Source organism: Megascapheus bottae, chromosome 28 (genome assembly GCF_031878675.1).
Source record: "Megascapheus bottae isolate mThoBot1 chromosome 28, mThoBot2.hap1, whole genome shotgun sequence".
Taxonomy (NCBI): Eukaryota; Metazoa; Chordata; class Mammalia; order Rodentia; family Geomyidae; genus Megascapheus; species Megascapheus bottae.
The window spans coordinates 8,996,150-9,276,724 of NC_143536.1; the positions used below are offsets into that span (position 1 = coordinate 8,996,150).

Genomic DNA, 280,575 nt, shown 5'->3' on the forward strand with positions numbered 1-280,575 from the left:
TAGCCTCCCTGCATCACCAGAGGTAGCAGCACAGATGGCTTCTAGTCTAGCTCTTTCCTGCGCTGTGCGGGTGCTGAGGTCCCAGGTCCTGGCTGTGAGGGGGGGCAGCTTCCATTCCTTCCTGGGTAATGCAGTCTTGAGCCTCAAGCCACTGCTGTCTGTGCCAATTGCATGTTTATGACAGCCCTCAGGGCCTGCCAGGGCAGGGCCAAGCTTTGGGGCCAGGCTGGTGTGCTGGGTGTGTGAACTCAGCCCCCCCCTCTCCCCCAAGCCCAGCCACTGCCTCTTCTGGACTGGCTGTGTGTGCTGCTGAGCTCAGGGACCTGGGTCCCCACTCCCCATGGCAGCCGATGAGGCAGGGTTGAGGGCAGGGGGTGCGGGTGGTGGGTGGGGCGAGGGTCTTGAGCTTTTCCTGGTTTGGGTGTTGGGCTTTGAGGAGCAAAGGCAGGGAGGGAACCCGAGGGAAGATTCCCCGCTGTGGAGCTGGAACCTGGCCTGGCTGGGCAATGCTGGGCTGGTCACTTCCTGTCTCTGAGCCTTGGCTTCTTGCTAATGGCCTTAGGCTAGCGCTCTGCAGTTGGGACTTGGCAAACGCTGCACGTCCCAGGGCAGGTGGTGCGCATGCACATGGGTCCGGCCTAGCAGCCTCGGGCTGGCTGGGAAGATGGCCTGACCCTGGCACCTGACAAGACAGGTGCACGGGAGGGAAGTGATGTGCTGGGTGTGGCAGGGGAGTCCCAGCTGCCAGCCTGTGCCCTGCAGGCCAGGCTATGTGTGTGTGGGGAGGGGGGTGGAGGGTGGCTCCCTGTGTCCCAGAGGGCGGGAGAGGGGAAGGGAAGGAGGGAGGGCAGATGGGAAGGAGCAAGAATGAAAACAAGAGCTGCAAAAGCAAGCAGACAGCTGAGACACCATCTGTGTTTTCCTTTTTTTTTCTTTCTCTTTTTAAAACAATATAGTGCAGACTGCACTTCTCACAGTAGAATATAATGGTCAATTTTAGTATAAAAAACATTCTCAGATTTGTAAATGCACTTAGTGCTGGAACAGGCCTTGGAGAGATACAGTACCGCTTCTGGAGCGCCAGGGGGTGGGGCCAGGGCATCTGCAGGGGGACCCCCACTTCTCCCCATGCCAATAGGGGCCAGGCTTCGTGGGGTGACTGGTTGGACTGGGTCTCATCCCCTCACTGACTCCTCTGAGACCTCCCCTCCCCACATATATACTGGAGACCTCTGGGTCTGTTTGCAAGCCCACTGCCAGCCCCTGGTGGCGTTGTGCGAGTAGGAAAATGGTGCCCCTTCCTCAAGATGCGGAAAATTGTAATAAATATACAAGTCTAGGATATACGCGGCGTCTCCTCAGACAGCATGCCCTTGTGCACTGCACTGCCTGCACAACTGTGCCAGCAGCCCTGGAGGAGGGAGAGAGAGGAGGAGGGAAGGGAAGGTGCTGGTCCGGGGATGACTCTGTTAGGAAAGGGAGAGTCTGAGAAGGTACCAGGGCCCTGGAAGTCTGGGGTGTCACTGGGGACAGTGGTCTTCACCTGGATTGGTTGGGGGTAGATGACCCCAAGAGACAAGGGGTGTGAAGGGGAATTCCAGTGCGACTCTCACCCTGACATCCACCCTAGACCCAGGAAGAGGCGCTCCTGTGGCTGCGTGGCATCCCCCGGCCCCCGACATGGGCTGTGTCTAGGCCCTCCAGGTCCAGGCAGCCGTCGGGGCGGGGAGGCCCCTCTGTATCCCACCACCGTGACAGCCAGCCCAGTTTCCCCGGGGTATCCACGGGCACAGGCTGGGGCTGGGTGCCCCGGGAGCTGCCCCCCCATTCTGTGGCCTGGCACCCTGCCTGTGCATCCGTGCGGGCTCTGGGCAGCCTTATCTGTAGACAGGCAGGCGGATGTGGGCGTGCTGGTGGTCGAGCAGCCGCGGCACGGCCACGGTCTCGTAGCCCTTGCCCAGCATCTGCTCCTTGATGCAGGGTGGCCGGATGTCGTTGATGAGATACTCCAGGGACTGCAGGCTGCTGCTCAGCACCGACGTGTTGCACACACTCTTGCTGGGCAGGCCTGCGAGCGTGGCCACCCCAGAGCCCAGCTCAGTTACCGCCACGGCTGCGGCGGGGTTGTAGCAGTCGCTGGTGGGCGTCACCAGCACGCTGTTCCAGGGGGCTGCGAAGTACTGGCCCACGGTGAAGCTGGGTGGCAGCACCACGCCGCAGTTGAGAGGTGATCCTCCGGCCCGCTCGTAGCCCCGCCCTCCGCAGGCCTCAGGGGACTTGCTGGCCACCGTGCTCCCACCATAGGCACGCAGTGGCTGGGGAGGGGGCGGAGGGGGCTTTTGGGGCCACAGCAGGTAATCCAGGCCGCTGTCTGTGTACCCTGCAGGCTTGGCCCCAGCCAGCGTCAGGGCTGGCGTGGCCCCCTGGCCTAGCTCGGCTCCTTTCCGGCAGTCGGGCAGCCCAGCTGTGGCCGTATAAGCCATGCTGGGGAAGCTGGGCATGGGGCCGTGCTTGGCGGGGCTGGGGTGGGGCACAGCCACGCCCTGGCAGGTGGTGGGTGCAGCACCTGGGGCCTGGCACTGCTGGTTGAGCTGGTAGAGGATGCTGTGGATGGAGGGCAGGTTGGAAGGCGGCAGCGGCAGGCCTCGGCCGGGCAGGGGGATGATGGAGGTGGCAGTGGCGGCTGCAGGCAGGTTGGGTGGTGGGGCAGGGGCTTCAGGTGGCTTTGAATAGGCCAGGGACCCCAGAGTGCTGGGCGCTGGATAGGGAGCGATGCCCACCTGCACGGTGGCCGGCGACAGCTTGGTCCTCTTGCCCTCGGCGTTCTTGAGGACGCTTTTGGTGGGCCCGGAGGGCGCTGCCGTGCCGGAGGAGGAGACAGCGGCTTTGACGATGGCCAGCAGGCCCTGGTAGCCAGCCGCGTGCTGCGGGTAGGGGCTGTAGCGCTGGGCGCTCGTGTCATAGCCGTTGACCGTGCGGCTCAGGTGCTTGTGCTGCGGCACCCGGATGTTGGTGGGGAAGATCTTGATGGACAGCGGGCTGTTGGCCACCTTCTCCGCATAGGCATCCAGCTCGGCTGGACTTGGGTAGCGAGAGGAGTGCATGGAGCTGGCCACCGACTCGCCTGCAGGGACAGAGGCACAGGTTACCCCTGCCCTGGTGGCCGTACACCCCCGCTGCCCAGCGCTTTCTTCCTCCCATCGACAGAGGGTGGCAGAGCCTCCATTTCCCAGCCCGTGGAGTGCTGGGGGAGACGTCACTCCGCAACCTCATTTCCTCAGGGGAAGGGGGGTGGCCATGCTAGAGTGGCTGTGGGGCCAGGCCGCGGACTCTTTGAGTAGATGCTTCCCCCTCCACTGGGGGCAGGGACCTCCCCACAGAGGAAGGGGAGAGGGCTCAGGCCTCTGCCAGCCTCCTCTTCCTCCCCTGCTGTGGGCTCACAGCCTGTTTGGATGGGATCCATGCTGTGACAAGGAGGTGTGGGCGGCGTAGGATCTGGGGAACCCACCCTACCCTCTAGGGAATCTTGCTGCTGGGGGGGAGGGGAGGAGAGGGGCAAGGCTGATTTGCAACAATGAGCGTGGCCAGACAGGAGAGGGTGCTGTAAGTAACACGGGCTGTGAGCAGGTGCCAGAGCAGCTTGTGGAGAGGGCCCAGGGGGTGTGGGAGAGCCTTGGGTGGACTTGGGCAGTGTGGAATGTGTGCGCGTCACCACGGGAATGGACGCGTGCATGCGGCAGTGGGATTCCCGATGCTCTGAACACCCCCTAACATCAGCAAGGCCTAGCTGGACGAGAAGCCCTGTGCCCGGCCATGAGCACACTGCATAACCGATGGGCCAGTGTCCTCCATCCTTCTGACCTAACCGGGACTGGGCAGGCGAGCCCGGGGCGGGCCCGGCCCTGACCCCTGCCTGGGGCAACCCCCTCCTAAGTGGCCTAGAATAAACTTGGTGTGGAGAATGGAAATGTCACTTTGGCCAACGGGGGAATCTTTCTCCGAGATTGGATTTAAACTACATTATACAAGCAATTTCATGGGCACTTAGCGCCGCTTGGAGAGTCCCGCAAAAAAGGGGCCTGCTCTTCATTTGCCAGCCATAAATCAGCAGTTGCTATAATGAGCACAAAAATGTCACTTTTATGCAATTTTACAGATGAACAAAACTGGTGAAATTAGCTGTGGTAACCTACTAGACTCAGCAAAAGCGCCTGCCGGGAGGGGGAAAAAAAATCTCTGTGTATTTTCGTCCTCTTAAACTCTCTTCCCAAGCAAGTTCTGCCATTGTGGTGTGAAAATGCATTTGTCCCTGCCATTATACTTCATTCCCAGTTTATCTTGAGTAGCCAATGAGCCACCAACTGTGAAAATGATTAAATCTACAAAATCTATCTAATGGATAGAATAAATTAGGTGTTTAAAACCTTAAAGAGAAGGAAAGAAACTGATGCCTATCTGCTCTAGGTCTCTACCCATCTACCGAAAAAATAGGGTGTCACCTCAATCTGGTCAGCAGAGTTCCTTGGGGGAAGTCAGCTTTTGTGGCAGTGACATTTGGTGACCGCCCAGCAGGTGCCAGGCTCTGTGTGTATGGATAACTAAGGCGTGGGCCAGCCTCCTCTTTAGGGGTGAGAAATCGGGTGATGGCATTCAGCATCTGGTCTCTGAGACCTGCTCGCCCAGCAATCTTTTTGTTTTTAGGGGACACAAACACACTTCACAGACAAGCTGTCTAGAACTCACAATTCTTATCTTGGCCTCCTGAGTTCAACACCTATGCTACAAATCCAGCACGGCCCCAGCCCTTTGGATCATATACTTTTGCCTGGGGTAGTCCTTGGACTGCAGTCCTCCTTACGTTCTTATGGTGAGTGCAGGTATCACAGCCATAGGCATCCATGCTTAGAACGACTCTTGGCTCCTAGGACCTACACCACAAGGACCAAATATCTTGGTTCTAAGAGGCTGGGGGTCCTCCTGGCTCACTCTGGGGGGTCCCTTGCTCTGGGGAAGAGGCCTGGTGGAGATTGTCACAGGCCTAGCCCTGGCTACAGCCTTCTGAGAGACTGAGTGGAGCCACTGGGTTTGGAGTCACCTGCTACCAGGCTGGATAATGCCCATGGATTCCCATTCACAGAGGAGAGGGAGCTCGGCACAGAAGCACAGATGGTAGAGCAGTGGTCAGATACCCTCTATCTGCCTTCCAGGCCACTGTCACCCCAACCCAGGCAGGGCTGGCAGGGCCCGGGGACACGAGCCTGTGCAGCCCGGGGCTCAGGGTTTCCAGTGTGTGTGCCAAATGTGAGGAACATGGGGGCCATCAGCCCCTCTGGCTCTGGCTGATCACAGAGCCCGGAGCCCCTGGACTTCTGCCTGGTCCCTGAAGATCACTGCATGGCCCACAGCCTGTCTGCTCCAGTGGACTGGAGGGTGTGTCTGGAGGTAGGCAACTTCTTCCTTGAGGATGAGGACAAAGGGCAGGGGAGGTGGTGCAGGGTCCGGCCTGGATGCTGCCCCTTCCCATCCGTCCCAACTTCTCATCCCACAAGGGTTTCAGTGGATCAGCAGAAGCCACACTGCTGCTGGCTCGTCCTTGCCCACCTAACCGGGGCTCCTTGCATGTGTACTGCTGGGTACACACTCTGCCCGTCCTGATGCTGGGGGCAGAGCGTCCCCCAGCCCCTTCAGAGTGCCGCAACCACACCAGGTCTTAGAGACGCAAAGCACCAGAATGTCTGCCTTCTTTAGGGGAAGGCGGGCCATGCAGATCCCACGCTGGAAGCATGGGTGATGGCTTGGAAACGTGTCCACAGAGAGCAGTCTTGTGTCCACTGTGCGGAAATGACACCAGTGGCTCTCAGGGCCCATAGGTGTCTCTGTGACTCCATCGGAGGGAGCATGTATGTCCACCCCAGGGCTACCACAGAGCAGAGGCATCGTTCCCACCACCTGTCGGGCACTGAGCAGGGAAATGGCTGCTTGACGCTGGAGTCTGGATCGGGAAGAGCAGGGTCTGTGAGTAGTGGGATGAAAGGTGCCTAGTTTGGACCCAGCCGTCAATGGGAGGCCATCTGGCCTAGAGGGAGAAGGGGAGAGGGAACCCTGCGGGCGCCCAAGAAAAATGAGAGCAGAGGGGAGCAGGTGCTGAGGGTGAGAGAAGGTGGATCAGAGGTGGGGCAGCCCAGAGGCGCCGGGGCAGCGGACGCGGAGGCTAGGTGAGAGGAGGTTCCTAGGCGCCCTGTCTCTCTCCATCCTTATGCCATAGAACCAAGTCTGGAGAAAGCTTTGTCTAGATGGCAGCAGGAGCCCCCCTGTGAAGGGGACAGTGGGCTGGGATGGAAGAGGGTGTTCACACACTCCTGCAGAGTCCCCTGCAGGGAGTCTGGGGTAGGCCCCTTCCATCCCCCTCCCTGGCTCCCAGGGCCTGCTCTATGTGGTGTGGGCTCCCTTAGCTCTGTAGCACCTGGGGGGGAGGGGAGGTCTGAGTCCGCACATCCACCTGAGAGCGGCTGCTCACCAGCAGCACACCTGGCGGCCCTTGCCCACCACACACTCACCGGTTTAGGAGTTGTCTACCAGCACAGGTCATCTGCACACTGGCCTGACAGTGAGTCGGCCTGACCCGCTGACAGGAAGCTGGCCCTACGGGCTGGGCTGGGCTGCTGCAGGTGGAGACTGTGTGCTCTGCGTGCTCACGTGCTAGGTGAACCCATCTTACACCCACCCAGACACGAGCTCTCAACCTAGGCCTCAGCTGACATGTCCCCCGGACAGGCAGCTTCCTGGTGCCCCTGGCACACCCCCTGCGGTGTGACTTGTCTCCTAGCCTTTGGGGGGGGGCGCTGCCCTTCCTCACCATCCTGACACCTAGACAGAAGTGTAGAACCCACAATGGGTGCTCCGGGAATGGCGTGGGAGTGAGAGTTCCAAGCCTTGTGGAAACTGCTGGGTCTAGAAGAGGCTAGACATCCAGGGGACAAGGTGTCAGAAAGCCAGGGCCAGCCAAGGGCGGGTGGCTCACACCTGTCATCCTAGCTACTCAGGAGGTTGAGATCTGAGGATTGCACTTCAAAGCCAGCCCAGGCATGGAAGTCCATGAGACTCATATCGCCACTGAACCACCAGAAAACCAGAAGTGGCACTGTGGCTCAAGTGGTAGAGTGCTAGCCAGGAGCTGAAGAGCTCAGGGACAGCGCCCAGGCCCAGAGTTCAAGGCCCAGGACCGACAGAAAAAGCTAGGGCCTAACCATGTACCTACAAGGGTTGCACAGGCAGGGCTAAGATGGGCCAAGGAGAAGGAGGACTCGGGTGTGTGGCACCCGGGGCTCCCACTCCAGGAGCTGGCCTGCCTCCCCACACGGCCCTGGCCCAATCCATCTCTATCCACTGCAGCCCCCATTAAAGGCTTGTCAGGAAATTTAAAGGCTGGCGAGAAGTGCCGGGCAAATCGTCGCTGCCATTAAGTTAATGTTATGGGCCTTTTACAGGTGCGTTAAATAGACGTAGTTATTAACGAGTATATTAAACCAATTAAAACCAGCCCTTTGAGTGGGGTTTAATGCTGCCTCAGGGACACCCAGGAGCGGCCCTGGGCCCACAGCTGCCTTCTAGAAGCAGTGTGGGGGGTGAGGGGGGGGTCTCTTCTGTAGAGACCAGATGTGAGAAGCTGAGACTCACCCAGAGTCAGGTTGCAGGCTGACCTTGACTGTGGGTGCCTTCAGCAGGACTCTTCCTGAGCTTTGTGGCGCAGCAAGCATTGCAGTCCTTGCTCACCAAGGAGGGGTGGGGGCCTCTATGGGGACCCCAGCATCTGAGGGGGGGGTGCAGTCAGGTGACTGGGTAGTACACAGAGGCAGCGGGGACACCCTCATCCTGCAAGGCCAGGCTGTGGCTGGCTAGTGGTTAGATGAGCAGGCTGAGTGAGGGCTGCCATCTGCCCCACGTCCTGGTGCTGGGCGTGGCAAGCAGCAGATTTGGAACTGGAGCCTGGTGTCTGCTGGCCTCTTCCAGATGGCTTTGCAGCACCAGGACCCCATAGTCACCCTTGGAGAGGTGGTGCCCACAACCCCAGGTTTCTGGGTATAGAAAGGGGCACCATGGGTGTGGAGAATGAGGGCATGCTAGGCTCACAGGAGTCATTTGGGGAGATATGTTTTCTTCTGTCTCCTTCCTCAAATCCTAGAAGTCATTATGTCGGGGTAGCAAGAAGTATGGGGGCTCTCTCAGAACAGAAGGGTCCCTTGCAGGACCCAATACCAGCCCCCAGGGAAGAACAGCCCACATCTGCATTCCCCTTCACTGTGACACTCCGCCCTTGGAGGTGGCAGCCTTCTGAATGCTCAATTAACGTGACACTAATTAGCTGGTGGCACAGGCAGAATCCCTAATGAGGTCGCTGGGAGGGGGGAGGGAGGGCTGTGGGCAGGGCCTCCGACAGGAGGGACATAGGAGCAGCAGCAACTTGCTAGCCACCCGAGGGACCCAGACCTACCCTAACCCCTGACCTCGGGAGCGGAGAGGAGGGCTAGGGCTGGTATGAAGCCAGGGCCCCGTTACCAGCTGGGGCACATGGCTCTGTGGCCTGGTTCCAGGGGAAGAAGGCTAAGATAAAATGAGAGAATGCAAGCCAGATGGCTCAGGAAAAGTCTGGCCTCCTTGCTTCTGGCTCTTTCTGAGTTAGAAAAGGCAGGCAAGGCTGTGGTTTCTCTGGGGACAGGGATCATGCCAGGGGTTTCTTAAGACTCTTTTCCCCGGGCTGGATTCAAAACTTGATCTTCTGATCTCGGTCTTCTAAGTAACTAGGATTACAGGTATGAGCCACCATTAACTCCCCAACTGGCCCATTTACTTCAGCTTTAAACTGTATATCATACTTAGATGAAATGGACAAATTCCTAGGCATAAACTATCCAAATCTGAATAAAATAGACTCATAACAAAAGACAAGTTATTAATTGAAATATTACCCACAATGCAAAGCTCCAGCCAGGATTCTGTCAAGCATTGAAATAACACTAGGGCTTCCTAAACACCATAAAGAGGGAATAGCTGTAAAGTGATGCTGTAAGGTTAGTATCATTACCCTGTAACAAAACTAAAGATATTTCTCCCCTATACAAACACTGCAAAACAAGGGGGAAAAAAAATCAAGAAAATACCAGCAAACCAAATCCAGTGACAAAAAGGTCTAGAGTATGACCACAAGGGACTTGTGTTCTAAGGAACACAAGGTTGACTTGCCATATTAAAAAAAATTGATATATATATCAATCAGCCAGGCATGGTGATTCACTTCTGTAATCCTAGCAACTCAGGAGGCTGAGAGCTGAGGATCGTGGTTCAAAACCAGCCAGGGCACTAAACTCAGTGAGACTCTATTCCAATTAATCACTAGCAAAGGGGAAATGGGGGTCTGGCTCAAGTGGTAAGAGTGCTAGCTTTGAACTACCAAGTTCAGGGACAGCACCCAAGCCCAGAGTCCAAGCCTTAAGACAAACCCTGCCTCCCCCAAAATCTATTACCATCACAGACTTTATCAGTAGAACAATGGACAGTGTCCCCCTACCAAAAAAGCCTTTGTCCTCTGGATCCTTTCAGGATAAAATATTCAACACAACACGAACAATCTACGGCTGATTTTTATGTACTAGTCAAAGACTGAATGGCTTCTATAATGAGAAATAAGACAAAGATGTCAAATTTTCAACCAACTGAGGAAAGCTTCAAATGCCAGGGCAAGTAGGAAAAGAAAGACATTCATATTAGTAAGAAGGACATGGATGACAAAAAAATGCAAGAATAAACCAGCTGTACAAGGTCACAGGATATAAAATCACATCATTTACATTAAACATCAAGAAACAAATTAAGGCAACAATTCCCAGAAGTCTGGCATGGTGGTAGCAGCCTGTAACCCCAACACTTGGGCGCCTCCTTCCTCAGCCTCCTAAGTTCCAGGGCAGCCTGGGCTACAAGGGTGGAACTCCTGCAAAATAACCAGGCACCCCAAGAAAGCTAGGTGCCAGTGGTTCATGCCTGTAATCCTAGCTAATCAAGAGGCTGAGATATGAAGATTATAGCTCAAAGCCAGCCTAGTGTGTGAGACCCTTCACCAACCACCAAAAAGCCAGAAAAATGTGGCTCAAAGCATCAACTATGAGCAAAAAAGTTCAGGGACCATGCCCAGATCCCAACCATCCACTCAAAAGATGCTAGTGAGCCCTAGCTATTAGGCAGGTGCAAAGGTAAACCACAATGAGATGCCACTTCATACCACTGCAACAGCTGTCGTCAGAAGGGGTGAAGAAACTAGAATTCAATTTCAGTAGGAAAATAAATAGTATGCCACTCTGAGCTACAGCTTGGTACTTGCTCAAAGTTCAGCAGTGACTCTGTGACCCAGCGATTTGACTCATAGAAAGGCATAATACCCACAAGTCACAAAAACCTCTTTCTCCCCCACCTCTCCCAGCCAAGTCTTTTCACATCCTCATAGATGGCCAGGACTGCTCTCTTTCAGCCAACACTTTTTCCTTATAGAACTGGGAACACAGACTCCAAAAGGTGACTTATTCAAGATCATGTTTGTCCACAGCCTTGGGGGAAACCAGCATGGCCTGAAGCTGAGGACCAGCCTGGGGCACTGTGGGACAAAAGGTCTCCATCACCCAAGAATCACATAATCATGGAAAGGGTGGGAGTCCCTTGGCTTGGTGTCCAGGCACTGACCGGCAGCAGTGCCGGATTCAATTTGCTTATCTCCCTTCCTGCCTCCCTCTTTCCTGTGTTCTTCAATTACAAGCGGAGTCAGTGTCTTTTCCAATAAGTGCAGAGATGTGAAAGGATCTGTGTGGCAGGAGGAGGAGGAGGAGAAGGAAGAGGAGGAGGAGATGGTGGTGGTGGTCTGTAGTGGCCGCATGCACTCTACAGTTCCAGCTGTGGAGCAGGAAGGAAGGTCCAGACCCAGTCATCAAACCCAGCTCCACCTCCAGCCAGCTGGCAGTGGAGGGCAAGGCAGGCATCCATGACAGCTGCACAGGAGCCACCAAAGTGAAACAACACAGGCCCCATGAAACAGTGAGTCCCTCTTGGAACAATCTGCACAGATACACATGGACCGAGATGCTCAGAGTCAGGATCTAGGTGCTCAGGCCTGTAGCCTTAGCTACCCAGAAAGCGGAGATCTGAATATTAGGATTCAAAGCCAGAGTGGGCAGACGGTCTGAAACTCTCATCCCCAATTAACCAGCAGAATGCCAGAAGTAGAGGCTCAAGTGGTATAGAATACCAGCCTTGAGCAAGAAAAAAAAAAAAACCTCTGGGACAGCACCCAGGCCCTAAGTTCAAGCCAGTGTGTGCTGGCACACATGGATATGCTTGCATGTGCACACACCCACACCCCCCCCACACACACACGTGAGCACATGATACTTGTGAGTGGCAAGAAACTAGAAACCTCAACATCCCTGACACAGAGGTAATGTTGGTCTTTGTGCAGCGGAACACAAAGTAGCTGCGACACAGGATTGAGCAAATGAGGTATCCAGGCTGCTGGCAGCAGCGGAGGCCAGGTGAGGCTGAGAGAAGCAACCAAGCAAAGTGCTATCTCAGATCTGAGAATTGAAGTTCAAAATCAGCCTGGGCAGGAAAAGTCCATGAGACTCTTATCTCCAATTAACTATTAAAAATTCAGAAGTGGAACTGTAATTTAAGTGGTAGAGCACTATCCTTGAGCAAAAAGACGCTTAAGGACAGTACCTACGCCCTGAGTTCAAACTCCAAGACCTGAGTGCGCGTGCGCTGGAAGTGGTACAGTGGTTCAAGTGGTAGAATGCTAGCCTTGAGAAAGCTCAAGGACAGTGCTCAGGCCCTGAGCTCAAGTCCTGAGCTCAAGCCCAGGACTGGAGAAGGAAGGAAGGAAGGGAGGAAGGGAGGGAGGGAGGGAGGGAGGGAGGGAGGGAGGGAGGGAGGGAGGGAGGGAGGGAGGGAAAATAAATTCAATTCAGGAAATCCCGCCTTATGTCTCAGTGGGGTTCAGTCGGGAAAGCAAAGATGGTTCAATACAAAGGAATCTATTGTCACTCATATTAAAGGATTGCAAGAAAGAAAACATACTTTCATAAACACTGAAAAGTAATTTGGTCAAGGTCAACATCCTCCTTAATAAAACAGGAACAGATGGAGACTTATGTAACCCAATAAAACACCTGCCCCAAAGCCAGCATTTCCTTAATGGAAAAATCTAGAAGCTATTATCACCACTATTATTTTCATTGTTCCAAGGACAGTAGCCCACTCTATTTAAAAAAAGAAAAGAAAAAAATTAAGGTATAAAACAAAGTAGGATGGAAAATTACCCTTTGCTGTGATAACTGGAAAACCCAAGAGACTAAATCAAAAAACCATTTATAGACAATAAAAAAACTCAGTGAGGTGGCAGAAGTTAATAGCCTTCCTAGGGACAACTTCCATTTACAAAAGAAAACACTTATCAAAACTAGCTCATCTACCTGGAGGGGAACTGAACCCAAAACATGCAAGACAAAAGGAAATGAATGGTAAGATGTCCCAAGGGACACACAAGGCAGTCTAAAGCCAGGCTCTGATGCTCATGCCTGCAATCTAGCTGGTGGCTGGTATCTAAGGATCACAGTTCGAAGCCAACCTGGGCAGGAAGTCCATGAGACTTTTATCCTCTAATCATCAAAAAGCCAGAAGTAGAGCTGTGGCTCAAGCGGTAGAGGGCTAGCCTTTAGCACAAAAGCTAAGAACAATACTCAAGCCCTAAGCTCAAACCCCAGGACCAGCACAAAAAGAAAAAAAGAAACTGAGATGTCTTCCTACATTCTAGATTCATCTATAAGTGTAATGCAAGTATCATTAAAAAAAAAAGCACAAATGGAATTTTTGGTTTTATCTAGGTAAGCTGATTCCATAGTGAAGATAAAAAAGCAGCAAAGAAAATTTTGGGATGGGGAAGGAAAAAGCTCCATCCAGTATAGAAACATGGTACAATGCAAATGACCCTTAAACAATACGCTGACAGCAGTTCAGAAGTGAGGAATCTACGAAGAGGGTCTGTGTCAGTGGATACAGACTGCTGCTTGTTAAAATTGACTGTAGTGCTGGGTGTCAGTGGCTCATGCTACTCAGGATGCTGAGATCTAGACAATCATGGTTTGAGACCAGCCTGGGTACAAAGTCCAAGAGACTCTATCCCCAACACACTAGCAAAGATCTGGGCTGTTGGGCCCATGCCTGTAATCCTAGAAACTCAGGAGCTGAGATCTGAGGATGGTGGTTCAAAGCCAGCTCAGGCAGGAATGTCCGTGAGATTCTTATCTCCAGTTCACCCCCAGAAAAACAGAAGTGGCAATGTGGCTCATGGTAGAGCGCTAGCTTTGAGCTAAAGAACTCAGGAACTGTACCCAGGCCCAGAGTTCAAGTCCCACAATCAACAGAAAAAAGATTGGCTAGGGGCATGGCTTCAGTGGAAAAGTGCCTGCCAAGAAAAAAAGCCAAGCAAAATCATGAGGCCTGGGCGAAAGGTAAGAAAATAGAAAACCTGGGTGTAGTGACAGTTGTACTATTTGTGAATCTACTATAAATGGCTGAATTACTAATACTTGTAATGAGTTACTGTATATAAATTATAACTCAAAGTCATTACATTTTCTAAACATTATAACACTACAATAATGGAAACAGGGTAAGATGTGCAGCCCATGCCTGTAATCACACACTCAGGAAGCAGAGGCAGGAGAACGTGAAGTTCCAGGTCAACCTCACACTGTATGCCAGAAAAATTACAAAACTCACATCATAGTTTTGAGGTACATGAAAAACTGGAAAAACCTTGAGAAATATATAGATCATATGTGTGTGTGTTTTTTTTTTTTTTTTTTGCCAGTCCTGGGCTTGAGCTCAGGGCCTGAGCACTGTCCTTGGGCTTTCTCAAGGCTAGAGCTCTACCACTTGAGCCTCAGCACCACTTCCAGCTTTTTTCTATGTATGTGGTACCAGGAATCGAACCCGGGTATTCGTGCATGCTAGGCAAGCACTTTAACCACTAGGCCAAACTCCAGGCCCTCATATGTATTTTTAAAAACTATAAAGAGGGGGGCCGGGAGTTTGGCCTAGTGGTAGAGTGCTTGCCTAGCATGCACAAAGACCTGGATTCAATTCCTTGGCACCACATACATAGAAAAAAATTAGAAGTGATGTTGTGGCTCAAGGGTAAAGCTCTAACCTTGAGAAAAGCCCAAGGACAGTACCCAGGCCCTGAGTTCAAGCCCCACAACTGGCAAAAAAACAAAAAACAAAAAAACTATAAAGAGGGCTGGGAGTTTGGCCTAGTGGTAGAATGCTTGCCTAGCATGCACAAAGACCCACATACATAGAAAAAAAGCCAGAAATGGCTCAAGTGGTAGAGCTCTAGCCTTGAGAAAGCCCAAGGACAGTGCCCACATCCTGAGTTCAAGGCCCAAGACTGGCCCAAAAAATAGAAATAAAAAATAAAGAGAACTGAAAAAAACTCTAGGAAATTTTTTTTTCCTTAAGCAAAAGAGCAAGGGAAGGGGTGACACCGTCCAAAAAAAAATGTTCTCTTTACCTGACTTATGTAACTATAACTCCTCTGTACACCACCTTTATAATAACAATAAAAAACTTTAAAAAATCGTAAACAGTTAAACAAAATCTCAGCCTTAGGAAATACTTTTTAAGTATGGTGCAAAAAAATCCAAAGGCCATAAAAGAAATACTGAAAAATCTCACCAAATAAAATTCCTCCAATGGCAGAACCAAAGGACAAGCAAACAAAGTGGGGAAAACCTATGCAATTCATGACAGAGATCTAAATTCCATTAATACAAACAGTGCCTCCACATCAGTAAAAGACAAATACTACCCAATTGGAAAAACAAAGTACCATGGAAGTAGATTATTCAAAGAAAAATCAAGTGGTGGGCCGGGAGTTTGGCCTAGTGGTATAGTGCTTGCCTAGCATGCACGAAGACCCGGGTTCGATTCCTCGGTACCACATACATAGCAAAAAGCCAGAAGTGGTGCTGAGGCTCAAGTGGTAGAGCTCTAGCCTTGAGAAAGTCCAAGGACAGTGCTCAGGCCCTGAGCTCAAGCCCAGGACTGGCAAACAAAACAAAACAAAGAAAACCACAAGTGGTTCACTCATGAACAGATGCTCAAACTAGGAGGCCACCGTGATCCCATAACCCCAGCTCGGGTGAGCCAAGTGCAGGGTGTGATGGCATTTCTGTGGGGAGCCGGCCCCTGCCCCCTGTGGCCACTGTCTTTCTAAAGACATTGGGCTTACATCAGTGAAGATTACAAAGGCACTTACCTATGGACCAGAATTTCTACCTCTACAGCCTGCAGATTCTTCATATACTGACACAGACAGGGTTCACTGCTGTAGGGCTTGTAAGAGGAACAGGTTGGGTACATTCTAAATAAAGGACTGTTCAAATAAATTACGGCTCATCCTTGCGGGCAAGCTATGTGGCAGGAACACGAGGACGCCTTTAGAAGCCAGCACGGGGGACATGTTGCAAAGTGAGAACGTGAGGTGCAGGACTGTGGAAAGTATGTGTGACACACGACCACTGGGGCGTCCATTAAACGCCTCCTGGGGGGACACACAGGAGGGGACACACAGGATACCAGCCCCTGGGTTGCTTTTGTCTGCATACCCCTTCCTTCCGCGCCAGTATCGGACAAGAATATTACCTTGTCTAAAGATAAATAAATACTCAAAAGCAGCCACAATGTCAGCATAATGGTCAGCAATGAATGACCTGGGCTGTAAGCCAGAAGCCCTAGGGAGGGAGGGGCAGAGACTGGTACACAGGAGACGGATGTCCCCTTTCAAGAGCCAATGGTCACTCCCACCAACAGCTCCAGCAGCAGCCCAGATCTATGCCACCACAGCCTCCAATGTCTCCCCAAAGATACCAGAATAGAGTTTTATTGCAAATCTCCCCATTTCTAACTATTTCCATGTACTTTAAATGTTCCTTTTGAGGGACAGGGCAAGGGGTGAAACTGTCCAAAAAGAAATGTACGCTTTACCTGGCTTATGTAACCCCTCTGTACATCACTTTTATAATAATAAAAACAGTCAATGCAACTTTGTGAAAGCCCAAGGTAGCTACAAACTGTCTGCGGTCACCAGATGCTAGTGCAGAGGAAGGATGACAGAGCTGGGAGGCCACCAAGTCCAACCCTAACCAGACAGAATAAAAGCCACGCCTGAGGGAAGAGCATGCTTGCCATCCCCTAGTCCTCAGGCCCTGGGCTGAGGCAGGAAATGAAGGTAGGCCAGGCAACCAGAACCTGGGTGAAAAGTACTGCAGAGGACACGGCCACATCATGGTGGAGACTCAAGTGGGGAGTTCCAGGGGAGACCTCCCTTGTGGACTGTGGACTGAGAGCAGGCCGAGGGAGAGGAGGGCCGAAAGGGCCCACTCACATTTGCGTAGCTCCAGGCTCTTGCTTGGGCAGGCCAGGTGCTGACGGGGGGGATTCTGGGTCCTCTGCAGGCAGGCCAGCATGGCTGAACTGGGGGTCTCCGGTGCAGTGGGCTCAGTGGCGGGATGGCTGTGAGGAAGAAAATGAGATGTGTTACTCATGGCCGCACACCCTCCCCAGTACTGTGCCTTTCCAAGCAGCCTGTCAGATGAGATGGGGCCCAGGCATAGCTTACCTAAGGTGTGACAGGCAGCAAGAGGAGATAGCTCACTGAGTGTGTGGGTCACCTCCTTCAGGGGCTGCTTTGGCACCCTTAGATCAACTTAGACTTCACCCTCCCACACCCCAAGGTAGACTGCCCTGGCTGGAGAGGACCCCAGCCCTCCTATAATTCTGTGAGTAGATCTGTGGCAGCTCATGGAGAGGGGGGAGGCCACATCTGGTGAGCCTCTGGCTCACCTAGCCTCTGGCTAGGCTGGTGATGTCAGAACCTACTTGCTGCCATGTACACTTGGGAAGTGGAGGCATGTTCCTGGGGCCCAGAGCCCCTGAGCAGGGGCAGGTCAGACTTGCCTCGGGGGGCCACCTGGAAGAGGGAGGGGGCTTCCCAGCTAGGTCCCTTCCTCTCCCCAGGCCACAGAGAAGGAGGGTCCAGGTGTGAGCTCAGCTCTAGAGACCCTGCAGTCTGCCCCCCTGGGCACTGTAGCCCAGCCCTAGTATCAGGCTAGTCACCTCCATTCTCCTGTGTTGGTCTGAAAGAACTGGGGGGGGGGGTGTTTAAGGGTAAGAAAGGGAAGTTATTCAATACTAAACAGGTGTCTGGAGCTCTGAATCCTGCCGCTTTCTTCTAATAATGAAGTATTCATGAGGAAAAGCCTTTTTTCACTACTTTCTTAAGATACTAATTTCACAACAAGCTCCTTGTTACGGTGCAATTATTCCAATCTTGTATTTCCCAGAGATGGCGGCAGCCTCCCGTCTGTCCTGGTCTCTCAGTAAATGAAAGACAATCACGTAACCACCTTTCATTATGCTCTATTTTACTTTCAGCAAAGGTACCCTGAAAGAAATGATTTCCTCTGAAAGGGACTTTTATTCAGTTTCAAAACCAATTTTCTCCTATTACTGTCTCAAAAAAGAGAGAGAGCGAGAGTGAGAGAGGGAAGCGGAATGGATGTGGGGAAGGGTGGGTGATTCTCTTCCCCTCCCCCCAGTCGCCAGCCTTAACACAGCAAGGTGATAAATGCTGCAGTATCCACTTCCCAGCTCTGATTTCTGGCAATTTAAAAATATGCCATTACAATCAGGCAGAAATTATACAGTTTAAGAAGGGAGTGAAGTGGGGCTTACTACAAGATGCAAGTCCTTGACTTCAGAATGCAGTGCAGTGCCTTGGGGACCTGTGAAGTGAGCAGGGGGTGGGGAAAGGCTCAGACTGATGGCACCACATCCCTGGACATGGCCTGAAGGCCATGTGACAGCACGTGGGCTCCCTCCACTCAGACCCTGCCAGCACATACTCAGGACGTGTGGTATACACCTGTGGCACACTTGTGCTTGCTACCCCCTCGCAGGCATACATGGGTCCTCAGGGACCCATAACCAGTGCATGCTGGGAGGCCAGAGGTGACCAGCTCCCCTGGCCCTGTCTCCCTCCCCATCTGTTCCAGAGCAGAGTCCTCCTCTTGTCACCCTGATGTGGGGGTCGGGGTGGGATGAGAGGGGAGAGCTGCAGAGAGCCAGTCTATGCCTTTCCCTCCATAGCTGAATACCTAGGCCAGAGGAGAGTAGTCTTATGCCTGGGACCCTAGTAGACAGTGGTCAGGAGGGATAAGGGAGATGAGAGACCTGGTACATAGGGTGTCTTAGGCTGAGACCTGGAGCCAGTCCACTTCCAGTGTGAAGTAGTATGCCTCGCACGAGGCGGGGCATACTACCCCTCTTTGGCATGTGAAAGTCACTCCATTATCCCTTTCTCCCCCACTCCACCCCCAGGTCATCTTCTGGCCAGAAGTCCAGCCCATCTCCAGGGCCCTAATTCCTGGTGGCCACCCATCTTCCCATGCGTGAATTGAAAAGGACAGGCTGCCTGTGCCAGAGCCCTGTCGAGTCCCAAAGCTGCTTCCCTAGGGCTCTGGTCTCTAATTCAGGTGCCCACGTCATCTGGGAGCCAAGGGGGCCGCCTGACTGAGCTCAGGACAGCAGAGTTTTCAGAAAAGATGATGTCCAAGGCAAGGCCTCTGCTCAGCTTCTCCAGGACAGCTTGCCTAGACAGTCTATCCCATTCCTCACCTCTAGAAGGCTGGAGGTCAATCCCACCCTGCCTCTGAGACTGTCGGCACTGGGAGAGGAGCAGGTTTTCCCTCTCTGTACCTTTGGGTTTCCTCAGCTCACTGCCCATCCTTCTAGGACTCCATGTCCTGCCACTGGAGACAGCTGGGGGGAGGAGCCGCCAGGCATCAATAGACCTCTCTCAGTTCCCAGATTATGTCACCATCTACAAACAGAACACATCAGGCTCTCTCCTTGACCTTTTTTTCTGGCCTCAGAACAACCTACTGAGCCTGGAGGTCTCACCCCGCTCATATTCCTCCTTTGGCTCTTCTTTCTGCCAGCTGCCTCAAGCCTCCAATGCTTTGCACATGCAGTGAAATCCCATGCGACCCAGCGGGATCTCTCTTCAGAGTTGGACTCAGTGTCCCCATCACAAACCCTGCTTATACCACTGTGATTGCCAATTTCCATGTCTGCCTCTCCCCTCTGGAGTACATATTTCTTAGAGGTGAGGACCATAACTTATTTCTTTCTCTCTGATGCTTGCAAAGAGCAGTCATTTAATAAATAGGCAATGGATGAATAACTGCATCAATGAATTAGTTGTTGTCAGATGAAGTGAATAAGGCCTGGTGAAGGCAAGCATTCTGCACCTTCTACACGGCCAGCCAGAAACAGGACTGCAGGGAACACCGAAAACACTCATCATCCACCCAGTACTCTCATGATGGCTCCCCTCTGTCGGAACCATATGGCCTGCAAAAGACCAGTTCCATAGGATCCCCAGATGGACTCCCATTTCTCTGACCCCGCCAGGGACCAATGCAAGAGCCACTGTTCAATTTGGAAACCCTATCTGCAAATCAGACTGTTTATAAGCTCAAGGTCTTCTGTGACTTTAATAATAAAGTGTGGGGGGAGGGATTGGTGGAAAAAAAATGATTAGAATGCTTTGGCACAGTCCCTGACATGAGGGTTGATAAGATGCCTTATCTTCCAGAAACCCAAGGAAAAGGTCCCTTTTACCAGATAACGCCCCCAGCTGTCGATGTGCCCTTTCATAGCTGAGCATTAGATAAAAGGAATGAGACAGGGGAGGGGACAGAAGGAAGGAACTTTCTAAGTCCAAGGAGGAATTGAGTCTGCTGTTTGCCTTGGCAGACACTGAGCAACAGAAGGTTGTCTAAGGGCTGGCTTTATTCTTATTAGAAGAACAGGAAAAGGGCCTTTGGCCCTGTCTACCTTTTGTCATCTCTCCCCACTTGCCTGGCTGCAGAGGGCATGGGAGGGGGGCAGGGAACAGACAGGTGGGAGTGGGGAGTTTGGAAGCAGCGTGTGTAGCTTAGTACTAAGCTGTTCTTAGAGCAGCACACGTTTGTGGACTGCCTGTCCCCTCGCTGTCCAGCAACATGTGCATCCTTCCATCACACCCCTCAGCAACCTTAGCAGCCACTACTGGATTCTGTCTTAAACTCCATTTCATAGACGGGAGGAGGGCGATTTGTACAAGGTCAGAGATTTCAGATGGCACGGCCCTGGGTGTCAATACTGGTCTGAGCCTGAATTGTAACCTAATGGCAATTTGGAGGGTGGGGGAAATTCAGCTGTGTGTGTGTGTGTGTATGTGTGTGCAGTATTTCTCTCCAGTGCACTTTGATTCCACTCTAGGAGGGGCAGAGAGGAGATGAGAAGACAGAAGAGAGGGCAGAGGCTCCCAGGAGGCCCCTCATTCATCCTATAACCATTCAACAGAGCACAGTGCATAAGACATGTGTCAGATCAACAATGCTGAGATGAGTAAAGCCCAGGCCTTGCCCCTTGCATACTCATTCACTTCTTCACTCACTCACTCGCTCACTCATTCGCCCATCCATCCATCCATCCATCCAGCTAGCAAACTTCCTCTATCCTGTCCCATGGATGGGAGCATAGAAACAGGAAACAATGTACTGGCACTAGGCACCCAGGCAACATCCAACCAGAACATTCAGCCCATGCTATAAAGAGCCTATTCTGGCTTCTCCCCCCCCCCCATGCAGTGTTGTCCTGCAGGACAGGGGAGAACCATGTTCCTGCCTCTATGGTCAGCAGTCTGTCAGGGCCAGGCCCAGCTGGCCCTGCAGCAAGCCACATTTGGATTTCCTAGCAGGACAAGGCTTCAGTCCCACGAAGACCACAGGCTATGCCACTTCCGGCCCTCATCCTCCTGCCATCCCAGGAGTGGTGACTCTAGCTTCTGTGTCGCTACTTAAGACCAATGACTGGCTGGGGTGATTCTGCCAGGTCCTTCCCAGACTCCAACAGGACGAGGAGTAGAGCAAGCCCGAGACTCAGGGTTTCACTGGCCTGGCAGAGACAAGGTTTTCCTTGGCTAAGTGACCCAGAAGAGGTCATAGCACCTCTCTGAGCCTTCATTTTTCTAGTTACACTTGATGGGGAAGTGAGCTGGTTGACTGGCTGAAGCATCTGGCCTGGACAAGCAAGACGTTATCAATTGGTTTTCAGACAGACAGGATCTTTGGTGTCTGCTGTGTGCAAGGCTGAGGGCTGGGTACACACACAGGACTGAAGACACAGTCTAGAAGTCCTATCTGAAGAATCTGGAAAGCTCCAGCAGCTCACTCCAAGTGGAGCAGATGGGACTCAGCTCCCCATTGCCCCCAACACCAACCTTCTCCCCTCGTGTCCTCAGTGGTCACCCAAGTCTCCTTTTCCTCATGCTGTCCTAGCCACACAGCTGTCACCCTATGCAGGGAAGAGCCTTAAGTGGTAGAAGGCCCATGGTCAGGGAGGAGAATGGGGGGGCCGGACTATGGGTGGTGGGGTCAGGCTTTGGCTGGATGGCTTGACCTGATCACCTCTTTGGGCTGTCTCCAGTATCACCACAGGCCAAGGCAACATTAAGTCTCAGAAAGCTCAGTCTTCTCCACTGAGGTGCCAAAGCAAGCTAGCTTTTGGCCAGTAGGAAAGGGTGCAAGGACCTCACTCAGAAAGGTCACTGGGAATCTGAGTACATAGTCCCTCTATCCCCTGCCAGGAGGGTTCAGAAGCATCCATGTCTGTCCTTCCCCTCTATATGTCCATCCCTGTCCATAACTGCCCTGGTCCTAGCATCTCTATTTTCCCCCAGTCTCTCTTCCAACCCTTTCCCTCTCCCCTCACCTCCCCTCACTGTGTCTGTGAGGCAGCTGAGCAGAAGCCCACCCTCCTCCCTCCTGCAGCTCCCTCTCCCAACCCTGTTCCAGAGCCGGAGGCCTTCCAGGGGACCCTGTTAATAATTAAATGTTAATCTAAAAAGCAATTTGAGCTGCAGCTAGGCAGATCTGGTTAGAGATTACATTAGCATGGAGGAGGCCAGGGTAATTTTCTTTAACCCCTTTCCTGATCTCTCAAGACAGGAATCTTCAAGTCAGGCAGGAGCTGCTGATTAAACCAGCACAGGGCTTTGCTGTGGATAAGGGGCCTGTGAAAAGTGATTATTTCCCTCTGCTGGTTGGGCCAGCACCAGAAGAGGATTTTTACGCTCTTTTAGTGTGGGGGTGGGGGCACCACCCTTTTCAACAAGAGGCCCCATTTCCTGTCAGGAGTGCTGCTGCATCCATCTACCCCACAGGCCAACATCTAAAATGTTCATCTGTTCATCTGGTCACCCAGCACAGCTGATTTCCTCTGTGCCCAGGACAGACACCAGTCATCTGCCTGGCCTGATCTGTCTTCTGTTCAGTGCTCACCTGCTAATTCTAGCACCTCATCTAGGTCTGGTTCTGAGCTGGGCATTAGTGTCAGACATGCTAGTCACCTTGGGTCAAAGGGAAGGCCAAAACAATGAAGCAACTATCACTAATACTGTGTTCCGCTGTGTCCCCAGGTGGGTAGTCCCCTTAGCACAAGGCTCTCACCTGCTCACTTTTGTGGGCCTGGCTCCTACAATCCTTCTGCTTGCCAGCCCTTCCTAAGATTTCTTAAAATTCAACCCAATCTTCAGTTGAAGCCTGGGCTCCAGAGAACAGTCAGTAGTGTAAATAGATGTCTAATGTGGATCCATGATCCTTCTTCCACAGCCTCACGGTACCATCACCAGTGCCCCACACAGAGCTGGCACGCAGGGAAGTATCTCCTGAAGGAAGGAGATGGAGAGATGTACAACTTAGGAAGTGTGTATTGGGACACAGGGCTGGGGTCTAGGGGTGGGCAGCTGTTCCAAGGTCCTTCAGCACCACGGCCAGCTCCAGAGCAAGGGCCCAAGAAAGGGGTGGGGCCAAGTCTGGGATTACTGTTGTCAGTTGCTAAGCGAAGTGGCCATGATGATGCCTTTCTTCTTCACACTCTAACCTCTAGGGACATGATAACGTTACCGTGTACCAGATCCTACACTGGATGCTCTGGGAAGCCTCAGTTTCTGCACCTGGAAAAGATGCTAACTGCTTACCATGGGTTTGTATAAATACAGTGGGGTCTGGCTCTCTGAAGAAGAGGTGGGAACTGGGTAGGGAGCCTGAGATTCATTCCCAAAGGCTCTCTGCCCCTGGTGGGGGGCTTGATTCTGGGACAGGGCATCAGGTGTGTGGCTGAGCACCTGGTCCACAAACAGTACATCTCCAGATTGAGGCTGAGGACCCCTGGCTGGCTTCCCAGGATGCTCTGTTCTCCTGTAGCCCAGTTCTGCCAAGTTCTCCATGTCCTACTTCCTCTCCAGTCTCTGTATGCTTGCCCGTGGCCACAGCATAGGGCTCCTCCCTCTTCTCCCTGGCCTTCTTCACTGCAGGGGTGGGGGTAGCTCCTCTACCCACTGAGAGTGGCTATCAATAGTCCTATCAACTGTTATCACCTTGGTAGCCACCAAAGCCATCTGGTGTTACCAGATAACCCTATCACAAGGAATTCCTAAAGAGGAAACACTATGTGAATTCAAGACTGTGTGGGGTGAGGGGGCCCAAGTCTCTGTAGCCCCAGTTCAGGGTTAAGACAGGCAAGAGGAAGGGAGGGAATCTAATAATGACAGTGACAAGAGTGCTTTTGGTTTTCAGTACTCTGTAAGGACTCAGCCCTTTCAGGTATCACCTCATTTAACTGACTCCACAACCTGGATAGTGAGGACTGTGGTTTACCTAAGAGAGAGCAGAAAGAGCCGCCCAGGTCCATTGGCAGTTTGGTTGGGGGAGCCGGCAGAAAAGCCCCAGCATGGATGAGCTGGGCTTCAGCCAGACAGGGCCTGAGAATTCAAACACAGCAGGGAGAAATGGACCAAGTATGTTTGGAGAGAGAGGAGAGCAGATACAGGGTAAAGGATGGTCTTGACTAGGAGCCTAAAGCCAAGATCAACAGGGCTTCTACAATGAATAAGCATCACTTCCCATCTTGTTATCTTTAAGAATGTTTCAAGGGCCAAGAGTGTGGCCTAGTGGTAGAGTGCTTGCCTGGCATGCATGAAGCCCTGGGTTCAATTCCTGGATACACAGAATTCCACATACACAGAAAAAGCCAGAAGTAGTGCTGTGGCTCAAGTGGTAGAGTGCTATCCTTGAGAAAGCTCAAGGACAGTGCCCAGGCCCTGAGATGAAGTCCTAGGACTAGAAAAAAAAAAGTTTCAAAAGGGGTTTTTAATGTGGGACCACCAGGAAACAGAAGGCAGACAGGTACTCAGGGATAAATCTACCAACTGGTTTAAGGGGAGACCGAAACTTTGAAACACAGGAGTAACAGGAGTGAGCCTGCTAGTGAACCAGATTGAGCAAGTCCTGGCAGACCCTCCACAGACAGCATGCTGCTCTGTGGGAGGTATTACCTCCTGAACCCCACACCATCTTCCATCCAGTGAGACCACACTGAACTTTTTCATCTGTACTGACTCTCCTTCCCCACTCAAAACTACCTCCTGGATTCCAGTCATTTCTAACAATGCCCAACTACACCCCTCCTAAAAGGACACACAAAAAGAAATATGCAACAATATGAGCTCCACAAGTAAGTGTAAATTTTCTGGTAGCCACAAAGTTAAATTTAGAAATATAGCTTACTTAATAGTCCAACAGATCCCAAATAATATATAATAAATCAAGATGTAATCAATATTTGAAAATTAGCAACGAGAGATTTTATGTCCTTTTGTTTTTCACACTACCTCTTAGGGGTGATCACACAGGCCTTCTCTCAGCTCAGACTCCTCACTGTGAGCATGCTATAGCCACCTGTGGACAGTGCATGACCACACTCTCTCCAACCCTCCCCTCCCTCACTGACTACCTCCCACCTCCTTTTTTTTTTTTTTGGCCAGTCCTGGGCTAGAGCTCTACCACTTGAGCCTCAGCACCACTTTCAGCTTTTTCTATGTATGTGGTATTGAGAATTGAACCTGGGTCTTCGTGCATGCTGGGCAAGCATTCTACCACTACGGAACATCAAAACATTGCCTCTTCAGAGAGGACCTCCCTGACCACCTGCCAAATGGGACCCTTCAGCCCAGCCATTCTCCTTCACTGTCACCAAGGCTCTGAAATCATCCTCCTGCAGCACAGAGGGAGGTTGTTCACTCACCCACCAGAGCACAGACTGTCATTTGTTTGCAGGTACAGAGGAGTACACAGCAGGTGCTCAGAGTGGGTGTGTGACATGGGATGGGGGATGGGGGAGAAGAAACAGGCCAGAAGGCTTGTCTACCTATCTCTTCCAATTAGTCTCTGTGATGGGAAGTGGGGAAAGTGGGGAAAGGTGCTTATGTGTGAGCACATGTGGGTGTGCATGCATTTGTGTGGGGGATGTGTACACACACACTCACAGCTTTCCCTGCCCCCTCTCCTCACTTCTTAAAAGCAGGAACAGAGGATGGGCTTCCTTTCAAAAATCAGCCCAGTGCAGAAAAACGGCTGTGACAGCACAAAGCTGAGATCGAATCAGCGACAGGCCGATTGCTTAGTGACGGTTACAAACGATCTGATGTGGAAAAGACAGGATCAAATGTGTGCAGAACAACGTCTGTTCTGCACCCCACATGCCTGACATTAAAGCTGCCAGGGGCAGTGGCTCCTGGGAGCACAGGCTGAACATGCAGGCTGGCCAGCAACTGACCAACACAGGAGCCCAGGACAGACTTCCTGTAGCCAGACCCTGGGTATGGCTGTGTTCACACGCCTGCTCCTAGGCCTGCATGCCCAGCCCAGTCATTGTGCAAAGTAAAATCAGTGCTGTTTAGGTCCTCAGCATAGAACCAAGCACTCAGCTCTGGGCTGGGAGGATGGGGGCTGCTTCTCTTCTCTTCCTCAAGACTTATTTCCAAACACTAAAGATGAGTACTACTTTTACAATGCACAAGAAAAAGGAACCTTCTTTGCTCTACCTCCTCCTCATTCAGTCCCTGGCCTCTTTTCTCAGAACCTGAGAAGTAGGGGAAGAGGGGACCAACCCCTCCATATCACAACTGCCCTCTCCTGTTCTCCCAGGACATGGGGGACTCCCTAGCCTGGACTTGCAAGTATCTTATACTAGCCCCCAACCAGCCAAGCCCGCAGTTGATGCTTAAATCTTGGTTGAGCACATGGAGGGATAAACTGGGACCTTCATTTCTACCCGGCCAAGGCCTGCAGAGTCCTCCTTTCCAGTCATTTTGATCTAGCCCTTTGGGCCTCTCCCCCCTTTACCACAGTTCACTGACTCAACAGGAAAATTCCTCCACACACCTGGCAGAACAGGTGAGTGCTAAGAGTGCCCATTGTGCAGCTAGGGACAGGCAGGGGATAAGGGCTGCCTCTTATCAGTGAGGCACAGGATGGGGGCGGGGAGGGGGAGACAATTCATGACATGGAGGCCTGCAGGCTGTTGCCTACAACAGCAAGTGGGGACCCCCAGCATAAGGAGCCTTCCACACCTCCCTCCGTGTGGCTTTACTCAGGGGAACAGAGGCTTGGGGAGGAAAAGGATTGTCCCAGGCCAGCTGGGTAAGGACTAGACGCTGCTGGACTCTAAAACCCCCGGCACAGCCCTGCATACTCACTACCCTACTAGGTGCTGGCCCTTCCCATGGTGGTTACCACCTCCAGCCACTGCCCTGGTCCCAAGTGGCTAGAATGATTGTAGGCCAACAGGATGATGCCAATGGGATGAACCTGAGGCCAATGAAGTCACCCCCCTGACACCAGCACCACCCTGGTACCCAACTGGCCTCATTCCCCAGAACCACAATGTACTGCCCCAGCCACCCGTGGGACCTGACAGGCAGCTTCTAAGGAAGGAAAAACAGCTCTACAGCCAAAGTGCAAATGCAGAACTGAGCTCCAGCTGTTCTGCCCCTTCCCAGCAGGGCTGTCTTAAGTCACCAAGTCCTGTGCAGCCTCTCCAAGTGCAAGTAGAAACTACACTGCCATAGCACCAAGGTGGGTAACATATGTACAGAACATAGAACCTGCCAGTCACCCACACATGGTGCTGACTGACTTAGGCCAGGGAGGACAGTGAAGGGCTCAGAGAGAGGAAGATCACACGGCATCAAAGGAGAAGGGCCAGGGATCCCTGAGCTGTAGGACCTAAACCCCAATTCACTCCAGCAGTTTATCCTTTTAACTTTAGGGTCCAGGCCCCAAACATAAGCAGTTTGGGCATGGTTCCAAAGGGCACATTTGCCATATCTTGTTGGAGCTGCTGGGGACCCATGGAAGAATCAAGTATCCTGGGAAATGAGCTACCTGCCCAGTAACCTCAACTTTGGGCCAGCTAGGACCTTGGGAGCCCACAGGAGAAAATGTGTTCAGGATAGGCAGCTTCCTAGAAGGGGAGCACCTGACCAGTGGTCTGAGCAGGGGCAAGGGCAGACTTACACCTAAGGTGTCCATCAGGGGCCCATAAGCCTCAAGAGTCAGGCCTTGCAGAGCCAACTGAAGGTAGGGGGCTGCCCCATAAGCAGCAGTAAGCGGTGGTACTTCCCAACCTCTCATTCATCCATTGCATCATGGTCACCTTTGTAGGGTTAGGATAATGGTTACCCCAATGTGTTAGGAGGGGAAACTGAGGCATAAAGAGAAAGAAGCCTTAGTCCCTCACCTACAGAGGACAGCATGCCATGCAAAGGGCACTGTGCTTTTACAACATCATCTTGGAAGCTGGCTTGTCTGGGTTCATGTTTTAACCAGCTAAGCAACCTTGGTCCACTAATCTGTGCTTCAGTCTCCTCATCTGCAGAAAGGGCTTCATCATATATCTACACTTCACAGAGCAGTGAGAGGGAATTTTGACACAAAATATGTTTATGCATTTACTAAAAGAAGAAAGGGCCAGGAGCCTATGGCTCAGCCTATAATCCTGGCTACTCAGAAATCTGAAAACGGAGGATCATGGTTTGAAGCCAGTTTAGGCAGGAAAGTCAATTGAGACTTTCATTCCCAATTGGACACCAAAAAGCTGCAAATGGAGCTGTGGCTCATGTATTAGAGCATCAGAACAAAAGCTCGGGGACAGGGCCTAGGCCCGGGAGTTCAAGCCCTAAGACCAGCACAAAAATAACAAGGGGTGGGGGCAGCTCAGTAGTATAGCATTTGCCTAGCATGCATTTGGCTCTAAGTACCATCCCTAGCACTGCAAAAGAGGAGGAAAAAAAAAAAAAAAACAGGAAAAAGAAAAACTGGAGGCTGGTGATCGGGGAACCATTTGGTCATTAGGCTTGGCTCCATATCTAGGTCCAGTTGGGTGCTAGGCCTGGGGAGGGGTGGCAGCAGTATCTCCCAGTCTTGTTGGGGCATGCGCCAACATGTACATTTGTGTGCACGCGTCTGTGTGTGTTGCTGCAGCAGCTTCTATGCAAACATGTTAATTTGTTTTCATTTTGTGTGTTTTTTTTTTTTCCCCTAGCAGGATAATTGGGTGAGTTTGAAGTCTTGGCGAGGTTGCTGATTATAGCTATTTGGGTGGTGCCCTCACAGGGCTCCAGCCCTGCCTCCTGCTTCTGGAGATGTAGGCCAGACTGAGCGTGTTGGCAGGGGTCAGGACCATGAGAGGGGGTTCTGAGGGCTCTTGTTGGCTGTGGTCTGGGCAGGCAAGCCATCCTGTCACCATAACATTGCCCCAACCCAGATAATACCATATCACTGAAGTGTGCAGATTCTGCCCACAACGTATTTTCTTTGTGTTGCTGGCTGTTTTAAATTTTAAAAAGAAAAATAAGCCAAACTAAAATTTCATCTAAAAAATACTCATTGTGGGTTGGGAGCATGGCCTAGTGGTAGAGTGCTTGCCTAGTGTGCATGAAGCCCTGGGTTCGATTCCTCAGTATCACATACACAGAAGAAAAAAAAAAAAAACCAGAAGAAGGGGTGGAGTGCTTAGCCTTGAGAAATTTCATGGACAGAACGCAGACCCTAAGTTCAAGCCCCAGAACTGGCAAAAAATTTTAAAAATAAAATTCTCATTGCTTGGTCTCTCAAGAAAAAAAGCACAGCAACCCTGTGGCTCTGGAACTGTGAATTGCCGGGATGGAGACAGCTGCTATGTTCACAGTGATTCCTGGTGGGCTCCCAGTCCTGGAGGAAGGTCAGACTCAGGCTCTGCCCTCCAACAGCTCATGACCTCAGGAAGGCTCAGAGAACTTTCGCATCCTGAGTTTTCATTTAATAGCTCAGAGGTGGGTGGGAGCTCCTGGCCCTGGGGGTGTCCTGCACTTGACTCCATCCCTGACAGGTCTGTGTCCATTTCTCTGGCAAGGTGAAGGTCCAGGTCTCTTAGGCCGTGCCTCTGTCTTTGGTTCTGACTTCACTGAAGGCTACACTGCATGAGGACTTCAGTGTTGTCATCTGTAACACTCATCACTGGAGGCCCTATCCCTATCACTGGCACACAGTAGGCCTACAGTGATCCCAAGGCTCTTCCAGCAGCCACAGCCCTCCCCCCTCAAAGGCAAGAGGAAAATACATAATAGCAGGAGGCGAAGGCAGGGAGATGACAGGCGCCCTGGCAAGTCCCCTGGGGGGTGGCAGACAAACTTCGGTAGAGGGCCCAGGCCTCCCCTTCACACAGGGTGGCAGCTGGCAGCACCCCTCCCCCATCCAGCACCACACAAAGGGACCTCTATCCCTGCTCTGAGCATTTGCGCCTGGCCAGCTGGGCTGCATCACCTTCTCACTCCGAGGGCTGCCCAGCCAGGCCAGGCCAACACAAAGGCTGATGTGTCCTTGCCCAGTCTTCTGGCCTTAGAGGACACAGTCCACAGAGGGTTAGAGAGCTCAGCAGTAGAGGGTGTGTGGTAAGGCCTCCTGTCCAAGTGCTGATGGGGAGGTCAGGAAGGGGCTTCAAGGTGATGGCCCCAGGTGGGTATAGCTCCAGCTTTAGCATCTCCCAGCTGTATAACCTTCCATTGGTTTCCTCATCTATACAATGGGGGTGAAAATGGCAACCATCCAGCTCTCTAGGCTGTCAGAGGGCTCAGGGAAGCTATTGCCAGGGTTTGGTATGCCATTAGGAGGCAGGTAGAAGGGCGGTGTGCAACAGCCCGGTGGCAGCAAGGGAGCTGATCAGCCATGTTCCCAGCATCTTGTGCCCAGAACTATCCAGGAAGCCTGGGAGGGCTCAGCCTCCTTCGAGACTACTTTACCTCCATCCATCAAGGCCCAAGTCTGTGGGTGCAAACCGCCTTGTGCCATCTCCAGGGAGTGGTGGCATAGCAGCTACTGCTTACTAGACATCCGTATGCAGAGACAACTTCTAAGTCCTGACACAGTGGACCATTGGTTATGGGCTCCAGATCCAGTGACCTGGATTCAAGCCCCAGTCTTCAGAACCTGGCCTTTCATTCCCTGGCACTTACTTACCCTCAAAGGGTCTTGACTTCCTGATCACAGCCCTTCCCTCAGATCCCAAAAGAAAACTGAAGCCTCCTGGTAGATGGCATAGGGCCTGGCATGAAGAAGAGAGCAATAACGGAGGACAGTGATTTAGAACCCTTTGATTCATTCTACTTGATGAGTTTGCAATTTTTAGCAGTTTCTAAAATGTTCTCAGCTGGACTAGGAGGGCCACAGAGTGGGGGCAGGAGTCCCGGGCCCCCAGCTGGACCCATCATCTCCCTGGCTGACCCCCAGGAACCCTCATCCTGCCACACAAAGTTGTCCTTTCTCCCTCCCTCCCACCCACTCGGGGCAGCCAAGTGAACAGCGGAATACCAAGTAATTAAGCCAGCGTGCACCATCCGGGCGCCCGGGAACACTGTGGAGTTTCCCTTTTATGTTTATAGCAATTGTATGAAAATGTGCAACATGGAGCGGCACCAGCTGACAAATGAGACGAAACAGACAGGATTCCGGGCCGGCTTTTTTCCAGGCCTGATTGGCATTAATTGTGAGCGTTTACAAAGCACAACTCGGCGCCTGACATTTGCTTCAAGCGAACGTTTCCTTCTAATAGTTTTAATGATTACAATGGGAGCTGGTGATCACCACTGGGAGGGGAACTGGCTGCCTGGTGCTGGGCCTATGCTCCCCGGGTTCCAGGGGATGGAGCCCTGGACCCAGCTTCCCTGCCGCCTGTGGTGGAAGGGCTGTGCCAAGTGCCTGGTCCTCGGGCACCAGATCCTAAAGCTGGTAGGGAAACCTACAGGTGCAGAACTAGGAGACAGGGGGAGGGAGGGAGTCCAGGACCTTGACCTGGTGGTTTGAGGCAGGAGGGCCCCAGTTATCTCATCTGTACTCCAAGGGTCAGCTTCTGTTCTGGGTGTCTGTTTGCCAGTCTTGGGGCTTGAACTCAGGGCCTGGGCATTGTCCCTGAGCTTCTTTTGCTTAAGGCTAGCACCCTGCCATTTAAGCCATAGTGCCACTTCCAGCTTTTAATGTTTATGTGGTGTTGAGGAATCAAACCCAAGGCTTCATGTATGTTAGACAAGCACCCTACCACTAAGCTATACTCCCAGCCCTCGTTTTTTTTTTTTTTGCCAGTCCTGGGCTTGAGCTCAGGGCCTGAACACTGTCCTTGGACTTTCTCAAGGTTAGAGCTCTACCACTTGAGCCTTAGCACCACTTCCAGCTTTTTCTATGTATGTGGTACCAAGGAATCGAACCTGGGCCTTCGTGCATGCTAATGCTAGGCAAGCACTTTAACCACTAGGCCAAACTCCCGGCCCCCCGGCCCTCGTTTTTACATTTGCTGTGTGACCTTGGCTAAGTCCCTTTCTGGCTCTGGTCCAGACCATACTAACCTGTAATCATGAGGGGAGGGACTTGGACAGCTGGAGTCACTCAGACCAAGGTTTCACTCCTCACTCTGGCCTGTCTTCAGCTGCAAGCCTTTGGGGAGACTCCCTTAATCTCATGGGACCTCAGTCTGCCTGGCCTGTAAAAGGGGGCTGGGAACCCTCAGGCTGTGCAGTGGTTTCTAGACTAGAATGAGAAATGCAGTAACAACCTGAATTCCAGCTCCCTCTCCAGAGTCTGGTGAATCTACAGTTCCTCCCTCAGGACCTCAATCACACAATTCTAGACATCTGTTGACTGCTGAAGACACCAAAGAACAAAGCAAAGTCCCTTCCTTCAGAAGCTCACAGCCCTGCAGTGAAGAGAAGTGACAGAAATGTACTTTTTTCAGGTGCAGTGGCCCACACTGAGTGGCTACTCAGGAGGCTGAGATCTGAGGCTCAAGGTTCAAAGCCAGCCCGGGCACAAAAGGACCTGAGACTCTTATCTCCAATTAACCACTAGAAAACAGGAAGTGGGGCTGTGGCTCAAGGGGTAGATGGTTGCCTTGAGCTGAAGAGCTCAGGGACAGTACCTAGGCTGAGTTCAAGCTCCATGACCCACACACACAAAAAAGTACTTCCTGTATTCCATTAACCTTATCCCCAATCTACAGAGTTGGAAGTCATACAGCTGAGTCACCTCAGTGCTGAGCCAGTCAGGGCACCAGGACAGAAGTGTTGCCAGGAATAGAGTGGGCAAAACTGGGACAGCTCACCATGCTGGGCTTCCATTTCCAGGACTAGAACTGGGAGAGAAAGCACCTTGTCTGAAGCCCCAACACTATCAGGCACGCATTCCAGCACATGATGTTCCATTTTTTCTTGAGGCTACACTAGCGCACCTGCTAGGTAGCTGGGAAAGGTGGCACTCAGAGTCCTAGGAGAAGCCTGTGAGTTAAGGACCAGCCCACAGTCTGCTGAGCCTCCAGCAACCCGCTCTGAAGACAGGTCCTGCTTCTGGGTGGACCCATCCTGCAGAAAGCCTCCAAGATGTGTTCCAACTCAAAACCTTGACTCTTTCTTTGGAGTTGGTTTGGAACTGAAATGGGGAGAAGCAAAAGGGGGAAAAAAATGGAAGGTTTTTTTCCCTTTTTTTTTGCATATGGTGGCACAGATGGGCCCATGATCCATAAAAACTGTTTGCAATTAAACTCCCACTTTGCATGGCTGGATCTGTCGGTTGTCTGAACCACAGTGTGGGGTTCCACACTGACAAGGGGAGCCTTGGGACAGGATGGTGAGATGCGGAGAGAGCTCTCCTAACTTCCTCTCTGGACATCCCCTTGGCCTTCACCAGGAGTTAGAGTACACAGCCAGGCAGCTGGAGTGGGGCTTGGCAGGCCTCCTTGCCCTAGCCAGCACAGTGCCAGGTGCCTGGGCAGCGAGGTAACAAAGGTACTCTGCAGCATATCAGCACTCAGAGCAGGTGGATGGTGTGGGCTGTGATGGGGTCCATCAGGCCTAGTGCAACAGCAGGTGCAGGACCCCGGAGTCAGAACCTCTGGCTCAGCTGGCAGAAGAAATGCAAAATATTGCCAGGAAGGACTGCTAAGGGCCAGAACTGGCTCCTTCTTCATCCCTAGAGGAATTAGCTCAGCCTCCTGTGTCCCTTTGAAAGCAGGTAGAGAATGCAAAGTAGGCACTAAGCATCCCCCAAGGAACTGGGCTTCCCCTGCCAACTCCACAGGCTCTGGATTTGACAAGTCTTGTCCAGGAGCTTCCAGAGTGAGGACAAGAGGCTGCACCCTTCCCACTACCCCTGTGCCCAAAATGCCAGCTTGCTGGCCCAGCTGTTTCTCTGGGCTGCTTCTTGTTTGGGTTAATGAATGTACCAGTTGGCTTTGGGAAATCCTGAGATTGCTAATAATTGTTCCCTGATGAAAAGAAATAAGGCCCTGATACCCCTGAACCCCACCCCCCTCTAAGCAGGGAGAGAAGTCATAAAAATAGCTTGTTATCTCACCTATTGAGGCTCCGACTGGATGTTACTGCTAATTGGGTATAACATCCTTGTCTTGTTCTCTCAGAAGCTAAATCAAGAAAGCGCCACTGCTGCGAACTAATTATATCTCCGGCCTGCAGCCTGCAGCTTGTCTCTCCCTTTATTGAGTTAAAAAATGGTCACGAACCTTCATCTTTCATCCCCCCAAGCGCTGGGCCCACACTGCCCGCCAGGCATGGCTGGTGAAGCACAGACAACCCAGCAGGAAGGATTGGAGGGAGTCTTAAGGACAGGCAGCAGGGACAGGAGGATGGGAGGACCCCTGCCCAAGGTACCTTCCTGGTCCCCTCCCCTGCTGCTCCCTGTCAGGCCTGATGTTCAACCTGCCCTGGAGAGAGGGACTCTGATCTCTCTCCTCCTTGCAGCTAGATCCTGGGAAGGTCAGAAGCATTTCAGCCCAGTGAGCATGTGTTTATTCATTCAACAAACACTTTTTCAATGATTACCTACTGTGTGCCAGGCACTGTCCTAGGCCAAACTTTGCAGTAGACCAGGGGCAGATAGCTGTGGGCATTCTTACCCTGGATTCATAGAAATGCTGGATATAGACACATAGGTGGGACCTCATCATTCCTCAGCTTAGAGAGCTATGAGGGTTCCCTACTATAGGGAAGCAAAGTCCAAATGCCAAGGCTGGGCACGGTTCCTGCTGCAGCCATGCCCCATCATACACTTATCTCTCACCAGGAATACTTACTTGCCTGTCAGTCCCAAAAGACACCCTTTCCCACTCAGTCTGTCAGAAGCTCATCAATTCGTAAAACCCCAAAACACTTGGTGGCTTGGGAAGCTTGCTATCCCTAGGCTACATTTTTCTTTTTTTCGCCAGTCCTGGGGACTGAACTCAGGGCCTGGGCACTGTCCTTGGGCTTTCTCAAGGCTAGAGCCCTTTCACTTGAGCCACATCACCACTTACAGCTTTTTCTATATATGTGGTATCTAGGAATCGAACCCAGGTCTTTGTGCATGCTAGGCAAGCACTCTACCACTAGGCCAAACTCCCAGCCCCTGCATTTTTTTCTTCAGTCCTGGGGCTTGAACTCAGGGCCTGAGCACAGTCCTTGTGCTATTTTAAGCCTAGAGCTCTACCACTTGAGCCACAGCATCACTTCTGGCTTTTTCTGTGTATATGGTACAGAGGAAACGAACCTGGGTCTTTGTGCATGCTAGGCAAGCACTGTACCACTAGGCCAAACTCCTGGTCCCCTAGGCAACAGATTTTTGAGACCTCAGTTCAAATGCCAGTTCAGCCACTTGGCAAGTACATACAGCTATGCTAACCACATTGAGCCTCTCTTCCTTTATCTCTAAAATGGGCTAAGACTTTCCCTAGAAGTGCGGTGAAGCATACAAGTATCCTGCAGACTGACAAGAATGCCCCTGAAGGATCTAGCTCCTGATAAATACTGACTGTAAAGTTCCAGGCTGCAGGTGTTCGGGATTTATACAGATGGCTATGACTCTGGGAGCTGGAAGAAGGCAACTAGATCACATCTAAACTTGTTCTTCATGGCTGAAGAACAACCCAGATGCTCAGAAAAGGTCCCTCTGGGTCCTTAGCTTAGTCAGAACCACATGGAAATGGCAGAGAAACCTCTAAGCTCAATCAAGGCCAGGCAACCAACCAGTTTCAACTCATAGGCCCCTATGATTGATTGATTATGTCTGCCCAGAGCCCTGGCAAGAACCCAAGGTCAGGAGAGGAACTCAGCAGGGGAAGAGGGCAGCAATTGATTGGCAATGTCTGCCAAGGGCACAGTAGTAGAAAGCAAGTCAGACCTGCCACCAATTTGCCATCCTTGACATTTTAGGAAGGGCACAGCTCTGTCTGAGCTGAAGTGGGGTGGGAGGTGACTTATTCAAGGTCATGTAGTACATAAAGGAGACAGCTTGCTTAGAACAGGGTCCTCTAGTTTCTGCCCAAGGATTTTCCCAAAGTAACCTTGCCCAGCCCACAAGTCCCACAGAAGGAGAGGCCAAAGCTCTTACAGATAATGAAAGGCGTTCTGTCCACCTGCAATGTTCTGTTCACCTGAGTGTCAATTTCCTCATTTATAAAACAAGAAAAAAAAACCTTTCATAAAGTAGCTGTTTATATGATTTAGATTAAATGAGGAACAAAGGCCAAAGCAGGAGGCCCAGTCTAGCATACAGTAGATGTCAACAGTGTCCTGGGATTCTTACAACTGGCAAAATGTATAAAAGGAAGTGCAAAAAGCCAGCAATTACTGTACCACCCCCTCCAGGGAACCCTCCCTGGTTACCTCAGCTCCAAGTCAGTTTGTACCTCTGATTTGAGAGATCTAAGGCCTCAGGAGCAGGGCCTTCCTCTTGTGCTGTGGGAAGCAATGATATCCTGCTCCTGACGTGGTGGCTGCATACTACAATGGACCTGCTCTGTGTCAGAGGCCTCTCCCTGGGAACCTGCCACCTGTCAAGGTAACTGGGGCCTGTTCATCTTTGTGTTCCTAGCACCTGGCAGGGAGCCTGGTGGTAAATGAATATATGAATAAAAAGCAAAAACAGCCATTTCAGTCTTCTTACACTAGCTACTGCCTGGCTCAATGGACTTGGGCCCATCTGACAGATTAGGAGACTGAGATTGGGAGTCTGGGAGAGGCTACCACCTCTGTTTCCTCCAGTGGATTCAGGTGGTAAATCTTTTTTTTTTTTTTTTTTTGCCAGTCCTGGGCTTGAGCTCAGGGCCTGAGCACTGTCCTTGGACTTTCCTCAAGGCTAGTGTTCTACCCTGAGCCACCATACCACTTCTGGCTTTTTCTATGTATGTGGTACGGAGGAATCGAACCTGGGTCTTCGTGTATGCTAGGCAGGCACTCTACCACTAGGCCAAACTCCTGGCCCCTCAGGTGGTAAATCTTAAAGACAGCTAGTGGCTCCTTTTCTCCAAGGGAATCCCCTCTTCCCAGTGACTGCTCATTAACCCTTTGTCCCTGGGAGCTTGTTTACAGCCAGAAACTCTCCCCCATCCCTACCCTGCCAATCTAGGCTTTATCCCAGTGCCCTTGGTACAATTGCAGGTGCTTCTAGAATCCCAGCCTGGACTGAGGCTTGCTGTGGGGCCAGGGTGACCTGGCCAGGGTGTGAGCCTGCCTCTCTAATGTCTGAGCAGCTGAGCAAATTCCTCCTTCCTCACTCTCCCCACAACAGAGAGGAGCACTGCTCTCACGCATAATCTTCCCATCTATGAGCCTACAAGAAAAACTCCCTCTTAAGTGAAGGAGGCAATTAATGCCCAGAGGAGTAAAGTGACTTATCTGAGGACACACAGCCAGTAACAGTCTAGGCGTCCAGGTTCTAACCCAGGCAAGTCAAGATCCTAAGCTCCCTGCCAACCTTAGCAGGTCCCAATCACCCCTTCCCCTCAGACAGCACTGCCTCTAGTCTTGCCTGAACTCAAGGCTCCCCAATACCTTCCTATTGTATCTCCCCTCCACCTCTGCCCAGTCATAAACTCCCTCTCTGTCTTTACTGGTTCTAACCCCCTTAGCCAGCAACTACTCATTGGGGCTAGGCAGATACACTTAGTCCTAGCTCCAGCAACTCCCCCTGAGGGTCTCCCCTACTCCCACATGTGCAGAGGGCTCCTCATGAGGCTTCGGACCCTCCATTCCTTAAGAGTGTTTCCACTTCTCAGGGGCTAAGCCATTGCTGGATGCACTGGTCTAGGCTGGTGCAGGTACTTCAGTGAAGGAGGGGGAGGGAGGAAGAGCTGGAATCCAGGCCTTCCACCCTCTCTCCTCTCTACTACTCTACCACTCTCACAGCAGCATCTGGTCACCTGCAGACTCCTCTCCTACTACTCCCCCTTAGCTGGGTGACCCTTGACAGGTACCTTCTATGTATCCTCATTTCCTGCTTGGTAAAACGAGGGTGCTCACTGTACCTCCATTTCTTAGGGTTAAGACATAAACCCCAGAACGTATTAGACTCACTATTATTTGTCTGTTCTCCACCTATATGACCAGTGCAAGAGTTAGGGAGCCCACAGACCAGAAGCTGAGCATCTGGTTGTGTGGCTCTGGGAGGGTGGCTCTCTGCCTAGGACTCCATTTCCCCATCTCTGAAATGGTACTAACTCCGCCCACCACAATGAAAGCTCCCCTGCTGCTGGCTGGTCTTTTGTTTGAGGCACTCAGTAGCTACTTCTCAGCTAGAGAATTCAGGGTCCAGGTGGAAGGAGCCCATTCTCCCCCACTCCACAGTGATTTCACCCCCCTTTGCCTTTACCCCCTCCCTCCCAGCCCAGGCAGACTAAAATAGTCATTAGGCAGATTTCAAAAGATGTCAGTAGCTTATAATTATAGTCGACATCCTTCTGAGATAAAAGTGATTACCTTGGATGCAAATCACTTAGCAACCAATCAGGGCAACGGGCGGTGCCGGCGGAGGTGACCGGCCAGCAGTGCAGCCCTCAGCCCTCCTCCCTCTCTCCCTCCCCTGGTTGAGCCGCACCGGCGCAAGGGAGAGTGCACAATGGCTCTTGACACTCAAATGGGTTAACACAATAAAGGCGGCTCTGGCCGCTGCCGGGGGAGAGCAGCAATTCCCGGCCCACGGGAGGTAATAAAGCGGCCCTTTTGTGCGCTCTCTCCCCGTTCTCACCCCCGCCCAGCCCGGACGAATCGCTGGCTGATTGAATTACGGTTCATGAATATGAGTGGCTCGCCTGCTTCCTCTGGCTGGGAAGAGATGGGAAAGCAAAGGGACAGAAGCAAGGTTGGGGAGGGGACCCTGGCCAAACCCCAGGCCCTGGAATTCAGATGATAGCCACAGCTGCTGGGAGGGGGTGGGGGGTCAGGAGTGCCTTTGAGCACTCACACCTCAAAAGGTAGGCATGGGCCTGTATCCTAGAACTGAGTCTGTAGCCACCCTGTCCAGAAGATGAGGCTAAGAGTTACCTTGCAACTGCATTTATCCCGTGTCTAAGTCCTCATACAGTAGACCCCTGGAAGTGGGGGCTATTAGCAAAGGAGGAAATGGCGGGAGGAAGCTGAGGAATCTCGTTTTCTCATGATGGGGAACCACAGCAACCTGAGGCTGCCTGGCCTGAGCACAGCAAGCTTATAAGGAATTAAGACAAGGGAGAAGGATTAGTGTGGTGGGGAAAGGAGCCAGCCTTTCCAGGACCTTCCTCTTTGACCAGAAGGGATGTCCAGGGCACACTCACTGCTTACATGTCCCCTGTCACCCTGAGGCTCTGGCACAGTCACCTCAGGACCACTTGGCCCCATTGCAGTAGGGCAGATACAAGGCCCCACAGACATCTCTGACCCACTTGGTGCCACTCCCACTGCCTGGCTGGCTCCTCTTACCCTTCTGCCTTGTGTGACCCTAACTTGTCCTTTACAAGGCTCACAGGATACCCTCCCCCAGACCCTTCCTGACCTGATACTGGGTCAGGAGCCCGTATCACTCAACATTCTGGCCTCTGAATTAGCTAGGCACCCATCCAGAGTCCCTGGACGACTGAGGGCAATCTAATCTCCCCTCCAAGCAAGTACAGGGGGCGTGGAGGGGGGGACAGGCAGATGACAAGCCCTGGCAGCAGGGACACTTGTACTTGATACTTCCTGTAAATGGAGAGAGCTGAGATTCAAATCTCAGCTTTGGCTTCCTTCATAGCCAACAGCCCCAATTCTTGCAGGAGACACTCGTCCAACAAGCAGGAAGGGCTTCCCCTCTAACCCTGGAAGTAGGAGGAGGAGAGGTGCCAGAGATTCTGTAGCCAGGGCCATTAAAGCCAAACTTCTGCAGCTGCCTAGCCGAGCATCTTGCTAATTATAACTTCCTCTCAATGCGGACCTTAGTTTTCTCATCTGGAAAATGGCCACAGCTTTTGAGCCACTCAAAGAATACAGTTACTGCAGGCTCACAAGGAGATGCCGGGTAAGCTGGCACTCTCCTGCTTGTGTCTGGCACCAACTGCCAAGCCCAGGGAGCTGAGGGAAGGGAACAGCAGGAGTTGCCCAATTCTGACAGCCTTTCCCTCCGCCTTGGCTGAGAAAGTGTAAATACTGTGTTTGTGGATCTCTGGCGCACACTCCAAGAGTTTGTTTCTAAACTGGGAAGCGTGGAGAGGCAGTGCAAACAGCCCTGGCCCACACCTCCCAATTCTCTCCCAATCTGCTGCTGCTCTGCTGTCCTCGGAAGCTTGTGTGTTTAACAACATCATTTCAGCTAGAAACACCATCTCCCTGCCAAGCCCCCAAAGCAGCTTCTCTGCTATTTATTGACCCGTTAATCTAGCTAGAGAATCTGGTAGAAGAAGAAAAATTCATACTGCACAAACACTAGGACCTGGCTTCTCAGAACAGCCCCACACACCCTTCCCTGTGCTCAACCCAGCCCACACTGCAGAAGCCATGCCATAGTGCTTGAACCTTTTCCTAGAAACGTGATCCAGCAGTCTCACCCACCTCTGATGCTGGCAGTCAATGCTGGAAGGAACTTAAAAGCAATATCTAGCCAGAAACAGGGTGCTGCGTAGGGCATCTCTGGAGTTCATGTGCTTATAGGACCAGTGCTGGCCTCTGGTGAAGAATGGCTTATGTCTCTGCCCACCAAAGCGGGGCCTCAGCAGAGACCTTTATTCAGACCTTGCGCTGACTTGCCCTCCATCCACTTAATAATCATCAATCACACTGTGCCAGTCAAAACCATCTGTAACTCTCTAAGGAAAATAGCATAGGCAGGAGCAGAGGCTGGGTTGAGGCCCCTCATATCCAGGTTCAACAGTAAGGGCTCCCCTAGACTTAGAGCACAACAGCAGCAGCAGCAGTTCCTCCTCTCACCTTCCCTAGCGGAGGGCAGAGAATGCACATGTTCCTGATCCAGAAGCAGCGTGCTTGAAGGCTGAGAGCTCACATCACTGGGGGACCTAGAAACTCTGGCCTGCTGGCTGGGTGTATGGTAAGGCTCAGGCAGGTCTCTTTAGCACCCCATGTGAAAGCAGAAAGTTTTTCTGCCTGGGAGTTCAAGTCCCTTACACAAACACTCTGCCATGCTCTACAGCAAAGTTCTGAATACCTGTCCTTGGGGGAGGGAGCCCCAGCAGGGACAGCTGGGGCTGCCTCCCTCCCCCACCTTACCAGGCCGCTGGGGATTTAGGTCAGAAAACTGCAGGAAGTGTGTGCTAGCCATCACCCTTCCACAAAAAAAGCATCCAGCTCTATCCTCTCAGGCCTTGGGTCAAGACCAGCTGCTGTTGGCACAGTAACCCATCAATGACATCAGAGGCTAGGCAGTGACATCACATGACAGGACCATCGGAACACAGAGTACCACATGAATCCTCTAAGTTATTTATTTGTGATAATCCGAGCTGGAATGGGAAGAGTCCTGCTACACATAATTGGGACCCGGAGGGCGTAATCTCAAACCTTGCCACCTGTGTGTCCCAGACTCCAGATCATCTCTCAATCAGGGCCCTTTCTAAGCTCCCAGAAGCTGCTTTGGGGAGCTTCAATGAGCTGTCCCATCCTGGGTGTCTCTCCCCTCTTTCCAATACGCAGGAGTTGCCGGTGAATTTTTCAGAGAACAGAGCCACTACCTTTGTCTGTTAGCTTTACCGGTGGGGTGACCTTTAACTCTCTGGCATCGGCCCTGCCCAAAGCAAAGCCCTATGGAAGGACCACCGGGGATCCTCTCCGTGGACACTCCAGCCCGCTGGCTAGTATGAATAAGTTGTGAATAGGCGGGGAAGGAGTGGACACGGAAGACTGCTGCCTCGGGGAGTCTTTCTGTCCACTCCAGGCCGCCCACACGCCAGAGGGTACCCCCAACCGCAGCTCGGAACCACGCACCGCGCAACTCACCGGTTCAGCCAGGCCGTGGAAGGGCACCAGGTCTCAGCGGCCAAGACGCTGCCCTGGGCGGGTCGCAGCCATGCAGGGGTGGCACAGGCTGCCTGAGGAAGCCCCCTCCCGGGGCCGGTGCTTCTCTCCGGGTGGGAGGGGATGCAGTCCGTGCGAGCGATCCCGGTGCGGGGATGCACCGTCCGAAGTCGCGGGTTAGCGGGGGAGGGTGGGATTCCTCGGTTCAGCGGGGGTCACGCGTGCCCGGGATCCGGGCAAGGCTGGCGTTCAGGGGGTGCATCCTTGCCAAAGCCCACGCTCGACGCGGCCGGCGGGAGGCGCTGCGCCTCCCCTCCGGGACCCGCTTACAGCGGCAGCTCGGCCGGCGCCGCTCCCAGGGCGGCCTCCCCGTCGGCGCGGGGAGCCCGGCGGCAGCGGCTGGTCTCGCCAGCCCCAGCTGCGGCAGGTCTTTGTTGCAGTTTCTCGCCCGCCCGCCCCGCCGGCTCGCGGCTCCCGGGCTGGCCCGGGGGGTGGGGTGCAGGGTCGTCTCCGCCCGAGGCTGCGCGCACCTGCCGCGGCCCCAGCTCCCGGTCGGGCACGCACCGGCCCCCGCAGGTTGCGAAGAGCAGCGGCGAGAATGCGCCGGCCCCTCCTCCTCCTGCTCCACCTCCTCCTCTCGCCGCTGCCGCTCCGCGCCGCGGGCGTGGGGGAGGGGAGGCCGGCGAGCGCCGCGGCGGCGGCGGCGGCGGAGGCACCGGCCGGGACGCCGCCTCGGGGGCCTCACGCCCGGGGAGGGCCTGGCCGGGCGGCGCCGGGCGGCCGCGGGGACGCTCGCGGGTCGGCGCGCCGGTCGTGTGCGCTCGAGGACTGCAGCAGGGCGGCGCGCGCCGGGCTCTCACGCGCTCACGGCCCCGGGCGGCAGGCGGGGGACTCTCGGGGCCGCAGCCTCGTGTCGCCTGGCGCGCGCCAGCGGCCTCGGCCTCGTCTCCGGGTCCGGGTACCTCACCCCTCCGCCGGCGGGCCCGGTTTTCCGGCTCTCCCGGCCGGCGCTGCACAGCGTCTCCGTCGAGCCGCCTGCTCGACACTCTTGCCCGCTGCTCCGCTCCGGCCCGACTGACAGGCGCGAGCGCCCGCAGCCGCCGCTGCGTCTCCTTCCCCGCCCGCCCCTCTCGACTCCAGCCAATCAGCGGTGGGCGAGAGGCGGTTACCAGGGTGACGCGGCGCCGCGTCCATTAGGGGGCGGGGCCAGGGGCCGCCACGCGCGCTTTTCGCGGCAAAATTCAAAGGCCGGCAGGGCGGCTCTCCAACCTCCTCCCCTAGGCCGGGACGAGGCGGGGTCCGCCTCTCAAGGACTGCAACTCCCGGCATGCTGCGCGTCTAGGACGAGGGGCTGAGACCCGGACTATGGGCGCGGGGTATGCTGGTACTTGTAGTCCCTTTGTCAGGGCCCCAGGGATGGAAAAACGATTGTGTAGTGAGTCTATGCTTGGGGTAAGATACTGTGCTAAGTGTACTATCTGCGTTATTTCACTTACTCTTGGGAACAATCCCACGAGAAACCTTGAAAGGAATAAAAAGGAGAGAGTTGAAGATGTGTAGGGTTCAGAGTTCAATCCCAGTCCTAAAAAGGAAGCAATCAACTACAACAGGGGTCAGCACCTCGGCTCACACCTGTAATCCTAACAACTCGGGAGGCAGAGATCGTGAGGACTGCAGTTCAAGGTCGAAAGCAAAACAGTGCTATCCGGTCTCAAGCTAGCTACAGGATTACACCTCAGTGATCCCAGCTCACTGGGAGGGGGAAGGCAAGAAAAATAGAGTTAGGAATGGGGCTTAGTGGTGGAGTGCTTGCATAGCATGCATGAAGCATGGATTCCATCCCTTAGGACCACATAAACAGAAAAAGTCCAAGGTGGTGCTGTGGCTCAAGTGGGAGAGTGCTAGCCTTGAGCAAAAGAAGTTCAAGGACAGTGCTATGCCCAGAATTCAAGCCCCAGAAATGGGACACACACACACACACACACACACACACTAATTAAAGAAGGTCTGGGAGTGAGGCTCAATTGGAAGTGTGATTCCATAATGTGTAGGGCTCAAACTCCAGCATTACACAACAAAATGAAAACACTAGTTAGCACAGTTAAATAGTGATGTACATTCTTTACCTAAGGTATTATCACCCACAGGGGAAACTCAAGCTGGGAATGAGGAATACCATAGGTACTGGTGATTCATACCTACAGAAGGCTGAAATCTGAGGAAGGCATTTGGAATCCAACCCAGGCAGAGAAATCACCATGAGATTCTTATCTCCAATGAACCACCAAAAAACCAAAAGTGGCAACGTGGCTCAGAGAGGTACAGCACTAGTTTTGAGCAAAATCGCCCAGGTAAAGTGCCCAGGCCCTGAGTTCAAGCCTCACAACTGACAGACAAAAAAGAAAAGAAATGTGAAGTATCATGAATATTTTGTACTAGGGCATATTTCTGGCAGTAATGGATTTTTTTTTCATATGGTACTACTAGTGTTTGAACTTGGGACCTCACATTTGCTGGACTGTTACTCTACCATCTAGGCCAAGCCTCCAGCCTTGCTATGATAGAGTTCAAGTCCAACACTAGGTCCTGGATGGGGCAGTTTCCTTACTTGCTACCTGTTCATCACAAAGCAAGTCGGGGAGCCAGCTTCCCAGAAGAAACATCAGCATCCTTACAGAAAAACAAGGCAGTAGCTAGACCCCAGCTCAGGCTGTACATCTCTCTGATGTCTCAAGCCTCACAGGTCCTGATGGGATCCCAGCCTTTATCTTCAGGGGTTTGTGCCTCAGATTCCTGTCTGTGATCTAAGAAGACAGGGTTAAGATTAGGTTCTTCTTGATCGGGGTGTTGTGAAGATGAAATGGATGATTGCATGGAATGAACACAGTAGGTGCTCAATAAACATCAATGATCATCCTCCATCCTGGAGTGTGAGGCTGATGAGAGGAGGTGCTGATTATAATCTGGCCTTAGCCTAGTTTCTGGAGCCAATCCACCCCTAACTCAGAATCTGGGAGATGCACCCACTTGGGACCTCCAGCAGGGCTGGCCCAAGTAGGCCACCTGGCACGGAATCTAGGGCAGGAACTGGCCCTGTTTCAAGTCTTCCGGCTGCACCACACACAGTTTCTTGCAGCTCACGGGGCCTGCGTGTCCTGTCCCATTTCTCCATGGCTTCCCCTCCCCTCTCCTCCCTCTGCTTGTGGGTGGGGGAGGCTTCACTTGGAAATGTGATCCAGCTGCCAGCTGCTTCCTCTTGGCCAGCTACAGAGCTGCCTCTGACGTCAGGATGGGTTGCCAGGGCAACTCACTTAGGTAGACCCAGGCATGGACAGGTGGAAGAGAGCAGATTCAGGGCTGGGACAGAGCTGAAGATGTGACAACTAAAGCCCGGCAGGAAAGAGACAATAGAGGAAGAGAGATGTGAGTAGCAGGATCCCATCCAGCTGAAAAAGTTTGGGCATTCTTTCCATATGTAAGGTCTTTCTGTGCTGGGTGAGTGTACAGTGCTATTTGTTCCTCAGAGTCCGTCCTACCTCCCGCTTTTCTCATGCAGAACTGAACTGGGTATTACTGTCCCCTTTCCCCATGGGGAAGGTCACACAAGGACAGGCCTGAATCCCAAACCCCAGGGCTTCTCACCTTAGCTCCCTGTGTTCTGTGCCAGCCACTAATTGACCTTGAGTGGCCACACATTTGTTTCTTCTCTTTTCTGGAGCCTCAGTTCCCTCGTGAGCCAAAAGCTGGGCACTGGTGGCTCACACCTGTAATCCATATTCAGAAGGAGGAGATTTGAGGATCGTGGTTCAGAGCCAGCCCGGACAGGAAAGCCTATGACTCCTGTCTCCAGTTAACCACCAAGAAACTAGAAGTGGCATTGTGGCTTAAGGTAGTAGACTAGTTTTGAGCAAATGAAGCTTAAAGACAGCAACCAGGACATGAGTTCAAGCCCTGTGACTGATTAGAAAGAAAAGGTCCAAAAGTCCTCACTTGATTTCAAAGTATAGCCCGGAGGGTGAGGAGGGCAGTTAGAATATCTGGACAAAAATCCTCCCTTTCTGAAAATTGGGGAGTCTGTGGGACTCCAGTGAGCAGCTGGTGGAGAGATGTCTTTTGTCTTTCCAGTGTTTCTCCCTGCCTCCTAAGATGCTCAGCCTTGAACTGCTACGTATCCCTCAACTATACACCCACCTTACCCCCATGTACACATCTCAGTAAGACAGAGCCTTTTGCTTATTTTCTGGTACTAGAGCTGGGGCTTAAACTCTGGTCCTGGGTGTGATCTCTTAGCTGTTTTGCTCAAGACTGGTAACTGCCATTTGAGCCACACCTCCACTTCCAGTGTTTTGCTGGTTAACTGGAAATAAGAGGAGGCTCACAGACTTTTCTACCTGGGCTGGTTTTGAACCACGATCCTCCAATTTTTTTTTTTGCCAGTCTTAGAGCTTGAACTCAAGGTGTGAGTGCTGTCCTTGGGCTTTCTCAAAGCTAGAGCTCTGCCACTTGAGCCACAGCACCATTTCCAGTCTTTTCTATGTATGTGGTACCGAGAAATCGAACCTGGGTCTTCGTGCATGCTAGGCAAGCACTCTACCACTAGGCCAACCTCCGGGTTCCACGATCTTCCAATCTCGATTCCCTGAGTAACTAGGATGACAATTGTGAGACAGTCACTGGGTCAGCTTGTGCCTTTGCTCTTGGGCATACCAGTGCCTCTGCTCCATGGGATTCGAGTGAATCAAGACGTCTTTGCCATAGTTCCTGGGACCACAGCCCCCTAACCACTGTGTCCCAGGCCCCAGAGGACAGGAACACACTACTTGAATGTCCTCTGGCCAGCTGACTCTTTATCCTCCTGCCTAGTTCAGCTAGAAAAAGCTCCCTCCTCTGGGGTTAGCCTTCCTGGCTATCTCCTTCACATACCATGTTGTTATATCAGAACCATGTCACTCAGCCTCTTGGGGCCTCAGTTTACCCGCTATGTGAAGCAGGCAACAGATGCAACACTCAGAGGTCCTAGAATCTGGCACTCACGGAGTCCTGACCAATACTCTTTCCCACCCACCCGCAGTTCCTCCCCCTTGGACACAGCCCTGTGCCTGATGCTGGATCTGCAGTGACCCAGACATAGATCATCTCCTGGAATTGTAGGCACCCCCAAGGTGACCCCTACAGGAGAAGAGACAGCCCAGAGCTGTGCCCTGTCCCAGGGGAGGGTGGGTAACAGGGAAAGGGTAGATGGTGGCAGGATGTGGCTGAGGGGAAAAGTGACAGTACTCCTGGCACCAGGCCTGGCTTTCCAGGTTGGGGACCTGGGAACATGGCAAGAGCACAAGTAAGTCAGAGGTGGAGGAGAACAGGGGAAGGGCAGAGCAGGGTGTGTCTCCTAGCAGGGGTGTGGGCTGCCGCTCCCCTCCCCACCTCACCCCACCCCTTTTCTAGTTGCCTCACCTGCCCTGCTTGCTGTAATCTAGGCCAGAGCCTGGAGGGAGCCGGGCCCCTATTGGTGCACACGATGTAGGTTTTTCAGAGATAATTTAATCAGAGCTATTAATAAGCAGAAAAGAAAGAGCTCTTTATTCTTCTCCCAGAGAAAAGGGGAGAGAAGGAGCTCCGTAACCTTGTCATTCACCTGCCCCTCCCCCACTACTTGAAGTTGGGGGGGGTGCAGGCCTAGAGGGATGGAGCACAGGTGCACATGCTATGGTGTGGGCTGAGGAAGACCAGGGGGCCTCAGGGACCACAGCCCACCCTCACCCCATCTCGTAACGCCTGCCTCCTCTGCACTACCGGATGCACCTATACTCGTTCCCCTGGAACAGATTTCCTTTTGCTCTTTCCACAGCTGGCTCATTCTACTTCAGATCACAGCTGAAATATCACCTCCTCAGTGAAGGCCTCCCTGACTACCCCACCTGCAGCTGATTCCCCCTCCCCCCCCGCCCTGAGAACCACCCCACTGTGCATCTCTGAACCCTTGTGGGTTGACAACTTATTTTCTGTCACCCTGTCTACACTGAGCCCTGGGAAAGATTCTCTTCCTTCCTTCCTTCCTTCCTTCCTTCCTTCCTTCCTTCCTTCCTTCCTTCCTTCTTTCCTTCTTTCTTTTTGTAGGTCATGGGGCTTGAACTCAAGGCCTGGGCACTAGCCCTGAGCTTTTGTGCTCAAGGCTAGTGCTCTACCACTTTGAGCCAGTTTTCATTGGAAACAAGAGTCTCACTAACTTTCCTGCCCAGACTGGCTTTTAACTGCAATCTTCAGATCTAAGGCTGCCGAGTGCCTAGGATTACAGAGGTGAACCACTGACACCCAGCTAGTCGTTTATTTCTTTATTGCTGTGTCCCTAACACATGGCCCACTTACAATGTACAGTGGAGTTCAAGGTCCTTATTTGTTGATAAACTTGGAGAATATTGGCATGATCTAGGAAGAAGGCAGTTAAAAGAAGTGTGGGGGGGGGGAGTGTGTGTAGGAGTGAGGTTACTCTAAACTAGGAGACACCTCTGTCAATCCAAGAACCATTCAATTTCCCCCTTGCTTTACCATGTGAGTAAGGATACCTAGAGATGGGCAAGTAAGTTTGGGTCAAGGTAGAACTTGAATCCAGGATACTTCCCCGTTTTTTAGAGTTCCATATGAACCCATCTCACACACAGCTAGCTCTGTGCTAAACACGATTCTGGTCCCCAGCCCACTTTAGAATCAAGAATGCTTCGTGAGAGGTTGTGAATAGTGGAGCACAAGAAGCGTTTCTGGAGTGGCTAATCCTGTGTCTGTGATCTTCGAGTTTGAAAGAAGCCTGGACTACGTATGTGGAAACTTGGTTCTTTCAGCCAGCACCACTGTCATGAATCATGGGAATTCTGGACAAAAAAAGCCAGCTTCCCCCTGGGTCTCAGTTTTCTCCTCTGAAAAATGGGGCTTCTTACTTCAGCCCTGCACATCTCAAGCTTGAGAATGACAAGATGGGCACATGGCTTCCCCAAACCTAATAGGATCTGCTGACTAGAGTCGGAGTTTATTAATGTGAAGGGTTACAGATGACAGTACTATAGCCATCCGGAACCCCTGGGGACCTGGCATGGCCCTGGCTTTCACTGGGAAGCTTGGCACAGCCCACAAAAAGAAATCACTGGTCTTGTTAAGCATGTGGATCGAGAGGCTGGTATCCCTGGCCTGGCTCAAGGTCACACAGAAGCCTCAAAGTGGATGAGTTAGGGGTTTGAACCCTGGTAGATTTCTACTTCAGAGGGAGTGCTTCCAACTTTTCTGGAGGGGGAAGGTGGTCCCCCCTTCAGCCCAACCTCAAGGTCAGCTCTGGACAGCTGTGTTGGGGTTTCCCAGGCTGAGTGACAGGGAGATTTCCAGGGGATTAAAGCCAGTGCCCTCCCTCTTCTCCCCCAACTCCACCCTTCTGACCTGGAAAGGCCCATAAGGCCTCCCAGGCTCTCCTAAGCCTTCCTGGCAATTCTCTTTTTGTACCCCCCCAAAAAAAAGTTATTGACTTATCAAGGTTAAAATACATTCCACCCAGACCAATAAAACAGGGATCTGGCCACATCCTGGCTGTCACGTGCTGCCTGGTTTTCATGGCAACAGGCCCCTCTTCTGCACATTAAACGGTTCAGTTGTGCAAAGTTCAGGCGTTACATAAACAGGGAGTTAACAACGGTGCTAGAAATCAATGTCTGGTCAGGCATGGCCAGGAGAGATAGCATTGATTGAGCTCTCTGTCATCGTCATGCAAGGTCCCTGCTTCCAGCCTGGTTCCCTGGGCTTGATTCTAAAGCCTTGGGTCTGAGCCAAGTTTTCCAAGCTTTAACTCCAGGAAAGGCCTGGCTGAGCCTCAACTTTCTGTTCTGTAAAATGGTATGAATAAGGGTTGAAGGCATGGATCAAGGGGTAGAGCATTTGCCTAACAAGTTCAAGGCCCTGAATTTCAACTCTGAGATACATACACAGACACAAACAGGCACACACACTGTGTGATAGAATGGTTTATATTTCTCTTACTATAGGTTCTGGCAGATACCCCACTGGAGTAGAAAGAAATGAGAAACTTTTGGGGTATAAATCTTGAATGTACCACTAGCTATTTGATTCTATAGAAGTAGTTCCCCACATTGAGCCCTGGCCTTTCTTCCTTCTTAAAAAAAAAAAAGAAAGTGAAAATTCCACAAGCTTACCATACAACTGGGCTACATACATGGAAATGCCAATAAAGATTTACCACAATAACCGGCGATGGAAACAATCCAGATGCCCTACTACGGATAAATGGATACAGAAAATGTGATATGTATGTGTGTATATATATATATATATATATATACACACAATGGAATTCTACATAGCCAACAGACAAGATAAAATAATGGCATTTGCAAGGAAATGGATGAATCTAGAGCAAATCATGTTGAGTGAGACAAGTCAAGACCAAAGGAACAAAAGGCCCATGGTATCCTTAATATATGGCTATTAGATCCAAACAGTATAAGAGCGAGGACTCAATATTTGCATACCCAATGCTATGGACATGGTACTGGAAATATAAATACAACTACATAGACATAAAAACTTATGACTCTATAGACATAATGTTATATAGATTAATATGTATATATGACATACAAACCCTCTGCCTAATTTTAATTATGTTCTAAAATCTAAGTGCCAGTGATTGTATATAGTGATTCCCTACTTGAATATTTGTCTGTTAAATACGTCATTTGAAATATGATGTAAAAATCAATGTTACTGGATTCTTTAATAAGTTTTAAAAAAAGATTTACCAAAGTTAGGTGTGGTAGCACATGCCTGTAATTGTACCATGGGAGAAGCTAAGGAAGAAAGATCAAGAACTTGAGGCCAGCGTGGATTCTTTTTTTTTTTTTTTTTTTTAACCAGTCCTGTCTTTAACTTAGGGCCTGAGCATTGTCCTTGGACTTTTCTCAAGGCTAGAGCTCTACCACTTGAGCCTCAGCACCACTTCCAGCTTTTTTCTATATATGTGCTATCAAGGACTCAAACCCAGGTCTTCATGCATTTGAGGTAAGCATTCTACCAAACACCCAGCTCCCGCCAGCCTGGATTCTATAGAGAAACTACTTCTCAGGGCCGGGAGTTTGGCCTAGTGGTAGAGTGCTTGCCTAGCATGCACGAAGCCCTGGGCTTGACTCTTGGGTATCACATATACAGAAAAAGCTAGAAGTGATGCTGTGGCTCAAGTGGTAGAATGTTAGCCTTGAGAAAGATCAAGGACAATGCCCAGATCCTCAGTTCAAGCCTCAGGACTGGCAAAAAGAAAAAAAAGAAAAAAGAAAGTTTCAGTCATTGATAGCCAGGCATTGATGGCTTACACTTGTAGTCCTAGCTAGGTCAGGCGGCTGAGATAGGAGGATTGTGGTTCAATGGCAGGAAAGAAAGAAAGAAAGAAAGAAAGAAAGAAAGAAAGAAAGAAAGAAAGAAAGAAAGAAGAGATTCTTGGCTTCAATTAACTACCCCAAAGCTGGAAATGGCACTGTGGCTCAAAGTGGTAGAACACTAGCCAAGTACAAAGTTCAGGGATAGCACCCAGGCTCTGCATTCAAGCCCAAGGACACATATACATACACATACATACATACACACACACACACACACACACACACACACACACACACACACACACACACACACGGCTTTAGTTGAATTTGTTTCCCCAGCTTTTCACTGTTAGATCCACCTAACTTCCCAAGATGGAAAACTATCTCATGAGCTTGGGTCAGGAAGGGCAAAGCTCTGGGGTTTTTTCACTGTGTATAGGTAGGGTGTAGAGCAGCCTAGCTTGTTGAACCAAGCTAGACTCCATCTCATGAGAGATGATGAGGCCTCTAAAGAGCCTGAGGTAGCTCAGAGGACCAAGGGTGAGTGGGGGTGGGTGGACAGTGGGGTAAGTCCAAATGTTGGAGGGTGGCAACAATGGGTATGGACAGAGACAGCCAGCTCCTAGCTGAAATCTAAGCCCCCTGGCCATGGAAATGGCTTCTGGGAGCATAGCAAGGTATCCGCTTCCAAGTATGGCTATGTGAATCCCTTTTGCCTGGTATCAAATGCCATGGTGCTGCCTCACCATCAGCTTTATCTACTCTGAGGCAGAGGATCAACCTTTCTAAGTGTCCACCTGTCCACCCATGACCTCACCCTTACGGTGAGCCCCAAAAGACAGTGGTCTGTTTATCCTTGGTGGCTGGTGTAGCCTGTAGGAATGCATCAATCAGCCTTTCCCAGGAGAGCTCCGGCACCCCAGCACATCCCTCTCCCAGTTGTGGGATTTGCAGACCCAGGGAAGGTACCTCCTTCCATAAAGCCAGTCTAGTAAAATGTTAATGGTAAACCCCAGAGGGGAGCTGGGTTTGAAAGTGTTTGTTATAAACAGCTTTCAACTTCGCTGTAAGTCAGAATATTTCCAAGATGATTTTTTTTTTGCCAGTCCTGGGCTTGAGCTCAGGGACTAAGCGCTGTCCTTGGGATTTCTCAAAGCTAGAGCTCTACCAGTTGAGCCTCAGCACCACTTCCGGCCTTTCCCTATGTATGTGGTACCGAGGAATGGAACCCGGGTCTTCATGCATGCTAGGTAGGCACTCTACCACTAGGCCAAACTCCCGGCCCAATGATGAATTTTTTTTTAATGAGCAATTCTTAGCCAGGCACTGTGGCTCATACCTGTAATACTGGCTACTCAGGAGGCTGAAATCTGAGGGTCGTGGTTCAAAGCCAGGAGACTCATATCCAATCAACTACTCAGAAAATGCTGGAAATAGTGCTGCGTCTCAAGTGGTAGGACTCCAGAACAGCACCCAGGCCTAGAGTTCAAGGCCCAGAATAGAACCCTCTCTCAAAATTTTTTTAAAAAAGCAACCAAAGTCTGTCTGGGGTTGGGAACTGGTGGCTTATGCCTGTCATCCTAACTACTCTGAGAATTAATTAGGGTTGAGTACCAACCTGGGCAGGAAAGCCTGTGAGACTCTTAGCTCCAATTAACCACCTTTAAAACCAGAAGTAGAGCTGTGGCTCAAGTGGTAGCATATAGACATGAGCAAATAAAACAAAGCTCAGGTCTGGGAATGTGGCTTAGTGGTAGAGTGCTTGCCTAGCATGCCTAACACCCTGGGTTCAATTCCTCAGTACCACATACACAGAAAAAGCCAGCAGTGGCACTGTGGCTCAAGTGGTAGAGTGCTAGCCTTGAGCAAAAGCAGCTCAGGGACAGTGCCTAGGCCCTAAGTTCAAGCCCCAGGACTGACCAGAAAAAAAAAAAAAACGTATTTTGGGGAATGTGAGGAGTAAAGACAATGTCTTGGGGGGGGGGGTCACTAGCTGGGGCAAGAACTCCAGGCTAATATTCTGAGGTTACATGTTGGATTCCAATAGTATTTGGCCAAGGGGAGTCAAATACAGTTGAAAAATGACAAAAAACAACAACAACAACAACAACATGGGAAAGGATCCCAATGGATGAAGAATCTCCTTTTTCCGTAGCGGTGGAAGTTAAGATGGATGAGGGAAACAGGGCTGGGACAGTAAAGTCTGCAGTAATAGATTTGGATCTCAAACCAGAGGTCCCCCTACCACCTCCAGGGTCATCTGGTGTCAAGAGCAGAGCCAGAGAGATCACTGAATCAGAGCAGGGTGGTTAGTGAAGGACAAGGGATAGGGAGTCAGCTGAGGAGTCCCAGAAAGGATGACGGGAAGGTTGGCATCCTCTGGCACTTGCTGTGTGTGCCAGGCTTTGGGCTGGGGATGTTGAGGATTCCAGAGTGAAGACACTGTTCGTGCCTTTATGACCCACAGGGAGAGGGTCAATCTGTGTCTCCTCCCCGCCTCAGTTTTTCTATCCTGAAAATGATCCTGTTTGATCCATTTGGCACAGAGCTGAGCATGAGAAACAGTGATTCTCTCTTTTCCTAGATTGCCAATAGCAAGAGAAGAGAAGAATTGGACAAAAATATGGGCTTGAATCCTGGGGCCATCACTTGCTACCTGTGTGACCTTGGGCCAATTCCTTCCCCTTCCTGGACCTTGTTTTTTTTTTTTCTCCTTTCTAACACAAGGAAAACATTACTAGTCACTGCTTTGTCTGGTTCTGATGTTCCATGAAAACATTTGTGGCATTTGGCCCACAGCTCAATGAACACTAATCTTTGATTTGTAGCTATGATGGACCGAGCCTATAATACCAGTAATATTGACAACTGACATCAAAACTCAATCCAATGCCTTTTCTGGTCATGACTTGTTATTGTGCTGATACTGTGGCTTGAACTCAAGACGCCAAGCTCTCCTTGGCTTTTTGCTCTCTTGGCTGGTGTTCTCACACTTGAACCCACACTTCTGTGTTCAGCCTTTTGCTGGTTCATTGGAAATAAGAATCTCACAGACTTTCCTTTTTCCTGTCCAGGCTGGCTTCAAACAGGGGTCCTCAGATCTCAATCTCTGAGTAGCTAGGATTACAAATGTGAATCACCAGTGCCCAGCATTGGATTGGTTTTGCTGTCCTGCCTGGATTCAGTGAGAATGGTGTTACAAACCACTCTTCATGCCAGCTGTGGGCAAGGGAGAGGAAATACTGGAAGGCATGCCATCAATTAGTTATTTCTGATGCCCTCTGCTTGTACAGATGGGGAAACTAAGGCTCGGAAAGGGACTGAGACTTACCCACGGCTGTACAAACCATCAGAAAGAGGACTCCCAAGAGTCTGCTTTCTTGATTCCTCACTGAGCCCTGGCCTATGTCATTTAATCCTGTGGAGAAAAGTCATTATTTCTCCATTACATTTCCCAGCCTGTTTTTCTGGAAGGGAGTTAATTGATTTAAACTTTTCCAGGATGATTCTGCCTCCTCCTTCCCTCCCCTGGGCCCTCATTCTATTATAGCCCTGCTTGATGGAAATGACAAGGTGGCTTCTGTGACTGTAAGCACAGAGGTCTCTTACAGGGCTCTGGGCCGAGGGAGGAGGGTACTGGGGGAGGGGGAGGGGGGAAGGTAAGGGATAGAGGAGGAGGGCCTTGTCAAGAGCCCTCCCCCTGACAATCATGATCAGAATGGACATGCATGCTGTTGCTACCATCTATAGCAGGGCTACATGCTGCTAGGCAGGCTTTTCATACCCATCTATTTTACAGAAGGGGAAACCAAGGCACAGCTCAGCATCCTAAACTGGGGCTCAAACCCAAAATCTCCAGGTGCTAAATTCACTGTTGTTTCCCATTGCTGATTACAGACCCATAAGCTAGGCAGGGAGGTGATTCTTGACACCCTGCTAGACAGGTGAAAAAAGGGAAGTGCAGAGAGGGGGGTGATTTATCTCTAAGCCACACAGCAAATGTAGCCAGAGCCTTGTTCCTTGCCACTAGGAAGAAAGAGGAAGCCAAAGAGACTTGCTCAGAGTCATTTGGGCTGTGTGAGGCAGCCTTCCTGGCAGACTGATCTTCTGAGCTGAAATATTTTATTTATGCACCCCATTTAATCAGGATATGCTGTAATTAGCAGCAGATTTGTGCCTCCTGTAGACACGCTGTTATTTATTTCCGGGGTTCCAGGCGGACACTTTTGCTGGGATGGGGGGCATGGAGTGTTTACTGGGCCTGGATTTCAATCAGATGGGGGCAACAGCAGAACTGTCCCCAGGGACCTGGCAGCCGGTGTTGGGGGGGGTGGCTCGGGATAAATGAGCCAGCAGATGCTTCAGTCCTGCTTAGCTGGGCTGGGGGCTTGGCATGTTGGGGTAGGGAAAGGGATATCCTTACAAATCCCCAGCTCTTGAGGCTCTGCCCCTCCCCCCGCCCAGTGCCAGACAATAATAGCCTGGCATCCCCAACTCAGGAAGAAGGGAGATGGCACTGGGAAGGCCAACCTCCAGTCCTGCTTCTGGGACCCTAAAGACCCTGTGCCAAAACATTGCCTTCAGATAAGTTAATAGCTCAGCATGTCCCAGGCTTGACTGGGAATGGGGTTGGGGTGTGTGTGTTTGGGGGAACACTTATGTTTGTAGCCCTTGCAGCCAGGAAGTGCCTTTGGGGTCTAACTTTAGTTAAAGCATGCACGTCTGTCCCCCAAGTGTCTTCACAGAGGACCCCCATCAAGAATCAGGAGCCAGCATCCACATGGGGCAACCTTACACATCCTGCTGCCAGGCTCCTGCCCCTAATGAGGGCACTGGGAGGCCAGGCTGCAACAGGTTTCAGAGGCGGAACTTGTCCACTATAGCCAAGTGTGAGGCTCCCCCATGGGGAGACAAACCCAAGGGTGCAGAGTGCAAACCCTGGGGGCTCTGGAAAGACTCCAGAGAACAGCTCCCATTTACTATACTAGGCTGTGTATGTGTATGTGTATGTGTGTGTGTATGTGTATGTGTGTGTGTGCGTGCGTGTGCGTGTGTGAACATGCACTTGAACCCAGGGTCTGGATGCTGTAAGCCACAGCTCCACTCCCAACTACTGCTGCTTTTATCACTTATTCTTCCTCCTCCTCTTCCTCCTCCTCTTCCTCCTCCTCCTCCTCCTCCTTCTTCTTCTTCTTCTTCCTCCTCTTCCTCTTCCTCTTCTTCTTCTTCTCAATGCCACTTCTAGTTTTCTGGTGGTTAATTGGAGATAAGAGTCTCACAGACTTTAGTGCCTGGGCTGGCTTTGAACCACGATCTTCAGATTGTCAGGGAGTCACAGGATCCTTCTGAGTCTACCCATGTGCCTTCTCACACTGCACAAGGGGGCCAGGTGTGGAGGCAGTGCCTGTAGTCCCAGCTACTCAGAAGTCAGAGATGAAAGGATGGAGACTCAAAGTCAGCCTGGGCAAAACGTTAGTAAGACCTTCATTTCAACAAACAAAGCTAAGCATAGAAGGGAGTTCCTATGATCCCAGCTATGCAGGAGCCTATAGATAGGAAAATCAAGGCCTAGGGCAAAAAAAAGGTGAGATCCTATCTGAAAAATAATTGCAGCAAAAAAGAAAAAAAATGTTAAGTGGCAGAATACCTGCTTAACAAGCATGAAGTCCTGAGTTCAAGTTCTAGTGCTACAGATTGAATGAATGGATGAGTGAGTGAATGAATGAATGGTCACATCTGCCAGGAAGTTCTCTCACGGACTTGACATGTCACTATCATTTGATTCTCTGGGGACACAAAAGTGCCTGCTTATCTGGCTTGCCTCAGGGCTGTGGCACCCAGCACAGAGTGCCCATTCAGTAAGTCTTCAGGTATTGGGGCTCATAATCTGTGGGTTTCGTGGCTGACCCATTCTGCAGCAGAATGCTCTGCAGAGAATGGGGAGCTGGTGGCTTAAGGACAGCAGGTGAATTTGAATGTCCTATGCTTCACTGCACAAAGCCAGGGTCTCAGTGCTAGCTGCTAATATGCTTGTAGGGTGAATGGCCTAGGGCAGCTAGATGCTGCCAGGGAGAAGTGGGCTCTGGGATGCTCTCTGGGATGCCAATAGCAGCTGAAGCACAGCCAGACCTGGGGTGGATCCTAGCCCAAATCCTTCACCCTGGTGTTGCATGGCTAAATCCAGTTCAAGCAGTGACCCCAAATCCACTCCCAGTTTGGGTCCTGCAGAAGGGGTTGGGGTGTGTGTTTGTGTGTGTGTGTGTGTGTGTGTGTGTGTGTGTGTGTGTGTGTGTGTGTGCATGTATGTGAAGAAAAGAAGCCCCCTGCCCGCTCAGAGGCCACCACCATTGATTACTGATTTTCATATAGTCATATGCTACACTCTGAGCCTTTGCCCCAAGCCATGCCCCTTAAGGATGTAACCATATCTCTGTGTTTTTGTGTTGGTACTGAGGCTTGAATGCAGGGCCTGGCACTACTTTTTAGCCTTTTTTCCATTCAAGGCTGATGTTCTCCTGAGTAGCTAGGATTACAGACATGAAACACGAGGCCCTGACTGTGTACTTCTGATCTGAAGATGAGAAAACTTAGGTCTAGAGGAGTTAGGAGATTTGCGGGAAATCCCCATTCAAACAAGTGGCTTCCTTGTGATTCTAACCCCATAACCTCAAAGCGCATTCTTGGCTCATGCCTGTCATCCTAGCTACTTAAGATGTTGAGATCTGAGGATTGCAGTTCGAAGCCAGCCTGGACAAGAAGGTCCGTGAAACATTTCCAATTAACCACCCCCCAAAAAGCTGGAAGCAGAACTCAAATGGTAGAAATAAAAGCTCAGGGAGAGCAGCCAGGCCCGGAATCCAAACTCCAGTACACACACACACACACACACACACACTCAGAAAAAAAAGATTCGTCCTCAGCCAGGGGTCTTGCACAGCAACTGTTGATTGACTAATTGAACAAGTGAAGAAATGACTTTATGAATGAAAGGTGAAGGGCTAGCTGTAGGACGCATATGGAGCGGGGAAAGGAAGTGGGAAAGGAGCCTCAGGGCCCAGCCATAGCCCAGCAGATCCTAGTCCCCTGCCCCTCCACAGGGCCTTCTACCTCATTATAGGGGGGCGGGGGGGGGGTGTTAAAGGTTGGATATCCGGTAGAACCAAGCAGGGGTGGGTTCCTCTCTCCTGCCCTCAAAAGCTCACACTCCTTGTGACTTATTGTTTTACTTTACAAGCCCCTTGGCTTTTATGAGGGTTATTTATAAAGCTCTAGGCTTTGATCTGCAGAATAAAAAAAGCAAACTCCTGTGTCAGAAAATGTCACAGGGATTAAGAGAGCCTTTGAAGTCCCTCCCTGGCAGGCAGCGGCCTCCCACTTCTCTAGGAGAAGCCTGGGAGCCCTGGGTTGGGGACTGGGGGCCCTCCTGTGGGGTGGAGGTGGCCCCTGTCCAGGTGAGTGACAGGTGGGGTCTGCCTCCTCCCAGGCCTGGGCACCAGCTGGAGACCTTGGGCTCCAGATGTTGATAACATCTGCCTCTCATGACTAGGCAGCAGCCAGAGGCCGCAAGCTGGGATCTTCACACCCAGGAGACTGGGCCACCAGGGTTCAACAGAGGATGGATTTTTTTTTTCCCTGCTTTGTAGGTGACACGGGGACAGGAGGTGTCAACAAGGGAGACAGAGTGGCTAGCTCTCAGCAAGCCAGGTGGCCAGGCTTCCCCAGAATCATCTATCTGCTTCTTTCTTCTCAACCCTAAGGTTTGACCTTTCCCTCCGCTGATGGGGAGGGACTTCTCATTTGCATATCCCTGTACCCAGCCAACCAGGGTTTCAGGGGAGGAGGGAAGGGAGAAGGACGACTCAGGTGAGCTCCCTGGAGGCTGGGGAGAGAAGGGCTCAAGAAGGCACTGGAAGCAGCAATCTCAACAATACACAGAGACCTTTTGATATTTAAATCAGATCCACTGAGCTGAATAAACCCTAAGGGTCAATAAATGCTTTTTTTTTTTTTTTTTTTTGAGACAGGGTCTTGCTATGTAACCCTGGAACTTGAGATGTTTATGCCTCAGCCTCCTGGGCGCTGGCTGGGATTACAGGTGTGTACCCCCGTGTCTGGCAGAACTCACTTTTTTTGTGTGTGCGAGTCCTGGGATTGAACTCAGGGCCTGACCACTGTCCTTGGCCTTTCTCAAGGCTAGAGCTCTACCACTTGAGCCACAGCACCTTTTTTTTTTTCCTATGTATGTGGTACCAAGGAATTGAACCCCGGTCTTCATGCATGCAAGGCAAGCACTCTACCACTAGGCTGTGAGACTTTTATCCAGCCCCCCATGAGCCTTTTATCTCCAATTAACAACTTAGAAACTGGAAGAGGCACTGTGGCTCAAGAGGTAGAGTACTAACCAGAGGCTCAGGAATAGCCTAGGTCCTGATTTCCAGCCCTAGAATCAGCAAAAAAATTAAAATAGCAGATATAAAAAAGAAAATGTTAACATTTATGATGGGTATAGCCTATGCTTGTGAACAGCACACACACACACACACACACACACAAGCAAAAACAAAAACAAAAACTCTACAAAACCAAGGAAATATTCATCCTGGACTTTAAAACTTACACAGTTCAGCCAAGAAGTTCTTTATTTGATGGATGAGTCAGTAAGTCCTGACATACATCTGCCTTGTATCCCTCTGAGTTCACATTAATGCTTCAATATCAGCCAACCAGCTTCCCCTCCATCCATTCATCAATTATGAGGATGAATGGGTGCTATGGAATTTATAATAAAAGACTCTTGTATAGTTTACCCTCATTTTTTAAATTGAGCCCTACCCATTCTCCCTATTGATGAAGTCTGATAAATATCCATGCAAACGTGCACCTAGAATGCACACGGTATTGCTCTTGTGTTACTTGGGGTGGGGGCACAGAAGCCAGGACCTCAGGCACACTTTGTGTGCTGCCATTTGGGTCACGTAAGTCAAACTATCTGGATGGGAGCAGAAGGAGCCAGCCAATGGGGATACTGCAGGAATCTGATTGCTAGGCTCAAAAAGGGACCCCTAAGTCTCTCTGTGTATGACTTTCTCTAAGTCCCACAGCTGGGAAGTAGCAGAGCTGAGTTCTGTCCCGGTCTTCCGCACCCCTTTGCTCCCTGCCCCAGACCCCTACAGCATGGGTTTTGTTGGGGGATGGCTGCAGCGCAGCCCTGTGCTTATGCAAGCAGAGTCATTTGTCAGGTCTCTGAGTGTCAATTAACGGGGCAAGAGCTTGATTAGTCATTGTGGCATGGCAGATTTGGGGGAATTAATCAGGCTGGAGGTAAGGGGGAGGGGAGGGTGAGAAGGGGGGCTGGAAACACCATGACCAGTTCTTCCAAGCCACCACAGGTCAGCCTGGGATGCTCCTGTGAGATGTTGAGGACAGAGGGCATCTTCGGAGCGGTGCTGGTTTGTTCATCACTGTGGCTCAGGAACCATCCAGAAACCTGAGGTCTCCACAGATGAGGCCTCACCTCCCATGACCAGATAGCACAGGCGGGGTGAGGAAGAAGAGATGGGGCACCCTGAGAAGCCGAGTACAGTCCATGGCACCCTGGCCTCTGCCCTTTGACGTCTTCATTTCCCAGGGTGGAAGAGTCAGGTCTGACCGATTTCTTCCCCATAGCCCAGGAACAGCCCAGGCAAGGAGGGGGGACAGCTGGTGATCTGAGGGGGGCCGAGGGGACACAGGAAAGGAGGTCAGAGGAGGGAGCCCTAGGAGCAGTGCCTGGGCTTTGAGATGGCCTCATGGAATCTTCGGGGGTATTTGATAGAACCCTAAAACTCTCCTTAGCAAGGAACAGTGACCTATAGAGTTGTGAGAATGATTTCAGGGGTTCACTAGTGAAAGTTACGAGGGGACCCCAAAGAACTCTCATTGTAGAAGCATCAGGTTCTGTTCTGGAATGGGAAAAGAGGAGAGGGCAATCAAAACATGGATTCTTCCACAGGTTCAGGGGAGGAAAAGGAGAAAAGAAAGAAGCAGGGAGGGAAGGAAGGAAGGGAGGGAGGGAGGGAAAGAAGAAAGAAAAGAGAGGGAGGAAGGATGCAAAGGAAGGGAGGAAAGGAGGGAGGGAAGGGGAGGAGATGGATCAAGTTAACTGACTTTTGCACTCCTCAACCATCCAAGGCTCTTTGTTGGTGCTGGGGCTAGAACTCAGGGCCTGGGCACTGGCTTTGAGCTTTCTCAAGTCTAGCACTCTACTACTTGAGCGATAGCACCACGTTCAGCTTTTTCTGTGTATGTGCTACCAAGGAATTGAACCCAGGGCTTCGTGCATGCTAGGCAAGCACTCTACCACTAGGCTACACTCCTGGCCCTAATCGAATAATTTCTAAGGGAATATATTGACCTTGTAAGACTCTCAAAGGCAAGCAGATGATAATCAGAGAGCAAAGGCTTCTGTCTTTACACCTTGATCACCCTAGCCCAATGGCAGAGGTTTTCTTCCAGCTCACTCTTGGTGCCAGAGATAGGGTACCTCTCTCCTCCCAACTCCCTCCATGCTTGAAGCTTGTATTCTATTTCTAATTTTAATGCTATAATTTTAACTAGGCAGGGATTTTTTTTAATGTCAACTACTTCAAATCATCTTTTGGAAGCCATCCAGGCAGCTATATAAAACACTCTCTTTAAATGTTCACACACACACACACACACACACACACACACTTCTTACACGTGCATACACGTGTATGTGAGGGCACGCATGTGCACTCACTCCTGCACATCTGGGCTCTGCTTCTAGAGGTCCTGGCTTGTCCCTGCCCTGCCCTCATCCCAGCTGGCAGCACTCACTCAGGAGTCTGATCCAGGATGAGAAGATGATAACGGTTCTGTCACATTGCCTCTCTCTTCTCCAGGTCCCCAAAAGGTCCCTGTCATGTTCCCAGGGACCTGCCTGAGCTCCACAAAGGGAATTAGAAATGAATCTGGGATGCTGACCCAGAGCCATGCTGGGAAATCTGGGAGGTAAAGGCAACTAGATCTCAGCGGGGACTTCCAGCTCTCATGGTTTGCACACATTTTTGACTTCTCTAATCTTCATGAGCCTTCCTTAAACAACCCAGAGAAAGAATGCCTGCCTCACAGGATGGAAGGCAGGAGAGTGCACAGGGAGCCTTAGACAGTCAGGAGATAATCAGTAATCTCTACGGTCATCTGTCGGCAGTGAATTTTGACCTCCAGCCGTCACTGTGGGTCATCACTGAGAGATGAGAGAGAACCTTAGTTCCGGCAGAGAACTAGCTGGCATGCTGGTGGCTCATGTCTATTGTCCTAGCTACTCAGGAGGCTGAGATTTGAGGAGTGTGGTTCAAAACCAGCCTGGGCAGAAAAGTCCACGAGATTCTTATCTCCAATTAACCACAAAAGACCAGAAGTGGATTATCGACCAAGCACAAATCCTTCTGTCCTCCCCGCCCCACCTACCAACTTGAGTTTACCAATCCATCTCCAAACCACAAAGTCCTGTCATTCATCTACCCATGTAGTCACCTGTCCATTTATGTAACTACCCAACTGTCTATCTTTGTATCCCTCTGTCCATCCATCAGCTTGTCCTTCCACTCACTCCTCTCTCCATCTAACCATCCTCCACCCACCTGCCTGACTTCTTACCCATGCACTTCCTTCATACTTCAAGAAACATGAAGGGCACTGAGGCTCATGCCTGTGATCCTAGCAGCTCAGGGGGTGAGACTGGAGGACCGATTCAGAAACAGCCTGAGGAGGAAAAAAGAATCAGTGAGATTCATCTCCAATTTACCAGGAAAAATAAGTTGAATGATCTCGTCATGTAGTCTCTGTCCATCCCTTTAGATCTGGATTTTGGAAAAGAAACATGGGGAATATTAGATCCTCTAACTTTGCTTACATTGTTCACACATTCAAGGCTCTGACAAGTCCTGCAGGCAAATGTCTTTTTTAAAAAAATGGTTTTTAGCACCATGACCTCAAGTGGCTTGCCTCCAGAAAGTATTTTAAGAGGATTATCTGCTAAAACCCCACAGAACAAGACTGCCTTGGGACAGACTTGAGAGGGCTGCTTCTAGGATGGGAAAGAAGGAACTGGATCACTGAAGTAGTACTAGACTGGAACTACCAGTTTCCTTTCTCAGACCTGACCCTGCTTAGCTTACAAGATCAGACGAGATCAGGCATGTTCAGGCTGGTATGACTGCAGACCCATAAATGTTTTTAGTTTTTAGGGTTTTTTTTTTTTTTGCCAGTCATGGGCTTGAACTCAAGACCTTAGCACCGCCTTTGGACAGTTTTTGCTCAAGGCCAGTGCCCTAACACTTGAGCCACAGCACCACTTCTGGCTTTTTCTGTGTATATGGTACCCAGGAATCGAACCCAGGCTTTTGTGCATGCTAGGCAAGCATTCTACCACTAGGCCAAACTCCTGGCCCTCCAATTTCCTTTCTAATGTAAGTGTGTGAGGGCAGAAGGGCTCAAAGGAGACAAGCTCTGGTGGTCTTTCTGGCTGACTTCTATAGGAGCTCTGTCCTCCAGATTTTCTAGTGGACCCCCAAAGGCTTAGGGCTGAGGAGCCTGCAGTGACTCCTGCTTTTATTTTTTGGGGGGACTGAGGGGAGGGGGAGGGGGCCAGTCCTGGGTGCCATCCCTGAGCAATTTTTCCTCAAGGCTAACACTCTACTACTTTGAGCCACAGCACCAGTGTCTGGTTTTCTGGTAATTTCTTGGAGATGAAGAGTCTCACACACTTTTCTGCCTGGGCTAGTTTATCGTGGGCATGAACCAGGTTTGTAAATCACATGGACTTACTTCAATCCGTTTCTACTCAGCTCTTTCCTGAGACTCCAGAAAGCTGGGGGAGATGGACTTGGGGGAAGGAGGTTGGCCCCAGGCCATTGCAAGTGGCTCCCCCTCTCAGACACCCCCCCCAATAGAGACTCTACAATCCAGACCTGGAAGAGGATCCCTTGGGAGAACCTCCAGCCCTGGAGAGGGGACGAGTAGGGGGGCAGGAGGGGACAAACTGCATGATGAAGACAGAGCCGTTTGCTAATATCATGTGGCTGCTGTGACAGTCTGTTAATGCCATTTACAACGTACTGTAATTATGCCTCACACACACTGGCGGCTGGGCCAGCGGGAACTGTAGGAGGGGTTGAGGAGAGATTCCTTCAGCCAGGGGTAGGTTGAGGCTGGGTGCCCTCAGGAGACTGGGGAGGACTGGAGAGCTGAAAGCCATTGTGAAGGAGAAAAAAGAAAGAAAAAGAAAACCCTCTACCACCCTCCTCGCTGTTATAGATCTGCGCAGTATACGACCTGTCCAACCCTCCTTGGCTGTCAGAGTATCTGGGGATGCATTGACCCCCCCAAACTGCTATGGAACGTTGGCCTCACTTCCGCCAATAAAATAGGGATGTGGAAGAAGAGGAGCGAGGAATGTCCCCGAGTGGTAATTCCCATCCAGTCAAATCGATTCTACGTTTCCAGGAGGCTTCCAAGGCTCCTATGAAGTTCCAAGGGCTGTAGACCAAGGATCTTGGTCGGAAGGATGTCACACGTGGGGCCATGGCTTGGTGGTAGAGTGCTTGCCTAGCATGCACAAAATCCGGGTTCGATTCTTCAATGCCACATACATAGAAAAAGCCAGAAGTGGTCCTGTGGCTCAAGTGATAGAGCTCTAGCCTTGAGAAAGCTCAAGGACGGTGCCCAGGCCCTGAGTTCAAACTCCAGGACTGGGGTGGGGTGGGGGGAAGATTGTCATGCTTCTAGCCTGGCTCTGCCTCGTTCTGCAGCTGGCTTCTGATGCTGCTGTCTGCCCGATGTAGCTGACAGCTCACCTTCAGTTACACCACTAGCCATAAACATGCTTAGGTTTGTCTCTCCATGCTTTTTTTTTTTTTTAAATAATCCCTCACCTCTAACCTTAGTGGGACAGTGAGTTCCTACCACTCGGCCCTCACTCTGGTGTTCTAAAATACTTACAATTCAATGATCCTCAATGTTCTTGATGTTTGGCAGAACTCAGAAAGCTGAGGTCGGGAGGATCACACGTTCCAGGACAGCCTTGGGCTACATGGCAAAAACCCTCATCTCCAAACCAAAGCAAAAACAAATCTTCCGTGACTTCCTTGCTGGAAAACCACTGGACTTCCTGAAGTGTCAGCCTCAATTTTCCCTTCTGGGAAATGGGCTGTTTCCCAGGGTTAAGGGACTCTGGTTCCTCCCGAGCCTAGCACTGAGAAAGCCCTCAGGCCATGCTAATTTTTTCTCTCTCTACTGCCCCCCCCACCTTGCCCTCTGCACTTCTTCCCTCCTTCCTGGGAGGGGGGGTGGTGGACTGGAAATCTAGTCTTGGGGAGAAAAGAGCTGGGGGAGGCCGATTCTAAATCATTAGTCCCCCAATGTCGGGCTACAGGATGGATTTTGATCAAGAGCAGGGTGACATTTGGCAAAAGTTGCTGATGAGGGATTGAATGATTAATCGTCATGACAACCAGCCTGGAGTAATGACAGGGATGCGAGAGTGCCTGAGTTAAACACAAAGCAGGCCTGTGAGTCCGGGCGGTAAATTACTAGGCATGTCACTGCCTTGCTTTTGGAGAAAGCCGGCCGTGCGTTCCTAATGAGAGGTTAACTGTGTCCCCAAAGTAATTACAGCCGATTGAAGAGGTGGCTGGTAATTAGAGGATTAGCGGTGATGAGGCTCACCTGTGCGGTTACCATGGTGATGGAGGGTCGGTGGGGAGAGTGGGTGAGCCAGGTCTGGACCTTTCCCCAAGGCAGGTGTCAGGGCCCCCACTCTGATTCCATCAGAGGATCAGATGGACAGACCTGGGGGATCAGGTGGGCAAGCTGTGTGGCTGGACCTCAGTCTTCCTGTCTGTAAAACAAAGGGGTTGAACCCATTCAAGAAAACGAAATATCAAAAGCTGCAACTCTGGAATGTAGCCCCCTGGAGTCCTCAGCAGTTATAACTGGTTATTCTCTCCACGGCTGGGTTGCCTCTGGGTTAAGTGATGAGTCTCCATATTTCCTTTTTTAAATGGGGGAGGGTTAGCTAGTCAGGAGGCAGAGATCTGGGGATCTCAGTTCCAAGACAGCCCGAGAGAAAAGTCTGGGAGACTTTTATTCCTAATTAACCACTCAAAAGCTGGAAGCCGAGCTATGGCTCAAGTGACAGAGCACTAGCCTTGAACATAAAAGCTCAGGGACTGGCACCAAAAAGAGCAGGGCAGAGGGAGGAGGAATAGAAGAAGCTGAAGTAGTAGAAGATCAACAACTTAGTGCAGAAATCAGAGTGCAGTGCCCAGCCTACTGAGAACCTTGAGCTTTCCCTTCTAATAGCACTGAATGTGTATTGGGAGAACCAATAAAATACTGGGTTTGGAAACAATTCCCTTACTGGGTACTTTGTAGCTAGTATTTAATTTGATCCCATATAAAATCACATCTCTGCTCCCCCTGCCCGACTTGTTTTTGGCAGTATTGGGGGTTTGAACTCAGAGCCTGCTCATCTTGCTCACTTGTCTGGCTGGCTGCATATTATTTGAACTATGTCTCTCGCCTAGCATTTTTTTTTTTTGGCTGGTTGGCTTTGAACCTCAATCCTCTGTGCTTCAGAATCCTGAGTAGCTAGGACGACAGGTGTGAGCCACCTGAACATACCTGGCTATATTTTGTCCATTTTAGAAAGGAGAAAAACCAAGGCTCCGAGAAATCCACATGTGGATCACAGAAGAAAAGCAAAACTTGAATTCAGATCACACCAAATTCCTGGTACTTTCTATCATATCCTGAGCCTCCTTTGGTCCCAAGAAGCTAGGTCTGCCACCTTTAAGGAAGTGGACTTGTCCCCATGGAGATGGAACCTCAGGGCGACATTCTCTGGATTGGCTTAGGCTTTTATGACATCACAGGGAGTGGACAAAAAAGCTAGGCAGCTGCCCTGGCCTGCTGGTACTGTCTTTGGGTTTTCAAGATCTAGATGAGATGTTCACAGGGCTTTTTTTGGTGGAGGGGGAGAGAGGTGAGGACTGAAGGCCCCACATTCTTGTTCAGCTGCTGGCAGTGCCTGGCATTTGGGTGCAGCTCGGAGAGCAGTGGCTTAATTATTCTATCCATAAATGATAAGGCCTGTTCATTTCCAGGCCTTCATGATAAATTTATGGGCTTCTTTAATGTGTTCCCTGCCTGACCTTTCCTGGCATGGCAGAGAAAACAGGGGGGTTCTTTCTGGAGGACACACGAGCAGGTGGGTGATTCAAGCTGGGCACCTGCAGGGCTGTGTGCTACTGTACACTCCTGGCAGGACCACAGAAGACTTTGCTCTGTGTGGCCTGCTGGTGTACAGACCCATCTGCCTCTGTGTCACTGCATTCAGGCGGTGTTGGGGGCCAAAAAGCAAAAGACAAGACATGGTGAGGGAAATAAATCTGGGTTCAAGTCCCAATTCTGCCACTGCTGGGAAGAATGAAGTTGAGCCTGAGTTTTGCCTCCATTCTGCTTCCCAGTCTTCATGGAAATAAAATGAAGAAATTCCGCCCAGGTGGGGGCCAATTTCTGGAACCTTCATAAATTCTAATCTGCAGATGGAGGATTGACTTTGGGGTGGGGGAGTAAAATCAAAGAGCCACAGGAAGCCAGGCACTGGTGGCTCATGCCTGTAATCCTAGCTAGTCAGGAGACTGAGATATGAGGACCACAGTTCAAAGCCAGCCTGAGCAGGAAAGGCCATGAAATGCTTATTTCCAATAAGCCATTCAGTAAAAGCTGCAAGTGGCACTGTGGCACAAGTGGTCAACAGCTATCCTTGAGCAAAAGAAGCTTTAGGAACAGTGCCCAGACCTTGAGTTCTAGCTCCAGAATCAGGAAGAAGAAGGAGGAGGAGGAGGAGGAGGAGGAAGAAAAGGAGGAGGAGGAGGAAGAGGAGGAGGAAGAGGAGGAGGAGGAGGAGGAAGAGCCACAGGACCAGGCAGAAATTGCTCAGAACACCTCTGCCAGCTTTTAATATAGGGCTCACATAGCTGCCATGTATTAAGAGCTTATTGTACACCAGGCACCCTTGTCATAGCTTGCTTTCCACTCTCTCATTCAGTTCTGCCACAACAAAATGTGAGCTGGTTCTCCACAGAGACTAAGCAAGGTCGCATAGCATCACACCCTCCAAGTCAAGCCTCTTCTATGTGGCTGCATCTGGCATTTCCACGTGTTCACACATCCATTCCCGTTCTGATTGAAGAAGGTGAGTGTCCCATGTATGTACAAGTATGTGTCCTTTGTAACATGTTCTTGTGCCTATCTCCTGACTCATTGGGCCCTGTATCCTGGTACCTTTAAGTCAACAGCTGGTTGGAGAAGGGAGCCTTTCAGCTTGGAGAATCTCTGGCTTCCTGCCTCTTAAGGAATTTGCTTAATTTGCATACTCATTTGCATAACGGCACACACCCCCCCATAGCCATCAGGCCCAGCCTGGGCTGTGAATGAGCTTGTGTGATGCCTCCTCCTCTGCATCTCCTTCCCCTCTCTGTCTTCCTTCCACCTTGACCCCACCAGTAGCCATCTACCAGAGGTGTAGTCCATCTGATCCAGTCATAGGACCACCTGGCAGGCACATGCTACCAGCCATGTAGATGAACAGTCTGGGGACTCCAGATTCAGTGCTCTTTCTAAAGTTCTATCCTGTCTCAAAGAGGACAAAGGAAGTTTAGGCACTCAGGAAGGGATTCAGGGAGGAGCCCCCGGGGTGGGAGTGGGGGGGGCTTGTCTTTGATGGCACTGAGTGGTAAGGGCAGGCAACTCTGTCTGCTTCTGTGAGTGTATTGTGGATGTGGAAGAGTAAGTATCCACTTTTTGTTTTTTTGTAATTTTTGTTTCTTTTGGTTCAGGCACTGAGACTTGAACTCTTGGCCTTGCACTCTCTCTTGGCTTTTCACCTCAGAGTTGGTGTTCTACCACCTGAGGCATGCCTGCCTTTCTGCCCTTTGTTGCTGGTTAATTGAAGAGTGGCATAGACTTCCTGGCCAGGTTGGCTTCAAACGTTGACTCTCAGATCTCAGCCTCCTGAGTATCTAGGATTGCAGGCACCTGTTGCCTGTGTGTATTTGGGTACACAAATGCATCTTATGCATGAATGTGCTGGTGTGAAGGTGTTATGAATACACAAGGATGTGAGTGTCTTTCTACACGTGAATGTAATTGCAGGTACAATAGCTTCCGGGCACACATCAGTGGGCATGTGCCCAGGTTTCATCCTGGTTAGCTTCACTGCCAGTTGGTCCAAGAGAGCCCTGGAAAAGCCAGGATCACACACAGGAGGGCAGGGGATGGGATTCCGGGTAGCCAGGGCCCAAGAGAAGACCAGATCTCCTCAGCTGCATAGACCTCCAGAAGACATTAATAATAGATCAGCAAATTCCAAATGTAAATAGGGCAATCGGGCCCGAAAACACAGACATTCATCACCCAGATACAAATTACGCCGCAGGCCCTGTTGTAATTACTGCAGTTCAGCTCAATGCAGCGAGTGCCCCACTCGTGCCCCCCCCCTTGTTACTTTGTGTTAGTGCCCTTCCCTGAGAAACTTCACTCTCTGATCTCACAGGCCCTTGCTCCCTTGCTCGCCTTGGGCAAAGGTCTCAGCTTTCTGAAACCACCAGGAAGGCCACAAAAGTCACCCTTGTGGCTTGAGCGCTAAACTCCAAAGTGATAGAGAAGACCTCAGATAAGAAAGTCAGAAGCCTGGCTCTGGCTCTCGCGTTGAAGTGATTTGCTGTGTGATCCTGGAAGAGTCAGCGACCTTTTCGGAGTTTCTGTGTCATCGTCTAGCCCAAGGGAATTATGATATACATTATGATACTGAGCGTCTTTGGGCTTTGTAGTCAGAAAGGCCTGGGTTTGGTTCTCAAGCATATTAACTCCTGACCATGTTCTGTCTCTGTTCTAAGCCTCAACTTCTTCATCTGTAAGAGTGGGTACAGTAATACCTGTCTCCTGGATTATTATGGGGAAAAAATGAACTATCTGTCCTTTCCTTTTGGTGAATTTAACTCATTCACATTTATTGCAATCATGGGGTAATATAGCCAATAGCTATACCCATATCTTTATCCACCATTCAGTCAGGCAGCCTCACTGTTTATTACACTATTATGCGACTATGTGGCTCATAATACTATGTTTACATACTACTTATCAAGCTTTCTTACGTTCTTTTTTGTAGGTGCTAGTCCTAGAGCTTGAACTCAGGACCTGGGCACTGTTCCTGAGATTTTTTTGGCTCAAGGCTAATGCTCTACCACTTGAGCCCCAGCCCCATTTCTGGTTTGGGGGGCTGGTGAATCAGAGTCTCACAACCTTTTCAGCCCAGGGTGGTTTTGAAGAATGGTCCTCAGATCTCAGCCTCCTGAGTAGCTAGGATTAGAAGTTCCCACGGGAAGTTGTATTAGCCATGTGTTATCCTAAAACTTAACACACGTTGCTGAGGAATAGAGAGCGGCTTTCAGCTGAAAGCCTGACTCAGGATGGGGGGTCTGATGTCTGAAGTGACCCTCACTTTCCGCCATGTAGCCCTCTATGGGGCTGCTTGAGTCTCCCTATGACATGGCAGCTAACCTCCCTAGAGCAAATGAGGCAAGTGGTGAGTCAGGGGCAGCGCTGCTTTTAGGGATCTTGGAAGTCACAAACGATTACTTCTGCACTTACAGCCCAGCCACCATACCCTGCTTGTGTTGAATGAAATCATCGCACGCGTGAATCACCTCACCCAGGCACAGTGGGAAGTTAATTCATGTTGGTTGACCCCAGTGTCCGGTACAGTGCTTGACACAAGAGATGAGGCATCAACAATGAGAGGAAAGGGACTGGAGGAATGGCTCAAGTGGTAGAGTGCTTGTTTAGCACGGGTGAGGCTCTGAGTTCAAACCCCAGTACCATCACCAAAACAAAACATGGCAGAAAAATCCAAGCAATAATGAGATGCCAAGGTGAGGCACAGCCATAGTAAAACCTGATCTTTTCCAGAGCTGTTTCCTGGAAGACAGTAGCCTCTTGCAAGACCACACAATGTACTTCCTTCTTCCCTCTTCTTCCCCCTTCCCTTCCCTAACTCTCCCCTCCCCTTCCCTCCCCTCCCCTCCCCTTCCCTCCCCTCCCCTTCCCTTTCCTTCTCTTCCCTCCCCTTCCCTTCTCTTCTCTCCCTTCTCCTGCTCTCCCCTTCCCTCTCCCTCCTTCCCTTCCCATGGCCCTGCCCTTGGCCCTGCCTCTGTTCTGAGTTCTGTGCAAGCTGCATGTGTAGGAGCATGAGAGCCTTTCTCTCCCTCCTCTGAGGCAGAGAGGAGAAGGTAGACCAGAGGAATTTCCAGGCCTGTCTCGTCCTAACTTTACATTGATCAGTAATTAAACACAGCCTCCAATTACTATAACGTCTGGCGAGGCCCCAAGCTGGTGTAAAGCCTTGCAGTAAACATCTGCTTTATAAATTGCCTCTGCGTGCTCGCGGCACCACCAGGGCTCTCAGGGGGGCGGGGCCGGGGAAGCAGAGCTTGTGGGAAGGAGGAGAGGTGAGAGTAGAGAAGTTGGGGCTGAAGGATGGGTGATTCTTACCACACTGGGGTGGAGGCCAGGACTCCCTAGGCCTGCGGAGGCTCAGCTCTGGGACTGAGGTCAGCCTCTTTGGGGTTCTGCTTGCTTTTTCCACAACCCAGAACCTACTACTCACCTGCCTCCCATGCAGAGAACACAAAAATGGATTTGCTAATCAGGCTTCAGTGGCTCCGGCCTGAAATTTCAGCTACTTGGGAGGCTGAGATCTGAGGATCATGGTTCAAAGCCAGTCTGGATAGGAAAGTCCACGAGACTATCTATCTGCAATAAATTACCAAAAAAAAAAAAAAAAGCCAGAAGTAGCACTGCGGCTCAAGTGGTAGAGTGCTAGCCTTGAGCAGAAGCCCAGGGCCACCCGCAGAGTGGCCAAGGTGGTTCTGGGCATGCTGTGGGCACAGAGGTGGTCAGAGAGGTGACCAGGGCAGGATACTAACAAGACTTCCTGCCAGGTGCCAGGAATCTTTTAAGTGATTCCACTCGCCCCAGTGAGGTGGATGGGAGGAAACAGAGAGGCCAGGCCACCAGCCCTGGGTAACACAGCTGCTGCCTGTGCAAATGCACGCTGGACCCTGGAGCCCTTCACTAAACACTTAGGCCTGTGGCGTGGGCTTTTTCTGGACAGCAGGCAACCAAAGCAAATGCAGAAATACATTAACTATAGAGCTCATATGAACCAGTGGGCTCTGGTTATCCTAACCTCCCCTGGCAAGTGACAATGGCTCCCAACATGAAATGGAAAAGCAATGACCACAACAAAAACCCCTGCAGAGAAAAGTGGGCTTCGGGCTCAGTGTGATCCAGGGGCATTCTCTAGGTCTTTCAGGTTCACCTTGCATACTCCTGGATTCATCTCAAAGGCCTGGAGATCCAGAGGATTCCTTAGGTATGGGGGTCCAGATCCCTCCGATGTGGAGAAGGAAATGGAGATGGGGGAGGGACAATTGCCCCATCGGGAGGTCAAAGGTTGTCCTTGAACAAACAGCCAGAATCAGGAACAGCCCCACAGTCTGCCCACCTTCCCTGGGGACCAAGTCCACTTGGAATGCACAGAAAATGTGCCAGCTCCTATTTGACACATCCTGGGCTTCTACCAAGATTTCATTTCTAAGTGAATTACATTTTCTACAATCTGTCTGTGGGCCACTGGTCTATGACATTTTAAGTAGCTTGCGTGGAGTCTGTCACGAGCTCTGGTGCTGCTGTGTCACCTGGAATGGCATGGTGGGTGGGGGGTGGAAGAAGGGGGGGCTCACCATCTCCCCAGAGGAAGTGATGACAGTTTTGTTCACCATCTCCTAGCTAATGAAGATAGGCAGAAAACAAGAATCCATTCTGCCTGGCAACTCTGTCTGTCTGTCTGTCTGCTGGTAAAGACATTTGTGAATCCACGTTCATTGCTGCACTATTCACCATAGCCAAGTTATGGAAACAGCCCAGCTGTCTTACGACACACCAGTGGATCCAGGAAATGCAGTCGCTATACACAGTGGAATATTGCTCATCTATCAGAAAGCATAATAATGTGTCATTTTCAGGGAAATGGATGGACCTAGAACAAAATCATGTAAAATGAGGTAAGCCAAGGTCAGAGAGACAAACAGCGCATGTTTTCTGTCCTATGTGGAAGCTAGATCTAAACTAACTGGCCACAATTACCCATGCAGGACTCCAGGCATCCCACACAGACAAACTGAGGGAGGAAGAGTCAGGGAAGGACTCTTCAAAGGCATAACTCCTCTGAACATCGGGATTACAACTGCTCAGAATGAATTCCAGGAATGGGGGGGATGGGCAAAGGTGGGTGGGGCCATAAATGGAGGGAGGATGTGTGAAGAAATTCAGTCATTACAGTACAGCCAATGTAAAAACAAATGAATTATGTAACAAGAGTAGGGAGAGGCAGGAGAAAAAAAGAGTGAAAGGAAGGGATGAAATTCCCCAGGAAGCATTGTACTTAAAATCTGAATTCTGGAATTATACCCTCTTTGTATAACTATTTAACTTTTTTTAAATGGCGGCACAATCCAGACAGTAGAGAAATAGCTGAACAAGCAAGACAAGCAAGCTCAAGGCCCTGAGTTCAAACTCAAGTACTAAAAGAACAAATAACACATGGCAGCCAGGCACCAGGGTAAGTGAGCAAGAGGTGCAGACCTAGTGGTTAAGAATGGATTCAAGGGGGGCCGGGAGTTTGGCCTAGTGGTTAAAGTGCTTGCCTTGCATGCATGAAGACCCGGGTTCAATTCCTCGGTACCACATACATAGAAAAAAGCCAGAGGTGGTGCTGAGGCTCAAGTGGTAGAGCTCTAGCCTTGAGAAAATCCAAGGACAGTGCTCAGGCCCTGAGCTCAAGCCCTGGACTGGCAAAAAAAAAAAAAAAAAAAAAATGGATTCAAGGGACGGGGAATGTGGCCTAGTGGTAGAGCGCTTGTCCAGCATGCACAAAGACCCGCTGGATTCCTGGGTACCACAAACATAGAAAAAGCCGGAAGTGGTGTTGTGGCTCAAGAGCTCTAGCCTTGAGAAAGCTCAAGTTCAAGCCCCAGCACTGAGTTCAAGCATGCCTGTGCCACACACACACACACACACACACACACACACACACACCACCCCACTCCAGGGGTCCTGTAATTTTCTTTTGACATCCATTGATACCTACATTCTTCTTTATTGGTGCCCATTCTTTTTCCTATCCACTTGGTTGAATATATTATACTTTGCATTGAATCATCCTGCACTTAATCGGTTCGGAGAATTGTCCCCAGGAGCCCCTATGGTAAAGGGAAGCAGAGGAATCCTTATGCAGTAGCAACTAGTGAGAGGTTTTTAGGCCACAGTGGGGGGTGCTGTTATAGGAAGTAAGCCCTGGGATCTCAGTCCCCCTTCTGCTCTCTCTCCTTTCTTCACTCCCTGGCCACCATCAGGTAAGCAGCTTTGCTGTACCCTGCCTTCTCACCATGACGCTCTGCCTCCCCACAGCCTCAGATGGAGCCAATCGAGCATGAGCAGAGACTGCTGGCCCCATGAGTCCACTCCACTTCCACCATTGCAAGTTGACTTGATCCGCCATTTCTTTTTTTTTTTTTTTTTTGCCAGTCCTGGGCTTGAGCTCAGGGCCTGAGCACTGTCCTTGGACTTTCTCAAGGCTAGAGCTCTACCACTCGAGCCTCAGCACCACTTCCAGCTTTTTTTCTATGTAGGTGGTACTGAGGAATCGAGCCCGGGTCTTCGTGCATGCTAGGCAAGCACTGTACCACTAGGCCAAACTCCTGGCCCTTGATCCGCCATTTCTAACCATGATGGAAGGTGGATGAACACACATACACACACACACACACACACACACACACACACACACACACACACACACCTGTTGATGGGCATTCCCATTGTTTCTAATCTTCCATACTGGTTTTGGAGGTACTGAGGCTTGCATGCAGGGCCTCACATTTGGCTTGGTAACACACTATGCTTCAGCCATGCCTCTGGCTCTCTTTGCTTTAGGATCCCCCTCTCTCCCACAAAATAGGATATTGCGTTTTGCCTGGATTGGCTTGGATGGCAATAGTCATACGTACATTTCCCTCATAGCTTGAATAACAAGCACGTGCTGCCCAGCCTCTGGTTGAAAGGAGATCTTAGGAACTTTTCTGTCTGGACTGGTCTTGAACCACCAGACCCTTCTAATCTCAACCTCCCATACAGGTAAGATTATAGACAAGCCATCCTGCCCAGTCTTCTTGGTACTTTTTAAAAGATTGCCATGACATCTTTGTCTTTTTCCCTTTATTCGGTAGTACTGAGATTTGAACTCAGGGTCTCGAGCTTAAAAAGGTCTCTTCACCCACCAGGATCCACAGAGCCCATCTCCAGGCTACAGCCAGGGGCCATGCTGGCTGCTCTGCATGCATGGACCCCTTTCTCCATAGACTTTCCCACTGGCCGGTTTGGGGGAGTCCCCCAGGCCAGCCCTGATCACATGGGGGGTAGCCAAGGCCCCTGGTCTCTCCTCCCAGGCCTGGCTCAGAGCCTTGAGCCTCTCTCTCCATGATGAGGTGATTTTACATTTTCTGCTCTTCCCCTCATCCCTTTCTTCCTTTTTCAACAGGATGAACTCACTTAAAGTGAAATATCTCTTGCCGCCTCGTTAACAAGGATTCATAAAAGTGAACTGCTCACCTTGTCTGTCAGTCTCAGTTATGAAAAATCAATAGCACACGAGAGGAGCGTGCTGCTCAGGGCCGACATCCATTTAATGGCACGGGCAGGGTGGTTTGCACGCTCCCCGGGCGTCTGCTGAGTCCACAACCCAGGAGGCCCTGGGTTTGGGCCCTAGCATAGGTCAGGTCAATGCAGAAGATCTGGTACTTAAGAAGCAGAAAGACTACCCTGCCCAACACCCTCAACTGCCCTCTTTCATCTCTTCTAGCAAACCTTTCTGGAATGATATGGTCACTTATTCATTCAACCAACACCTACAGAGGCTGCTACTATGGGAGAGGTATATGGAGGTGGCGCCTGCATAGCCACTGGTTCCTGTAACAAAGAATCTTCTCCTCTGAGGTGAGGGAGGCCATCAGAGATGCTTGATTGTGCAGGGAGGGAGTTATAGGGGCCTCAACTCAACCCACTGGAGCCACAGCTCCACTTTTAGCTTTTGGAGTAGTTAAATGGAGATGAATCTCACAGACTTCCTTGCCCTGGATGGTTTTGAACCATGATCCACACATCTCAGCCTCCTGAGCAGCTAGGATTTATAGGTGTGAGCCACCAGTGTCTGGCTTCGGGAAAACAAAACAAAACAAAAAACTGTAAAGTTGGTGTGGACAAATACCCATTTCTGATGGACTGCCAAGAAAGCCCCTAAGTCAGGAGTCATTTGGGGCAACCTACACCCTAACCCTTAGCCCTATCCAGGTTAAATAATGTCAGAGGGACCCCCTCACCCCCTTATAGCCTACACACACACACACACACACACACACACACACACACACACACACACACACACACACACTGTCAGACCTTCCCTGATTAGAGTCAAAAGGGTAAGAGCCAGATTAAATATGTGTTGATTATGCCAGCTTGTGCTCTTGTTTATTTCTCATAAATAAGACATGAGCCCTCCTGATCCCCCCCAACCCCATCCCACCCACCCCAATCCAATCTGATCATGCGCAATGCACTTCCAGGGTGGAAGTGATGTTTATTCTATGCAAATCAGCAAGTGGATGGAACACGGGACGTGCTGTCACTGGATGTGCCATGGTGCCACGCCCACGTGGACGCATGCTTTCAGATCGACATCAGGGAATCTCGGGCTCCAGCATCGGTCATGGGTCTGGACAGGGCAGCCTGGGCCTGGACCCCAACTGTTCCCCTGTCTGGACAGCTGCCCAGCGCCCCATAAATGCCATGTCTTTGTCAGGAATTACCCAGTGCTCAGTCCCTCACTGCTCAGAAGCCAGCAATGGTTTCTCCAGTGTGCCACCGACTCCCCCACTCCTCCCCCCCAAGCCAAGAACCCTTGTCTGAACCCCCCATGCCCCCCATACCCCAAAACTGATGGCTGCTTTCTTCATTCACATCCAGCCTCCAAGATCCTTGCTCAGTTCCTTAGCTGTGCCCAGCTTGTTTGTGCCCGAGGGCCTTTGCCCTTGCTGTGCCCTCTGCCTGGAACTTCTGCCCCTGGGTCCTTTTTCATGACTCCACTTAAATGTCACCTCCCCGGGGACCCTGTTCCATCTAAATTAGGTTCTCTGCCAGCTCTTCGCCCTTTGTCGAAACCTTGTCATTTTTTTTCCTCCTTGACACAGATCCCAATTTGTCATAATGTTGCTTATTTGGGCTTGCTGGCTTGTGGCTGGCTCCCCAGGGGACCTGGGGAATGGAGGGGCTGGGGGTGGGGGTGGGGGTGCGGAGTCTCTTTCCTGAGGGGCCACGGGAGCCTCCACAGGGGCTGCTGGCGTGGAGGGGGCGAGACTGGGCCCAGACATCTGGCTTCTCGGCTCCCTGAAAGGGCCAGGGTCCCCTGGGGAATGCTTTCCTGTCCCTCCCTAATGGCCTGACATACAAGGTCCCAGTGACAAAGCTCCTCTGATAAAAGATGCAAAACTAACATCTGGCGGTTAATTAATAAAGAGCATTGGTGTCTGGCTGGCTGGGGCCCGCTGTGCTGACGCTGGCATTTTCTACCCCTGTCCCAAGAGATGCTGACACCGGGTGCAAAAAAAGAAGAAAGAAAAAGGAAATGGGGGACTAGATCTACCTGGAGCAGGGCCTGCGGACCTGGGTCCCTCTGGGAAGGCCACCCTCACCTGGCCTGGCTGGGAGAGGGGGGACCCAAGGCTCTGTTCTCCATCGCTGGGCACAAGGTGGTAGAAGGGAAAACTCATTTAATGAACACCTATTATGTGCCATGCTTGGAACTCTACCTGCTCTTCCCCAAAGCCTCCTGTCCCTCAAAGTGAATATTCCTGTTCCCAACTCTATACAGGGACACTGAGGCTGGGCTGCCTGTCCAAATACCTTTCCTCTCACTGGGAGGCAAGGTCTTGACTGAATCTCGTCTCAAATGCATCTCCAGGGCCCAGTCCTATCTGCTTGCTGGGCTGGGCGGGGCCGGAGAAATCTCACCTTAGAAACATTTTATTCATCATCTACTGCATGCCAGGCCCCAGGATGATCCCCCCGGGAATAGCACCTGGAGACAGGAAGGAATGGAATCTCCATCAAGGCCCAGCGAGGGAAAGGGGCTTGAAAGAGGCCGAACAGCAATGTGGGTGCATCTCGGAGGCTCACCTCAGCCGAGGTCCAGCAAGTTCCCAGCTGTCTTTCCATGGCTCTGCCTATAACTGTAGCTGCCCTGAAATCTTGTCAGTGAACATTTCAATTTCAACTCAGGGTGCAAGCAGAGGACCCGAGGCTAGCTCCCCGTATCCCTAGGCGAGGTGATTGTCAGCTCAATCAGTTAGGCCTGGGAGGCAGATTCTCACTTCTGTGTGTGTCGGGGGGGGGGGGCACACACTGGCTGCTAGCTGAGTTTAGGGGCATCTTGAGCGTAGCCAAGGGATACAGGTTGCTAGGGCTTCAAGCCTCCATCTCCCAGTAGCCTGGTATTGGTAGCTCATGCCTGTAATCCTGGCTACTCTAGGAGACTGAGATCTCAGGATCCCTATTAGAAGCCAGCACAGATAGGAAAGCGTGGGAGACCCTTATCTCCAATTAACCACCAAAAAGCTAGAAGTAAGGAGTGGCTCAAGTGGTAGAGTGCTCATCTGGAGAACACAAAAACAAGCCTCAGATGCTGGGCACAGGGTCCTTGCACTGACCCTGGGTGCCTGCAAGCTCGTGTTTACTGCCATCCTTATTTTCATAGCAAGAGCTCCTCAGTGCGCATGACAGGTGCATTTGGGAATCTCTGGGCTCAGCTGAGCCCTGCCTGAGCTCTGGCTCCAGGCCTCCCCACCTGCCTGTGTCTGAGGGGCCAGGCCCTGGGAGGGGGCGCCAGGCAGCCCACAGCTCCTCACGTAATTAAATTGTTACCGACCAATGGCCTGGGTGACTCTTGTCCACAGACATAACACTTTGGTGCTTATGGCAGGCCTCCCTGGAGACCTCCAGATACCCAGTGTGTGTGTGTGTGTGTGTGTGTGTGTGTGTGTGTGTGTGTGTGTGTGTGCGCGCGCACGTGCACGCACATCGCTTAAAGGGGAGGGTCTTAGTTTGATTATCAGAATTACAGAGTGCTAAGGTATTTGGGGAGTCCCTGGCTCTGCCTCCCTCTCTGCGTATCATCTTTACCAAATGTCTTCCACTCTCTCTGAGACTTCATCTCTTAGGTCTTGTGGCAGGGAGGGGAGAGGCACAGGGGTGGGGGGCTCCTTTGAGAACTCTCTCCCACTCCCCTCCTCCACCTGACCTGACCATGCTTCGTCCTGTACCTCAGTAGATGAGACATCTCAACTGCAGTGTAAATCCAGGTGGTCCCCAATCTATGAAAACCTATGAATTTTCATCAGGGTAAACTGAGGCTCCGAGAGGAAAGGTAACATGTGCAATGAGCCAGGAAGCATTGGATGCTGGCTTTGAACCCAGGTCTACTTTATTTTTGGTGGGGGAGGGGTGGGTCATGGGGCTTGAACTCAGGGCCTGAACACCGTCCCTAAGCTCTTTTGATCAAGGCTGGCACAATGCCACTTTGCGCCCCAGTGCTACTTCCCGTTTTCTGGTAGGTGATTGGAGCTAAGAATCTCCTGGACTTTCCTGCCCTGACTGGCTTTGAACCACCATCCTCAGATCTCAGCCTCCTGAGTCGCTAGGATGGCAGGTGTGATTTCCTTGCCCATCTGTCCTCCTACCTCAGAACTTGGGGCGCTCCCCTTCTTGGCCTCACCCCTATCCGTCCTGCTCAGGGGCAATCAGTTTCTTCAGATAAGATTTGAGATTCTAATGAACAGAGTGATTTGGGATTTAAATAATTATCCACTCCGCTCGCGGTGAAGCGCTGCTGAGTCGAGAGAAATTTCCGCCTCTTATTTATGAATATGGTTTTCCCCTCCATCCGGTGGCGGTGGCTCAGCCCGAGCCCCCCACACCCACCCGGGGCGTCCTCTCCTAAATGTCTCTTCAGCTCTCACTCCCAGCCAGCCCCACGCCAGCCCCTAAGAGCCCATTAACATCTCTCCTCTTTCGCTATCAGCATGGCTCACGCCCTTTTTTTCTAATCTTTACATTTCAGTATCATCACAAATCCCAGTGTTATTCAAATTGCATCAATTATTCAATTTCTCCTCCCTGCGCGGAGGGCAGTGGCTTCTCCGTGGCTTCTCTGTGGCTGACGAGGGAAAAGCTAAGGGCTTTCAAGGACAGTTTGGGGGAGACAGGAGACTAAGAAAGCCTGAAGGGATGGCTTGGGAGAAAAGATGCTTTTGGTGTCCCCAAAAGTTCATTCACTCAACAGTTCTTGAGCTCCTGCTGGAGTAACAGCGAGCCAGTATTTATTGAGTGCTTGCTGTATACCAGGCACGGAGAGGACTAGCCCCAGGAATCTTCAAGACAATCCACTGAGGAATTACCATTCCTTTTCCCATTCCACAGAGCCAGGGAACTGATGCTCAGAAAGGGGAGACCTCCTAGTTCAGGACTAAGGCTAGATTTTGCTCCTCAGAGCTTGAGCTCTGTTGTGCCTTCAGCTACAGAGCTAGGATTGAAGATGGTCCCTCCCTTGGGGCTTCTTTTACTTGAGAAGTTCACATCCCTTGCTAAGACAAGCCCATTTCTTTTGGTCTCCAGTGTTAGAGAATTTTAGAATGGTTACATTTTCTCTTTTTGCTTTGGCTACCAGGAAACTCTGAGCCCATAAGGAGTATACATTAACCCACCACCCCACCGTGGGAATCCCCTTATCTAGATATTTCTTGCTTGACAGCATGGCATATATTTGCTTTATATCATTTTTCATTCATCCAGGGCAGCTCTTACATTCCTGCTTTGCAGATGATGAACTAGGCCCAGAGAGGCTAAGCTAAAGACATACAGGAAGGGCCCCAGGGACTCTGACCTCAGCTCACTCCTGTTCAGCATGCTGGCGCGCATGCGCAGGGAGGCCTGTGCCAGCTCTGAGTCACAGCCGCATCCCCGAGCAGGTGCAGCCCGGGGGGAATGGTGTCACCTGGTTCCTAGGGTTTCCTGATGCCGCTCACGCGAGTGGGGAGCAGCGGTGGCGGGGTTGACAAGGCAGTGACACGTTCTGCACCAACCCCCTGAGCACTCTCTGGTCCTGCTTCCTGGTTGGGGGGTGTTGGGGGAGGTTGGGGGGGCTCAACTCCTTCCTCAGCCCTGGTTCCCAGCTGGGCTGGCACAGTTGGCTGCAAGTGGGCCGGTGTTGGTCCTGGGGCTTGAACTCAAGACCTAGGCACTGTTCCTGAGCTTGTTTTTGTTGGTCTGCTTGCTTTGTTTTTTGGTTGGTTGTGGAGCTTGAACTCAGGGCTTGAGCACTGTCCTTGGGTTTTCTCAAGGCTAAGAGCCACAGCACCACTTCTGGCTTTTTCTATGTGTGTGCTACCGAAGAATCAAACCCAGGTCTTCACGCTTGGCTAGGCAGGCACTCTACCACTAGGTCAAACTCCCAGTCCCCCTTGTAGCTTTTTAACGGTTAATTGGAGCTAAGAGTTTCACAGGAACTACTTTTCTGCTTGAGCTGGCTTTGAACTGTGATCATCAGAACCCAGCCTCCTGAGTAGCTAGGATTACAGTTATTAGCCACTGGTGCCAGGCCTAATGCTGATATTTTTACTGTAGGCTACTTGATTACTTGATTAATTGACCTATTTCTGCAGAGAGTATCTTATGAACCATGCTCTTTGTGTGTGTGTGTGAGAGAGAGAGAGAGAGAGAGAGAGAGAGAGAGAGAGAGAGAGAGAGAGAGAGAGGAGAGAGAGAGAGAGAGGGAGATAACTTGAACTTAGGGCCTTGAGCTCTTGCTTAGCTTTTTCTCTCCACACTGGTGCTCTTCTACTTGAACCACGCCTCCACTTCTGACACAGCACTGGTTACTTCTAGATAAGCGTCACTGGCTTTGTCAGCTGGGGCTGGCTTCCAGTGGAGCTCGCTCTTCAGACCTCTACCTCTTGAGTAGCAGATTACAGACCTGGCTCCCTGGTGCCCGGCAGGGGCGGGGGAGGGGGAGGGGGGCTGTGTTCTTGATGAATAACTGACCACTAAGTGCACTTTTCCCATCCAAAGGGGGCTCCTCATCTCCCCCTGCCCTCCCTGCCCTCCCCTCCCCACTCAAGACCCCAGCCCTCCCCTTCCCCACCCCCCTCCTCCTGGCAGTTTACTGCCAATGACATCCAGATAAATGGCTGCTGTCAGCTGGGTGGATTCTCCTGGGAAGGCCCGTGGAGTGATGCATGGCCCAGGCTCCTGGAGGCCTGGGGGCGGTGAGGGGTGCTCCTTGCCCCTGAGGGCCACGGCTGGGAATCAGGAACCTCTCTTCCCAAGCCTAGGGGTGCGGCCCCCATCAGACACCATTCCCAGAGCCTTTGGTTACTTCTCATCACTCACAGCCCTCCCCCAGTGGCCACCAACCCAGCCACTGAGGTTTCCCCACACCTGGCTGGTAGAAGCACATCCAGACCCGTGCCAGGCCACACACTCACAAAGGCCCCTGGGAAGGGCTGTCTTGACATCTGGGGAGGGGGATCCATGCAAAAATGCCCTGCCTTGCCCTGGGGACTTGGCACCAAGCTTGTCATCTTCAAAGCAAGGCCTCGTGGGCCACAGAGTCCTCAATCACCTTTAGTGGCTGCTCAGGTAACACGCTAATAGATGGCTGGTGGCGGGGCGGGGGGGGGGGAGGGGGAGAGGAGGGGGAGGAGCTCAGGCGATTTCTATCCATGCCCCAACTCACCCATCAGACTTCACAGCCTCTTTACAGTTGTTTGTCTGTGGGTGTCCATGTGCCCCACTTCACAGACTGACCAGCCAAAGCCCAGTGCTTCTCCTCCTGTTTCCATTTCCTCCAAGTCCTATTCTTCAGCTTCCCTTTTGCAAATGGGGTCGAGGAGGCTCAGAGACATCAAGTCACTTCCCCAAGGACGCTCAGCCAGGTTCTCCACCAGCGGCCTCCTGGGTGCTGCTTTCTCAGGTTGCGAACTCTGCTATCTCATGTCCTCCCTGCTCACGTGGGATCCTTTCGATGCTCTCGGGAGCGGGTGACAACTCCCTACCCCACGTGGCTCTGGGCATCGGGAACCTGTTATCTGTTTTGCACACGGCCTGCTCCCGTCAGGGTAATGGAGTGGGCCTGCCCGCGTGGAGGTGGTCTCTGGCAGGGATGATGTATGAGGCGCTATTGTTTGATATGAATGCATCAGGCCACATTCCTGATAAAGACTTTACCAGCAGAACTGCCGCTCCTTGGCAGAAGCCCCTGGGGAGGGAGGGCACTCCAAGCCAGGCCACTGTCCCCTGTGCCCCCCCTCCTCTCCCACCTTGCAGGGGATTCATACTCTCACCTTCAGAGGGAGTCAGAACAGACTAGAGGACCCTAAACTCAAATCCACTGAGACCTCCTCTCCCGGGTGGGACCCAACATGTCTTTGAATCTAACGTGGATGATCCAGAAATCACTGCACAGGGACCAAAGAGGGTGGGGGATGAACCCACCCCTGGGCCCGGTGGCTCACGCCTGCAATCCCAGCTACGCAGCAGGCTGAGCGCTGAGCGTCTCGGTTCAAAGCCGCCTGGGCATCAGTGAGACTCTTATCTCTAGTAAACCACCAGGAAACTGGAAGTGGGACTGTGGCTTAAAGGGGTGGAGTGCTAGCCTCTGCCATGCTTGGCCCTCTCTTCCCACCTGCAAGCCTCCAGAAGCCACTGTGCGGGCGGCGTCCTTGCCTCAGGGTCCTGGGTGCCACGAGCTCAGGCTTACATTCGTCTCAGAAACTTCTAGAGCCACAGGGATGCCACCAATGAGAGTTCAGGCATCTCCTGTCATCCCCCGCCTCCCTAGCCCAGGCTCACTTGGGGCAGGAAACAAACCTAGTGTAGGACCCCAACTTTGGCCACTGAGGCAAATTGATGGCCCAGTGACACAGCTCCAGCTGCCTCAAACTCCTCCATGTTCCTCAGTGCCAGGAAAGGGGCGCACGGGATGGGGGCAGCACAGGCCAAGGCCCAGGAGGCCTCTCCCTTTGCCTAGTCCAGCTCTGAGGACCACCCCTCAGGAATTCCTGGGTACTCCCTGGTTCTTTCATCCCACTCCCCCAAATCCCACCCCATGCCTGGAAGCTCCATGAGAGAGCAGAAGGCCCATGCCTGGGCCAGCTCCAAGGACAAGTAGGTGCTCATTAAATGCTTCTTGAAATGGAATGACAGCCAGGGTGACAGTGGCTACAGCCACAGTAGGATTGTGTCCCCCTCCCCCTACACCCAAAGCTAAATGGAGCCCAACCTCCCAGAGTGTGTGACTTTATTTTATTTATTTAGTGCCAGTCCTGGGGCTTGAACTCAGGGCCTGCTGTTCCTGAGCTGCTTTTTTTTTGCTCAAGGCTAGTGCTCTATCTCTTGGGCAACAATATCACTCACTTGTGGCTTTTTCTGAGTAGTTGGTTGGAGATCAGCGTCTCATGGACTTTCCTGCTTGGGCTTCGAACAGCGATCCTCAGAGCTCAGCCTCTTGGCAGCTAGGGTGACAGGCGTGAGCCTCCAGCACCTGGCAGTGTGGCCTCATTTGGAAGTATAGGGGTCTGCTAGGATTCCCACGGAGGTGTTTCCTCTCCCCGCCTCCATCAGTGGCTCTGCCACCGAAAGGGGGATACTCTGACACCTTCATTTTAGTCCTTGGGGCTGAGCTGCTGAAATTATTGGAGTGGACGAGAACGGACGTCAGAGCCTGTGACGCCTGTGGCAGGTAGGAAAGTGACACAAATGGAAACTTGCTCCCACGTCAGCCTCTGGGCGACACCTGTGGGCCTCCTTCCTCACACACGTGCCATTCTGTACGCCAAGGGCAGGGCGGCACCTCAGGAGAGGGAGGCTTGCCCGCCTCACTTCTGGGCTCTGAACTCAACCTGGGAATGGTCTCTGCTGAACGCAGGAGAAGTAACAATGCCTGTCTGTCTGTCAGTCTCTCTGTCTCTGTCTCTGTCTCTCTGTTCCTTTGGCTCACCGCACAGCAATTCCCCGTATGCCACCTGCCTCGCTTTCCACATCGTCTGGCGAGGCGCCCTGCACTCAGCCACACACCGGCTGCCTCTTCTCTCCTTTTCCTAGCTACTCACACCCTCCGCTCATGTTTCCCAATCCATCTCTCCCCACCAGTCTCTCATCCTGCCTTTCCTGCATTGCCTCAAACTCCTTCCATCCACACATTCAAGTTTCCCGTGTCTTTCCTTCCTTCCTCTCTCCCTTCCTCTGGGGATTCATCCTGGGGTTTGAACTCAGGGCCTGAGCACTGTCCTTGGGCTTTCTTAAGGCTAGCATTCTATCACTTCAACCACAGCACCATTTCCAGCTTTTTCTGTGTCTGTGGTACCAAGGAATCGAACTCAGGGCTTTGTGCATGCTACGTAAGCCCTCTACCACCAGGCCATGTTCCCAGCCCCCACCTCAAATAAACGACTTAGAAAACGCCCGATGTTGTGCTGTGGCTTAAGTGGTAGAGTGCTAGCTTTGAGCACAGGGAGGTACAGGGCAGCACTCAGATCCTGAGTTCAAGCCTGAGGACCAGCAGAAAGAGGTAAGAGGGTGGAGAGGGAGGGAGGAATGGAGGGAGGGAGGGGAAGGAGGAGGGAGGGAGAGAGAGAGGGAGAGAGAGGGAGAATGCCTGAGCATGCAGTGTGGCTGACATTCCCTGTCTCCAATCAGAGGAATCAAGCAATATTTCTAAGGTCACACAGCAAGGCAGTCATGGGGTCACCGTCCAGGCTTACAGATCCCTGTCTTGGGTTCTTGCCATTCTAGAGCCGAGACTGAGGCTGGGCAGAGGCCCTGGCATTGGGGGTGGATGGGGCTCTCAACCTGAGGATGGTGTCAGGGGAAGGAAGAACCCCCCCGTCACAGTGTAACTGTACAGTGTCACCCCTGCCTGCAGCGGCCTGTAGCACTGGCTGTCATGGTACTCCTGAGGCATGTTCCGAACACTGTGAGAAATCCCCTCTCACACATGTGCCCATGAACACACACACACACACACACACACACACACACACACACACACACACACACACACACACACACGTGTAGACTCCCTTACTCCACAGCTCCAGAACCGAAGGCCTGGTTTGGCCTGGTTCCTGGCCTTGTTTCTTGGTAGCTATCTTTCCTCACTACTGGGGTTCAGTGTCCCAGCTGGCTCTGAAGACTTCCATGTGTATGGGGAAATGGGGGAGATGTGCCCAGGGAACTTGGCACAAGCTGGCACTTTGTGCATACTCAGCACAGCTACTTTTGCCCCATCTAGTGTGACCAGAGCAGTTATGATGTCAAAGGCCCCAGTTGGGGTCCATGCAGTCTCCCCAGCAGGCTTTAGACATGGGCACTTCCATGCCTGGAAGATCGCTGGGGATTCTGGGAGTGTTGGGGGGCTATCCCTGTTAAGGCTGCATAGCAAGAAGCCTGCATGTTGGAGCAGGCTACCTGGCCATCATCCAGCTGTGACATAAAGAAACCTGCTTCTCAGGGTGACAGCCACTCCTGGCAAGGGAGGCGCCTCTGTCCAGCCTCCAGTCAGGCTTAGGGTCACCCCAGCCTTCCCATGAGGACTTCCCAGTAGGACTTGGGGGTCCAAGCCAGCTGACTGGAATGGGGGTATGAGTTTCGAATCTTTCCAAGAGCCCTGAAGCTGATACTGGATGGAGCAGGGGGCCCAGCCCAGCCCAGCCCCGTGCTAAGGCAGAATCAGGGCCATCGGGAAAACATTTGAAGACCCGTCAGATCTGGTTTCAAATCCTGGCTCCATCTGGTACAACCCAATGGTATGCCCATGGGAAAACTACTGAATATTGTCAAGTGCTTGTCTTTTCATTTATTTATTTATTTATTTATTTATTTCTGAGCCTGGGCACTGTCGCTGAGCTTCTTTTGCTCAAGGTTAGTGCTCTACTACTTGAGCCACAGGACCCGTACCAGCTCTTTCGGTGTATGTGATACTGAGGAAAGAAACCCAGGGCTTCATGCATGCTAGGCAAGTACTCTACCACTAGCCCATACTCCCAGTCCAAGTGCTTTTCTTTTGGAAACAAAGATGAATCCTTTCTGCTGGAGACAGTATTGAGGTCGAATGCAGTCATCACTTTGGACTCTCTGCACGGCTTATTCAGGCTCCCTTGGCCAACTAAAGAAGTTGCTTGCATCTAAGGAATGATATGGAAAGACAATCTGAAAAGTAGAGTGGAAAGATGTCCCAGATCTCAGGCCAGCCCCCCACCCTCCTCTCTGCCTTCCAGAGGCAGCTGCCGTCTCTGCCTGCCCCCACCCCCGCCCTGCGCCACAGGGGGCGCAGACAGGTTTCCATGGGGGGCATTATCTGTGCCCAGCTGACTGTAAACGTTTAAGTGGAATTGACTGTGTACTCAGCCACTTTCAAACACAACTAATCTTCATCGGGGCGACGGGAAGTGAAATATGTTATTGTCGGTGGCAGTAAATTACCCGTGCCAGACCTGGCGCGTGAGGCATTACTGGCTAGGGCTGGTGCACTCTTTCACCCGGCCGCCACCCACCCACCATCCATTACCAAAACATATCACCCCACCAGAGCCAGGCTTTCACCCACCCCACCCCAACCAGGGGCAAGAGGACTAAAAGGTCAGAGGTCAGGGTCTGGGCTTCTTGCCCACGACACCTCCCAGAGGCTGAGACAGGAAACAGGAGAAAGCCTTTGCCACCAGATTCTAGAGTGTCAGTGATTGTGCCCCATGAGGCCAAAGGGGTTTGGTCTCAGGCCCAGCTCTGCCCCTTCAAAGCCTGTTTTTCCCTGTAGGACATGGGGTTCAATCATTGGATGGTATCTTTGCCACATCTGGTTTTATAGCATCCAGCTGGCTTTTTTTTTTTTTTTGTCAGTCATAGGGCTTGAACTCGGGGCCTGTGTGCTATCCCTGAGCTTTTTTGCTCAAGGATAGCACTCTACCACTTAGAGCCACAGCTCTACTTCTGGTTTTCTGGTGGTTCACTGGAGATGAGTCTTGCAGACTTTCCTGCCCCTTGCTGGCTTTGAACTGTGATCCTCAGATTTCAGCTTCCTGAGTAGCTAGGATTCGAGGCGTACCCTGACCAGCTGGCTTCTGTATTTTTCAAGTGATTGGAACATGTTGCATGTGATAGATAGGTTTCCTCATAGCTGCTTACAAACATGTACTCTGCAGCCCACAGTAATTAATTCCCCCTAACCTGTGCTGGGTGAAAACCCAGAGATCGGTTTTGCCTGTTGAAGGTCACGTTTACACATTCTGTAACGTAATGCATTGATCATCAGAAAAATACTGGTTTCCTGTCTTCAGCAACTCTCCGAAATGCCTGTCCCATCCGTGGTATAATATAGGAAATCCACATAGCTAATATTCTTAGCAACAACTTCAGGAAAGTGCTTCTGGTGGCACAAACGTACAACTTTTCCAAAGTTCTTATTTTGCCTTAAAAGTCAAAAGTGACAGCTTACTGCCAATACACACGAGCAGGCATCCCATGGCTGTGTTCATTTTTATGGAAAAAATATCCATCAAATATCTCAAGCTGCAAGTTCTAGTTTGCTAGTTAGCCTTTTTCTTTCTTTCTATCTTTTTTCTTTTCTTTTTCTGTTTATGTGGTACCGAGGAATCAAACCCAGGCCTTCGGCCTTCATGTATGCTAGGCAAGCACTCTCCTCCAAAGCCATCTTCCCAGCCCTAGTTAGCTGTTCCTTGGGCATAGAAATTGTGTAGGTAACAAAGCATGGTGGCCGCTGCAGATGGTGATTCAGGTAAACGAAGGAAGTTTTTCTCTAACTATGAGAGCACTTCCCATTTTTCTCCCATAGACTATTTAAATCTTTAAAGATTAATATTGTTTTACTTCTCACCAAGGGCCTGTTGGAGCAAAGATGGCTTTTTTTTTTTTTTTTTTGCTGGATTTGGGGCTGGGCTGGGTTCTGTCCTTGAGCTGCTCTGTACCCAAGGCTAGTGCTCTACCACCTGAGGCGCAGTGCCACTTCCGGCTTTATCTGAGTAGTTTACTGGGGATAAGAGTCTCATGGGCTTTCCTGTCTGGGCTGGATTTGAAACCACAATCCTCAGCTTCTTGAATACTTACGATTACAGGAATAAGCCACTAGCACCTGGCAGCAAAGGTGGATTTTTAAGAGAGGGAGGGAGGGAGGGAGAGAGAGAGAGAGAGAGAGAGAGAGAGAGAGAGAGTTGGGGAGGACAAGGGGGTCCTTTGTATAATTTGAGGCCTTCATTCACGCTACAAGGCCGGCCAGCAATCTTATTTATTTACACTGTGGCTCACCACATAGCCCAGGCTAGCCTTAAACTTGCTGCTTTCCCGCTTCTGCCTTGCTAGAGCTGGGATTACAGATGTGCATTATGACACTTGGCTTTCCTCATCCACTACCTTTGCACCAGCCGTACCAATGCCCACACGGAGAAGAAGAAAATTATGAAAATGGTTTTACCTCACAGACGCTCTGAAGGGGTCTTGGGGTCTTGTGTGGACCCCACTTTTGAGATCAACTGATAGAAGGAGCTCCACCTGGAGCTGCGAGGCATTGTGGGAAAGGGCAGAGGATCTCTGGTGGGGAAAAGAACCTAAGAAATGGCTCCGCATCATCACCATGGCTGTCCTTTGAGACGCTGCCCAGATACCAGGCTTCCTGCTGGACAGAAGAGAAGGGGGGGCTTTTGAAACCATGACTCTGTGGAAGGCATCTGACTAATGACACTACCCCTTAGCTAGCAGGCCAGAGGATTCTGGGAGTCTCTGCTCCAAATCCCTAAACATGGCAATAACTTCAGGTACAAAATACCCCAACAGGTGACTGGGAAGACTGAAAAGAAAAGGTCACAAAGTTCTCCAAGATGGAATCCTGATTGATGAAGTTTACACGTGGGCTGCTTCCTGCTGTGTGGCCTTGAGTCAGTCACTTCCCCTCTCTGGGCTGCGGTTGTCTGTGTCAAAGGAAAGGCGGACCAATCTCCCCTAAAGACTCTTGGCAGCTTCGAAATTCAAGGCTAATAGTGGGTGACATGGACACATTCTCATTTCGGGGCCTGCTGACACGTGGACAGAGCACGATGGTGACATTCAAATGTTCTCTGACATCATCTGAAAAGGCTGACATCACACAGGAGACGTGGCCAACCTGTGAGAGATCCATCAAGCTGGCAGCAAGCGTGCTACTGTGACATTGAACGCTCGCTCGTTGGTGAGCAGATCTGCACTTTGGAAAGCGTGTGGCCCCTAAAAGGCCCCTTCTCTGGGAACCTGAACATCATGGGCAGCACCAGGGTATGCCCTGGGGTGTGGGGGGGAGGGGGTGATGCCCCCCTCATACTGTTTTCTTTGCTATGAAGAATAATTGTCCACACCAATGCGACTTTTTCTTTTCTTTTTTCTTTTTCTTTTTCTTTTCTTTTTTTTTTTTTTTTTTTTGCTGGGTCTCTCCTGGGGCTTGATGTCACAGTCTGGGTTCTGTCCCCTGAGTCACTTTGTGTTCAAAGCTAGCACTCTACCATTTGAGCCACAGTGCCACTTCCAGCTTTTTCTGAGTACTTTACTGGAGAGAAGAGTCTCATGGACTTTTCCTGCCTGGGCTGGCTTCAAATCACAATCCTCAGGTCTCAGCCTCGTGAGTAGCTAGGATGACAAGCGGGTGGCACCGGCGTCACCTGGCTACCAAGGCAACTTCACATAGCCTGAGCTGTCATTGGGGTATCCCTGAATTCCCAAGATTTCCTTGCTCCCTTCTTTCCCTCAGGGTTTTGCAGGCTTGGGCCATGCTGCCAAGCGTGACTGTGGGGAACATGGGAAGGTAAATCAAAGCTTAGGGGAGAACGGCTTGGGACTGGAGTTCAGCCCTCTGGCCCTGCTCCTTCAGCTGCGGCCAGGCAGGGCAGGGGAGGCAGGCTGCGGGCTCCTCTGCTCCACGCTTCAGGATGCAGGATGCTGACCTGGCTCGGAGCCCTAGATTGGCTTTGCCTGTCTTTGCTTTTTTTTTTTTTAAAGAAAAGAAAAGAAATTCCTGCAACTTGAACAATCATTGTGTTGGATTTGGGAGATGTTATTCCTCGTGACAGACAAGGGCAATTATCTGCCATCCGCCAGCAGTTTTAGCCTAATCTCATTACTGCTGTGCAATTCTCCCGGAGCTGCTAGTCTATCAACGTCGTGCAGAACGGATTAGCGGGCACTTTCTTCATCTTCAAATGAATTTCAGCTGTCGTGTCCTTGATGAATAGAGCAGGGACAGGCAGCTGACCCAGCCGAGGAGTGGCCAGAGGACAGCAGGCAGGCACCCTCTGGTCCTGGTGGGAGGTGAGGTGGTGGGAGGGAAAGGGCAGGGCAGGGGGAGAGGGGGCAAGCACCCCAGCACTGTATCTTCCCAGACTCCTCCTGGCCCTGCTTGTGCCCAGGGCTGCTCGTACATTGAATTTTGCACACCAGTACTCCATATTAAGATAAGATAATCTTGGGCTGAGAAGATAGGCATGAGCTTTCTTTTTCTTTCTTTTTCCAGATATTGGAGCTTGAACTCAGCTCCTGAGCACTGTCCTTGGGCTTTTTCCTCAAGGCTAGCCCTCTACCACTTAAGCCACAGCATTACTTCCAGCTTTTCCATGTATGTAGCCCCGAGGGCTTGAACTCAGGTCTTTGTACGTGTTATGTAAGCACTCTACCATCAGGCAACACTCTGGGCCCTCCTTGAGCTTTTTTTTTATTCTGTGCTCAAGGTTAGAACTCCACCACTTGAGCCATAGCTCCAGCTTTCAGCTTTCTGGGGTTAATGGGAGCTGAAAGTCTCATGGGTTTTTCTTGTCCAGATTGCTTGTAACCTGTGCTCCTCACATCTCAGCCTCCTGAGTACGAGCTAGGATTACAAGTATGAATGAATGAATGAATTCTTTTATGATGGGTGTTATCCATTAAAGTCAAGACCACCCTCAATGCCTCTCCTGAGAATATAGCAAATTCTAGAAACTAGCGTGAAGCCTACTTTCTTGTGTCTTTCCCTGGAGTCTGGAGCTGTATAGACTTTTGTGTGTGTGTGGTTGTTCGGGCCAGGGTCTGGAGCAGGCGCAGTGCATGCCACAGCCCTAACTCGTCCCACATGAGTGGACTAGTGGAGGACAGGAAGTGGATCCTTCATACGTTGGGGGGGGGTACTGGGGTCTCATTCACCCTGCAGAGCTGCAGCTGCCCACCCCCAGAGAGGAGTGGGCAGACTGAGGAGCTGGCCTCATCCTCGGACACTGCTCTGGGGCACTGGTTCAAGAGTCTTCTCTCAGACAGCCTGGGGCCCCACCAATGGCGCTCCAGTTATAACTCTCCCATACTGTTGCACCATTCCCTGGTGAGATACCCGTTGAGATTCCTGCCCAGAGGAGCTGGGCAGGGTCATTCGCGCTTTCCCCTTTCTTAGCCTAGCTCTGCACCCCAGGAAACTGAGTTCTAAGTGGCGTCTGGAGGGTCTTTGCCCCCTGAATTCCAGGCAGACTGTCCAGCAGAGGTATGGTGGGGGGATAATTTGAGGCATCTTTGCCTTGCTCTGCCAACTTCAGGGGCTCATCACAGCTCCCCCTGGCCTGTAGCACCCTTTCCCCAGGGGCTCTAAACCCCACAGAACTTTGATAGCCCCACCACTGCCTCATCAGATCCGAGGGGTGGGGGGGGTGGTCTGTGCTGTCTTCAGACCCTAAGGGTCCCACCACTCTGGTTCATTTGCAACCAAGTGTACAGAACTCCCTTTTGCTAAACTCAACTGAGCCAGCCAAGAGAATGTGAATTGGTCGTGGGGCCTGGAACAACGTGGGCCCCTGGCAGCTCCATTTCCCTCCACCTTCTCTGGAGGGCACCAGTCACAGAGGAAGACACCGAGGTCTGGAGAGGTGAAACCACTGGCTGTGCAGCAAGCAGGGGCAGTCTGGATTTGAACACTTTTTGCCCTTAGGTTCACACCCCTCTCCTAGGAACACAAGAAGCATACAAGGTCATGGGGCTTGAACTCATGCCCTGGGCACTGTCTCCAGGCTCTTCAGCTCAAGGCTACCACTTTAAGCCACAGCTCCATTTCCAGTTTTCTGGTGGTTCACTAGAGATAAGAGTCTCATGGCCTTTCCTACCTGGGCTGGCTTTGAACTATGATCCTCAGATCTCAGCCTTCTGAGTAGCTAGGATTACAGGCCTGAGCCACCAGTGTCTGGCTTATACTCAGTTGTGTGTGTGTGTGTGTGTGTGTGTGTGTGTGTTGGTTTTTGGTGGTACTAGACTAGGAACCGCCAGGACTTTGTGTTTGCTGGGCAGGTGCCTCTACTACTTGAGCCTCACTTCTTGCCTTTTTTATTTTTTCTTTTTCAGATACAATCTTGCTTTTGCCCAAGGTGTTCAGAATTCTGAAAAGTTGGGTAACTGGGCAATGCTTCCTTCCCAGTTCTGTGCAGTGAGCTCCATGTAGCCTCCTCCCCCATTTGCTGGTTCCGTTTCTTTCTCCCAGCCCCCGGGAGACTCTCTCATTATTGATCGCTGGGGCAGCCCCCAGTCAATATGGTGCATTTCACTAATTAATCTTTTGCAGGTAATTGCAGGACATTATTAGAAGTGTGAAGAGGGGGACATCGTTGCATACAGCCCCACAGCAGGCCATGACACAAAACTAGGGGTTTCCCACATTTCAGGTGGGATGTGAGGTGCTCTGATTAGCCCTTATCTCATGGGGAAGGGAAACTGAGGCTGGGGCCCAAGTTCATATAGATGTCATAGTGAGAGGAAGAGGCCATATCTCTGCCAGGGCCTGCCCCAGGTCTGTGTGGGGACAAGTGCCGGGTGGCAGAGTGTTCAAAGCTTCTGAAAGTGTCTCCAAACCCTGTTATCCCCCCAAGGCTCTGCTTTGAAGAACCACAGGGAATTATGGGTCAGGTAGACTCAGGACCCTCAAGGCCAGCCCCAGTCCCGCAGCATAACTGAGCATGTCTGGAGGAAATTTCCCAATCTTTGGGGGGTGACTCTCTCTGTCTCCCAGCAATCATTTTATCCATATACCTGCCTCTGATAAACCTCTAAGCCTTTAATGAACTAAATAGCAAATTACTTTTTTATTCAAGAATGAAATTTCATCATATTCATAATTCATATTTTATTTCAGACATCTGCTGCTGATTACATTACATTTGACTAAAATTAGATGATGCTCAGAATGCAATTAAGGCTCTGCCAAATTCTTCGGCCCACCGATACTCAGCGGGGGCCGCTAGGAACCTAATATGTAATTAGGAGCTATTTTCTAGCTGTTTTTAAAGTCTGAAAATTAGCTGCCTTTATTAATCACACAGACAAATATAAAGTGGAACCAACGCACGCTGAAATTTCTAAAAGGGATTTTTTTGTTTAATTATACACCGCAGAGCGCTACGACTCGTTTCGCATGTTGATTTGTTGTGCGCTGACATTTTGACAACTGGTTCTCAATTTGTCTGTCGTAGTTAGGCAACAACAAAACCGACGGTAATACTTTAACTTTCAAACCTTCCATGTGTGCCAGGGAGCGGGGAACATGGCATCCCCGCTGTGGGGCTGCGGCTCTGGCTCCAAAACCCCCAGGGGTCTCCAGACACCAGCAGCCAGGGAGGGCGACATCTCTGGGGACTCAGATGACAATATCAGCCACAAGTACAGGGGCTAAGACCCAAGTCACTGCTTGAAGGAGTGGTTCGAGGGCTCCCTTCCTCTTGCTGGACCTCAGTTTCCTCCTCTGTACCACGAAGGGTTTGGAGTAAGCTTCTTTTTGTGTCTCTCCTGGGGCTTGAACTACCCCTGAGCCTCTTTGTGCTCAAGGCTAGTGATCTGCCATTTGAGCCACAGTGTCACTTCTGGCTTTTTCTGATTCGTTTATCAGAGATAAGAGTCTCATGGCTCTTCTTGGCCTGGGATGGCTTCGAACTGTGATCCTCAGATCTCAGCCTCCTGAGTAGCTGGGATTCTATACAGGCATGAGCCACTGGTGCCTGCTTTGTCTGGGTATCTTTTCTTGCCCCATTGAATAGAGAAAGAAAATGAGACCAAGAAGACCTGCTCATCTGTTCCCAGGTAGCTGATGGTCACGCCACAACTCAAATGTAAACTACTTTTACTCCCAAATTCAATCTTTTTCCCTTTTTTGGATGGTCCTAGGGCTTGAACTTGGAGCCTGGGTACTGTTCCTGAGCCACAAGTCCACTTCTGGCTATTTTTTTTTGAGGGGGAAGCGTAGTTTATTGAAGATAAGCGCCTCCCTGACTTTCCTACCTGGGGTGGCTTTGAACCATGATCCTCAGATCTCAGTTGCATGAGAATTATAGATGCAAGGCACCACACCTGGCCTGACCACATTCTTCTTCTTCTTCTTCTTCTTTTTTTCTTTTTCCAGTCTTGGGGATTGAACTCAGGGCCTGAGCACTGTCCTTGGGCTTTCTCAAGGCTAGAACTCTACCACTTGAGCCAAAGCACCACTTCTGGCTTTTTCTATGCATGTGCTACTTGAGGAATCGAACCCAGGTCTTTGTGCATGCTAGGCAAGCACTCTACCACTAGGCCAAACTCCTGGCCCAGCCTGACCCCTATTCTTAACCACTAGATCAGCATCTCTGGCTTGGTAGCCCAGGGGAAGGAGGCCCATGTGAGCTTCAGGTTCCAGGCTTGGCAAACCAGCACGGGACTCTCCTGTGGCCAGGGAAGGGATGGATGGGCCAGGCTGCATGGAGCAGAACGGGGCCTCTCCATCTCCTGGCAGCCTCTGGGTTCACTGGGGACTTGTGGAAGTTTCTTGGGACACTGTACCAGCACCCAGTGATATCTGAAGAGTGGTTGGGACAGAGTAGCCTCCAGAGAGCCCAGATCTCAGCGGTGCTAATGACAAAAGCAGATGGCTCTTCCCAGGTGCCATGCCGTGGTGCTTTGGCCTTTCCTTTCCTGCCCCCTCCTAGGTAGGTTTCACAGCCTGGGTCCAAGCCCAGTGCCTGCCTTTTCTCTGCTGTGGTAGCCTCAGCCAAGGCTGCCGAACCCCTCAGCCTGGTGCCTGAAACCTACCCTGGGGGTCTTTTGCCCCTATCAACCCCAGGCCAGTTCACCTGTGTCTAGAAACCAGCTCTGCCTCCCTTTCCTGTCCCCAGACCCAATGAAACTTGGAAGGTAGATCTCACAGTGGCACTGCGGCTGATGGGAACAGTGGACCTTGTGCTGGGGAAGGGACCCACACCCATGCGGGCTTCCGTAAGAAAGTGTGTCCCAGAGACTTGCCTCACCAAGCCTCGATGGCAAGCGAGCAGTGGCTGCTGCTGGCAGAAGAGGCCAGGGACTGGCCTGGGGGACGGACACATGCCAGTGCTGTGATGGAGACTGAGTTGTGAATTCACAGAGACACAGAAGCCCTAGTGCCATCCCTGTGAGTTCCTGGGCTGCTTGAAAACAGGTGTTTGTGGATGGCATCAAGTTGAGGTGGTTGGGACGAGATGCAAGGCTCCGTGGACAAGCACAGGTGGGGGTTTATGTGCAGATTCAAGGGGTGGTGGTTGCTGGGATCAAGCATACCCTACTGGGAGCCAGGCAGGGCTGGAGAGGGGGGTACACACTCCTGAACTCCAGGCTTTCAGCCTCCTGAACCCATTTTGGGTGTTTTCTCACTACAGCCCAAGAAAGTATTATAAAGGCTTCCATGCCAGCCAGGGACCAACACACAGGTTCCATGAGCTCAGGAGACTGAAAAACCACAGGCCCACTCCCAAAATGAGAAGGATGAGGAGGCCTCCATCCCTGAAAGGCCTCTCCAGGTCCCGGAGACACCCATCACATTGTCCCCACATAGCTGGGATTGCAGGTATGTGCCACAGTGCCTGGATCATCCTTGTGCTTTGAAATGCCATTGCCCTGTCCAACTGTTACAAGCCTGCCTCCCCCCCCCCCCCGCCCCGCCACTCACTATGAGCTTCCAACTTGTCTTGTAGAATGAAGCACTGCCCCAGAGCCAACTAAGCATGCGCACAACCCTATGCCTTGGCCTCAGCTCGAGCGAGCACCAGTTAAGGGTTGGCTGGTTTCTGTCACACACAGGGTGGTGACTCTCCAGAGCTGCATTTTCTAGGCCAGCTCTCCACCAGGCTTGGGGAGCTGGAGTGAGAAAAGGGGTGCTGGTGAGTGCTCAGGACAGCCAGATTCCTGAGCTGAGCAGGCTGGCCCAATTGCAGGCAATTGCAGGAGTTATTTCTTGTTCCCCTTCCTACTCATTCATTCATTCATTCATTCCTTCATTTACCACTGCATTCATTTTGATGAATGTCAAACTGTGATCACATGCTAGGCTCTGAGCTAGAAGTGGGGTAGGGCTTCCCTGGGGAGCTGGCAGGTTGGTGGGGGAGACACACAATGTAATTCATCAACAGAGGATGGCTGGGCTTGAACATAGGGCCAAGAGACAAAGACTTAGAAGGTGAGTGGGCAAAGCCATAGGGAGGAACGAGTGGAAACGTTTTCTCAGGAAGTGCCAGTGTTAAAACCCCACACCTGTTAGGCACAGTAGTTCACAGCTGCCATCCTAGCTACTCAGATCTGAGGATTACTGTTCAAAGCTAGCCTGCGCAGGAAAGGCCTTGAGACTCTGATCTCCAATAAAGCACCAGAAAACCAGAAGTACGGCTGTGGCTCAAAGTGGTAGAGGGCTAGCCTTGAGCTGAAGGGCTCAGGGACAGCACTGAGACCCTGAGTTCAAGCCCCAAGACTGAAAGGAAGAAAGAAAGGGAAGAGAAAGAAAGAAATGAAAAGACTCTACACATGTTAGCTTGTTTTACACCCTCCCCCGCCCCATACAACCACCCAGTAGGTCCATTTCCCAGATATAAGAAACTGAGGTTCATTAGGTCTATTTGTATGCAAAATTTGAACTCTCCATACACCAGTCTGTAGTCATTGAACCTCCTGGAAAATAATGGAATGTCATACTGTATCTATTTCTTAATATACACACTTATTAGGAGCTTTAGAATAAAATTAAAACAACTTGTGTCCCCCTCCCCTAAAAAAAAGAAACTGAAGTTCAGAGAGGCGATTTTGCTAGCCTAATGTCATACAGCCACCAGTGAGGTGTGGGGTGGGGTGGAGCTGGGATCGAAGCTCAGTTCAGTCTGGGCTCAGGCTCTGCCAAGGGAGAGGGCAACAGAGAAAAGACTCCTCAGCCCCCTCCCCCTAAAGAAAAAGAAGCAAGTCCTAGAGGGACAGTACTGTGTCCAACTCTATAAATAACCTAGGGCCTGCCAGTGGTTTAGCAGAGTGTGCGTGCAATACAAACAGTACTAATCCCCCATCAGTTAGGCTAGAGATCAGAGGAGACAAGCTTGGGAGCAGGGAGGCCTAATTGAATGGAATTGAAAAGGCAGAATGGGAGGCTGGCAGAAGCAGGGAAGTCAGGAGGGGCAGGCAGCCTGGCACAGCTGGCTAGGCTGCCCCCTGGCCTGGGCCAGGCTGCATTCTTGCCCCAATGTGGGAGAGCAAGGCTGGGAGGGGGTCCTGGAGGGAGTCACCCTAGCCAGAGTGACTCCCCCTCTCCTGGGGCCTCCCCTTTATCTGCTGGCTCTGCCATTTTCTCTCCCTGGCTGACCCTTTTTTCTGCTCTCTCTGTTATCTCGAATAATGTCACTGCCTCTTTAGAATCTATTCATCAGAGCAGAAAAAAAACCAATGCTGACGCTGATAAAAGGGGAAAAATAATACCATCTGTGCCTCTTGGAGACAAACTCTGCAACAGTCCCCTGGCATTCCAGCCGCCCTGCCACCCTGCCTGCCATTTCACAGGTTCCAGAGGTGGGGGCGCATTTCTCACAGGGCACCCCTAGCTTATCCACTCCACAGCCAGCCTTCACCCCACCCTGGAGACCAGTTTGCAGCCTGGCTTGTCTTGGCCCTTTTCTTTGAAATTAGATTTTCTGTATTGTTGCACAGTATTTAAAAACACAATTTGATCAAAGCTTCCAGGTTTCTGAAAAGCTCTTGAAAAACTAAGATAGAGAGCTGAGGGTGCGGCTGAGCGGGGAGAGGGCTAGATATGTATGTGAGGCTCTGGATGCTTATCCCTGGCTCACCAAAAAAGTACAAGGAAACGCTTGCACACACACACACACACACACACACACACACACACACACACACACACACCACCTCCAGCAGAAGCAGCCTACTTCCTCGTCCCCCAGCCTGATTTGTTTGTATAATTGAAGTGTAGGAACCCATGCTGGGAGGGTTCTTCAGAGATGCTGGGGTGGGGGACAGGCCAATCAATACCAGGCTGGAAACCTCAGAAACAAGGCTTCTCAAGGCCCAGAGAGGGAATGTTACATCTCTGCCTCACAGACAACTAAAGCAGCTAGGAAGATGGGAGGTCCTACTGTAGGCAAGCTGTCTCCCTATCTTCTCTCTTCCAGCCTGGTACTCCCGCTGCCAAAGCCTTTGGCCTCCGTGGGGCTGGCTCTGTCACAGCTCAGCTGAGGGGCATCGTGGGGGGAGCAGTGCCCTGACAGGGACATGGCCTACTTGATATCCCGCTGCATGAAGAGGAAGGGACACGAGACAAGACCAGTGGAGCCCAGAGTCCTCCATATACCAACTTCTGAGAGTTATAAGGAGACGTGAAGGCAGAAGTTCTGGCCCAGCGGATGGACTTGGATCTATGGATGGGAAAACGCCCCGGCCCTAGGTCAGTTTCCTGCAGCCTCATTACATTCTAAGGCCGAGGGGTGAGCTGGGTGCTAGCGTCCCACGCTTGGCATCCCAGCCACTCAGGAGGCTGAGATCTGAGCATCTTGATTCAAAGCAGCCTGGGCAGGAAAGTCCATGCAACTCCTACCACCAAAACACCAGCAAGTCAAAAATGCAGCTGTGGCTCCAGTGGTAGGTAGGGGACTAGTTTTGAACACAAAAGCTCAGGGATAGTTTCCAGATTTTGAATTCAAGCCCCAGGATCAGTATTTAAAAAAAAAAAAAAAAGCGGGGCTGGGAGTTTGGCCTAGTGGTTAAAGTGCTTGCAAGCATGCATGAAGACCCGGGTTCGATTCCTCGGTACCACATACATAGAAAAAAGCTGGAAGTGGTGCTGAGGCTCAAGTGGTAGAGCTCTAGCCTTGAGAAAGTCCAAGGACAGTGCTCAGGCCCTGAGCTCAAGCCCAGGACTGGCAAAAAAAGAAAAAAAAAAAAAAGAAAAAGACAATAAAAAAAATAAAAATAAAAATAAAAAAAAAAAGCTGGGCGTAGTGACTCACACCAATAATCCATAATCTTAGCTACTCAGGAGGCTGAGATCTGAGGATCCCTGTTCAAAGCCAGCCTGGGCATTAATGTCTATGAGACTCTTATCTCCAATTAACCACTAGAAAACTGGAAGTGGCACTGTGGCTCAAGGGGTAAGGTGGTAGCCTTGAGCTGAAGAGCTCAGGGACAGTGCCCAGGCCCAGAGTTCAAGCTCCATGACCACCACCACCACCACCAAAAATCTCTAAAGAGCCCAGACTCTCAAAGCAGACAACCTGGACTGAAAGGCAGCTCTGCATCCCAGGCTGGCAGGTGGCAGGTGTTAAGGTGTTAAGAGGTGGCCAAGAAGCCTGTCCACAATCCATCAGCTGAGAGCCAGGAGGGGCCGGAAAACTCCTGCTGTGTGCTAGATGCGAAGCTGAGCAAGACAGGTTGAGAAAATGACACGGGGACCCCAGAGGCAGGACTGCATGGCTCACACTGCTGATATGGAGCTCACACTGAACCCAACAGCAGGGCCATGGGCAATAGTTTCAGGGGAAAAGGCCTCTGAGAAGAGGAATAGGGGTTCAGACACAGCAGCCACTGACTGCCCCTCCCCCAGTATTAGCAGCTTGTCTCCTGTGTGGAACACCCCCATCAGAACCAGAGACACAAAGGCAAACTTGAGGCCAAGGGTGACTGCGAGGGCTTCCCCTGGTGACTTGCGACCATCCTCTGGCTGGCAGAGAGGGCACACAGCTCTGTGCCGGCTCTGGGGAGAGAAGCCAGGAAGAAGTAAAGCCACCTGGCACTGGTAGTGTTTTTCCAGCAAGGAAGTGGAGGGGCCCTGCCTCAGGGAGTGGGGTGAGTCTGGCACTTTCCACCAGTACTGGACACTATACAACCATTTCTAAGTGAAGCAATACCTTCTTGTCTTTCAGCATGGCACAGTGGTGAGCATTTATTAAGCACTTATTGTATGCTAGGTACAGCATCGAGGCTGTGTGTCCTTTTTTTTGTGGGTCATGGGGGCTGTCCCTGAGCTCTTCAGCTCAAGGCTACTGCCCTACCCTTAAGCCAAGCCCCACCTCCATTTTCTAGAGGTTAATTGGAGATGAGTCTCTGGTTCTTTTGTGCTTGGGCTGTCTTTGAACATGGATCCTCAGATCCCAGCCTTCTGAGTAGCTGGGATTGCAGACGTGAGCCACCACATGAGGCCTGGCAAGGCCTCCTTTTCTAGATGAGTCTAATCTCAAAAGGTGAATGGACTTTCCTAAGACCACATGGTCAGGGGGTGGCAGAGAGGAAGTGAGGCCTGTGGAACGCACAGTGCTGGAATGCAGAGGGCACCTGGGGGTCTCTTACTTGGTTTCCTCAGCCCTGGAGATATATATAAGAATTGCCTGGGAGCTTTATGGAGCTTCCCAGCGATGGAGCCCCGCCAAGACCTCATGCAGCAGAGCATCCTGGGTAGGGACTGGCATTCCCTACCTTCCAAAAGACTGGGTGTCTTTTAGAAGGTCCCCTGGCAAGCCTGACCTGCAGCTGACCACTACAGTGGGCAATGAGAAGGGGAAGTAGCTGCAAATTTCATATGAGAGACAGGTGGCTAGGAGCGGTGGCCCGTAGCAGTGACAAGGCTGTTCTCTGGAGCCAGTGTATCAGGAAAGCCTCTGCTCCAAACTGACATCCTGTCACCAGAGGCAGTGGACTTAGGGGCTCTTGGCCTCTGGAGACTGTCCTCCTATCCAGCGCTATAACTGCAGCGGACATCAAGGCGCCTGGGGAGGATCTAAAATCCCACCCCAATAGCCTGGGAACCAGCTGTCAGTCATCACCAGCACCAATCATGATGCGCCCCCAGCTCCAGCTGCTCTCCAGGCTTGGCCCTCCTCCCCTGACCAAGTTCATCCAATCCCAGAGGAAATACTGAGACGGGGCAGGCTCAGTATTAGCTGGGTGGCCTTGCACAAGTTACTCAGCCTCAGTGAGCTCCTAATCTGTAGAATGGGGATGAGGTTAGCATGACATGCTGACAGGGCTCCAGGCTGGCGTTGGTGGCTCCCATCTGGCCTCCCAGCTACCCAGGAGGCTGAGATCTAAGGATCACCGTTTACAGCCAGTCTGGACAAGAAAGTCCATGAGACTCGTATCTCCAATTAACCACCAGAAAACCAGAAGTGGAGCTGTGGCTCAGGTGGCAGAGTGTCAGCCTTGAGCAAAAGAGCTCAGTGCCCAGGCTCTGAGTTCAAGCCCCAGAACCAAGGGGAAAAAAAAAAAAAAAGGAAAACTGAATCTAGTGCTTAGACAGCAGCTGGCCACGAAAGAGCTGGGTATTATGTCCTTTGTGTCCTGATAGAGGGAGGAGCAGGATCCCCTATCCCTGATGCTGTGTTGGGGGTCCTGCTGCTTTCACGTTCCAGGGCAGTGACCCTAGGCAATGGAGTTCAACCCCTCCTCAGGAGGATGCTGGGAAAGGTGTTAGCTGCCCCCTAGTGGCCACGGGCAGACATGCACTGAGGTACCCGAACCAAGTCCTCCCGGCTCAGCCAGCCCCACCTTCATCCTTGGCCTCCTGCAGAATGTCCTTCACTCAGGAGCTGGGCAGGGAAACCCTACCCCAAACCAAGACACCGAAGGGGACCCACAGAAGGGAACCTTCAGTGCTGAAGAACTGCACAGAGGAAGTCACTGGCAAAAGGACAGGACAGAAGGGGCGGCAGGTGGACATGCGCATTTCCTTTTATTCTCCACCACCGTCTTGCCTGCCAAACCCTCAAGTACACACAAGAAGATGGCAGGTCTGCCCTGCATTCGCTCAGCCAAATTGCAGGCCCGGCACAGCCCCTGAGCTCAGCTTGCTACCCAGGAGGGCAGCCCACGCCATACCGAGTGACTCCAACCCCCTGAAGGTGGGATGGGAGGGAGGAGAACAAGATCAGAGCTGGGAAGGCTGCTTCCTGGAGGAGGAGGAAGACACCAGCCCCAAGAGGCCAGGGGACAGTAGAGAGCCAGATCCAAAAAGATGACACAGAGCTTCGGGGCAGGGCTCCAGTCCAGTGTCCACATGGCCAGCCCTTGGGGCTGGGCAGCTTGCAGATGAAGGCAGACCTGGGTAGTAGATCCCTGAGCGCTCAGAGGTCAAGTCCAGCCCCAGAGAAAAACCCTGAGAGAGGCTTTTTGTGGGGCTGCAGCCGCAGGCCCATGTCAGAGGCTGCCCAGGGCTTGCCGGACCGGGGTGTCCAGGGAGGCGGCTGAGTGGACGGAGACTCCCAGAGCACCGAGGCTGGTCTCCCAGCAGTCGAAGCCGAAGCCAGTCAGGGCCTGCTTGGTGGCTTCCACCGTGGCCTGCTCCACGCCTAGAAGGTGAGGGAGGCTGTCACCCTCTGCCCATCAGCTCATGCCCCTCAGGAAGAAGACCCAGGGCCCAGGCCTTTGTCCATGCTGGCCTGGCTGCAGCCCAGGGATACCAACAGGCTTATAGGCCCTGCACCTCCCAAGTCAGTCATGGGGCTTGAACTCAGGGCCTGGGCACTATACCTGAGCTTTTGCACTCAAGGCCAGTGCTCTACCCCTTTGAGCCACAGCACCACTTCTGGTTTTCTGGGGGTTCACTGGAGATAAGAATCTTGTGGACTTTCCTGCCCTGGCTGGCTTCAAACCCTCAGATCTCAGCTTCCTGAGTAGCTAGGATGACAGGCGTGAGCCACTGGCGTTTGGCTAGACAGCAGTCTTGTTTTTACCGAAGAGGAAGCCAGAGAGGCCACAAGCCCAGACAGCACAGCTGTCTCCCTCCCCTGGGACTTTTCCAGGTGGACTCTCCCTCAGAGTCCATGCTGGCCACCAGCCCAAGCCCCAGGGTACCTGGCCTCAGGAGGGTGATGCCACAGCCGCCACCACCTGCGCCTGTGAGCTTGCTGTGCAGGCCCTGCTGCGCTGTCACCTGGCAGAGCTGGTCCAGGGAGGCGTGGCCCACGCCAAGGGCATTCAGCTGGTGCTGGTTCATGTCGATGAGCTCCTGCAGAAAGGCCCATCTGTTCGCATGTGGGCTGCCTGGGCCGAGGTCCCCATCCCTCCTGTGTGTGTCAGCCGAGCAGCTCATTCCTTGAAGTGTCCCTCTCCTTTCCAAGGGGGCCGCGATGGGGCTGAATTCATGCTCTTGCTGCTCACAGCAGCTGCTACTTAACCCTGTCCTTCGCCAAGGAGCCTCTGCTGGCCCTTGTGGCTGCTCAGCAGGGATGGGCACTCAACCCATCCTGACCAGCCAGGGCCCAACTGGCTTTTCCTCTTCCTTCTGACTGAAACTGTTAAAACTAGTGAACTTCAGACACAGGTTGCCAGGATGCTACACCAAGAGTCTCTCTAAGTGATCAGAGATGGCATGAGAGATATTTCCATCCACATGACTCCAGCAACTAGATCAAGCTCTTCCTGAAGCCGTTACTTCTGGTGTCCTTCCTTTTCTGCTAAAGCCTGATGGGGATACTCCCTTACAGTTGGTAAGAGGGGGAGAGGTTACTGCTTTCAGAATAAGAATGTGGCCATACCTCCAGCGAGTAGCTACATGTCTATCGAGATTTCTTCCGTCATGTGTAATAAAGCTTCTGCTCTCCTAAGATCCACCTTGTACTTTTCATTCACCAAATACATGATGGGCTGGGCACTCAGCCAGGCCCCTGACCTCAAGATGTGAAGGACATGGCTGCGGGTCTGGGAAACACCTGGACTTGAGTCAGTGCTGGAGTCTACCTGGTTGCCACCACCCACCTCCTGAGGGACCTGGCAGAGCTGGCAGTGAGCAGCCTGCAGCACAGTGAGCAAGTGAGCGAGAGAGCAGGGGCTCCGCTCCGGGGCACAGACACCCGCGCGGGCACAGGCCCTGCCAATCTCAGCTGCTTCTCTGCGGGGACCCACCACGTGCTTTTCCACCGGCGCCCACCAGGCAGGTTGGTGAGCCCACCCCAAGCCCCCTGGCACTTGTGACAAATGAGCAGACAGGCGTGATGGCCTGGTGGCAGCTCTAGGTGCCTTTCCCCAGCCTGGCAGGCTGCCTGGCTGGGAAACTTCTGGGGGGCCCTCCTGCTCTCTGTCGGAGCACCAGGTGTCATGCTGCTGAGGCAGGTTCCAGACACCTGTCACATTCTGATCCCAGATCTGTCAAGGATCAGATGACAGGTTGTGACACAGGAGAACAGCTCGCTGGTTTGGAGTGCAAAGCTGTCCAAGAGCCGAGATGTACATTTCAGCACTGCCACCGCCAAAAATATCTGGGCTGTATAATCAACAGCGCCGTTTCCCTGGCGTTCTCTAGGGCTCATTGGGGCTGTGCAGCAGCTCTCTATCATTATTAATTTCCTGCCCCCAGGATGGGGGGCGAAGTGAGGGGAACCAGGTTCCGCTTTCCTCAGGCAAGGAATGGAGAGCCAGGGAGTCATAGACAGAGGGCCGTAGGCCCTGCATTCACCTAGCACAGAGTAGGTGCTCAGCCAAGATCTGCTCAGTAAAGCAATGCATGGCCACAGCTCTGGATGTGGCTCCTGGCCCAGGCACCGACTGGCGGGGTAGCTGGGGAGGAAGCCAGTCTCTAGGCCTTAGCTTTGACAGCTGTAAAATGAGAATACACACCCACTTCCCAGGTGGGCAGGGCCAGTGTCAATCTCCTGGGAGGGTTGATTTAGTCACAGTTCCACTCCCCGACCTTAAAAACACAAAGCCACACCCAGGCCAGGGGACTCTAGCACCAGCCAGAGGCAGGGTCTGACCTCTCTGCGTAGGCCAATGGGAGGCTCTCAGAAGTCTTACCTCCAGCACGAGGTAATGCTCTGGGGCTGGGGCTTCGGCCAACTCTCCCAGCACTCGCTCACACTCCAGGGAGATGGCATCTATGGAGGTCAGGAGAGGACCCACGATCTCTGGGAACTTTGGGGAAGACAGAAAGCAGGCAGGCATGTGAGGCAGGCAGACCAGGGACAGCTGGTATACCCCAGACCCACACCCAGCCCAGGTCTACCCAAGGCCGGCAGGGAGGACCTTCACCAGCCTGCTCCTGACGCCAGCCACGAGGGACTTGGTGCTGCGTGGAACTTTGGTGTTGGTCAACAGGATCTGGAGAACAGGGGGCCTGTGGGAAGGAGAGGAGGAGCAAGGTCGGGCCTTGTGAGGGGGGCGGGGGGTCTGAGGCTCCCCCCACCCTGGCAGAGACCCCCAGGAGGTGATATCAGATTGGAGTGTGGGCCATGCAGGCACTGACAGCCTGAGGGAAAGTGATGCCCTCCCGCCAGTCCAGGCACACCCTGGCGCCCCCACTCTGGGATGCAGGGGGTGGGGGAGGGGGAACAGAAGGGTGGCAGATCGCAAGAGTCGATCAGATTTAGGAATTATTATTTGCACAGACATTAGGAGTTGAGCATCCTTAAATCAGAAAAAAAAAATCCAAAATCTGGAATGCTCTGAAAGGAGAAACTTTGGGGAGGCATAGGGTGGGCTCTCCTGGGGGCACCCGCAAGAGTGTCACACAAAGAGGGCACAGGAGGCAGGGGGTTCTGGGGGTACTGAGCCTGTCCGGGTCCCTCCACTGTGCCCGCCAGCGGCCAGCATCAACCCAGCTGTGGCCACAGAGTCAATGGCCTCTCTGCTGCCTTGGGGAAGAGAAGAGGTATCTGGGGGCTACCCACCTCCTCCAGCCAGCCGGAATCCTTCCTGCAGCCACCATCCCACCTGCCCTTGTGCTGTGCTGTCCCTGCAGACACAGCACCCCCCCCTTTTGCTTTCCACCCTGCCATACAGAGGGTGGAGCTGCTGGATGACCCTGGCCCCAGACAGCTGGAGGCACAGAGACCTCCTGACACCTTCATTCTCAAGCTCTTCACAGTTCAAGATTGTAAAGTGCAACAGGGCTGGAAAAGGCTGCCAGAAATCTGCTTTATCTCACCGCCCATAAGCCCATGAAATTAATATCGATTCTCAGCCTTGGAGGCCACGCTCTCTCTTTCTCTTTCTTTTTTTCCCCCCACTTTATAAAAGATGAACATTCTATTTGGCTTTTCTTTCCCTTTTGAAAGACAAGCCTTTGGGGCAGCATTCTGGGAGGCCCATCTTGATCTACTTCACAAACAATGCGTGTTTTTTTTAAAATGGGGAAGCACCATGGGTGTTTTGGGGGTGGGGGGCACAGCGGGGGAACAGGGCTCCTTTTTAAACCATTCGTGGGATTAAGCCACAGGATCGCCTCCCAGAGAACCACCATCTGCTCACTGTAGCGCCCTGAGGCAAAGGTCAGTCTACTCTGTTCCCACCTCTGAGTTTGTGCCACATGTCCTCTTCTTCTTCCCTGCTAATGGGCCCACAGCCAGTCCCACACAGCTTAGGGTCTGTGGCATCCAGTGGCTACCAGGTGGGGTTCGGCCCTGGAAGTGCTCCTGCTCTAGGCCTGGCCACCCTGATGTCAGCTCACCTCCTCTCTCCCTGGGCGTATCCCAGGGAGATGGCACTCCATCACCCTCTCCTACCTGCTATGATTGCATACTCATGCCTCAGGACCTTTGCACTTGCATTTTATATTCTCTGCTCCATCTCCACGGCTGCACAGGCCCATATTTCATTCTGGTCTTCGTTGTCATTACCTCACCAGAATCGAGCATCACATTAGATCAGCTCTCATCCTGCTTCCAGACCCTCACCCTGCTTTATTTCCTAAAAGCTCTCATGGTATGGTTTATTTGCTGACTGTCTGCCCCCATGAAAATGAGTATCATGAAGGCAGAACTTTTTTTTTTTGGTCAGTTGTGGGATTTGAACTCTGGGCCTAGGCATTGTCTCTGAGCTCTTCAGCTCAAGGCTATTGCCCTACCCCTTGAGCCACAGTCCCCCTTCCTGTTTTCTAGGGGTTAATTGGGCCAATAGGCCAGGCGTAGCCCCTTTCTGAACCCTCTGCACTCCCTTGCCCCTGCTTGTCTCAGGGCAAATGGCCAGCAGAAATAGCTCCCAGCTCCTAACCGTTGGCATCAAAGCTGGCTGTCCCTGTAGGGGACAAAAGGCAATGTCAGGAGATTACCCCCAGTGCTGAGGACTGAACTCAGGGCCTCAAGCGTGCTAGGCACTGAGGTACATGTCCGTGTGCTTTGGTTATTTTGTGGGGGAGGGACTTGCATTACATCCGGGTCAACCTGGGCTGCCATCCTCCTTCCTGTGTTTCCCTCAGGCTGGGATACCGGGTGATCATGACTATACCCAGCCATGAGTGAGATGGAGTCTCATGGTTTTTACACCACAGCTGGCCTCAAGCTTTTATTCCCCCAATCTCCATCTTCCAGGAATGGAGATCTGAGCCATGGCCCCCAGTTTCAGGAGACATTTTTAGTCATCACAACTGAGGGCTACTGCTGGCAAGATGCCAGGACAGTTACCTACCTCCCCAAAAAGAAGGATCTAGACTCAAATGTCAACAGAACAGAGGTGAGGTCCAGGAAGTCACCACACCACAGCCGTGGGCAGTGGGTAAAGGGGTGAGGTACCACAAAACCGTGGTAATCCAAGGACTTAGCCCAGTGGGTGAAGGCCGTGGTCCAGGAAGATCACTGTGGGTGAGGAAGGCGTCTTCCAGACACTGCGGGACCCCAGACAAATGAGGTCCCGAGCTCCCCATAGATTTACTTCCACACCTGACCTCTCCATGGTGGTGTGAATGGAACGGAGGCGGCTGAAAGTCAATGCGCATGTGCGTCATTTCAGCGCCTCTCAGGGGAAAGGGCAGAGAGACAGAGGAGCAGGCGGACAGGTGGAAAAAGTCCCTTCGGCCTCTGCAAGTGGGCTCCAGGCTGACCTCAGCCTTGCAGCCCTTCATTCCTGCGGTGGCCCAAGGACCTATCTGTCCCTCCCTCTGGCCCGCCCCCACCAGGGGCTGCTAGAAGCATTGGTGAGGCATCTAGGCATTTGGAGGAAGCCAGCAGCTCGTGTTTCCCAGTGAGGAGGAACGTGCTGTCTACGTGGTGATGAGCAGACGGCTGGCTCTGAGGGGACAGCACAGCACAACCTCCCTTCTAATCTCTGAGAAGGGGGTGGGGAACGGAGGAAGGAGAGCAGCCTGGGGCGGGCCCCAGAGCCACAAGGGGTGGCATGCTGAGTTACCTCTGTAAGGTCACCATCTTCCCTTGCTGGTAGTGCAGGGCTCCTCCTAAAGGGAAAAATAAATGGTTCAGGGCTCGGTGGGAGGTGATGCTGGCCTCCTGCAAGAGATCTAGATTTGTGCTGGAGCCAGAACAACTTAAGCATCCATCCCGGCCTCGCCTGCAAGATGCCAGAGGCACCAGGGCCCCCTGGTAATGCCAGGCTATTGCCGGGCCTGGGTTCCTGGGTCCTTTCCCACCTTTGGAGGGCAGAGTCCCCTCTAAAGGGCAGTCTGAGACTCCCCAGGAGTCCCCCCCCCAAGGCTGTGATCCCCAAACCCTCCTCCCCAGGGGAAGGAGTCCCAGTGGCTGAGGTAGACCCTCCACCTCTCTTCCTCTCCCCAGCCAGGAAAATGCTCTTTTCCTCAGCATCCACGCTTCTACTTATCCCAAGCCAAGAAGGCAAATGAGAAGCTCAGCCCTACCCCACGTGCTGACCGCGTTGTCCACCCCGGAGGGGTTCCCGTGAATCACTCTCTCCCCCTGAAAGGCCCACTTGTTAATTAACTCCAGATCTGCCTCGGACCACCTGGAGACAGGAAACACAGCTTTATCACAGTGGGCAGTGGAGGCCCGCAGCTGCGAGATGCGAGTGGTGGAGACCAGAGGCCAAAGGACACGAGCCCACAAGCTCAGCAAGAAAAGAGGCTGAACAGCTCTGTTTTCTGCCAGGACCGACAGGACCTGCACCTCCTCCCTCCTGAGGATGGAATCAAAGCAGCTTGGGGCTTTTTACAGTCTTCATTCGACCATGTTTCAACTTACACATGAGGAAAGGAATTACTGGATGTGACAGGCATGCCAGTGGGCACCCAGCAGAGCCAGGAAGACAGAAAACAACAGGGCTTCCATGCCAGAGGAGGGAAACTGAATTCAAAGCAAGCTCAGGCAGAGCACATGACACTGTTTCTTTTTTGTTGTTGTTGTCATGGGTCATGGGGCTTGAACTTGGGGCCTGGGTGCTGTGCCTGAACTCTTCAGCTCAAGGCTAGTGCTCTACCACTTTGAGCCACAGCTCCACTCCTGGTTTTCTAGTGATTAATTGGAGATAAAGAGTCTCACAGGGACTTTCCTGCCTGGGTTGGCTTTGAACCATGCTCCTCAGATCTCAGCCTCTGAGTAGCTGGGATGACAGGCTTGAACCACCGGTTTCTTTCACGTCTGGCACAGTCTCCCAGGACCCCTGGGAAAGCTCATGACTGTGGGAGGAGCCACAATGAACGATATGATGAGCTGCTGCAAAGCCAGAAGGGTTCACCTCATCTGCTGTCAGACCCAAGTTCTTCCTACCACAAGGCAGGCCCTTGAACCCACACAGCCAAGGTGAGGAGTAAGAGGGTGGCAAAGAAGTGAGTGCATTCAGGAGACAAGAACTTGGCTCTGGGTTCAAATCCCACACAGCCATCCCTAGCTGTGAAGATGGAACCCACCATGATGCTTCCCAGCTTCAGCTTCGGTGACACCTCTCACCTCACGGGGGTGGTGAGACTGTAAGCAGGAGAATCCTTGTCCCCAGACAAGGTTACCTGCCGACTTGCTCTCCATCCCTCAACGGGTTTGAGATCTCCTCACACGCAGTCAGAAGGGCGGCTGCCAAACACACCGAGTAGGCGGCACTGGAGCCCAAGCCTGCCCCAGTGGGCAACTCCGACCACACCACGATGTCCAGGCTTGGCAGAGCCCTGAAACACAGCAGGGCATAGAACATGACTCTCCACAGCCAGGGAAGGGCCAGCATGGAAGCCAGGGACCGGGACTGGACATGGTGGACAGGGGCGTTGGCTCTGAGGGTCTGTCACACTTTAGGATGGCAGGAACTTAGTTGTTCAGACCATGGGACCTGGGCACTGGTTTATTGAAATCTCCCCACTGACAACCCTAATGCTTCTTGAAAGCGCCGGGTGAACTATCAACCTCTCCTAACATCTGGCCTGCTGCCTAACAATGGCTGCCCCTTGGCCTGAATGACCTAGGAAGTCCCATCTTGCAGGACATTTATCAAACACCACTTCCACAAAGGTACTCTGCTACACCATCCCGGGAGGGTCCTCCTGGCTGCTCTGGCAGGTCCTCTTCTGGTGGCGTTATCCCATGTGTGTTCCCAGGGGAGGCCTCTCCCATCAGTGCTCCCAGTGTGTACAAACGTGGTACCGGAAGTTCAAGGTCATACAGTTTCCTAAGTAAGCCCACACTTCCAAGTAGGTCATTTAAAATAAGGTCTGTCCTATTTTCCAAATGCTCCCGTAGTCTAAAAATTATAATATCGAATATACCTTTCCAAAATACACACAGCCCCCAGTGTATAATTCTAGTTACTCAGGAGTCTGAGATCTGAGGATTACACCAATTAACTACCAAAAAGCTGGAAGCCAAGCTGTGACTCAAGTGGTAGAGCACCAGCCTACAAACCATTCCCTGAGCAAAACATTTGCTAAGGGAAGTTCAAGATCCAGGGCTATAGCGCTCGCACACACACACACACACGCGCACACACACACACACACCTCCCATTACACCTAGGAGATTTTTTTCCCCCATACCAGGGCTTAAACTCAGAGCCTATGTTATCACTTTCAACTTGAACCACATCTCCAGTGAAACTTTTTTTTGCTGGTTAATTGGAGATAAGAGTGTCATAGACTTTTCAGTCTGGTATGGCTTTGAACTGTGATCTCAGATCTCAGCCTCCAGAATAGTTAGGATCACAGGCATGAGTCACCAGCACCAGGTCGACTAGAAGTTTCTCCCTCCCTCCCTCCCTCCCCCTCCCCCCCACCCCTCCATTAGATCTTACTCCTGGAGGAGTAAGATGCAGGACACTACAGTGGAGCAGCCACCCATGGATGTGAGGATGGAACATGGCTTCGGCACCATTGAACTGAGGCAAGCAGCGAAGGAGGTATGGGGTTTGGATATCAGTACCAGTTGATGCCCAGCTCTTCTGATCAGCCTTCAGGGTCTTGTCCCAGGTTGCCTGGCACATGGTGAGGACACTAGAGATCCTAGCAGTTCCCAGCAGCAGGGATGGGTGATACCCCTCCCTCTGCTCCTGCAGACCAGGTACGCACCTCTGCTTCCGGCAGATGGCCAGGTATAAGTACAGGAAGGCCAGCAGAGCCAGGAGCTCGGCGGCGGCACAGTTCTCAGGGAAGCTTGCTGCCTCCTTCAGCTTTTCCACTTGCTCCGGGGTGGGGGCTATGAAGTCACCTTGCTCTGTCACACAGGGAAACAAACACACATGGATGGTGAGAGGACCTCAGAGTGACTGGGCATGGTATACAGTAGAATGAGTTGTCACTGAACTTGCAATGTAGCCTAAGTCTGTGGCCCATCGTTGGCTCAACGGGAACAACAGCACCTCTTCACAGGACTGCCACCAAGACAGAGTTAAGTGTGTACAATTCTCAGCCCAGCTCCTGGCCATAGTAAGTGTACAATTAATAGTTATTTAAACTCCCTCACCCTCCATGCAGTGAATGCCAGCTCAATTGCTCCAAGGCCTGGTTTCACGAACCAAGCCAATGTGGTGGCAAAAGCCTCTTATCCCAGCACTCTAATCCTAGCTACCAGGCAGGGGAGGCAGGAGGATTATGGAGTTATGGAATTTGGGCATCAAAACACAATAAAAACAAAAGGGCCAGGGGTGTAGCTCCAGTAGAGCCCTTGCCTACTTAGGATGCTCGGAACCCTGGGTTCAAAATGCTGCTGTCACAAAGTAAATGCAAGCCGTGGACAGGAGATACTGTTTGGGAGGGAAATATTGCAGGAGGGAAAGTTCAGGATGCAGGTTTTCCCAGGGATGTGTGAGGGCGTAGGCCTCTTTCCTCTGGGACCTGGAAGAGGCAGAGCAAGTTGGCCCAGCTTCCCTTGATAGATCAGTCTCTATGCCTCCGGTCCAGTTCATCAGACACTGAGAATGAAAGCCTGGGCTACCCCTGGGCTATCTCCCAGCCTGAAGACTGCCACTTCTGACTGCCATTCCTGTCTTCCGTGGAATTGGCTGTGGTTTGTCCTGAGGAGTCAGAGGGAGGGATCTGAGGTGCAGGTGAAGTTCGAGTGTTCTCTCTAGAACCTGCTCATGCTTGCTCCAGGTTCGCCTTCAATGAGGCATCATCTAAGATGGGGACAACAGCCTGAGGAGAGCCCCTAGGTCTGGGGCAGGTGAGACTCGGCTGCCTAAAGAGCACCAGCCTGCTCTTCTATGCTAGCAGCAGTAGCCCAGAGGCCCAAAGTCCAGACATGGACAGATTGCCCTGACAGTGGAAGAAAAGTCACTTGCATGCTCCTAAAGAACAACAGATCACCCTAGCTCAGCGAGCCCCTGACCCCATTCCAGCCACATCTGATGCTTTTATACTCAACAACAGGCCCTGGTGATCCGTCTACAATGGCTGACAGAGACCTAATTCAGTTTCAGAGTTTCCTATTCAAGAACAGTACTAAATTTCATGGAGTCAGAATAGAACCTCTCTCCCTACCCCTGAAACAGCTGGCTTCTGTCTCCCCTGGGGAACCACTCAAAAATAACCCAGCTGTCCTGTGCCTCTCTCTCTCTTCAGGGCCCAGGCTCCTACCACACACCTCTTTTCTCTTCCTGACACTTACCTAAAAAGCTCGTGTCCATCAACTGAAGCTTGGACACATCCCAGGCCTGTTTGATACCAATGTTGGGTAAATTAAGGCTGACTTTCCCATTGCTCTGGGGTTGAAGCCGCAGGAATGTTCTCAAGTTCAAGGCAGCTGCCAGTGCTACCTGCAGAAAGGGAGAAAGCAGTCAGCCAGAGGGTGAGGGTGCATGCTCCCATTTGGGCCGCTGTCTCTCAGGACCATGTTTTTCATTGCTACACTGCCAAAACAGAATCTGAAGAAGAATGTGAAGAAAGCCAGCTGAGGTGAAGTGGTAAAAGTGTGAGCTTTGAACTGGAACAGACTTGGGCTCACTCCTAACTCTACCAAAGTGTAGGGAGGTTGGTTCAAGTTACCAGTTCTCTCCTAATCCACAGCTTCTGCAGACTATATGTGTAAGACAGGATAAAAGGATGTATCTTCTGTGACTGTAAGAGTTAAGATAATGCATATTTCACGCTCCTTTGTGGCATCACTGTAACTTCTAAGACATTGACTGGAACCAAGCACCTATAGCTTATGCCTGCAATCCCAGCTACTCAGGAGGCTGAGATCTGAGAATCCAGGTTTGAATACAGCCCAGGCAAGAAAGTTTGTGAGACTATTATTTCCAAATATATCCAGGAGGAAAAAAAAAGCTATAAGCGGCCAGCCTTGAGCAGAAAAAAAGCTCAGAGATAGAGCCCAGGTCCTGAGTTCAATCCTCAGTACTGGCATAAAAATAAATAAATAAAATAAACACCAAATGTCCCAGATCTCATTCTGCAAACTCCATTTTCTCTCTACCTAGGTGATTTTATGCCACATGTAGGGCTTCCATCTTTTTGCTGTCTCAGTGAATGGGGCCAAAGTAGTTCTTCAATGGTGAAAGACATCTTTCTTTGGTTGGCTGAGGAGACAAGTCATTTTGCTTTGATTACTTCTCAGGATGTATCTTCTTGCAGGATTAGTGATAGGGAGAGGTACCCAATCCTTGACAATCCTAGTTTTTTACCTTTCCATGCACCACAGCATGTTCTCCATGGAGGATGACTTTCCCCGGAGCTGACACCAGCAGAACTTCTGACAACATGACTCTTGGGAATCCTGAAAGAGAATCCAGAATGAGGAATCTGAGGTTCCTAGATTTTAACACCAACATGAGAAGATCCTACACAAAACCCAGCTCAGGCGTTTGTTGACACCCATTTGCCATGTGCCAGAAAGGCAGTGTGCTCAGCATGAGAGCCAACCGGATAAATGAGAAAGATCTGGGTTCAGATTCTTCTATTCCCCAGGGAAATGACCATGGACCTCTGTTTCCACACACATTATGTAGGGAACCTACAGTAATGGATTGTTAGGAAGGTTAAATAAATGCAAGGGAAGCAGCAGTATCTGGCACACTTGGTTGATATTGGGTCTACTCTTGGTTTTTGCTTTTAGGACCACTGTTAATAGAGGCAGAAGTTTACCTGGAGGTTGGATGCAAAGCTCAGTGGTAAAGTCCTTGCTTAGTGATATTGTGGCCTTGTGTTTGATGGTGAAAGAATCAGTGAGGGAGAGATTTACATGCAACCATGGACCAGAAAAGAACTATTTCGGGCCAGGAGTTTGGCCTAGTGGTAGAGCGCTTGCCTAGCATGCATGAAGGCCCGGATTCAATTCCTTGATACCACATACATAGAAAAAAGCCAGAAATGGTGCTGAGTCTCAAGTGGTAGAGCTCTAGCCTTGAGAAAGCCCAAGGACAGTGCTCAGGCCCTGGGCTCAAGCCTAGGACTGGCAGAAAAAGAGAGAGAGAGAGAGAAAAAGAACTATTTCCTGGACCCTGAGGCTGTTTTTGATGTGCCAGGATTAAAAAAGGCAGTGGGGACATCTGTTAACCCTTGTTTTGCACACTTAAGGGAGGGTCTCTGCAAGACAGTCCTACAAAGTGGCTTGCTTGGTAGGTTTCAGTGTTGGGGAAGAGGATTGCGATTTATTTGCTTATTGTGTCAGTTCTGGGGCTTGAACTCAGGGCCTGAGTGTTATCCCTGAGCTTTGCTGTTGTTGTTCATAACCACGGCTCCACTTGCGGTTTCCAGGTGGTTCACTGGCGATAAGAGTCTCACAGACTTTACTGCCCGGGCTGCCTTCGAACTTCGATCCTCAGAATTCAGCCTCCTGAGTGACTGGGATGACAGGGGCGAGCCACCGGCTCCGGCTTAGCGGGAGGAGAGGATGTGCATTGTACCTCCTCATCAACAATGCCAGTTTTCCGCCCACCCCGCCCCCGTTCAAGGCTTTAGATGGAGACAGGACCGTGACCCGGGCTTCTCCGGGGACTGCCTGTCAGAGTGAGGTCGCCAACCCCTCAGGACGAAGCCTGAGGAGACTAAGTCCTAAGTCGGAGAAGCCGGGCGCCTTGACCCGGGGTCTTCCTGAGTTTTGGGCCTCGCGCCACCCCGTCCCACCGCCCAGGCCTCTCACCTGCCCCCGACGCCGACACTCCTCCTCCTCCGCGCAGAAGCCTGAGCTCGCACGGCTCGCGGGCACCTCCATCCCCTATGCTCCCCTGCCCGGGGAGGAGATGGGGGAGACGGGGGAGGACGCCTCCTTCCGTTGAGCCAATCAGAGAGCGCGATCCGGGAATCCCTTTACCGATTGGCTGGAGCATTGGCCAATAGGCATTGCAGCAAAGCTGTCAAGGAGGTTTTTTCCCCACCCCCTTCTTTGAGCCAATGGAAAACTAAGTTCTGGGAGTGTCCCGCCCTGGTGCGAGAGCCACGAACCAATGGGAAATGAGAACGGAGCGGTGGCGCGGCCGGTGGTGGGTGGAGTCACCCTGGGGTCTTGGACGGAAGCCCGGCGGGTTCAACCCCAGGCGCCTTGCCCTTCGCATGGCTGTGTCAGTCCTAGGGGGCCGCCTTGGCCTGCGCGGCTACCTCGGCGCTAGTAGGCGACTATGTCCCCGTTACCGGAGCAGCGCCCCTGCGGGCGAGGAAGACGGGGACAGGTGAGTATCCGGCAGGGAGGGAACTCGAGAGCACCTGCTGTGAGTTCCGGTACGGTCACACGGGTGACGTCCCCGGATGCTCTGACGTCACCGCGGGCACCGTGCGATCCGGAGAGCCGGGTTTCACCCGGACTCGCCCCGTCGTCCTCAGCCCGGGCCAGGGCGCAGCCCGGGGGGGCCTCCAGCTCGGGTTTTAACCAGTAATCCTTCCCCCAAACAGCTGATGCTCCGTGAACACACACAGCCCGAGGTGACGGACAGGAGGTGTTGGGCACGGTCTCTATGACTTGGCCCTCAGACCTCGGGCCCTGGAGACGGCCCTGAATTAATAATGGAGGGTTACATTTCCCACCCCTCAGTGTAACTCTCGGAATAACTTTGTAATGTCACTCTACTATGTACAGCTATTTAGTCAAGTTATAGGTTGCTATTTGGAGATGCCAATTTGAGGGGAATTGGGGGGGGGAAGGGGATGTTGCTCAGTAACAGAGCATTTGCCTAGCAGACTGGGTTGGGGGGGGGTGGGCATAATGCCCACCATTGTAAATAATACGTTTTAATGGGGGTTGGCAGCCCACAGATGTAATCCTAGATATTCAAGAGGCTACTATATGGAGGACTATCATTTGAAGCCAGGCAGGGCAGATGTCTCCAAAATTCCATCTCCAAAATAGCCAGCAAAAAGCGGGCTCCAGTGATCAAGACCATCAGCTAAGCCCCAGCCTACCAGCTAGGAGGCTCTGAGTTTTAACCGCAAAACTGTTTTAAGAAAATGCCAAGGTGGGGGGAGGGAAAGTGGTAGAAAAACATGGGAAGGAGTAACCATGTTCATGTTCCAGAAGTAATGTAATCACTGCCTCATGAATGCAACTGTAACCCCTCTAGACATCACCCTGACAATAAAATTTTTAAAAAAGAAAGAAGATACCAGTGCTCAAACTCTGTTTTTCAAGTCTTTGGTTTTGTTTCTGCTTTTATTTCTTTCATTGCTGAGTGCACTTTGAAGACTTGTAGAATGGAAGTGGCCTGGTTTTCTGGCCCTGACTTGGTGATAAAGAGCCAGAATTGGGAGGATTGGAGGCAAAAGTTAGAGGAGGATTGAGGTCACAGTTTGGGGTCTGAAGTGGGACATTTCTGGTCATAAATCTCAGCTCTACCTCTTCCTCCCTGGGTGACCTCAGAAGATGGGTCACAGCAGTCGTGAACTTAAAGGTAGCTCCTATTTTTGTGACTCTCCAGGGCTGATTCCAGGAGAGAATGCATGTGGTACACTGTGGTGCAAGGAAAGAGATTGATCTCTTCTTTCACCAAATATTTATTGAGCATTTACATTGAGCAATGCACGCTATCAGTTACTCTGCAGATAGAGATGAGGGCAAGACACAGAGTTTGCCTGCCTGCAACTTGCAAGTAGAGGGTTTGGAGAGGAAAGGTATCCACACAAGATTTCCATTCAAGAAGTGTGGGGTAAAGGCTGCAATCAGAGTTGTAAGCAGCAAGCTGATACCCACTGATGGAAGTTCCCTGCATAAGCCATCCCCACTTACTATCTCTTCATATCTGCTTCTCCTTAGGCCACAGCCTTCCTCAAAGACACCCAAGATCCCCAAGATTTACACCAAAACAGGAGACAAAGGTAGGATGGGGACAGATGAAAAATGCAATTAAAAAACAGGTGACAGGGCCAGGATTTTGGCCTAGTGGCTGAGTGCTTGCCTAGCATGCACAAAGAGCCAGGTTCGATTCCTCAGTACCACATACATAGAAAAAAAAACTAGAAGTGGTGCTGTGACTCAAGTGGTAGAGCTCTAGCCTTGAGAAAGCCCAAGGACAGTGCTCAGGCCCCGAGTTTAAGTTGACAGCCAAGTGCCGGTGACTCAAGCCTGTAATCCTAGCTACTCAGAAGCTGAGATCTGAGAATCGTGGTTCAGAACCAGCCTGGGAAGGAAAATATGAGACCCTAATCTCCAGATAACCACCAAAAAAGCCAAAAGTGGAAGTGTAGCTCAAGTGATAGAGCACCAGGCATGTGAAATAAAGCTTAGGGACAGCACTGAGTCCCTGAGATCAAGCCCCTTTACCAGCACAACACAAAACAAATAAAAAACTGACACAAGAAGAACCTACTGTCAACTACATAGCAAGACCCTGTCTCAAAAAAAAAAAAAAAGTTCATTTAAAGTCATTTATTTGCTACCATGACAACCAAAGGATATACACAGGGATAACCAATGTTGGGTATGGCATTTAGCCAAATCCCTCCAGGGACACCTGTATTCAAAATGGTTAGAGCCATTGGCTGATGGCTTCCTGAATGGCCCAACCTTGAACTAGGAATGGTTCTGTAGGAAGGTGCTGGATTAATTATAGGCTTCATGGAAGTGGGGCTTTGCTGTGGCTTCGACACTGCCCTGAAACAGGGCTGATTCAGTATTTGGGTGCTGTGATCAGTCTTGTGTACATTGTAGGAATGGCCCTGGCTAAAGCACAGTGGGTAAAGCCGTAGCTGTCACTCACATTAAGCAGGAATGAGACTGAGATCCTGGCCCAGGCTTCACGACTCACTGGCCTGGCTTGGTCTTGATTTATCACAGGGCAGCTCCTCGGATAGTTTTCTATGAAATGTTTGCGTTCAACAGAAAACCACAGCCTACCTATGAGTGCCAGGCCAGGACCTGGCAATATCAGTCTGCTTGGTAGTACCAGGCACCACAAACGATGATGTAGGCTGAGGAAGAACCTAAATGTGTGTGTGTAACACAACACACGGGCTTTTTTTTTTTTTTTTTTTTTTGCCAGTTTTGGGGCTTGAACTCAGGGCCTGAGCACTGTTCCTGAGTTTCTTTTGCTCAAGGCCAGCACTCTACCACTTGAACCACAGTGCCCTTATGGCTTTTTCTGTTTATGTGGTAGTGAAGAATCAAACCCAGGGCTTGATGCATGCTAGGCAAGCACTCTACCACCAAGCCACCTTCCCAGCCCACAGGCTTTGGTTTTTAGCAGGATAGACTACTATACAGGATTACAGGATTCTTTTGGGGGAGTAGGGAGTCAATCAGTGTTTATTTATTTTGAGAATGCTGGAGATTAAAACTAGGGCTAGACAGAATAAGGGTGTGTCAGTCCATATATCTCATAAGTGTGTACCTTTACCATTGCACTTTTTTTTTTTTTTTTTTTTTTTTTTTTTGCCAGTCCTGGGCTTGGACTCAGGGTCTGAGCCCTATCCTTGTGTTCTTTTTTCTCAAGGTTAGAGCTCTACCACTTGAGCCTCAGCACCATTTCTGGCTTTTTTCTGTGTATGTGGTACTGGAGAATCGAACCTGGGTCTTCTAGCATGCTAGGCAAGCACTCTACCACTAGGTCAAACTCCCAGCCCCCATTGCACTTTCTTGTTATACTTCAGGTTGAAAGTTTTTTTGTGTGTATTTTGGCCGGGGGGGGGGGGGGGCGGGTTGGGGGTTGAACTCAGGACCTCGTATTTCCTAGGTAGGTGTTTTAACCATTTGAACCACTCATATGCCTGAAACCAACCTTTCTTCCTTCCTTCCTTGCTTCCTTGCTTCCTTCCTTCCTTCCTTCCATAGTATATCAGGAAAAAAAAAAAAAAATGTCTTTCTGCAGGGTTTTCCAGCACCTTCACGGGAGAAAGGAGACGCAAAGACGACCAAGTATTTGAAGCTGTGGGAACTACAGATGAATTAAGCTCAGCTATTGGGTAAGGGACAGCGAGTTGGCCTCAAAGTTGAGCCTTAACCACAGGGCACCAGTGAATGTCATCCCGTTGAAGCTTTCAAGAGTACGGGGCCATCCTGGAAGTTGTCCACGTTGCATGGTGGGAAGCTGTCAGCTTGGCAGAGCTGCACACCATTGCCTCCCCTGCCTTCTATTCTTGCCTGCTCCCTCCGGCCAGCACGTGTCCCTTTCTGTGGTCCCAGGAAGCTACCTACCTCCTCCATCCCTGGTCCTCTCACTTTCCAGGTGAATATGTATGCCACCCAAGAAAGAGGGATGTTAATAGGACACAGTGTGTGTTGCTTTGTAAATCAGCAAAGGTTTACAAGGATGACCCCCCAAACTAGTGTGGATGTTCCTGTGCATGCTGTGTTGATGACAACTCCACGCCTTCCTTTAAAGCCTGCCTTGAATAAGAGGTTGGCGGTGTCTCTCCTCCACAGGGCTTTCACTCTGTGATCCAGGCTGGCACACTCGCCTGGGTAAGGTCCTGGTGAAGCTCATACTGGCGCTTAAAGCTTCCCAGGAAGTAACCTGGTACTTAGAGCTTACCAGGCAGAGCCAGTAGTCACATAGTACGCCTGACACCAGAAAGGAGGGGGACGGGGGGATAGCACATGCCAAGAACTTCGTGGTTCTAGGGGCATGAGAATAAACCAGGTTCAAATTCTGACCCTCTTGCCCACCAGCTGTGTGATGTCTCTGAGCCTCAGTTGACTATTCAGCCAAACAGTCACAGAAACATTATTCATCTCTGTTCTTGTGAGGATCTAATGAGATAAATCTGTGTGTGTGTGTGTGTGTGTGTGTGTGTGCGTGTGTGCGCGCGCGCGCATGCGCGCATGTGCACATATGTCCCTTACCCTCTCCTTCCAGGACCTGCTCAGGTAATAGTAATGTTAGTTGTTGCCATTGTCAAGCTAATGTCCACATTCCTGGCCATCAGATCTCAGTGGTGGATAGACCAGATGACATATATATATATATATATATATATATATATATATATATATATACACTCCCCCCCAGGGCAGAGGGGTGGGGAAACACAGTTTGCCAGCAGGGATAGATTGCAGGCCTGTGAGAAAAGGATGGCCATAACCGTTGTCAATGGACCTTTTGTCTCACAGAACTAGAGTAGAAGCAAATGCGTTCTCCTTCATTTTCCTTCTTCCTCGTAGGTTTGCCATGGAATTGATCACAGAAAAGGGCCATGCCTGTGCTGAGGAGCTGGAGAACGTAAGTGGCGCGGTCTCACTCCGAGATGGAGGTCTTCATCCTGAGGGGCTGGTGGCCACATTTCCATTTATAATCTCACTGTGGCTTCCTCTGGTCACTGGGGGCCAGTCACTCTCACGAGAGAGGCCTGAGGACGGTACAGAGTAAGGGGAGGATAAAAGAGAGTTATCATCAGCCAGGGCCTTCGGCAGTAGGGGGAAGGTTTTGTGTGGTACCTCTGGGGTAGGCTTCTCACTGGCAGCTGTGGATGCATGCCGGGGCCAGCCGGCAGCAAACCAGGGTTCGCAGATTGGGGTTCCTGAAATAAGGGGCAAGGACTAGGAAGAAATAGAAGAGAGACAGACACACGGGGTCCGGGATGTCTGCAGTCCAGGTAAAGACTGCCGGGTTTATTTTCCACTCCAGCTTCTTCCCTTCTTGAGACCCAGGGAACTTCCAGGTGTTACATTCATATGGTAAATCTCAGGTCATTTAAACAGAATAAGGCCAGAAAGCAATAAGACAATAAAGCCATTGTCTGATGCAAATCAAGGTACAGTTTGATTCCACTCTGGCTCCCAACAGATGCAGATCAGAGGTTAGACATCCTACAAGGCACACGCAGCCCCTCTCAATAAAGAATAACCCAAAAGGCAGTAGCACCAAACTAGGAAACTCAGCCACCCTCAGCCCACAGGATTCCAGCCCACAGGGGCCTGTGTCCTGGAAGCACAGGGGCCTCTGCGGGGATGCCATCCCAGAATGCTTTAGGGTATGCCTACGGGGATGCCATCCCAGAATGCTTTAGGGTATGCCTACGGGGATGCCATCCCAGAATGCTTTAGGGTATGCCTACGGGGATGCCATCCCAGAATGCTTTAGGGTATGCCTACGGGGATGCCATCCCAGAATGCTTTAGGGTATGCCTACGGGGATGCCATCCCAGAATGCTTTAGGGTATGCCTAAACCATCCATCTATGCATTGACCCAAGTCTAAAAGCGGTCCAGATGGCACTGGGTGTCTCTCATCTGTAATCCCAGCTACCTCGGAGGCTGAGATCTGAGGATCACGGTTCAAAGCCTCAGCAAAAAAGTCTGTGAAACTCTTATCTCTACTAAACTACCAAAAAAAAAGTTGGAAGTGGAGCTGTGACTAAACTGGTAGAGAGCTAGCTTTGAGCATGAAAGCTCAGAGACAGCACCTTGGCCCAGAGTTCAAAGCAGCACAAATATAAAATAAAATAGAACTGGTCCCGATGGGAACCCAGTTGGATTCTGCTCCCAGAACTCCCCCCTCCCCACCACGTCCAAAGCGTCTGAGTCCCTGGACTTTACAGTGCACTGTAACATCTGGTCATAACACACTGGAAAACCAAGGCTCTCGGGTTAGAGAGAAGCAGGAAGCTCACAAGGAAGGCCCAGGTGTAAGGGAGCTGGGGGCTGGGTGGGTTGTGAAGACACGGTGTGCCTCACAGGGGACACCCCTAGTGGAGAATCCACCCTTTCTACTCCTGCCACGAGTAGCCAGCCTTCCCTCTTGCGCTTGCTCTCCCCAGATCCAGTGCACGCTGCAGGACGTGGGCTCTGCCCTGGCCACGCCATACTCGTCGGCTCGTGAGGCCCACTTAAGTAATCTGAACCTGCTGGGGGGTGCAGAGGGCACTTGTGTGGGGGAACCCCCTTGGTGTTGCCCCTGGGCTGACTTGGGCGGGAGGCACTCTCAGCAGCTGGAAGCCACTGGGTGGGGAGGGGGGAGCAGAAATGATGCTGGGTGTCCCACTCGTGGTGGGCATGGCCTCACGGCTGCTTCCTTGTGCTGATTCCTCAGAGCGAGTGACCTTCGAGGCAAGCCGCATCCTAGAGCTGGAGCAGTGGATCGACAAGTACACCAGCCAGCTGCCCCCTCTCACGGCTTTTATTCTGCCAGTATGCCATCCCAGCATCCTCCACTGGGAAGGGAAGGGGGTGCAGGCCCCGTGTACAGGCACAGCCCCTGGACTCTAGCTTTAACAGAACAGGGGGTCCGGAATGTGGCTTAGTAGTAGAGTGCTTACATGGCATGCATGAAGCCCTGGGTTCAATTTCCCCAGTACCACATAAACAAAAAAGCTGGAATTGGCACTGTGGCCCAAGTGATAGTGTGCTAGCTTTGAGCAAAAGAAACTCAGGGACAGAGCCCAGGCCCTGACTTCAAGCTCCAGAACTGGCAAGGAAAGAAAGAAAAAGAGAGAGAAAGCGGGGGAGAGAAGAAGGACAGGCCCCATGTCCCTCCCCAGTAGCCCTGGACAGCACTCTCCCAGTGGAGGGCAGGCCTGGATCTCTAGGAACTTTCTGCAGCCTGAACACTCACCCTTCCTGCCCAACCAGCACCTGCTTGCTTCTCTTTCAGTCTGGAGGCAAGAGCAGTGCGGCCCTGCATTTCTGCCGAGCCGTGTGCCGCCGTGCTGAGCGATGGTAAGACCATGCAGCAGAGTGAAGAGATGTCTTCCAGAGGTGACATCATGGTATAGCCCATCTGTGCCCAACCCTGAGCTCTTCCTATAACATAAAGGCTTTGTCCTTGCACAAAACTCTTAGGCCCAGACAGAGCCTAAGGCATGTCCTGGGTATTGGAACTTGGGCTTCAGAAAAAAGAAATGTTTCTTGTTTACAGTCATCCACATTGGCAGGGCCCAGTGGCCTTCCAAAGGGCTGGGCTGAGCCTGGGGTGGTCCTCAGTGGGCCAGACGAAGCCCCCACCTGACCCAGGGGCAGACTGTCAGAGCAGGCCATGTGCAGCTGTGGGTTACTCCTGCATGAAGACTGGCAGCGCATGAAGGAGAGTGAGGCGCCTGGGAGGCAGTCCTGCCGGGCACCTGCCCTGGCCACTAGCCAGTTGTGTAGCCTGGATGGGGAGGAGAATCCTGAGGCTCAGTCTAGAGAACCATTTTCTTGTGGGCTCAGACAGGTCCTGCATGAAGAGCCTGCCAGGACCTTGCCATACACTGGTGCTTGGCTGGTTCAGTCCATAACTTGAGCATGCACACATGAGCCGTTGTGGACCCCTGAGCTCTCCCCTGACAGTGCTCTGAGTCACCGCTTACAACTGGGAGGGCTGGGGAGGCTGGAGACTGGCCACCCCCCACCCCGCCAGACCCAATGGAGTTCAGCAGGCTGTCCCCTCATCTCCCCACTCCACCCTCCATCCATCCTTGGCAAGGCTGCAGGGCATTTGTCCAAGGATGGGTGAATGATGGGGGGGGCTGGGCGGGTTCCATCCTTTGCATGGGTTTGTACCGTGGAGGACAAGCGCTATCCAGTTGGGAAATACTGACTGGGACATGGACCCCAGGTCCTGCCGTGTGACCTGACTTTCTTTTCCCAGTGTAGTGCCTCTAGTCCAGATGGGGGAAACTGATGCAAACGTGGCCAAGTTCTTAAACAGGTACTCCCAGGGGTGTGGCAGTAAATCTTAACTGGGGAACGGTGCCAGGGCTGCCCCTCCCTGCTTCCCATCCCCCCCAGCACGGTGCCAGGCTCAGGGAAGACCGCTGTATGGTCTTGCTGTGAGGTGAAGGCCCCGGTGGGAGATGACTCTAGTCACAAGGACAGGGTGACAGGCAGGGGCCCTGAGGGAGGCCACCTGGGCACCTTGGGGAGGCACCTTCCGGGTATCTTGAAAGTCTCCCATTGCTGAAAAGGCTCAGGGCAGCAGTGGCTCCGCAAGGCCAGCTCAGGAGAGGTTTGGGGGAGTCACATGTCGGGGCAGTGTCTGCACAGACATTTGGTTGTCATGACTGGGTGTTGAGGAGTGTTGTTGGCATCTAGTGGGTAGAGATTGGGGTGCCCCCAAAAGTGATCCCAACTGTTTCGAGCCTGTTAGTGCCTCTCCTCATACAGACTCTCCTGGGCGTGGGGTTTGCACCTGAAAGGGTGATAGGAGCAGAACCCAGGTAGCACAAGCTAACTTAGTTCAGATTCTTTCTTTGCTTCTCTGCCCTCCAGGCTCAGCGATTATCTCTTCACCCTAGCCAGATATACAGCCATGAAGGAGGGCAACCAAGAGAAAATATACAAGAAGAGGGACTGAGTCTGACTCAGGGGTGATTTGCAGGCCCTGTGTGGTGACCACTATGACCTCTGCCCTCTTGGGGCTTGAAGAGCTCGCTCCCAGGGGTGCAGGTCCAGCTTTGCCTCATCCCCTGCCCTTCCCACAAGGGAAGTTCCTACCTAACCTCCCCAGCCTGCCCTGCATCTCTGAAACTAAGATCAACTCAGTGTTAACAGAAGAGACCAGCAAGATGGCTGTGAGGGAAAGGAGCTGTGTAGAAGGAAGAATAAAAGTGGGAAGGAATCAGTGTGTGTGTGTGTGTGTGTGTGTGTGTGTGTGTGTGTGTGTGTGTGTGTAGGGGGAGAGAGGGGATGATGCATTCAAGCATGAACCCCCTCCCTCTGCCAGCTTGCATTGTTCAAGATGGTGCTGAGGCTCTTGGAAGTGAAAGTGTGATTTACTTGTGTCAGTGGTACTTTCAATGTCGCATTGACAAAGGGGAAGCAGGCAGGATTGGGAAGTTTGGTGGTCTCTGAGCTACCCATCACTGCCACAGGGTGGGGAAGGGTTGTTTCAGAGCCATGGTCTCCGCAGCGCTGGCCTTGGATTGCAACGTAGAGGTGTGACCTGGAGAACCCCCTTTAACACGGTGGGGGAGGCCAGTTTACTGCAGAAGTGAGGTCACAGGTGGCGGCCAGGCTGTCACGGACAGACTTTGTGCGATGTGTTACTCCACTGTCACTGCCACCCCCTCTGCAGCCCAACACCATCACCAGTGCCAGCTGTGTCCTTGGACAGATGTGTATTTATGAAGGGCAGAGAGGCCGCCCAGAGAACCAAAGGATTCTCCCTTGCTCACTGCTGATGGTGACTGGGAAAGGGCAGACTCATGCCACTGTCAGGGCTTACCTGCTGGCAATCCTTTATTTATTAAGCTCCTATTTAACAGCAGGCTCCCTGCAAGCCATGCCAGGCTTGTCTCTGCTGCCATCTTCCTGGGTGGCAAATGAGCAAATGTTAGGCGTCAGCCACAGGCACAAACCTCACGGTTCACCCACTACCTGTGTAAGCAGAACATGTCTATTAGTAAGTCTGCAGATTAGGGGTGCAGAGGACGAGATGCAGGTACCCGACAGGGAGGAAAAGTCCCGGGAGGTCCTGTCCACTGCCACATGGTGAAAGGGATGTATGTAAGGCAGATGTTCAGCAGGACTGGAAACCGAAAGAGCAGCTCAGAGCACTTAACTGCTATGCAGTTTCTCCAGGCCAGCCAGGAAGGCAGATAGCCCAGAGCGTGTCGCTATGGCTCAGCTGTGCCCACAGAAGCCCCCAAGGCCGGGCTTCAGCAAGATGTATGTGAGAAACAGCAGTGTACACTTGTAGTCGTAGAAAAGATCAGGTGTGTGTGTGTGCAACGCCCTTCTGGTCTTTCCTGCATGGCTGTCACAGGCTGGAACTCAGCATTCAGGTTCCACCAGCCAAGCTTTGCTCTGGAGAACATCCAGATGCAGGGGTTTCTGTGCCACCAGGCTGGTTAGAATGGCACTGGCATGGGTGACACAGAGGGTAGGCTGCTCTTCTGTACTGCCATAGCACAGCCCCAGGCAAAAGGGAAAGTGTCCTCCTAAATACACTGGTCAATGCATCTGCCTGTATCTTGAGCCAAGTGAGAATAATATGGACTAAAGTCCTAGAGTTAACACACGAGCTCTGGAAATTCTCATGACTCGTTCTTTGTTCATTCATACTCGAATGCAGGACTGCAAAACAAAGAGCAGGCTGTGTTTACGTACACGGTGACACAGGTCATAGCATACATAGATCTGTGTGTGTGTGTGTGTGTGTGTGTGCGTGTGTAATTTGACTTGAAAATGACATGATAATTGGCATGAAAAACTAGAAGGTATTGCACGAAAGCATCTCATCTTGACAACTGGAGGACTGAGTTTTTCACACTCCTTGTACCTTTTGCACCCCTCTAAAAAATGTTCCCTTAAAAGTGCTCCCAGGAAGAGTGTGTGGCAGCGTCATCCCAAGAAACCCCCAGCAGTGGTGTCAGCCAGCACTGCAAAAGGGCCCAGTGCCAAGTGCATCCCCTGATTCCATCAGAACCCCACAGCAGCTGTGGAGGAGGAGCGGACACTGTTCTGCAGGTGGGGAAACTGAGGCCCAGAGGGCTTGGCCTGAGATTTGATCTCATGATTCAGGGCCCAATGCTCCTTAACCCCCTTCCCCCCAACTTGATAACTTTTTTTTTCTTTTTCCAGTCCTGGAACTTGAACTCAGGTCCTGGGCACTGTCCCTGAGCTTCGTTTGCTCCAGACTAGAGCTCCACTACCGGAGGCCCAGCTCCACTTCTGGCTTTTTGGAGATAAGAGTCTCATGGACTTTCTTGCCCAGACTGACTTCAAACCATACAATCCTCAGATCTCAGCCTCTGGCTAGGATAACAGGCGTGAGCCACCCGTGCCCAGCCACTCGACGGCCTTTTAATCATCACCTAGGCTGCTGTAAACAATGCCAGACACTAATAGCTCCTTCGGCCTCATTTCTCAACCTAGTTTCCCTTAACTGATACTTCATGGCTATTGTTAATGTGCATTTTTCATGGTGCAATTTCCATAGCCCGATCTTGTAACAACCCCCAATGACAAACGTCCCAATTCTGCATCTCCTGTCAGCGACAATGTCACCCCTGTCTCCTCCCTGACACCTTCCAGTTTTATGACCACCCCATCTCAGAGATGGCCACTGAACCTTTAAGAACCTACACACATTTCAAGTTTAATTGAATAAAATTCTTTGTATAATAAATTCTTTGTATAATAAATTCCACCTGAATGCTACATCAATCAGGGCCGGGAAGGATTTGTGGCTCATCCTTCCCGCGTGACAGGACTTGAGGATTTCGCTGGCAACGCTGGACCCAAGCTGGCCCTCCCTTGATTGCAGAGAGAAATAAATTCTCCTTTGCAGTGCATCTGAGGTGCAGTTTTCATTTGCCTTGTCTCCTGGCTTCTCTGTTCTAAGAGAAGATGGGATTGAAAACTCCAAGAAAGCAAGCTGGGTGCCCCTACCCCCAATCCTAGTGACTCAGGAAGCTGAGGGCTGAGGAAACCAGCCTGGCCCTGAAAGTCTGTGAGATGCTATTGCCAGTGAACTAACAAAAAGCTGGAAGTGGAGTTGTGGCTCAGGTAGTAGAGTGCCAGCCTTGAGCAAAATTTAAACAGAATGTATTTGCTCACTCTTCACCCCTCCCTTTCTGCACCTCCTCCCCATTTTATACCCCCCCAAAGATAAAGAAAACACTCAAAAGCAAAAACAAACACCACCACCACCATCACCAACAAAAACCCTATGCTTTCATTTGCTGGAATTCATTTCCATTAGTAATATTTTAAATGTTCAGAGACGTTATATCTCTTTTTTTTTTTTCTCCTTTAAACTTTAGGACCTCTGGGCCTGGGCATGATCCCAGGGCTTTTTGCTCACGGCTAACATTCTACCACTTGACCCAGAGTGCCACTTACCGTATTTTTTTCCCCTGTGATTTAATTGCAGATAAAACTGTCACAGACTTTCCTGCCCAGTCAGGCTTCAAACCACAGTCCTCAGATCTCAGCCTCCTGAATAGCTGGGATTACAGGTGGGAGTCAGAAGGCCCCAGTGACATTACATCTCCTTATGGTGATCCCCATCAAGCCAGTCTTTCGGTCAGCAACAGCAGAGCCCAGACAAGAACCTTGCTCCTCACATTCCCTTGAGATGAACGTCTGAGCCAGGCAACAGACAAGAGTGTCCTAGACAACTAAGCGGGAAGGCTGTGTTCTCTCAGAGAGAAAAATGAGTGTACTATCAACCCAGGAAGCTCCAGTTCAGGTGCCAATTCAGGGTGGCACAGGGGCAAGGGCACTCGAGGGAACTGACTGAATGAATGGACCCAGGAGAAAGAGGATCTAAGGTGACCTCTCTCCACACACGGGGTGGGGGGGGGGTCCTAGAAACACCCAGGGTCTGCTCCCAAACCTCGTGGCCACGTGCAATGCCACAACCCTGCCCCGGCTAGCAGGGGCCTTTATTTATGATCACCTTGGAAGGGTCGAGCAGACATATGTTGCTAAGGGTCGTTTATTCTGGTTTATAAAATTTATGGCTTCACCTCGATTACACACTGTCAAAACGGGAACGCTCGGGCCCCAAAGCCTCTTGCCGCCTGACTGCCTCAGACGTGCGTACATCTGTTAACTCCGTGGGAGCTGTACAGGGAAATAAGCTTTGCTATAACTCAGAAACTCACTGCCCCACCACGAGGTGTGAGCGGCAGGCCTTGAGTAGAGACGCGTGCATGGAGGAAGGGAGGACGGTGGAGGTTGTGCTCTTAGCAACCCTGCCCCAGCCACACCGCACACATTCAAGGTGCTCTGAGGGTGGGAGGGAAGAGATGGGCTTCATCTGGAAGTCCAGCTGTCGAATGCCAGCCGCTGGAGGGAGAGCTATGCCTGGGGCTCTCCACCTGGCCATGTGCTGAGGGCGGGGGAGGGGGAGATGCTGACTGCTCTGTGGGGGAAGAAGAAATGGAAATAAGGCTTCATAAGCTTCCAAGTCCATGCCCGAGCCTCTCTCGGGATAGGGCAGTGGTTAGAGCCACGAGGACTTTGTTCAATACAGTGTTGCTACCCCAAATCCCCAAGCTAGGGAGTAGTTAGTAATTAAATAAGTAAACATTTTTCCCCGAAGAGTGTGGAAGAAAACAGACACTGTTGGCTCATGGCTATCATCCTAGCTACTGGGGAAACTGAGATCTGAGGATCAAAGAGAATCCATAAGACCCTTATCTCCAATTAATCACCAGAAAACTGGAAGTGGGGCCTGGTGCAGTGGCTCACACCTGTAATCCTAGCCACTCAGGAGGATCTGAGGCTGAGGTCTGAGGATCGTGGTTCAAAGCCAGCCTGGGCACTAAAGACCCTGAGATTCTTATCTCCAATTAACCACTAGAAAACCAGAAGTGGCTCAAGGGGTAGGCTAGTGGTAGCCTTGAGCTGAATAGCACAGGGACAACACCCAGGCCCATGGGGTGGGGTGGTAGCCTTCAGTTGAAGAGCTCAGGAATAACACGCAAGCCCAGAGTCCAAGCTCCACGACTGACAAAAACAAACAAAACAAAAATTGGAAGTGGCTGTGTGGCTCAAAGTGGTAGGGCACTAAACCTTGTGCAAAAGCACTCAGGGACAGTGCCCAGGCCTTGAGTTCAAGTCCCAAGGCTGACAAAAAAGAAACGAAAAGAAAGTCTGGAAGAAGTATCAAGCGGTTCTTTCTACAGGATAATAATTATCAGCTAGTCAGAGAAGGAAAAAAAACCACCAAATGCTAGGTAAGGGATCACCTGAACTCTAAAAACATAGATGCATGTGTTTGCACACCACAGAGTTCACCTGCAAGTGTGGTGATTATGATTAGCATTTGCTTCCATTAGCTGCAGTTTCTTAGGTTTTCTGTAATGCATGTTGGTGTGGATTTGAGCAGAGATTGCCCGGAAAACAGACGTGAAGGAAAAGCTGGGGGTGGGGGGAGAGACTAGAAGCTTGTCCCCTGCCTATACTGACCGGCCCTCTACCCTTGAGATGGCTGAAGACACAGAGGGTCGTCCATGGAGAATGATGTCCCCCTCCCCACCCCTGGGGGTGCCCTAAGGTCACCAAAGCCTTTGGCCCCTTGAAGTCTGAAAACGTGAGTGACAGCTGGCTGGTGCCCAGCCTGGATGCACATAGAGCCATGGAGGAAGGATGGGAGAGGATCCTAGGCTCACTGGGGTACCCCTGCCAGGAAAGACCATCTCACTAAATGGACATCGGCAGACATCGCTCTGTTGGTGATGGACTCGAGCACTAGGATACACAGAGAACTTTTCCTCCTGATTGTCTCTCATGAGTTTTCATCCTGGAATACCACGCTAATGGACAAAGGAACACCCAGACAAGGTAGAGTGATGGGCCACTCGCTGTCAGTAAGCAAGCAGCCAGGGCCTAACTTCTGGATCAAAACCTAGCTTCCTTCCTCCTCTCTCTGTTCTGTTGAAAGCAAAAGAGGGTTTATGCCTCGGAAGGAAAATGAATGCCAGTTCCAAATGATTGTCACTGGAGAAGGAGCCTGAGGACCCAGCTGGGTTTAAGGGGAAGAAATTTGGTAATCCATTAGTAATGTCTGCCGTGGCCTCCGAGGGAGGCATGGTGTGGCTTTGATGGTTGTGGTTTCCTAGGACAACGTCCTCATTGATCTCAAAGAATGGAGACTTCAGAGGGAGATGTGGACTCTGAACTGCTTTGGGGAGAGGGGAAGAGAGGCAGTTTACCTTTCTAAACCAGCCCCTAAAATAGATGCCCCAGCCCCAAGGCTCTTCAAGAGAAATTTCTCAGAGATTTGAGCCAATGAGGCATCAGGGCCATAGATCTCCGAGAGCCAAATACTCACAAATCTGACTAATTAATCAGCACGGACGCGTTCAACCACCATCATTCAGTATCTTGAAATTACATTTCACATTAAATCATGCAAATTTAAAGATTAAAGACACGGAGAAATGGTGTGACACTGCCCCCCCCCCCTCCACTGGAGCCTCTGCCATTGCCGGTTTCTTCCAGCTGCCATTCCAGATGCCACTTCTCTGGGCTGCCTTGTCTCTCCATTCCCCAGAGTGCTGTTTGCAGCTGTATACCCAGCCAGTGCCTTCCTCCTGTGAGATGGCTGCCCTTAGGGTAAATATTAGAATGTATTTTTTTTGTTTTGTTTTGTTTTGCCAGTCCTGGGCTTGAGCTCAGGGCCTGAGCACTGTCCTTGGACTTTCTCAAGGCTAGAGCTCTACCACTTGAGCCTCAGCACCACTTGCAGCTTTTTTTTCCAATGTATATGGTACCGAGCTAGGCAAGCACTCTACCACTAGGCTAAACTCCCTGCCCGTTTGTTTTTTTTTTTCTGTGTATAGGGTACTGAGGAATCGAACCCGGGTCTTCATACATGTTAGGCAAGCACTCTACCACTAGGCCAAACTCCTGGCTCTAGAATGTATTCTTCATCGCACAAACCTTGGGGAAGGGTGGGGAGGAGAACCTGGAAAGAAGCTGTAAAGAAGGACTTATAGGATGTAGCAACATGTGTTGGGTGACTATGGGCAGGGTTCAAAAAAAGCTGGGTTTTGTCAGGCTCTGGAGGCTCACACCTGTAATCCTAGCTACTCAGGAGGATGAGACTTGAGGATTGTGCTTCAAAGTCAGCTGGGGAAGGAAAGTCTGTGAGACTCTTATTAACCACCAGAAAAGCTGGAAGTGGAGCTGTGGCTCATATTGCAGAGTTAAAAAGCTAAAGGACAGTGCCCAAGTCCTGAGTCAGCCTCCTTTATCCTGCCTGCTTTCTAGGAAAGATCTAAAAAAAAACTTCTGGTAATCATAGAACTAACTTTGCTTTCAGACACCATTCAATCCAGAGCCAAAGCTCAGCATATATACATATATATATATGTTTTGTTTGTGTATTGAGGAATCAAACCCAGGGCCTCATGCATGCTAGGCAATCACTCTACACTAAGCCATATTCCCAGCTATTACGTTTATGTAGCACAAAATCACCTAAGAGCACATTTCTAATGTGTCCCTATAAGATTGTGAAGAATCGTTTAGAATGCAAGAGTACTGCAAGTCCTGGAAGTTCTGGTATTCCAGTTTTGTTTCTTCTCCTGAATTTTCTCTATTTTCCCTGAAGATCCTTGCATCTCCTTCACATCCATGGCATGCTGCAGAGATTCAGGCCTGTAATCTTCCCTACTTGGGAGGCTGAGTTTTGGAGGATCACAGCCTCGGCAGATAAATGATCCATTAACAGGTGGGCACAGTGATGTGTGCTTATCAGCTTAGCTACAGAAAGGGAGCATAAAACAGGTAGTTGCTTAGCAGTATGCCTAGGGAAGGAAGTGAGACCTGATGGGGAAAATAACTGAGCAAAAAAAAAAAAAAGAGAGGAGACAGGAGGCATGGCTCAGTGGTAGAGTACCTGCTTAGCAAGTGTGAAGCCCTAAGCCCATCAAACTCCAGTATCTTTCTCTCTTATACACACACACACACACACACACACACACACACACACACACACACACTCTCCTAGGGGAATGTGATCACTCGTCTTCCCCCAGACTAGTTAGGGTTCCTTCCTCATGGAAAAGCCAGCAAGTTCTATGGGGGCAGGTATGCGGAGTTATGAGGGTAGCTATGGGGAGGTATGGGGGAGGTACAGAAAGGTATGGCATGGGGAGGCATGGGGCAGGTATGGGGTCCACGCTGCCAGTGGCTGCAGTCCTGACATCCCACCTAGCCCAGAGCACAAGGGTTCCTCCAGGTCTGTTTGGATGATAGAAGGCAAGCCTTGACTCCTGGGTAGTCTGGCTTGCTGAGCTGGCTTTTGCTTGGAACACCTGCCAGCTGCCCAGCCCATCTGGCACCATCTGTGCTGGTGACAAATCCATCAAGTAGACTGCACACCTCGTCCTTGCCACACACATGGGGCAGGTGACGTTCCCTCACTGGACAGCCAGGCTGGCCCACTGTAGGGAGAGGAACATGGTGGCAGAGGCCTAGCAGGGCTGCCTAGTGTCACTGTGTGTCTACAGCTTCTGACTCTGTGTCCCCTCTAGGGACCACTTCTGAACCCATCTCTCCCTACTATCTGAGCCCATAGCTTGGGCTCCAGACCTTCCCAGACCCAGCGGTGGCGTTCTCTAGTGTGAAATCCTGCAGGCCAATTCACCTCCGCATCCCACAGAATCAGTCAACTGCACTTAGTTCCCACAACCCCTGGGTGGGCGAAACAACCATTTGTGTAGAGGTCTGAGCAGAGCCTGGCCCAGAGCTGACCTTGTTAGGGGTCAGGGGTGGAGGGTGGGGGACAGATTAAAGGCTTCAGGGGCACAGTGAGGTGACCAGAGATGGCATAGTCTAGATTCTTCTAAAGTCCTTTGCTTAAGCACTGTTTGCTGTCACTGGCACAGGGGAGAGAGGCTCTAGTTTGGAGCTCCATGCATCTTATGAGCTACCCGAGTGAATTCTAAACTCAGGGCCTGAGCACTGTTTTTGGGTTTTCTCAGGGCTAGAGCTCTACCACTTGAGCCATAGCACCACTTTCAGCTTTTTTCTATGTATGTGGCACAGAGGAATCAAACCCGGGTCTTCATGCATTCTAGGCAAGCACTCTACCACTAGGCCAAACTCTCGGTCCAAGTAACTTATTATTATTTTTTTTTTTTGCCAGTCCTGGGCTTGAGCTCAGGGCCTGAGCACTGTCCTTGGACTTTCTCAAGGCTAGAGCTCTACCACTTGAGCCTCAGCACCACTTCCGGCTTCTTTCTATGTATGTGGTACCGTGGAATCGAACCCGGGTCTTCATGCATGCTAGGCAAGCACTTTAACCACTAGGCCAAACTCCCGGCCCCCTAAGTAAATTCTTATCACCATTCGCTTTCCACAGGAGATGGGGGTAGAGCTGGAATTGGTGACTCACGGCCAGGAGCTGCAGATAGGATCACAGCCATCTTACTATGTAGCCTGGGCTGGCCTCGTGTGCACAGTCCTCCTGCTTCATTTTCCCAAGTGCTGGGACGACAGGCACATACGACTACACCTGGCTCCTGTTAGTTTTGAGAAGTTCATGAAATGAGTCTCTTTTCGCTGTTCTTCAGTCCATCAGGTCAACTGATCGGTTTCCAGTGTTAGAAATCAGCTGGCGACCAGAAGAACCCGCATTTATCTATTAGCCACACTGAGGGGAGCCACCATCTGCTCCATCTTCCACTCTCAGCAGTATGTTACCTACTGAAGGAGGCGATAGGCTATGGCTTTGTTGCTGTCCCCAGCTGCTCAGACCGGCATTTCCAGGCTGAGATACTCCATCTCCAGGCTCTTAGGCACGTACACGTCCTGTCAGCACAGAGCCCCGTTCTTCCCCGTTACAAAGACACTTCCTCTTGCTGTAATCATTTAGAAATACCGTAAGCAAGGAGTTCGATGTCAGGATGTACTCCACCAGTGTGGTCTGGGGGCTCGACAGTACTTTATAAAAGCAGGGTGGACTGTGGGGTGTGCGAAAGTTGGGTGTACTGAGTCCTCTGGGTGCCAGGAACCAGCATGGCTAGGGACAGGCCCCAGGCCTCCGGGGCTCCCTTCCTTTCCTGCACTTCCCTGTTTTCCCTTGGGCTCATCTTCAGTGGCCTTCAGATGTACAAAGCTGTCAGCAAGGTGGCTGTGAGATGCACTGTGATTCTCCTTCATACTCATCTGGTTCTCAAGTGTCCCTCAGCCAACATCGCCACCCTTTTGTAAGCTACTGTGTGTCAAATGGGCTGTAGCAGCAGTCATGAGCCCGAGGCACTGGCTGCTTCTGGGAAGGGACATGGTGGGGGGGCGGGGGTAGGGAGGGCAATATGCCGCTACTGACAAGCGTGAGAAAAGCAGCCGACTCTCTACAGGGGCTACAGCTCAGCACAGTTTTCTCACCCCCTTGGGTCAGCTCCGTGTGCACTGAACCCAGACACCCAATCCCAAGCCGTCCAGATGCACAGCGGGATAAGAGCAGAACACAGACACTGTGCGCTCAAGTACAAATTTAATAAAGTCTTCCATACACCTCAATCCATAAGCTATCTACAAAAACCAAGCCCACAATGTCTCAACGCAACACCAGCTATGAAAGTAGACCTAGTGCCTCAGTGCAACCTGCTGGAGAGGACAGCGGTACCGTGCCAAGCCCACCCTGGCCAGGAGGACAGACAGGTGTGGGTGTGGGAGCTGTAAGCCACCGGATCCCCCACTGCCCGGCTCTGGCTCAGGAAGGTTCCAGCTGGGCAGGTGGACAGTTAACTGGGCGCCGGCATTTATGGACAGATAGTCTAATGCGGCCAGCCCAGCCTCAAAGGTGGAAGTGTGCAGGAGCAGAGGGACAGCCCCGCCTTCCTCCTTCAAGTCCTTGCTCACGCACGGGCCACTGCCATCCCAGCAGACGGAGGGCTGGCTGCAGCCTTGATGAGAGCCAAGGAGACGAGCCTGTCTGCTTTCCTGACTCATGTTCCTGGCTTTTAAGAGTGGTGAGGCCATGGCAGGAGCAGAGAGAGCAGGCCAGGCCCTGGCTTCTGTCTGGTGGGGGGGGGGTGCCAGAGGAATGGGGGGTGGGAGGTGGTGTCCTGATTCTGAGTCAATTCTCATGGGAACATGGAAAAGGAGCATGATGGGTTTAAAAAGAAATGAAGTTAAGGGCCAGGAATGTGGCTAGTTGTAGATTGCTTGTCTAGCATGCACAAAGCCCTGGGTTCGATTCCTCAGTACCACATACACAGAAAAAGCCGGAAGTGGTGCTGTGGTTCAAGTGGTAGAGCTCTAGCCTTGAGAAAGCTCAAGGACAGCGCTCAGGCCCTGAGTTCAAGCCCCAGGACTGGCAAACAAATAAAAACAAAACAAAACAAGAATTGAAGTTAAAAGGATCAAACAAAATAGAAAGAAAAGGCAGGAACTACACTGGGGGGGGGGGTTATAAGGGTGTGGGGGTCCCCCCAGCCTCCTGGGCTCCCCTGCTGGGCCTATGATTCCCAGGAATTTGCAGACTACAGTGAAGGCACCAGCCAGGTGGGCAGAAGCCTGGGCGGCAGCCTCCTCATTAGACAGAAAACCGGCGGAAGGCGGCAGCCAGCTGTGCGGGTTACGAGTGGGGTGGGCTGGTGAGGACCCCAGGAAACCTGGAAAGGTGGGTGGTGGGGCAGAACACGTGGCTTTGCGGTGGGGACGGTGCCCTGAACTTCCTGAGCTGGGCGGCCTCCCAGGGGCAGCAGCTGGGCCAGGCTGCCGGGGAAGAGGCGGCCGTGGACAGGTCGGAGGTGGGGTCTTGTCAGGTGCACAGCGGCTAGACAAGGCCTTACCTGAGTAGCGTTTTCAGAATGGAAGGAGAGGACCTCACGTGGGACGGGCCACGCCACAGAGAGCACTGTAGACTGCCACAGTTCCGGGGGCTCGTCACACATGGCCCATGGAAGAATAAGGAAGACCCACTGAAAGCCCAAGCAGGGGAGCCCCTCTGCCTCGACGTTGCTGGCCCAGGCTGTGGGCCCCTGAAAGCATGGAGAGGACCAAGGGGATGGGATGGGAGGTTTATTTCCAGCAGTCCCTGCCCAGTCCTGTTTCCTGGAGGATCTCGGCCCAGGAGTCTCAGGGCTGCGGAGAGGACGCGGGGTTGATGCAGCCCGGCTAGGACAGCTCGAAACCCGTGTTCATGCTGATGGCGTAGCGCAGCTTGTCGCGGAGGGCGCTCTTCTTGCTGTAGTTGGGCAGTTTGAGCAGGTTGAAGCAGGTGGAGGAGGTGGGCAGCCGGCCGCCCGGCTCTCGCTTCCGGATGGTGAAGAAGCCCCGGAGGACGCTGCCCAAGGTGTCTCCAGTGTCCTGTGAGGGCACATCACCACTCTGGTTAGGGATGGCTCAGGGGACGCCTGGTTTAGGGACCTGGGCAGCCTCTGGGCACCAACTGGAGCATGCGTGGTGGGTGCAGGCCCATGGTTTGAGGTCAAGCCTCAGGGCAATGGCCTGGGAGGCCGAGAATGGAAAAGAAAACACCAGCTCCGAGACCCCTCAGGGAACTCGGCAGTGGACAGGGTCAGGGACACACTACGTGGTTAACAGCCCATCAGCAGCGGGGGAGGTTCAAGAAGCATCATGTGTTAAGAAGACTTTAGATCCGAAAGTCTTCGTCTCCGCTTCAGCAGGGCTGCAGGCCATGGCCAGCGGTCACCTGGGCCAACTTTCCCTCAAGTTCAGAGACCCGCTGACTCACACAGGGAGCCAGCAAGGCACTCACACCGTGCCACCACGAGAGGCGGCAACACCTCCAGGCCATGGGTCTTGATTCCCCTCCCCCAGTGAAGAGGAAGAGGAAGGCCTCCATGGGTGTTGTACATGGCTAGCTGTTGTGCTAGAACTACAGACCCTCCTCGCCAGGCCCCGAGGAGCCCAGCGCCCGCCTTGATTTGGCAGACCCAGGGAAGGCCCCGCGTGGTAGGCACAGGAGCCAGCGGAGCGCAGGTCAAGGAGGCCTGCCCTAGCGAGGTACCTGATCGTCCGACACTTCCACGCAGCGGATGGAGAACGGAGGCTTGAGGTAGGCGAATCCCAGGAGTGGGGGCCTGGAGCAGCTGGTCACAAACTGCAAGACGAGGCAGGGTCAGAAGGGACAGGATGGGGGTGGGGGGTGCCTGCTCTTTCGGGCAGGACGCTTGGCCATGAGGCGGGACTGGGGCTTGTGACAGAGCGCGTGCCTGAGAGTTTAGGTGCAACTCAGGTGTGGGCACTGGTGACTTCTAGGAGGAGGCAGGTCTCTTGCAGGCCTGTGGTAGGCAGTGGTAAATGATGCTTGTGTCCTGGGAGAAGACGGCGGCAGCCCGGGAGGGTGGCGGGGAAGGGGTGAGGTCCCTGAGTTGGGCAGTGGGAGCCCTGGTACAGGGCACCTGGTGTCATGCCGAGGCCCTGGGGAGGCCTCAATAGGAGGGGACCTAGTCTGAAAGGACCAGCCAGGGTGAGGGAGGGCAGCTGTCACTGCCACTGAAATGACATCACCATCTTGCCTTCGCCACAGAGGCCACACAAGCTGTTCAGGGTACGGCGGGGCGTTAAGGCTTTTCAGAGTGTGGAAGCAGGTAGTGAAATGATTCCATTTTTATAAAACTGTGCCTACGTGTAACACACACAGACAAGTATGATGTCATCCAGTGTCCTATAACTCTCTGTTGAGTGTGTGCCACCAAAATGCAGTGACATTTTTTTTGGGGGGGGGGCATGCAGTGTAGAAATCACAACTTTACTAATATTTGGATAAGAACTGATCAGCCGCTCCATTTGCCAAAACACACACCGATAGCAACCTAAGCAATTATTTGTGGGTTTTCTTTTGGCAGTACTGGGATTTGAATTCAGGGCCTCATGCTTGTGCTTAACCACTTAAGCCATACCTCGAGCCCAGCACTGTGTTTTATTGGGACACTGTGTATATGTGTGTGTGTGTGTGTGTGTGTGTGTGTGAAAGAAAGAGAGACAGAGAGAGAGAGAGAGAGAGAGAGAGAGAGAGAGAGAGAGAGAGAGAGAGAGAGAGAGAGAGAGGAGGGAGAGAGAGAGAGGGAGAGAGGAGAGAGAGAGAGGGAGAGAGGAGAGAGAGAGAGGGAGATCCTTGGTAGACAGAAATGTAGATAGTTGAAAATTCTATACTGTGGAGTTTGGCCTAGTAGTAGAGTGCTTGCCTAGCATGCAGGAATACCTGGGTTTGATTCCTCAGTATCACATGTACAGAAAAAGCTGGAAGTGGTGCTGTGGGCTCAAGTGGTAGAGCTCTAGCCTTGAGGAAAGCCCAAAGACAGTGCTTAAGCCCTGAGTTCAAGCCCCAAGACTGGTAGAAAAAAAAACATAGAAAATTCTATACTGTCAATTATTTCGGATTAACTCCTATGCAGGGACCAGCTCCACAGTACGGGGTGGGCAGCAGGCAGGGCCTCAGCCCTTAAGCCCTTCTTCTGGTTACTGCTTGGCTGATGTTGATGATCTAGGATCGTCTAAAAATCCCCTGATTCTTGGTGTGGCTGCTCCTGTGGCCTTCTAGGTTCAGGAAAATATCACACACCAAGCGCATACATGTAGGTGATGAAATACCTTCAGAAACATAGCTCTCTCATCAGGTGTGAAGTCGGACGCTAGAATATCCCAGAGCCAGATGATGACCCTGTGGCTTCCGTGAAAACCGCCGTAGTACACCGTGTGCTTCCTGAAAACAATCCAGACACAGGGCTCAGTGGGGTCCCCACAGGCAGTCAGTTTAGGGACACAGACAGGAGAGTCTGCAGAACTGGGGAGTGTTAAGGTCCCAAGTTCACGTCTTAATGGCCCCCTTTTCCCTGGCAGCTAACAAGGCCATGCAGTTGGGGAGAAGCCAGCCCAAGGTCCCACGACACCCTTGGCTAGACTTTTGGTGAGCCCCAGCCCCACCACAAAAAGGAGGTCCATGAAGGGAGCACTCTCCCTCTGTGAGGCCTAAGCATGCCGCCCTTCTCTACTCCAGAGAAACCTCCAAGTCTTACTTCAGATCTTCCAGGTCGATCTCGGCGTTGTCTCCAGAGATGAGCCGCTGCAGCTCGGGGGTTGAGAACATTCGGATCCACTCAGGCTTGATGATGGAACGGAACCCACTGATGAGGGCGGCGGTCTGGTTTTTGATCTGAGTGTGCATTCGAAAATGTGCCATCAGATGGATATAGCTAATTCTGTGAACAAGGGAGAGGAGATGACATAAATGACGCTGCAAAAACACAAACGGTCTCAGAAGAAGGAGCAGGACACCTACGATGACACCTCTCCCGAATGGCACAGCATGGCTGCTCTAAGAGCAGGCATCACCTCCTTCCCTTGTCCCCAAGCCCCGGGGCTCTGGTTCAGGATGACTCCCTCTCATGATGTCAGGAATTACGGCGACTCTGCCTGCAGGTCCTAGCATCCAGATGTCTATACCCCATTCTTCTGGGCTCCATCAGTTAAGAGTTAGTCCCAGACTAACGTTAAAAGTAGGGAAACGGTGTCATGTTGACAAGTCAGCATAAATGCTGCCAACCTGGACCAAGAGTCTGAAGCCATGAAGAAAGAGGACAAGCTGGAGGCTATGTGCCACAGATGCCGCTGGGTTATGCAAGGAACAGTGCATCTGAGAGAGGGCTGCTGACTCCGTTCTCCAGGATTTTATTTTTTTGCCAGTCCTGGGGCTTGAACTCAAGATCTAAGTGCTGTCCCTAGGCTTTTGGCCTAATGCTAGCATGTTAAGACTTGAGCTCTACTCGTAGCTTGCTTTCTCAAGGCTAGTGTAGTACTCTGCTTTACCACTTCAGCCACAGCACCATTTCTGGCTTTTTCTGTGTATGTGGTACTCAGGAATCGAACCTAGTGCTTTGTGCACGCCAAGCAAATACTCTACAACTAGGCCATGCTTCCCAGCCCTATTTCCAGCTTTTAGTGGTGGAAATAAAAGTCTTAGACTTTCCTGCCCAGGTCAAAGTTAGTAAAACCCTTTTTTCCCTTTGCCACTGGTCCTGGGGCTTGAACTCAGATCCTAGGCTGTCCCTAGGCTTCTTTGCTTAAGGACAGCACACTATCATTTGGTCCTGCACTCTCAGCTTTTTGGTGGTTGACAGGAGATAAGAGTCTCACAGACTTTCCTGCTTGGGCTGCTTTGAACTGCAATCCTCAGGTCCCAGCCTCCTGAGTAGCTAGGATGACAGCTAGGATGAGCCATCATGCTCAGCTCTAACCCTGATAGTCTGATTTTTAAAAATATCCAGCGAATGTATAGTAACACAACCAAATAGGAATTTTTCTATTACTGTCCCTCTTAAGTATTCTTGGAAGGAGGTTACAAATGATGCTTCACCGAGAGAAAGCTAGAAGCATGGGGTCAAGTACCACCTACGAGGAGGGGAAAGATCTCAGCCCCGAGATGTTCTCAAGTTACTGTGTCAGTTTCAAGGCAGGATAGGAATCCCATTCTAACACAGGCTGTCCACCTCTACTTACCCCAGGCAGTTCTCATTGCCACCCTCTGCTGGTCAGCGATGGCCCTGGGGGCGGGGCTCTATGCTCCACCCGGCTGTCATGTATAACCTCTCCCATGGTTGGATCTGACTTCAGCACTGACCATTCAAGAGAACTGTCCCACCAAGATGTCTTGGTCTACCCTGCCCTCCCTGTGTCTGAAGGCTCAGGGTCCACCTGTCTCATGCAGAGCCATTGCTACCTTCTTAACACTGCAGCCTCAGGGCCTTCTGACCTTAAAAATGCTACTGCAAAAAAAATAAATCCTCTGTTCGTAGTTTGCAAATTGAATTTAACACAATTCCAGCTATGAACTGTAATCATCAAATTCCATTACGACTTCGATGGCTTCTTCCTGCTTCCATCTATCTTAATAAATTCTCAACCTAAGCCCAGAGAGCCAGAATGAAGTCTTTTCAAGTGGTGACCTTAAAAAAATCCAATTGCTGTACTCACTTGTTTTCATTTGTAACAGGAATGGTCTTCCCTCCAGGAATCAGTTCATGGCACACAAGCTGGGGGAGGGGAGAAGAAGAGAGGAAAGGGGGAGTCATTACCAGAGAATTCTAACCTGGAAACAAAGCCTCCTGAAAGGGCCTAGTGCTGACCTCCATGAGAATGATGGAATTAAGATGCTGTGTTTGGCCAGATGCCCCACTACAGATGAATGGATGCAAAAAAAAAAAAAATGTGGCACATATATACAATGGAATTCTACATAGCCACCAGACAAGATAAAATAATAGCATTCTCTGAGAAGTGGATGGAACTATGGCAAATCATGTTGAGTGAGGTAAGTCAAAACCAAAAGAACAAAAGGCGCATGGTCTCCCTGATATGTAGATATTAGGTCCAAACAGTACAAGAGCATGAACTTGTAGATATAAATATAACTATAGACATATAAGCATATGATATATATTCTATAGACATATTGATATATAGATCAATATGTATCTATGACATATAGACTCAGCTTAATTTTAATTTTGTTCTTAAATTTATGTGCCAGTGATTGCATATAGAGATTCCATTCTTGAATACTTGTTTGTTAAACTTGACATTTGAAATATGATGTTAAAAAAAAGTGTTAATAAAATCTTTTAATTATAAAAAAAAAAAAGATGCTGTGTTTGGGAGTGATTTTTTTTCCTGTCTCTGCAAGTTCCCAGGGCTGAAGCATCAACAAGCAGACCTCAGATGAGCAATATGAGAAGTTTTTGCTCATGAGATACAGAATGTCACCTAAGGAAATGTGTTAGCACTCAGGACCACAGCAGGGCATGGAATAAATGCTGGTACAGCTACTGAAAAATAAGATGTGGTTTTTTTTTTTTTCCCTCATCCTGGGGCTTGAACTTAGGGTGTGGGATGCCCTATCCCTGAGGGTCTTTTTTTTTTTTCTTGCAGTTTTTAGGGTTTGAATGCAGAGCCTGGGCTCTGTTCCTGAGATCTTCTGCTCAAAGCTAGTACTCTACAACTTTGAGCCACAGCTCTGCTTCCAGCTTTTGAGTGGTTAACTGGAGTTAAGAATCTTAGAGGGACTTTTCTGCCCAGGCTGGCTTCAGGTGTGAACTACTGTGCCTGGCCCAGTTCTATTACTGACCAGGAAACAAGGACAGGCTCTGTCAGAAGCACTTCTTAGGAGGTCTGTCCTCTACCTCCATTTGTACTGGCTGGTCGTTACCAGGGCAGTATATACAGGGACTCCTCATGCCACCTTGACACCCTAAAGGTGACAGGCACAGGGGCTCTAGGGGAAGCTCTCCTAGGAGCGATGTGCCAAGGCCAGGTGCATGAGGAGGGAGGTTGGGAGGAGGAATGGAAGGAGGCGAGAGCAGATGACAGATGGGACGTTTGTGGGGCTCCTGGCAAGGAGAGCCCCAGGAATGGGGCAGGCCTCAGGAAGGCCCACCTACCTGCCCCATGACGTCTTCGTCATATGACAGCGTGAGGCCCAGGTCTGCGACATCCCCGTCGTAGCGCTGATGTAAAGAGAGTGGGAAGGTTGGCTGGGGCTGAGGAGCACCAGGCCCTGGAAGTGCTCAACCCTGCTCCCTGGGGAGCAAAGAACAACTAGAACTAGAACCATCCGGAACATGGGGCAGGGCAGGCTGCCAATCACCCCATGGGGGCTGGATGGGTCAGCAGGGTAAAGTTGGGTCCTGAGGGCTCAGGGGAGTCACCTGCCATTGGACACTGACCTTAATGGAGGTGAGATTTTTATAGAACTCTGAGTCGAGAGAAGGAAGTTCGTCCACGGAGCTGTAGAAGATGCTGTGGTGGTGCCCGAGCAGCTGGCTCAGAAAGAAGGAAGCAAAGGGCACGTCCACCACGATCCCCTGCGAGGGAAGACATAAAGCTGAGGTTTCTCTGACCAGGGTTCTGGCTCAGACTGCAGGAGGGGCCCTGAGGGTACCACTGGCTTCTAAGAGTTCAGTCTGGACAGCTATACCTCTCATCGTTGAGAACCTTAGAGTGCAGGGGTCACAGGTACAGGCCTCCAAGCCAGAGACTGGAGAAAATCCAGGCTAGGCCACTGCTGAGCCAGTGTCATGGCCTTTCTCAATGTGAGTGGCCAGTGCAACCTTGGCTTGCCAATGCCACTTGCTGCCAAGTGCCACGACCCACAGGCAGAGGAGCAGGGCTACCCTCTCACTGGAGGCTGGCTGGAAGCTTCTAGGAGGAAGAGACATTTAAACACTGCCTAGAGGAGTCCACAGTCCTGCTTCCAGGTGGAGAGAGGGAGGATGGGTTAGACAAGGAAAGGTGGTAAACTGACTACAGTCTATATTGCCACCAAGGGCCCTGTATGGGTAAATGGCAGACTTGAACTCTATGTGGAAAATGGATTGGAAGCTGACAGGTCTGGGAAATGAGGGGAAATCCGGAAGGACCAGGAGGGCCCTACTTTTCAGCTGCTGGACTCCTGTCAGCCTCACTATGCCGTGTACCTGAAGGGAACATGGCGTCTGTCCATGCGAGGCTGGTCTGCTCCTACTTTGTAAATAGGAATCAACCCAGATGCTCTCCCACTTACAGGAGAGGAGCTGGGTGCTTGAGAATGTGTACAGAGTCCCTGGGCAAAGAGAGGGCAAGTAGGGGTCCATGCCTTTTCCCTAGCCAGGATGAAACCCCCTGCCCATGCTGGTTGGTGGGCTTGACGAGGACCAGGAGCCTGGCTCCCTCTGAAGTGCTCGTATAACCTGGGCTCTGGGTGGAGCTTAGTGGCAGAGGGTGTTTAGGACGCCCCCCGCCAGCCCCGAATTCCAATGCGACACCAAAATGAACAAAAATAAAGCCACATCTCAGGACAAGGAGGGCTGGTGGAAGACCCAGGTGAATTCTGCTTTTACCACAGAGCTAGAGAGGAGCGAGGAGAGTGGAAGCAGAAGCATGCCACGGGACCGAGATGGTTAAGCGTGCTAACACGGGCAAAGCACGTGCAAACCCCAGCTCTGGCCCCAATTCCCTGATGTGATCTAGCCCTGGGCTGTTTCACCAGGCTGCAGAGCAGTGCACGTGTCACTTTACACTCCTATCCCATGCTCCTGCACGGCCTACCTCGTACACAGCCTTCCCTAGCATCTTCCCCACGAACTCAAAGAGCTGCAGGTAATTCTCATGGATGTAGGACGTTGGGGAGGGGTACAGCCGCTCGTCCCCGCTGGTTGTCTGCCAGGAGAAAGGGCAGAGAGAACAGAGAGGTTACCTGTCTCCTCTTCTACTTCATTAGTCTCTGCCAAGCCCACTCACGCCCCGCCCCCACCACCTTGAACAGGTTGAGTGCGGGGTCAAACACCCTCTTGATGATTTCTTCTAAGAACTCTTTGAAAACGCCATCCTGGTCGATCCCAGCCTCGTCTACACCAAGATCATTGACGAACTTCACACGGATCACGCCCTTCATGGCATGCTGGGAAAGCTGCCGCAGCTGCTCATAGCCGTCCTGCGGGACAAGCACAGACCGTAGGCTGCCAGGAGCCGCCGCCTATGCAGGGTCCCCTGCGCTTGCCTGGCATAATGACTTAGGTGTGCAAGTCAGGACCCACAGGCCAGCAAGGACAGGACTCTCCCTTGTTTCTGATTAGGGCCTGTGAAACAATGATTCATTCTGGGGACACTGCCCTCAGACAGAACGAGTCGTGACAAGCTCACGACCAGCCATCAGAGTGATGAAAACCCAGACAAGATCTCTCTCCCTGTTTGACTGTCAGGTGCCTCTCTAAGCTCATGGAGAGATGTGAGACTTAAGCAGTACCACAAGGTATGAACATCTCCTCCCTCTCTGGAGCCTTTCCCCAGACCGGGGAAGCCCACATGAGGAATCAGGCTGAGAACAACTGGGGCGGGTGGTGGGTCTGTGTGAACTGGGCAGGGAGCACCTCAGGCTGTGGTCAGCCCCTTTGCTCAGTGCAGCCCATGGTCCAGTGTGTGCACAGCATGTAAGACAACTGTGTTTGATCCCCACCCACCAAAAAAAAATCCACCACCACCATAAACCACAAGATATGGCCATTCACATGGCGTCCATCTCTAGAACACAACTGCCCGGCTCCAGGGAAAAACCTTCCGGGTTCACAGTTTAGTGTGCAACTGCATGCTCATGGATCTTCCTGGCTTCTGACTGTCCTGTATTGGTGGTAGATGGGGCACTGAGCTTCTTATTTTGGAGCAGTGATTATGGGCTTGAGTGAAGTGCACAGCCTAAGCAGGGCTCTTCTGGCCCAATACCAGAGGCCCTAAGACCAGGGCCAAACTGATGCCTTTAGACATCGTCACACAGTGAGCTGTAAATCAACCTTCACACTTCTCTCTTCCAGTTACAGCCGCAGCATTGGTCCTATTCTGCTGATATTAGATAGATTTCCACAGTATCCACTTGCCCATCTGTCCCTCAGTCTGGTCACCTTGTCACAGAGCTAAGGGACAATCTGCCAGCATAGTGAGATGGGTTTAGAGGAACCCTTGCTGCCACCCTGCTGGACTCACTTAGCAATGCAAAGGCCTAACCTGCATAACTACACTGCAGGGTCAGCAAGACAGGGAGAAATGACCTGTGAAGGCCATTCCTCCATCAATGAGGAATAGGAACACAGTTTTGCACACACAGTCACAAAGCACTTCTTGTGCACATGAAGTCAGAAGGAAAAACGAGAGGAACAGGAAGGACGCAAGCAGCTGTAGCAGCGTTGAAACCCCAGGGTGCAGCTTGAGGCTCATTCTCCTGACACTGCTCTGAGGACACACGGAGCGCCTGGCGAGCTCCCTTGGAATGCCAGGTCACTTCTGCTCTGAGCCTCACCTCCTGACCATAATCCACTCAGCATGGGGTTGTGGGGATTAGAAGGACAGCATATGTGTTACCACATGGCTGTCCTCAGGAAGGGCGGCTGGATCCAGATATGTCTTGCCAGAGCCTCTTTAGAAGGCAGCGAAGGCCCCAGCCCCCTGCCGCTTGCACACTTCCTGCCCTCCAGGGACTGGTGGGGTGGAGATTTTACCACCCATGCCTCTTGAGAAGGCGACTGTGTGCCCACTCCCCACATCTCACCACACAGACACAGAGGACACTGAACTGGGAAGGGCAGGCCTGGCTCCCAGGTCTGGCTTTGGAGTCAGCCTACACCTGATTTGAGATTCTAAAGTTCTCTTACCTCAGGGGTGCTTTTGATAGGGCAAGGATTGGGCTATCGTGTATGTGAGATGCCTCTAGTTTTGAGGTACTAGAGCTGCAGCTAGAGTATATCCCCAGGGAGGGTGGTCCTACAGGACTGGAGTTAACCCAGGAGGCCCACAGAAGTGTGGCCCCCCATACAAACCACTTTGGAAGCCGAGTAAGAGTCCAGGACAGTGTGAGTCAGGTGCAAGCTTCCTGACACTGCCCCCTGGTGGGCATACCAAGAAAAGGCCACGGGCTCTCAGGTCTAATAACTAGAAGGAACATCTGGGGTTTCGGGACAAAGCATGCTTTCAGGGAAGCAGAGAGAAGGATGTTTCCTACAGGGGGAATGGCCCTCCCACCCTGAAGAGCAGAGCCAAGTGAGTTTCTTTCAGCAATGGCACCGAGAAGGGGATCCAACACTCTATGGGGTTGGGCCCTATTTGTGTGATAGAAACAGCTGGTGGGGCAGGGGATCCACCTTGGGGTCTGCTGAGGAATGTGCTAGGAAAGGATGCCAACCATCAATTACCGCCCCCCCCACTATCCTATAGACACAGCACCCACCTCTGACTCAGGACAGGGTCTGTGTACAACTCTCACTCACCTCCAACATCCGGGATCTCCGGATGGTGATGTGAGTGACGTGTGGGGAGGCAGAGCTCGTTTCCACAAGCCCCAGCTTTTCCTTCTCCTTGGTAACCATGTTTCGGAACAGGAGAACTCTCTGGAAGGAGCAAAGGTAGGAACTGAAACAAGGTGGACAAGTGATTGTTTCCATAAAAGCCATAGAACGACTGAAATTGGAGTCCCCTGGGATGTAACTAGAGTGGGATGCCTTGGTTTGTGTCCTGGGCCAGAGATGTCTTGTCAGACCACTTTTGGGAATTTAAAATCCATTTGAACTTGCACTCAGGGAGTTGTAGGCCTGGCTTAAGAGGTAGAGACTGGTTTGGGGCAAAAAGTACAAAGCATTATTCAAAATATAAGGCAAAAAGGATAGTTCAAAGCCTGCTTAGCAAGCTTGAAGTCCCGAGTTCAAACCTCAGTACCAACAAAAAAACAAACAAAACAAACACTCCCCCACTGAAAAGACAGTGCAAGGGAAGGTTAGAACCATGGACCCTGGTCTACAGGGTCACGTGGTGTCTTATTACCTCTCAAAGATTTAAACCCCCTTGGCAGCCTTGGGCACCCAGCACCCACACTGCAGGTCCATGGAGCCCAGACTCTAGGATACAGTGTTGAGTTGCTAAGGTCCAAAACGTAAGGGCCTAGACACACAGGTTTAGGACAAGGGTTTGTGTTTTTAATCAGACACTACCAGATTTCAGGCAGCCAGGTGATACAGGGCCAGAAATGACTTGGCACACAGAATAGCTGGGTTAGTTAAAGCTGCCACACTTGGGCAATGGAAGACTCAAAAGACCAAAAAAAGGGGGGGGAGGGATAGGAGGGGTGGGAGGTGGTGGCAAATCTCTGGATGCTTTTAGTTCATAGATTTAGCAATCTGCCTTCTGGGACGTTCAAAGACCAAGAGCAGAAGCTGCAGAGCAGCTATATAACCAAGAAGGTCTGCTTTGTAAAGCTGTATTTACTACCAGATGCAGGGACAGGGGACGGCGTGTGATGAATGATGTCACTCAGTCATTCCCAATCCCATAACAACTTTGAGTTGGGCCTGGGAGGAAAGAGACACTTTTAGGAGCGTCGCCCCCACTGCAACTCACATTTTTGTGTGGAATGACATGAGGGATGTGCTGTAGGATCAGCTGTGCCCGTTTGCGGTCCTTGTCGAGTTCCTGGAAGAGCACACTGGGCTTGAGATCCCTGAGGAAGGAAGACCCGGGGCTGGCTGAGCACGGCGACAGACCAGGTCTCTTAACGCAGGCCTCATAAACTACAGTACTTGGGCCAAATTCTGTCGGATCAGGCCTGTCCTCTGCAATGCTAATGTCTATCCACTCAGGCAGGGGACAGCAGAGGAAGTGACTGTGACCAACTATGGTCCCAGCCTAAAACCATCTGGCCCTTCAGGACTTTCATGAAGCCCTGGAGCCAGCGCTGCAGCGGTGAGATAAATGCTGACATGTCACCACACATGCTGTATGCTCTTGAGAGTATCTGCTGTGGAAGGAGTCCCCTGCTCCCCACGCTACTCTCAACCTTTAAGCTTAACCTTCCTTCCTCCCTTCCTATTGGAGTACTAGGGTTTGAACTCAGAGTCTTATGCTTCTTGTGCTTGTTAGGCAAGTGCTCTACCACTTGAGTCATATCCTCAGCTTAAGGCAGTACCATGGAGGTTGGAGTGGTAGGTAGTGTGCCAGGCAATAAATAGAAACAAGCGTCAGATATTGAGTGTGAGTTCTTGGTCATGGGAAAAGAAAACAAAATAAAGCAACAACCATGAGATTCCCCATTCCATTTCTCAGGTCCCCCGAGATCACCTCTTCCCAGGCTGGGTAAGAAACAGCAGCTGAATGGGACTTGGCTTTGTTGCTACTAATTAACTCTACAATGATACTAGTGCAACAGAAGTGATGCTAGGTGGTGAGCCCTGATAGGAGCTTGGTGGGAACAGAGCCCTTTCTACAGACTATCGACAGGAAGGAAAAGGCCTTCCTTCTGAGGATACAAATACTCAGTGCTGGGAGTTGAGAAGGTGGCTTAATGGGACAGTGCTTGCCATGCATGGATGAAGCTCTGGGTTCGATTCCTCAGTACCACATAAATAAAAGAAGCTGGAAGTGGCGGTGCGGCTAGCCTTGAGCAAAAGAACCTCAGGGACAGGGCCCAGACCCTGAGTTCAAAGCCCAGGACTGGTAAAAAAAAAACCCTCCATGCTAGACACTGCCACTGCTATGAGCCCCGCTCAGCCCAGCACTCACTTTCTCAGCCAGTGGTCTTCAGGGGCGAAGCGCCGCCGGCAGTCCCGCTCATACAGCACCATCAGCCACCCATGGACAGACTGGAACAGCTCCAAAGTCTCACCCTTGGCATTCTCTGCAGGGGAATCGGGGAGGCTGAGGCTGGCATAGGACAGGAATGGAAAGACAGGGCCCACACCCTTTTCCCCAGGGAGTGTCCTTGGTGTCTGCAGGGCCCGAGTGTCCCTCAGACTTATCACCTCCTGCGAGGATGCTGCTCAAAGGCTCTGATTACCCTAAGTGAGTTATGCATAGAACAACTGTAAATGGGTCAGGAGGTGGGCTTGCATTGAAGTGTGAACCAGCACATGCACATGCACGCGCACGTACGCACGTACACGTACACGTACACGTACACACACACACACACACGCACATGTGCACAAATCCTAAAAGACACCTCGCTCAGTGGGACCTCCAGGAGCATGCTAATCTCTTAAGAGGTCTCAGAAACTGAACAGATGTGCGTCTTCTATTAATTTGGGTAGACAACAAAGCTAAGTGTCAGCTGCTGCTGTCACAGACTTTGGCCTCCCTGGCCCAGCACTGATTCACAATGAATACCGGAACCTTACCTACGATTCCATCCCAGATCATCTTAAACACGAAGGAATTCAGAAAAGAGGAGATGGTGACCAGCTCTTCCAGTTTGAATGAAATTTGTTCTTCATAAACTTCAATGTCATCCAGGATCCTGTATCAGACAGAAAACTCTTCAGAATTTCCCCTGAGAAAAGGTTAAAGGGGGGCGGAAAAAGGGATCTTACTACTTTCAGAGTAAACAAAGTTGGTAAGCTCCACTTTGTAGAGATCCTTCCTTCAAGTTATAGCTCAAATATTGCAACCCTAAGAAGTGAATGAAAATAATCCGGGTGATCTCGCTGGAGTAGGATGGCTGTGAGCTGGTAGCTGCCAAAGGTAGTGGTGGCACATGGGGCTTCACTGAGTTTTTCTACTGTTTATGTGAAACTGTCCACAGTAGATATATTAAAGAAAAATACAGCTAAGAGAAACCCTATACAACCTCTCTTCCTGCATTTTTCTTACTCGCAGGCAAAGTTAAGGTCAAATATAGAGTTCAAGTCCTGGTCACAATTAAAACAACATTTTAGAAGATGGCCTAGGCTGGGGGAGGCTGCAAGGGCTGCTATGGCTTCCAGCGGGATGGCGGTGAGCGCTCCCGGCCCGGCACATGAAGCCCCCGAGATTTCAGACAGCGTGGGAGTTTGGCTTCGGGGCGTCTACCGCTTTGCCACGGATAGGAATGACTTCCGGAGGAACTTTATCCTCAATTTGGGACTCTTTGCTGCGGGAGTTTGGCTGGCCAGGAACTTAAGTGACATTGATCTAATGGCACCTCAGCCAGGAGTATAACCAAGTAGACAACCAGAATTCCTGTGCTGCATGCAAACTTTCCAAAACACTATACTTTATGACTACCACAAGATAACGCTTGATGGCAGCTGAAGTTTCTCCTTTCTTCTTTTCTAATACGGAAGCGTTTCCTTGGTTCTGTAAAAGTTATGTACATGGTTGTGTTGTTTCTGCAGGGAGTGATCTTTGCTCATGTCCTAAAGGATTAAGAATGGTGTTATAACAAATATTTGAAATAGAGAGTGTACACTGAGAAAACAAAACAAAACGTTTTAAAGTCTCATTCATGCCTGAAGAGGAAGGAACCATGAGCTAGTCTGTTGGTGTGGACCCTGACACTCCAGCACATGACAAGTATGAATGAATGAATGAATGAATGAATGAGATACAGCTCTCCCTAAAACAATCTTACAAACTTTCCAACATGACTCATTCTGAACGAGGGCGACCTGGACTTTCGCAGCTGACAGACCTGCTCGTTGAGCCCTTCCACGACGCCCACTCCACCTGTCACCTCTCGCCCCCCATCCTCTCTTGCCTGAACGTAATTGCCAGGGACCCAGTCTAGCTTACAATTCTCCACCAACCTTCTAGGAGAAAGCAGAATGCGTACACTTAATTTCCTACTTGGAATGAAGTACTAAGTTTTTGACAAATGCTGTTTTAAGTACTTGATAGTCCTTTCCTCCCTGACTCTTCAGCAGATTGGTAATATCTCTATTTTACTAATAAGAAAACTGTGGCTTGGAGAAGCTAAGCGACCTGTCCAAACTTGGCATTAATTCTCTCTCGATTCTTACCACCAGCCTAAAAGGTAGGTGTTGTTTTTATTCTTCTTTCGAGAGGAAGAAACTCTTAGTGAGGTGGAATCCCAGGATTGTCTCAGTAACTGGCTGAGCTGGGTTTTGTACTCTGGCTCTGGAATTTTCCAGTAATCTACCTAGCAGCATAAGTAAAGTTGGGCTGTGATTTGAGCCCGTTTCTAAGAGCTCCCCTGATCTACTCACATTCATATAGACTCAGCTTCCCTGATGGGATGGAAACAACTGCTGAACATGCAGTGTATGCTATCCTCTTTGTAATGTTTTCTTTCTTTGTTTTTCTGAGATGGGATTTTGCTACCCTGTCCAAGCCTGGCCTCAAGTGAACTTAAGCGATCTTTGGTCGCCAGGATAGCTGGAGACTGCATCACTGCACCTATCTCTTACCCAATTCCTATACTGACCCTGTCACACAGGCCCACATGCGAGTGGTGATCCCCCAACATTTGCAGCTTGCTCCCCGCCAGGGCAACTAGAAGCAGGTCCTTGGCCCCACAGCAGCAACCTACGTGATGAGGTGTCGGGAACAATCACAGAACAGCATCAGCATGGCCAAGAGCTGCTTGGACTCTCCAGTGTCGTTGTTCAGGCATTCCAAGAAGAGCTTTAACCCTCCATGGGGCCCCAGCTCACAGATAAATGCCCATAGTTTGGGCAGCAGGTCATCAAGGTAAGTGAGACCTGGAAAAGGACAGAGAAACCCAAGCTTCAGATGGGTGCTCCAGCTGACCTGCTGTTTCTCTTTTCCCGTGGAAAAACAAGCACTGAAACCTATTAGTGAGCAGTCAAAGTCAGAAGAGCATCGCCAACAGAATCACAATGATGCCAATGCTGAATGGGTGTGCCAGATACCACCCTGAACACTGGCTTCCCTGGGAAGCCCGAGTTCTTTTCGGCTTGGGTGGGGATGTGGGAGTGGGATGGGGAGGAGGGAAGCATAGAGAGGATTCATAATTTGTACAGCACCAGGAAGAGAACCCAGAACTGTCTGCCTTAGCAATTCTATTTTGGATCAGCAAGTTTCTTCTGGAGAGGGCCCGAGTCAATGTTTTGAGACTTTGTGGGCCAGATGGTCTCTTGCTATAATCATAATTAAAGAAAGGAAGAAAACCTGAAATAAATTAAAACTAGCAGAGTTTAATTGAGCAAAGAATGACTGGTGCCCTGAGCAGCATAGGACCAGCAGAGGTTCAGAGAAGTCTCTGAAGGTGGGTAGACAGCCTTTATCCCAGCACAGCGCTTCCCTTGCTGAACATGGGCTCTGCAGAGGGCCAGGGGCTGACTGCAAAGTGCTGCTCTGGTCGCCTTCCCGGGATGTTGCATTACTCTTCTCCTAAGTCAGGCTAAGATAGGGTGCGGGTCATAGGGGAGGACATGGGAAACGTCATCTGCACACTGCTCAAGGCTAGCCCAATGCAGTTGCAGAGCCCTGTGAATGAATGGATTTGGCTGTGATCTAATGTACGGCAATTTACAAAAATCAGTCATGGGCTGTCTTTGGCCCACAGACAGACACCTGTCTCTCACCATCTTTCAGGCCCAGCCATGTTTCGTATCATGCACCTCTCATCTCTGAGTACTCTGAATTCAACATGGGAAAGTGATGAAGGACTGTAAAAGAGACACTGAGTGACACAGACTTAACCTTGGGGAGCAGAAGCCATGTTAAGTCTGCTTCCTGAGGCTCTGAGGCCTCAGACAGACACGGCTGGTTTTGAAGTTGCAGACCAGCTGGAGTCTGGAGAGGAAGGTGCATGCATCAGAAAAGCAGTCATCTATATTTGAGGCCTTATTCTTTTCATGTGAGTTTTGTAGTTCTGAATGTACTGTTTGGGCAGACACGGTAGTGTGGGGCGGGGCTGTGGGCCACCCAAGTCAATGCTACTAAAGGCTGCTTAGGGTGAACAGAAAGAACTGTACAATAGAGCTAGAGATGTAACCTTAGGAATGGGATCAGGGTGTACACTGAGCCCCGCACCTCACGGCCTTGTACCGTCTTGTGATTTAGCCACAGCAGGGATGCTGTGCCCTGGAGAGCGGGGTGGAGGACTGGCACAGCTCTGGTGTCTCGGGGGCACGCAAGGAGCAGGATCAGAGATGTTCCCTAAGCTGTGAGATTACAAAAGCAGCATTTTAAAAGATGTTGGCCTGCCTGCCTTCCTCTCCCTTTCCTTTCCTTTCCTGCTTTTTTTTTTTTTTTTTAACGCTGGCCCTGGGGCCTTCATCTCAGGGCCTGGGTCCTGTCCCTGAGCATTTTGGCTCAAGGTTAGTACTCTATCACTTGATCCACACCTCCACTTTTGGCTTTTTGGGTGGTTAATTGTACATGTCTCATGAATCTTTTTCTGCCTGGGTTGGCTTTGAATTGTGTTCCTCAGATCTCAGCCTCCTGAGTGGTTAGGATTATAGCTGTGAGCCACTGGCACCTGGCAAGATACCATTTCCCTCCCCCCTCTTATTTTTCTTGAACTCTGGGCCTGGGCATTGTCACTGAGCAATTCAACTCAAGGCCATCGTCCTACCCCTTTAGCCACAGCACCACTTCTGGTTTCTGGTGGTTAACTGGAGATAGAGTCTCACGGACTTTAATGCCTGGGATGACTTTGAACCCCAATCCTCAGAGCTCAGCTGCCTGAGTGGCTAGGATTACAGATGTGAGCCACTGCACCTGGCTAAGATACTATTTTCTATAATCTGACTTAAAGTGTATATAGCTAAACAATGAACTAAATACCATTTTATTGTTAGAAGTAGGATTTTCATGTCGGCCCAAACACTTTCTGATTCTCTCCCCAGGAAAGTGAGCTGAGATGCAAACTCATTTTAGAAAGCTGGACCCAGGCAGTAATATCAAAATTCTCTCCGAGTGGTCCCAGACTCTCAGCTGTGTGTGGTCTCCGCCCTCCTCTAGTCTCCTAGGACCCTGCTCAAGGCTTCACTCCACCCCTACAGTGTGTGTGGAGGCCTTACATACCCCACATTCTCCTAGCCCAACACAACTCTCAGTTCCCCACGGGCCACGTTCCCGAGTGGGCTTCTCCACCATCTGCACTCAGGTCCCAAACCTAGGATCACTTTGCTACCTTTAGTCCTCACACCCCAAATCCATTTTCCCAGGAAGTCTATAGACTGCATCTCTGACATGCAAGCAGTCTGCACTTTCAGCTCTAACACCTCCACTAGACCAGAGGCGTTCAACCTGGTAGACTTCTTCTAGGCTTTTTTTTTTTTTTTTTTTTTTTCCAGTCCTAGGCTTGAGTATAAGACCTGAGCACTGACCTTGGGTTTTCTCAAGGCTAGTGCTCTACTGCTCTACCACTTGAACCACAGAACTATTTCTGGCTTTTTTCTATGTATGTGGTACTGAGGAATTGAACTTGGGTCTTTGTGCATGCTAGGCAAGCACTCCTGACCCAGGGTTGGTAGACTTCTAACACACAAGATGGCCTTACAACAAAGACCGAGCTGCCAGAGCCAACAGTTCTGCTCAGCCCATGCAGCCTTGCTCCAAGGCCGAGCCCTCTTTGCACCTTTCCCTCCATACAGCTGTTCTCTCCACTCTACAATACTCCCTTTGAGGGCAGTGCTTAGCTAGTTCCCACCTCTGTTTCCATAGTACCTTGCACAGGTAGGTGCTCTGTGAACATCGGAAGAAGGAATAACCTAGCATGAAATACAGAAGCAGCAACTTAACGATTTCAAAACTCTTAATCCTTTCAAAGCTCTCATGGCTCACAAAGACCTTCTGTGCTACGAGTCCCACCTCCTCCTTATAACTGCTAGGCTGAACCCTAAAAAGCCCTGACATTCAATTTTGTGCTTACAGAAGAGACTTTCCTCACCCAGCTAAGAGGAAAAACACTGTTGGGCCTATTCACAAGATGAGGTACCAGATGGCCAAAGAAATGAGGTTTCTGAAGAGAATTACTGACATGATTAAATACTTATAAAATGGCTAATGAAGTGGGGGGAGGAATGGCATGTTAGTTTCAATATTTCTCTTTTTGATGAAGCATACTAGGGTATGCAAGACTTTGGGTGCAAGACAAAGTATTTTTCCATCCTGCTTTCTTTTTTAAAGTTCTAGTCAGAAAACATGACTTGTCAAAACTGAAACAAGAGCCAGGTAAGAAAAACCCCAGCAGGGCTGGTATAAATTCTCTGAGTATCACCAATCTCAAATAACAACAACAACAACAAAAAACCTCCCTACAAAAAACACAGTTTTCTTTCATGAGATGGTAGGATTTGAACTCAGGGCTTTGTGCTTGCTAGACAGGCACTAGATAGCTTGAGTCATACCTCCAGCTCAAACTCTTAATCTCTTTGCGTGGAGAAAGGAAACCCCCACTTTGAGTGAGGTTTGGGGGAGGGGGCAGCAGCCAGGCTCCCACCTGTGAGGATCTGCAGGCGGATCTGGGTGAGCGTGGTCAGCGAGGTCTGGTAGAGGAGGCAGATGCTGCACACTTTCTGCACCTCTGCGGAGTCCACGCGCCTGCCCCCGACTGGCCTTAGAATATTCCGAACGGAGGCAGACTTCTGGAACGCACGCTTGAGAAGACCTGGCATGGAGGAAGGAAGACATTAACAGAAGCCCAGCCATCTGCTGCATCCCACCTGCTTTGGGAAAAGGAGTGTGGATAAAAACTCCCAGAAACCTCCAGCCAGGCCACAAAGCGGGCCTGCTGCTTGGGCTCAGCACAGTCCTGCACGATACATTGGAGGAATAGGACAAATAGATCTGGGTGACAACCCAGGACCTCTTCAGATTATCAACATCTTTTTCTAGAACAAGCCAGGTATGATATGGGATTCTTGTATAGTCTCAAAGGTAAAAACTCAGAGAACCTTACCAGGGGAAGAGGGCAAGTTCATCTGAGTCTCAGTTCTCTAGGCTTGGGGGCAGGGGGCGTGAGGCTTGAGGATTAGGAAGCTGACTCGTGGTCTGGAGTGGCTTTCTGTCTTAAGCCTCCCATTTGTATCCCGAAGTACAGGTGCTCAGCCTATGCCCATCACCAGCTACAGGACACAGCCACACAGCACACACACAATAGCATGAGAAACAGAATGTGCCATGGGAGATAGCCCTATTCAGCATATGCTAGTCACATTTCCTTAACTTTGGGTTACTGGCTGTCTTTCCAGCTGCTAGGATTATAGACGTGTGCCACCATGTCAGTTGGCATTTCCCTAACTCTCGTCGGACTGTGAATAAATCTTTCCATTGTGCCCACTTCTACCCTGCAGAGTAAGTGCTGAGGAGCTGGGACTCAGTAGCTTTTGTTTTTGTACTGGTCCTGGAGTTTGAACTCAGGGCCTTGTATTCTCACTTGAGCCACACTTTCATTTCTGGCTTTTTGCTGGTTTTTGCAAACAAGAGTCTCACGGGCTTTTCTGGCCAGCCTGGCTCTGGACTGTGATCCTCACACCTCAGCATTCTGAAAGGTTAGATGTGAGCCCCCAGTACCAGGCTCAGTGGCTCTTTTATGATCAAGAACCCAGAAAAGCTTCTAGCTCCCTACCCTCCCCCGCTTCTTTTGGCCACTAGAAAGTTAACAGCCAAACTAAACTAATGTTTAGAGATAGGCCATGCAGCCCTGTGGAATATGTATCTGTGGATATTCCTTACGTACACTGGACTGCTTTCTATTCCTGTGGTTTTCTGGTCACTGTTTTGGTAACTGTAACCTTGATTTGAGTCCCCCTAGAATGTCTGTGGGAGAAGTCAGAGCACCCCACAGCAACAAGGCCTCCCCATGGGAAGAAATAGGAGCTGCCCTCTGGCTACTACAAGCACCGAGGCTCACTGGCCACTCACTCTTCACCGGAAGCACGTTCTGGGGGGAGGCCGGCTGAACGGGGGCCGGCTCTGGGTGTTCCAGCAGCTTCCTGCTGAGGATGTCGTTGAAGAAGATGCGGATGAGAGGCACCCCCCACAGGAACTGCAGCTGTTTGGTGATCAAGTACATGGACTCGTTGAGGCTGGGAGAGAGCAGGAGACCAACATGTCAGTCCCACCTCTGCCGGGCCAGGGACAGCCCCCTCCATTCCCCCATGGGCCTTCACTGTGCAGATGCAGCCAGCACTCCCATAGCAGGAAAGTTAATAAAAAGATAAGGACTGGGGGGGGGGGGTGGCGGGAGTTTGGCCTAGTGGTAGAGTGCTTGCCTAGCATGCACGAAGACCCGGGTTTGATTCCTCGGTACCCCATATACATAGCAAAAAGCCAGAAGTGGTGCTGAGGCTCAAGTGATAGAGTGCTGGCCTTGAGAAAAGTCCAAGGACAGTGCTCAAGCCCTGGCCCAAACCTAGGACTGGCAAAAAATAAAAAATAAATAAATAAAAGATAAGGACTGGGGCCGGGAGTTTAGCCTAATGGTAGAGTGCTTGCCTAGCATGCATGAAGACCCAGGCTCGATTCCTTGGTACCACATACATAGGAAAAAAAAAAGCCAGAAATGGTGCTGTGGCTCAAGTGGTAGAGCTCTACCCTTGAGAAAGCCCAAGGACAGTGCCTAGGCCCTGAGTTCAAGGCCCAGGACTGGCAAAAAAAAAAAAAAAAAAAAAAAGGTAAGGACTGAGCTGGATGTGGTGAAGCACACCTGTAATTCTAGTACTCAGGAGGCATAGGAAAATGGATCATAAGTTCAAGACCAACCGGGGCTATAAAGGAAGAGCCTCTATCTCAAACTCAAAGCAAACAAACCCATAAACATGTGGAACGGACCAGAACAACCTACGAGGGCCAAATAGGTGAAGACATGGAATTTATTTGTGTGTATGTGTCCTGAGGCTTGAACTCAGGGCCTGAGTGCTGTTCCTAAGCTCTTTTTTTTTTTTTTTTTTTTTTGTCAGTCATGGGGCTCGAACTTTGGGGCTGGGTGCTGTCCCTGAGCTCTTCAGCTCAAGGCTACCTTCCTACCCCTTGACCGAAGTGCCACTTCCAGTTTTCTAGTGGTTAACTGGAGTTAAGAGTCTCATGGTCTTTAGTGCCCAGTGCCTAGGCTAGCTTTGAACCTTGATCCTCAGATCTTAGCCTCCTGAGTAGCTAGGATTACAGATGTGAGCCACTGTGCCCAGCTCCTGAGCTCTTTTTTTTTTTTTTTTTTTTTTTGCCAGTCCTAGGCTTGAGCTCAGGGCCTGAGCACTGTCCTTGGACTTCCTCAAAGCTAGAGCTCTATCATTTGAGCTGCAGCACCACTTCTGGCGTTTTTTTTATGCATGTGCTACTGAGGAATAGAACCCAGGTCTTTGTGCATGCTAGGCAAGCACTCTACCATTAGGCCAAACTCCCAGCCCCTCTGAGCTCTTTTTGCTGAAGGCTAGCACTCTTACCACTTGAGCAACAGCTCCACTTATGACTTTTTAGTAGTTAATTGGAAGATAAAGAGTCTTACAGACTTTTCCTACCTGGGCCGGCTTCGAACAATGATCCTCAGGTCTCAGCCTCCTGATTAGGTAGGATTATAGGTGTGAGCCACCAGTGCCCAGAAAGACATGCAGTCTTTACTTGTGCACTGTTTCACCCAGTCTTCCTATGCTGCATGACTTCCTAGCATGACTCATCTCCCCAGGTCACTGTCATTTTGCAAAACTCTACCACTACCACTGCCTCCCGCCAGCTTCATGATCCCAAGCCCCATCTAGATGGCTCAGAGCGTTCCTGCTCCGGGGCTCCTTTCCATTTGACAATACCCCAGGTTAGTGCCCATTCCTGGAATCTTCTGGTTCACCCATCTGCTCAAGCCCCTAAGCTGGCTCCCACCCCTCCTAGCAGGGACAGCTGCCATCCACTTAGCACAAACCAGCTTGTAGCCTTCTGCATGCAATGTATGCAATATATCTCATGTGCAGTATGTTTCCTTCCATCCTTCATGATAATCCTGTCAGAGGGGCTAGGAGGGATCATCTTATACTCCAGATGAGGAAGCTGAGTTACAGGCCCTCAGGGTAAGAGGCAGTGGAACCCAGACCACTGTGTCCCCAGAAAATCCCTCCAAGAACACAGGATCCACTCTCCAGGCTGTCACTCAGGCTGAAGGGGACAGGCTGTACCACTGCCTCAGCTCTGCCTCAGCTCCGGCCTCTGCTCAGCTCATTCACACTGTGCTGTGGCTCTTCCCCAACAGTGTTTCCACTGCTTGCATTCTGAACAAGAAAGGGCAAAGTTCACCTCGACCTCCTGTAAAGGACAAGGGTAACTGCTGTCCCTTTCCATCACCTGTCTTGTCTGGCAGCTCCAAAATATGGCAGCATAGGCAATCAATAAAAGTGAAATCAATAAAAGTGAAAAAGAAAAATCATCCACAGATAAAATTCATAATGATTAATGAAAAGAATACAAGACAAAATCATACGGTCTCATTTTCATAAAAAAAACTATCAACACTGAAAAAGGCTAGAAGAAGCCAGGTGCTGGTGGCTCATACCTATAATCCTAACTACTTAAGGGAGTGAGATCTGAGGATTGAGCTTCAAAGCCAACCCAGGCAGGAAAGTCTATGAGATTCTTATCTCCAACTAAGCACTAAAAAAGTCAGAAGTGAAACTTTGGCTCAAGTTGGTAAGAGTGCTAGCCTTGAGCGAAAAGCTCAAAGGGACAGTGCCCAGGCGCTGAGTTCGAGCCCCAGGACTGGCCAAAAAAAAACAAAAAGAAGAGGGGAGGTAACAAGAGGGGGGATCAAGAAAGACAGCCATGTGTCTCCAGGACCTACCCATAATCCACAGATTGGGAGAACCAGCCAAGGACCGGATGCCAGTGTGTCAGGTTGGACTTCTTCTGAGACACGTACTTCTGACAGTAGCATAGCATCTGGGTGAGCAGGCTCACAAACCCGTCTGTCTCCTCTTCTAAGACTCTGGGGTTCAGGGAGCCCAACTGTAGGAGGTTGCCTATACAGAGAGAAGGCTATGTGATGGGCTAGACAGACATGCTTGGGGGTCTCCTAGCCAAGGTCTCTACCTGTGGCTCAGACAGCTATGGGGTATGTGCAGGAAGAGATTCCATGTGAGAACAACCTGTCAGTAGGACTGCAAACTGCGGCTTGGCCAGACAAATATGTGGCTGTTGATTGTGTTTCCTTATCTCCGAGGTTGGTCAATGACCCTTGGACATGTGGAAAGTCAGATACATAGAGGCATGTGGCATTTACTATCACACTCACAATACCCACATTAAAATGAGGAGTGCACACAGTGCACGAGTAACTGAATTTTCAGCAAGTGTTTACCAATCCCTTAATATTCTTTGTGTGTAGAGTTACCAGACATTCTCCTAACATTCAGCCTCATGATTCCTTCTCTATTTAAATTTCTCCTTATAGGTAACAAGGACTTTGCCTCCACCATTTCCCAACACTTCTATTCACAAGCGCTTCCTTCATCTAAGTGAAAGTACTTTGGGGCTCCTTCACTTCAAAAAATCACTTTGAGGCTCTCTTCCCTTTCCTTTTAAATGACCTAGGCCACTCAGCAACTTTCAATTTTCCCTTGGTCCCTAGAAAGCCAACAGCTGACATCTAATGTTCCCTTATTGTTAGGCCAGTTTTCCAGAGAATTTTAATTTTACATCTACTTTTATCTATTTGAAGCCATATATTTATACTAAGTTCTTCCTGCTGCTACTAAAAACTGATGATGGCACCAACATATTCAGGCTTCCCCTGATGGCCAGAATCCTCCAACACTCACCAGTCAGACAGAGAGTGTGACACCCTTCTAAAGTCTCACACACGTCACGGCATCGCTCTTCATCTCTTAAGAACATGATGAATTTCCGCAGCATGTCATGAGATTCCAAGACAGCGAGGCGCTGTAAGTGGCAAATGATGGCAGACCAGACAGTTAAAAGTGGAAACTGACCATGTTTCCCTGAGGGCACAAATTTGACAGACTGTCAGTTGCCATGGTGATGAAAAAAGCACAATCCCCAGCACCAAGAAAAAGGATGGAGACATAGCACTGGTTTCCTAACATGAATGTGTCTACACTGGTTATTGGTTTAGAGAAAAAGGGGAAAGAGTAAGAACTGGCAGGGAAATCCTTTTACTTTCTAAATTCTAAGAACAAGAGTGAAACAGTGCTGGTTTTGGGGAGAACACCCACAGAACCCGCTTACCTCAGGGGTCACTGTGCCCAGATGAGTCACGAGGGCAGGCACTGACATGACATGGATGAGAAAGGGCCGGATCAGATTGTCTGAAAATTGTGCAGCAGTCACAGGGCTGGACAGACAGATGAGCTCGTTGAGACAGGAACCCGTGTGAACTCAGAACTAAAGACTAAACAACAGCCTGTCAACGCCCTCATGCCCAATATTTCTAATTTCCAGGACTTTCCCAAAGTACTAGCTGAAAGCGGGTTATGCCTATAGTTACTATGGAGCAGAGCAAACAGCTGTGAAAAAGAATTCCACGATAAAGAAAATGTTCATTCTATAATAATTGTAAAATGAAAAAGGAAGGCCCAACTCTACATAAACAGGAGAAGAGAGAGGCTTGTTTTCAGAAAGGGAAAATAGGAGACTCTGGTACAATCCATTTCTCAATCAAATGAGTAGTTCTTGATTCTATTCACTTGATGGTAACTTATTGATGCATTATGTAGTTTATAAACATGAGTTAGTCTGATAGTAACATTTAAAATATATAAACATATAAATATATAAGAATATATAAGAATATGGTGGTATATATCTGCCTTGATTCCTAGCTATTCGGAAGGTAGAGACAAGGAGGATCATGATTTGAGACCAGTCCAGGCGAAAACAACAATGAAAAGACCCCCATCTGGATAAGTAAACCAGGCATGGTGGCAGGCATCTGTCACCTCAGATGTGTAGCTGTTTATAGGTATGAGGATCTTTGTCTGGGACTGTCCCAGACCAAAATGTGAAGCCCTAAAATAACTAAATAATAAACATTTTAAATAATAACTTTTAAAAATCCAGAAAATAACCGAAGAGGGGAAAATGGTTGGAAGGGAGTGGCTGAAATGGCTGTCTAGCAAGAACAATGCCTTGAATTCAAATCCCCTTAATAGAACTGAAAAGAAAAGAAAACCGAGAGGTGCAGTCAGAAGCAGGCAGCCTCTTGGTGAGGATCTACTTACCGCAGTGCTAGAGAAAAGACTGCTGTTAAAGTAGCTTTGGACAGACAAGGCCGGGGTCTGGCTAGGCCTCGGGTTAACAACACCTGAAAAAAAACATTTAACTGGTCAGCAGATAACATCAATTTATGGCAGTTGGTAGATTAAGGGGGAAAAATAAAATAAAATGAATGCTTCCGAGTCCTTGAAAAGCAAGGAGTATGGAAGGTTTGTTCTATTATTTTCCTACTTGAAATATGATGCTAAAATATTTTTATAACAATAAACAGTTCAAAGATTAATGGAGGAGGGCTGAGCACAGTGGCATGCTCCTATAGTCCCAGTTATTCAGGAGACTGAGGCAGGAGGATGTCTTGAGTCCAGGGGTTTGGTCTAATCTAGTATACAGAGCAGACCTCACTGCTTTTGAGAAGGAACAACAACAAAAATAAATAAATAAATAAATAAATAAAGTGTGTCAGATGAACACAGCATCTCATTTCAATGAGCTCAGAATTTAGCATAGACCAGATGCTAAAGTACTAAGAGACCCCTCAGACCATAGGACTGTCATGAAGACAACATACCACCAGACCAGGAAACAGCTCACTGCAGTGCCAGGCAGAAGGAAGATGAATGCTCCTTTTCAGAACAGCAATGAGGCTTTGTGAGCTCCTCAGGTGTGGAGGGACTCCATGAGTATGGCATGGGCAGAGGGCCTCATGAGAACGACATAGAAACCGACTCCAGACACACCCAAGGAGCCAGATGAAACAAACCCGAGGCCTCCCTTAAGCATAATGGCCTAGAGATGTATCATTCTCAGGGCCCAAAGGCGGAGTGTGTGTGTATGGGGATGGGGGGAGGATGGAGGGAAAAAGGGGGGGCACCGGGGCAATCACTCTGCCTACTCTCCACCCGAAGCAGGACCATCTGAGACAGAGTGCAGGAGGGAAAGACACTGTGAATCTGCCTCTTCCTGAAATAAATGCTTCTGTGAGGCAGGCCCCAGGCATGCCAAAACCTATGCCAAAGCCAACTGAGGGCTTGAGAGTGGACAGGCACAGACCTGTAGCACAGGATAAAATCCACGCTGGTTCAGATGCCCCATTATATTTGCACAAATGTGGTTCATGGCTGGTCGAAGGTTCTCACCTAAGGAGAGAGAGAAGTCTGAGAAACTATCTCTTGCCATAACTTGTCCTAATTATGTGGTATAGAAAATGATACTCTAGGCCAGAGGCCACCAAGAAACGTGACACTTCTGCCTTGCCTTCCTAGTTCCTCGAAGAGGATAGCATCCAATCCTATCTTTCCTAGAAAGCTTGGCTCAATTGTCCCTGCATGGGGCTGTGCCCTTTCCTCCCCCAAGCCAGAAGAATATCTCCTCTGAGCTCTGGTGGCTCCTTTCCCACCCAGGCCCACAGCTGCCGCTTTCCACGCTCTCTTTACAGCCCCTGCTCCCTGGCAGGACTCAGGAGCTGATCATGTCTAGATCATGCAGCCGCTTTTTGCATTGGTCATTTTCACAATAAGGTTTACGCCAGGTTGGCCTGATGCTGATTCTCTAATCTGTGCTTCCAGGAGTGTCTGGAGTGACAATGTGTGCCACTGAGCCCAGTCATCAGTTAAGATGGAATCCTCTAAATGTTTTCTTCTTTTGGCCTGAGCTAGCCCTGAACCATTATCTCCTCGTGCCTAGATCATTGCTTCCCAAGTAGCTAGGATTACAGGCTTATGCCACAGTACAAGGACGTCCCCCCAACCTGCCATGCAATAATGATTAAGTGGGTATTTTGAGGTACCTCCCCCGCCATGCCCCGCCCCCATGCAGGTATTTTGAGATGGGTCCCACAGACCTTTGCCCCGGAGAATTTTCCATGTTGAAGTGTCTGTGAAAGTGACGAGCATTGTGAGGTACAGGGTGATGAGTTTGGAGTCTTGTAAGATTTCAGGCTGGAAACAACAGAGGAAAGATTAGAACACATAGCCTCCCTGCCCACAGAGGAGCAGCCTGGTACAACTCTCCTCCGTCTATGGAATGGAGTCAGGGGCGCAGGAGTGCACTTTCCTCTGGGGTATGAATGACCACTGCAGGAGTTAGTGGACCACAGGCTTCTGTCACACCAGTACTTTACCATGGGATCACATATTCCTGAGAAGGGAGGGGTGAGCCTTCTCTGGAAATCACGTGAGCAGGCTGGCCATGGGTGACTATATCTGGCAGGCTCTGTGTGGCTCTGTGTTTGGACACTGTAGCCACAGCGTGGGAAATGCTGACGAACCTGACGGTGATCCTGAACTCTGACTTCTGGCTTGTCATCTTGGGCAAGTTTCTTCACCTCTCAGTGCCTTGGTGTCTAATAGTTGTTCTACTTAGGATGACAGGTAACTACTATTTGCAGGAGGAAGGTGGGAAGGTGAAAGGATGAATGGTGGGGAGTGACTGTGATCAAGTAGTTCATATCCTTGGAAGAAGAGAATGACAGGGTGGGGAGAAAAGCTGTAACAGACGAGGTGAATTTGAGAACATGGCATAAATACCACAACAGAATGAAAAGAACAGGAAGTAGACAGGATTCCTTAGCACTGAGACTTGCAAGTGTGGTCAATGGTTCTACATATTGTAGCAAAGAGAGGCTCAGAAGGACCATCATATCCACCTAGCTTCTATCTTTCTCTTCCTACAGTGGCTCAGCCAGTTACCCCTTACTAGACAGTCACTGATCGATTAGATTGACAAGGCACAGAAAATGAGGGAAGGACGGGTGGGGACTGAAAATATCCACGAAAGCTGTCTGACGAGAATGAGATTTTTTTTTTTTTTCCTTTTTACCTTGAGCTGCTCAAGAAACTGACAGCAGTACCACAGAATGTCCTTGATCTGTTTAATCCACAGGAGAGTGAGGTCCTTGGAGAGCGCCAGAGACACGTACCACACCTGCAAGCACAACAAAAAGGAGTGGTTACAGGACCTTACTACTCATGGTCCAGTCACCGGAACTGGACCTGCTAGGGAGGGCCACTGTCCAATAAGGCAACGAGGAAAAGGGAAGGATAAGCAGAGACGGGCTTTTGAACACTAACTCCAAAGAGGAGCAGCCCAAGTCAAGTCAGGTACTGGTGGCTTGTCCCTCTAATAGCTACCTGGATGGCTGAGAGTGGGAGGACTGGAGAAGTTTGTGAGACCTCCCCCTGCTTAACCTATAGCTGGATATGGTAATGGATGTCTGTCATCCCAGCTATGGAGGAGACTGAGATTGAACAGACTGGTTCTAGGCCAGCCTGGGCAGAAAAGCCCATAAGGTTCCATCTCAACAAAAGAAACTGGGTGAGGTGTCATGTTCCTGTCATCCTAGCTACAGCCAGAAGGCAAAATGCTGGAGGATCAGAGTCTTAAAGCATGCACCCAGGCAGGAAATGAGACCCTACCTCAAAAATAAGCAGTGCAGGGGCTGGGAGTTTGGTCTAGTGGTAGAGTGCTTGCCTAGCATGCATGAAGACCTGTGTTCGATTCCTCAGTACCACATATATAGAAAAGAGCCAGAAGTGGTGCTGTGGCTCAAGTGGTGGAGCTCTAGTCTTGAGAAAGCCGAAGGAGAGTGCTCAGGCCGTGAGCCCAAGCCCAGGACTGGCACACACACACAAAAAAAGTGCAAATCAAACTCCAAACCCCAGAATCTCAAAAATAAACAACAAAAAAGATGGAGTCTAGAAAGGTATCAGCTATCTGTGTTAAGAGGCAAACACAAAACACAGCTTCCTTTTTTGTGAGTAATGGGGCTGGAACTCAGCCTGGGTGCTGTCTCTGAGCTCTTCAACTCAAGACTATCACCTTACCCTTGAGCCAAGCTCACTTCCCATTTTCTAGAGGTTAACTGGAGATAAGAGTCTCAGATCCTTTTGTGTCTGGGCTGTCTTTGAACCTTGGTCCTCAGATCTCAGCCTCCTGAGTAGCTAGGATTACAGGTGTGAGCCACCTTGCTCAGCTTGCACATGCTTTTGTCAGTACAGCCATAACTTATTTGCACAGGTGTGCAAGTTCAAGCCCTGAACTCATCAGGAAATCTCAAGAGTGAAATCGCTAGCGCCCAGGGCTGGGGGAAGGCTCCTGGCTCCTCACCCGCTCACCTTGGTCTCGTTCTCAGCATCCATGCTGCTGAGGATGCAGCGACACAACTTCTCAAACCTCTGTGGAGACAGAAAGGGAGTTAGAGACTCCCAACAAACCTGAACGTGGGAAAAAGGGTGGGTGGGAACACATGTGCCTGGCACATGCAGGCAACATATCAAATGATTCATGTCATACTTAGTTCCTTCTTACAAACGTGGAAGTTGAGGAACAGAAGGCTGAAGACAGGGTCTCAAACTTGTAGGATTAGTCTTCCTGATGTGTTTTAGAAATGTGTGTACAGGCGATGTAGCTCATGCCTATAATCCTGGCTATTCAGGAGACTGAGATCTGAGGATCGTGGTTCAAAGCCAGCCCAGGAACTAAACACTGTGAGACTCTTAACTCCAATTAACCACAAGAAAACCAGAAGTGGTGCTGTGGCTCAAGGGGTAGGGTGGTAGCCTTGAACTAAAGTGCTCTGGGACAGCACCCAGGCCCAGGGTCCATGCCCATGACTGACAAAAAAAAAAAAGAAATGTGTGTATTCCATATAGAAACAAAGCATAGGGCTTATTTTGGAAAACCAGGCATGGATTCCTGCAGCTGAATACTGACAAATGCTCTGTAGTCTGTTGTGCTGTAAGCCACAGGGGCACTGACTTAGGCTCACAGCCCACTGCTGTGCCCCTTCTCACAGCATTACTGCTTTGATCCTGACACCAAAAAGGAAAGTAGGAGCAGGAAAACAGACTACACTATGGCTATGGAATCCCCACATCCACCCTGGAAACTGTGTGGCCCTGGAGTTTCCCCTTCATAATGGAGTTTGTCTGTACCTAGCTTCATGACAGTATGGTCTCTCTTGGGTTCTCCTTCCACTCCTACTGGGCTAGGAACACCAGGAGGGTATACAACTTGTCTGTCCTGTTTCCTTGTGGGAACCTCACCCGTACCCTCAGCACTGACAGACCCTACTGCCTTCCCGGGGATACATTTTCCACTTACCAATCTGCATTTTGGAGATTAGAGTATGTTTTATTTGGTTTACAAGATGTGGAAGTAAAATCAAATGAGCCACTAACTTTTACACATTAGAACATCAAGCATAAAAAGACCCAGATCTAGGGCTGGGAGTTTGGCCTGGTGGTAGAGTGCTTGCCTAGCATGCACGAAGACCCGGGTTCAATTCCTTGGTACCACATACATAGAAAAAAAGCTGGAAGTGGAGCTGAGGCTCAAGTGGTAGAGCTCTAGCCTTGAGAAAGTCCAAGTCAGGCCCTGAGCTCAAGCCCAGGACTGGCGAAAAAAAAAAAAAAAAGATCCAGATCTGCTGGGCACCAATGGCTCACACCTGTAATACTAGCTACGCAGGAGGCTGAGATCTGAGGACTGCCGTTCAAAGCCAGCCTGGGTATGAAAGTCTGTGAGACTCTTATCTCCAATTAACCACCAGAAAACCAGAAGTGGTGCTGTGGCTCAAGTGATAGAGTGGTAGCCTTGAGCTAAAGAGCTCAGGGACAGTGCACAGGCCCAGGGTTCAAGCCCTAGGACTGATCAAAAAAACAAAAACCCAGATCTCCACCATCTCTTTAGAAAGTCAGAGTATAGAACTTCTCCCCACAAGCTGATTAGCACAGGCTTCCCTTGAACACAGCAGTGGAGTCAATGACTCCATTAAACCTCTTCAGATTCCTACTTTACATGGTGCTTCGTCCGAGGCTGCACAGCTCCTGAAGGCATTAAAGTCCAGCTCAGGCTTGTTGGGCATAATCTCTGCAGAGCAGGTCCCAAGAAAACAGAGAGGGCAGGTGTAGGGGGTAAAAATGCCTTCCTCACAGCGGTGCTCTAAGGACAAATGAGTTTGGATCTAGAAAGTACTTACACGAAGCCTTGGTATATGGAAGTATTATGCACGTGTATTCTTATTACTGACCTCATTATCCTCTTTGATTTTGAATATGAACAGCAATTTTCTGGCAGTCTTAAAAATACAAAGTGCGCTTCTTTTACTGGATCCAGAGTCATCTGCTTTAAAAAACTCATCAATCTCTCTCCTAGGGAGGAAAGAGTTTAAAAAAAAAAGAAAAAGGCATTTTTTAATTAGAAGTTCACCATTGCTGGAAGAGAAAACTCATTTGTCAGTACTTAGGCTTGAACTCAGACCTGGATGCCGTGTGTGTGTGTGTGTGTGTGTGTGTGTGTGTGTGTGTGTGTGTAGATAAGAACCTCTCAAACTTTTCTGTCCAGGCTAGCTTTCAGCCACGATCCTCACATCTGTTTCTTGAGTGGTTTTGATGGCAGGTATGACTTACCAGTGCCTGACATTTGTTTTCTACTACTTGGGAGCAAGAGAATTGCACTGAGGAGTTCCTGGTGCTTACCTGATATCTTTGTGCAGACGACTCCGACACAAGAAACTGCGCACATGGGCCTGAATCTCCACAGCTGCCCGCTCCCGCTCCTTTTGCACCAGCCGCTCTTCTCTGGCCTGCCGGGCTCTATCGATGAACCACGCTCGTGAGGTCTGAGATACGGTGAACATGTTTGCTAGCTGGCACAAACCCTACAAGGCAAACAGTGAAGAGCTGCTGGAGACTAGTGGGTGAAAAACATTCACAGAAAGGGGCTTAAGTGAGAAAGGCAGCAGGAACCTGAGATACTCAAGATCCTCTAGCACCGAGGTATTCATAGCTCTCTGGGCACAAGTCCTAATCCTACCTGCTCCATGACCCGGGGTGCCCAGGGTGCCACAGCCTCTATGAAACAATTACCTTTTCTAGAGAGAAAATGCATAGTGCCTGGCACAGAGGGACAGGTAGCATCTGTACATTCTTAACAAGTAAACAAGGCCCACATTAATCCTATCCACAAAGCTCAAATTCAAACTCACCGAATCAAAGGTTCTGAATTATTTGCCCCTCACTTTTTTTTTTTTTTTTTTTTTTTTTTTGCCAGTCCTGGGGCTTAAACTCAGGGCCCTGATACTGTCCTTGGGCTTTCTTAAGGCCTAGTGCTCTGCCACTTGAGCTACAACACCACTTCTGGCTTTTTTCTATGTATGTGATACCAAGGAATCAAATCTGGGTCTTCATGCATGCTAGGCAAGCACTCTACTACTAAGCTAAACTCCCAGCCCCATCATTTGCATTTTCTGCAACAGGCCACCATAGTGTGTGTGTGTGTGCGCGCGCGCGTGTGTGTCTGTGTGTGTGTGTGTGTGTACAATAATTAAACAGTTACCATTTTGCCAAGTAGAAACCTGAGGGAAAACTCAAGCATGATTACTGTCAACATTATCTTAGTCATCCACTCACTGAACAAAAGGCTTCTACCTTGTGCTGAACACACTCACACACAGAAAGTTTTGCTGTTGTTGTTGTTGGTGGTGGTGGTGGTCAAGGGGCTTGAACTCTAGGCCTGGGCACTGTCCCTGAGCTCTTCAGCTCAAGGCTACCACTCTATCACATGAGCCACAGCGCCACTTCCAGTTTTCTGGTGGGTAATTGGAGCTAAGAGTCTCACGGACTTTCATGCCCAGGCTGGCTTTGAGCAGCAATCCTCAGATCTCAGCCTCCTGAGTAGCTAGGATTACAGGCATGAGCCACCAGCACCTGGCTGCAAGCTTTTCTTTTTCTGATACTGGGGCTTGAACTCAGGGCCTCCTGCTTTCACTCAGCTGTTTCACTCATGGCTGGCACTCTAGAAAAATCATCTCTTTACTATTCACTCAAAGCAATAGCCAGAATGAAACTTCACACGCTAGGTTCCTACCATATACCCACAGCCAGGGCCTACATCTGCTGCCTTACTCAACAATGACTCCCATCTGTCAACAAAAACATGTTGGCCTATCTTCAGTCATTTCTGAAACAAATGAACAGAGCCATAGAAGGGAAAAGGGTTGCTGTCTGTCAGTCTTTCCACTCAACTGCCTGTCCTTCTCAGTCTGGGCAACTCACCTGAGGAGCTGGCTGTGTAGCAGAGACGCTAGGTAACCATTAGTGACCTCCCACAGAACATACAGCAGAGGACAGTGTCTTGCTTCTGATGAACTTGAGCTTCCCGGTAGAAGCAGAAGGGGGAAAAAAAATCCAGATTTAGGGGTAAATTTTACAGGTATGGATTGATCTATCTAAGCACAAGTAATTAATATAGTGCCATGATTAAACCAACTTTGTCCTCTTTAATGTTTCATCTTTTTACACACTTATATAACACAAAAATTGCAGTAAAATACACGAGCATGTTAAGATTGGTTAAGGGTGAGGCCTGGTTCTATCTGAAGCACAGGAGGTGGAAAAACACTCATTTTGAGGAAGGGGGGTTGATTCCTTGCCTCTGTTTTTCTAAATTTTCCATAGAAAGCATGTGGTAAGTTAGCACAACCCTGGAAGAAGTATTGCTTTGGAATCACTCTCCTGGAGGCAGAGCCAGTTTCTGGCTATCAGTACTGTCAGCTAAATCAGTTTTTTTTTTTTTTTTTTGCCAGTCCTGGGTTTAAGCTCAGGGCCTGAGCAATGTCCTTGGACTTCCTCAAGGCTAGAGCTCTACCACTTGAGCCTCAGCACCACTTCCGGCTTTTTTTCTATGTATGTGGTACTGAGGAATTGAACCCGGGTCTTCATGCATGCTAGGCAAGCACTTTAACCACTAGGCCAAACTCCCAGCCCTGTTTTTTTTTTTTTTTTTTGATAGGTGTCTGTACATGGTAGTGGGGTTTGACTTTAGGGCTTCATACTTGCTCTTTTTTTTTTTTTTTTTTCTATGTATGTGGTACTGAGGAATTGAACCCAGGTCTTCATGCATGCTAGGCAAGCACTCTACCAGTAGGCCACACTAGGGCTTCATACTTGCTTGGCTGGCACTCTACCACTTGGGCCATACCTCTAGCCTTGCTTTTTGCTGGTTATTTTAGAGACGGAGTCTCCCGGACTTTTCTGTCCAGGCTGGATTTGAACTGCACTCCCCCAGATCTCAACCTCTTGAATAGGTAGAATTACAGGTCTTTAATTGGTTTTGAGGCCCATCATGAAGACTATGGGATGCTGTATATCAAGTTCCCATGGAGGTGTTGACAGAGCAATCAATATAGCTAATTAATGGTTGCATTATTCTTACGAATACTAGTAATTTTTTAACCTTTGTCTAAAGCTCCCTGACATTCATAAGACTTTTTTCCTATTCTTGAGTGGACTAAGACTTATCCATCCTACTGCTTGGGCTATGAGATGCTGGTTCTGTTTGGACGGAATAGCTACAAGCTCTTCAAAGATGTATATGAGCAGGGCTGAAGCCCTGAGCACAATACAGTATTCTCTCTCCAGGAGGGGTGTGGGGGCATGACAGGATGATCTGGAGATCACAAGAGAAAACTTTTTTCCCACAGAAAATTTACATTTCCCAGGGGTCCTCCTAGAATATGATCTCTTCCTTGAGATGAACAATCCTGAAACAATGTTCTATGTTGGTTTCTAATTATAGTATGTTATAATCTGTGCTTTACAGCTTTTCTCATTCTTCCCTATATACTTCCTTCACTTGGGTATTACAGCCATCAATTGAATAAAACACATTACTATTAAGTACTTATTTGGCTACATGTCAGAGAATCAAAGAAACTCTCAATCAGAAAAGGCACTGAATCAGAAAAAGTAGTCTTAGTTCTTTTTTTTTTGTCCTGATTCTACCTTTCATTTCACCAAGTTAACTATCTACTACTCTAGATTTCAGTTTATCTGTAAATTGAGACTAGTAACAGTACCGATGTCCTAGAGTTACTAAAAGCATTGGGTGAAACATTTACTGTTCTTATACCTGAATTTAGTTACTGAAACATAAATGGGAAATTAGCAACAAGGGATATCAGAAAGCATACAGTATGTGAACTTTACGCTACTGTCCTTACAGAGAACAAAATTTAGTTAAGAGAAAATAAAATCCTACAGCTAGAAAGATTGGAAAACAGGAGGGAGGTTAGTGGTAAGATCATTTGAGAAGGGAAATGAGCAGAAGGGGAATGAGCAGAAGGCCCTAAGTGTTAAGTCTTTTCTAAATAACTGACTCTAATAAGGGTAGCAACTGTGTGAGAGGACCACAGTTAGACCAGGTTAGACCATTGGTAAGTGGCAGGGACAAGCTTTTAATACTAACAGAATTCCATCTCTGTATTTACTTCTATATTCCAACAAGACTTGCTTCAAAACATCGACCTTTTCTGAATAAGGCCAATTTTAAGAAAAACACATGACAAAGCTGGGCAAGGCACTACACACTTGTGATCTCACCACTCAGGAGGTGAAGGAAGGACTAGCATTTCCAAGCCAGCCTGGACTACATAGCCAGACTCTTGGGAGAAAAAAAAAAAAAAAGACAAGACCCTGGACAATTCATAATATCATCCTAAAATGGAGTGCCAGATATACCAACTGCAGAGTGACTTTTTTTCTTCATGGTGAGAATGAATGACAGTCATTTGTTAAGGACAGACGATGTGTCAGATACTACACAGCTATTTAACACTATCTTCAACAGCTCTGTCTTAGTAGATCAAAGAGTCTAAAATATTAAATTCAAGAATGGGCTACAGGACTTGGAGAAACCATCAGTAATTTTAGCTATTGCCAGCTACAGCCTAAATAGTTAGTGGTTGCTTCCCATCTCTGATCCCACCTTTGATGGGGAAAATGACATTGGGAGAGAGAACAAGACTTGCCAGAGTTCCCTCGACTCCCGAACAGGAACCCCCAAAGCAATTATTTATTGGTAAGTACAACAGACCAAGCCCCCGAGTGCTCCCGTTAAAAGCATAACAAAGAAGCGGCGTAGGCACGGCTGCCCCTGAGACTACGTTAGGGTGTCAAATGACAGCCAAGTTTTTCTTTATTAAACACTCTGCGAAAGCGTCTACGGACTCGCTTTTACAGAGGAAAGAAACAGGGTGAGAGAGGGGTGAGTGGACTCACCCAAGGTCACACAGCGAGGGACTAGGATTCGAACTCCAGGCTGGGTGACTCCCGACGCCCAGCGTCTCTCCTCGGCATCCACAACCAAATGAGCAAGTCCTTTTCGCCCAGCATTAGTCCGATACTACAGGCCTATCGCCTCGAGGTTGAAAGGCGACGGGACGAGCTGCAGGGAGAAGATGCCAGGATCCCGAATGCCAGCGACCCCGACGGGGCCACACACGAACTCGGCCCCGGCCCAACTACCCGAAGGATCGACCACCCTATTCCCCACTCGCTACCCTTTCTCCACTCGAGGCCCCCGAGCTCGGGGTCCGGGCCCCAGCTGCCGTTGGCCGCCTCAGCCCAGTCTCCCCGAAACCTGCCAGCCCCGGGGCAGCGGCCGAAGCACTACCGCCATCTTGCCCCGGGTGTCCGCTCTGCAGGTTCCCCCTAGAAACCAAGTTTCCGGTTCCTGGGAACAACAGTTCCGCAGAGCTTATTTGCTTGGTAAAGAAAACCCTCCCTACACCTTGTCCCTCCCACCCAGACACCCCCCCCCCATGTTTCTGAAGCTGAAAACGGAAAGCATTCAGGAATGTGCTAAATTCCTGACCCAGCTGAAGGGAGGTGAAACATGTCTGGCCTTGAAAGAAAGCGGTCGATAGCGACGGACATTTTAGGAGGGGACTCTCTGCGGGGCGGAAGTGAGGTCAGCACAGCGGAAGTTCCCGCCCACGGCCCCGCCTCCGCCTCTGGCTCCGACGAGCAGGGAGTTTCCTGCCTCTCAGTCGGGATTTGGAGTCTGCGGCGTCCTCCGGCTTTTCATGGTGAGGAGGGCGGTGCCCGTCGGCGGGGACTCGGGGCGGGGGGCCCTCGGAGCCCGACGGCCGCCTGCGGGGGGAGCTGGGGGCCGCTGGGTCGGTGCGGTGGGGTCTGGCGGTGGTGGGGGACGGGGCGGGGGCCGCGCCGGAAGTGGGGGGCGGAGGAGGGCTTTGAGTGGAGAAACGGTGTTGTGTCAGTCAGTCTCGGTCTGTCGGTTTGTCTCCATGTCTCCTCCTTGGCTGGTAGGGATCCTGGAAGGAGTTTGGGGTGGGTGGGGGGGGGGGTTCGGAGGCAGACGTGGTGGGTCCCTAAGTCTTGAGTGGGAAGATGGTGAGAACAAAGAGTTCAGTCGTGGGGTGGGAATGAAGGTTTTGAGGGACAGTGGAGGAGAATGGCGGGTCAGGACGGGGTGAAGTGGGAACCCTTACAGCAGAGCGAGAGGGGTCTTGGAAGCCAACAGGGTAGTGAGAGTTCCGGGCTTGGCATCTGGGGAAGGGGTGCCAGCCGTCTGCGGTCAGGGTGCCCCCTTCGCTCCCCCAGTCTAGCCACACCAGTGGCCGCCTGCCTGCCTTTTCTGAGCCACCTTTCGTCGCAGCCGGTGAGTGACCATGCCCCAGGATGTCTCACCTAGCAGTCTCAGCTGTGGAAGTGTTTCTCTTTGGACTTGAGCTCTTGAATAGTCTTTTGTCCTCAGGTGTAGATGACCAAAGCTCAGCCTGAATAGAGCCTCTTTTAACACCTCCATGATCACTCCCCTGAGTAGATGTTGTCTTCAGGGAAAGATCAGTTGGGAAAAATGACTTAAACCTGCCTTTGAATTCAACTTTCCATTTTGTGTAAAAAAAAAAAAAAAAAAAGCCTTCTCAGGGAAGGGATGCTGCCCAGAGTGTTCCTCCTAACTCCGGCCAGCAGCAAACATTACCTGGAAGCTAGTTAAAAGGGACCGAATTTTCAAAGCCTGGGCACAGACAGCCTGCTGGTGGGGGGGAGATTAGTGGTTTATTGATTTGGGCTGTGAAGAAGTGGGATTGGTGACAACAACATAAACTCTTTGTGCTAAACAGGCTAGAAATGTTGTATGCTGACCAGAAAAGAAGAACTTCCATTGGGAATTGTCATTCACTGTCTTATAAGCAACTTGTGGATTCAGAATAATGCTACAGTTAGGTAGTTAGTATGGTTTGGTTTGGTTAATACGGAACAGACTTTTCTGAGTTATAGTAGTACCCTTAGTTTGGGGAGCTCTTAGGCCTGCATTCAGCACAGTGTTTGCTAAACTTGCCTGCAGTGAGAATCCCTCCTCCAGACCTTGGTTTTGCCTTCATATCCCTTGTGGCTTTTGGATCAAGAGTTAGTTTCACAAACACCTTACTTAACTCAGTGATACTGAGCCCTAGCAATGCATCTGAATCACCAGCTACTGTGCTGCTGTTCCTCCCCCTTCCTGAGAGTCTGATTAATTGATCAAAGGTTTAGTTAGCCCAGGCAGACACCAGCTGCTGCTCCTCCTCCTTTTCTCCCTCTTCCTCCTTTTCTTCTCTCTCCCCTTCTCTCTCCTTCTTCCCCTCTCTCCCTCTCCCTCTCTGCCTCTCCCTCCCTCTCTCTGCCTCTCCCTCCCTCCCTCTCCCTCCTTTTCTTCTCTCTCCTTCCCCTCCCTTCCTCTCCCTCCTTTTCTTCTCCCTCCCTCTCCCTTCCCCCCCCCTCTCTCTCTCTCGAGCTTGAACTCTGGGCCTGGGCACTGTCCCTGAGCTCTTCATCTCAAGGCTACTACCCTTACCCCTTGAGCCATAGAACCACTTCTGGTTTTCTAGTGGTTAATTGGAGGTAAGAGTCTCATGGACTTTAATGCCTGGGCTGTCTTTGATCCTCAGATCCCATCCTCCTGTGTAGCTGGGAGCTAGGATTACAGGAATGAGCCACTGAGCCTGGCTCTTTTCTCTTTTTTGATGCTGGCACTGGGGCTTGAACTAGAGTCCAGGCTGCTCTGTAGCTTTTTCACTCAAAGCTGGAACTTTATCACTTGAGCCCCCAATGCCACTTCTGGCTTTTTAGTTGGAGATAGTCTCACAGATTTTCCTGCCCAGGCTGGCTTTGAACCATGATCCTCCCATCTCAGTCTCTTGAGGAGCTAGGATTATAGGTGTGAGCCATTGGTTCAATGGCACTATCATTAATATAGGCTGGGAACAGCTAGTCTTAAAGGGATCAAAAGGAAACTGAGAGTTAGGTGCCAAGTGCTTTACCATTAGGTTAATTGCAGGTTCAAACATGAGGAAGAAAGTGGTATAACTGGGGTTGCAATCCACATGTGCACAGCTCTTAATCATTTCTCTGTGTACACAAGGTACATACACATGCTCTCACACGAAACAGTATTACGTAGTTCCTACCATCCTTTTCCTTGCCCAACTTTCTCTTCAAGTCACTGATTTTCCCCCTTTAGCTAATCTTTTTTTGTTGTTATCAGGCTTGAACTCACAGGTTTGAACTCTTTAGCTCAAGGTTAGTGCTCTACCACTTTGAGCCTTAGTGCCACTTTTGTTTTCTAGTGCTTCATTGGAGATAAGAGTCTCATGGATGCTGGCTTTGAACTATGTATCTTCAGATCTCAGCCTCCTGAGTAGCTAAGATTACAGACATGAGCCACTGGTCTCTGGCCCTTTAGCTGATTTCTGTTTTTGCCCAGTTACTACCTGCTTTTGCCTCTGAAGCTGTGAATTGAGGTTTGATTTTACTTATGGTGCTTTGGTTTGTTTTTAATGCATGGACCAATAAAGCAAGAAGTCTAAGAACTTCTTCAAGATTACTGAGTTAATTATAGCCTAATTAAGGATTACAAAACTTTTTAGATCAGCATTGCAATATTTGCTGCACATTAGCTGTACCTGGTGAAACTTAAAAGTTCTGTTACTTAGGCCAAACGCCCAATATCCCATTGACAACGGGATTTCAACAAGTAGGTCCCAGACATTAGTATTTTATTTTTGTTGTTGTTTTTTGTTTTTGTGGGTTCTGGGCGCTTGAACTTGGCCTGGGTGCTGTCCCTGAGCTCTTCAGCTCAAGGCTACCGCCTACCCTTGAGCCAAGCCCTACTTCCCATTTTCTAGAGGTTACTTGGAGATAAATCGCAGGTGATCCTTTTGTGCCCAGGCTGGCTTCGAACCTTGATCCTCAGATCTCAGCCTTCTGAGTAGCTAGGATTACATGGGTGAGCCACTGCGCCCTGCTTATTTTATTTTACTGGTACCAAGGTATGAACTCAGGACCTCCTATTTGCCCAGTTTGCTTTTGGCACTTAAACCTTTGAACCATGCCTCTAGCTCAGCTTTTTTTTATTTTCCCCCAAGTCCTGGGACTTAAACATAGGGCCTGTGCCTTGTCTCTGAGCACTAGCCCAAGGCTAATCCTCTACCACTTGAGCCACAGCACCACTTCTGGTTTTATGGGGATTCATTGGAGATAAGAATCTCAGAGACTTTCCTAGAAACTGTGACTCTCAGCTCTTGGCCTCATGAGAAGCTAAGATTACAGGTGTGACAGCCGCCAGTTCCTGGCATGCTGGATATTTTGAGGATGGAGTTTCAGACTTCTCTGCCCAGACAAGCTTTGAACCTCAGTCCCTGGATCTAAGACTTCTGAGTAGCTAGGTTTATAGGACTGAACCACTTGTGCTCAGCTTTAGCAATCGGTATTACTATTATTTCAAATTGTTATTTTTACTTGTACTGGGCATGAACTTAGGGCTTTGCATTCTCTCAGCTTGCTTGTCATAGTAGCTTGCTTTTTATGGCTGACTCCCAATCACTTGAGCCACACCTCCAGATTTTTTTGTTCTGGTTATTTGGAAATGGAGTCTAACAGACTTTTCTGCTTGAACTGGCTTAGAACCATGATCTTCCTGATGATTACCAGGGTCAAGCCACTGGCACATGGCAACACCAGTAGTTTTTACATTTGCTCTAGTGATTCTATGGTGAGATCTGTTTTGAATCAGCACTAGTAGTACTGAGGGCAGACAGACAGGAGATGAACCTTGGTTTACCCACCTTACTGGAATATGCTGATTGAATCCACCAGCAATATCTTAAGTACCAGTGACTTCACTGTTTCTTGTATCCAAGTTTGCGCTTTCCCTCTTCCTTCTAGCCTCATTAAAAATGAAATCATAGCCAGGCATGGTGGCTCATGCCTATAATCCTAGCCACTCAGAAGAAGTTAATTGGAGATTTTGAGAGCATTCCAAATAATTTGAGAGCCATAGATTCCTGTGGGCTCCCTCAGAGCATGGACGGGAGGGCATTGCCCGCAGTTGAGAGATGAGACCAGATTCAGGTGGCCCACCTATACCCCCAAGCTATTAAGTGGCAGGTCTCACTCCCCAGCCCTTACCCACACATTGCTTCTCATCTTAGGGCTTATTGTGATTGTGTGATTGTGTATGTGTGTATGTGCGTGTGTGTGCGTGCACGCGCGCACAGGCGTCCATGTGCCACGCACGTGTACAAGTGCCTTACTGGTACTTGAATTCAGGGCTTAAGCACTGCCCCTTAGTTATTGTCGTTGTTGTTTTCCCAAGACTAGTGCTCTACAACTCAAGTAACAACTCCACGTCTGGCTTTTTTTGGTTAATTGAAGATAAGAGTCTTGCAGACATTTCTGCACAGGCTGGGTTTGAACCAGATCCTCAAATGTCAGTTTCCTGAGTTAGCTAGGATTACAAGTGTGAAGCTCACCCTCCCTCCCCCTGTATACATATACATACATACATATACATAGATGTGTGTGTGTGTGTGTGTGTGAAGGTAGGAGAAAGACCAGCCACTGTAATTCTAGCTACTCAGGAAACAGATTGAGGATCTTGGTTCAAAGCCAGCCAGGTAAGAAAGAGAAACTCTTTATCTCCATCATCCACTAGAATATTGGAAGTGGAGCTGTGGCTCAAAGTGGTAGCAAGACACTCTGAGACAGTGCCCAAATTCAAGCCCCACAACTGACCAAAAAAAAGAGCGATGGGGCTTTTCTTACTTACATATCATGGCTCTAAATATGCCAAGCTCGAGGGATTTCTGGGCTGGCTCATCACTGACTCCATTCCTGGCTTTGAGAAGTGACTAGCACTCTTTGGGCCAAGGTACCTTTTGTTGTTGTTTTGAGATAACATCTGGCTGTGTAGCTCAAAATCCTCTTGCCTCAGCCTCCTGAGCGTTGGGAATACAGGTATGCCCTACTACCACGCCTGTCTGGGTCTTGGCATCTGAATTCCCCAAAGTGGAAATGACAGTATCTGTCTTTGATTGGATTTCCCAGTCACAGGTGGTGATAGAAATAAAGGGGGGGGGGGGCTTCTAGAGCGGTTAGCAGCCATCTCTGCCATGACTAGAGTGGGGTTCCACTCACATCCAGCTTAAAATACTTAAAATACACTTTGTGCCAGTGGTCTACACAAAGATATGGACAGCTCCAAAGATGTTCATACAGTAAGTGTTGTCTCTTTTTTTTTTTGGTCTGTTTTATGACTTATAAGACAGTACACTATTTCCCATGAACATATAATTATGTAAGTTTAGATCTGCAAAGGATGCTAGAAAAGTATTTCCAGTTTTGGACACATTTTCTTTAATACCCTCTTACCTCTAACCAAATCACAGAACTATGAAACTTTTTCCCTCTCAATCTCTTCCTGTAAGCAATTTCTGTCTCCCATAAGCTCACGTAGGGTGTCTGCTCAGATGTCCCAGAAAAATTGAGGCAGCTTAGCCAAGAGCCTTTGCCAGCATGGATGGTGCCTGGAGCTGTCTGTCACTCTGCTGTTACAGGTTATTACCTGCCATGTCTTTCTTGTCTTACCAGTTATATATGTGTCACCTTTGCTGTGGGAAGTCTTTCTGGAAAAGATAGAAAAGCATGAAAGAATATAAAGTCAGTTGCCAGAATAGTTGTCAGCAGGGCGCTGGTGGTGCATACCTTCAATTCCAGCACTGGAAACATTTTTAGGCATGAGGGCCAGGATTTTTGAGGTCAGTCTGGACTGATCCCCGCCCCCCACACAAACATTTTATACTGTGAGGGCAGGTTTTCTAGTGAGAAATCACCTTGGCACACTAGTTCTCTCGGGTGTGCCTCTGCGTTGCCTGGAGAGAGGACAGAAAGGCATCTCAGGATTTGGGGCGGGTTGAAGAAGGGGCTTTGCTCTAAGTTGAATGCTGTGGCTGGTGGCTCATTCTGTGGCTGAATCTCAGTGATTCCTGTCTGGAAGGTGGGGAGGGGTAGGGGCAGCTGAAATTGCATTAGCCACGTTAAGGGGTGTGGCTGTGTGGATACTGGATACTGCTCATGTGTTTTGGTATGTGTTCAGACATGATTGTGGGATGGTCTTGTTTCTGTCTTAGAGCAACACAGCCCCACAGCGGCCTTGTCTGATGGTGAAGTCCTGAGAAATTGTTCCTTTTCTAGGGAAAGGATAGACTTACCCTTGGTGCTTTTCTTTTTCTCAGTGCTGGCCCCAGACATCTCCTGCTATAGAACTTGACAGAATCCTTCATTCTAAAAAGCTATCTCTTGGAGTACATATGCAGGTGCCTATCTCCTTTTCCATGCCTGCTTAGCTCAGACATTTCTGTCTGTATTTCTCTTTCCCTTCCTCTCTCTCTTCCTCCTCCTCTTCTTCCTTTCCTTCTTTCATTTGTGCTGGTCATGGAGCTTGAATTCAGGGCTTAGACACTTACCTGGGCTTTTTTGCTCAAGGCTAATGCTCTACCACTGGACCCGCAGCTCGACTTCTGGAATTTTGGTACTTATTTGGAGATAAGAGTGTCATAGACATTCTCACCCATGTTGGCTTCAAAAAGTGGTCCTCCAGAGTAAGATGACAGGTGTGAGCTACCAGTGCCAGGCTGTGTGTAGCAGTGCTGTCAGATTGTCACAGGATCTTGTGTCTGAGTTATTTTTTTTAATAATGGTTATTTTTCCCTTTTATGAATGTTTATTTTTTTATGTGATAACAAGGAATTGGACTCAGGGCTTCATGCATGCTAGGCAAGCAGCACATCCCTGCCCTGTTTATTTTTGAGAACTTGTAAGAGTTTTTGTTCGTGCATAGAAACTCTGTCCTGTAGGAAGTGTTGGGAGTAGGAGCTGGATGGCATTCAACATTATAAAAGCATGTTTCACATATAGTTCAGCACAAAGAGGGTGCCTGCCTCAAGTTTTTGTGGTGGATGGCAGTGAGGAAGGCAGGGCGCCTGGCAAGTACTTTGCTGCTTTAGGCAGCCCGGGGGTTGATTTATTCTGGCACTGGACAAAAAGGAAGTTCTTACAGCCCAAGAATTTGCAGCAAACCTGTGCCTGTCTAGGTGTGGTTAGCCTGACCCCTCGGCAGGGTCAGCCGATCCCCTGCCTTTCACTGCCGTTGTCCCCCAAGCTTGCATAGTCTTTGACGTCAGAAGTCCTGGTTTTTGTTGTTTTTTTGTTTTGTTTGTTTTTTCTGTAAACTTTCCTGGAAACAGACTTCTACGTTGTAAATGCCATGCACTAAGCAAGCCACCCCTAGGGGCTAAATGGGGCCCGCAGGCTGAAAGGAGGTGTGCCAGCCTGGCTCGATGTGGTGACCCCATCCTCTCCCCTGGCAGGAAGAGATGTCGGGAGAAAGCGTGGTGAGCTCAGCCGTGCCGGCGGCTGCTACCCGCACCACCTCCTTCAAGGGCGCCAGTCCCAGCTCCAAGTACGTGAAGCTGAACGTGGGCGGAGCGCTGTACTACACCACCATGCAGACGCTCACCAAGCAGGACACCATGCTCAAGGCCATGTTCAGTGGGCGCATGGAGGTGCTCACCGACAGCGAAGGTAAGTCCCCCCACCCCACCCCGCACACACCCAGGCCCCACCTGTCAGCTCCACAGGTGGACACCAGTGGGGCAGCTGCACATGCAGGTGTGACGCGTGCTCCCTCTCCTCCCAGTGCAAGGGCGTCCTGCACGTCCCTGGGAGCCTCGACCCAGGCTGGGAGTGCCTGTGCAGGAAGTGACGTTGAAGCCTGGGCCTGAGGATGAGTAGGACTTGCTGAAAGGGGACTTAGTTGATTTTCTGTGTGACTTTGAGAAGGTGCTTCCTTCCTCCAGGCCTGGGCCTGCCTCTCTAAAGTGGAGGTGAGACTAGCTGCCCTAGTAGTGTCATGTTAGCTCCATGACTGGAGAGTGACGCTCAGGCCTGGGAGACACCCGTTTTTCTGGCCTCTCCCCACCAGTGTGGGGTCCTGACCAAGCCCTGGCTTCCCCTGTAGTCGCTAGTGGTCCTAACCAAGTGGCCTGCTGCTCAGCATCCCATTTTTCTGGTGTGGTGAAACAGGCACAGCGATCCTACCCCATGAAGCCATTGATATGTAGTATTTGGCTCACTTGTCTAGTGCTTGTGTGTGTGTATGTATATATGTATGTATGCATGTATGTTGTGTACGCAGGCACATGCACTTCCTATGGAAAGTCAAGTTCATAGAAGTGTTTTTCTGGAACCATCTCTCCGTACCCTGAGAACAGTCCCAGAGCCCTGGGCACGGCGGGGCTTAGGAGTGTAATCAAACGGTTCCTGCCTTCCAGGGATCTGAACCTGGGAGGGTGCAAGTTTTGACTTACACAGTGAGTTTGGAGGCCTGAGTGTCATGTTGCACTCTGTAGTTGGGGTACTAGCTAGTTAGGCTATTTTCCTCTGAGTTCTGGAGCAGGGCAGACTGCAGGCAGGGGCTCTGCTCCCTGGAGCCTAGGTTTTGGTCAGGCAGTGATTAAGTGTGACCACTGAGTGGTGCAATGCACCCCCATTGCCCAGGGCGGGTTGTGGAAATCAAGACAATGGTGCCCCAGCCACAGGAGGAAGCAGATATTATCTGAGATCCCAGAATTGTTGGGGTTTTTCCTCCTCCCTACCCAGTCCTGAGGGGTGGGTTTCCGGTAGAGCTGCTGAGTGGCTTTGAAGGCCAAGTGGAAGCCTCTTCCAGAAAGGCCTCACCTGGGCGGCCTAATAGCATAGCAGATGTCCACCTAGCTGGACAAAGAATATTGCATGCCCACCAGCAGAACTGTGCCTGTCCTAAACCCTTGCAGAAATATGGCCTTCGCCCAGTGCCACTGGCACCTCTGTCTCGGGGAAATGAGTATGGTCCCTGACACTCTGAGTGTGTTATACGTGTCCCACTGCTGGAGCTTTAGCCCCCTTCTTTCTCGCTAGGAACAGCTCATGGTATGGCATTGACATAATCCTCATGAACCCCACTGAGGAGCAAGGCTTTGGAAATGCTTTGTCCAGAGCTACAGTATAGGGCTAGAAAATGTGAAGCTGCGGACCCCAGGACTTGCTGCCTCTCAGCTGTCTGTTGCCCAGGGTTTGTTCTGAGCTCCCGAGTCGTGTCACCTGAGTGTGTGGCAGCCTCATGGGTCATTTCTGGTTTTCTTCTTCTCCCCTCTCTTCTCAGTGGTGAAGGAGAAAACCTTGCAGAGTTAGGAAGTTTAGTGAAGGTAGTAGAAAGCACTTAGCCATGCTCTTAGCTGTTAATGACCAGGTCATCCTGCCCAGGGCAGGGCCGCCAGACAGGAGGGAAGAGCCTGCTGAGAAGCAGGACAAGAAGACGTGGCCTGGAAACATGGTGGCTGTGAGCATGCCTTCCTCTGACTCTGCCCCAGAAAAGTCTGTGTTTTGGTTTTTTTTGTGGTTGTTACTGTTTTGGGTTTGTGTTTGTGCCATTCCTGGGCCTTGAACTCAAGGCCTGAGCACTGTCCTTGAGCTTTCTCAAGGCTAGCATTCTACTACTTGAACTGCAGCATCATTTCTGACTTTTTCTATATATGTGGTACCGAGGAATTGAACATGCTAATAAGCAAGCACGCAACCACTGGGTCAAAGTCCCGGCTGAAAAGTCTCGTTTTTACAGTGCGAGAAGTATGTATTTGTGTGTGCACACACATTAATACTAGGGCTTGAATTCAGGGCCTGGGTACTGTCTCTGAGCTTTTCTTTTCCTCGAGGCTTGGACTCCACTATACTTAATCCATACCCCCACAGGCTTTCCTGCCCAAGCTGGCTTCAAATCATAATCCTCAGATCTCAGGCTACTGAGTAGCTAGGATGACAGGCGTGGGCCACCAACACCAGGTCGTGCTAGAATTCGTGCCTGAGGCCTTGTCAGCATGGTGGTCGGGATGGATTTGTATCACGCTGTTTGAAATAAGAATTCAAATTCCCTTCAGCACTGGCATGGAGTTTTTTTTGTTTTTGTTTTTGTTTTTTTTTCCTGTAACTTAATATACTGCTTCTCCCCCTTGCATGGTTTCAGGTTGCTTTCAGAATTAGAGAGTATATAACCTAGATCAAAGAAGAACCATTCTTTTTATGATAAGTACATTCTCCTCAAACCACTCAGAACAGGCATAAAGCATGGCCTATGTTATACCTTGCCTAATGCCTCCTAGTCTCACTTGGAGTTATGAGTGATCTTGTCACTCAAACACTTTGATGCTGGTCCCTGGGTCTCAGACCAGAAAGCCAGGTATGCTGGGTGGGGCCTCTGGGCTTTAAGAGCTTGCCAGATGTGCAGCCACGTCTGGGAACCCCCAGGGTGGACCTTTCCAGGTAGTGTCTGCCACAGCTGTTGTGTGTCTATGAGCCATATCCTGGTGCTGTGACTTTGAACATTTGGTTCATGGTGCCATATTGTGTGCATTCTTTGTTTGCTTCTTTAGCTTGTGACTTAAAACCATGAATAAATAGCTCTAGCTCAGACATTTCCCTGTGGTAATAGTCCATTGTAGAAGCATGCTGCCTCTGATGGAGCCACACATGATTCCTGGCCAGATAGTTTCCAGTGTCCCTACTTGGGAATGTTGACCTTCCCAAATGTTCTCCTTGTCCCCATATGAGTTTCAATAGGGCACTGATTCCTAACCTTTGCCACACCATGGTGCACACAACAGATCCTATTGTGCTTTAAGTGAACAGACTTGAGACCAGTTCCTACTCTGCCATCTCAGGGACTGCGGCATTAAGTTTTACCTCCAGCCCCTCATCCTCTGAATGATATACTACTTTATTTCCAATAGTCTGACCCTACCTCAGGTGCGTGTGTCAGCTTACATGCACACAGTGAGCTGGGATTTTGCTAGTACTGGGTGCTGTCAGACCTTTTAGCTATTGCCAAGCTTGTGGTTTACCCTATGGTACCTTGAAATCTAACTCCCATTTCCTGCATGGGGAGCAGGAAATGTTTTCCCATTTCTTCCTACTTTTACTCCGTTATACTTCCTTAAAACTTTCAAAGCAACAATAACTACAACAACTTAATATGGTATCCCTTGGCTTTGTCTTGTTTCCTAACGTACCAAGCATCTTTTTTTTTTTACAGTTATTTATTTGGGTTCCATAATTTAGCTGCGTGATGGCATATTGTTTATACATTTCCTTTTTTTGCTTCTTGCTTTGCAGAAGTGCATAGTCTAGATCTTATTTCTTTGTGGTCCTGGGTTGCCAGATACATTTTCCCAGTCTGATCTGTGTGTGTGTCTGTGTCTGTGTCTGTGTCTGTGTCTGTGTCTGTGTGTCTGTCTCTCTCTGTCTCTTTCTGTCTTTTTCTGTCTCAGCTAGTACCTAGTACCAGGTCTTGAACTCAGGGCTACAAGTTCTCACTGAGCTTTCTCTGCTCATTAATTGGCTATTGAATCTTTCAGAGACTTACTGCCTTGGACTTGCCTTCAGACTGTGATCCTCATATCTCAGCCTCCTGAGTAGCTAGAATTGCAAGCATGAGCCACTGTTCACTGGTGTTTGACTTGCTTAACTTTTTAAATGGTACCTTTTTTTTTCCTCTCCCAGTGCTGGGGATCAAACCTAGAGGCTCCCTTACTTTAGGCAAGTGCTAAACCACTGGGTTCTACTTATAGCCTGTATTTAGGCCTTTAATCTACACTGTCCTTGGACACTTTTTGCTCAAGGCTAATGCTCTGCCACTTGAGCCACAGCACCACTTCTGGCTTTTTTTTTTTTCTCTGTGTATGTGGTACCGAAGAATCAAACCCAGGGTTTCATGCATATGAGGCGAGCACTCTACCATTAAGCTATGCTCCCAGCCCTGCATTTTTTTTTTCTAACCTAGAGGACAGTTGACAGTGTCTAAAAGATATTTTTGGTTGTCACAACTTGGGGGTGGGCATTAAGAGTCCAGGAGTGCTACCAAATCACCTGTGGAAGTCTCCATGACAAAGTTACCCAGTGTTTTAGTCCATAGTCTTGGGTCAGAGATCCTGATCTAGAGACTGAGATTCAGGAATGAGGCAGATTCCTCAGATTTGCATTTGTAACAAGTATTTCAGGTTACTTTTTTTTTTTTTGGCCAGTCCTGGGCTTGAGCTCAGGGCCTGAGCCCAGTCCTTGGACTTTCTCAAGGCTAGAGCTTCACCACTTCCGGCTTTTTTTCTATGTATGTGGTACTGAGGAATCGAACCAGGGTCTTTGTGCATGCTAGGCAAGCACTTTTACCGCTAGGCCAAACTCCCGGTCCCCTTTCAGGTTACTTTTAAGGTCAGGCAAGTTTATACAGCAGTTATAAATAATTTAGCATAGCGAGGAAAGGCCTGCAGAGGCCCCTGGAGGAATATAGAAGGAAAAGGACATCTGGACATCCCCAGAGAGTAAATAAGTGATATGCTTGCATGGCTGGCAGGAGATGAGTGTAGTGGTCTAGACCCCAGGGCACCCTTCCCCCTGGGGGTCCTCACCTGTCCCTCCCCCTGCTCTGTTCTTGGCAGGCCTGATGCTCAGTGCTGTCTGTGCCTTCACCTTCTGGCTTTATGCCAGCCCTTTCTCAAGGGCAGTTTGGGAAGAGGAGACACCTGACAGAGCTTGAATGAAGTATTGATACATGTGCAAGTATGTGCAGAGCTGATTTGTCAACACAGGCCCCAGCTCTCAGGCCCTGCCATGCTGTGGGAGTCCTGGCCTGTCCGGCCTGCTCCAGCCTGTCCCCAGTGGCCATGGGCTCCATGGCAGAGGGACGGGTGCCCCCCGGTACAGAGTGCTTGATGCCTGTTGCTGTCCTACATTACATGCAGGCATCAAGCAGTTTTTCAGGGACAGATTTCCTACTTGAAAGCAACCAGAATATTTTAAAGTCTGATGAAGTGAAACCTCATGGAGAGCGTGGCCTGCGCCTTTGCCCTTATTTGTCCAAAGTATGATTCCTTAACCACAAGCATTTCCTGGTTGCATTCTTGAGCCGGAGCCCAGTGTCACCGTCCGCCTGTTCATTTATGGAAACTCTGGGCTGTTGCCTAGGGTCCTTGTGCTCCACCCTCCTCCCCCAACTTGATTTCTACCTGTACCAAAGACAGGACATGGGCCAGGTGACTCTGTCACCATTTTTCTTAAAGCCTAGGTTTCTTTCTTTTTTTTTTTTTTTTTTTTTTTTGCCAGTCTTGGGCTTGAGCTCAGGGCCTGAGCACTGTCCTTGGACTTTCTCAAGTCCACTTGAGCCTCAGCACCACTTCCAGTTTTTTTTTTTTTCTATATATGTGGTACCAAGGAATCGAACCCGGGTCTTCATGAATGCTAGGCAAGCACTCTACCACTAGGCCAAACTCCCTGCCTAGCCTAGGTTTCTTAATGCTGGTGGTCCTGCCCTCCCCACTTGGGCATGTTACTGAGCCTCTGGGGGACCTTTATTTGCTCAACTGCAGGAAATGAACCTCCCCCAAAAGAACAGCAGGGAAGTGAATAACTGCCTTTTCACGCCTTAGCACCCTCTTGGGGACCCAGGCTGCACGCTGTAGTCTGCAGGCAAAATTCAGCCTGTACATGCATTTTATTGGCTCTGCGATGGATTGATGACATTTTAAATCAGTTTACCATCCTTTAAAGGTAAGATTCACAGAAAATCTGAGTTTCTACCATTGCTCAGAATGTCAGAGTTCAGCCAGCCTGGGTCCACATTCCTGTCCAGCTTCTCGAAGCTGGGCAGAGGAGGCCGAGCTCCTCCTCTGCTCACTCACTCCTGCTGCTTGCCGCCCTGTGGGCAGCTTAGTTGTGTAAGATATTCAGTCCGGATTTTGTTGTGTCAGATGTGGAAAGCAGCGGGAAGGGACATTATCTGGAGGTCACTGTCAGGGCGCTGTGATCTGCCAGGCCTGTGAAGGCCTCTTCCTTCCTTGCAGCCAGGATTGGACTGGCCCCGTCCAGCATTCTTCTTCCTATGGACTCAGGAAGCCAGAACAGGAGTGGGGGTGGTCCAGAGAGGAAGGCCCACAGACTCAGAGGAATGTGGACCTGGCTTCTTAGCAACCCCATGGTGACTGCTGCAAAGGAGAAAGCCAGGAGAGGCCACGTGGTGAGGACTGGCGATGTGCACTAAGGGGCAGGCAGAGGTGGCCAGGCTGTGACTTGGCACAGGAGGAAGGCACTGAGGACTCAAGGCCTACCTTCTCCAACTTGGGAGCAGAAGGGGAAGAAAAGGAGCAGAGGGGCACAGGAGACGCTGAAGCTTCTTGCTGAGGACACTGCTGGTCAGGAAGGTTGAGACTTGCACATCTGCCTGACTTCTGTGCCCATTTTATGTCCATCTTTCCTCCTTCTGTCTTTCCTTTCTTCCTCCCCCCTTCTCTCTCCCCTCTTCTCTCTCCCCCTCTCCCTCTCTCTCCTTCCTTCCTTCCTTCCTTCCTTCCTTCCTTCCTTCCTTCCTTCCTTTCTTCCTTCCTTCCCAGTCGTGGGGCTTGGACTCTGGGCCTAGGTGTGGTCCCTGAGCTCTGCAGCTCAAGGCAAGCACTCTACCACTTGAACCACAGTGACACTTCCAGCCTTTTCTGTTTATGTAGTACTGAGGAATCGAACTCAGAACTTCATGCATGCCAGGCAAGCACTCTACCACTGAGCCACATTCCCAACCCATCTCTCCATTTTCTGTTGAGGCTGCTGGTTTTTGCTCCTCTTCTGTCTCTTCCCAGGCCCCAGTCCAGGCTCCTCCTCCATTGCATTGTGGGAAAGGAATTTTGAAAACCCTTTGGTGGTCTAGTATAGGCCCCACTGAGCAGGGAACGCAGAGGGGACAGTCCCTTGACCCCTCTCCTGGGATTCCCACAGTATCTGCTTCTGGCCAGCAGCCGGGACATTTTCTCACAGCTAATAAACAAGCTCCCATCTTTCTATGCAGACTGAAGGGCTGGGTGGCAGGGTCTTTGGTCCTTGAGCTACCACTAGGCAGGAGTTGCCCAGATAGGTGACTTCCTGTGCTGGTACCAGGGAGCCTGCATTCTGAGGAGACGGCTGAGCTCCTTCATTCTCAGCAGAGGGGGTGAGTATGGCAGTGTGCGGTGGGGGAGTAGCCTTTCTCCTCGGGTGTGGGGGAAGTATTTAAGGACGCCGCAGACATGCCTTTAGGCCCAGGGGGCCTGGAGTTGGTGGTGTGTCCAGCCCCTGGGACCTGTAGGCTTTGGCACTGCTGCCTGGACGTGGACACATGGGGAGGGGGGTGCACCTGCTCTCCCCTGGGAGGGGAAGGGAGTCAGGAGACAGCCTGGGCTGTGTCATGTGTCCCACAGGAGGGCACCGTGTAACTAGCTCTTTTCCTTGCAGGCTGGATCCTCATTGACCGCTGTGGGAAGCACTTCGGGACGATACTCAACTACCTGCGAGATGGGGCCGTGCCACTGCCCGAGAGCCGCCGAGAGATCGAGGAGCTGCTAGCAGAGGCCAAATATTACCTGGTCCAGGGCCTGTTGGAAGAGTGCCAGGCGGCACTGCAAGTAGGCACCCCTTTCTTCCCACATGGAGGGCCACCACGCACACTTTCTCTCTCGTCCCTCTTTGCAAAGCCAGGGTGAGCTTGCCTCACATTCACTGTCCTGAAGCCTGTCTTCTAGTCTCCCCAAGAATAGCTGTGCTACTAGAGATGCTAAACGCAGTGGGAGTGGGGCTCTTATCTTGTTGGGATGTGGCATTAGACGCATTTTATCCGGGGGGGGGGTGCCCTAGTCTCTGCCTCCCCCAGGACACTGTTTAAGGGGTACTGAAGGCTTTTAGGAAAGCTCTCTTCAGCCCTCATGCTCTTGTGTTCTCTCCTGTGTGCATTGAAGCCCTTGATGAGTGACTTACAGGGCAGAAACTTGGAGGAGTGTCATCGCTCCCTGCAGATAGTGGGGACAGCTGGACTCAGAAGGACCCCTAGGGTCAGGTCTGGTGACAGTGCACTCCTGCAAAGCCAGTGCTTCTAAACATGGCCAGGTTCCGACACAGTGGAGAACCAGAAAAGTCCCTTTGGCTGCCATACAACCTCAATTTGTGTTTGTGTCATGCTTGATTGTATCTTATCTTCCCTAGGCCACAGGGCTATATGTCTGGCCCTCAGCTGGAGCATAGCTCATTGTCCCAAGCTCCTAGGGGCACTGGCCTTGCACCCATCCCACCTCTGCCTCAGGAGCTGTGGACCATCTACATCTAATACAGGATTGCAGCCGCCTTCTCCTCCTCCTTTTGGTTGTGTCTGCAGAGTCAAGATGGTGCAGCAGGAATACCACCCACCTCTCCCAGCTGTCCTCACTTCAGGCAGATTCTTGTAGTCACTTTGTTTACTTTCTGATTTCCTCAGAGCTGCTTGTGCTGCTGTTTACTGATTCACATCTCTGACATTGTCTGCTGGCATTACTATAATCAGATGAGCTTACAAGCTTATCCCTTTCCCCAGTATAACCCATCAGTTTGCATTACGATTGTACATTGATTGACTGTTGTGGGGGTTATGGATGCATTTCATTTGCTTCATTTCTAAGCATATATCCCCAAATTCAACCTCTCTGTTTTCAGTCCAAGAGTCAGTCTCACATTGGACAGCGTCCTCTCCATCTGGGTTCTGTTTCTGTAAGACCTCCTTCTGCCTTCCTGTAGAGCTGACCCCTTGTTTTCCCACATAGTCTTTGTCTTCTACTGTCTCAGACTTGTTTTTTCTTAATTTTATCTTTTCAGTGTCATGTTGCATTTTTGCTATTATGTTTCTACCCTCTAAGAGCTCTCTCTTGCTCTCAAAAAGTTAGTTGTTTCAGAGGCAACCTGTTTACCCTCTCTGTGTCTTTCCTCTTCTGTCTGCTGCTAGGATATGAGGTTTACTTTCTGCCCCGTCACTGTCTGGTTCTTCCCTGACTTTTCCTGTTCTTTGTATTGGTTTCTGTCTGTTTCTCTCAAATTGTAAGACTGTGTTGGTTTCTCTTGAATTTTAAGACTGGAACTCTGCAGTGTGAGCAATCCTTGATATTCAGTATGCATTGTGGTTGGGTGGCAGGCCAGCTTTCTCAGTGTGACCCCATGTCAGATACTGACTACCAGAAGTCTGGATGTGGTAGCACACATTGCAATGCAGCTTCTTGGCAGGTGCAGGCAGAATGATTTCAGATTCCAGGCCAGCCAGGTTACCTAACTAGACCCTGTCTCCAAGAAACGCCTTTCTGGGGGCAGGGGATATGTGACTGGCCCCCTGAAGTGTGAATAGAGGAAGACCCAGAGCAGTCATGTAGTATGCAGAATAGGGACTTGGCCCTGTCCTCTGCTATTCAAACCAGCACTCAGCCTTCATAAGCTGTCCAGCCTCCTGGGCTGTGTTTATTGATGATGTTGTAAGGGTTTGAACTTAGAGACTTGCTCTTGCTCTCTTGCCAGCCTCCAGCTCTGCTCTATTGAGTCACAGCTCCTCTTTCAGCGTTTTGTTTTTTTGTTTTTAGCTTAGCAGTTAACTGCAGAAGAGTCTTACAGACTTTCCTGAGTAAGCTGGTCTTGGACCATGATTATCAGGCCTCAATCTCCTGAGTAGCTAGGATTATGGGTGTGAGCACAGACATCCAGGTAGCCTCCTAGTTTAATACTTAGTTTGCTGAGCTCACCTCTGTACTTCTTCCTTATTTCTCTGTGGTCATAGGGCTTTGTAGGAGCTCTTGGTGAAACTAGGCTTCATCTGCCACATTGAGAGCTCGGGTTTAGTGTCTTCCTGGGCCAGGGCACTGCATTATCATTATTCGCACTTGCTGAGCCTCTGTTGTGAACTGGCCCTAGAGTCAGAGCATGCTCCTCCTGCCCCACCTTCCTTGCAAGCCTGTAGTCAGGCAAGCCAATGGAACACCCCTACCCCCGGCAAGGCAGACCACCTAGGCTGAAAGAATGTTTTGTTCCAGCAGAACAAAGACACTTACGAGCCATTCTGCAAAGTTCCTGTCATTACTTCATCCAAGGAGGAACAAAAACTTATAGCTACCTCCAACAAGGTACGTCGGAGGCGCCTGTGGGGTTTCTTCTACCAGAAATGGTAGAGATTCTTAAGATGATGTGTTTTGAGATGGACTCATGCCTAACTGCCAGCACCAGGCCTGAGCAGGAAGTGACAATGCCTGTCCTATTGCCCTTGGGCCAGATGGACTCCCCCGCCCCCACAACCCCCAGCAAACTGTGCTTATGGTCATGGCCTCCTCTGCCTCTTGGCAGAGCCCCAGCACTTTGGGAAGCCTTCAGCTCATTGCACCTGCACACTAAGTAACTTTATTTTTCTTTCATCTTTTTTTTTTTTTTTTTTAAAAAAACAACCCACAGCCAGCCGTGAAGTTGCTCTACAACAGAAGTAACAATAAATACTCCTATACCAGGTAAGGATACAGCCACCACACTCCTCCCTGGCCAGCTAGAAAAACCACACTCCCCTCCTGCCAGCCAGCCCCAGCCTGTAGCGTCCCCCAGCACCTCGCTGACTGGGCACCCGGAGATGTAACTAGAACCTGTAGGCCACAGCGCCCCAGGCACCTGCCTTTCTACACCAGTGACAAAGTTACACAACCATCAGCACTTTCTAGTTTTATATTTTCATCATCCTCAAAAGAAACTGCCCATTAGCAGTCACTTATCCCAGAAGCCTTGGCATCCATTAGTCTGTATTTTCTTTGTAGATAGTCTTTTCTGGGCATTCCACATGAGTGGAATCATATAACATATGTCATCTTGTGACTGGTCTCCTGCATCTAGCATACTGTTCCCAGGGTTCATCTGTGTTGTTGTGCCCAGCAGAACTTTGGTGGGTTTTTTTTGGGGGGGGGGGGGAAGGTCAGTTATGGGGCTTTTGAACTCTGGGCCTGGGTGCTGTCTTTAAGTTCTTCAGCACAAGGCTAGCATTCTACCACTTGAGACACAGTACCACTTCGTTTTCTGGTGGTTAATTGTAGATAAGAGTCTCTCCGAGCCGGGTGTGGTGGCTCACACCTATAATTGTAGCTACTCAGGAGGTTGAAATTTGAGGATCAAGGTTCAAAGCCAGCCTCATCTCCAATTAACCACCAGAAAACAGGAAGTGGTGCTCTGGTTCAAGGGGTAGGGCAGTAGCCTTAAGCCAAAGAGCTCAGGGACAGTGTTCAAGTCCCATGACCCAACCCCAAAATTAAAAAAGTCTCATGGACTTTCCTGCCCAGGCTGGCTGGCTTTGAACCCTGATCCTCATATCTCAGCCTCCTGAGTAGCTGGGACTATAAGCATGAGCCACCAGTGCCTGGCTTCTTTATTCCTTTTTTTTAATGGCCAAATAATGTTCTGTTGTGTGTCTTGACCACATTTTGCTTCCCCTTTTGTGTATATGGGAAGTTTCTGCCTTTTGGCTATTTTGAAGATTGCCGCTATGCAAGTATGTGTGTGAACTTGTCATGTATTTCAGTGTTCCTTAAGTAGCTGGGAGTGAGATTTTTCTGGATGTTGTGACATTGGGGCCTGTCAAGTGTGTATATGTGTGTGAGTGTATGTGTGTGTATGTTTTTCCGTTATGGGGCTTGGACTCAGCCTGGGCACTGTCCCTGAGCTCTTCAGCTCAAGGCTAGCACTCTTCCCCTTGAGCCTCAGGCCACTTCCAGTTTTCTGGTGGTTAATTGGAGATAAGACGTCTCACGGACTTTAGTGCCTGGGCTGGCTTTGAACTGTGATCCTCAGATCTCAGCCTCTGAGTAGCTAGGATGACAGGTGTGAGCCACCGCACCAGGCCTGTCAAATGTTTTTCAAAGTTGCTGCCCCATTGCACAGTGCCACCACAGCATTAGATAGTTACACACCTTTGGCTATCCTGGGAGCATGGGGCTGTAAGCCAGGATTGGAGGGGTCGAGTGGGAGGGACTGGAGGGGTGGGGGAGTGATGTAATAAAGTAGTTGAAGACCGTAATCTCTCATAGGATCCAAAGTGTCCCTCGAGCAGCACCATCTGCCCTGTGTTAGTGGGGTGCTCCCTACCACTGGTCCTGTGCCCAGAGGCCCTGCACCCCAGCATCTTGCCTACAGCAAGCATAGTGGGACTCAAACATGCTGGATAGGAGCACAGGCTTGGAGGGCCAGAGAGCTTTGTGGTTGAGACCCAAGCCTTGGGCAGTTGCTAGATTTCTCTAGATTTCTCTGGTCTTCCAATTTTCTTCGAGCGAAGAAGGAAATGCCTTTCTCTTGGCATTAGGGTGAGCAGAAGTGAGATAGGAGAAAGGGAACTTAGGCATGTGTAGCTGTGCACAGCTGTGTTACCTCATGGAATGCTCTTTCTGCAGCAATTCTGACGACAACATGTTGAAAAACATTGAACTGTTTGATAAGCTGTCTCTGCGCTTTAACGGAAGGGTCCTGTTCATCAAGGACGTCATTGGGGATGAAATCTGCTGCTGGTCTTTTTACGGTCAGGGCCGCAAGATTGCTGAAGTCTGCTGTACTTCCATCGTCTACGCCACCGAGAAGAAGCAGACCAAGGTAAGGGGCCAGGGAGTGCAGTGCCCAGTGGCTGCCCTGCAGGTCTGCACACAGCCTCTCCCCACTCACAGGGAAGCCTTCGAAAGTGCTTTCTTGGCCTTGTGCTTGCTTACATGAGACCCTGGAAAGTAGTCACTGTAGGTCTTGGAGAAGCAGGCTAGCCTTCCCTCTGATGCCTAGCAAGTGGAGACCGCAGCCATGCCATGGCCCAGTCATTGTGCCATATGTGTGAACTGAGTTTTAGCCCTGTGCCTGTATGTGTCTAGCTGTAGTGTTTTCTTCTTCTGGTCATTGTGACCGTGCTGTTCCCATGACGTCACTGCCCACCCATGTGGTCCCATGCTCCTCGAAGATCTTGACCTTGACTTTCTAGTCACCACTACTTGCTGCATGTCTGTCCTGCTCTTGCCCACTACCCAGGCTGCCCTCCGCTCCCAGGGCATGGGTGCGTGTCATACTGAGCTCCAGATTTTCCTTCTTTGTGTCATTTTTTTTTCTTCCCTCGGTGTCAGTCTTGGGGCTTGAACTCAAGGCCAGGGTGCTATTGAGCTTTTGTGCTCAAAGCACTCTGGCACTTGAGCCATAGTTCTGATAATTCAAAGAGAGATAAGAGTCTCATGGAGTTTCCTACCAGGGCTGCCTTTGAACCAGGATCCTCAGATCTGAGTCTCCGGTATAGATAGAATTATAGGCGTGAGCCACTGGTGCCTGGCTGAAACCAGTACTCTTGACCTCATGCTTGACTTCCATTGCCAAGCCATTCTGCAAGGCTAGGTCCTGCAGCAGAGTGCTGCAGGAGATCTGCTCTGCTGGCATATGAACCTCAGCTCTTCCACTTGAGGAAACCTTGTCTTCTCTTTAGGTCTTCTGCCCTTGCACTACCAAAGACGCCCTTTCTCTTCCCATCTAGTCCCCCTCCCATCTCAAAGCTTGCCATCCCTTCCTCTTGCCTCTTTCCCCTTCCCTCCTCCCTCTTCCTCTCCTTTCCCCCCTCTTCCTGTCTCTCTGTTGCTTACATTATACTATGCCTAGTCATTTCCCTCTCTCAACGTATCTAAGGGAAATCTGAGTCCCTATGACCTAGAGCAGTTGTGTCACAAGCAGGTTGTCATGCCTCTAGTCATCCGTGTGCCCTCTGTCGGTCACCTGCTCAGGTTATTATTGTACCTGCAGATTAAGAGTTAACATAGTGGGATTCTGAGCTGGTCTCAAACAAAACACAAATGAAAGAAGTGTAGAGGACAAAGGGGAAAGTCTTTTCCCCTGATATTATGACAAATGTAAATCATGTGCAGAATTAGACATACACAGCCACAGTGATCTCCAGGGTCCAGTTGTTTGGTTTCGGTGGCCACTGGCTCACGGTGGCTGTTGTCAGTCTGTGTCCACCTCCCCTCCCCAGCACAGCACTGACTTGGAAACGGCCTGTGTTCAGGAGCTATCCTGAATGACAGAGAGCATTTCTATGGTAGCCAAGAAGGGGGAAACACTGAGCTTTTTTGCTTCAAAGCCAGCAGGGAGCCAGAATCACCTATGCTTCACCAGCAGGCCACATCTTGCCTCTTGTCTTCTGTGAATTTCCTTTTTTTTTTTTTTTTTGGCAGCCCTGGAGCTTGACTTCAGGGCTGTCCTTGGGCTTTCTCAAGGCTAGAGCTCTACTACTTGAGCCACACCACTTCCCAATTTTTTCTGTGTATGTGGTACTGAGGAACTGAACCATACATAATCTTTGTGCATGCTAGGGAAGCACTCTACCACTAGGCCAAACTCCCAGCCCTGAAGTTTGTTTTTTTTTCTGGGGGGGTGGGGGGAGGGCGGGAGTCATGGGGCTTGAACTTGGCCTGGGTGCTGTCCCTGAGCTCTTCAGCTCAAGGCTACCACCTACCCTTGTTTTCTAGGGGTTAATTGGAGATAAGAGTCTCAGGTTCTTTTGTGCCCAGGCTGGCTTTAACCCTTGATCCTCAGATCTCAACCTCCCGAGTTAGCTAGGATTACAGGTGTGAACCAGTGCGCCCAGCCTGAAGTTCTTTTTGTAAGGGTATGGGTTCCTCCTGTAATTAGACTCCATGGCTTGAGCTATTTTAAAATAGCTTCCCTTGAGTATAAAAAGAGTAATCATGTTGACTAAGTTAACATGTCAAGGTTTCTTATCTTTAGAGCTTAATAGGGAGCAAAGGAATCCAGAGGCTGTGTGGCTCGATCTCTGCTGTGTATGGATGAACAGGTGGCTTCCAGGGCAAGCCTGTATACTGTGTCTGTGAAGCTAGCGGGTGGGAGAGCCAGGCTGGAGGGCCAGCTTCCTCCCCACGCCTTCTCCCCTCTTCCCGTGACGTCCATGCATTCGGTATCCCAAATGCACAGCTGTTCTCAGCCGCAGTCCTCTGGGAACTGTGTCTTGAGGCCGCCACTCAAGACACTATTGGAGTTCCACTGCAGCTTCTTGTAAGGCTGACATCTTTCTTTGACCCACTAAATCTTTCAGGCATGATTGTCTTTCATGGTTAATTTGGAAAGGGTGTGGATAGCCGAAACTGAAGTTGAAGCAGGTCTTCAACACATACACCATCCAGTTGGTTTTTGAGTCTTGGGTTCTCAGAGTAGATAATGGAGCCTGACTTGTGCATTGGTGGCCTCTCCTCCTTCCACTTTGTCCTCACCACACTCTCACTGAGTCCTTCCAGTCAGGGGAGTGTTATGTGTGTTCTAGAACGTTCATGTAGTTCTTGGCATTGTTGTCTACTCTGCACTCGCTTGTGGAATGTTCTTGTGAACATGGTCGGGTAGTCCTAGCCTCTGTGTGGACCAGCTTTGTGCACAGGAGTTGGGATTTTTGTTGCTCATAAGCTGAGTGGTTTTGGGTTGTGTCCTGACATTTTGCTCATCTCAGACATGGTCTCTTCCTAGGGAACACATTGGCATTTGGGTTTTGTTTTTGCCAGCCCTGGGGTTTGAACTCAGGGCCTGGCCACTGTCCTTGAGCTTCTTTTGCTCAAGGTGAGCATTTGATCACGAGACCTCCATTTCCACCTTTCTCTGTTTATGTGGTACTGAGGAACTGAACCCAGGGCTTCATGCATGTTAGAGAAGCACTCTACCACTAAGCCGTACTCCCAGCCAGCTTTTGTCTTCTTCAGTGTGTAAATATACATGTACAAGAATTCATGTGCATGGGATTCAGGGTAAAATGTGTTGCCTGTGAGAAATGGGGATGGGGGAGGACAAGGGTTCGGGGAGTCTTGTTATCGTTCCTCTTCAGTCTCTGCTGAGTTTACCACCACGTGTAAGTATTGTGAAAGCAATAGCCTTTTCCTCAGCCCCCAGGGCCGTGTTTAGCTGCAGGTCTAGGTATATCATACTAATGCACCCACCCTGTCCTCTGTGGGGTGCAGGTGGAGTTCCCCGAAGCCAGGATCTATGAGGAGACCCTGAATATTTTGCTGTATGAGGCCCAGGATGGCCGGGGACCTGACAATGCTCTCCTGGAGGCCACTGGCGGGGCGGCTGGACGCTCCCATCACCTGGATGAGGACGAGGAGCGCGAGCGTGAGCGGATTGAGCGTGTGCGGCGGATCCACATCAAGCGCCCGGATGACAGGGCCCATCTCCACCAGTGAGCAGGCTGGCGGTGGACCCAGGCACCCTCTGCCCCACCTTCCTCCCCTTCCACCCCCCATCCTGCCCCACTCAGATCCTATGCAGACTTCTAGCACCTTCTACCACCCCTGGAGCCACTTCTGTAACACGCCAGGTGATTCTCTTGCTATGTCTGGACAAGGTGGGTTGATTCTGTCTTGCCCAGGTATACGCACCCCTCTTGTTGAACATGCTGTGGCTTAGGTCTCCACTTTGTGAGACTCCGAGGAGCCAGGCTTTCTTGGTTCTCCAAGAAAAAGTCCAGATGCGAGGAGTGTGTGTGAGGACTTTTGTTTGCGGTATTTATTTTTGTGGGTGTTGACTGTTAGGGTTTCTCTTCCGAGTCCGGCTCTGCTGTCAGCAGGCACGAGGGGTGATGAGCCTCCTCTACTTTCTGGCCGCAACAGACTCGGCCCCAGTCCTTGTGCGTTCTGATGAATGGCTGCAGTGCAAGTGGGACCTAAGGAGTGTCTCGTCACTCCGTGTTCCTCAGCGTTGCTTTGGGTGTAACGCCTTAGGGAGTAAACCTTTTGCCACCCTGGCAAAAGGGTGCTGGAACCATCATGTTGGCAGAAAGCAGAGTTTTCCCTGGCAGTGTGCCCTGTTCTCTTCCTGGCTCCTTCCTCTCCTTGTCCTTGATCTACTCCGTTCCGGGGGTGGGGGGGCTCCCCCTCTGGTCGCCTCGCAGGCTGAGCGGCCCAGGAGCCACTCCTTCCCCTGCAGAAGTGGGTGCCTTGCCTTTTTGGTCAGCAATCATGTGGCTCCAGCTGCTTACTTGCAGCCTGGTACCCAGGCCGGTACCAGCTCCAAGGGAGCTTGCCCACTGTAAGTGCCGCTCTCTAGATGCCCTCGTCCTCGTCTGTTTGAGCAGCCGCAGTGACTAGGCTGAGTGTGTGTGCAGATACCCGTATGTATTCATGTCTGTGTAAGGGATCTGTGTGTGACTGTTGGCAGGGATGGATGCTTGCAGGGCACAGGTGGCCCTGGCAGAGCCTGGCTGTGCAAGGCACTTGCACAGGATGGATGTTCTCAGTTACCTACCTCCCAGATTCTTCCGCATCTGCGCAGGAGCAGAGCGAGTCATGGCTGACGGGGTGGTTGAGGTAGACTAGGTAAAGTAGCACAGGGAGATGTGAATGTGTGTCTGGTGATGGATGGATCTGGTCTGCTTGGCCAGGGACTTGTTGTCGTTTTATACCAAAGGTGTTGACATGGGCAGCCTTTGACAGGTGTACTCCAAAAAACAAGGTTCTGCTTTGGAACTTTTTGTATCTGGCAGCAGAGCTACAGTGAAACTGACTCAATCATGCCTTCCACCCAAACCCATGTATTGGGTAGATGCTTTTTAAACTGTTGTGTGGGAAACTTTTATATTAGGCTCTTTGGGTTTTATTATAGTGCTAAGGAAAGGGAACTTAAAAGTGTTGTTTCGTAAACATTTTATACTGTCAAAGTTTTAAATGCCAACCCTGCCCCTTGGGTTCAACTTTTTTTTAGACAGTTCAAGTAAATGTCAGTTGTGATGTTTCCTGTAGGAACAGAAAGCCATTGTGTAAGTTTTGGTTTTGTAAATGTTTGTAGAACAGTCACATTTGTCAGCTTCTGCACCATAGGACCTGGTGTTCCGGCAGTTTCCCCCAGCCGCACCTCTAGTCATGCCATGGCGCACGGCCACTGTGACTAGCACTGGCAGTAAAGAGACTGCAAGGAACTAACTTGTCTTAGGCTGGCATGGAGGGTGAACGTATGTGTGAGAATGATCCAGATAAAACGCTGGCCTACGATTTAGTAAAGAGTAAGAGGTTTTATTAGGAAGAGGCTGGGACAGCTGTTGGTCCCTGGTAATCAAGTTTTGTGACCACGGCCCTTGCTTTCCCCTCCCTCCTGTGGTCAAAAGCTGGTTGGCCTTGGTGAGGTTCTGGCCCCGTCTAGGCATCCTCACCTGTATCTTACCAAATGTGTGTAAACACCAACCACTCCACCCTCCCTTAGACAAGTCTTGGTCACACTTCCATGAACCTCCGTCACTCCATGCTGTTAAGTTCTAAAAGTAGTCAGTTGGTCTCATACACGCATCGTGGGCATATGTAAAATAAAAGTCTTACCATGCTGTGTTTCCGTCTGTCTTTGGGTCTTTTCAGACATGCGCAGTGTGGCCCCTGCAGGGCTGAGCCTCACCCCGGCTTCACCACCTATGGGCGTTCACAGTGGAATGAGGCCATACGTCATTTCCCTGCAATGTTTAACACTGAAAGGAAGTCTGGAGTGGCAGACTTCCAGTAGAGGCCGGGCTCTTTCCTTGAAACTAAGTTGTAAGTTCTGTTTATTTAAAGCAGCATTGAAGTTTCACGCTTTGTGGCCCCAGGCAGTACTTTGTCGCGTGTTGGAGACTCTCCTGTCCACCCTGTATTGACATATCGATGGTCTGTGGAGCACAGGCCTGCTGGGACGACCACCCATCCTGCAAGCTGGAGGCCAGCACCCAGAGGAGCATGTGAACAGAGATGCTGGGCTCAGCTTTTCCACATGTCACGGGCGTTCTTCCTTGAAGGTGTAGCTCCAGGTTCCTCCTTCCCCGGGACCTTACTCAGGCATGCGCAGCTGGTGACGGGAGAGGTCAGACAGCTTCATCCATCAGGACTTCCTTCGCGTAGACACCTGGGTAAGAGCCACACACGAGGGGCCCGGGAATATTATAGCCTGAGGCAGAGGCAGGCAAACCTTGTAGCTGCACCATTTTGAAGACTGTAAAACTTTGGTCCCCTCAGTTAAACTTGCGCCTCCAGGAGACGATGATGTGACATTGTTGAAAAGACATTTTTATGTACGGGTTAGATGTGTGTGAATTCAGATGAGACGTGGGCCTACCTAGGTCTCCCCTACCTCCATTCTCAGTGCTCTCATCTCAGCCTCCTGCTGGCTGGGATTAGACCTGTGTGCCACAGCACCCTGTCAGGACACACAGTACATTTGAAGGGTCTCAACCCCCTCTGCTTTTGAACAGGTCACTTTCTGGCACTGGATTAAAACTCCTCTGTGCACTGTACCTGGAGGGGGCGGGTTCTTCATGACTGAGGGTGAGTACGTGGGTTGCAGTTAGGGACAAGGTGGAGAAATATCCTTTATCTGGATGACAAAGCTTAAGCCCCCTCTCCCCTGCTACTGATGAGAGGATGCCCTCTCTGTGCAGCTGCCCCCACAGCCACTCACCACTGTTAACTGTCCATTTTTATCTTTATACACCTGTTCTTCTGGCCCAGTGTCAAAAATAATCGTACCTTCCTTCCCAGGGCTGATGTAAAACTGTAAACTGAAAACAGTGCCAAATTATTCCCTTCTTCCTGCAGCACATATTTTATATATATACACACACCTATGTATGTACATATATATATATATACACACACACCTATGTATGTACATGTGTATATGTATATATATACACACACACCTATGTATGTACATGTGTATATGTATTTAGATGTGTGTTTGTATATACACATGTATATACATGTAAGTACACAACTATATACATGTAAGTATGTTATATAACTACACATATCTATATACATAAACTACGCAGTTAAAGTCTTGAAAAATACCTTGTTATATATTATAACTATCAAAAAAGAAAAAAACATAAGTTATATATTATCTCACATGTACATAATTAAGATAATTATGTATATACACTATATTACATATAGCATATAACAGTATGTACAGTATATAATATATAGTATAGTGTTTACAGTATATATTATATAGTATAGTATTTACTATACTGTATATAAAAGTATATAAAAATAATTTGTTGCAGTATTTTACTGTATATTTATGCAATCAAAAGAAAAGCATTTGACCAAGGGAGCAATTTTCATACTTCTGGGTGCCCTCAGATCACTTTAACACATTCAGTTCTAGGGGGCAATCAAGTACCCACACCCTCCACTAGAGACGACTCATTCCACAGTGCTCACCCATCAGGTTGGACATACTTGGAGCAGGTGCTGTTGGGTCTGAGAGCAGGAGTCTTCCTGGGCTTGAGCCCTGCTCCTTCTCCCCCCCCCCCCCCATCCCCACTTCCTTGGCCCGAGAAATAGAAAAGGCAGCCATTGTTTCAGAGTTGAATTAAATGGGGCTGGGAGTTTGGCCTAGTGGTAGAGTGCTTGCCTAGCATGCACCAAGACCAGGTTCGATTCCTCAGTACCACATACATAGAAAAAAGCCGGAAGTGGTGCTGTGGCTCAAGTGGTAGAACCCTAACCTTGAGAAAGCCCAAAGACAGAGCTCAGGCCCTAAGTTCACACCAGGACTGGCCAAAAAAAAAAAAAGTTGAATAAGGGTAGTCTGTTTGACAAGCTAGATGCCTTCCCTTTTCACTCTAGAGAAGCCATGGGCAGGGCACCCTGGCTCTTCACTGCATCCTCCCTGCCCAGAGCCCCAGAACATGAGTGCCTCCTTTGGAGATAGGGCGGTGCTGCACACGGGATGGGGAGAGGGGAGGAGGTGGGCACCGGTGCAGTACTGACAGCAGGCCCTGTCAGCATTGGAGCCCCGAGCCGAAGGTGACGCCACTCACCTCCCTTGCACTACCCTGACCACGTCGTCCTTAAATAGCATGGCGAGTTTGGTGACCGCCTCGAACACATGCTCACACTGCAGGACCACGTCCCCCTGCGGAGAGGCCGGGACAGCGCCTGACCGTCAGCGCTGACTGTGTAAAGGAAAACTCCCGGGCAGCAGGGACACGGAGGTCTCGGTCACCTTTTGCTTGTGGTCCTCTGGGAAGACGTGAAGGACTAAGATCCCATCACTGAGATTGCTGGTGGAGACACCTTGAGACAGATCCAGAGTTAGTGTCTGAGAAGCGGGCGGCTGGATGTTAAACTCGGTGCCCATGGGCTGAGCCAACCCCAGCAGGCAGGGGTTGTCCTCGAGGCTGCCTGCCCCGTACCTTTGAGTGCCGAGTACTCAATTGTCTGCTTGATCTTGGCAAGTTCAACCACATAAGCTGCTTTCTGGGTCAGGATGAGTTGCCTCTGCCGTGCCTTGAAGCCTTTCCTGTCATACTTGATGACTGGGACGGCATACTGTGAAAGGCCAAGGTCACCACGAGGGGGGAGAGGGAGACTTGAGAGCTTCCTGCTGCTCCAGGTGCCCAGACTGCTTCACTCGGACCCTTCTCCCCTGTGCCTGGACTCTGTAGGGGAGGTTTTGACCCCAGGCCCTGCCCTCAAAAGTCCTGCCTGGAGCAAGTTTGCTCTGAGAAGCCAGCAGAAAAGAAATCCCGCGGGACTTGAGGATCTGCAGACAGCCTGGCCCTCTTCTCCGGGGAGAAGGACGCCTAAGCATGCCACCCCATAGTCGAGACTACGCACGATCAGAAGCACCCACAATCTCCCAGGCTCTGTGGGGACCAGCTTGGTCATCTGCTACCCCTTACCAGCTTGGGGTGTTCGTAAGACAAACCCCATTGGCATCACCCTAAAAACCATGTTCTCTTTTCTGTGGAATTGAGAGGTAACAGACTCAAAGAACAGCAAAAGATTGTCAGTCACCCCATCATTATAGCCAGTTCCCAGAGTGGCACAGTTGAGAGGCTTACCCCCCCCCCAACACTGCACACAGTACATCCTGCTCTCTGCCGTAAGGAGGGGCTCCACTGGGGGCCAAGGACATGCACACCCCCTACCTGGATTCTCTCACTGCCAATGAGTTGAAGCACTTTGGGATTGATGTCTCCTTCATCTAGCAAGGGAACCACACACCCGTGAACCATCATTAAATAGCACCTTGAGGAGCTGCCTGCACCCCTCTGGGCTAAAGTGTCAGGCAGTGCTATGGAGCCTGGCATCTCCCCTGGCTTTACACACAGCGACCGTGGACTTACCTATGCGACTGCTGGCAAAGGGTTGCTTTAAACTCTCTGCATAGCCTTCCTTCTTTCCCTTGAAGATGTCACTTGCAACCACCTTCTGCTGCATCTGGCAATACACAATTTCCAAGTGGAACTCTGTATATGGGAGCCCCGGGGACAGAGGAGTGCAAGGCCCAGGGGTTTGCAGCCTTGTCTGGCTTTGCCAGAGGAACCTGGTAACGCTTTGGCACATAAATCAGAATGCATTTCTGGTATTAGCCAAAATACTTCTAAGGACTGATAGACATGGGGCTTGGCAAACTGTTGTGGCTCTACTTGAAAGTGGGGTTTCCAGACCTTGAGAAGTGTGTCAGATCAGGGGATGGCACAATAACAGGTGTCATGTTGCCTGTTTGCGAGGGAAAGATTTACGGAGCACTGCCACATGGCTTGTTACACATCAAGCTAAGTCACAGCAAGGGATTGTGTGGCCCACAAAGCCAAAAATGTCTCCCGTCAGCATCTACCTGTTGCAGAAAAGAGCTCGCAAGTAATGGTCCTTTCCCAGCAGGCGGCCTGCATCCCAGCTGTCCCCATGGTAACAGCACAGGGACGCTGCCCTCACCTCCAGTTCTCGGGGCAGCTGACCCTGGGCTTGCAGGCCTGGCCCCTGCTCTGCCCCTTCCCCCTGCAGACACCGAGTCCTTACCATGGCTTTCCGCTCAGCTGTGAGCCCGAGGCAGTACTTGCGAACCAGGTTCTGTACACACATGTTCCGGAGCAGTTTGGAAGCCTGTGTGGAAAACACACACTTCTTTCCTACCTGTCTCTGCACATGTGGAAGCCGCCATGTGCGGTGTAAGTCCAGCATGAATATTTTACCGTCTGAGCAGTGTCTTCCGGTGTGACTAGAGCTTTTTTTTTCCCTCCCCCCTCCCTTGAGACAGGGTCTCACCTTAAACCCCAAGTTTCTCAAAGCCCTGGTCCTCCTGCCTCAGCCTCCCAGGTGCTGGGGTTACACTAGGCCCAACATAATCAGTGCTTCACCAGCTGAAGCAGGGCTCTGTGGATGAGGGGCTGGCTTCGTGGGGAGATTCCCAGAGGCTTGGACAGCAGCTTGGCTGAAGTGTCCTGGGTACCACCCTTGCAGGCCTCCCCACCCCAGGCTGCGCCATCCGCCCTTACTCTCTCCAGGATGACCGGGGGCTGCAGCCAGCTCTTGTCCAGCACGCTGCTCGGGACATGGTTCCGGAGCTTCAGGATGTAATTCTTGCGCACAAACAGGATGAACTCCTCGTTGTCAGGACCGAGCGGTTTCTCACGGTTGATGAATCCCTTGATGAACCTCAAAAGAGTGTGTGGTTCCCTAAGAGCCAGACGCCAGCTTTCCTTGAAAGCCAAGCTACCTGCAGCACAGGTCAGGACACTTCATGTGAACTACTGCTGCGGGCCCCCAATCTCCAGCTCCTGACACGAGCTCACTCTACCCATCCAGCTCACATGTATGGAGCTGTCAACCTCAGAATGGGAGCATCGGGGCAAAGAGAAGGAGCAGTGTCCTGCAGGACAGGCCTCCTTTCTGCTCCACTGCCCATCCTACCTTCTTACCACCTGCACGGCCCACCTTCTTCTCTTCATCTCCCTCCGAGCCAGGGCGCCACGCCAGTAGGCTTCCAGTGTGGTGGCTGAAAGAGTTCACTGCTGGAATTAGGAGGTGAGCACTAGCATATGCAAATACAGGAGGCTTTTCCAGAAGGTTCCATCTAGACTTGGCACAAAGCTGGTGCACAGTGATGCATGCATGGCCAGCAGGTCATACTGGGGTGCTCAGACAGTCTAGCCAGGAAGATGGAGCGTAGGGCACCCAGGGAAGCTACAAGGTACACCACAGGGTTCCTCAAGAACTTTTTAAATTAGGTCATGTCTCATTTGTAAAGGCTTTTCAGATGTCACATTCTTTTTGGTGGTACTGGGGTTTGAACTTGGGACCTTGTGTTTGTTAGCAGGTACCTACTATGTAAACCATGCAGATTATTATTCCTTATTCCTTTCTTCTCCAGAACAACAGATATAACTAAAATCTCTTCGTTGGAGTGTGGAGGAGATCAGTCATCAGGCTTGAACTCGGGGCCTGGGCAGTGTCCCTGAGCTGCTTTGCCCAAAGTAGCACTCTACCACTTTGAGCCACAGAGGTTTTCTAGTGGTTAACTAATTGGATATAAGTGTAATAGGGACATTCATGCCCAGGCTGGCTGTAACCTGCCATCCTCAGATCTCAGCCTCCGGTGTAGGTAGGATTACAGGTGTTAGCCAACAGCGCCAACCCCAAATTTCATCCACAGAGCTGAGACTGCAGTACACAGGTAGCTCAGGACCCAGCAGACAGTGGCATGGGGCTGCCTACCTGTTGATACAAATAAAGGTTTTTCAACACATCTGTGCCTATCCATTTGCATCCCATCTAGAGCTGCTTCTGAGCTACAGTGAGACCCACACATGAACATTTGCTCTTGCCAATTTGGAACGTAGGAGAATATATTGTTCAGTGATGATCAGCTCATGGGGAAAAAACAAGGCAGGAGAACAAAATTCACCAGACAGGTGACTTCTAAGACATGGGGGACACTGCTTGGGAGTGATCAGCGTGGGGCTGCAACATAATGTCTGAAACCTTATGAAAAAACGATTCCTTACATGTGGGAATAAAGGCAGGCACTAATGGCTCAATGCCTGGAATTCTAGCTACCCAGTAGATTAAAACCCAGAGGATCACAATTTAAGGCCAACCCCAGGCAAGAAAGTCGGACTCCACTGCCAGTTAATCAGTAAAAAGCAAGGCTGGAGGAATGGCTCAAGTGGTAGAGCACCAGCCCTAAGGGGAAAAAAAAACTCAAACTCAGGGTCTTGAGCACTTGCCCTAAGTCTGGTACTGGTACCCATAGAAGGCATGGACGTAATTCTAGCTACAATTGCAGGATCTGGTCAGGTAGCAATGAGGAGAGGCCCCAGAACCAGGCCTCAGACAACACCCTACCAGTTTCCAGGGTAGACGGGAGAAACGTGAGAGCAGTCCACCTGGAAAGAGGGAAGGAGACTGTTCCAGCCTCACATGCTTCCTACCTGCTCGTCTCTTCCTGACATACTCCCTCCGTCCCAGACAGCCTCTGTACGTGGCCTGGATCCTCGCAACTTCAAATGAAACAGAAGCGATGGTGAAATGGCTTTCCTGCGTGTGCCTGTGGCCAGCACAGAGACACATGGTGTCTTTTCTGCCTTTCTCTTTCCTTGCAAGGCTCTGCCTTGTAGCTCACCCTCAGGCCCCTCCTCCCAAGGCAGGCAGGCATCGCCAGCCCTGGGCCAGCTCTACCCAGGCTCACGTGGCAATGATGCCACAGGACCCCCTGGCCACATGGCCACTGAGCCCAGAGTTGGTAACCCCAGTGGCACCCATCTTCTGCCACACCCCTATGGAATCCCATCCCAGGCCAAGGTCATGGGGGCCTCAGGGGTCAGCAGAGGCATCCTCCAGGGACAGGCCCCGCCCCTGCAGGCACAGAGGCTGAGCCTGCACTACTCCTCAGCCAGGTTCTCAGGGATGGGGAAGCTGCTGCGGAGAAGCCAAAAGTGGGACTGTGTGGGCTTGTCAACCTGGGCCCTCAGCGAAGTACCCACATCCCATGCCTCAGTTTCCCTGAACATAAAGCAATGATGGTGCTCCCTCCATAGTCTCGTTCTGAGAATGAGGCAGTGTGCCAAGGCCCTTCCAGTGCCCTGAGCACACACCACGTGCTGCAGTTGCTCAGCTCCCCTTCCCAGGTCCGGGAAGAAGTCCTCTCTGGCCAATTTAACTTTTTGTGCCAGTCCTGGAGTTCGAACTGAGGGACTGGACACTGTCCCTGAGCTTCTTTGCTCAAGGCTAGCACTCTACCATTTGAGCCACAGCTCCACTTCCAGCTATAGGGTAGCTCATTAGAGATAAGAGTCTCCTGGGACTCACCTGCCTGGGCTGGCTTTGAACTACAGTCCTCAGATCTCAGCCTCTGGAGTAGTAGAATGATAGGTGTGAGCCACTGGCACCTGGCTCCAGTGATTATTGTTCCCACCTCTCCCTTCCTCTCCACCCCACCCAGTCTAGCCTTTGTCATCACCATTCACAGCACACACCCTGGCTGCAGGCTTCAAAGCTGTTCAAGTGGTAATTTAGAAGCCGCGTGGAAGGGGAATAGACAACTTCAATTTTCTGTGTGCAGTACACCCCAGGGGATCTTAGTGTGCATGGAACCCAGATTTCCATGTGGTATGTTTCTCACAATCATATGACACCCAAGCTAAACTTGTTGGTTTCAGTCTGCTGAAATCGGGGTTGCGTGTTTAAAATCATACCTAATTGATGTTTACTAAATTCAAAGGCATCTTCAGTGGCAAACAGAGTTCTGGGGAAGCGAATGAAAATTTTGGTTCTAGAAAAAAAAAGTAAAATAAGTGGTCTGTTACTGCCAGCACTGGTTAAAAAAAAAAAGTCTTTCTTCTCTCAAACCCCACAGCTCTTGCCCTTCTGGCTTTGAACCATGATCCTCAAATCTCAGCCTCCTGAGTAGATTACAGACATGAGCCACCAGCCCCTGCCTGGTGCTTGGGTTTTTAACAGTGACAAAGAACGCAGAGATCTGAGTTTTAAGACCTCAGCAACTTGGCAGAGGTAACTTACACGCACTCTGCGGCATGGCCGCTGGGGGCAGCAGTGTGTCACAAGCCTATGTGAATAGATGTGGGGGTGGGGGTGGGTGTGGGGGTCCCTTTTGCCCTGGGAATTTGTCAGGACAGGGCCAAAGAGGGGGCCCTAAAGGTAGAAAGGGGCCAGCGGGGCCACAGAGGCCATGTGGGAGACTTCAGAGAAAGCCCACTGGCAGACTGGCACAAATTCTTCAAACTGGCTGTCTGGGAATGGATCCTTTCCCTGCAGGGAAATTAACCTTAGCGTGGAGGCATGGCTCAAATAGTAGAGTATCAGCCAGGAATGGAAATTAACCCCCAACCAAAATGACTAATGGCAGACTCAACACTTCCTTCCCTCCTCCCACCCAGTACTGGGATTTTTAACTCAGGGCTTCCCATCCCACCCCTGCTGCTATCCCAGAACCTGGGCTCCTTTGGGACTGTCTCTTTTCCCTTGACAGCCACATTTTAAAGTAGATGGAGGGGGCTGGGAGTTTGGCCTAGCATGCACGAAGACCCGGGTTCGATTCCTTGGTACCACATACTTAGAAAAAGCCAAACGTAGGCGGGGAGTTTGGCCTAGTGGTTAAAGTGCTTGCCTAGCATGCACGGAGACCTGGGTTCAATTCCTTGGTACCACATACCTACAAAAAAGCCAGAAGTGGTGCTGAGGCTCAAGTGGCAGAGCTCTAGCCTTGAGAAAATCCAAGGACAGTGCTCAGGCCCTGAGCTTAAGCCCAGGACTGGCAAAAAAAAATAAAAATAAAAAAATAAAGTAGATGGAAGTGGCTGCTTGCAAACCCACACAAGTTCTGGATGCAGACGTACCACCAAAGAGGCCACATTGGGTGGTGCCTGTCTACTTACTTTCCCAGCTTATACTCCTCTGGTTTGTAGCCGATGTACTTGATCAGCCGTTCCACGCCCTCTCCCGGAGACCCACGCCAGTGTGGCCATGTGTCTGGGCACAAGGACTTGTACCTGGCCAAGAGGAGAGTGTCAGGTGGAAGGTACCATGGTACCCTCTTAGGGATCTCCTTAGCACCCCATGGCATCTCAACCACTCCTGTCACGTGACTGTCCTCAAATTCAGTAATTTGTTTTCAGAAAAAAATGAAAGCCAACAGTGGTTCACACCTGTAATGTCAGCTACTTAACAGGCTGAAATCTGAAGATGGAGGTTCAAAGCCAGCCAGGACAGGAATGAACATCCATGAGACTGATCTCCAAAGAACCACCAAAAAGCCAGAAGTAGAGAGGTGGCCCCAGAGGTAGACAGTCCCGATGCCCTGAGTTGGAGCCCCAGTACCTAAAGAGAAGAGGAAACAAGAAGAGGAGAAGGAAGAAGAGAAAAAAAGACAGGCTGAATGATCTACATGTGTTAACCTACTACAGGATTTTAGGATGCTTATCAAGAGTGTGTTGCTGATTCAGGTACACAAATTCAGTCACCATGCAAGATGCATTTGGGTACAAGGAGGTGCGTAGTATGTGTGTGTGAGTGTGATAAGTACACTACACTCGTAACAGCCTGGAAACCTCCCAGGTCACAACTCTGAGAAACACCAGGAGAGTTCTGACCCAAATCCCTGTGGTTCCCAGCCTGCTTGGCATCCCGCCACTCCAGCCCTGCTGCCAGCCCAGAGGCAAGGCAGCAAACACAGCTGAACACGAATGGAGACTTAAGGGGCTGCTCACGTCTTCCCCCTGCTGGTTATGTCTCCGCTGCCCTCCCCCACGCCCACTTCCATCTCGAGTTTGGTCTTATGGAAGGAAGATGCATTTTTTGGAGTCTCCCGAAGGTTCGTGGCTTTTGTTTTGCTGTCACAGCTGCTGATACATTTAAGATCCGAGCCGAGTTCCCTGAGCCATGCCGTGTTACTTTTCATATCCCAGGTCCCCACACAATAGGTGATCAACAAAGCAAACGACGGGTACCTTTGCAGGAAGTGCTCGTACTTGCGGCGGTAGGCGAAGCCGGCTCTCCTCACCCGCAGGTGCTCCATCAGCCCCAGATACTTGATCTGATGCCTGATGAGGACGTCGTCGAACTTGCCTTAGGGAGGGACGGGAAAGAGCCCAGGGGCTCCATCTCAACCCTCACCCACCAGAGGCTGCTCGCCGGGGGGGGGGGGAGCCTGGGGGACCCGAGTGGCATGCAGAGCCACGGTGCTGGCCTCTGGAATGGGCTGTGCCGCTCAAGCGTTCCCCAGTCTCCTCCACTCAGCCTGTTCACTCATCTGCTGCACCTGCCTGGCTTCTGGAAGCCTCTGGAAGCTTCTGGAGCTATAGCCTCCTTATAGGCCATGGCAAGAGCTTAGAAAATACCCCAGTTGCCGGCCATTCTGGAAGGCTATGTACTGCCTGGAAAGTCATGTTGTTACACACACACACACACACACACACACACACACACACACACACACACACACACACACCTTTGGAGCCCCACCTGGCTCCCTTGGTTGCTCCTATAACCGACCCAGCTCTGAACATGGGCCACCCCAGTCACCGCTCCTCACGTACAGGTACTGGGCACTCACTGGGCTCTTTCCGCTCGTTGGGCTTGATGCAGCGGATGTACGAAGGCTCCTTGGAAATGAGAATTTCTAGAAGGCTGCTCAGGCTGTTCTTAAACTGTGTCCCCACCTGTGAAGTGAGAGAAGGCATGGAGGGGACATTAGTTAAGGGGGTAAGGCGTCATTCCTCAGGCCTAGACACATGGCTACTTGTTACTAGTTTGCCCCCCTTCACTCCTTTCTGAGACAACATCTCCCTGTATCGCTCAGTCTGACCTCAAGCTCATGATCATCCCGTAAAATCCGAAGTACTGGGATTACAGGCATGCACTACCACACCCAGCCTCTGTTTTGCCTATCAGGTGGAAACTTTTGATGCCCTGGCCCAAGAAGCCCAAAGTTTGTTTTGTCCAAAAAATAACATCTTCCCAGGATGCTTTGCAGGCTCAGCAAATCCTCCCAGAGCAGGCTCCTGGAGCCTTGGCTGCTTTGTTATGGCTAATTTCTCCCCGGTCCTGCCCCAAAGCTCAACACAGTGCCTGGCACATAGCACAGACACAGAGATTGCCCACAAACAAATGAACTGGATGTATTCAGTAGCACTGGTTAGAGAATAATTCTCAGAAAAGGAGTACGGGGTGGTTTCAAAAGTGGGGTTCGGCTGGGTGTCACCTGTAATCCTAGCTTAACTTAAGAAGCTGAGATATGTTGTTTGAAGACAGGAAAGTCCACGAGACTCTTATGCCCAAAAAATTACCAACACACACACACACACACACACACACACACACACACACACACACACACACACACACACACACACACACACACACCCCAAAGCTGAAAGTGGTACCATGGCTCAAGTGCTAAAGGGACACCATCCAAGCCCCGAGTTCAAGCCCTAGGGCTGGTTTTTTTGTTGTTGTTTTGTTTTTAAGTGAGGCTGTGTAACTTGCATTTCCTTGGCTCACCGTCGGGGGGCGCCGCCGGCTCCGGAGCTCAGCCACCAGGAAGCACTCCTTCACGATGCTGTTTTTGGACCTGCACAGTACCTGCAGACAGACAGACAGGAGATGCCTTACAGAGTGTCAGGGAAACTTTGGAAACTGCACAGAGGTGGGGCCAGTAGAGACACACGGGCTTCCTGGGGACTCACAGCCACTGCTCACTCAAAACCAGCATCCTGGGAATGTGGCTTGCTGAGCATGCAGGAGGCCCTGGGTTTGATTTCCTCACATCCCTAAACAGGCACACAAACACCACTGCCGGGGGGGGGGGGGGGGGCGGGCTGCACGGGGCCCCAGGTGTGCCCGGAACCCTTCCCACACAGGGAGGTGGCCCCTTTGTCACTGGCCATGTATTTTCTTTTTTCCTACGACCTCATGAATAAGTGCATCCAGACTAGTGGCTGCAGACTGAAATACACTCCAAGATAAAGGTGTGGAGTAAAATCGCCAGGTAAGAGCTTCATTTTGGAGGACAGACACACACACACACTCCTGGCCTGTGCTGTTCCCAGGACTGGCACAGGAAAGAGCAATTGGCTCCCAGGACAGATATAAGACATGGGCCCAAAGCCACCAGATTTGGTACTATTTGATTTTTTTCCCCCTTTACCTACATATCTTCAAAATAATCTATATAAGCCAGCACCAAGGGCTCACACTTGTAGTCGCAGCTATTCAGGAGGCTGAGATCTGAGGCTTGCAGTTCAAAGCCAGCCAAGGTACAAAAGTCCGTGAGACTCTTTTATCTCCAGTGACCCACCGGAAAACCAGAAGTGGTGCTGTGGCTCAGTGGTAGAGCACTAGCCTTAAGCAAAAGAGCCCAGGGTGTGCATCCAGGCCCTGAGTTCAAGCCCCCTTCCAGGCACACAGGTGCATGCACACACATGTACATACCCCACGCTTTTTCTGGTGATCTACACAGAGAATCTCTTTGGCAGCTCCAGCCCCACTATTCCTCATGACCTTCAAGTTGTGACCTTTCTGCCTCACTTTCCTTCTCACATCTTGTGAGCCCAGGATTGTCTCATGGTATCAGAATGTCTCTTCCTCAACACAGCTTGTGCTTTGCTCCCCTCTCCTAGCATTTCTCTCCCTGTTGCATGCTCTGAGCTCACCTGGCCCTTTGCATATGCTGGTCTGCCTACGGGGAACAACCTCTCATATTGTTCTGTGGTCAGAATCCTCAGGTTTGAGATCACCACGTCTTGCCAATGGCTCCTTTGTGAGTCAATCACCCACAAAACCCCAGCAGAACAACCACCTTCATGTTGCTTCATGGGGGAAGGCACCCCACCCTATGCTCCTGCCAGGCTGTTGAAGTGTCCGTGTCTGCCATGCTGTGTGGAGTCCTAATGCCTGGACCAGACAATTCCAGAAGCCAGCCCAGGTCCTGTGTCCTGGCGGTCTTTAGAACGATTGGAAACATGGCGGGGGAAGCGCCAGACTTACTTCTTTCAGATGTGTATAAAGGAGATCATTGTTCTTCTCCAGGAATCCTGTAAAATAGGGTCATTCAGAATGACTGGCTTTGCCCAGATATCCTAGGCTATCCCAAGCGGGCACATCTCCACTCTGCTTGGTATCACCAGGGGACTGTGCAGTGTCTCTACCCACAGCGGCTTGGAACCATCCCCACCCTGATAAACACCCATCCCATCCTAGACATGGCGCTGTCCCCGGGGACAGGATCCAGGTCCTCCTCCATCTGTGGAAACGCTAGCCACCTAGCAGTAAACCTTCAGCCTTCGTGTATTACCCAGGACAGCGTCTTGCTATGCAGTCAGTCCATCCTGGCCTCAACCTTCCCATCCTCCTGCCTCTGCCTCCTGGATGCTGGGATTGTACTTGGCTGCCATTCTATTTAAAAGTTGTCACAGGGTGCTGGTGGTTCAGGCCTGCTGTCCTAACTACTCGGGAGGATCATAATTCAAAGCCAGCTCGGGCAGGAAAGTCTGTGAAACTCTTATCTCCAATGAACCACCCAAAAGCTGGAAGTGGTGCTGTGACTCAAGTGGTAGAGTGCCAGCATTGAACACAAAAACTCAGGCACAGCACCCAGGCCTTGAGTTTAAGTCCCAGGACCAACACACAACAAAAAAGTTGTTCTTTGTGCCACTTAGCATTTACAGAAAAAAATGATTTTATTACTTTCTAAAGAATCTTTGTGATAAACTTATTCAGAAGTAGAAAAGTTCCTAACGAAATGGAAAACAAAGTTACGTTAGACTGTCGTCAGCTAAAACCATTTGTGATTTTAAATGGTATCATCAATAATGACAGAATTAAAGGAAATTTAGCAAGTCATATAGAAAGGTCTAGTATCCAGATTATACATAAGAAATACAGCACAATAATGCAAAATCATATTTCTTTTTTCACCAGTCAGGGCCTGGGCACTGTCCTTGAGCACTTCTGCTCAAGACTAGGGCTTTTCCATTTGAGCCACAGCGTCACTTCCATCTTTTTCTGTGTATGTGGTACCAAGGAATCGAACCCAGGGCTTTGTGCACCCTAGGGGAGCACTCTACCACTAGGCCACACTCCCAGCCCCCAAAATCATTTTTCAATGGACAAAGGATCTCAATAGACATTTCTCTACAGAAGAAATAATAGATGGGTAGCTGGATGCCAGTGGCTCAAGCCTATCATCCCAGCTAGGGGGCTGAGACCTGGAGGACTGCGGTTCAAAGCCAGCATGATCCTGCTGGTCTGAATGTGGAGAAATGAGGAGACATATGAATGGAAGACAGTCTGGCAGGAGTTCCCATGTCGAGCACAGAGTTACTATGAGACCCAACAATTTTGCCCATAGCGCTATTAACCAGGGGGAAAATACGAGAAAACCCTAGAACATAACAAGGACACGTGATGTTCAGAAAAGCATTGCCATGGTAACTGAAACGTATCCTCAACCTCAAACCTCACCAAGTGATAAGCGACCAAACCCAGTGGTCTTCCCTTGCGATGGAATATTACCTGACCATGAAAATGAATGGCAACATGGCATCATGGAACTTCAGTGTCTGAGACATGACACTGAAGAAGCCAGGCCCCAGAGACCTCATTTTTCCATGACCCTAATTCTAGAACATGCTAGCTACATGCTTAGAAGTGGGGGGTGGGGAGTGAGGCCAGAACTATCCGTCAGTACCACAGTGGGTCATTGAAGGAATAAAGCTGACCACACGACTGTGTGGTTGGCAGGTGCAGACTGGGGCTTGGCACTCCCCCCACCAGCACCCCAGGCCCTCACCCTGGGTACAGTAGGTGACCTCGCCCGCATAGTGCAGGAGCCGGAACTCCATCCAGCCGATCCTCTTCCGGCCCTGGGGCCCTGCCAGCTTCCGGCTACAAGGCAAAGGCAGGGACTGAGAAGGGGAACAGGTGCCAGGTGCCAGGAGACTGCTGCCCACACCCAGCCTGGCCCCAGGCAGAGGCCCAGCACCCTGGCACTCATTCTCTAGCTACTGCTCAAGGCCTCAGGCTACCAATCATAATCTCAAAGGCCAGTGCCTGGCTATTGGTCAAGGCCTCTGGTCATTGATCAAGGCCTCTTCTCCTCTTCTTGCTAATAAAATTCCACATGTGAGCTGCAGAAAACACTTTTTTTTGTGGGTATGCCAGTCCTGGGGCGTGAACTCAAGACCTAGGTTCTGTCCCTAAGTTCTTTCTGGTGAAGGTTAGTACTCTACCACTTGAGCCACAGCTCCACTTCCAGCTTTTTGGTGGTTAATTTGAGATCTCAGCCTTCGGAATAGTTAGGATTACAGGTGTTAGCCACCAATGCCTGCCAAAATCTACTTTCTTTTCTTTCTTGTTTTGGTGGGTCATGGGGCTTCAACTCAGCCTGGGTGCTGTCCCTGTGCTCTTCAGCTCAAGGCTACCGCTCTACCCTTGAGCCAAGCCACACTTCCCTTTTTCTGGAACTTAATTGGAGATAAGAGTCTCAGATCAGATCCTTTTGTGCCTGGGCTGTCTTTGAACCTTGATCCTCAGATCTCAACCTCCAAAGTAGCTGGGATTACAGACATAGCCACATACCCGGCTCAAAACCTATATTTAAAAAAATTGTTTTTAAAAAACAACTTCTGATTTTCCAGTTAATACTTAAGAAATCATTTTTCCACCTGACATTTTTTCAGAGATTAAAATATTCCTGAAATATCCTATTTCTTATTACTCATCTTTGGTAACATAGATACAAACATGAGACCCAATATAACAATAACTACAAGCGAGAGGGCTGGGGTGGGGGAAGGGAAGAGGCTCAAGTGGCAGAGCATTGGCTTAGAAAGCTCAAGGCCCAGAGTTCAAACCCTACTGCTACCAGTACAGAAGAACAAGAGTAAACAAACATACACCAAAAGAAAAAACCATCACTAGTAGTTATAGTTTTGAGGCTCCCTGCAAAGAGACACCCCCAGCTGCCCCTGAGCAGGCTGCCAGACAAAGTGCGGTACGTACGTTTGGAAGTGTGCGTGCTTGCCTACTTTTTCTTCCAATTTCTCCAGGAAACTCAGGTCTGTGGCAGGTCCAGGACGGATGCACTCTTCGTCCTTCCCCATCCCCCCAAAAAAGGCAGCCATGTGACCTGCACCTCTTTGGTCTTTTTCCTTCTAATTTGCTTTTCAGATAGGGTCTCTCACTTTTGCCTGAATTGGTCTCAGACCCTGATCGTTCTACCTCTGCCTCCCATGCAGGGATTATAGGAGTGTGCTACCATGGCCAGCCAGCTCCCCACCCCCACCCGCCTTTTTTTTTTTTGCCAGTCCTGGGCTTGAGCTCAGGGCCTGAGCACTGTCCTTGGGCTTTCTCAAGGCTAGAGCTCTACCACTTGAGCCTCAGCATCACTTCTGGCTTTTTTCTATATATGTGGTACCAAGGAATCGAACCCAGGTGAAGCACTCTACCACTAGGCCAAACTTCCGGCCACCTCCCCATCCTTTTGAAGGCCAAGAGAAGTTCCTCTGGGTATCCCCCACACACCCGATGAATGCCCTGGAAATCACATCCCCCTTCCTCCTCACCAGAATGGAGATGATTCCTCTGTGTCTCTCCTCCACCAGGTCACAAATGACCTTGTTGTTGAAATACTGAATGGGCTCCCACTAGGAAGTGACAAAGGAGAAAGACTTCTCCAAGATAGAAGGTACATTGCTTTTTTATGTTGCTCCGGGGGCTTGAACTCAGTGCCTCATGCTATCCCTTCCTTGGCTTTTTTGTGGGTAGTGATTGTGGGGCTTGAACTCAGGGCCTGGGTGCTGTCCCTGAGCTTTTTCACTCAAGGTTAGTGCTCTTGGGCCACAGCGCCACATCTGGCTTTCTCTGTGGTTAATTGGGAATAAGTGTCTCATGGACTTTCCTGCCTAGGCCTGTTTCAAACTGCAGCCCTCGGATCTCAGCCTCTTGAGTAGCTGGGATGATAGATGTGAGCCACCACCACCACCCAGCAATAGTTTTTTTTTTTTTTTTTGCCAGTCGTGGGACTTGAACTCAGGGCCTGAGCACTGTCCTTGGACTTTCTCAAGGCTAGAGCTCTACCACTTGAGCCACAGCACCACTTCCGGCTTTTTTTATGTATGGTCCCGAGGTCTTGGTGCATGCTAGGCAAGCACTCTACCACGAGGCCAAACTCCTAGCCCAATAGCTTGGTTTTTAAATGAATTTCCCAAAGGTTTTTATTTCTCCACCATTCAAAATCTGATTTTTTTTTAAAACACCCCATCTTAAGCAAACTGTTTCTCTGAATATTGAAATGAGTTTCCAAGAAATAATCAGAGGAGGAAAAGCAAATGCCTTTGGCTAGATAAGGAAACGAAGCCAGGAGAGAATTCTTGAGTGCGGTTACCTCGATGCCTTCCATCTGGTACTCGGTCTGCTCCGCCGTCAGTGTTCTCTCAATCAGCAGCTGCTGCAGCTTCTCATTGCAGTAATTGATACAGAACTGTTCAAAACTAGACACACCAGGGATGATATGACACAGTGACACACACAGCAACTCTCTCAACACTGCGGTTACAGTGGACACCAGGGCTCACGCCTATCATCCCAGCTACTCAGGAGGTGAAGATCCAGAGGGTTCAAAGCCAAGCAGGAAAGTCTGCAAGACTCCAGATCCAAAATAGCCAGCAAAAAGCCAGGCTGGGGGCATGATTCACATGGTAGAGCACCCTCACCTGAGCCTCACTTTCCTGCCTCCAGTATTCAGCCACATGCCCATGCACAGAAATGATCATCACTTCATTGTGTGATGAGTCTTTCCCTGTTCTTCCTTGTGTGTGTGTCTGTGTGCATGTGCCAAACCTAGGGCTTGAACTCAGGACCTGGGCACTATCCCTTAGCTTTTTCCACTCAAGGCTAGCACTCCACCACTTGAGCACTTCCAGATTTTTGTTCCTTAATTGGAGATAAGAGTCTGGAGTTTGGCCTAATGGTAGAGTGTTTGCCTAGTGTACACGGAATCCCAGGCTCAATTCCTCCATACCACATATATAGAAAAAGCTGCAAGTGGTGCCGTGGTGCAAGTGGTAGAGCACTAGCCTTGAGAAATCTCAGGGATAGTGCTCAGGCTCTGAGTTCAAGTCTCACGACTAGCAAAAAAAAAAAGTCTAGGCTGGCTTTGTCCTTGGGATCCTCACCTGTCACCCTCCTGAGTAGCCTGAGTTATAGGAGTGGACCACCGGCACCTGGCCAGAAACTTCAGTGCTAATTCACTAAACAAATCACAATAGTCACCATGAAATGTGTTCATGATTTTTTTTTTGCCAGTCTTGGGGCTTGAACTCAGGGCCTGGGCACTGTCCTTGGCCTTTCTCAAGTCTGAAGCTCTACCACTTGAGCCACAGCACCACTTCCAGCTTTTTCTATGTATGTGGTACTGAGGAATGGAACCCGGGTCTTGGTGTATGCTAGGTGAGCGCTCTACCACTCGGCCATGCTCCCTGCCCTGTGTTTGTGATTGTTTCTAGTTCCTCTACTCAACTGAAGTGGTGCTTAGCACAACTACAGAAATTCCGGGGACGGCGGCATCCATTCGTCCCGCACGACCTGGACTGGAGCGGTGAGAGGGGCGTCGGCCAGGTGGGCGGCGGGACTGAACTCACCCATTCTTGTCCAGGACTTCAAATCCATAAATGTCCAGCAGCCCAATCACCGTTTTCTGGGCGAGATCCTAGTCAAGCAACACGGGCCACTGTCGGTCAGGCAGGGTCGGCAGGTTTCCTCTCTCTCAAGGGTCATGGGATGGGACTTGTGCCCCCTCCCCCAAGGCATGCAGAGATAATAATTTGACTGTGAGTTTGGGGGCAGGGCTTTATTTACCCAGTTGTTTTTAGTTTATTTTGGTGAACTGAGGGCTCAGGTGCTCTCCCTACGCCAGCACTCTCCCACTTGAGCCACACCTCCACTGCCGGCTTTTGCTCACTGGGGAGTCTCGGCAACGTAACTACCCAGGCTGGCTTTGAACTGCGCTCTTCAGATCTCAGCCTCCTGAGTAGCTAGGATGACAGGTGTGAGCCACGCGCCCGGGGTTGAGGTGGGGCTCTTGAGAGGGGTAACTCCATCCCCATGGGGCCCCATTCCTGAGTCCTGGTGGCTTTTTCCCAGAACTGTGGGCTGAAAGAACCTCCATCCCTCCTCCAGAACCAGACTCTCCAATGTCAGGCTTGTGCTCCCCACCCCTCTCTCTCCCCACAAGTGAGGTGCCTGCAGCCTTCCATCTCCCCCTGTAGTCTTCACCCCCCATGAGGTGACCCCATTCCATCTTTGCTTTAAGCCTCTGCAGCCTTCAGAACCCACATTCTCTCCAGAAAGAAGAAAGGAAGAAATGGAGGGAGGGAGTGGGGAGAGCATGCTATGGGCAGTGCAGGAGACCCTTGCCCCGGGAGAGGTCAGGAGGCCCGGTCCGTTCTGACATCAGGGGGTTCAAGGCTGGAGGCTGACATGATCCCTGCAGTGTGACTGTCCTCGGATCCAAGCCCCCACACTCATGTTATCGCAGAAGCCTCCAAACCCAGCTCCGTTCACACAGTTCCACTCGCACAGGGAACATGAGTTTGAAGGTTTGTTCCATGTTTTTAAACACATGGAAATACACTTACTGTTGGGGCCGGCTAGGCAGTAAATGAAATGTGAGATCTTATTCCAAAAAAGAAAGCAAAAAAAAAAAAGCTAGGTGTGTGGCTCAAGCAGTAGAGCACCTGGCTGCCCAGCACGAGGTCCCAAGTTCAAATTCACATGGTTCCCCCCCCCAAGTTATTTTAACATCTTTTGTTAACAATTAGTTTCACAAGGTAGGGCTCATGTCCCTAGATGCAAACATCGTACCTCGATCAAACTCCCCATTTCCACTCCATTCCCAAACACTGTCATTCTCACACATCTGGTCACATGACCACATTCACTCTGGGCCCTCCCCCCTCTCCTTGTTATTCAACAGTTTCCAGCTGCTGTGAGCCAGCTGGTGTGCACCTGTGGGCCTACTGTGTGTGACCCATTGGAAAGTGGATAGACACACTGCCTATACCCAACCCACCCACGGGCTCTTTAAATCAACTATGGTGATGGTTAGACATTCCCACTTTAGTGAGAGCGAATTCTCTGCAATGTTGACGCACCTTGTTCACTAAGGAGGAATTGATTTTGTTGACCAGCCAGGTGAACGTCCGTCCATAAACAGCCTTGGCGAGGGCATCTCGGGCATAGACGGAGAGTTCTACGGTCAGGGGACAGATCACCTGTGGAGGACAAGATCAAAGACCACAGAGTGACCCCTCGCGGGGTTATGACGACCATGCAGTCAGGGTGGTGTGGAGAGGGCCAGAAGCCTTGCACAGACAGCCTGCAGGTGCGGGTGGAGAAGGGGGGTCTGGGTAGGATGCTGGGGGAGGCTTCTGGATCCCCCAGGGGTGCAGGAGACAGTGTTCCAGTAAAACAGCAAGGCCAAAGCCCCCTTGGAGGTGGCGTGAGGTGGCTCAGATGGGGCTGCAGGCCCAGGCCTCCCCCAGGGCCATCGCCATGCTGGTCCCCCAGGGAGGACAGGGGAATGCGCCACCCAGAGCCATTCTTACCACCTCTGTTTTGGCTTCGATCTTTTTGTGGGTGAGAGCGTCCAGAAGAATGGATGGGCAGAACCCCAGGAGCTGAACAGAAAGGGTTTCAAGGAGCCATTGAAGGACTTGGTTTCCCTTGCTCCCTCGGGAAGGGCGTTTCCATTTCCCCCTCCCCTCCCCAGCCCTGTGCTTTGGAGCAAGTTCACCTTGGCAATCCATTTAATCTCACGGTGGACGGGGACCCGGGCACAGCCTCGCTCGTCTTCTTCAAAACAGATGTTCCCCAGATGCAGAACACTGGCGATAATGCCAAAGAGGTTCTACGAGGTGGGAAGGGAGAGGCAGCTGCCTGGCTGTGATAGCAGCAGAGACATTGAATCAAGGGCACCCCCACCCTCCAAGCTCACATTACCGCTCCAGCCACAGCTCCACTTCTGGCTCACCGCCCCCCCCCCCCAATTGCTCATTGGAGATGACAGTCTCCCAGACTTTTCCTGGCTCTAACCATGATCATCCAATCTCATTCTCCCGAGCAGCTGGGATGTCAGGTGGGAGCCACTGGCCCAGAAGCACTGACTAACCTTCAGGTTTGGTTTGGGGGTTTCGTTGTTGTTGTTGTTACCTGTATGTGTTTGTTGGGCCTCCTGTGTGTCTCTAGTGTCTATATTTGCTAACTGTGGGGCAGACTCTTGGTGAACTGGTTTGGACTGGCCCAGGCCTTACCTCCAGGTCAGAGTCTGTAAAATCAATGATGGAGAAGGCATTGCAAACAGTTTTCCAGTCGTTCTTGTCGTTGATAGATGATTCTTTGGTGCTGTGACCCTGTGACACGACTGAGTCATTAATGCCATGTGGGAGACAATTAAATGAGCACCTACATGGGTTTTTCTCTCCAAAACATGCAAAAAGCCAGCAATCCACATTATAAACGAACAGTTTTTATTGCTTGCCATGGGACTGCTATTTCTTTTTCAAATCTACTGGGAGAGCTGGGTGTGTGGCCTAGTGGTAGAGTGCTTGCCTAGCATGCACGAAAACCTGGGTTCAGTTCCTTGGTACCACATACATAGAAAAAACCAAAAGAGGTGCTATGGCTCAAGTGGTAGAGCTCCAGCCTTGAGAAAGCCCAAAAACAGTGCTCAGGCCCTGAGTTCAAGCCCAGGACTGGCAAAAAATAAATCTAGTAGGAATTTGATTTTTAAATCTCTGTTCCGAGCCAGGCACCAATGTCTCACGCTTGTCATCCTTGCTATTCAGGAGGCTAAGATGCAGAGAATGCTTGTTAGAGGCTAACCTGTTTTGTAGTGGTTGTAGGGAAGTCTGCTAAACTTTATTTTCAAAGTAATCAGCGAAATTCTGAGCTTAAGATGTGGGTCAAATGGTAGAGTGCCAGCATTAAGCAAAAAAAAAAAAAAAAAAAAAAGCTCAGTGATAACACCCAGGCCCCAAGTTCAAGCCTCATGACCAGCACAAATCAACAAAAACAAAACCACAATGTGATATAACTGTGTGGCTTTGTGGCAAAAATTAGGTTCTCAAAAATAAAAAAGGAAAAAAATAATCACAACCGTTTGTTCATTCTGAAGATGAGGTCACAGTTTATTCAACACGACATGAGGTTAGAAGGTTCTTTTTTTATTTAGCTTCATCTATTCAATATAAAATGAGGTTAGAAGGTCCTTTTATCTTTTTCATTTAGCTTCATCTTTCAAGGTAAATGTCCGTCAAGTGTTCTCTTCTTCTGAAACTTCTCTGAGACAGTTTATCCTTATTTTGTGAGAGTTGCTTCATGAGGTCTGCTTTTCCTGACCTGCAGGCTGCTAGCTGATCTCAGTTCAAAGCCAAGTCCAGTCAGAAGGGGAAAAAAAAAATAAAAACCTTTGTGGGGGGCGGATAAGAAAGTACCAAAGACCTGAAATTTTACTCATACAGTTGGGCATTCTAGAACTCTAGTGTAAGCCATGTGCAAATGGAGGTGACAAAGCTGAATCCTAAAAATTCCACACTGGGTCTTGGAATGTGGCTTAGTGGTAGAGTGCTTGCCTAGCATGCACGAAATCCTGAATTCTATTCCTCAGTACCACATACACAGAAAATAAAAAACAGAAGTGGCACTGTGGCTCAAGTGGTAGAGTGGTAGCCTTGAACAAAAGAGGCTCAGGGACAGTGCCCAGGCTCTGAGTTCAAGCTCCAAGAACAACCCCCCCCACCACCACCAAAATCATTAGAGGAGCGCTTTGTTTTTACTTTTGTTTTGTGGTGCTAAGGATTAGAATTCAGGGTCTCAATCCAGCTAGGCAAATTCTCTAGTGACATTTAGATCCTAACCTATAGCTGCTAAGTTCAAATCTCTGGAGAATAGGAATAATGGATCCTCATTTTAATTAATTTATTTGGTGCTGGGGATTGAACCCAGGGCCTTGAACATGCTGGGCAAGTGCTATGCCTCTGAGCTACACTGGGCCGTGAACCACTTATGGGGACATTGGGCTTCTATACCCGAAGGCCAAAGCTATCAAGCAGCCGGGGAGTTGGGGTAGCACACTTGTCTAAGGATCATTCAGGAGAGTACATCCAGAAAGGCAATGAGAGTTCTGGTACATTCTCCAGCACAAACACCCCAGGCCCAGCAGTCTGGCCCTTCCCACCTGAGAGAGGTATTTGTAGAGCCGGGGGTCTGGCTCGAGCCCCAGGCTGGCCAGGCGCTCTGCGTCACCACCAGCCAGCATCTGGTAGAAGATGTGGAAGTTCCGCTCGCCCTGGCTTTGGTAGACGACTCGAGACTTCTCTATCAAGTAACTGATGATGTGCCCGCCCACAGGTACGCCCTTAGAACACAGGAGCAAAATCAAAAATGGTGCCATGATCCTCACCACCTAGCCAACCCTCACCCGCGTCCTCCATGATTAGAAGGCCCTCAGGTGTTATGAGCATAGCGATGTGAAGGTAGAACAGGGGGTAACGCTGTGAAAATACTAAATGAATATGATGTGAAAATACTAATACAATCAATATGATTAGAATGAAAAACAGTGGGATGAAGTAGAGCCAAAATACTTCACAAAGTGTATTGTCAACGCCAACTTGTATCTAAGGGCACGTGGCCATAAGAGATAAAATCACTAGATCAGGACGTATGGCAGTTGAGATGAGACCGCCAGCACCCAGGCACATGGGACAGAGTGATCATGAATGGCTGAGTCCAGACACCTGGCCAGAGAAGAGACAGTAAGCCACCAGCACACTCCTGGGCACAACCAATCCGAAAGAGCCTTTTCTGGGCCCTAACCAATCCAAACCAAGCAAGAAGAAATTTGGACCAGGGAGGAGCAGCCAAGGATCCAAAGGACTCCAAAATGGAGCGACAGCATTTCTGCTGGCCTTAGCCGAGACTTGGGTTTGAGGATCTTTGGCCTGCAGAACCTGCTCCTTGCCGGAGAGGACCAATGAGGACTGAGACTCCTTATGGGGCGCCAGAGCTCACACCCCCCACAGGGCTGGCAGCTGTGTCTAACAACCAACGGGCAGGCCCTGTTCAACTTCGGGACCAAGAGATGTAAGAGAGGTGAGTCCAGGGCCAGGAGTTTGGCCTAGTGGTTAAAGTGCTTGCCTAACATGCATGAAGACCCAGGTTCGATTCCTTGGTACCACATACATATACAAAAAGCCAGAAGTGGTGCTGAGGCTCAAGTGGTAGAGCTCTAACCTTGAGAAAGTCCAAGGACAGTGCTCAGGCCCTGAGCTCAAGCCCAGGACTGGCAAAAAAAAAAAAAAAGAGAGAGGAGAGTCCAGTGGGTGTGCTGGTGAGGCAGGACAGAATGAGGCAAGTTAGGACTAGAATATAGTAACTAGAATATCGTGTTAACTTGGCTAGCCTATGTTAAATCAATAAACTATGTTGCATCATATTACCTGCCTACTGGTGAATTACTTCGCCTGCTCATGATATCAGGTGAGTGAAGTCCAATCTACTGTCACCTCTGATATGTTTCCTGGATTCTGCCTGAGGTGGCTTTGGCTTCCCACAAGGTCAGGAAGGTGCTTTTGTCTTTGGTTTTGTGCAGAAGGGCCATCCATCACACTAGTTAAATTCTGTGTGGTGTGGATGGGGGGTCAAAGGTTTTCCTGTCCATATCAATACCCAGCCAATGAGCACCAGAGTTAGAAAGACAGACTCCGCCCCACAGAGTCACAGTACCCTCGCTGGCATAGGGTCACATAGGACCTCTTGGGAGTCTAGTCCACTGGCCTCATTATTTCCTTTTTTCAGGAAGGTATTATTATTATTATTATTATTATTATTATTATTATTTTGGTCGCTTGTGGGACTTGAACCCTGGGCCTGGGCATTGTCCCTGAGCATTTCAGCTCAAGGCTACCATCCTCCTCCTTGAGCCACAGTGCCACTTATTATTGTTGTTGTTGTTATTATAAAGGTTATGTACAGAGGGATTGCCATTTCCATAGGTCAAGTAATGAGGCCTTCCAAAAAGAAATGTACTCATTTTTTAAAAAAAGGATTTAAAATCCAGAACAGAGATAGAATGCTTGCACGTCAATAGAAACAAAATAATCAATCAAAAGCAAAACTCCATTAACTACCAGGGAGATGGGAATTGTGGTCCCAGTGTAAAAGCACTCTCACACACCTGTGCCCCTAAACTTGTAAAACTGTAAAGGTGAACAACAGGAGTGATGCAGTGACTGTAACCATTGCAACCTGTCAGTCATTAAGGGATTCCCAGACTACTGTCAGCGAGAAGCCTCACCTACCAAGTCTGGGCCACTGCAGGCAGCTCACAACTGTAATCCTAGCTACTCAGGAAACCGGAGAAGTGTGGTTCAAAGCCAGCCTCAGCAGGAAAATCTATGAGACTCTTATCTCCAATTAACTACCAGAAAACCAGAAGTGATGCTGTGGCTTCAGAGCTCAGAGGCAGCATCCAGGCCTCAAGTTTAAGTCCCAAAATAAAAAGGTGGTGGGGGGTTGAAGGCATGGCTTAGGTGGTAGAGTGCCAGCCAACAAGCCAGAGCATCAGATTTAGAGTTTGAGGCCTGGTCTCAGACAAAACCAAACCAAAATCCCACAGTAGCTTAAATGCTCGGAGCACTGTTGGAAATGACCTCTCAATGACAAACAGGCCCAAGTCCACCCACGGAAGAACAGCTCGATGGCAAGATTCATTGTGCAATAAAAATAAGGAACCATGGCTGCTTGAACTCAGGGCCTGGTTGCTGTCCCTGAGCACTTTTGTTCAAGGCTAGCACTCTACTGCTGGAAGCCATGGCTCCACTTCCATTTTTTTTTCCTAGTGGCTCATTGGAAAGAAGAGTCTCACAGACATTTTCTTCCCAGGCTGGTTTCAAACCATGATCCTCACATCTCAGCCTCCTGAGTAGCTAGGATAACAGGCATGAGCCACCAGTGCCCAGCTAACCCTTGGCATTTTTGACGGAGCCAATAAGTGTTCTTTCTACCTCCAGGAGCCCTGGGTAGGTTCTGATACCAGCTGAGACAAGTGCCCAGGAAGGAGCGCCAGGAAATTCGCTGTACCTGAGAGTCAAACTGTATGTCCATGTATTTGCCGAATCTGCTCGAGTTGTCATTTCGCAGTGTCTTGGCATTTCCAAAAGCCTTGGAATACAAAGCACCACGTTAGTGCATGGCGCCTGTCGAATTCCCAACCCCAAATAACGTGCCTCGTATGAAAGCAGAGGCTGGCTGGCAGTGGCTCAGACCTATCATCCTAGCCACTCAAGAGGCTGAGGGCTGAAGATCCAGGTTTGAAGCCAGCCTAGGCAGAAAAGTCTATGAGACTCTTATCTCCAATGAAGAAGCAAAAAGCTGGAAGTGGAGCTGTGGTTCTAGTGGTAGAACACCAGCCTTGGGTGAAAAAAAAAGCTAAGAAATAGTGCCAAGGTGTTGAGTTCAAGGTCCAGTATTGGCACAAAGAAAAAGAAGAAAGAAAAGGGAAGAACAATAACAAAAAACAAAAAAACAGGAGCAGGAGGGAGAAGCCAGGGAAGAAAGCCATATTTATTCAAGGACTTGCTGCCTACAGAGAACTTGGTGTGAACACTGGCCCTGGAGAAAAAGCAGCAAAAAGAAAGGGCTTCTCCCTAGAGTCAGTCTAGCCATCAAAATGACCATGACACTCTTATCTCCAGTGAACCACCGGAAAGCTAGAAGTGGTGCTATGGCTCCAATGGTAGAGTGCTAGCCTCGAGCAAAAGAGCTCAGGGACAGCAACCAGGCCCCGAGTTCAAGGCTCTCAACCAACCAAAACAAAGAGGAGGAGGAGGAAGAGAAGAAAGCATCACTGTACAGCAGTGTTTTCTAGATTAGTGTAGTCATGAGATGACTATATAATAAATCTCCCTCTTCCAGGCAGTCTCTCCATAGCTCCCTCTGTCATCTTTACCTCCAGCACGGGATTAGAGAGCAGGAGCCTGTCGCGAGCTATTTGTAAGGACTCGGTCATGGGGCAGGTGACAGCAAAATACTGCAGGATCTTCTTAGACGCCTCGGTCTTCCCCGCCCCGCTCTCTCCAGAAATGAGAATGAAATGGTTGCTGAGCTCGGAGCACATGGTGCGGTAAGCGTTGTCAGCGATGGCATAGCTGTGGTGGGCGGGGGGGGGGGGGAGGGGACACAGAGACCTTCATGCTGCCTCCTTGGCTATGTGAGCACCTAACCCAGGGCAGAAAGGCAAAGGGCCAGTGTCCAGGTGGCCTTGGCAGACTGTGCTATGAGGATATATATGTGCCCCTCCCATAAGACCTACTAGGTGCAAGACCTACTATGTGTATTCTGTTATTTAAGTTTTATTTTGTGTTTGTTCTGGGACCTTGAATTCAGGGACTGGGTGTTGTCCCTGAGTTTCTTCTGTTCCACCACTTGAGCCACAGCTCCATTCCCAGCCTTTTTGGGGGGATTGTTTATGGGAGGTAAGAGTCTTATGGACTTCTTTGCCTGGGCTGGCTTTGAACCATGATCCTTCCATCTCAGTCTCTTGAGTAGCTAGCGGCTCACAGCATCTGGCTGTTATTTGCGTTTTGATAGCTAAACAAACGTATACTAGATAGCAAAACTCAAATACAAAAAAGGTATTCGAAGAACTTAAGAAGAAATGGAATTTATTTTTCCAACTTAACTAATTTGATGGCTGGTTTCTGAGCCAAGGGCCTCATGCATGCTTACCTCTTCCCTTCCACCAAGCCACACGACCAATCCACCCATACTTCACACCCTTCTATGGTTTTTGTGGCTTTTTTTTGCCAGTCCTCAGGCTTGAGCTCAGGGCCTGGGCACTGTCCTTGGACTTCCTCAAGGCTGGCGCTCTACCACTTGAACCATAGTGCCACTCCCAGCCTTTTCTATGTATATGGTCCTGAGGAATTGAACCCAGGGCTTCATGCATGCTAGACAAGCACTCTACCACTAGGCCATGCTCCAGGCTCCCTCTACGTTTCTTAAAAGAACATACCAATTACTGGCCAGGTGCCAGTGGCTTTGACCTATGATCCTAATTACTCAGGAGGCTGAGGATAAGGGTTCAAAGCCAGCCCAGGCAAGAAAGGCCATGAAACTTATCTTTAATTGAGCACCAAAGAGCTGTGGATCAAGTGGTAGAGGAGTAGCCTTTTCCAAAACCGCGAAAGGGACAGCACCAAGTTCAAACCCCAGTATCAGTACATGTGCCTGTGTGCACACACAGAATAAGGAAACACTAAAATACATCCCCAAGAGATAGTCTATTAACGGTAGGTTGAAACAGCATCTTGTCTAAGGATTAAATAATTCAATAAGCAGGATAACATCTCATGTCTTCTCTTTCTCTTAATGCCTAGGGCACTAAGAACAGAGAGATTAGAAGCTTCTGAGATCGCTAGAAAGCAAAGTGTAACATGCAAAGGTTTATAAATGTCTGAGATGGCTGAGTCTTCCAGATAGATTGGGGTGAGAGGACTCTACATATTAGCTCAGAGACCAACCATGGAGGAGAAGAGGGAAATTCAGCAAAGCTGACCCTATACAAATCCACAGTTTCCCAATTGCTTTCTTGAAGGGTGGGCTGCCCTGGTAAGTTCCTCCCAGTGACACTTCTCTTACCCAGTAGATGGCAGTAGAGCAAGCCCCTGCCCAAAGAAGACACTCTCCAGCCACACAGATTTCTCAACAGAACTCCACCTCTTGCTTATTTGAGAGTTCAAAATGACCTGCTGACATTTCCTAGTATTTTGACTGATTTCCTAAGAAGGAAGCAGCTTAAGGAACATGCATTAACATTATTACTGAACCTGCCAGAAGAAAACAGAAGCTACTGAACATCGTCAAGGATTTGGATGGGTGGAAGTGAAGTGATAGATGGATGGATGGATAGTGTAGATGGATGGGCAGGCATTGTGTGTGGGGGGGGTAGGTGGATGGGTAGGTGGATGGATGGATAGATGGATGGATGGTATAGATGGATGGGCAGGCAGTGTGTGTGTGTGTGTATGTGTGTGTGTGTTTGTGTGTGTGTGTGTGTGTATGGATGGGTGGGTGGGCAGGTGGATAGATGGATAAATGGATGGATGGGTGGATGGGTAGATGGATAGATGAGTGGATGGATGGGTGGATGGATGGGTGGGTGGATGGGTGGATGGATGGATGGGTGGATGGATGGGTGGGTGGATGGATGGGTGGATGGATGGTGGGTAGATGAGTGGATAGATGGATAAATGGATGGATGGGTGGATGGGTAGATGGATGGATGGGTGGGTGGATGGACAGATGGATGGGAAGAAGAATGGAAAGGATGGGAAGAGAGAGACAAGGAAAATAAAGAAAAACACTGCCAGGCACTCCCTGCAGGAGTTACTTACACATGCGGTGGCAGTTCAAAGAAATTGACCCCCTGGTAGAGCTCCATCTGGCTTACGGTGTAGATGCCAAGTTCCTGGTATGGATTCACGGAGACGAGGAGCGTCCCGATGTATGTCTGGGGGGATGGACCAAAGAGTCCATGAGGGATTTGGGGGGTCACCAGCTGTCACCCAGGCTGGTCCCTGTGTGTCACTCAGCCCCAGGACAGGGGTGTAACATAGTGAGTAGGGCAGGTGAGGTGTCTGTCATCAGAGCTCACACAGGAAGAGGGAAAACAGATGAACAATCAGCAGATGGGGTCAGTCTCTAGGGAAGCCAGCATTAAGAAAGGTGTGCAGAGGGTCCCGGGGTAGAAGAGGCCATATTAGCTAGTGGACATGTGACACCTTCCTACAGAAAGTGGCAGGGGATGAAGCAGAAAGCGTACACTCACGTATATGAGGTTCTCGCTGAAACGCTTGCGGAGGTTGTCCACGAAGGCAGCCTCGCTCGTGTAGGCATCCAGGAGCACAAAATCCTGCACCCCGACCTTGTCCCGGGCGGTCAGCGCCCCCTCCATGTGCAAGCGGATGTGTTTCCGCCTCGCCTCTTCTCTCTGAGGGAAAGTGCTGCTGCTTAGGAGGTGGGGATAGAATCACAGAGGCCAGCCCGGGCCAAGTTACAGAGAGGACGCCTAGCTGAAAAACACAGTAGGAGTAAAAGGGTCGAGGCTGTAGCTCAAGTGATAGAGGAGCGGCTTAGTAAGTGTGAGCCCCCGAGTTCAATCCCCAGTACCCTGAGTTCAATCCTCAGTACCCCGGTCCCCCCCCACCCCACAATCACTGGGGTGTGGGATTACTCCTTTGGCTCTCAGGTCATGAAGCCATCAAGGGAGCTCTCTACTACTACACCAAGCTCCCAACTTATGCCTGATTTTTGACAAAATAGTTAAGTACACGAATGGAAAAACAGGGGCTGGGAGTTTGGCCTAGTGGCAGAGTGCTTGCCTAATGTGCAGGAAGACCCAGGTTCAATTCCTCAGTATCACATACATAGAAAAAGCCAGATAGGGTGCTGTGGCTCAAGTGGTAGAGATCTAAGCTTGAGAAAGTCCAAGGACAGGGCTCACACCCCAGGACTGGCAAAAAAAGGACTGGCACATCACAGTTCAAGCCCCAGGACTGGCAAAAAAAAAGGAAAAACATGGGCTGGGAATGTGACTTACTGGTAGAATGCTTGCCCAGCATGCATGAAGTCCTGGATTTGATTCCTCAGTACTATATACACAGACAAAAGCCAGAAGTGGTGCTATGGCACAAGTGGCAGAATACTAAACTTGAACAAAAGAATCTCAGGGATAGTGCCCAGACCCTGAGTTCAAGCCTCAGGACCGGCAAAAAAAAAAAAAAAAGGAAAGAAGAAAAAGAAAAGCTAGCAGGAACAGGTCCTGTCATCCTAGCACTCAGGATGCTGAGATCTAAGGATTGTGGTTTGAAGCCAGCCTGGGCAAGAAACTCTGTGAGACTCTTTTTTTTTGGGGGGGGGGGTCATGTTGCTTGAACTTAACCTGGGCATTGTCTCTGAGCTCTTCAACTCAAGGCTACCCACCTACCCTTGAGCCAAGCCCTACTTCCCATTTTCTAGAGGTTAGTTGGAGATAAGAGTCTCAGGACCTTTTGTGCCCGGGCTGGCTTTGAACTTTGATCCTCAGATCTCAGCCTCCTGAGTAGCTGGGATTACAGGTGTGAGCCACCACACCTGGCTGTGAGACTCTTTTCTTCAACTGGCACACACATCCACACATGCATGCACAAATCCTGGGGGGAAAAGACTTCAATAGCAAAGAAAGACACACTGGCATTAGCACATTAAAAACCATCTAACCTCACTAAGCACTGGTGGGGGCAGGGGGGAATGCAATAGTTTAAACCACAGGTACTGGAAGATATAAGAAGGCATCAAATGCAAACCTCACTAGATACTTCCTATGCTACATTCACTGCTGGCAGAAATGCTATAGAATCCAGCCACCTCCCAGAAAAGACGTGGCACTTTCTGATGAAGTTAGCCACGTCTCCCAGCCGTTGATCCTGCAATGCCGTATATTTACACAAGAGCAATGTAAACATCTGCCCACAGGAAAAAAAAGATGTGAGCATGAAGTTCAACTCTGCCTCCCAACTTCATTCATCACGGCTCCAAGAACTGGAAAGTATCCAAGCACCCATCAACCAGAGGACGGATGGGGTTCCCTCTGTCCAATAGAACAAATACAGCAATAAAAGAAATGATAGGGACTCTGAAGAACACAGATGGCTCTCCTAGGCATTGTGTCACATGACAGGGTCCCCACACACCAAAAGAGAATGCGTCATGCCATTCCATTTACGTGACCTCCTGGGACAAGCAGAGCTAATCTCCAGTGAAAAATCAGAACAATTGTTGCCTGGCTGGGGGGGTAGGGCAGGGGGGGGGTGGGGAGTGGGAGGGAGAGAAGACATCTCTGCAGCCATGGAAATTTTCTGTTTGTTGAAGGGGCCGTGAGTCTTTGGGACTCACTAAGCTCAGAGAGACAAGGTAGAAGTTTATGTATTTTAGTCGTCTGCAATCGCAGATCTGTGACATGGTGAATGCATTGTACGTTGTGGTTCTGTGGAAGTTTGATGGGTTTTTCTTAGCCAGAGGCAGAAAAATTAAGAAGGAAGAAGAGGAAGAGGCAGGGGGGTAGGGACGGTGGAGGGAAAAATGAAAATAGATTGAGCGAATGTCCATCTTCATTGAAGCTAGATATCGAGGGTGTGGGGAATTGTTACGTTTTTCTTTTTTTTTTTCCACAACACAGGGTTTTTCTCCTCAAGATACATACAGAAAAGTCACTTGCACACACACGTTCATTTCTGATGAGTAACATAGTCATCATAGCCAAGGTTTAGAAATAGTTCACATGGGGGCTGGGAGCCTGGCCTGGTGGTAGCGTGCTTGCCTAGCATGCATGAAGCCCTAGGTTCAATTTCCCAGTACCACATACACAGAAAAAAAGCCAGAAGTGGTGCTGGGGCTCATGGGGTAGAATGGCAGGACAGTGCCAGGCCCTGAGTTTAAGCCTCAGGACCAGCAAAAAATTTTAAAAAATAGTCCAGATGCCACTCAATGGACTAATGGGTTTATGTCTCCCTCTCTCCCTCCTTCCCTCTCTCCATCTCTCTCTCTGATAAAATTTTACTCTATCTGATAGAATTTTAATCATGTATCAGGAGAATGATACTCCATCATTTGCAAAAAAAAAAAAAAAAAACCTGGGAAAAAATCTGCTAAGAGGAGTTGGGCGCAGAAAAACAGAGGAGACATGTTTTCTCTTGTATGGAGAAGGAAGGTCTATCTTATAAACACATGCTCACACACACAGGGCCACCTGCAGACACCCACAGAGCTATTAGCCCTAGGATTGGCCTGTGCAGGAGAGAATTCCAACAGAGTAAGTCCTTTGAACAACAAACTCACAATCCAACAAATGAACACCAGAAAGCTGAGACTTGGGGTGTGTGTGTCGGGGTGAGGGTAAGGGGAGGGGGGTAGACGATAGAGGGAGGGAGGAAGCGTGGAGGCACAGGTTTGAACACGGAGCTGGGGAAATGGAAGGGGTGTGGGGCTGGGGGAGATGGGCAAGAAGGATGGGTGAAGCCGCTCAAGAACTATTCCAAAGTAAAAAGCAAGCAAACAGAAGAACCCTGAACCGGTAACCCCAGATGTCTCCTCATGCCAGCTCAGAGGAGCCCTGGTTAATGGACTCCTGTGAGAGCGGGGCCATTGATTTGTCCAAATCAGAACCTAAGCAGGGTGCATGGGTTGAGCAGAGCCATACTTGTTCCATGAAGTTATTTATTTGCAGAAGAAATTGGGCAGTGGCTTTTGGCCTTCCCCACCTTCTCAGTTTTTCCCCCCTTTTCTTCTAGCCATCTCACAGTCTTGCTTTCTTTCGCCTTGCCAGAGAACTGGGAGTTGGATTTAGAGTTGGACGAAGAAGAAGACAGATTGACTAATATAGGTTACAGGAGGTATCATATACTCCTGGCAGGAGGCAGGAGGGGTACTGTTTCGAGGATGCCAGGGCTCCCTGAGATTGCAAAATGGAGCTTTTCCAGTTCCATTTCCATTGTCTGAATAGCTGGGATCACAGACATATACACCCTGCTCAGCCTTTGTGTGTGTGTGTGTGTGTGTGTGTGTTTTGTGTATGTGCTGATACAAGGGCTTTTTTGGCTCAAGCTGGTGTTCTACCACTTGAGCCACAGCTCCAATTCTGTTACGTTTTTTGCTGTTTAATTGGAGGGCGGAGTCTCAGTCCTTCCTGCCAGAGCTGACTTTGAACTACAATTCTCTTACTGCCGTCTCCTGAATAGCTAGGATTACAGGCATAGGCTCCTTGTCCCTGGCTTAGAGAGACTTCTAAAATATATTATCCTATCTTTACCATTGAAAAATGTTAACTAGACCAGTAAGAAAGAAGTAGCAGGGGCCAGGAATTTGGCCTTGTGGTAGAGTGCTTGCCTAACATGCACGAAAACCTGGGTTCCATTCCTTGGTACCACATACATAGAAAAGCCGAAAGTGGTACTCTAGCTACAGTGGTAGAGCACTACCCTTGAGGAAAGCCCGAGGCCAATTCTTAGGCCCTGAGTTTGAGGCCCAAAACTGGCAAAAAAAAAAAAAAAACAAAAACAAAACAATAGTAGCAGCAAAACTGAGTGTGGAGGAAGAGATGGAAAGGACCATGATTTGAGGCCAGCCAGAAGAAAAACCAGTTCAACCCCCATCTCAAACAACACCCTGAGCACTGAGCATGGTAACATGCACATGTATGTAATTCCAACCATAAGGGAGGAAGATCTTGGTCAAAGATAGGTTCTGGGGTGGAAAAATGTGAGACTTTATCAGAAAAATAAAATAAAAAAGAGCTGGAGGCATGGCTTATATGGTAATCAAGTCTGCCTGGCCAATGAAAGGCCATGAGTTCAAACCCCACTGTTGCCAAAAATAAGCAAAGAAGAAGGGCAAGCAAAAGCCTTTCATATTTTGTCAAGCCACAGTCCTTCTGCCCCAATATTCAGAGTACATCTTCCAGAAAACGTGTGCAGAGGTATCGCTGGGGTTTTGTGCTTATACACACATCTGTCTCCTAGCACACAGGTCACAAATCTTCCTTTTTTCCCCTCATAACTTAGAAGTGTATTTTTCTTAAACAAAAAAGATTATAAAGTACTTTAAGACATTCTTCACAAATATTCCTTTTCTCCAATGCCAGACTATGGCCCATCTTACCAGTAAAAACAGGGGTAAAAGAACATTCTAGAATCAAGGTACAGTATATTACACCAGCAAGACTACTTTGTTTTTAACAACTGCGAATGGTCCTCTGTGTGTGCACGTTTGTGCATGTGTGTTTGTATATGCACATGTTTGTGCGTGCATGTACGTATGTTCACGGCATGTGTGCACGTGTACATGCGTGCAGTACTCAGGATTGAACCCAAGGTCTCCCACGTGCTACTCAAGGACCATACACAGCCACACCCCTAATCCTTCTGTTCATTTTCATTTTGAGATAGTATCCTACTACTTTGGACCTGGCGAGCCTCTGGCTTTTCAAGTTGAGATTACAGAGAGGAATAGCTGAGATTACAGGAGTGTTCCACCATGCCTGGCTGCCTTGTTGTTTATGACCTTCACTATTACCTTCCATGCATTTGTGGAGCTCGTTTAATCTCCTAACTCTGTTCTAGGACTTGCTTAAGACACACTTGGGAACCATACAGAAAAATGTGCCTTTAAGGAACTGATGATCCAACAGACAAACTGTGTTCTAGTTGGTTTTGTTTCGTTTTTGGGTGTGTGTACCAGTGCTGGGTCTTGAACTCAGGGCCTGGGCACTGTCCCTGAGCCTCTTTATGCTCAAGTTAGTGCTCTAGCACTTGAGCCAGTGTCAATCTGGCCTTTTCTAAGTAGTTTACTGGTGATTAAGAGCCGTGTGGACTTTCTTGCCCAGGCTGGCTTGGAGCTACAATCCTCAGCTCTCAGCTGCCTGAGTAGCTGGGATTACAGGCTTGAGCCACCGCCCCTGACTAGAATGCAGGTATTAAGGTGAGGTGCAAGAGGATCAGAGCCAGAACTGCCTCCCTCTAAAGGGACAGTGGTCAAATGCCAAGGATACACCCCATGTGATCACAACATCTATAGACAGTCAAATATATTCAAATAGACAGCCCAGAGACAGAGCACCTGAAAACCTGGGCTCCAGTTAAGGTACTAGAATGTTCCATGCCTTGGGCCCAAGTGGCAGTTACATGGATACACACCTTGTAACGCAATAAGCTGTGCAGGTATTTATATGCTTTGTACTATTACCCTACAGTAAGAAGAGGCTTGTCATAAACCATAGTTCTGAAAGTGTCCACTTAAATGAAGGTCTCTCAGGAGCTCCCTGGTTTCTCTCTCTCTCTCTTTCTCTTCCTCTCTCTCTCAAATCAAATTGTCCTGGGAAGCTAAGAAGAGGTGGCTGCTTCCATGCTGCCCCCCTGTAATGCTTACAGACCGCTGGGGTCCAGGGGCCTTCAGATTCCCCCTGGCCACCCAGCCCCACGTCTACCTGCATCTCCAAACACAGTGCTTCCGTAGGATCAGCGCCATGGGGGAAAGAGGGATGCTTTTGCTTTGAACCCACCTTCTCCTAAAGAAGCAAACACACTGCCTCACCTTCACCCTATGGAGGCAGCTAGCCAAGGAGGTCCATAAGCACTGCACAGCCATAGCTCATCATCTCATAGCTCATGAGAAAGACAGAGAGACAGACAGACAGAGAGACAGAGAAAGAGAGACAGACAGACAGATTGACAGACAGACAGACAGAGATCAAAATGGGCAGGCAGGCAAAATGGAAGAGTTGGAGAGACAGAAAGGAAGAGTCTAACTAGAAGAGATAGAAAAAGCAAGGGAGAGAGGGAGAGACAGACAGACAGACAGACATCATCTAATTAATCACAAAGCATCATCTAAATGTTGATACTGCCCCACGCTGAAGCACCCGAAACTTTTTCATTATGTCCTAAATAAGCCATTTAGAGATGGTACCAAAAACAACAACAACAAAAACCCCTCATCACCTTGGTAGTTAGAAAGAATACATTGAGTTGTGGAGAAAGAGGTGCTGAACAAGCTGCTTCTTTCCCTGTGAAACTCCAACAAAGTTTTAACATTTGAAATCCTCCACGGTCACCTGTAGACATACTCACACAGCTCCAGAAAAAAATAAAAATAGAGGGGAAAAAAGAAGTAGAGCCAAAAAAGGGGACCCCCTTATTTCTGGGATCCCTGGCTTGTCTCTTATGAAAGAGGTACCAAGAGTACAGTGAGGGCACCACTGGACCTGGACAGAGGTGGGGGGGCTGTTTCCCATTCCTAAATCAAAAGGGGTGTGGGCACAGTGGTGGGGGAGGAGGAGGGGGGAGAAAAGAGAGAAAATCTCTTGAGTTCAAACATTCCTTTAAACCTCACCCCACTTGAAATACTAAATGTAGTTTCATGGCTGCCATTTTGAAACCCATTTGTTTGCCAAAGGCGCCCTTTTGATTCCCATTGGGGATGGAAAAGGCTTGCAGATAACCCATTGAAACAGGGCCAGCACAAAAGCCCTTTGGCAACAATCACCGCTGGTGCCCGTGAAGGGCAACATTTTTGTGGGGAAAATAAAACATTTTAATGCGCTACAATCCATTACACATCCAGCCCTCCATTTCCTTTCAGTAATTATTCATTAGAAAACATTTAACGTCACTGTGGATTTCACACTAGGCATTCCGCTCACAAAGAAGAAGAGATGGGCCATTTAGAAAGGGAGCTGAAGCCTCCTTTTCTAATCTGAGAAACTCCGAGGAGGTGGCCCCGAGCACACAACAGGCCGGCTAAATTGTGCGGTTAACCGTCAAAAGCCTCCTGGTCATTTCAAGATGACCAGGAACAAAAGAGATTTGTTCCTAGAGGACTGTCTCCACCAGCCCGGGCCCATGAAACTGCCTCATGGTTGATTCTCCTTGCCACCTCCCTCCCGCTCGCCCTGGTCCTCTCCCTCCTCCTCCACCGTCCGCCTGGTCCCCCTTTAACACAAAGAGACAGGTGAAGAATGTCCTGAAAAGGGCTTCATTCAACATGTCAGCTTTTATAGTACAATTGCCCGTCAGGTTCCGCTCAGGGCTACGAGTGCCCCGTCTGGGTTAGCCCAGAGCTCCCATCCACGGTGTAGGTTACTTAGCCGGAGGGACCAGCTCCCAGCCTCCTGTGGAAGCCGCCATCTCTTGGGTCCAGACATTGCAAACACACAAAACCAAACCCCAAAGCAGTTAGAAACGACAACCACAGCAAGGGACCATATAGCGAGTCCTAAAGACCTGCGTGTCACGTTTTTTAGGGTCTATTTTTTCTTACTAAAAACTCACACTCAAAGCCCTCAAAGCTATTTCTGTGTGTGTGTGTGTGTGTCCTAGGGCTTGACCTCAGGGCCTGGGCACTGTGCCTAAGCTTGTGTGTTTAAAGCTAGCACTCTACCAACTTCAGCCCCAGTGCCACTTCTGGTTTTCTGGTGGTTAATTGGAGCTGAGAGTCTCCTGGACTTTTCTGCCCAGGCTGGCTTTGAACTGCAATCCTCAGATCTCAGCCTCCTGAGTAGTTAGAATTATAGGTGTGAGCCACAGACACTTGGCTAGTTTTTATTGTTGTTATTGAAGTTTCACTAGCTTTCTTCCTGAGCTGGCCTCATATCACCAACCTTCTGTGTCCTCCATGACACTTTAAAGCTTCCCATGACAAGGGAAGGTGACATTTCAAATATAATCCTGTGCAGATATAGGCTTGGGGGCTGTAATACTTCCACTTATCCAGGAATGGTAGTGCATGTCTGTAATCTCAGTGCTCAAGAATTTGAGGCAGGTGGATCCTAAATTCCAGGATGGCCTTGGCTATATCTCATTTAAAAACATGTTTTTTAAAAGCAGGGTAAGGGATCTTTATTCTTGAAGGCTCCACTTTCCCAGCTGCTGACAACACAGCCTCATTTCCAGTTCCAGCTGGGATGTCCCCTGCCAGGCAAGCCAAAGCCAAAGCCAAACTTAAATGAAAGCTCTGCAGAGCCCCAGCTGCAATTTCCAGACATAAAGCCTAACGAAACGTTCACTCCAAGAGCAGGCAGACCCATCCAGCTGTCAAGGAAGCCCCTCCAGAAGGTGCTGTCCCCAATTCTTCAACGAAGGGGGCCTGCCCAACCCCAGCACCTGTTGCCATTTGAGTTCTAAGGCGCCCTAGCTGGGAGACTGACGAAGATCAACTCATTTGCTTGGGTCCCTGGACCCACAAGTTTCCATGAAGGATTATCTTTTCATCTAACGACCAGAGGACTGTTGGTGTTTTTATTACGCAGCTGTAGCAACTTAATCACTGCTGAATGAGGATAATTATGAGGATCAGCAAACAGAACATGCTTGTAAATTACCTTTGGGATTAAAGAGTCTGCTTAGCAAAAAAGAAAGAAAAAAAAACCCAACCTAACAAAAACAAGAGCAGCTCATGGAGTCTTAATTGGCCCAAGTGGTGGTTAGATTGTCCCATCAGAATGGCCATATCTCACTGCCAGAATTCAGGCCCAAGCCAACGGCAGATAGGGAATGATAGGAAAAATACAGGAGGTTGCGGAGGGGAGAGGGGAAAGGAGGTCCTGGGGACTTTATAGCAGACATCTCTTCTAGCCACATGTGACTAGAGCAAATCCTGCTATTACAAAATAAGAAGTCACTCAAACACAGGCTGCTCAGATTCACTGTCCCTTATGTCAAATGGCCTTCAGGTTTGAGATATTTTCCAGATGTTGGCATATTTGCATGTATATGATAAGCTATCTTAGGGAAGGGAGCTAGGTCTAAATAGAAAATGTTTTATGCCCTGTACACAGGCTAGGAGGTAATTTGGTGCAGTATTTTTTAGTGTGCCTGCACTTTGTCATCTGTCAGCATGAAGTCAAATGTGACTCCTTTGTTTTGTTAGTAGTACCAGAGGAGGGCCTTGAACTTGCTGAACAAATGCTGTATCACTTGAGCTAGATACCAACCCTTTCATGATTTTATTATTTTTTTCCAATAGAGTCTTTCCTTGTAAGCCCAACCTAGACAGGATCTTACTTACACTTCTCATGTAGCTGGGACAACAGTAAGGGTGTCACAGCACCTAGCTTTTTTATTGGTCTTTGCAAGCCTTAGGCTCCAGCTGGCTGCTCTCCACCCCAGCCTTCACCAGATAGCTAGGATGACAGGCATACGCCAGCACACCTGTCCAGATGTAGAATATTCTCCTTGGATTTTTCAGATTAGGAATGCTCAACCATTTTTATCCTGTAGTGGAATTACCTGGTGAATTTTAGAAAAAGGAATGTTGACGGTACACTCGAGAATCTGCAAATTTTTACATGCACACTCATTTGTTCCAAGGAAAGTATCCCAGGACCATACTTATAACTTTACTCTTTCAGAGACGGTCCATGGACTGGTAATTCCAGCTTCTTGTTGGATGCTGGGTAGAAATGTACCATCTCACTCCCTGCCCCTCCACTAAACTCTGCATTGTAGTGAGACCTGAGGTTAATTCATGCAGTCTTTATACTGTGTGCCCCTTGCTAAAGGAAGACCCGGTTCAGAGATGCAGTGAAAATTTGCAAGTTTAAGTAGAGAAGGAAGAGTCAGTAGAGTGCTAATTGTAATCCTACAATGGCATGCATGTACAAAGCAGAGTAAAGATCATTCTACCTTGTCATGCTTTTAGTTTCTTTTCCAGATAGGATTCCTCCATCTTTGTGTAGGCCGGGCTCAGATTGTGATTCTCCTTCTTCTAACCTCCTGAGTAGCTGAGATTAGAGATGTATGCCACGATACCTAACCTCAAGAATGGTTTTATTCACTTTGAGGGCTACCTTAATAATTTCCTTTTGGGAGTTTTATTTGGATAACCTTGAGCTCAGGACCTCATGTGCGCTAGACAAGAGCTCTGCCAGTTCAGCCCCCACCTCTGGTGAAGAAATGTCACATGAAATAGGGATCACAGTTAAGTTTTGTTCTAGTGTTTCTTTTCTCCATGGATTTAAGTAATATTCCACTGATTCATTAAAAACAGCTCATCAGCCAGGCACTGGTGACTCACGCCTATAATCCTAGCTACTCAGAAGGATGAGATATTGAGAAACTTGGTTTGAAGACTGTTGGGGAAGGAAAGCCCATGAAACTCATCTCCCCCCAAAAACTATCAACAACAACAACACAAAAAACAGTCTTTAAGTGGAATAGAGCTGTGGCTCAAATAGTAGAGTGCTAGCCCTGAGCAAAACTGCTGGGACAGAGCTGGGAATGTGGCTTAGTGGTGAGTGCTTACCTAGCATGCACGGAGCCCTGTGTTCAATTCCTTGGTTCCACGTACACAAAAAAAGCAGGAAGTGGTGCTATGGTTCAAGTGGTACAGTGCTAGCCGTGAGAAAGCCCAAGGATAGTGCCCAGGCCCTAGGACTAGCCATCTACTTTTTTTTTGGAGGGGAAGGGGGTGGTGATGGGGCTTGAACTCTGGGGCCTGGTCGGTCGCTGTCCCTGAGCTCTTCAGCTCAAAGCTACTGCCCTACCCCAGGGCCTGGGTGTTAACTTTGAGCTGAAGAGCTCAGGGACACCATGCTACCCCTTGAGCCACAGTGCTCCTTCCTGTTTTCTGGTGGTTAATTGGAAATAAGCATCTCACGGCCTTTAGTGCTCAGGCTGGCTTTGAACCTCGATCCTCAGATCTGAGCCTCCTAAGTAGCTAGGATTACAGGTGTGAGTCACTGAGCCTGGCTGGTCATCTATATCTTAAAAAGGCCAATTTTACTTCAACTTCTAGGTAGAGAACCTGGAAATTATTTCATAAGGGAGATTCTTCCTTTTATTATTATTTTTTAAGTCTAACCACACAAGAGAGAAATCTCCACGCTTACCTTGCTATGAACGCCGCATAGTTGTGACAGTAGGAAACAACACCCATGCCCATGACCTCATTGCTTTTCTTCTGCAACACTTCAGCTGGATAACCACCCCTCTATACCAATCAACCAGATGCCTTCTGCTGCGTCCGGCTTTCTGGAGCTCAGATGTAATGTAGCCCTGGTAAGTTAAACCAGTCCCATGACCTTATCCTAGGTGTTCAAATTCGGTTCGATCAAGGCCAGTGCCATTTTGAGCTCCTGGTGGCAGGGGCAGCAGCACCAGGTGAAACAGAGTGGACAATGGATTGACAGGATCCAGGGTAGCATTTGCTAGGGTTTCCTGACAGGGCACGATGGGGCTCTGGAGGGCTATTTTATTACTCTGATGGCCTATAGAAATGCTTCTGAAACCCCACTGGCTGTCTGGAGAATCTGCTGACAGATAATGTACTCTAAGGAGATAACACTTGACTTAAGAAAAAGGAACAAGCCAAGTGGCTCACGCCTGTCATCCTAGCTACTCAGGAGGCTGAGATCTGAGGATCATGGTTCAAAGCCAGCCCAGGCACTTAAGTCTGTGAGACTCTTAATTTCTAATTAACCACCAGAAAACCAGAAGTGGAGCTGTGGCTCCAGGGGTAGAGTGCTAGCCTTGAGCTGAAGAGCTCAGGGACAGCGCCCTGGCACAGAGTTCAAGCCCCATGACTGACAAAACAACAACAAAAAAAATGAAAAAATGAAAAAGAAAACAAAGTTGTTCTTGGAAGCATTCCTAGAATTAACTACTTTAGAAAAGCAATGGGGTTGGCATTAAAGTTCTACCTTCTATCTGCCCTAAACCTTGCCAGCTCTTTCCATTACCCAGATAGGATGGGGTTATTACACTTAAAAACAGAACAATACATCTGGGATAACAAAGAAATGTTCATTCAGGTGCCAGTGGCTCACACCTGGCATCCTAACTACTCAGGAGGCTGAGATCTGAGGACTGCAGTTCAAAGCCAGCCCAGGCAAGAAAATCCCCATGAGACTCATCTCTAATGAATCACCAGAAAACTGGATGTAGCCCTATAGTTCAAATGGTAGAGTGCTAGCTTTGAGGGGAAAAAAAAAGAGCTTAGGGACAATACCCAAGCTCCAAGTTCAAGTCTCAGAATGGAGAAAGAAAGAAAGAAAGAAAGAAAGAAAGAAAGAAAGAAAGAAAGAAAGAAAGAAAGAAAAGGAGAGAGGGGAGAGAGGGAGAGAGAGGAAGAGAGGGAGAGAAGGGGAGAGAGAGAGAGAGAGTGAAAGGAAGGAGGGAGAAGAGGGAGGGAGAGAAGAAAGGAGGGAGGGAGAGAAGAAAGGAGGGAGGGAAGAAGGAGGGAAGATAGGCGGGAAAGATGAATATTGCTTTTTTGTAAGCACAATTACTACTTATGGTTTGATTCAACATTAGGCCGCTATTATAAAGGCTCTCCCTGTGCTGTCTCCCTATGCTGTCTAGGCACAGTAACCACTGGACTTGTGCTGTATTAAAAATTAAATAGCAGTTTAGCTGCCTGGACATTCTAACCTCATTTCCACACTTCAGTAATCACAGGTAGAGTTAATACAAACCATTATTCTATCATCCTCTCCCTCTCTCTGTCTCTCTGTCTCTCTGTCTGTCTCTCTCTGTCTCTCTGTCTCTCTCTCTGTCTCTGTCTCTCTCTCTCTCACTCACACACACACACACACACACACACACACACACACACACACACCACCTATACTGAATAGCTAAGTTAAAAGAACCAGCAACCCTCTAAATCAAAGTTGGCTTTTGTTGCCAGGCACCAGTGGCTCATGCCTGCAATCCTTGCTACACAGAAGGCTGAGAGCTGAAAAATCACGGTTCAAAGCCAGCTGGGGAAGAAAACTCTATGAGACTCTTATCCCCAATTAAGTACCACAAAATCTAGAAGTAGGGTTATGGTTCAAGTGGTAGAGCACTAGCCTGGGGCAAAAAAAAAAAAAAAAAGAAAATTAAAGCTCAATGACAACACCCAGGCTCTGAGTTCAAGTCCCAGAACTGGCACCAAAAACCAAACCAATGAAACAACAATAGTTAGGTTTTGTTTGCTTGTTTGAGACAGGCTCTTGCTAGCAGGCTGGTCTTGAACTCCCCATCCTCCTGCCTCAGCTACCTGGGTCCCCAGGATTACATTGTAAGCGTTGCTCCTAAATGAACATACTCTCCCTCCCAACTCCCACAAATAAGAGCCAGCCAGCTACTTGACCTTGAAGAAAACCTTTCTACCCAACAAGTGCAGAGTCTTAGCTGTGTGAATCCAGCTACTTCTCCAGGCCTCCTGAAGGCCAGGTGCCAATGTCACTTAGGCCTGACAGAAGAGGGGTCACCCATGAGCTGCCTTCAAGTCACGGTACCTTGGATCCCATGGCGTAGGAGGGAGCAGGCTGTTAACTATTCCCCCTGGCTGATTTTCCGAAGACTCACACAGAACGCACGGCCTCCAGCTTCTGAGGGGAAGCTGGTTCCCGGGTGGTGTGGAGTTAATAATGCATGGGAAGAGGCAGGGCCCAGTCCTTCCCTGGCCGCTCTGCTGTAGCCACACAGCCCTTTAGAGCAATAAGAGCTGGAGGAAACCTGAGCATTCCCCCCTTCCTGCCTGAGATAAGGTTACAGCCACTGCTAGTCTTTGATTAGTATCTCCCAGGAGCTGACAATTGAAATAAAGATGCCACCATGCCACCATGCCACAGGCTAGAGACTGCAGTTCTCCACGTCTCACCTGGAAACAGGTGGGTGGACCACTGAATGGAACCACTTCCTGGAAATGGCCCTTCAACTTCAGGGAACTGATGGCCAACTTGAAGCTCCCATGTCTAGAGACTCGGGCCTTTCCCAGGCTGATTGGCTTTCGTTTTGTGATTGGTTTCCAGATGGAAAAATAGTGCCTGCATCCCTTCTTCCTGTATACCGCAACAGCAGAGACTCCGGGGGCAGCTTACATTCAGTCCCTCCAGCCTGGATCTGTACTTTGCACTTATCAAGTTGTATTATTATTAGTGTGTGTGTGTGTGTGTGTGTGTGTGTGCGCGCGCACGTGCACACACCTGTACTGGGGCTTGAACTTAGGCCCTGGGTGCTGTGCCTTCACTTTTTTTTTTCATCAAGGTTAGTGCTCTCTCACTTGAACCATAGCTCCACCTCTGACTTTCAGGGTAGTTAACTGAAGACTTTCCCGAACTTTTCCTACCCCCTCTGGCTTTGAATCACACTCCTGAGATCTCAGCCTCCTGAGTAGAGGATTACAGGTTTGAGCCACGAGTACCTAGCTTATTTTTCTTTCAAAGATACCCCTTCCCTTCACTCACCGCATTGTACCCAGCTCAAGCTGCAGCAACAGGTGTGTGTTCCCGGCACTGGAGGTGTGGCCATGGCTGCTGTGCCCTGAGACACGTGTGCACTATTGACCCAGGGCTCACACTAGATTGTGACAAAAATCCCAACCTACAAAATCCCTCCACCTTCCCCCTCTGATAAACTCCTACAACAGTGGTCTCAGCCTGGCTACTCAGGAAGAGTCCACGGGAGCTGACCACTCTGCCCTTTCAGCATCTGACATCGCTAGCCAAGGATAGGTTGGGCAAGGAGACTTTCGGAAAGCTTCTCCGGTGCCCATATCTGGGCCCTCTGGTCCAGACAAGAGTTCTTTATTAAAGAAGGGCAAGTGTGATGAAACGTATTTTTCTGTATTGCTTTTCTAGTACTAAGGGGTGGAATTCAGGGTCCTGCACTCTCGCCTGGTGGCTTTTTATTGGAGGGTTTATGATCTACCACTTGAACCAGGCCTCTACTTCTAGCTTCTTTGCTGCCCATTGGAGATGAAGACTCTTGAGCATTTGTCTGCCCAGACTGATGGAAAGCCATGATTCTTACATCTCAGAGTCCTGAATAGTTAGGGTTACAGGCGTGAGGCACTGGTGCCGGCTAAGTCGCCTTTGTCTTTGAAAAGGCATAGGCTAAGGATCTGTGTCATTCACGGAGGCCACTGAACCTTCGACTTCTCCAATTCTTTTACGTAATCACAATGGCTTCAAGTGCAAGTGTGGCTGTATTAATGGAAGTGCATATTTGCACCTAAGAAATTAGGTGGGGAAACAAAGTGCTAGAAAGAAACCAGCCTACACAAGATGTTTGAAGACTTCTTAGAAATAAGCATTAGGGGGGCCGGGAGTTTGGCCTAGTGGTTAAAGTGCTTGCCTAGCATGCATGAAGACCCGGGTTCGATTCCTCAGTACCACATACATAGAAAAAAAAAGCCGGAAGTGTTGCTGAGGCTCAAGTGGTAGAGCTCTAACCTTGAGAAAGTCCAAGGACAGTGCTCAGGCCCTGAGCTCAAGCCCAGGACTGGCAAAAAAAAAGAAATAAGCATTAGGCTGTAAATTTCAATGTTTCATCCAATTTTGTTTCAAGAAGTAAAATCTCCAGAGTTTACTGGAGGTAAGAAGTCCAAGAATTCTGGAATCTAATAAGCTGGAGTGAGGTCTGTCTGCTTTGAGAAGTGGTCCAGACATTGTAAAGCCTTAGTTCTTTTTAATCTGTGAAACAGGAACAAATGGCATTCTCTCCCTCACAAGAACGTTTTATTAGATTAACTTCTCAGCATATGGAGGCCAGTATAAACTCTGGCTTCTTCCATTAAACAAGGAACTACTATATGGAGGCAAGAGATCCAGAGACCTCTTCTAAACAGCACCACAGGAGGAGGCAAGATCACAAGTAATTAACACACTTGGCCAAAAGCAAAGATGAGCAAAGGGCTCTCAGTGATCAAGATTTACTGGCTTCGCTCAAACCTTTACACAGGAAAGAATGTGAACTGTGGGTGTTAGAGAGTACCATAAGACAGTCAGATATGGGTCGCTCATGTCCTGGCTTCAGACCTCATAAATAGAAAAGGCTGGAAGTGGTGTTGTCGCTCAAGTGATGCAGTGCTAGGCTTGAATAAAAAGCAGCTCAGGGACAGCACCCAGGCCCTGAGTTCAAGCCCCAGGACTGGCAAAAAAAAGAAAAAGAAAAGAGGAAGTTTATCCATCTGCTGCATCCATAGCCCACTTTAATTACACTTTAAGTGAGCAATTTCCCAGCACTGTATTCTCCGTGGATTTTCAAAGGAAACTTACAAGACCAGTATCCAGATGCTCAGAACCCCCCCCCCCCAGACAGGGGTAGTCAGAATTCAATGATTCTGCTCAGTCTGACAGTTCAAGAACAGCGATTCTAAATGATGGATGAGTGGGGGTGGGGGAGGTGAGGGAGGTGGGGAGGGGTGTGGTGAAGAAAAGGGGAGAAAATAGTTCTTGGAGATCCCACAATGCAATCTCACTTTGAACTTGGGAACGAATGTGCAGACATGATCTGCATAAAAGTGGGTGGTGTTTCCTTCTCCAACCAGGGACCCCAATTAAAAATAATGAGGCCTGTCTCCAGCCGCCAGATGCAATTAGAGAGAATGAGCGCTGATGGCTCCCAACGTAGATTCATTTTTCTCTGACAGACAAATTGGGACAGGGGTCTTGGTAGGGTCACAGGGATAGGGCAGGCCACAAACTATGTGTCTTTCCAGCTTACGACACTCTTCTGAGACCTCTTATTAAGGGGAAGCCCCTATACCCTCAACACACTGGAGTAACCCCCAAAGATGTGCCCTGTCATTCAAGAGCCACGTGTACCCCACTCAGATGGACTTTGTCAACCGAATGCCAGTCACTCTGAACACTTCTGGAGTGTCTTCATCAGACCAGCACTGCTGGCTCACCCTGGGATCCTCAGATCTCAGCCTCCTGAGTAGTTAGGATGACAGTTCAAAGCCAGACTAAGCAGGCAAGTCTGAAGACTTCTATCTCCAATGAACCACCAGAAAACCAGAAGTGGCACTGTGCCCCAAGTGGCAAGGCTTTGAATGAAATAGCTCAGAGGAGCCAACAGACAAGATAAAATAATGGCATTCGCAGGGACGTGGATGAATCTAGAGTGAATCATGCTGAGTGAGACAAGTCAAGACCTAAGGAACAAAAGGCGCATGGTATCCTTAATATGCGGTTATTAAATCCAAAGTGTACAAGAGCGAGGACTCAATAATTGCATACCAAAGCTACGGATATGGTAATGGAAACACAAACATGACTATATAGACATAAAAACCTATGACTATAGACATAATGTTCTATTTCATAAATTGATATGTTTCTAGGACATACAAACCCTTAGCCTAATTTTGATTAAGTTCTAAATACTAAGTCCCAGAGATTGTAATTAGAGATTCCCTCCTTGAACGCTGTTTGTTAAACTTGTCATTTAAAATATGATGTAAACATAAGCCATAGAATGAATGATTGTTGTTCTAAAAAAAAAAAAAAGCATGATTAAAATCTGCCACAAGGAAAAAAAAAAAGAAATAGCTCAGGGATAGTGCCCAGGCCCTGAGTTCAAGCCTCATGATGGACAGAGGAAAAGAAACAGCTCACTGGTGTCTCAGTTGGATTCAGGTTCCACCAATATGCCCCAAACATTTACTTTCTACCCCGAGAGTCCTGTGGTCTTCTCTGCCTCTCTTCGATGGCAGCAGGGCAGAGCCCCTAGCTGTCCTTCCAGTTCTGGGTCTCTGGCGCTCAGCCTTGGTCATGTGGTGGAATTCTAGAAAGCAAGGCCAACTTTCACTCACAGGCATACATGGCTCCATCCAAGAGGCCCGGTCACAACGGCTGGCATATTGTTGGCACACGGTGTATGCAGTTGGGCTGTGTGGAAGGCGGGGGAGGTGTACTGGCAGGTACTTAATTATTCTTAAGTTGAATGAATGCAAGGGAAAAGGTCTTTATTTGGCAGCAGAGCCAGGAACCAAAGACGGCTCCCCATTTAGCAGCTGGGTCACCATCTGCAGTCCAGCTTTCTTCCAACAGGAGGAATGGCTCTCTACCCTAGCAATGCAAAACTCACCCCCACTGCTCCCATCTGCAATGCAACCTCTATCTGCCCAAGGATCCATTTTCTCTGAGTCCCAGTGAGGGAAGAGAAGGCACAGATTAGCAAACTTGCTTGGGACAAGCTACACAGCAACTACTGGAGGCTCTGCAGGCCATCACAGACACAGTTGCTATGGTTACCACTGTACAACTTTGCTTCTCTGGGAAGCAGCAGGAAATAAGACAATACGAACATATGCCCGTGTGCCAATAAAACTTTACAAAAAAAAAAACCCTATTGATCATAGTGTGTTTTCTTGACCTCTGAACTATGCATACCCATTAATAAATTATATTAGCTGGGCACTGGCGTTCCATATCTGTAGTCTTCCTAGATACTCCAAAAGACTGAGATATGAGGATTGCAGTTTGAAGCCATCCTGGGCAGAAAAATCCCCAGGAGACTCTGATCTCCAATTAATCACTCAAAAACCACAAGTGGAGCTGTGGCTCAAAGTGGTAAAGCACTAGCCTTGCATGGAAGAGCTCAGAGACAGTGTCCACACCCTGAGTTCAAGCCTTACAATCCTCAAATATGTATGTATATGTGCATATACATATAATAAAATATTTATTTATAGGCCAATACTGGGTCTTGAATTCAGGGCCTGAGTTTTGTACTTTTCTTCTTTACTCTACTACTGGAGCCTCAGCTCCACATCTGGCTTTCTGGTGGTTAATTAGACATAAAGAGTGTCCCAGGCTGGGTGCTAGTGGCTCATACCTGTCTTCCTAGCTACGCAGGAGGCTGAGATCTTGAAAACCAACCCAGGCACCAAAGTCCGTGAGACCCTTATCTCCAATTAACCACCAGAAAACCAGAAGTGGAGCAGTGGCTCAAGAGGCAGAGTGCTATCCTTGAGCTTAGGGACAGCACCTAGGCCCAGAGTTCAAGCCCCACAACCCACCAGGAAAAAAAAGCCAAAAGAAGCATAAGGAGTTTTATCATCTTCAGTTTCTTCTATTTTTCTCAGAATCAGTGTAGTCTCCTCAAAACAAGACTATTTCTCCTTGCTGCATATGAAGACAAAGCAGAGACTAGCAGATAGGGTGAAAGAGGTGCATAGACAAAGCCAGTCATGGGCTCAAATGACCGTATAAGGGCTATCCTTAGTTCATTTTTTCTTTTTTTTTTCCTGTGTTTGTTTCTAGTGTTAGAGATACCACTGAGCTATACCCCTAGCCCAGCAAGCCCCTTAATTTCAAACATTTTAAATAAAATATGGGCTGAGAGGGGCCAGTATGCGTGGCCCAAGGGTAGCAGGCATATTTGCAAGGCTCTCAGTTTGCAGTGGGTCTGGCATGTACAGGCTGGACACTGCTGCCAAGAGGGGGTCAGGCACAACGAGGGAGAGTTTCCAGTTGGGGCTAAGCCAGAAGACAGTCAATATAGGCCCATTGTCCTTTAAGAGGCTTTTCCATGTCAGGTCCAGGTAGAGTATGAGAGAGAGAAAGGGAGAGTTTCCAGGACCCAGGTGTTATCCCTGAGCTGTTTTATTCAAAGCTAGCACTCTACCACTTGCACCACAGCTCCACCTCCACAGCTCTTTGGTGCTTAACTAGAGGTAAGAGTCTCAAGGACTTTCCTGCCCCAGCCAGGATTTGAACTGTGATCCTCAGATCTCAGCCTCCTGTGTAGCTAAGATTATACACAGGTGTGAGCCACACGTATCCAGCTCAGATTGCTCTTGAAGGCTCATGCCATAGGTTTTCATCCCAAGCTCTCAGCTGGGCACATCTGCCAATTTTTCGTTGCCTGCTCTTGGTGAAGTAGCTTTTAAACCAATCCCACTGGAATCCGAAGTGTTTTAAAGTCTGCCTGCTCTGGGTATGTGCGTGGGTAATCTCAAACACAGGGATGGGCTGCAGAAGTATACAGACCTTACATAAGAGGGCAGACAGCCCCCAGACAGCGTATTCAGGGAATAAGCAGGCGCTAGGATCCCACTGGGGTCTGGGGCCTTGGAGGGCTTTTTTTTTTTTCCTGGCCGTTACACCCAGGCCTGTAGTTAGCCATCATTCCTATTGTAAACCCAACATTTACCATCTGTATGCACCAAGGGGCAGAAGGGGGGGTCACCTCCCAGGCTCTGTGGGATTAACCTGCAATTTCACACCAAATGATTTTTAAGTATCATTTGTTACAAGGAAACAACATTGCCATTTGTCAAAACCACCAGGATTGTTACTTTGTCATTCAAAAAGAAAAAAAAAAGATCCACAGAACGGCTACATTCTCTCTACATACTCTTGTTTATATTTGCTAACTGGAAAGATGCAAGCAGTCAGGTCTCTAATCTTAGGAAGGGAGGTTAGATTTTGTTGTTGCTGTAATTAGGGAGAAGAGTCTGAACTTGTCATTGCTCCAAGACTGAAAATCCTAAGCAATTCTTCAAAAACACCCAGAGGTATATGTTTGCAGGATGAAATTCCTTTGTGCTGAAGATCTGTTGTTAAACAACGCACTCTTTAACAGCCCTTTCCTAAACAAAAGAGGAGCCTCTGAAATTAGCCTCTGATATTGAAATGGTTGCTTTCACAAGATATAAGCTTGGGGTGTTTTGTTTTTGTTTTGTCTTCCTGCACAAAAATTATTCTATGAATTTCACAAAAATTACCTCTGTGAATTTCAAAGTATATCATGCAAAAATGCATATGTATTTAAAATGAAGCCTCAAAAATAGCCAGAACATAAAAACAACATGCGTTGAAAAGTGGTCTGCATGTCCAGCTTAACTACTTAGAGAATAATTATAATTCACCTTATGAACTAGATTTGTTCTTCCTACAGAGCCAGAGTAGAGAGAAGCAACTCTGACTGGGACATTATCCTAAGCCAAAAATAGTAATAAAAGATACCTTAAAAAAACAACCTGCCCTCAGCCAGATGCCAGTGGCCTTAAAAAAGAATGGAAGCTGAACTGGGCACTAGTGGCTCAGGCCTATAATCTTAGCTCCTCAGGGGGCTGAGATCTGAGGATCATAGTTCAAAGCCAGCCCAAGTAGGAAAGGCCATGAGACTCTTACCTCCAGTGAACCACCAGAAAACTGGAAATGGAGCTGTGGCTTGGAGTGGTAGAGTGCTTAACCACCAGAAAACCAGAAGTGGCATTATGGCCCAAAAGTATACTTGTTTTGAGCAAAAAAGCTCAAGGGCAGTGCCCAGACTCTGAGTTCAAGCCCCATGACTGACTGGGAAGAAACAATAGAATGTAAGCTAAAATTCTCTGGTGCCAGGAGAAGGTTATTATAACTGTCAAGTGAAAATCAAGATTTTAACTCATGGAAAAAAGATGAGATTGAGTCACATCAGTAACTCCAATGAATTTTGCTTTTGCTGGGAGAATTGAGCTACAGAATGAGAATCTTCAGAAACACCATAATCAGACTGGAAGTGGGGCCAAATGGTAGAGCAATACTTCTAGAGAGTGCAAAGCTGTGAGTTGTGAGTTCAGAACACAATCCCAGTATAGAAAGAAAGAAAGAAAGAAAGAAAGAAAGAAAGAAAGAAAGAAAGAGAAAAAAGAATAAGCAAAAGAAAATACAAAAATCACCTGGAGGTTGCCCTGAGTTTGGCCTAGTGGTAGAGTGCTTGCCTAGCATGTACAAAGTCCTGGGTTCAATTCCATGGTACCACATACATAGAAAAAGTCAGAAGTGGTAGTCAAGAGGTAGAGCTCTAGCCTTGAGAAAGCCCAAGGACAGTCCTCAGGCCCTGAGTTCAAGCCCCAGGACTGGCAAAAAAAACCTCAACTGAAAGCCCATTTACTTTTGGACAGTCCTGCAGCTTGAACCCAGGGCCTGGACACTACCTCTGAACTTTTGTTCAAGGCTGGCACTCTACCACTTGAGCAGCAGCTCCACTGCCAGCTTTTGGTGATTAATGGAACTTTCTTACCCAGGTTGGTTTCAAATCACCACCAATCCCAGCCTCCTGAGTAGCTAGGAATGCAGGCGTGGTCGTGAGCACCTCAGAGCTGGACTCTCAGCCCAGGATTGCTTCAATTTGCTAGCAAATTATTTTTTTTTCTTTTGCCAGTCCTGGGGCTTGAACTCAGGACCTGAGCACTGTCCTGGGGCTTTCTCAAGTCTAGAATTCTACCACTTGAGCCACAGCACCATTTCCAGCTTTTTCTGTGTATGTGGTACTGAGGAATCAAACCTGGGTCTTTGTGCATGCTAGGCAAGCACTCTACTCCTGACCCAGTGAATTTTTCTTATACTGATTAAAATGAACCTTGGAACGTACACCTGGGTGATTTTTGTCCTTTGAGGAGCTCCAGAGAGGGGGAAAATAAAGAGCCTGATTTTTGTTATTTTGGGTTTGTTTTCCAGTATTGAGATTAGAACTGAAGTGTCTACAGCCTGCTAGGCAGTGCCTCTACCACTTGTAGTATCTCTCCAGAAACACCCTGTTTTTTAATTTTTATTTTGACCTTCAAGAAAAAAGGTCAGGCACAAGTGGCTCATGCCTATAATCCTAGATACTCAGAACACTGAAATCTGAGGATCATGGTTCAAATCCTTCTGAGACTCTTTTTTATCACCAATTAACCAGAAAATTGGAAGCAGAGCTATGGTTCAAAGTAACAAAGCTAGCCTGGAGCACCAAAGCTCAGGGACAGTGCCCAAGCCCTGAGTTCAAGCCCCATGGCCCATAACAACCAAAGGAAGCAGAGCTAGAGTTCAAGTGGTAGAGCACCTGACTTGAGCTTAAAAGCTAAGAGACAACATCCAAGGCACTGAGTTCAAACCCTAGTACCAGCACAAAAGAAGAAAAAGATTCTTAGGCATTTTTGGACATACCAACCACCATCAACTAAATGAGGTTACGATGCACAGAGAGGGGGGATCCGAAAAAATAACCCCCCCAGACTGCCTTTGAGGGTCACATTCTTTAATAAGTTAATTTTCTAGTCACAATTCGCACCTTCCTGAGAAACAAGAGGAGGTGGTGGATGAACAGGTCCCAGGTAGACTGCCAAACAGTCACACGTTCTAGAATTCCCTTCCTGGAACCAGTAGAACATAGAGCATGCTTTTTATTAAGACATTTCTGAACCCTCATGAACAACAGTTCCACTTCAATGACACTCCAAAGACAAACAGAACCCCACATCTCTGTTACATTAACAGCAGTGAAGAAAGAAAGACAAGGGGGCCGGGAGTTTGGCCTAGTGGTTAAAGTGCTTGCCTAGCATGCATGAAGACCCGGGTTTGATTCCTTGGTACCACATACATAGAAAAAAGCCGGAAGTGGTGCTGAGGTTCAAGTGGTAGAGCTCTAGCCTTGAGAAAGTCCAAGGACAGTGCTCAGGCCCTGAGCTCAAGTCCAGGACTGGCAAAAAAAAAAAAAAGACAAAAAGCTGTTTCCTCCTCTCCAGGCTTATTTTTTGGGTCGGTCCTGGGGCTTGAACTCAGGACTCCCCAAAAGGACATTAATCTTCCTTCCTTGTACACAAGGCCTCAGGCTTCCCTCTTAATGGCTATGAAGGGGGAAGAAACAGTTTATTGCTACAAACCACATCATGCCAGTTTTCTCTTTGCTACCACAAAAATCAAAGCAAGAAACAACACACACACACACAAAATCAAGAATGGGGTCGGGGCAGGGGTCAGCTCAATTTTATTTCAAATCCTATCTGACCAATGAGCAACTTGCTTCATATTGCCAAGAGTTGACACTTTGAATCCTTTCGTCCAAATGTGCTACATGGAAGGAATTGGCATGCCCAGTTCTGAACCATCAGTTTGAAGTCTGACCTCACAAACTTCCACCTAGCTCTGAACAGAACCGTCTCACTGCGCAGCTAAACTCTCAAAACCTAAGCCACTCAGAGCACCGCACATTTATTTATTTATTTATCTATTTTTGCCAAAAAGCCACTTACCTCTGGCTTTTTTCTCCCTCCTGCCAAGGCTTCCCATGTAACCGAAGCATCTGAATTCTGCTGAGAATATTGCTAGCAAGGAACCTTAAGACTCAGGCCCAGCTCCCATGCAGAAGCAACTGATAAAAGCTAATCAAGTTTACAGGTGGCCTTCAGACCTTCACGTTCTTTCATTTAAACCAGAAAAACAGAACTAGGCACTTGAGGGTTCACACCTGATATCCTGGCTACTTGGGGAAGATGGAGAGGATCAAGGTTCAAGATCAGCCTGGGCAGAAAAGTTCATGAGATTTCCTCCTTACCCCATCCCCACTTCTTTGCTGGGTACCTGTCACGCTAGTTATCGGGTAATGCATAACATGGGTGGATTGCAAGAGGGAAATCAAGTGCTCAAAGGAAGGGGGAGTTTTGAGAGCCCCCCCCCATTATCACATACCCTCTCTTTCTCTCTCTCTGCTGCCTCTCTTCCCATTTTTCTCCCCCATCCAGTACTCAGAGTGGATCCCTCAGCTTGCAAGAGATCCTATTTCCAAACCAGTGTAAAGACACATTACAGTTTAAAGAGACACTCCACGGGGAGCTGTCAGGATACTCACCACCCCAAGAAGAACTGACAGAATGAAATGCTTTCACTATAGACAATCTAACCAGCAAATGAAGTATAGGTCATTTCAAGGGCATCCAAAGAAGAAAAGGGAAGGGTTAGTGCCCAAGCCCTGAGTTCAAGTCCCAGTACCAGCACAACTCAGGACCTCTGGTTTAGCCTCTCCTTCCTCGGTCAAGGCAGACATGCTACCATGTGGGCTACCCCTCCGGTTCTGGCTTTTTGCTGGTTTATTGGAGAACAGAGTCTCAAGGCCTTTCCTGCCCTGGCTGGCTTTGAACTATGATCTCAGATCTCAGCCTCCTGAGTAGCTAGGATTACAGGCGGGAACCACCAGCAAAAGGCTCTAGATGTAAAATAAATGTGGGGTGGGGTGTGGAGGTGAATATTGAGGTTTCACTGGCATCTGTAAACTATGCTTCTCCCCCTGGTGAGTGCCAGCTGATCTCTTTGCTGCTGGCAGGGGAGGAGGAAGAGTCCAGGTGCTACAAGAAAACCATTCAGAAGGCCAGGGCCCCGGGCCAAGGTGGCAGCCCACCTGACAACCCGGAGATGTAGACACCAACCGTGGCCAGTCCTGGCTTCTTTCTGAGCCAGGGTAGAAGGGGCTCCCCAGACACACGTGCGGGGGGGGGGGCTGGGGACATCACTTGGGGACAGATTCAAAGGCCGGGCGCTGCGCCCCGCAGCCTTCCTGGGCTCGGGTGGCAGGTTCGAGTCTCCCGTCGAAGGCCGGGGAGTGGCCGGCTGTGGACGCTGCCCTCCACCGCCCCGTGCCCACCCACGAGCGCTGTGGGACTCGGGTCCCCCATATACAAAAAAGGGGGGACCATCGTAGCCCGCCAGGGGCAATGAGAGGGGAAAGGGGCTGCGGACTGGAACCCGGGCAGACTGGGGGGATGCTCCAGAACGGGGTGCCGGGAATCCGGGCCTTCTTGGCCGGGGGACCTTTGTCCGCGCCGGGTCCCGCCGCGCCCGCCGTCCGCGCCACCTTTCCCGCGGCGGGGCGGGGACGGGGCGGGCGGCGCGGGCCCGGGGCGGGGACCGGCGGGGCCGGGGCGGGAGCGCGGGCGCACCGGCGGGCCTCGGTCCCCAACGGCTCCGCGGGGCCCGGATCCCGAGCGCCCGGGCGTCCGGGTCCAGTCGCGCGGCCGGCGCTCGCCCTCCGCGGGGACCCCGGCCCCGGGCCCCCCATCCCTCCCGCGGGCGCAACTTTCTTAAAGCGACAGGTGACTGGATCGGCGGGACGGCCACCCAGGGCCCGGCCTCTGCCTCGTGGGGTGTCCACACGCACACGCGCGCACACTTTGGGGGCGGGGGAGGTGGCCGCGGACCCCTCGGCCCGCCCCTGGCCCCCCACGCCCGGGCGCGGGGCGGCTTGCAGGTTTCCATGCACCCCGGCTTTTGCAAACCAATCCTCGGGCCCCGATCCTCCGATCTTGGGGGACACGCAGGCGCAGGGTGTCGCCGAGGGGTCCCCCTGCCCCGGGGGCCGCTCCCCGCCCCGCCCCGCCCACCCCTCCCGCGGAGCCCGGGGCGCGCGACGAGGCCCGCCGCCGCCGCCCCGAGCGCCCGCTGCGTCCCCTTGACCCTGCCCCGAAACTGACCCGGGGGGGGGAAGCCCGCCCCCCCCAGCACGGAGACTGCGCATGCTCTGAGCTGGACAGCTCCAGAAGAGGGAAATTTAAAAACGGTTCGAGCTGCTGCGACGGCGGCCAAATTGCAGAAGGCGAGGGGGCGAGCGCCGGGGACCCCCGCCCCTCCTCCGGACCCCCCCCCCGCGAGGACCCGCTCAGGTACCGCCTGGCAGGGTGGCAGCGCCTTTCCCCGGGTGAGGGGGACCCCGGGGCGCAGGGCGGGGGTGCGTCTCCCCCTGTTCCGTTTTTTCTCTTTGGGGGACCCCCCCTCGAGGACTCGGGGTGGGGCGGTTGGAGCTGAGCACTTGAGGGGGCACCCTAAAACTTTTTTAGAATCTATGTTTGTGGGGGGCTGCAGAGGACAAGCCACAGCCCGTGCCATTTCTGAAGGCGCTTCCAGGGTTCTTTGAGATGTTTGGTTTTGTTTTTTTGTTTTTCTCTCTCGAAAGTAAGGATTTGTAGGACCCAGAGAAACCACACATCAAGTTTCTCTTTGATCCTTTTTTTAAAATTATATTTCAAAGTGACCCCTAACTGCAATGGAGTTTGAACATGGAGGACGGGGGAGGGAATAAAGTTCAGATTCCTTATGGTGCAGGTGCCCGGGTTTTGTTTTTGTTTCCCCAGCCCTCCCCCCATTGATGTGAAAGAACCCATTCTCTTCATTTGCCTCTCTCTGATGGAATTTGCACAGGGGTGGGTGGGGGGCTTCGGGGTGGAGCTGCTGGGAGAATTTTCCGTCCTTCTGAATTGTGGGGAAGTTGGGGGGAGATGTTTGCGCATCTCCACTGATGGAAGCCGTTTCTGTTTTGTTTTCTTGTCGTTTCTGCTGGTCATCCCTGCCCCCCCCCACACCACCCCAGGAGATGATAGAAGGTGACTTCTCATCCAGAATGTCAGGAATTGTTCGCCACCCAGGGCGACGTCACCACCAGCACCCACAGGACTACAGGTGAGGGCTAGCACAGAACACAGAGTGACCACACTGATTTCTCCAGTTGTTCCTTTGGTACAGGAGAGTGGGAAGGTCTTGATTTCACTCAATGGAACCACAAAATGCCTGCAGGTTCGTGTCCCCTCCTGGGCTAGAAATTGCAGCTCCTGGTGACAGCCACCGTGATGGTGTTTCTCTCTGGTGGCCCTGGCAGGGACTTTCGAAAATGTCCCCTTTTGAAAACGTTTTGGAGGGAATTGAATTGTCTTCTCCTGGATGCTAGAGTGGCGCGTCAGAATTCCTGGGTGCTTAACCTGGCTGTGTGACTTTCTGCAAGCACTGTGCCCTCTCTGGGCTTTGTTCCCTATGAATTCTATGGCCTTAAGGTTTCTTTAAGACCTGATGGGTCCCCGGATGGAAAAGTGAGGTCAGCCCAACGAAATTCTTGAAATAGAAAGAAATGAGTTTCAAGGCAATGGGGTAGCGGGGTGCCCTAAGAATCCTCCTTCCTTTTTGGTCTTCAACCTTTACAAACAGAAAGGTCCTTAAGGGGTTCAACCAGCCCAACCCCTTCCTTTGCAGATAGGGAAACTGAGGCCAAGAGGGGGGAGAAGGGGCTTGTCAAGGCCACACAGCCACCAAGGAGGAGGACCTAACTTAGTTCCCATCCCCTCCCCCACAAAGCAAGTACCATGTCTGGATGGAAGGGCAAAGGCCCCCAGAAGGAGTGGGGGCAGAATGGGGGATGGCGGGGGAGAGGCAGGCTGTCACCTCAGATCAGCCCTGTTTACCCTGGGGGCCGTGGGGGTCCAGGGCCTGAGTGGTCGGCAGCCAGGCAGAGAGATGGTGCTTCGTGAGACTGCAGTTTCTAACTGGCCCAGGCCAGGGCCTGGTCCTGTGCAGAGCTGGGGCCAGGTGAGGGGCAGGGATGCCCCACCTGTCACTCCCGGCCCGGGATGCTGCTCTCATGAGCTCCACTGAACAGCTTAGGAAACAGGCTCAGAGAAAATGAAAGGACCTTTCCCAGGGTTCTTTAAGTGAGGGCCTCTGTGCTTCCTTCTGCTCTGCACAGAGTTCAGATCCTCCCCAGGGGCCAGCCAGGGAAAGCTCAGCTTCTCTTAAAAACCCAGCTTCTCTGGTGGGGCCGAGGACCTCTCTGAACCTCAGTTTCTCCATCTGTGCAGTGGGGATGAGACAGCACCTGTGGCAAGGGTTGCGATGGCAACTGAGTGATCTGATCCTGGGCAAGTTCGCCTCTGAGCACTCATTCGTCCATGCCAACGGGTTACTAGAAACTACTTAGGGCGGGAGCTCAATGAGATACAGCCTATGCTCAAAGGCACCCAGCAGGCAGGCCGGCTCTGATTGGATCTGGGTGGAAGCCTGGGGAAGAACCGGTCCTCTCCAGGTCTGGCTGAAGGAGCTCAAGACACAGACTCAAGGCTTGCTCCCTGGTCCTCAGCTCCTCGGTGTGGGCCACGCCCCTCCCACAGTTATGGTTGGGATTTTGGGAGGAGGAAGTTTGTTTGTGAGGCCACAGCTACTTGGCTGGTGGACAGGGCTGAGCCGCCCCGGACGCAGGCTCTTAGGCACTGCACCGCAGGGGCGGGGTCAGCCCCGCCCACCCACAGTTTAGAGCCCTGGCAGCTGCCCCTCCTCTGTGAAATCAGGGCGGGCAGGCCTCCTGGGGGTGGCCCAGTTCTCTGGCCAACCGGCTCTGGGGGAGGGGGAGGGGGATGAGCCCGGAGAGGGCATCAGGCTAAGCCTCACCAGCTCTGGACCAGGACCAGACGGTGCCCCGCTCCCCTGCCTGGCACTAAACCTTCCCTGTTCACCTAGATGTAGGGGAAGCAACCAGAAACCCAGAGGAACAACACAGTCCTAGCCGCTGGGAGGAGGGGGGATGGGCTTCAGATCTTTCCATTTGCTTTTCCTGGGCCAGATCCCCCAATTCCATGCCCTGGGGGCTGCATCCTGTGCCAGGTGGGCAGATGAGGAGACCAAGTTAAATCCCTTAGCAAGCGCGCCTACCTAGCTACGCTTGGTAGGCTGAGATCTGAGGCCCGCAGTCCTAAACCAGGGCTGGGTAGACACACCCCACACCCTAGATTCTCTTTGTTCTATTGAACCAGCAGACGCAAAACCTCAGAAGTAGAGGTGTGGTTCAAGCCAGTAGAGTCCCAGCCCTGAGTGGAAAAGTGAGAGCGCAAGACCCAGCACAAAATAAATGTCCTAGCAAGAGGACGAATAGTGACAGGTCAAGTGGGAACTTGAACCTGAAGCTACCCACTCTGAGAACACTGGGCCGAACAGCCCCTGGCGAGACAGAATTAAAACACCACCATCTCTGTGCTGTGTGGCACTGGATAAGTCACTGCCCCTCTCTGTGCCTCGATTGCTTTCCCCATTAAATCATCAGTTTGTAGGATGTTGGGAGGCTTTTGGCTGGCAATCCGGCACTCTCTCTCTTGGAGTGGGGCCTTTATGATAATATATAGCGGATGCTCCTCTTTCAATCTGCTTCCCCCCCTGAATAATAGCCCAGTAGACGTTTATGGGTTCCTCGTTTGCTTTGCATATCTCCAGCCATTGTTCTAGGGAGCGTTCAGGCTGCTGCCCTTTTATGCAGCTCTGGGCACAGCTGCCCGCCTGACCATCTCCTGGGGCCCAGGGCAGCCGTTAACTATCAATGCCAGAGTGCAGGGAGGGGGGGTGTGGCAGCTGCAAGCGTCCAGCCAGTCCCTGGGGAGCTGTCTAGGATCGCTAACAGTGCTGGGATGGGGGGGACACCTCTGCCCCCAGCCCAGCCCTGATACCAGAGCAGGAGACAAAGGTTTGGGGTCCACGGGTGGCCCAGACCTCAGGAGAAATCCCCTGCATCACAGCTCCTGCTGCAGGAGGAAGGCTTCAAGCTAGCAGGGGTTCTTCTTAGCTCAAAACACAAGGTCAAGTTAGTGAACACCTATGGTGGGCCAATGGATGGTAAACCAGTGCTGGCATTGCCCCCACCCCACACCACCATTTTCAGACAAGGGTGGCAAGACCCAAGAGACACAATGTGCTCAAAGACACACACTTGGGGAACAGCAGGTGACAAACCCACTGCCCTGACTTGGTAGAGTCAGGTTCAGCAAGTTCCTTTGCATAGACAGGGAAACTGAGGCCTGGAGAGTGAAAGGTGGTGGTGGGGCACCTGTTAGTTCTTTGCATCTTCAGCTACTCTCAGAGCTGGGAGGTGCCATGGTCTCTCTTGGAGAGTCTGGCCCTAGACATTTTCATCTCTAGATCTGACCTTGGGGTACGCCCTCCCTGCCTTGTATGGTGCTTCTCTCACCTGTGAGAGAGAGCAGTGGTAAACACACAGGCTGCAGAGAGTGATGGATGGATGCACATGCAGCCATGGAAACACAGAGATAGGGCCCCCTTCCTGAGCCCCCAGTTCAGGAGGCCCACCCCTCAGCCATCCCCTGAGGAGGGGCTGACAGGTCCAGAGATGGTGGATAACCTGTCCTCACCTTCACACTCTCCATCCCTCAGGTAGACAGAACAGTTTCCCAGTGGCTTATGGGTCAGGAGGAGAGGTAGCTCTCCTGAGCTGCAGCTTTTCTTTGGAGCCTTTCAGCTCTGTTTCCTCCCCAAATTTTAAAAAAAAAAATCCAAATTCGTCAAATCATTGACTTTGTACTCTCTCTTGTTGGCCTCGCTGGGAATTTCTGAAGCGGCCAAGTAGCACTTCATTTCCCCCCTCCCCCTCCAACAAAATAGATCACAAAGATCAGCCAAGTGCCTGCCTCGAAATGCTTAATCCTCTTGTATGTGATGGCTAGAGCAGAAATCGGCTTGTGGTTTCTCTTGTGCACATGCATCAGTCATGGAGCTTCAACTCAGAACCTAGACCCTGTCCCTGAGCTTTTCTGCTCAAGGCTAGCGCTCTCCCACTTTGAGCCACAGCGCCACTCCCAGCTTCCTGGCTGGCTTTGAATTAGGATCCTCCTATCTTAGCCTCCTGACTAGCTGGGGTTCAAGGTTTGAGCCACAGTACCTGGTTGACATTTCCCAAGGGAGACAGTGACACCTCCTTGGAATCAGGTGAAGCAATGGGACTGGAAATGCAGCAGGGGAAGGGGTGGGGACAGGTCCTGGCCTGGGGAAGGGACTCTCAGTCAACATCTGCTGGGCAGATGCCCAGTGGGAAAGGACCTGGGGATAGGCTGGGGGAGCTCAATGGGGGGGGGTGCTAGACTCTATGTTGGGCAGTTTGTCTGATCCTATCCTCCTACCCATGCCCTGGCTGGGAATTCTGGTCATTTTACTTCTGGGGACACAGAGAACTTAAGTGCAACTTGTCCCCAAATCACCTGGCTACCAAGGAGGCAGAGGTGGGATTTGAACCCACTCTGCACACTCCTTCCTCAGCACAATCACTGTACCATCTAACTTAAGAGGTGCTTTACCCGGCCTGCCACAGTTGGCTGCTCATGGCAGCCACATGGGGAGAGCTACTGAGAGAGGAGACTGCAGGCAGTACACGGGGCCAGCCATAGTGCCTGGTCCCAGCTCCCCAGCTGTGGGATGGGGGGTGAGAGCTCGCCTCTCCCCAGCTGGAGATGTAGAGAGAGGTAGACAAAAAGTCTTCCTGCCTTGTCGTTGATCAGGTGTGTTCTAGTCAGATGGCGCCTGGCAAAGAGGAGCGCAGGACCTTCTGTGGAGAATGCAGACTCTCCTGAGAGCTCCATGCGCCCACATACTCCTTGGAGGAGATGCTGGATCAGATGATCCACCCACATTTGTAGGAGCCTCTGGCATGGCTTCCACCCATCCTCACCACACTTGGGAGGAGGGGATGGGAATCGACACCCCCGTTTTACAGCTGGGCAAACTGAGGCCAACAGAGGCTGATGGGAGAAAGAAGGGGCTCACTACCCCCAATGGCATTTCCAGTGGGGAAACTGAGGCACGGGAGGGTGTTGGGGATGCTGGGGCTCTGAATGTGAAATGCCCATAGCTGCCCCTCCCTTTTCCTGTTGGTGAAAGAGGGTGGTCTCATGGTCATCTCAAGTGCATATGTGTATGAAGGTAATGTGTGAGCATGCATGTGTGTCATGCATGCAAGCTGGCATAAATGGGCAAGTGTGAGTGCGTGTGTGTGTGTGTGTGTGTGTGTGTGTGTGTGTCTGAGGGAAAAAATGCACATGGCTGATCTCTGGAAATGGAGAGCTGCCTGGTGGGGGGCAGGAGCTCAGCTGGGACTCTGCTGGTGACTGAACCCCATGGGACTGAGGAAGACACCAGGTCGGGGTCCCTGGGGAGCTCCAAGTCCTTTTTGCAGCCTGACTCCCAGCACGTCCTCAGTGCTGCAATGAACAGTCTACAATGAAGTGTCTCTCCCAGCAGGCACCTCCTGTTATCTCTTCCAGTGTACACATGGGGAAACTGAGGCCAGGGCAGGTTAAGTCACCTGCTCATGGGTCACATAGCTCCCACTGTGCTGCTCTGCCTGTGACCTGAGTACCAGTGGGTCCCCAGGGACCCCCTGCTGGGCTGCTGCGTACTTCTTTAAGGGGGGAAACTGAGGCCCAAAGAGGGAAAGGGCTTGCCCGAGGTGAGGATACCTCAGAAGTGAGGCCAGGGCCTTCCCTGTGGGCCCTCCCAGAAGGCTCCAGGTCTTTGACACAAAAGAGACTGTTGTGGGCCTGGCTCATCTTTCACCCAGCAATGGCAGGACGGGGTGAGGGCTGTGAGATGGGGTACAGGAGTGTTTTACGCTCCAGCCTGGGCCTCACCCAGGTCTTGCCACCCTGAGCTGTGCCCACACATGCGTAGAACTGCTGGAAGGTGCACTGGACCCAGTGTGTGCTCTTCCCCGTCCTGAGGCTATGGGGTTCCAATATTGGGGCTCCTTGAGGCCATTCTTCCCCAGCAGAGGACAGAACCCCGTGTCCTGGCCTCCCCAGAGGCCTGAAGGTATAACACTGGGTGCATGGAACCTAGGCTGGCTCCTAAATAGCACTTAAAGGAATGTGGTTAGTGGTCAGAGGTCAGAGGTCGGAGGTCACAGACCCCCCCCAGGGACCTGGCTAATGTTCCTAGTGACATTCATATCGGTGTGAGTGCTGGACTACAAGCTATCCCAGTGGCCCACCATCCCTGTGGCGCAGAAGCAACGATGTCCTGTGAGGTGGGAGGAGCCATCTCGTGTCTGCATTTTTACAGGGGAAAACCTTGAGCCTCGGGGAGGTGAAGGTAGCGGTTCAAGGGGAGCCAGCCTTAGAATCCGGGGCTCCCTGGTGTCACTCACCTTTCCACTGGGGACTGGGGGCATCATCCAGGTGGCTAAGGGATTTGCAAGGTGACTTCCAACAACTGGGGGATTCCAACTTTGTGGGTCTCCCACTTTGAGAAACCTACCAGCAGGGACTCCCCTCTTCTCCCCCAGAGCCAAGCAAAGCAGCCAGGACAAAAGTGGGGAGCCATAGCAGGTAACTGAGCAGAAGTGTGGGTTTGGCTGGCCTGTGGCGTGAAGTGGAGAGGGTGGCGTGGGCCAGGCGGCTCTGGCAGCAGGCAGTGGAATGGTCTCCAAGGGCCTCAGGGGGACAGATGGTGGTGACCTGGGCCATGGCTGTCACTCAGCCAGATAAGTTAGGAGCCGGCTGTGAGGGTGGCAGCAGGGGGCCCCCAGAAACAAAAGCATAGAGACCTCAGGATAATGGGGGCCACGTGCCACAGGCAGAAGCAGCAGTTGAGTTTTTGTTCCCTGGGCCACTGGGGGCCAGCGGTAGCACCAACAGTTGCCACTGAATGGCCCGGCCGAATTTTCAAACTGTCCCCGACCCCCCTGTGCTGGGTTTTCCTTCAAGGCAGCCAATGGCAGGAGCCAGCCGGGCAGTCACCCGATGCCAGTTTCTAGGTGAAGGGCCTGGGCCCAACTGAGCAGAGGCGGGGGTCATGGCAACACTAATTACAGCCCAAAGCCAAGGAGAGTGAGTCTGGCAGGGAGGAGGAGGGAAACGAAGGTGGAGGGAGGTGGTAGACAGGGAGGCCAGGAAGTCCAGGCAGCCAGCGGATTATGGGACTCTGTGCCAGATGCTCCCAGAAAGCAGAGGCTGTGGCTAACAAGAGACCAGCCTTCTCCTCTGCCTCGCTCAGGCCCCATCTCACCTGGGTTTGAAGTCTGTGGGCCTCATGGTCACATGCCTGGTGCCTGCCCCAGGCAGCCTCCCCTCTCCTCCACTTTTGTTCAGGAACTTGTAGAGGGCCAAGTAGGCGTGAGTTCTGATCCACTCTGGAGGCCCCCGGACTCTGCCCATCTTGGGAAAAGAGTTCTGCACCAGCCACACAGCCTGACCCCAGCCTCATCCCTTCTGGCATCCTGTGACTCTGAGCAAGGGACTCAGTGAACCAAGCCTCAGTCTCCCCAGCTGTGCCGGGAGAATGCACGTCTAGTAATCCCTTATCTAAAATGTGGCCAGCGGCTTACATTTTGCTTTAGATTTTGTCACAGTTTCATAGACGGAAGGAGATTTCTCAGCAATGGGACTCAAGGCAAAATGTTGTATCCATTCATTTTATATACATCTTACCTAGAGGTTTCGGGCAGGGAATGAACCCTGAGCCTTGTGCATGCTAGGCAAGTGCTTTTTACTCAGCCACACCCTTAGCTCTGCTTCATGGCATGTCCTACACAGTGTGTGTGTGTGTGTGTGTGTGTGTGTGTGTGTGTGTGTGTGCACAGACACACATGCAAATACTCTGGTCATTTTTTGTGGTTTATTGGAGATAAGAGTCAGTCTCACGGACCTTCCTGCCCGGGCTGGCTTTGAACTATGATCCTTACACCTCAGCCTCCCGAGTAGTTGGGATTACAGGTGTGAGCCACCAGTGCCTGGCTTCATGGACTATCTCAGCCATGTAGCCTCAAGGCGGTTGTTTCCTCTGGTATTTTCCACATGCCTCAGTTTGTCTGTGACCCAACAAATGGCCCCGGGGTGTGGGGTGCTCCCTTGGTGGGTGGCATCATGGAGGCTGTCAGTCAGCCTTGCGTCTGGAGCCTTGCAGATTGAGGGATGGAGGACGTGTCCCCTGGAAAACAATCTCTGCCCTTAGGCTGCCAGGGCCGCCTCAGTGCTGGGCGCGCAGGAAGTGATCAGTAAACATCCCTTCTTGTCATTTGGGGCGTGGGATTGAAGTGCCTCGGGCAACCAAGCTGTCCAGGGACCCCTGGGGGCAGGCTCCCGTGTGCAGCCCCCACGAGGGCCGCGTGGGCAGCAGGGGCTGGGGGTATTCTCGAGGCCAGGCACCCCCTCCCACGCAGCAACTGGCTGTAGCGCCCCCTCCCGCCCGAGCTTCCGCTCCTCTCCGCAGCCTCCTTCCTCCCACCCGCGATGACGACCTGCCGGGGGACCTGCAGTCGCTGTCGTGGCTCACAGCCGTGGACGTGCCCCGGCTGCAGCAGATGGCCAACGTCCGCGTGGACCTGGGCGGCCCCAGCGTGCCACACCAGCACCCAGGTGGGCGGGGCGAGGGGTGGGCGGGGCGTGCGGTGGGCGGGGCGTGCGGGTGGGCCGGGAGGCCATGGGCAGCTTTCTGTCTCTCTGGGCCTCCATCTCCACATCCAGCCTCTGCCAGCCTTCCATGGTGGGGTCATCCTATACAGACCCAGAGCCTACAGTGACAGGAACACAGCCTTTCCCCGGCCCTGCTGCACCCTGACCATCCACCAGACAACTACAGGCTGAAGGCCAAACGCAGCCTGTTTCTTCCAAGGGCTAAGCATGGTTTTGTAGCAGACAGTGGTGGCTCACGCCTGTAATCCTAGCTACTCAGGAGGCTGAGATTTGAGGATCGAGATTCAAAGCTGGTCCAGGCAGGAAAAGCCTGTGAGAGTCTTAACTATCACAATGCCAAAACCCTGAGTTCAAGCCCCAATACCAGCACATATATGTGCACGCGTGCAAGCACACGTAAACACACATGCACACACACACACACACACACACACACACAAGGAGGATTATTTTTCAGGAATTGGAAGAGAGAAAGAAAAAGGAAGAAGAGGAAGAGAGAAGGGAGGGAAGGAAGGGAGGAAGGAAGGAAGGAAGGAAGGAAGGAAGGAAGGAAGGAAGGAAGGAAGGAAGGACACATAGCTGGCAAGGCCTAAAATATTTGCTACCTAGTACTTGATAAAGAAGTTTGCTGTCTCTGTTCTAGAAGAGGCAAAGGGACCCTGGCATACAGTAGGTGCCTTATAAATGTCAGCTAGTTGTGATCACAGCAAGGGCTTAGATACTTAGAAACAGGTTGAAGAAAAACCAAACAACGACCCACACTGCAAGTGCAACTCACTGAGGCACAGTCAGTCAAACAAAGCATGAGTGTCTAGCAGTATTCTTATCGGGCAAATTGTTCCTGAGCAAACATGTATACAGAGGGTTAGTAAACTTATGTTTTAAATTTAATTTTTTGTCAGTTGTAGGGCTTGAATTCGGGGCCTGGGTGCTGTCCCTGAGCTCTTTTGCTCAAGGCTAGTGCGCTACCACTTTGAGCCACAGTGCCACTTCTAGTTTTCTGGTGGCTCATTGGAGATAAGAATCTCATGGGATCTTTTTCTGCCCAGGCTGGTTTCGAACCATGATCCTCAGATCCCAGCCCTCTGAGTAGCTAAGGTTAGAGGTGTGAGCCACAGGCATCCAACAGTAAACTTTCTTAGAGGATATAGAAATATCTATTTATGGGCTGGGAGCTTGGCCTAATGGTTAAAGTGCTTGCCTACCATGCACAAAGACCAAGGTTCGATTCCTTGGTACCACATATATAGAAAAAAGTCAGAAGTGGTGCTGAGGCTCAAGTGGTAGAGCTCTAGCCTTGAGAAAGTCCAAGGACAGTGCTCAGGCCCTGAGCTCAAGCCCAGGACTGGCAAAAAAGAGAAATATCTATTTATTATTATAAATAATAATAATAAGCCCATGCTGGCTTTCAACTTATGTTGCCCAGGCTGGCCTCACACTTCTGAACCTCCTGCTCTGGCCTCCCAAGTACTGACATAACAAGCATGTACTAGCATCCCCAGTCAGAAATATATTTTTTAGACTCTGTAAGTCACGAGGCCTCTGGAAACCATGCAAACCCTGTTGCTGTAGGGTAAAACCAGCCAACAGCAGTAGGTAAATGAAATAGGCATGGCTTTATTCACAAACCAAGCTGCAGGCCAGGTTAGTATGGTTGTCTCACACTAATATAGAACCCCTAGAGGCAGCCGTGTGACTCTAGACAAGTGCTTTCTCCTCTAGTCGGTTCCTGCCCTTGTTGGGGGAATGGAGAACCAGCTGTTTGAGAAGCACTCCAACAGGTGGTGGCTAATAGATGCTAAAACAGGACAAGCCCTTCTTTCCTGTGGCAGCACTTTGCAAGTCAGCTTCATTTGATTAGCAGTGACTAAGACCCAGCTGCTGTCATGAGAGTCTGGGATAGATCAGCAATGTCTGTCACGGCCCCTGCATGGGTGGCAGCCACACATCTGCTATTCCTGGCACTTACCCTGGGGAAGGCTCAGCAGAGGGGGGAAAAGGCACAAAGACATTGGACCTTATCCTGGGATATTGGGGGGCTGAGGAAGGTTTGTTTTTTGAGGAGAAACAATAAAAAACCCCATGAACTGATGTTTTACCTTCCTGAATAAGAGGAACCAAATAATTTTTTTAAATCCTCACCATTTATTAGTGACTTCTTTTTAAGGAGATTTTTCTCTCACACTTGCCCATGTTCGCAGTGCTTGGTAGTATTTTATTTTACTCCTCATATCTTTTATAGGCAAGTGCAAATAGAGAGATTGAGTGTGTAGTCCTGGTCTCACCTTTCACCACTGGACCTCGCAGCCAAGTGGCTTGCTTGCCAAGCAGCCTGCTCCTTAAAGGGCGGGGAGGGGGGGGTCTGTCTTCTGAACATATCCAGGCACAGCTGGCCCCAGCCACTGCCACCATTCGTCCAGCCTTCTCTGCGCCTCCCTCCTTCCTACAGGTGCCCTGGCCAGGACTGCTGACCTGCACCTGGCCGCCACGCAGGGTCCCCTGCTCCACACCTCGGCCAGCATGCTGGACCTCAGCCCCATAGCTAGCCACGGAGCCAGCGTAAGTGCCACTGCACGCTTGGGGAGGGAGGAGACCCCTCCCCAGCTGCCCCTTCCACGCTGACCCTCTGTCCTCCCCTCCTCTTGTATTCCAGCACCTGAGCCAGCACCCAGGAGGGAGCCATCCACCCCCACAGGATGCCCCACTGCTGTACACGCCCTCCACACAGCTGCCCTTTGCCATCCCCACGGGGAATCCGCAGGTATGGGGGACCCCAGCCAGGGCCTCTGTGAGCCTCAGTATACCCACCCAGTACTGGGGTGCCTTCATCTTCCTCATCGTGACCCTCTATGCAGGGCGGGGGGAGAAAGGTGTTTCCTGTGGTGGGAACTCATTTCACCCCCATACTGCACCCAGGGTGGGGCTTTGTGACTGACAGCTTGTCTCACCTGCTTGCTCTCTGTCTGCTGTCTGTCTGTCTGTGCCTGTGAAAGTATCATCCCATGGACCTCTATAATTCCCCATTTGGGGCTCGGCCTCTGTACCCCCAGACCCATATGACAGCACATTCATCTCCGGACCTGCACCCCAAACATTACCCCAAGCCCATCTACTCCTACAGGTGAGGTGAGGTGAGGTGGGGGGGTGTCCTGGGGAGAGGTCAGGGCTGCCTTTGGGGCCGCTCAGCAAAAATGGGGAGTGGTGGTCCACACTTACAAGGGGGAGATTGGTGGAGTGGGGAACCCTCTCCCACTGGGACCTGTTCCCCAGAATGACAGTCCTGCATTTAGATAAGTCCCAGAGGTACAGATAATTCTCCAGACACGGAAGCTCTATCCTACAGCAGCTGTGTGGTCTCTGGGAGGCACTTGGCCTCTCTGGGCCTCAGTTTCCTCCATTGTGAAGGGGGATGAAGAGGGTGTAGATAAAGTCTGTAGGTGTTAGTTATGAAGTTGGAGCAAAGGGAGGCAGCAACAGCTGAGCCCAGGGTCAGGAAGGGGTGCTGGGAGCAAACCCTGGGTGTGCGTTTAGGTTTAGTAGAAGGGCAGACTTCCTAGCAGAGGGAACATGGGCTGTTGCCTAAGACCCCTCCTCTCTTTCCCCTGCCTTCTCCCCCCTCCACAGCTGTCTGATTGCCATGGCCTTGAAGAGCAGCAAGACAGGCAGTCTGCCTGTGAGTGAAATCTACAGCTTTATGAAAGAGCATTTCCCCTACTTCAAGGTGAGGGCTGGGCCAGGCTGGGGGGCCTCAGGCTGGTGCTGCCAGGATCCAGGGCTGGCTCCATGCCAAATTGAGCTACCACTCCTTTCTTTCTTTCTTTCTTTCTCTGTTTCTCTGTCTCTCTCTCTTTCGCTTCCGGTTTTGTCTGTATACCTGGAGTATATCGACACTGAGGCAAATTAAATAGAGAAGTGGGCATTCAAAACTGGACTCTGATGGAGGAAGGAGTTCACCAGGCACCTTAGAATGGGTAGCAAGGATAGCCTTGTAACTCAGCACAGTCTCTGGGCTTCAGACCCTCATCTGTGAGGTGGAAGAACACAATGCCCAGCTGATAAGTGAGTGGAGGTTTATTTTATTTTTTTTTTGCCAGTCCTGGGCCTTGAGCTCAGGGCCTGAGCACTGTCCTTGGACTTTCTCAAGGCTAGAGCTCTACCACTTGAGCCTCAGCACCACTTCCGGCTTTTTTCTATGTATGTGGTACCAAGGAATTGAACCCGGGTCTTCGTGCATGCTAGGCAAGCACTTTAACCACTAGGCCAAACTCCCGGCCGGAGAGTGGAGTTTTTAACCAGGAAGATCCTGGCAGCTGCTGGCATTAGTAAAGCTGTCCTTGATTGCTTAGGGCCTCGAACTGCGGGGGACCCAGCTGGGACTGGGTCCGTGGCAGGAACAGGGTAAGCCAGTGGGGTGGATGTGCGCATGCGCGTGGGCAGGGCAGCATCTCCGGTTGCCTAGCAACATAGTTGCAGGGCTTCTCATCCATGACCCCTCTGTAAGCATCCTTCTCGCTCCAGTCCCCGCCCTGCCCTCTCCTTCCCCGTGGATTCCCCCCCCCCCACCGCCCCTGGACGCAGGGGAGCCGGGTGGTCCCTGAGCGCTTCTCTCCCCGCCGCCGCCCGCAGACGGCCCCGGATGGCTGGAAGAACTCGGTGCGGCACAACCTGTCCCTGAACAAGTGCTTCGAGAAGGTGGAGAACAAGCTGGGCGGCTCCTCGCGCAAGGGCTGCCTGTGGGCCCTGAACCTGGCCCGCATCGACAAGATGGAGGAGGAGATGCACAAGTGGAAGAGGAAGGACCTGGCCGCCATCCACCGCAGCATGGCCAACCCGGGTGAGGCCCGCCCCGCCGCGCGCGCGCACGCACGCACGCACGCCCACGTCCACGCGTGCACGCCCACGGCGCCACGCGTACCTCCACACACGCTCCCACCCATGGCACGGACACCCGCACAGCGCAGGCGCACAAACGCGTGCGCACGCACACCACCACCTCTCCTCCAGCTCTGCCCAGGGCCTGGCCCACCCTGCCAGGGATCCCAGCCAGGGGGAAGGGGACCTGCTGCCTCTCCACCCCTCAGTCCCAAGCTGTGCTGGGTCTCACTGTCATCCCAGGTTTGTCACGCAGAATCATGGGACAACATACGTTTACTGCTTACTTCCTGACCACATTGGCGGCCGTGTACTATATAACCAAAGAGTAACTAACGCCTGTGTGGCCTGGGATGGGGGAATATTGGTTCCTTTATACCCAATGGGTAAGGATATAAAGGTGATTATTATTATTATTATCAGTCATGGGGCTTGAACTCAGGGCCTGGGCACTTTCCCTGAGCTTTTCTGCTCAAGGCTAAAAGCCACAGCTCCACTTCCAACTTTTTGGTAGCTAAGGGGAAATAAGAGTCTTACAGAATTCCCTTTCCTGAGCTGGCTTTGAGCACTGATCTTCAGAGCTCAGCCTCTTGAGTAGCTGGGAATATAAGCCTAAGCCTTTGGTGCCTAGCGGGGTGACATGATTTAAAGGTGACACAATAGAGTGAAAACCTGCAAACGGACCTGGGCAAGGTCGTATATACCTGTCATCCCAGCACTCAGGAGGCTGAGCCAGGAAGATTGTGAGTTTGAGGCCTGCCAGACTACACATGAAACCCTGTCACAAACACACACCCATGTGTTGGTCCAATTGTTCTACTTCTGTTTATGCTGAGGAAATCAAAGATTTGAGGAGGGAGACATGTTTTATGGAGCCCAGTGTTAGACTGTACTCCTATAATCTCAGCCCTCCAGAGACCAAGACAAGAGAATCAAAGATTCTAGTTCAGTCTGGGCTACAAACAGTGAGTCCTTTTCTCTAAAGAAAAATGAAACAATGTCTGGAAGCATGGCTAAGCAGTAGAATACCCTCCTAGCAAGAAGAGCCTCCAAGGGGCTGGGAGTTTGGCCTAGTGGTAGAGTGCCTGCCTAGCATGCACAAAGACCCGGGTTCAATTCCTCAGTACCACATACATAGAAAAAGCCAGAAATGGTGTGGTGGCTCAGGGTAGAACACTAACCTTGAGGAAAGCCCAAGGACAGTGCTTAGGCCCTGAGCTCAAGCCCAGGACTGGCCAAAAAAAAAAAAAAAAAAAAAAAAAGAAGAGGCTCCAACTTCAAATGCCCCTGAAGTAGATTTTTTTTTTTTAAATTAAAGGTGGCACATAATGCTTGTCTAGCATAAGAAAGTTCTGGGTTCAATAATTGTTGCACTAAAAAAGGTTTTTTAATCAAAATTATCCATTACAAAACTGCAAGAGGCTAAAAAACAAAAGGAAAACATTCTAAGCCTCTCACAGTTCAACACCTTAGTATCGTTTAAGTATTCAAAAAGAAAGATATTTTTGGAATATGAATTCTCCCAATGCACTAAAGGAAAAAGAGAAGCTTTTGAACCCATGCACCCAGCATGAGCACATCTTAAAGTTCTTCACTTTCCCACTTTCACTTCACCCCCAAAAGCATTTAATAATATAATGCACACACATATACAGATTGGAATGAATGGAGAAAGCATGAGGAAGAAGATACATCCACTCCCTGTCAGGGAAGAAATCACTGGTCATCTCTTTACCTTCTCCACACTTCTGTCCGTTTTTCAAAATGTTTACCCTACACCCTAAGTGCTTTATACATGAGAAGAAAGATTGCACCTGTTACTTTTTCTCAAGCAACACTTCTTCATGTGGAGGTCCACTTGTGAGTGAAGGAATCTGGTCTCTGGCTCCAGATCTGGGGGTGTGGAGAGGAGGTTCAAGTGGTTGGTATGAAGTTCAAGTGGAGGTGTAGGCTATAGACTGTGAGCCACACACTGTGCTGAAGCCAAGGGCCCTGCAATTATATATGACCGAGCACACCTTTCAGCCCTGTCATCACGATGTCATGGTGACGTCACCATGGGACAGAGCATCTGAGCCCCCTGTGAAGTCCAAACCCAGGCGGCACGCTGGGTTCTGAGTCCCCTCTCCTGTTTATCTGCAGAGGAACTGGACAAACTCATCTCTGACCGGCCCGAAAACTGCCGGCGTCCTGGCAAAGCAGGGGAGCCTGAGGCCCCTGTGCTCACACATGCCACCACGGTGGCCCGCAGCTGCCTGGCTGTCCCTCAGCTCCCACCGAGGACCCTGTCCCTGCCCCAGCAGGTCCAGCAGCAGGCACAGCTGGCCCCAGACTCGCCAGCGCCCGCCCAGACGCCGCCCCTGCAGGCCCTGGCAGCGCTGAGCCCCGGGCCCCTTCCCCAGCCTGGCATGGGCCGAGTTCCTAGGGACTTCGACATCAGTGCCGACATGAGCACCGAGGTGGATGCGCTGGACCCCAGCATCATGGACTTCGCTCTGCAGGGTGAGGCCTGGAGGGGAGTGGTGCGGGGGAACAGCAGAGAGAAGAACATTTAGGGGGACCTCCGATGGCACCAGTGGCTTACACCTATAATCCCAGCCAGTCTGGAGGTGGAGATCTGAGGGTGGAAGTTCAAAACCAGTCCAGGCAGGAAGGTCAATGGGACGCTTATCTCCAGTTAATGAGCAAGAAGCTGGAAGTAGAAGTGGCATTCAAGTGGTAGGGTGCCAATCTTGAGCAAAAAGCCAAGTGAGAGTTCAAGGCTCTTGAGTTCAAGTCCCAGGCCTGGCCAAAAGAGAGAGGGAGCCAACTCTAACATACAGAGCAACTAATGAGCTCTTGCTGGATACAAGACCCCAGTCCATGCTCATTGCTTACTGTATACAGTGGTCTAAGACCACTGCCATTGCCTGGCCCTGTTCTGCCAGTGAGGACACTGAACAATGAGAAGTGAAGTCACAGGACCTGGGTCACTAAAGGTCATCCAGGTCCTCATCAGTAGAGCTGGGATTTAAAGCCACGTCTTTCTGGACCTCAATCTTCCTTCCAAAGCAGCCTCAACTTGAGTGTGGCAAACCCTAGGCAGGAGAGAGGTAGATCATCCTCAGGAAAATGGGATCTGAATGAATGAATGAATGAATGAATGCAGTGTGCCAACCAGTGGCCCTGGGGGTAGGAAAAAGAATGCTTAGCTCTCAATGTGTCAGCCCCTGGAAGTGGATTTTCTGATCATCTCCATTTTCTCCGGAGGCTCAAGCAGCAGTGACTTCCTAAGGACACACACGGAGGGGCAGGCGGCAGGGACTGGGTCTAGAACGTGGGGTCCTCTGACCTCTTTCTACACTATGCAACCCTGAGCTCTGGACCAGGCAGGGACTGGAACTGGCCCCTGCGGGATCGAAGCCAGCTCACCTCACCTCACCCACATGCTCTTGTCTTTGAAAGGGAACTTCTGGGAAGAGATGAAGGACGATGCTCTGGGGGCCTTTGGAGACTCCCCACTTGGCTGTGACCTGGGGGCCCCGGGTCTGATCTCAGAGCCAGGCTGCAGTGACCACACCTTCCCGGATTTACAGATGACGGGTCTCTACGCAGCCTACTCCACTTCTGACGGCACAGGTCCCTCGGCCCCCCAGTACCTGGGCACTGCAGGGAACAAGCCCATCGCCCTGCTCTAAGATCCTGTAGCCTCCCTGCCCTGACCCCCCAGGTCCCAACAGCTGGGACCAGCAGACCAGGTGCTCCTAGAGGCTGGGCCCCCCAACCTGTCTCAGCACCGCCAGGACCTCATGGGCAGGGAAGCAGGTTCTCTTGGAGCCCCTGCCCCCTACCGGAAACTTCTGGGGCCCCCTTCCCCAAGACAAGAGGCCAGAAGAGCAGGGGTAACCACCCCAGCCTCATCCTGCCCTTCCAGGTCCGGAGGCTGGGCCGAATGGAGGTTCCAGACTCCCTGCCTCGGCCTCTGCCGGGCTAGTTTGTCCTTGAAGGTGCCAGCATTTCCCGTGGCAACCTCTGGGATCAGGCTGGGCATGGGGACTATGTGTAAATGTATTTATATTTATTATTGTGGCCTGTCCCCCACCTCTGCAACCCCAGCTGAGTACCCCAGGACAAGGCTTTTCCACACCCCCGCCCCCTGCCATGTCCCAACCCTTGGCCTGGCAACTCCCTTTTCCAACAAGTCAGCAAGCACTGTGACTCAGCGAGGTGCCCAGTTGGTGATGGTAGAGGCCGGGTGTCCTGCTGTGGTTCTAGACTCCAGGGGGCCTGTGGTTTGGGGGACTTCCTAAAGATGAATGGTGGGCCTGGTAGGAGCCAGCAAGAAGCCCCTGGAGGGGAAGAAATGAGCCTTAAACCATGGAGAGTGCACTTGATGGCCTGGCACTTGTGCCTAAGTGCTAGTTCTGCACGTGGGGGCTGGACCTGGCACTTCCCACCATGGCACAAATGGTGGCAGTGACATTTTTCTCTCTGTTGCCTGATGGGGAGCTCCTCTGCCCTGACCAGTTGCCCGACCAGCCAGTGTAGGGGAGGCTGACAGAAAGCTGTGTCCCCGAGGGCCTTCTTGGAGGTCCTTCCTAGTTCTAGACCTTTCCACCACCTTAATGAAGAGATGTGAGTTGTGATGAATAAAGACTGCCTTGGGACTCCACCAGGACTGTAGGCATAGCATCAATAAAGGCTGAGCAGCAGTTCTGTGGCTCAGGAGGTGGGAGGAGGGGCTGATGATGTCATAGCTCTGATCACAGGTACAAGGACCCCGACTTCCTGTCAAAGGCGGGGCCGGGGCTGAGGTCATTAAGGATGGAGGCTGCTCAGCCTGCATTTCTGTTCTGCCACTGCTGCACTGGACAGGCCTAATCTCCGCACAGTTGCAAACACTGCAGAAAGCTCTGCGTGGCAGGGTGGGAGAGAGTGTGTGCCAGGCCGGGCAGTGCTACGCTGAGCTGCCCTGAAGCCTTGGGTGGGAGGAGGCAAGGCATGGAGGAGGCTGCTCCTTTTTTTTTTTTTTCCTTTTCTGCCAGTCTTGGGGCTTGAATTCAGAGTCTGGGCATTGTCCTCAACCTTTCTCAAGATCTACCACTTGAGCTACAGCACCACTTCTGGCTTTTTCTGTGTATGTGGTACTGAGTAATCAAACCCAGGGCTTCGTGCATGGCACTATCACTAGGCCACACTCCTAGGCCCTGGGGCACTGCTTTTACGTACCCACTGTATGCCAGGTTCTGTGCTGGCTACAGCTGCGAACGCATCCAACCCTCCTCATAGCCCTGCGATGCTGTCTAACTAGCTAGGTATTATGGCCATATTGGAGAATAAAGGAAAAAATGGAGACCTGGAGGAATCCAGCCCCAAGATTACAGCGGCAGGGTGCATGGATTTGGCATCTGACTTTTGTGTGTATGCTGATTTGGGGAATATGAACTCTGGGCCTGGGTGTCATCCCCAAGCTTCTGTGCTCAAGGCTGGTGCTCTCCCACTTGAGCCACAGCATCAGTTTCTAGCTTTTTGGTAGTTAATTGGACATAAGAGTTTCAGGACTTTCCTGCTTAGGCTAGCTTCAAACCACAATCCTCAGATCTCAGCCTCCTGAGTAGCTGGATGACAGGCGTGAGCCACTCCAGTGAGAGAGAGATTTGCCAGAAGACAGGACTCACAGCACACAGAGCTCTGTGACTCAGAGAAAGGAAGGGTGTGGCTGACGGTGGTGGCTGGTAGCTGAAGGGGGGCATTTCAGCAGGGGTGCAGGGGGATC

At 50.5% G+C, this 280,575-nt stretch overlaps 7 protein-coding genes, 3 long non-coding RNA genes and 1 pseudogene across 19 annotated transcripts; 6 read left to right on the top strand and 5 right to left on the bottom strand.

The window, feature by feature from the left end:
* Positions 1-845: 845 nt before the first annotated feature.
* Positions 846-42,024, bottom strand: Fam222a (family with sequence similarity 222 member A). Its single transcript, XM_090320301.1, has 3 exons — positions 41,798-42,024; positions 16,487-16,614; positions 846-3,124 (listed from the first exon to the last, which is right to left on the bottom strand). The coding sequence occupies exons 2-3, from the start codon at positions 16,566-16,568 to the stop codon at positions 1,878-1,880; spliced, it is 1,329 nt and encodes a 442-aa protein (XP_090176427.1). The 5' UTR covers positions 16,569-16,614; positions 41,798-42,024; the 3' UTR covers positions 846-1,877.
* Positions 42,025-60,454: 18,430 nt separating this feature from the next.
* On the bottom strand, positions 60,455-67,052 carry LOC150045123 (uncharacterized). Of its 3 annotated transcripts, XR_016532918.1 has the most exons (5): positions 66,868-67,052; positions 65,911-66,082; positions 65,185-65,292; positions 62,842-62,946; positions 60,455-61,121 (listed from the first exon to the last, which is right to left on the bottom strand). It is a non-coding gene; the product is annotated as an uncharacterized LOC150045123 (long non-coding RNA). The 3 variants fall into 3 exon arrangements; XR_016532919.1 differs by lacking the exon at positions 65,185-65,292 and having other exon boundaries at positions 60,455-60,887; XR_016532917.1 differs by lacking the exon at positions 65,185-65,292.
* Positions 67,053-67,124: 72 nt separating this feature from the next.
* Positions 67,125-73,900, top strand: LOC150045124 (uncharacterized). 4 transcript variants are annotated; one of them, XR_016532923.1, is made up of 5 exons: positions 67,125-67,158; positions 67,583-67,747; positions 68,297-68,443; positions 73,102-73,376; positions 73,467-73,900. It is a non-coding gene; the product is annotated as an uncharacterized LOC150045124 (long non-coding RNA). The 4 variants fall into 4 exon arrangements; XR_016532922.1 differs by lacking the exon at positions 67,125-67,158 and adding an exon at positions 67,207-67,453 and having other exon boundaries at positions 67,553-67,747; XR_016532921.1 differs by lacking the exon at positions 67,125-67,158 and adding an exon at positions 67,207-67,453.
* Positions 73,901-75,034: 1,134 nt separating this feature from the next.
* On the top strand, positions 75,035-75,980 carry LOC150045125 (uncharacterized). Its single transcript, XR_016532924.1, has 2 exons — positions 75,035-75,507; positions 75,600-75,980. It is a non-coding gene; the product is annotated as an uncharacterized LOC150045125 (long non-coding RNA).
* A 27,879-nt stretch (positions 75,981-103,859) lies between these two features.
* Mvk (mevalonate kinase) lies at positions 103,860-117,071 on the bottom strand. Its single transcript, XM_090320300.1, has 11 exons — positions 116,991-117,071; positions 115,534-115,625; positions 114,519-114,666; positions 112,982-113,126; positions 111,440-111,595; positions 110,339-110,442; positions 109,876-109,921; positions 106,780-106,870; positions 106,552-106,668; positions 104,614-104,767; positions 103,860-104,108 (listed from the first exon to the last, which is right to left on the bottom strand). The coding sequence occupies exons 2-11, from the start codon at positions 115,609-115,611 to the stop codon at positions 103,957-103,959; spliced, it is 1,191 nt and encodes a 396-aa protein (XP_090176426.1). The 5' UTR covers positions 115,612-115,625; positions 116,991-117,071; the 3' UTR covers positions 103,860-103,956.
* A 269-nt stretch (positions 117,072-117,340) lies between these two features.
* Mmab (metabolism of cobalamin associated B) lies at positions 117,341-126,806 on the top strand. Of its 2 annotated transcripts, none has more exons than XM_090320303.1 (9): positions 117,341-117,516; positions 119,091-119,152; positions 121,141-121,234; positions 122,433-122,490; positions 124,027-124,099; positions 124,299-124,396; positions 124,860-124,924; positions 125,840-125,894; positions 126,455-126,541. In XM_090320303.1, exons 1-8 carry the CDS (start codon positions 117,401-117,403, stop codon positions 125,865-125,867), a joined length of 594 nt encoding a protein of 197 aa, XP_090176429.1. In that variant the 5' UTR covers positions 117,341-117,400; the 3' UTR covers positions 125,868-125,894; positions 126,455-126,541. The 2 variants fall into 2 exon arrangements, with proteins under 2 accessions (XP_090176429.1, XP_090176428.1); XM_090320302.1 differs by having other exon boundaries at positions 117,344-117,516; positions 125,835-125,894; positions 126,455-126,806.
* Positions 126,807-137,127: 10,321 nt separating this feature from the next.
* On the bottom strand, positions 137,128-176,532 carry Ube3b (ubiquitin protein ligase E3B). Its single transcript, XM_090320305.1, has 29 exons — positions 176,364-176,532; positions 176,083-176,248; positions 173,080-173,178; positions 171,502-171,683; positions 171,054-171,174; positions 169,138-169,197; positions 167,843-167,947; positions 166,866-166,962; positions 166,076-166,161; positions 165,031-165,113; positions 164,039-164,144; positions 163,612-163,732; positions 162,636-162,813; positions 159,740-159,903; positions 158,316-158,483; positions 154,431-154,602; positions 152,302-152,420; positions 151,688-151,802; positions 150,530-150,629; positions 149,407-149,526; positions 146,910-147,086; positions 146,702-146,812; positions 145,342-145,479; positions 145,057-145,122; positions 143,594-143,652; positions 141,640-141,822; positions 141,215-141,326; positions 139,629-139,721; positions 137,128-138,964 (listed from the first exon to the last, which is right to left on the bottom strand). Exons 4-29 carry the CDS (start codon positions 171,660-171,662, stop codon positions 138,773-138,775), a joined length of 3,207 nt encoding a protein of 1,068 aa, XP_090176431.1. The 5' UTR covers positions 171,663-171,683; positions 173,080-173,178; positions 176,083-176,248; positions 176,364-176,532; the 3' UTR covers positions 137,128-138,772.
* On the top strand, positions 152,876-153,357 carry LOC150045129 (mitochondrial import receptor subunit TOM6 homolog pseudogene; annotated as a pseudogene).
* A 282-nt stretch (positions 176,533-176,814) lies between the features above and the next one.
* On the top strand, positions 176,815-203,390 carry Kctd10 (potassium channel tetramerization domain containing 10). 4 transcript variants are annotated; one of them, XM_090320310.1, is made up of 7 exons: positions 176,815-176,891; positions 184,515-184,728; positions 192,484-192,653; positions 195,066-195,155; positions 195,478-195,530; positions 197,448-197,643; positions 201,033-203,390. In XM_090320310.1, exons 1-7 carry the CDS (start codon positions 176,889-176,891, stop codon positions 201,255-201,257), a joined length of 951 nt encoding a protein of 316 aa, XP_090176436.1. In that variant the 5' UTR covers positions 176,815-176,888; the 3' UTR covers positions 201,258-203,390. The 4 variants fall into 4 exon arrangements, with proteins under 4 accessions (XP_090176436.1, XP_090176435.1, XP_090176433.1 ...); XM_090320309.1 differs by lacking the exon at positions 176,815-176,891 and adding an exon at positions 177,061-177,128; XM_090320307.1 differs by lacking the exon at positions 176,815-176,891 and adding an exon at positions 177,192-177,484.
* A 996-nt stretch (positions 203,391-204,386) lies between these two features.
* On the bottom strand, positions 204,387-233,889 carry Myo1h (myosin IH). The gene is made up of 30 exons (XM_090320306.1): positions 233,731-233,889; positions 233,297-233,412; positions 230,851-231,049; positions 229,983-230,063; positions 227,077-227,256; positions 225,152-225,250; positions 224,635-224,748; positions 224,447-224,518; positions 223,994-224,113; positions 222,482-222,549; positions 221,227-221,332; positions 220,406-220,486; positions 219,843-219,934; positions 218,632-218,726; positions 216,828-216,874; positions 215,343-215,423; positions 214,396-214,501; positions 213,791-213,908; positions 212,720-212,833; positions 211,520-211,596; positions 210,257-210,325; positions 208,737-208,821; positions 208,322-208,481; positions 207,846-207,929; positions 207,170-207,263; positions 206,972-207,027; positions 206,234-206,369; positions 206,044-206,114; positions 205,859-205,953; positions 204,387-204,586 (listed from the first exon to the last, which is right to left on the bottom strand). Exons 1-30 carry the CDS (start codon positions 233,854-233,856, stop codon positions 204,436-204,438), a joined length of 3,093 nt encoding a protein of 1,030 aa, XP_090176432.1. The 5' UTR covers positions 233,857-233,889; the 3' UTR covers positions 204,387-204,435.
* A 26,689-nt stretch (positions 233,890-260,578) lies between these two features.
* Positions 260,579-278,803, top strand: Foxn4 (forkhead box N4). The gene is made up of 10 exons (XM_090319979.1): positions 260,579-260,609; positions 261,314-261,402; positions 269,746-269,891; positions 272,398-272,513; positions 272,602-272,709; positions 272,942-273,069; positions 273,573-273,669; positions 274,575-274,782; positions 276,963-277,322; positions 278,265-278,803. Exons 2-10 carry the CDS (start codon positions 261,317-261,319, stop codon positions 278,495-278,497), a joined length of 1,482 nt encoding a protein of 493 aa, XP_090176105.1. The 5' UTR covers positions 260,579-260,609; positions 261,314-261,316; the 3' UTR covers positions 278,498-278,803.
* Positions 278,804-280,575: the final 1,772 nt, after the last annotated feature.

Excerpts from the sequence above, each read along its gene's own strand:
- Kctd10 (XM_090320307.1), top strand. The coding sequence starts at position 177,278 with ATGGCGGGTCAGGACGGGGTGAAGTGGGAACCCTTACAGCAGAGCGAG. Across the intron at positions 192,654-195,065 it reads AGTGCCAGGCGGCACTGCAA|CAGAACAAAGACACTTACGA; the intron begins GTAGGCACCCCT and ends GTTTTGTTCCAG. Across the intron at positions 195,531-197,447 it reads AATAAATACTCCTATACCAG|CAATTCTGACGACAACATGT; the intron begins GTAAGGATACAG and ends CTCTTTCTGCAG.
- Foxn4 (XM_090319979.1), top strand. The coding sequence starts at position 261,317 with ATGATAGAAGGTGACTTCTCATCCAGAATGTCAGGAATTGTTCGCCAC. Across the intron at positions 272,514-272,601 it reads GCCACGGAGCCAGCGTAAGT|CACCTGAGCCAGCACCCAGG; the intron begins GCCACTGCACGC and ends CTTGTATTCCAG. Across the intron at positions 273,070-273,572 it reads AAGCCCATCTACTCCTACAG|CTGTCTGATTGCCATGGCCT; the intron begins GTGAGGTGAGGT and ends CCCCCTCCACAG.
- Fam222a (XM_090320301.1), bottom strand. The coding sequence starts at position 16,568 with ATGCTGGCCTGCCTGCAGAGGACCCAGAATCCCCCCCGTCAGCACCTG. Across the intron at positions 3,125-16,486 it reads GAGCCTGGAGCTACGCAAAT|GCGAGTCGGTGGCCAGCTCC; the intron begins GTGAGTGGGCCC and ends CTGTCCCTGCAG.
- Mvk (XM_090320300.1), bottom strand. The coding sequence starts at position 115,611 with ATGTTGTCAGAAGTTCTGCTGGTGTCAGCTCCGGGGAAAGTCATCCTC. Across the intron at positions 106,669-106,779 it reads TCAGGAGCAGGCTGGTGAAG|TTCCCAGAGATCGTGGGTCC; the intron begins GTCCTCCCTGCC and ends TCTTCCCCAAAG. Across the intron at positions 104,768-106,551 it reads AGCATTACCTCGTGCTGGAG|GAGCTCATCGACATGAACCA; the intron begins GTAAGACTTCTG and ends GCCTTTCTGCAG.
- Ube3b (XM_090320305.1), bottom strand. The coding sequence starts at position 171,662 with ATGTTCACCGTATCTCAGACCTCACGAGCGTGGTTCATCGATAGAGCC. Across the intron at positions 159,904-162,635 it reads TCCCAATCTGTGGATTATGG|CCTCAACGAGTCCATGTACT; the intron begins GTAGGTCCTGGA and ends GCTCTCTCCCAG. Across the intron at positions 141,823-143,593 it reads CCTGTTACAAATGAAAACAA|AATTAGCTATATCCATCTGA; the intron begins GTGAGTACAGCA and ends CCTTGTTCACAG.
- Mmab (XM_090320302.1), top strand. The coding sequence starts at position 117,401 with ATGGCTGTGTCAGTCCTAGGGGGCCGCCTTGGCCTGCGCGGCTACCTC. Across the intron at positions 117,517-119,090 it reads GGCGAGGAAGACGGGGACAG|GCCACAGCCTTCCTCAAAGA; the intron begins GTGAGTATCCGG and ends GCTTCTCCTTAG. Across the intron at positions 124,925-125,834 it reads TGCCGCCGTGCTGAGCGATG|TGTAGTGCCTCTAGTCCAGA; the intron begins GTAAGACCATGC and ends TTCTTTTCCCAG.
- Myo1h (XM_090320306.1), bottom strand. The coding sequence starts at position 233,856 with ATGGAGGGGGCGCTGACCGCCCGGGACAAGGTCGGGGTGCAGGATTTT. Across the intron at positions 227,257-229,982 it reads ACATACAGTTTGACTCTCAG|GGCGTACCTGTGGGCGGGCA; the intron begins GTACAGCGAATT and ends CTGTGTTCTAAG. Across the intron at positions 224,519-224,634 it reads AGATTAAATGGATTGCCAAG|CTCCTGGGGTTCTGCCCATC; the intron begins GTGAACTTGCTC and ends CTTTCTGTTCAG.